A 288,358-nucleotide genomic window follows, 5' to 3' on the forward strand; every position below is an offset into this window, starting at 1 on the left:
AAGGTCAGGGAAATAATAACGGAAAGTCTCTGGGCTTAGTAGGTTATTGGCAATTAGTTTTAGTTTCTGAACCTCTCCCCCTCACACACACACAAAACAACTTTAAGATAAAGATTTGAGTGCAAGCAGTTTATCCAGAGGGTAAGCTTGTTGAAGGAGTGTGGAGACAAGGGATGAGAGGAAAGTTAATAAAGTGTTGAATGAGCAGCTTGCAGCTGTGGAGTGGACCTACAGGGAGACTGCATATACCTGCACCTCAAAAGTGTCCCATCCAGGAGCCAGGAAGTTAGGTTTTGATGACCTAACTCCCAGACCTCTTTAATTGATCATTTTTCCTGCAGCAGTCTATGCAGGTAGAAGGGCTCCTGGAGCCAGAAAGCCCTCAGAGAAATGCTATGAGGCTGTAGTTTAAGTGCCTCACTTTACTGGTTTGGTTTCTGAGGCATCCATTGCAAAGACAGCCATAGATAATTGCCGGCTGTGTGACACAGCAGCAAAACAACCATGTAAGAGAACAGGCTGCCCCCACCTTGGTAAGTCCCTGTAAGAAAGCCCTGAGTGGCTAGAGAACTAACCGCTGGAGTGACCTGGCTTTTCTTTTCCAAAGCCCCAATTCCTGATCTTAGGTTTGAATTAGACACTGATGGGACTTCCCTGGTGGTCCAGTGCAGGGGGCACGGGTTCGATCCCCGGTTGGGGAACTAAGATCCTGCAAGCCAAAAATAAACAAAATAACTTAAAAAAGAAAGAAAGAAAATAGCCAGTAAAGAGTGAAACCAGGAAGCCCTAGATACCCCACCCTGGACCCAGTTCTGTGTTCACTCCCCCTCTCTTCCTGCAATTATGATAAGAACCACAAGGGGCGGTCTAGGCACATCGTAGGCTCTGGGAAAATGCCTGGGGGCTGCCGAGAGTAGTAGGAGCCCAGGTGAGTGCCTCAGCAATCCTAGCTGAGAGCATCACTATCAACAGCCAGATGAACACTACAGAAGGCTTCAGTAAGTCAGGGATGTCACACCTGAAGCTGCTGGTGACCTCAGGGCAGGTCAAGAGGAAAAGATGAATGCCCTGACAGCATGTGTTACAATATTCAAGTGGTCAACATTTACTTAATACCTACTATGTGCCATTTTGCTAGGTGTAGGAATACAACATAACTAAGACATGGCATTTCTCAGAAACATAAATTCTGAACATGACACTCTTGAGAATCTCTTTAATAGTTCAGATCTGCTTCAAACTGCTACAGTATTATGAAAGATGCAGAGAAATTTGACAGCTTGAGATGGAAAAACATTAAATTAGCTTTAATATATTCTATTCAATTGGGCTTGACTGAGGGAGTGACTCCCCAGCCTGCTTCTCCAATCTCGTCCCAAAATCTAAGCTATAAGACTTTGGCTCCATTCTAGAACATGGCAGAATCCTCTCACTTTATGAACCTAATTTCACCACATTTCAATGACTTCTTCCTTACTAGGCACAATATCTATTTGGCTTTAGTTTTTTCCATTTGTCCTAGATTGAATCACAAATATACTGGTTTCTCTCCCGTTAATTTCTTTGCCTGTTTTTTAATCTTTCCAATGTGATTCTTCCCTTAAATATTTTCAATGACTATGAGTTCATTTTGAGTGTTCCTTCCCTATTCCAGTGACCTGATAATGACTGCCCCTCCCAGACAATTTCTGATCTCCATTTAAACTGAATGACATTGTTATGTAGTCCTGAAATTCTAATGCTCTTTTCTGATTTCTAAGGTAAAGCTAAGTGAATTTTTCCCTGGGTTAGTAGATTGTGAGTGAGAAAAGACAAGCCCTGCTGCTCTGCCTCACAAACATACCCTAGGTAGTGTTTATGGATTTTAATCATGGCTCTGCCAGCTGGAAAAAAATGCACAAGAGTTGTGAGTTAAATTTTATTTGGACTATAAAGTATTATAAAAAGTATTATAGCCTGAAAGACAGCATCTTAGATAGCTCTGAGTAACTGCTCCAGAGAGGTGAGGAGGAAGGTTGGTATGTTGCAGGAAGGGGGACCCCTTCCAGGGCTGGAAAGTGGGCTCTTGTCTAACACTTGGAAATGAATCGTCTGAGGAGACACATGTGCTGATAAAGCAAGAGGAAAAGGCGCCTGGGCGGAGAGCAGTAGGGTAAGGGAACCCAGGAGGACTGCTCTGGCAGTCTTGGATTTTATGGTGATGGAATTAGTTTCAGATTGTCTTTAGCCAATCATTCTGACTCAGAGTCCTTCCTGGTGGTGCCATCTTGTTCAGCCAAGATGGATGCCAGCGAGGAGGATTCTGGGAGGTGGTTGCACACGTGGTGTCATTTTTTGACCTTTCCTGAATTCTCCCCGTTGGTGGTGGCTTATTAGTTCCGTGTTCCTTACCAGGACCTCCTGTCGTAAAACAATTCATGCAAATGGTTACTATGGTGCCTGGCCAGGGTAGGGGGGTTTCAGTCAGTGTGCTTCCCCTAACAAGTATATGTGTGATTTTGGTCAAAGTAGAGTACATGCAATCAAGCACTTTTTTTTTGGCAGGTCACTGCTAGTCACAGGGAGCAAAAGTCATCATGAAGGATTTTAGTGCTTTTCTGGGAGATACTGGAATTGGGCTCACAAAAATCTCCTCCTGAAAATGTCAATCTGAAGTCCTGTCCTGCCCACTTTTCCCAGAGCACTGAGTGCCTCATTTCTGATCCCCACCCTGAACTCTTTTCAGGGGGTGTTGATGGTCAGCAGCTTCAGCAGCTCATAATTTAATCTTTGTGGAGGTAGATGGCAAGTGGCAATTGGTAGGTGAGAGCTCTTAGGAGTCAGCCTTCCCCTTTCTGACCCTATAGAATAGATTGACCCAATGGCATAAGGGTGCCAAGACCCTCAGTTTAATGAAAGGCAGAGGAAACATGTTTTCTAGACCTAGGGTTATTTCTGCTTAGAACTTAAATCGTGTTGTCTATATGTCCCGATAGTCTTTTGAAGAGGGGAAATAAAGTAATTTGGTGTGGTGGGCAGGATTCAAGTAATATTTCTGCTAACTATGTGGTTATTTTGATTCAAATCATTATTAAATTGTGTCCAACTTCTAATGTCAGAAAATGAAGTTTAGAGAATAGAGCCCATGTGAACACTGGGTTTGCATGTCCATGACTTGGTTGTTGTTGGTTAGTCAATAAGTTGTGTCCAACTGTGCATGACCCCATGGACTGTAGCCCACCAGGCTTCACTGTGCATGGGATTCTCCAGCCAAGAATACTGGAGGGGGTTGCCATTCTTTTCTCCAGGGGATCTTCCCAACTCAGGGATTAAACCTGGGTCTCCCACATTGACCATCTGAGGCATCATTTTTTATTGTGGTAAAATATACATAACATACGGAGAAGGAAATGGCACCCCACTCCAGTACTTTTGCCTGGAGGGTCCCATGGACGGAGGAGCCTGGTGAGCTGCAGTCCATGGGGTCGATAGAATCGGACACGACTGAGCAACTTCACTTTCGCTTTTCACTTTCATGCATTGGAGAAGGAAATGGCAACCCACTCCAGTGTTCTTGCCTGGAGAATCCCAGGGACGGGAAGCCTGGTGGGCTGCTGTCTATGAGGTCGCACAGAGTCGGACACGACTGAAGCAACTTAGCAGCAGCAGCATACATAACATAAAATGTACCATTTTAATCACTTTAAAATATACCATGCAATGGTGTGAAGTACATTCATAATATTGTACAACCATTACCCTCTCCATTTAGCTGAGCCTTCTTTAAAAAAAAAATTCTTCTTATCACCTCTTTCCTAAGAGATCAAGTCAATTACAGTAATACTGGATTACAATCATTATGTAAAATTAACTTACAAAAGCAATTCTGTGCAGGCAAAGAAATAAGCCATCTATAAGTCACGAAGGAGCCGTTTCTCCCAGATTCATATTAGTGGACAGATCTTGCTGCACCCTGAATACCTCTTATCCTAATTGTCTTAGTTTGGGCTGATGTGTAACAAAATACTGTAGGCTTGGTGGCTTCAACAGCTAACATTAATTTCTCACAATTCTGGAGGCTGAGAGGTCCAAGGCTAAGGTCCCAGCTGATCTGGTTCTGGTTTCTGGTGTGGTCCCTCTTCCTGGATTGCAGGTGGTCACCTTCTTGCTGAAACCTCATGTGGCAGAGGGATCATTTCTCACATGTCTTCTTCTGAGAACATGAATACCAGTCATGCACTACTTACCTCCTGAAGACCTCACCTCCAAACACCTCGCCACCAAACACCATCACATTGGAGATTAGAGATGCAACATGGGGATTCTGGGGGACACATTCAGTCCATAGCACTGATACTAGAGAAAGATACGTGTATTTCCAGTACATGGAAAGCAGCTACACTAAAACTCAAAACCAGAGACTCTGTGGATGTATAAACATCATTGGATTCCCACTGGCAAATCAAACCACTCCAGGTCCTTGATACTATCATCTGCAGTGTCCTCACTCTCCTGAGCCTTGAAAAATAATTTTGAAAGCATTTTAAAACTTGGAGGGAAAAAATTGGACCAAAGAGAGAACAAGGCACTGAAATGAACAGCTGATGGGACACACACATTAGAATGTATTAAATGGCCCTGTGTGTTTCGCTGTGTGTGTGTATCTGGTGGTGAGGGGAGGGGGTTTAAGGGAGGCAGAATTCAGAGAAAGCTGAGAAAGACACTGTTTTGTTCATTTTGGTAGACCAGTGGTGGTCTTCATTTAGAATCCTAAAAGGGATTTCCTTGATGGTCCAGTGGTTAAGACTCTGCACCTCCACTGCACGCCTATTTGATCCTTGGTTGGGAACTAATATCCTGCATGCTATACTGCTGCTGCTAATTCGCTTCAGTCGTATCTGACTCTTAGCGACCCCATGGACTGCAGCCTACCAGGCTCCTCCGTCCATGGGATTTTCCAGGCAAGAACACTGGAGTGGGGTGCCATTGCCTTCTCCGTGCATGCCATGAGGTGCAGCCAAAAAAATTAAAAAAAAAAAAAAGAATCCTAAGGGATTGTTAGAGGTGATCTTTCACTTCCCATCCCTCAGTTATACCTGTTTCCTTTGCTCTCCCCACTGTCCGTCTCCTCTTTGCTGACCAATTTTCTCTCCCACAAGTGTCCTTTGCTCTTTCATTTTTTTCTTTGCCTAAGTCCTGTGCTCAATATCACAGGCAGTAACATAACATTTAAACAAGTCCCCAAAGCCTCTTAGAAATCTAATGGATCCATTCAGGTCCAGAATCTCCTTAATTTCCCTAAGGAACTCAAGATTTGCCCTCTTCTCATGGCTGGCTGCATGGGAGTTCAGAAGTTATATTCTCTGTTATAAGTGCATGATATTTCCTTGTCAATAGTGGATAACTGTGATTTCTGATATTTCAAGCCTTCAGGCATCCTTCAGTGAAAGATTCAAGAGAAATATGATCCCAGACACCTATTCTTATTAAAAGTGAGTGTAATGTTCGTATAATTTTTTTCAAATCTTAACTAAAGACAACAGTAGAACTAGTGATCAAAGCCAATTAGGAGTAATTCCCAATGATTAGAGCATTTGCCCTGCTTGTTACTCTACCTAGGATTCTTTTGTGATGTTAGGGTTAATGAATTAAATCAAGATTTGACTAATATGTGGCAGATGTTGGGGAATCAGACACCCTTGTAAATAGAACAAGGATTTTCTCTAAAGGGATCAATTATTTCTGACATCATATATTCAGTTGGATTTAGTAAATCAGAACTTAGAATGTAGAGCAGGGAACAGGTATCTAATTTGAGGTCTTGTTCTTTTCAAGGACAGATTTTAAAGAGGGCTTTCTGTGAGGTGAGTGTCTGGGTGTAGGATCCTGGGCAAGAGATGCAAAGATGGTATCTGTAGTAAATTGGACAGTCATCACCTACAGGGGTGGGAGGGAGCCTCAAGAGGGACGGGATATATGTATACACATCGCTGATACACTTTGTTGTACAGCAGAAATTACAACATTGTAAAGCAATTATCCTCCCCCCTCAAAAAAAATTGACAATCATCACTTTCTGATCCACAGTGCTATTTTCAAGATATTGTTCTGCCCACAAGCACTGGAATAAGTGCTTATAGGACAAGTTGTGGATACCCAACACTAGATAATGCCAATTAAATTTTTGTTTTTGAGAAGTTGGAATTGTGACAATGAGAGTTTGAGTCAATTAGATGGTTGGGGGTGTTTGAACTAAAAGGTCAGGACAGTCAGGACTGAAGTTGAATTTAGGGAAGCCCTGTGTTCTAGCCAAAAATTATAGGGAGCTGAGAATTTATCCTCAAAGAAAAGCAGGAGACTGGCAGAGCAATGCAGCCAAAAAGGCACTAGAGATCATTCAGCATCCGTGATTAGTTAGGGGCCGTCAAGCTAACTGTAGTTTGGTCCTTTTCATGGCTGAATAGTATTCCATCCAACATACTACACCATCCCATGGTAAAGCATGACTCATTTCTTCATTGATGAATTCTCTAGTATGAAAGCTCATTATATACCCAATAGACTTGCCAGGTTGTTCAGGCAAAAAAAAAAATTCATATCACAAAGAGATTCTTCACTTTCAGAAGGATTTTCCCCCAAAGATTCTTTAACCAGAAATGACCCTAGCAGCACTTAAAATGTAGATCGATTTACCAAAAACCAACTTACAGGTTTTTTAATGTAAAGATTTTGTTTACATGTTAGTGTTCTAGTCCAGAAGACCCTTGGTAAAATTCCTCATTCTAGTCCTGAAGTTTATTGATACTCATTATGCATTTAATAGTTTTTCCTCCTCTCTGAGTAAAAAAATAAAAATACAAAACCACGACTAATGAGATTTCTCAAGCAAGTCTCACCAAGATTTGTGTGTACATTTCTTGGGGAAAAAATTCATCCTTCATTACAAATAGCACATGCAAGGTTTGCAAAGTTCCTACAGGTGTGCGTGTTAGTTGCTCAGTCATATCTGGCTTTTTGCAACCCATGGACTATAGCCACCAGGCCCCTCTGTCCATGGGATTTTCCAGGCAAGAATACTGGAGTGGGGAGCCATTCCTTTCTCCAGGGGATCTTCCCAATACAGGGATCGAACCCAGGTTTCCTGCATTTGCAGGCATATTCTTTACCACCTGAGCCACCAATATTTGTACTGACATTAATATAAAGTATACCATATTAACATTATACCAATGTTTGAACTAACATAAATACTAAGTACTAAATAATAGAGAGGGACCCACCCACTGAATCCTTCTTAACTGAGATAATAGAACTACACTGAGATATTATCATTGTCCATCTTTTCTGCATCACAAGTTTTAAAAAGGACCTGAAATGAAATTCTGCCCGCACCACAGCCAACTAGAAAGAAAAGGAACTGGAACATGTTCCCCCTTTGAAGCGGAGGAAAACCAGTGCAGACGAGAACCACTGTTAGAACCACTGGTTTTTGTCTCTTCATTGGAATATGGGGAGGGCAACTTCTAATTAAACATATGAAAAAAGAAAACTCCCATGAGCAGAAGGCTAAGCTTAGAGTGGTCATACCTGAATGTTGTTTCATTTTGTTTTGGTTAAAGAATAAATAGGCATTGAAATTTCTTTTTACTTGTCTCAGAGTCTTTTGGCATTTTAAAACTTTTTCCTATAATGTATTTTAAAATACCAAACTTCCCCCAAAAGGAGTAAGCTCTGATTTTAAGTAGTGTTGGGCATAGATCCTAACTGATCCTCTTACATTAGTCTTTAAAAAGTCATCCCTTCTGAGCAAGCAGGAGAATAATAATTTGCAAGATTGCATTGCCTGCTTCTAAGTACTCACCTGGAGTGATGTATTTCTCAGAATTCTCTTTGATTAGATGCCTACATTGCACATATCTCTCTTGAAAAAAATAAGAAATCATTCAGCATTCTTATTTTCCTGTAACAAATATGTGCTAGGTGTCAAGGGTATAGTAGTGAAAAAGCAATAAGTTTATCATGAAAACGCTGTGAATGAACAGTTTCCAAGTGAGAAATGTGTCATGCTGAGATTTTGCTTTGGGGGAAAGATGCAGAAAATGAAGAATAAAGACATAAAGTGAGACTTCTTAAGGAATAACTTTCACCTTCACCTCCCTAAGCTTGAAAAGTCTATAAGTTTTTTAGTGCAGAAGCTGATGATGGGAATTAAAATCTTCTTCATTCAAAATGATCTCAATTTCCTCTCCCCAACATAGACTATTGTTTCCAAGTTACAACATACAAAGAGTGATATTTTTTAAACTTAAAAGAGAAATGGAAGATGTAGTTTGGATTTTGTGTATGAATTCCATAGATCAAAGAGCAAAATAAATTTGCTTCATCTGCAGAAAAAAGGTGAATTTCACTTGAAATCATCCTTTCAAGATAAAAATCGACAGAAATTCAACCTTAAAGAAATATGTTGGGTATTTTTTGTCTTCAATGAACGAATTTGCTTAGCTCCAACACCTTTTTACTATTTCATAATGAGAATGAGAGAGAAAGCCTCATATATAAATACTGGCACTGACCTTTTTTTTGCTGCTACCTAATCAGCAGGCTTTGTCCAGAACTAGCAGGAAATTGGCCCAGAAGGCAAAAACCACCCCTTGCTTTTTAACTGACTACTGCTGTTGGCAGTAATTTTCACAAAGAGAAAACATTGGCTGAAAGAAAAGGGAAGTTCTTTTCCATCGTCTATTCCTCTATAATACCAAAAGTAATCTGCTGAAATGCAGTAGGGGAAAAAAAATCTAACAGACAACTGGTGCTTTGACTGTCCTAGATCAAATGATTTTTCTTTTTTTTTTTTTTTTTAATGAATTCATTGCAAAGAATGGTTGTTTCTGCATGGGGTAGAAGCAACTTAAGATTTCAAGATTTATCAACTAACAGATTTTGCTAGCCCAATAAAGATGGTGGTGGTGATAGAAGATATTATATACTGAATGTTTACAACATGCCAGGCATTCTTCTGCCCGTCATCTAATCCCCAAAACCTAATGTCTTCATAGTGCAATGAGAAAATGCCCAAGATCACACAACTAATATGCAACAGAGCTGGAATAGGAACTCGGGTTAGTGAGCTTCAAAATACACATGTACAGTAAACCATAAAAGGGCTCATCTTTATTGATTTTGGATATGCCTATAAAAAAACATGACTTAATATTAAAAACCTAGTAATAATAGGGCCCCAGGTGTCTTGGATTTAAATAACCATTTTTTTCCTGAATAGTCGTCTTTGGAAAGCAATTTACTATCACAATTTTCTACCACTTAGTCATCTCATCTTGAAGAAAGTGCAGAAGAGGATTTTTATGTCTGAAAGTTCCTAAAAATTGAAAGTGGTGTTCATCCATTTAGGTAATATTTCACAGTATACGTAACATACTTTTGGATGATAATGGTGCTACAAGTGGGCAAGAGAGATGAGAAGAAAATAAATGAGTTTGGAATGAGAATAAGAAATCACACATCTTGTATAAACGTGGGCAAGCCAGCCCATTGCTGAGGGGTTCAACATATGTATACTTGGAGTAAAAGAGTAGCATAAATTCCTGGGTTACCTGACAAAGATAGATCACAAAAATGAGATAATGTACAAGAAGTATTTAGAATGCTAAACACAAAGTGACTGTTGCTCTATTTCACGTATATGACATATAAAACTGAACTATATTTTTAGACATATGTCTTCTCTTTTTGTAAAAGGGCTTCACCTTTCTGACAGTCCTCTTTTTCTCTCATATCTCACTTACTACCCAAATCCTCTAAGCTGCATCTTGAGGACATATTTATTTTCCTTCTGTTTCTCACTTTCTCTACCGCTCCCCTGGTTTAAGCCACTGCCATCTCTTTTTTGGGTTACTGCAACCTGCTAACAGAATTCTCTGCTTCCCTCTGGCCCTCTTGTGGTCTCTTGGGTCCTATGAAAATGCAAGTAGAAAATAAAATAAAATGCAAGTCATATCATGATACTAAACATGCTTAAAACTCTCCAGTAGCTTCTTATTTTGATCAAAGTACACATCACTGGTCTACACATCACTACAGGGTCTGTCTCCTTTCCCCATCAACTCCTCTCCCATCTTATCTTATTTTCTCTCATTTTTTAAAGAATGATTTTTTTTTTTTTTGCGTTTAAGCAGACCTCACTTTTATTTTTTTTTATTTTTTTAAATTTTATTTTATTTTTAAACTTTACGTAATTGTATTAGTTTTGCCAAATATCAAAATGAATCCACCACAGGTGTACATGTGTTCCCCATCCTGAACCCTCCTCCCTCCTCCATCTCCATACCATCCCTCTGGGTCGTCCCAGTGCACTAGCCCCAAGCATCCAGTATCGTGCATCGAACCTGGACTGACATCTCGTTTCATACATGATATTTTACATGTTTCAATGCCATTCTCCCAAAGCTTCCCACCCTCTCCCTCTCCCACAGAGTCCATAAGACTGTTCTATGCATCAGTGTCTCTTTTGCTGTCTCGTACACAGGGTTATTGTTACCATCTTTCTAAATTCCATATATATGCGTTAGTATACTGTATTGGTGTTTTTCTTTAATTGGATTTTTAAAAAACCGTTTATTTGGGGTTTTTTGGCCGCACACCGCAGCGGTTCCCTGGCCAGGGATTGAACCCACACTCTCTGCACTGGAAGCTTGGAGCCTTAGCCACACCTACCTGGGAAACCTCACTTATTATTATTTGTTAACTGTCCCAGCCACACAGACTTCACTGCTGTCCCTTGAACACTCCAGGAACAATCTTGCCTCATGGCCTCTGTACTTGCTGTTTCCCCTGCCGGTAATGCTCTTCCCTCCGCATCCAGATGGCTCAGTTCCTCACTTCCTTCAGGAATTTGTATATGTCAGCACGTCAGAGACCTATTCCCTATGGGCCAGGACTTCGTCTTACCCCTGCACTCCTTATTCTTCATATTCTGCTTGATTTTTTTCTCCATTCTAGCACTTTTTGTCACCTGACAAATTCTTGTTTGCTTACTGTCTGACTCTCTGCTCTAGAACATAAGCCGTAGAAGTAAGAACTTGTTCAGTTCACTGCTGTATCCCCAGGACATAATAAACATTCGATAAATAATTGTTTTAAAAAATGAATGAGTGATTTTGTCTTCATGATAGTTTAGGGTTGAGGACAGGATGGAAAGCAATTTCCCCTTTTAAAAAAATTGACTTGAAAGCAGATTTCCAAGACATGAATTCTGTTTGCATGTTACATAAACTTCTACATGATTTAGGAAAACTGGTTCTAAATTTCCAAAAGTTTCAACCCGTGGCTGATTCAAATCAATGTATGGCAAAAACCGCTACAATATTGTAAAGTAATTAGCCTCGAATTAAATAAATTAGAAAAAAATTTCCCAAAGTTTCCATTTTGAGTTGGTGACAACCAAAGTGATAAAAGTGTAGGAGAGAGATGCATTAAAAGTTTGAGGCAAGGGACTTCCCTGATGGTCCAGTGGTTAAGACTCCTTGTTTCCACTGCAGGTTTGATCCCTAGTTGGGAAACTAAGATCCTGAATGACTCTAGGGATGCACCCCCCCCAAAAACAGATTTGAGGCAGATCTATGTAAGCTGTATGAAAGCAGAGACTTTTTCCTGTTATAGTCATTGCAGCTTTCCTGGAACTTTGAACACACAGAGTATGCAGTAGGTGCTCAACAAGTATTTATTGAACAAATAGACACATTTTGGGCTTCCCCGGTGGCTCAGTGGTAAACAAGCCACTTGCCAATGCAGGAGACAGGGGTTCGATTCCTGGGTCAGGACGGTCCTCTGGAGGAGGAAATGGCAATCTACTCCAGTACTCTTGCCTGGAAAATTTCATGGACAGAGGAGCCTCCATGGGGTTGCAGAGTCAGATTGACTGAGTATGCATGCACGCGCACATACACACAGATTCATTTTGTATACATTCCCATTAAATTGAGTCATAGAAGCAAACAGCAACCTCTTTTCTTTTGCCAATGCCCATAGATAGCTTCGTCAAAGCTGTATATTGTCACCCTGTTTATTTAACTTATATGCAGAGTACATCATGAGAAATGCTGGACTGGAAGAAACATAAGCTGGAATCAAGATTGCTGGGAGAAATATCACTAACCTCAGATATGCAGATGACACCACCCTTAGGGCAGAAAGTGAAGAGGAACTAAAAAGCATCTTGATGAAAGTGAAAGTGGAGAGTGAAAAAGTAGGCTTAAAGCTCAACATTCAGAAAACAAAGATCATGGCATCCAGTCCCATCACTTCATGAAAAATAGACGGGGAAACAGTGGAAACAGTGTCAGACTTTATTTTTCTGGGCTCCAAAATCACTACAGATGGTGACTGCAGCCATGAAATTAAAAGACACTTACTCCTTGGAAGGAAAGTTATGACCAACCTAGATAGCATATTCAAAAGCAGAGACATTACTTTGCCAACAAAGGTTTGTCTAGTCAAGGCTATGGTTTTTCCTGTGGTCATGTATGGATGTGAGAGTTGGACTGCGAAGAAGGCTGAGCGCCGAATTGATGCTTTTGAACTGTGGTGTTGGAGAAGACTCTTGAGAGTCCCGTGGACTGCAAGGAGATCCAACCAGTCCATTCTGAAGGAGATCAGCCCTGGGATTTCTTTGGAAGGAATGATGCTAAAGCTGAAACTCCAGTCCTTTGGCCACCTCATGCGAAGAGTTGACTCATTGGAAAAGACTCTGATGCTGGGAGGGATTGGGGGCAGGAGGAGAAGGGGATGACAGAGGATGAGATGGCTGGATGGCATCACTGACTCGATGGATGTGAGTCTGAGTGAACTCCGGGAGTTGGTGATGGACAGGGAGGCCTGGCGTGCTGCGAGTCATGGGGTCGCAAAGAGTCGGACACGACTGAGCGACTGATCTGATCTGATCTGATCTGATAGATAGCTTTCCAAACAATGTATTTTAGTAGGTACACCTACACTTTTACATGATTTAGGAAAACTGGTTCTAAATTTCCAAAAGTTTCAACCCATTGCTGATTCATGTCAATGTATGGCAAAAACCACTACAATATTGTAAAGTTTGGATTATTATGTAACAAGTTTGATATCTCAGCTGAAATCTGCAGTGCTATTTCTTAAATATTTTGAAGGACATAATGCATACTCCAGTTTTGTTATATATATTTTTGATTTTGATTTTGGGCTGTAATTCAGTTGATTTATTCCCTGAATTATACAGGGAATATACCTGTACCTCTGTGTACAGAGTATGGATCAATGCAGTTATTGGGCTTTTGCAGAGCCCCATGAGTGGGAATGGGCCTAAACTAGGCTATTGGCCACAAGGGTATATAGAAGGAGCAGATACTAACTTCATTATGGCAGGAGTCTGGCCTGGACTGAATGTGAGGGCCAAGAGGAAGGAGTATTGACTTTTCTTGACCTTGTTACTGTTCATCCTGCCCTTCAAATGGCTATATGGAAAATGTCCCTGAACTTCTTCAACTGGAGGCCCTATGGAAAAACCTGCCTGCTGTACACAGTGTGAGAAAGCTTACAAACAAGTCTCAGATGGGACTTGAGACTCCAGGGACAGAAAAGTTTATGACACCATCCTTCTGTCTTTTAAAATAAATGTTTACGTATTTATTTGGCTGTGCCAGGTCTTAGTTGCTGCATGTGGGATCTAGTTCCCTGACCAGGCGTTGAATCCAGGCCCCTTGCAGTGGCAGAGTGCAGTCCCAGCCCCTGAACCACCAAGAAAGTCCCAGTGCAATTTTTATGTTAGGATGTCTACACTTCGCTTGAAGATAATTCAGCCCTGACTGGGTGTTATTATGGATGTGTTACTTAGATTAAGCTACAACCTAGTTACAGTGAGCATTCTGATCAGACATTACTGGGGATGGCTATCCTACACAGATGATACTTGTGTGACTACCTGTAATAAGTGTATCTTGATCCACTCATAGTTACTCTGTTACTTAGCAGAGTGTCGAAAAGGTCATTTTCCTGGCCAGGTTAGGGAATTGTTAAATAGCATAAAGAAGGTAGAAATGGGTCATCTCAAGATATATTGACTGGTAAATATTTTGGAGACATTCCCTGCAGTTACCTGGAGAGAACAACAAGAATCTACAGAATACCTTCTGGGGGTAACCGTAGGCTAAGAGGATTCTTATTATCTAATGTTCTGGCATGTCCATCTAGAGTGGTAAGAGAATCTTCCAAGAAAGAAAAGGACAGGAAGGGAGGAAGCAAGCAAGCAGGAATTTCTTTTTTTTTTTTTAATGGGAATAGAATTGATTTTTGCTGGGAGTAAAACTTTAATGGGAGTAAAATTGGGCTGCCCAGGTGGCTCAGTGGTAAAGAAGCCACTTGCCAATGAAGGAGACGGGGGTTTGCTCCCTCGGTTGAGAAGATCCCCCAGAACCGGAAATCGCAACCCACTCCAGTATTCTTGCCTGGAAAATTTCATGGACAGAGGAGCCTCCACGGGGTCATAAAGAGTCAGACATGGCTAAGCGCGAGCGCACACACACACAATTGTTTTACAATGTTGTGTTAGTTACTGCTGAACAATGAAGCAAATCAACTGTGTGTATGCATATACCCCCTCCCTCTTGGACCTCTCTCCCCATCCCCCCATCCCACCCTTCCAGGTCACCACAAGAAGGAGGAATTGCTTTTGAGCACAGAATGGGTTGTGTGAAAGGCTTTGCTCTTGCCTGTTCAGCAAACGGTTCAATACAAATGCATGTGCGGATGATCTTTTATTTTTATCTAGTTTGTTTCACTTTTTCTATTTCATATTCAGGGCTCCCATTTCATTTAGTTTATATTTTCCAATTTCTCCATCTCTTTTTCTTTTTGATGTTCTTTCTCAAGCCTTTATCAGGTGTAGTAGAAAAGCTTTTGTATACACATATATAAATAGTATGTAAAATATATATGTTTTAGAAAATATGAATTTTTGGCTAACTAAAAAATGTATGACATTTTGATTCCACTTGTTGGACTTAGTATGGATAGAATGTTAGATTTCTAATTAAAATAAAATAGATGTGCAACAAAGCTTTACTGCATAGCAGAGGGAGCTACAGTCAATACCTTGTCATAACCTATAATGGAAAATAATCTGAAACAGTATATGTGCATATGTATAACTGAATCACCTTTCTGTGCCCCTGAAACACTGTAATCTATTACACTTCAACAAAATATATATATATTAAGAAAAAAAAGAAATGTGAGTGTGTAGGCAGAATGTGGTCTGAGGGCTCCTTTCCTCATATCCAGGCATCAAGGAGTCAGCTGAGTGCTAATCCTCATTCAAGGCAAACTTTTGGGCAGCTACTGTCATCTTTCCAAAAGAACCCCAGTGTTTCAAAGCAACTTGGATCAGGTGGCAGCCCCTCGCCACCATGTGGTGCAAAATAAAGGCACAAACTCACATAAAATAAGTGTCAGTCAGTCCAATTATTTAAAAATCTATACCAGGATAACTATTAGATGATTTTTGAAAATATTAAGTGCATGATTATTTATATTCTTTCTTATTGTCCGGCATCCCTGTTTTGCTGAAGCTTTAAGACTGTTTGCCAAGTCTAATCAAGATTGTTTGGGGACTTCCCTGTTCGTCCAGTGACTAAGACTCTGTGCCACCAATGCAGGAGGGCCACGTTCGATCCCTGATCAGGGAACTAGATCCCACATGCCACAACTTAAGGTCCAGCCAAATAAACACATATTTTAAAAAATACTGTTTTGCCCAGCAAAACCCACAATGATGAGGTTGCCACTTAGAGCTTCTGGAGACAAAAAGTCACTCGGGCAATTTGTTCCTGGCTACTCGTGTCATCTTTCGCTGTGCAAGCTGCATCGGGAGATGGAACAGCAAACCGAGGCCAGGGAGAGAAGGCAACTGAAAGCCAAGGAAAAGTTAGTGCAAAGGGTCATGAAGAGACCTATGAAAAGCAGAAGAATTAGGGTGAGTTGCTGAAAGATAGCCTTGCTGCCCAGTGCCCTAAGGGCAGCTGGCAACTTGCGTGATACTTTTTCATGTACCTTTTACACGGTGGAAAACCCATGATCTTGCTTTGTTTATGAGGCAACTGAATGTTCTTAGTCTAAAATGAGCTTTCAGACCTCTGGTATTTGGTGAAAGGAAAACACCCTCTTCATCAGTTTTCAAGCATCTGGTTTTTCAGCCCTTCAGATTTTTTTTCTTTGTGAATGGATTAGAAGTACTAACTTTCCACCATACCTACAAATTTAGAGAAATGGAGAGATACATTACCAAATTTAGGGAAGAAAACAGGTCTTGCTTACTTTAGTCTTTCTCTTTAATTATTATTTTCTGAACTTAAATTATACAGCTGTCTATAAAACTGTGCAAATGAATCACTACCTTGACACAATCAAAATAAGATACTCTGGTACTAGCTAAATTACATGTTTATCCTCAATATACCTTATTCATTATCTCACAAACAATTTATTTGATTTGGGGGTATTTTTAAAAAAGCCTTCTTTATAAATGAAGTACTGATTTACGCTACAACATGGATGAGCCTGATTCCATTTATAAGAAATGTCCAGAATTGGCAAATCTATAGGGAAAGAAAAGAAATTAGTGGTTGCTGGGAAAGTGGGGCAGAGGGGAGGAAGTGGGCACATAGGGATTGACAGCTAATGGGTATGGGGTCTCTTTCATAAGGGATGGAAATGTTCTGAAATTAGTAAACAAACATAACAACAACAAAAACTCTGATGACACAGAGGGGTGGGGTGGGGTGTGGTGGGAGGGAGGCAGAAGAGGGAGGGGATATTTGTATGCATATAGCTGATTCTTCTAGCTGTACAGCAGAAACCAACACAACACCGTAAAGCAATTATCCTCCAAAAATAAAATAAAGCAAGAAAATGTTCTATAATTAGATTATAGTGACATCTGTGCATCATTTTATTTTATTTTTCCTTTAAACTCCAACAAATCTGCACATAGGAACATATATCACCTTAAGTATTAACACAGCAAAATCACACAGTTGCATTTGGAGTTATTCAGTGGTGAGACAGGCTGCTGTTTATACGTCATCTTTCACAAAGTTGGAATATGGCCAGTGATTTCAAATCGGTACACAGGGTGAAATGCTTTCCAGTGTAATTAACAAATGAGAGTTTAAATGACGGATGGGGATGCTGTGTATCTAGTTTTAGCTCAACCAGGAAACAATCTTTTAAAACCAGGAACTGCAACATAAAGAAAGTAATTATATTTAAATAACAATGCTCCATCTGTAGGAAATTGAAGCCGATTACACTAACCCTTAATTTGCTCTGTCCTCAATGTTGAGGATTCAGGCAAGTCAAGAGGCATAAAGCCCTGTTAGATATTTTTTTCTCTGCTACCAGTTGTGCAATGAATGAATAAACGCACACACACACACAAAAGATACAGTAAAGGAAATCACTTACGTGAAAAGAAATAACATCGTGTCTAACATATGGTACATAAGTGATAAATAAATGATACGGTTGTTCCTTAATAAGTAGGAGGGGGTGTTTTCTGCTAAATAGAAAGTATGCTTTGGCTTGAAGCCCTTGAGTAATACATAATTACTATTTCACTATATGAAGGATTCAGATTATAATTATGGAGTTTTCAGTAATTAGACCTTAGTTTATTGGACATGAGTGAGAGTACAGAATGCAGAAAGGAGATGATTTTGTTAGTATCTACACTCTGCTCGCACAGAGGAAAGAACACTTAATCTGTTTGGTAGGTGTGAATGTTTTTAACCTTTCCTTCTCTGGTCTCCTAGGAGAACTGTCAGAAAGTTTCAAAATTTGCATGCTCTGCTTTGAGACCTACGAATCAGGAAGTTACAGAAGTCCTGTTCGGAGATGCGAGGGTGCTTTCCCACGCGGCAGCACAAGCTTCAAGCGGGTTTGAGAAAGGTGTTGAGTGCGGTCATCAGGCCAAATCGTTCTGAACTGCAAAGGTGATGGGCGACAGCAACATTAGAGAATTCAGAGAAAACACGAAGCCCAGCAAGCCATCTCTGCAACATCATAAAATATCCCTGTGCTGTTGGTCTTTGTCCCATTCTTGGCATAGAGCTCCTAAAACCCTCAAAAGTTCCTGAGTGCTAAGAGTATAATAGGACTTCTCTGGTGGCTCAGTGGTAAAGTACCTGCCTGCCAATGCAGAGATGCGGTTTGATCCCTGGGTGGCGAATATCCCACATGTCAGGGGAGGTGGGGGCAACTATCTGTTCACCCCAACTACTGGGCCTGTGCTCTAGAGCCTGGAAGCCGCAACTACTCAGCCCACGTGCCACAACTCCTGAAGCCAGAATGCCCTAGAGCCCAAGCTCTGCAACAAGAGAAGACACTGCAATGAGAAGCCTTTGCAGTGCACCTAGAGAGTAGCCTCTGCTCACAACTAGAGAAAGGCCCATGAAGCACTGAAGACCCAGCAAGCCAAAATAAATAAACAGATAAATAAAATTATTATTTTTTTAAATGTATGATATGGATCACTAACCCCTGCATCCTTTAAGTCTCTAGGGATAGAATCAATTTTGGCCATTCCTCCCTGGGATCCAGTATTGCTTTGTATTTACTATCTTTGCTGGGAGAAGGAAGTAGTTCAGAGACTTCTATTTGCCTTTTTCCATTAAAAATTTTTTATTCCAAAAATCAAGGAACCAAGGTAGGATACTCTGATAATTAGAATAGAGTCCAAAAATAGAGCCATATGTATATGGACAATTGATTTTTCAAGGAAGATGCAAGGGTGAGTCAGTGGAAAAGAATAATTTTTGCAACAAATGATGCTGAAACAATTGGATATTCTGTTGCAACAAAGCTCTTCCCTGGTGGCTCAGCCTGTAAAGAATCTGCCAGCAATGCAAGAGACCTGGATTCCATCCCTGGGTTGGGGAGATACCCTGGAGAAGGGAACAGCAACCCACTACAGAATGACTGCTTGGAATATTCCATGGAATTTAATCCACATCTTACATTATGCACAAAAATTAACTCGGAGATTCCCTAGCTGTCCAGTGGTTGGGACTCCACGCTTCCACTGCAGGGGGCACAGGTTTGATCCCTGGTTGGGGAATTAAGAGTCCCACCTGCTGCAACATGGCCAAAAAAATAAAGATTCATTCTTAAAAATAAAATAACTCAAAATTGATTATGTGCTTATATACATAATACTATTATAAATAGTATTATAAATTACATACATAATAATGTTATAAAATTTGTGAAATAAAAAGTTGGAGAAAATTTTTGAGACCTTGGATTCTATAATATGGTATTGAAAATATGATTCACAAGAAAACAATGGATACATTGGGCTTTAGCAAAAGTAAAGGCTTCTATTCTTTGAAAGGTATTGAGAAGAAAATGAAAAGACTAGCCACAGAATGAGAAAATATTTGTACTCATACAGCTGATACAGGACTTGTATAAAGAACTCTTAAAATTCAAAGAAGGCGGACTTCTCTGGCAGCTCACTGGTAAAGAATCCACTTGCCAATGCAGGAGATGTGCGTTTGATCCCTGGTCCAGGAAGATCCCACAGGCCAAGGAGCAACTAAGCTGTGTGCCACAATTACTCAGCCTGTGCTCTAGAGCCCTTGGAACCACAACTACTGAACCTATGAGCCACAACTACTGAAGCCTGAGTGCCCCAGAGCCCGTGCTCCGCAACAAGAAAAGCCACTGCAGTGGGAAGCCCTAGCACTGCAACTAGCGAGTAACCCACGCAGCACAGAAGGCCCGGCACAGCCACAATAAGTAAATAAATAAAAATCATAAAACATTCAAACAAGGCAACCAAAAAAAATTGCAAATCAAAAATGGGAAAAGATTTGACACTTTACCTGAGTATATGAAAAGATACACAGCATTACTAGTCATCAGGGAAATGCAGATTAAAACCATCTGAGATATCCCCTATATACCTCTTCAAATGACACAAATTAGAAAAACTGATCATACCAAGTATTGGTGAGGATGCAGAGGAATTGCTGGTAGGAATGTAAAATGGAACAGCAACTTTGGAAAACAGATGGACAGTTTCTTAAAAAGTTAAACATACACTTACCATATAATCCGGTCATTCCAATCTTAGATATTTGGTAAAGAGAAATGGAAGCAAGTGTACATGAAATACTTGAACCAACTTTGCACAGCAGCTTTACTTTTAATAGCTAAAAGCTGGACACAACTCAAATGTCAATCAACAGATTAATACATTTAGAAATTTAGTATATCCATACATTGAAATACTATTGAGCAGGTGTTGCAGGTTTTGCTGCATCTCATTGATTTGCTGAACATACTTCTCAGATGTAATTGTTTCACTGGGATTCAGAAAGCTGTAGTGGAGCAGACAGGCAGCAGATCACCAAACGACCACGACCTTTTTTTGGTGCAAGTTTGGGAAGTGCTTTGGAACTTCTCAGTCTAATCACTGAGCTGGTTGTCACTGGCTGTCATATAAAATCCACTTTTCATCACACATCACAGTCCAACCCAGAAATGGTTCGTTGTTGTTGCCTAGAATAAGAGAAGTGCATGCATGCCAAGTCGCTTCAATTATGTCTGACTCTTTGTGACGCTATGGACTGTAGCCCACCAGGCTCTCTGACCATGGGATTTTCCAGGCAAGAATACTGGAGCATGTTGCCATGCCCTCCTCCAGGGGAACTTTCTGACTCAAGGATTGAACCCTCATCTCCTGAGGTTCCTGCATTGCAGGTAGATTCCCCACCCCCCCCCCAATATTTATTTATTTGTTAATTTTATTTGGCTTCACCAGGTCTTTGTTGTGGCATGAGGGATTTAGTTCCCTGACCAGGGATTGAACCTGGGCCCCATGCATTGGGAGCATACAGTCTTAGCCTCTGGACCACCAGGGAAGTCCGTGCAGGTGGTTCTTTACTGCTGAACCACCATGCAAGGCCAGAATAAGAGAAGATGACACTTAAAAATGACGATTTTTTTGATTTTCAGTCAGCTCATGAGGAACTCATTCATTGAGCTTTTTCACCTTTCCAATTAGCTTCAAACACCAAATGACCGAAGAATGGTTGATGTTGAGTTTCTTCAGCAACTTCTCATGTAAGAGGATAAACTCTGATGATTTCTCTCAATTGGTTGTTGTCAACTTCAGATGGCTGGCCACTATGCTCATCTTCAAGGCTCTTGTCTCCTTTGCAAAACTTCTCGAATCACCACTGCCCTGTATGTTCGTTAGCAGTTCCTGGGCCAAAAGCATTGTTGATGTTGCGAGTTGTCTTTGCTGCTTTTGACCCATTTTGAGTTCAAATAAGAAAATCGCTCTAATTTGCTTTTTGTCTAACATCACTCCCATAGTCTAAAATAAATATAAAATAAATAGCAAGTAAGTCATTAGCAAAAACAATAAAGGTAGAAATGCTCATTAAAATGATGTATAACAAACCACATTTATTTAAGAATGTATTCCAATATCAAACGGCAAATTTCAACAATGCAAACACAATTACATTTACATCAGCATAATATAATTCCATTTATATGAAATGTCTACAACAGGTAATTCCATAGAGCCAAGTAGATTAGTAGCTAACAGGCCCAGTGGGAAGGGAAATTGGGATTAACTGCTGATAGGTACAGGGTTTCTTTTTAAGGGGATGAAAATGTTCTCAAATCGGATAGTGGTGATAGTTGTGTAACATAATGAATATACTAAGGCCAGTGATGTGTACACTTAGAGATAAGGAATTTTATGTTGTGTGAAGTATATCTCAATTTTAAAAAATGTTATTTAAAAAACCTATGAGGACTAAAAAGGTGGTTTAAAGAAGCAATTTGGGTAAAGCATAGTTGAGTAGACAAAAATATTAATTTTGTTTTAAAATTTTTTGTTTACATTAAATAATTAAATTTGGAAAACTATTCACTAAACTGTTAGCAACAGTTGCTTCTGATGAGTGAGATTATGGAGGAACTTAACATTCTAATTAATACATTTAATAATAAGTAATCTATTATATATATATATTTAGCACCTATACTATATCTATATATGTACAAATGATTTTTGTGATTGAGTAAAATCAAAGAATTTTCAAGGATTAAATAAGTACGCTAGCAGAGTTTACTATTAAATATGTGATACAGGGAATCTTAAAAAATAATCTGATTACTTTAAAATCATTCCTTTTTGTACAAATTTAGGCTTTTATATTGAAAGAGATATTTTAATTTTAATACATAAGATGCAAGTTATGTAATGAGATATTTGTATATTAAGATGTTTTTAAAAGTCATAAAGTAGTCGCTTTTATGCAGTAGAAATCTGACTATCGAGCTTAAAAGTACTCATGAATATTTTACCATTAATTTTATTTCTCATGGTCAGTTCGGACTCCACTTAGCCTAATCTTTCCCTACCAAATTTGAGTATAAATATCAAAATTACCCCTCACTCAAAATGAGCCAAATAAGCATGAACATTTCATCCATGGCCAAGATGAGCTCTTTGTGGTCCAAACCCCTCTATGTGGTGGGCAGCCATGAGAGTGTGCCTCTCAGATCTCCTAATGCAGGGAGGAGAGTGAAAGAAAGGCACCAGCTGCTGTGCTCTGACTTCCATCACTGGGTTCAAGCCAAGACCTCATTCCCCTGGACCGTTCCCAGTGACTGCTCACGGCAGGAATACCAAGGCAGGCCCATTTCTGAAAGACACAGGACTCCTCTGAAGAGTGCCTTTGGCTCGAGGTCTCCCTCTGGGTCTTGCCAACCTCCTTGGAACAGTGTTGCGGTCTAAGATGTTCCCTCTCTCATTCACACGGAGCAGCAATGAGCTGACGGCCTGTCTCCTCTGTTTCCCGCAGCTCCCCATTTTCCCTCTCTAGTATTTGCCCCTTACAACTCTAATCCGGTCTTAGCTTTTTTTTTTTTTAATATTTATTTATATTTATTTATTTGGCTGTACTGGGTCTTAGCTGCTACATGCAGGATTTTAGTTTACATGCAAATTCTTAGCTGTGGCGTGTGGGATCTAGTTCTCTGACCAGGAATTGAACCCCAGTCCCCTGCACTGGGAGCAGAGTCTTCCTTGGACCACCATGGAAATCCCCGTCTTAGTTTTGCTTCTTGGATGACCTGGATTGATACAAGCAGAACCAAGACTAACATTTGGGACTGGTCCACCAATCAGGCAGAGGGCAAAAAGGATGATAACCTGGTTTATAGTTGGGGTCCGGGTAGGCCCTGGTGTAAGGTGCATGCGTGCTAGGTCGCTTCAGTCGTGTCCGACTCTGTCCATGGGTTTCTCCAGGCAAGAATACTGGAGTGGGTTGCCATGCCCTCCTGCAGGGGATCTTCCCAACCGAGGGATTGAACCCACATCTCTTACATCTCCTGCATTGGCAGGTGGGTTCTTTACTACCACCTGGGGTGCCCCTGGTGTAAGGTGGGTGACTGTCGAATGCTAAAGATTGATAAAATCTGGGAGAAGGTCTTGGAGGAGGCAAATGCTGTTGCAGATGTGACATCCAAGCATTTGAAAGCCATGGAGACAACAATGGACTCAAAGACAGCTGAGCTGTCTGATTAATGCTAAGCTGTATTGATGGCAGTAGAGGGATAATGAGGGGCTCAGAGCCATTAACAAGCAATTAATGGCTAAGTGCGAGAGCCAGAGGGTCTCTTTGGTGGCTTCCAAAGAGGCCTTTACCTCCTCCAGAATGTTGGAGGCGAAAGTTGAACAGGCCAAAAATCAAATAAAAAAAATTTTAAAGCTTATTGTGCGTGTCCACAGGGCTTAGTTTTTATTTATTTGGCCGTGGCAGGTCTCAGTTGTGGCACGCGAGAGCTTCACCGCAGCGCGAGCTTAGTGGCCCTGTGCATGTGGAATGTTCGTTCTCCGTCCAGGGATTGACGCCACATTCCCTGCATTGACAGGCAGATTCTAGACTACTGGGCCACCAGGGAAGTCCCCCAAAGATGAAATAAAATCTCAGAGATACCTAGATATTCGCATACTCAGCTGAGATAGATCTGCGATACCAAGATCAGAGTCGGGGAAAACCCTGGAACCCTGAAACCCGGGAGGAGAACATGTAGGTAGATCCCCCTGAGTGTGCTGAGTCTGTAGGACTACCTCCGTCCCCACCATTTAGGTTTGGAGAGGTGTCCCATCCTTTGCTGGGAAGAGTGAGCACTTCCATCACACCGGACGGTGCTCCAGAAACTTCTCCATCAGGGAGGAACCCAGGCTCCCCTCAGTAGCTGCTCTCACCCTCTCCTGTCTGATGACCAAGGTTCACTCCCAGCATCACTTGGGTGGTTCTGTTGCTGGCCGCCCACCGACGTGGAATAAAACATACGGAGACAGAGTTTGGAGGAAATAGATGGCTTTAATTCTCAGCTGGCAGAAAGGGGAACATAGTAGGCTCACGCCTCAAGAACTGTGTCCCCCTGCCCCCATGAGGAGCCTAGGGGCTTCTATAAGATGAGGGCTCGAAGTCAGTAGTTGGTGATGAGGAACCAAGGTGTTACGATCTTGACTTCTTTCTCAAAGACAGTCACCTGCTGACGTCATAGCCCAGTCTCTGAGTCTGGCAGTTTGGGTGGCTCTGTGTCCTTCTTTCTGATACATAACTACAAGGGGAAGGGTGTTGGAAGGGTAAACACCAGATAGAGAATGTATATAGCACAGAGTCAGAGGAAAAAAGTGTGCAGCGTAGCTCTTGCAGAGTTAGAGGGCAGAAAAGCAAACTTCGTTACAGACATTCAGAGTTAGGAGTGGTTAAAGTTAAAAACAAACAAACTATGAATGTTCACTGTTTTATCTTCCTTGTTCTTAAGAATGGGAAAGTAGAAAACCTCATTCCTTTTTTTTTTTTTAATCCTTTTCACTGCAACAGGTCCATGTTAGGAATGACTAAGATGCAGGGAGGGAATTCCCTGGTGGTCCAATGGCTAAGATTTCTTCACTCCCAATGCAGGTGGTGTGGGTTTGATCCACGTTTAGGGAACTAGATCCCACGTGCAGCATCTAATACTCAATGCAGCCATATAAATACGTATTCTAAAAAAAGGAAGGAGACCATACACCAGAAGAACTGAGAGAATTAGCTGGTATGTACCAGCAGGAGCAGAGGTGTACCCCCGGGGCTGTATTTTGAGGGTGATTGGTAAGGGGCTTAAATGTAACTTTCCCAGGACCGGTGATTCAACACGTTTGCGAGGACCCAGGGAACGGGGCAAATTCACTGCCAGGGTGGTTCTTGGAAGTTTGGGCAAAGCAATGACAGCACTCAGTGAAGTGGAAATTTCCGAGCTGCCCTCAGGAGGAAAGGATTCCAAAACAGGTCCAGGCTGCAGTGCCGGTGCCACGATGCGGCTCATTGGTCCAGGGGGTCAGAGGAAGGAATACGGAAGCTGAAGGAAGTGGGTATTCCAGCCCGCACCCTGTGAAACATGCAGACTCCTGCCGCTTCGGTGACGTTTTTAGCGGGCCCAACGATCAAGAGCGTGCCAGGATATCTCCTCAAAGTAAAAGGCATATGGGTACATCTTGCGTTCCCACTACCTAAGGAAGCTCCGCCCACTCACGTAGCTTTTTGCGAGGTTCAGGAGACAACACACTCTACAGATGAAAATGTGTATTTTCACATTTTCTTGCCCATATAATCTTGCCCATATACTGCTTAGATAAACGTCAGCTTTGAGAAGAGATCAGAGCAGGAAATGCTCTACGGCAGGTACGGCAGCACTGCTTGCGTGGTCCTCGGGTGAATCCGAGGCTTTGGAACTGTCAATGTTGGAGAAAGATGCAGGGGGAAAGAGAACTCAGGACGCCATTGGCTGCCTCAGAACTGAAGTGATGGAACGGGGTGGCCATGGTAAAGAGACAACTAACCAGGGGACCCACCTCACCCTGAAGGAGGTGGATGGAGTTGGCCTACGGCATGAACATCACACCGTCTAGAAGAAGGCAGCTTCACAGAATGCAGAAAGGCTTCGAAAGGCACAGGTGAAGTGTCCGCTTGAGGCAATCCTCTGCAGGCACAGCGTACAGTAGGGTCTGCCAGGTGGCGCTAGTGTTAAAGAATCTGCCTGACAATGCAGGAGACGTAAGAGACGCAGGTTCGATTCCTGGATGGGGAAGATTCCCTGGAGGAGGGCATGGCAACTCACTCCAATATTCTTGCTTGGAGAATCCAATGGACAGAGGGCTATAGTTCATAGGGTCTGACACGACTGAAATGACTTAGCAGCCTGGATGAGAATCAGGAGTCCTAGCCACCAGGCCAGCAAGGGCTAGAGGCTAGAAGCTATGTCCCCCTGGATCTTTGCCCCCAGTGAAAAATACACTTCTCACGGAGGCAAAAGCCGCAAATGCAGGTACGAAGTTTATTATTAGAGACACAGCACAACAAGTGGGAGAGCACACAGAGAAACAGTTTGTTTAGCTAGGACAGAAGCAAGGCAGAGATGGACACCTGGAGAGAAAGAGTGTGAGTGCCCCCCCCTAGTGAAGAGAAGCGCAGTAAAGAGGCAGTTAATCACTTATATAGGTCAGTTCTTCAGGTGTGTGTTTACCTTTAGCCAATTAACTGGTTTCTTTTCCCACACCTGACCTACCCCTAGGACCCTCCCCAACATGCCATGCCTGCACAACTTTTTCCCAAGATCAATTCCAGCCCAGAGACCTATGGGATCACATTTTGACCCCCCAAAATGAGGGTATGTGTGAAATGTCTTATTGCCCCAAGGATGGGACTATATGACCTTCTGAACATTTAGTCAAACAAGGTTTAGCCCCATTCTCCTCCTGCCATGACTGCAATCTTAAGGTGTCCACAGGAGACAAAGCCTACTTATCCTCTTTCAGTTGTTACTTCCATTTCAGAGAGCAAACAGGAGGCTGGCCGTAAATATCTAACCTGGAGTTCACCTACCTCCTATTTCAGGAAATGCAAACAGCAGGGCAGTTGTGAATGCTTAGCCTGGGGCCCATCTAAGTCCCTCAGAATCAAAGGCCTCCATATAGCAACTGGGCACTCAATAGGACGGACAACTCCACGAATCTTCCTGGGAAGAGGTGGAAGCAGGAAAACTGTAGGGGAGGAAGACTTTCCCTTTCTTCCCTCCTAGGGGACCAAAAAGCTGTTTGGTCATATCTGATTCTTTTCTAATCACAGCCTTGGTAATATAACCAATGTTTCCATCTGTGTCCTGTTACAATGAGATCAGATTCTTTTCAACTATGTAAACAATTATAGTGCCATAAAAATAAGAATGCTCACTAAGAGTTTTTGGATTCTGAAGAAATTGGATCGGGAGAAAAAGATAAATATTTTTCATCTCTGTTCACAAAGGTGTATTTCCCCAAATCTCAGATTAATTAAGAGAAAAATATCCTTAAGTCTAGGATAACAAAATATAAAATAATCAAAAAATTTCAAATAAAACCATAACAATTATAATCATCCTCATTCATGCAGCCCCATGTAATTAATTCTTCTTCATCTTGATCCTCTTTTAGCAGCTTTACAAAGCCATTTGTTTCTCCATTAGAGTTCTATAAATTCTCACTGAATTCACCAGTAGAAAAATTATTAGTAATCTGTATTCTAGAGTACTTGTCCTTTTCATGAGGTTCTCTGAAGATGAAACACTTCTACAAAAATATCAGAGTAAAACAATAACTTGTGTAAATAAAAAGACTTTAACACGACCTTGGGTAAAAATCTGGTGAGAGCTCTCTCTCATTTTGATGTTGTTGATGTTGTTGATAAGGAAGTTTGGCTATTTCCGTGACATACATCTTAGGATAATAGCTAGAATTACAAGTGATGACATTATATTAGGACATATCAGATTTCTAGGAACTTCATAAAATTTCTGGAACAGTTATACACCTCTACAAGTAAAACATAAAGAAGGCTTAGTATTAACTCCTTATTTGATAATGTTTCTCTTGTAACTTAACATATAAAATAAAGCTGATTAGTTTAACCACTCCATGTAGTTTAACATATCAAATAAAGTAAATTAGTTTAACCCCTCCCTCTCTCTCATTTTTCTTGTTGTTGCTGTTGTAGTTTAATAAGGCAAGAGAGCAAATTTTGTTTTTGAGATGTTCCAGAGTCTCCTGAAAATAAATTCCAGTAGTTTGAGGTCAGAAAAACTTCATTTAGAATTTAATTGGGGGGAGGGGGAGTGTGGGAAGTTTGCTAAGATTTTTTTTTTTTATAAAAAGGTTTTAAAACACTTAAATAGATGGGTTCATTGATTACGTGAAACAATACTGTGTTACCCATTTAAACCAAAGTGACAGAGACAAAAACAGAAAGTTACATGGTTGTCAAAAAAACCTTAGCTCTTTTAATGGAGAAGACTTGGTTTTAGATAATCAAAGACCTGATAAAGACAACGTGAAGCACAGTCAATTTTTTCAGTAAGACATAAAATCTTTGCTTTCCAAGCAGATTACTTAAAAGGTAAAGAAAACCTTTCTAATTTTTTTTAAATATAAATTTATTTATTTTAATTGGAGGTTAATTACTTTACAATATTGTATTGGTTTTGCCATAAATCACCTTTCTAATCTTATCAAGAGCTGACCAGTGGTCCAAGAAAACATTGAGTTTTTAGTAGATGAAAGAAAATTAAGTTTTAACTTTACATAAGCATAAGTACACTATTTAAAATCTATTGTAATAAATTTATTACATTTTTAGACAGTTTGAGTTACACGAAATAAAACCCCCTTTCTTTCTCTCCTGCCAAGTTTTTCTATCAACTTAGTTTGTCCTTTACTTTCCTCTTTCTCATTCAGAAATAACCAGTTTGACTTTTGGGCAAATTAATTTCTTTTATCTTTACAAAAATGCACCTCCATACCTCATACCTTTCTTACGCCCAAACACATCCTAGTTCCTTTGCATACAGAGTTGCTTCCCTTATTATTTCTAGTATGTGCATCAGTCGCTCAGCTATGTCTCTTTGCAGCCCATGACTATTATTAATACATCTTATCCCTTAAAACCTTAATTTCTATTGAAAACTAAGAAATAAGCAACTGTGAACTGTGCTACACAAACATTCTTTACACTGACACATTTGTGAATGCATTTCATAATTTCTAGATGCATATACTTTCTCATAGTATAATTTTTCAATGTGGAGCAAGACATGTTTACTAATGAGTCCAAGTCTCTTTTGTTTGGGCTTCTCAGCTCAGTTGGTAAAGAATTTGCCTGCAATGCAGGAGACCCGGGTTCAATTCCTGGGTTGGGAAAATCCCCTGGAGAAGGAAATGGAATCCACGGCAGTATTCTTGCCTGGAGAAGCCCATGGACAGAGGAGCCTGGTGGGCTACAGTCCACAGGGTTGCAAGAATTGGACATGACTTAGCGATTAAACTACCACCATGAACTTTTGTTTCTCTGTAATAGGCAACCAAAAGCAAAAATCATGTTCAACATAATTAATGTACCTGTGTTTTATCTTACCTGGAAGTGATCTAGATAGTCAATGAATTTCTAGCATTTAACTTAGCAAAACTACTTATAGAGATTTGGGAAACTTATTTCAGTAGACATACCATAAAACACTTATTGTTGAAAAGTTCACTTAAAATTTTTAATCCCACTACATTTATTTAATTTACTTGTTCCCACCAATTTTCCCATTAATCAAACTTGTTCCCATCAATCAAAACAGTTTTTGATCAAACTTGTTCCCATCAATTAAAACAATTTCCACCAATCAAAACTTGTTCCCACCCCTAACTTCATGAGACATCAAAGCAGCTAGTCATCACCTTGTTATTTTTTTGCTGATAAATTTGACAACAGAGTTAATATGAACTTACTTAACTTTCAGTAAACCTAGGCAGAATAAAAGTATTATATTTAATGATGATAACTGTAAAAATATGCCCATTTTTATAAACCAAACAAGCTAACTTTTATTTAACAAAATTATTCTAGATCATGTGAACTTGAAAACATTTGGGTTAGTTTTTATATTTCTGAGGATATACTTAATTTATATAGCACTTGATTGTCTTTAAGCCAATTAAACAGAACTGTTCAGAAATTAATTTTGGCAATACCCTTCAGAGGTAGAAAAATATCCCATATATAAAACATATATCCATAGATACAAAAACATATAGACAGATGCAGAGACCCTATACTTTCATTCCCAAATTTTAGCTATGAATCAGGTCCAACAATATAAAACTCACTAGTTTATAAATAACAGTTGGAATATGTTAAGATTACCCACTCAGATGACTAAAGCTTTTACTATTTGTGGACAAGACTTTTAAGATTCGGATTTTCCCATGACAAATCCTGTAGTAGCTACGGACTAGAGTTTGGGAAAGGAGATTTTATAGCAGTGTGCATACTTCAAAACCTTTTTTCCCCCTTCTGTCTCAGGTGTTTGTGTGCAATGTTTTAATTATCTCCTGGGGTGTTTATATTTCACAGACATGGTAAGATAGATGTCTTCGATGCATAGAGAAAGAATGTCAGTTTTCTTTTCTTTTCTTTTTTTCTGAGAGTTTTGGAGTCATCAAAAGTTGAGAGTAAATACTATTTAAAAATTTCCTTCTTTTCCTTATGTGCAGGACAATTGTACTTCCAATGTCCTATTTTTTTTTTTGTAATATGTGCAGATGTCTGAAGGCAAAAAAGAAAGGGTCTGAGTGGACTTTGTGCTATTCTCAGAGTTGGACTTTTGTTTCTCTAAAGATTCAGTTGGCAATTCAAGGATTTTTTATTTTAACTTCTGTTTTTCTCTTGCGTTCCTGCAAGCTATCTTCCTCGGTTGGGTAGCTGCCTCCATGACCATGATAACAGTTTGACTTGCCCACTCAGCCACACTATTTTGAATTTGTCTTTTTATACTTTGGAGAAAATCTCCTACTAAAGCAGAAATGAAAGATTTCTATGTTCTGGAGCCTCATGGTTTAGTGCAGTATGCCTTTGAATAGTCTGTACAAAGCATTCAACAAAGACTTCTGGACGTTCTTTCTGAGCGCATAATTCAACCTTAGACCAGCTCACCTTAGCGGCGAAAGCCTTTTTTATGGCTTCTGTTAGACCCTGAACCTCTAGCTGATCCATTTCCTGATAATTTGTAGGAAGGCCTGGGAGAAACTTTGGTCATCGGTCTCCTCCGTGAAAGGGCTTTTGAATGACCACTAATCTTTCTAATTCCTCTAAATTTGGTCGGATCTTCTGAAACTGGAGGTAAAAGGGCTTTATAATTTAAAAGGTCTGTCACTGTCCAACCAGGGTATATAAATTCTTGATGGTGGGGGGTCAAAGATACATCTGTAAAGGATATTGCATGGGAAGGACTGATGCTTGCCGAACCAGATTTAGAGCCTAGGAGAGCAGGAGTTGTACAAGACAGCAAAAGCAAGCCTTACTGACCTTCCCAGGTGCTTTTACTAAATTCACTTTCTGACTTTAAGCATTTACACTTGGCACCTGAATACCCTGGGTGTAAAGAGCAGGCTGAAGGGCTAGGAAATTAACAGACAGCTGGGTGTTTAAGGTATTTTCTGGGGAAGATGGGGGAGTTCTGAGAATTTGCTAATAGATGATGCTGGAATTTATTTTGGATGTCAACTTTGATTTTTGTTCTAAATCTAATTTCTGTTCTTTCAGCTTGTGAAGGGATTCCCTCAAGTTAGCCTTTATAGTCTTTTCTGAACTCTCTTTAATTTGGTCTTTCCATAAGTAAGATAATTGTTTAGGATGAGCACTCTCAAAATTTTTTTTTCTTTCAAATATAGCCAATTCAAAGGATTCATCAGCCTGTCATTGATGAGCAGGATCTTACAGTAATCTCCATAGTGACTCAAACCAATAAGCCTTTTTATGGCTCAACCATGAACACAAGAGCCATCCCAAATGAGAGTGCAAAACATGCAGTCCTTGCAAGATCCAGAAAATTCATTTCCAGAATTTAGCCCAAGAAATCTAAAACCTCCCTTGAGAATGTGAGAGAATGTGAGACATCTGACCACAAAGCTGCTACTCTGTGACACTGGACAGGAACTACTGGAATGGGGCTTTTCCAGAAATTACAAGACAATGAAGGTTGAAATGACCAAGGTCCCGTCAACTACAAATTGGCACTTGCCATCTACCTCTACAAGGATTAAATCATGAACCCACTGCAGCAGCTGGTCTTCAACATCCCCCTGAAAGGAGTTGATGGTGAAGATCAGGAATAAGGCACTCTGTGCTCTGGAAAAAACCGCCAGAACCAGTCTTCAGATAGATATTTTCAGGAGATGATTTTATGAGCCCAGTTCTTGCATCTCCTCATATCTAGAGAAGCACTAAAATCCTTTGTGGTGACATGTGGTCCTTATGATTAGCAGTGACATCCACGAGACTAGCAGAAACTTGTGCAAAAAAAAAATAATGTGCTTGATTGCACTTATATACTCCCTCTTCACCAATATCACATGTATAGTGACCTCCCACCACCTCTTTGGAGCAGTTTCTAAGAACTATAGTCCTCATTTACCCCCAAATAAAACTTAACTCACAACTCTGACTTTGTGCTTTTTTTTTTTTTTAAAGCTGACAGTCCCTTTGGGTCTGGGACCCCTTCTGACAAATTCCCCTTTGAGCTGGCACAACGAGAACGCTGCTTGCAAACTTGTGTCTCAGAATCCCAGGGTGTTTGGCCACCAAAGCCAAGCCAGCGCTGCACCTTCCAGCTGATGGAGACCAGAAAGTATATCCTCACTGGCCACAAAGCCAAGCTCTCAGGACAAAGAACAAAATGAAAGGAAAATCTCCTCTGGTTTTTACAGAGGTGATCCACAGCCAAGTTTGTCTAAGTAGATGCTGGCCGGATGACAACTGTGAACTCACCCGCCCGTGAGGCCGCTTTGAGTGACAGACTTAGAGGACCTACACCCGGTTCCACTCTGTGGTTTTCTTCCTTACGACAAACGACACAAAAGAGAGAAAAGAAAACAGTGACCGTCTCTGGGGAGGAAAGGGATCCATAGAAAACAGGTGTACTCATTACAAATCTCTACCAGAGTTGCTGTACCCAAGTAACCAGTTCACACGAATATTTTCTCCTACTCATCTCAATTTAAGAAAACGAAAAGGACTCTCACATGCTCACTTCCAACACATCCTTAGGCACAGATCCAGGAGACTGACGTGGTAAGAATTCTTACCTTCTGCCGGCATTTTTCAGAGGTCCCAGGATCTCTCAGTAGGCACTGAGAAAATACAACCAGTCTGTGGAGGGTCCCACGTTGGGCACCAAAACTTGCTGTTGTTCAGTCGCGTCCACCTGTTTGTGACCCCATGGACTGCAGCACGCCAGGCTTCCCTGTCCTTCAGTATCTCCCGGAGTTTGCTCACGCTCGTCCATTGAGTGGGTGATGCCATCCAACCATTTCGTCCTGTCTTCCCCTTCTCCTCCTGCCCTCAGTCTTTCTCAGGATCAGGGTCTTTAGGGGAAGGAAAATTTTCCCTTCTTCCCTTCCAGGTTCTTTGACTGGTCTGATAATTAAATTGACATAGGACAGATTAGCAGGGGGAAAAAATGAACTGAATTTCATACATTTCTGAGCCCATAAAAATAGAAGACTCCAAAAAGTGACCAAAGCAGCAAGTTTTATACCTTTTAAACAAAAGTTTTTGTGTTTTTTTTTTTTATTGATTTTTATGATAAATCGACTGAACAAAGGGGTTTGTACTTGGGGTAGAACACCACTGAAGAAGTGACAAGATAGACAGCCTTTTGTGCCTTGAATTCCCTACTCTGATGATAAAGATGCCTGCTGCCGTGTTGGTGCAGAGAGTAACTTCACATGAGGTGGATTTCTTACTTTCAGGGGACAAAGGAGGATCAGAATGTCCTTTGTGTGCTGGCTGTTTTTTAAGTAATTTTAATTCAAAATAATTCATATGCCAAAATGGTACATTTCGGGGTGATATACTCTGCTCTCTTTCATCATTACTGCCAGGGACCCACTGGGGAGTTTGCCTCCCTGTTCTCATAGCTCTGGACTCTGCAGAGTTGGAGGCTGTCCTCTCCAAATGAGGCACGTTCTTGCCAAGAAACACAGCTAGGAGCCATTGAATTACAATGTAACTACAAGCTACAGCTGCTGTAGCCTGCACCCTGGATTCCTTTTGCTAAGGAACCAGCAGGTTGGAAGAGTTGCCATCTGAGGAAGGATAATTCACTGATCAGTAGGAGATGGTGCTGCTTTAAACAAGGGGGCAAGGAAGGAGGAATTGTGTAAGGAACCTACATGATTCACTCCAGCCACCTCTGGGTACTCCCTTGCCCCGCTGTATCTGCTCTCAAAGGTCTGTAGCAACCACAATCTGAGAACCTGCTGCTGGGTTTGATCTCAGGGCCACAACTGGAACGCATCCTGTTCCTCCTTCATCATCCATTCTAAATTACCGCCCACCCCTGCTCTCACCTTGGCAGGAATCAGTGGCTTACCTGATGGTATGATTCAAACCTTCACTCCCAAGTGGTCTGATCTCTTGGTAATCATACCTTTCTGGGGTGAGGGCTCTGATGAGCTGATGTGATTATTTCCCTTTTCTTAGCAGGTTTGTATCACGGAGTCCATCATCAGATGATGCTATTCATTAATATTACTCATTTCCTTTCTATCCGATTTTATACTTGTCAAGAAACATTGTTACCAAATTTTAGAAGTAGATTTTCCTGCCCTGCGCGGTGGTGGTGTAAGCCTGGAGTCCCAGCTACTCCGGAGGCTAAGGCGGGAGGATCACTTGAGCCTAGGAGTTATCGGCTGTAGTGAGCAACGCCGAGCGGGTGTCCGCACTAAGTTGGGCATCAATATGGTGACCTCCAGGGAGTGGGGGTCCTCCAGGTTGCCTAGGCAGGGTGAACCTGCCCAGGTCAGAAAGGGAGCAGGTAAAAACTCCGGTGATGATCAGTAGTAGGATCACACCTGTGAATAGCCCTGCTCTCCAGCCTGGGCAACATAGCAAGACCCCCGTCTCAAAAAAGAAAAAAAAAAAAAAAAGAATAAAGTAGATTATCCTATTGAGAATTGCCAACTAGTTGATACAGGTATTCTAATCTATCTAGCATTTACTTCCTTCCTTTAAATAATCATTTTTAAAATTATAAAAATAATATTTGATCATCACAAAATAATTTTAAAAGTATAAAAGCAAAATTTGAAGTCTACTTCTTGTGCAGTTTCCTTTCAATCCTACTCCATCGAAGCAACACTATTTTCTGTTGGAAATTGTTTTCTCCATTGGATATTGATGCTCAAGGTATGATTTTAATGATCTTGTTTGAAAGGAATCTCTTGTGTATTTACCCAGAATGAACTAACAAGACTGAACTTTTAAACACACAAAACTGAGGGCCAACTCTTTCATGCAGAGTCGTTTTTAATTTTCACAAGCCAATCTTTCATTCAGTCTTTTATGATGGCAAACACTATGCTTTGCAAACAGTGTAAACTTCAGTTACCACTTAGAATATGAGAGATTGTTTAGGGAGAGTATGTGTAGTGCTGTGCTTACTGCATTTTAATTTTTATTTACTCTTATGAACTGTGACTTTTTTTTCTAATTACTTGGATTAAAAAAATTTTTTTTTAACTTTCTATTTTGTGTTGAGGTTTAGCCAATTAACAGTGTTATGATAGTTTCAGATGAACAGAGATAGGACTCAGTCATACATATACGTGTATCCATTCTCCCGACTCATTTGTTTTTGTGTTAACTTTCCCCTTATTTTCTAGAAGTCTTCCCCAAGAATAAAGTAGGGGGTAAGAAAAGTAACTGTAGTTTCAGTGTGAACTCAGTGTGCACTTACTTCAGTAGTTTTAAAAAGAATGTGTGAAGACCAGTTTGAAATAATTTAGGTTATAGATTGACTTAAAAAAAAGAAGGTCAGAGAATTCACTGGAAGTCCAGTTGTTAGGACTCTACACTTCCAGTGCAGGTACGCATGGGTTTGTTTGATCCCTCATCAGGGAACTAGGATCCCCCCCCACCCCACACAAAACACTAAAAAGCTAAGAAGAAGGTCAATATTATTAACATTGGATATTTTCAAACTCAAAGAAATTCTTAATGAGAAAAACCAGTTCCCTAAGATGAGTGAGGTTAGGCTGTTAGTGTACACAAAATTTAGCTTTAAAGATGTTCCTCAGTGGAAAACATTTGGATCTTTATTTAAGTTTTCATTCAAGAATTTACAAATGGCACTTGAGCTTAAGATCTCAAAGGGAAATTATTGTTTAGGGAACAAAAAATGCAACTTAACAAAATAAGGTTGATAAAACCGTAGAGGCAAATATAATTTTGTACCTTTTAAAAACCTTCAATGATGTTTTCACTCAATGAGGGAGGGACTACTTTATTTTCATAAGCAACTAAACTTACAAAGTATAGTCATTGTATTACTTTTTAGTTATAAAAGGCAGGTGAGATTTTAAAAGTTATTTCATACTAAAAAAGTTGATAAAAAATTTATGAGAATAATTTTTTAGGTAGGACAAACTATGGTCAACTTTAATTTTAAATATGGTTGACCATGGGAATAAAAATTAGAGATCTTTCCACGTAGATTAAAAAGTAGATTGTTTTTTCCAAAATCAACTTATTTATTCTCTCATCCTTTCATAAAATTAGAATTTTCTTTCAATTCACAGGCAAAATATTATCACAGAAATAAAAATACTCTAAAACTTTCATAGATCTTTCTCTTTTTGATGAAAGAAAACCTGGAACTATTTTGTAGTACATTTATTAGTTGCCAGTTTTCAGGAGATGAAGTCCTGTAAAGGTAGTTATAAAAATATACAGTAGAAATGTCTCTAGGGAGAGCCTGTGATTTAGTACATACTGCATTTGTTCAAAATAGTCATGGAGATGGGCCTTCCCTGGTGTCTCAGTAGTAAAGAATCCTCCTGCCAATGCAAGAGGCATGGGTTCAGTCTCTGGGTCAGGAAGATCCTCTGAAGGAGGGCATGGCAACCCACTCGAGTATCCTTGCCTGGAGAATCCCATGGACAGAGGAGCCTAACAGGGTACATCCATGGGGTCGCACAGAGTTGGACACAACTTATCAACTAACCAACAACCACCAAATCATGGACACACAAACCCAGTGTTCACATGGGCTCTGTTCTCTAAACTTCATTTTCTGACATTAGAAGTTAGACAGGATTTAATAACTATTTGAAGCAAAATAACTGTAGCTTATACTTTTTATGTAATAAAGAGCCATAGTAGTATGGGAATGTCATTTCAGTCATGGACCCATTGGATTAGGTTAATAGGTTTGATCATCTTCTATTTGAGATCAATGATTGTTACTTTAGGAGCTTTATAGATTTAGCTGGATCTTTTCATTTATTTATTTAAAATTAATGTATTTATTTTAATTGGAGGCTAATTACAATATTGTAGTAGTTTTTGCCATACATTGACATGAATCAGCCACGGGTGTACATGTGTTCCCCATCCTGAACCCCACCGCCCACCTCCCTCCCCAGTGGTACATACACACAATGGAATATTACTCAGCATTGAAAAGAATGCATTTGAATCAGTTCTAATGAGGCGGATGAAACTGGAGCCTATTACACAGAGTGAAGTAAGTCAGAAAGAAAAACACCAATACAGTATATTAACACATATATATAGATCTTTTCTTTTTAAATTTAAGGTTATCCTTGAGTTAGGAAAAACACCAAGCTCAGCATACGAATTCACACTTTGTCATAAACTGAATTTATCTCTAGGTGAAAAAGCCCTCTGCCATCATGAAGAAAGGGAAGCAACTTCATTTGTCCTAATGCTGTGATTCTTAGTGCAAATACTAAAGTTAAAAATCCAGTGAACCCCCTGCATGGAGTTATTTATTATGTCATTCTGGCATGTGATATTGGCTTTGTTCTGGAAAGTTCCAATTTGTTTTTTTTTTTTGGGTCCTATTTCATACTCATGGGGAGGAACTTTAAATATCATTTAGGAATGGTCTTTACAATGTCTTTGCGTTGTACTAAAGATTTTGAAGGCCTACTTGCTTCCATGTAAATGTTATCTCATGGACCAGGTGATAAAATTTTATTAATAAAATATTAAGATAGATACTCAGAACAGTTGTGTTCTCAACTTACTTTTTCCAGATTTGATCAATCTAAGTTTTATAGCTCTGATCTAAACTTGATTTTAGAAGCCAGCCCAATTGGATTTAAATTCTTGAAGATACCATAGATTTGGGGGCACAAATAACATAGTACACACTTCTAGTAAGATCTACTTTGGGTTGATATGAGGGCTCAGGAGAACTAACCTGCTTTCTGAAAAATAACCGAGAATCCAAACTAATCACACATATAAACCAGTTTATTAGATTGTCAGTGATACTTTGAGACAAATTCAAGTTATTTTTATTGTTCTTTATATAAACAGAGGAAGGGAGGAAAGTTTTAAACTTCAAGCTTTGTTCAGCATGTGTGCAGTTAGCATCCACAGAAGCACCATCGGATATGGAAGAATTAGCACCACAGAATTTTCGGACCTAACTGTTGACATGCATCACTGAAAAATTTGGAACATGAAAACTGAAGGAGTACGTGGTATGGTCTATTAGAAACAATACAAGGCAATGTATGACTCATTTTCATACGGTACAATACAATCACCAATCAATGAGAACCTTTTAAGTACAATAAAGGACAAGAAACACTTTGTACCCTGTTAACACTAAAGCAGTTACAGATTTAAAAACATGTTTTCTTGGAAGAGGCGGTGGGTTGAAACGATCCCTCCTCCTCAATTTTTAAATTCAGAGTTATATAGTTACATGATCTCTTAAGAAAGTATTTTCAAATCTATATCTCTCTACCAATGCCGACAATTTTTTTTTTTTGAAAACAGAAAGGTTTGATGAACTAAAACAAAACAAACAAACAAACAAAATAGAGTCTAGAAGTACTCCAGTGTGGTGGAAGATATTCCACATCAGATCGGTTTGAAAAGGATGCCAGTGGTGCTGACACTTGTCTTTCCTTCCGTGGAGGAATGTCAAGTACAGAAGCCTCGCATTCACGATGAACTTCGGTTCATTTCTTTCACCGAATGCCTTTATTCTGGAGTGTAACATGAGAGATTTATTCTTTATTCCTCTACTGTTTTTGTAGTGTCATGGGCTGTTCCTTTGGCTGGATTTGACAACAGTGAAAAGGGTTGATATTCTCTCTGGATTTAGGGTAATTTGTGAGCTAAAGAAAAAATATTAATTTAAATTTAGCACAGATGAACTTTTAAAGGGATTTTCACTATTTTCACAGTACAAACCCATAATGAATATCATTGAAAACCTTTCTGTTAGAAAACATGTAACAAACCCTCAATTTTAAGTCTAGGCCAATTTTGGCGTATTTGAAGATACTGTATAAGAAATGTGCAATAAGAATAGATACAGGTATATTCAGATCTCAATGCGTTGGTGCCAAGGAAAAAATATTTTTACTCACCAAGAGAAGAATATACCTTGAAGCATCTATGCAGACACATGAATCAATCATATATCTGCCCAACTTCTAATTCTGGAATAGTGATAACAGGGTCATTTAGGAAAAAAGTACTCAATTACAGTACGGCAGCAATTGTATGTTGTATATATTTAACAGCAAAAACATCTTTGAAAATAGAATCAGTACTATACGGTAAGTTTACAATTCACCATTTCTATACTTGTAATACATGCATTTGTTTTCCCAGTTTTTAAAAATCTCACTAGGACCAACATCTTTCTGAACAACAATCTAACATGAAACAAAAACCTTCTAAGGAAAATATTTAGCATCACAGAGACTTGAGAAAAGTCTGTTACTCAGCATCACAAAATACTCGATAGATCTACATTTAAGATTGTTCATGCCATGACATTAACACACCTTTGGGTTAATATATCTTATTTAGAAAAAACAAAACAAAACGAAGAAACGAACCAAAGAATTGACATGGAATTTATCTTTAGTCTCTTCTTGGTAAGAGTAGACTTCTAATAAACTTGACTCCTTTCTGTACCATGTAATGATGATTGCATCTATGAAGCAGCATTTACATGTAGCAAAACGTTTAAGACTAGTGACAGGAAAATGGCCACTACAGAGAAAGAATTAAAAATAAGTAGAATTATGGAAAAATGTTTTTTTCTTAAGTGAACTGCCCTCAAACTAAACAAACAAAAAACACAAAGTCTGTTTGCTTTGAAATATTCTTGTGTTGAAAAACATATTTGGATACAAGTTAGTCTATCCTTACGAATATCAGAGAAATGTAAGGTATACCTTGAGAAAAAAATTTAGCTTTTGGAAAAAAAAAATCCTTTTTTTTTTCCCCTGTTGAATCAAATCTATTGTTTAAATCAAGTATTAATTTTCTGAAGAGGAAACAAGTATACACGGCAGCACATCCACATTACTGATTTAAAGCTGGTAATTCACCAGGCATGGTTGATTTGAGCATAGAAGCAACACTGATTTCTTAATGTGTTAGGGTTACATTAAAAAAAAAAAACAAACTCAACTAAAAATTGAGTAATGACAGGCTGGCTTAATATTTTGATTGCCCTTATCTTTGATCAACATTTCAAAACAAGGTAGTTCCGATGAAAAATAGGATTAAAAACTAAAAGCTGTCTAAAAATTGTTCAATGAAAAAGCCTTCAAATTTTACAACATTTTAACCTCAAATGATTGTAGACTAACTCAGACTAACATTTTGCCATTATCACAGACACTTTTGTTACACTTGAGTTTTTTCCTGCAGTGTTCATTGGTTGTATTATGTAATGCAATTTTGTTACATTAAAATAGTTTGAATTATTATATTTTATTATAAGAAGCTTTAGAAAAACACATAAGTAGGATAAATTTATAAAAGGATAAAGAATATTTTATGGGATTTTAGACAAGTTCTATACAGACATATAGCTAGTTCAAGGTAATAAAGTGCCTTCATTTCCAGGTAATTACTTTTTCATTAAAATATTTTAAGGCTTTACAAGAAACTTAATGTTATCAGAAGTTTGATAGCATATGGGGTTATGCTATTAATTAGCATTCTTTCATAGTTTTCATTTCATTTAATCTTTTGATCCATATTAGGTAATTTTTAATAATTAGCAGCTTAAAATGATAAAATTTGAATTGCAAATTCTGAATTCATTTTGCGAGGAAAAAGAAAGATGTATAATTTATAAATGCTGTGATTTGAACATAAGATTCACATGTTTCTTGTGACTGATCCATTTATGTCATAATATATAAAGGCCAACGCCCCCCAAAATTCAACAGAATACTTCATTTCATGGCAAACAGGGCCACGACTTCATTCATTCATATATTCTGTTGTCTGTACATTTAAAATGATTGTGCAGCCTTAAATGAAAAAGGCCGCAGAAAATCTAAGATAATATCTTCAAATACAGGCACAATTAATATTTTTTATTGCAATAGCTTATGCATAATCTATATTGATGCCAATACCTAATGTTAAAGCATTTATATTTGTTTTCATTTTGCTTCTAATACCCACAGATGTATCAGGATGAAATACTGGTAAGCTAATTGAAGTACATACAATAGCCATAATCATACAGAATTCTATTTCTTCTCGTCATCTTTCTTTGGAGGATATGGGGGTATTTTAAACACAGCTCTGTCCTTAGTTCTCTTGGCAGCTCCAGAGTTTAAGATAAATTATGTCTATATGGACATCAACTACTTGATTTTGCTCTAATGAATTAAAATGTTTAAATATTCTTTTCAGGCGTTTAGTTATTTTTATCAGAAAATTGTTAAAGTCAGGCACCAGATTAAAAAGCCATGATATCTAAAATGCTTTCTTAATTACCACTGTATTAATTTCAAATGTTCCTTAAAGATTTTTGAGATTAGATGTTAAAAGGAAAGGTAAAATGCATTGCAAAGAATGGTTTAAGTTAATGTTCCATACAATTAGAAAAACAGGAACTACCAGTAGGACCAAAGTGCTAGTTTTAAAATTGAGTTTGGTTTGTAATTTAAAGCCTAGTAAGAGTCATTCCTGGGAATTAAAAAAGAAATTACAATGGCATAAACATTTATAATTGCACATTCCTTTACCAAAGTGCCACAAGTTACCAAAACATTTAAAAAATGTACATGATGCTACTTTTCAAAATCTAAGTATATATAAATTTACCTTTATTTTTAATAGTATAGTACAGACAAACAGCACAAATATAAGCAGGAAGATGAATTATAACTTTCTAAAAACAGTATAGTGTATTTAAAAAAAATAACTATTATGAACTTTTGTCATTATGAAGATTCAAACCCAAAGTATAGCCAAAGCATTTCCATAAAATCTGAAAACATCATGAGAGTTTATGTAGGCAAATTTTAGTCACACCCTGTCATGCAATGCAGAGACATTAAGTGCTTTTTTTAAAAAACACTTTTTTTAAATTTGACTACATATTATACTTACTTTCTTCAAATGTTGAAGGGACAATATATGCAATAACTGAGCTTTGGAGACAGTACTAAACATAAGGTTTCTAGCCTTAAGTGTTCGTTCCTCTTAAGCACAGCAAAAAAGGTTTGATGCATGGGTTATTAATTTTCATGCTTCTATCTCTTTATTCTAAATAGAAATGTAGAGAGGTCATATAAGAAGGACAAAAGGTCATTAGAGGCCAAAGCACAAACATATGGAACAAACATGGTGGAACCTCTCCATATGATTAAATTTGGTGAATTGGGGGAAGACAATAAAATAAATGATTTCTTTACCATGTAATAATTATATTAATATATATTTTAAAATAAATGCCCCCACATAATATTAGAGTTTTAATAGTTTTGTAGTTTGAACGTGATGACATTAAACTACGGAGGTATCTGTTTATAAATTGTGACCAAAAACAATTGTATTGTTCAAAGGAGAGAACATGGGATTGTGATTGTCAATGACAGCCCCTTGTTTTTTGTTAGGCTGCAGGTTAAACACTGTGGTGGAGCGTCTCATTTAATTAGGGTGAAAATGCTGGGAAAAACATACAATAACTTATGTTACAATGAGGATTAGTTCACAGTCATGGAATATTAAATGACTAGCAAAAAAGGACCCCTTCCTTTTTCTACAGTTTGAGAATCTCCCTTGGATGTAAAAATGACCACATAAAAGCATATGAAAGAAGTGCCCAATTCAATAAGTTCTTTATCTTCTGAGGATATAGAATGGGATACAAATTGAGATTTGTATCCTCTGAGAAATTCTCTGAGAAAAGCAACAAACTTTAAAATCAAGTAAAATCAGAAAGGATCAATCATGATAAATCACTGATAACGACTCTTTCCAACCCAACATACAATAGGTAAGTCAGAGAAACAACAAATTTCCTTCCTATATAATTTAAAGGACCTTCTTGTAGTTTTTGAGTATGAAGATATAATCTCTTATTGGTAAGTAATAGTCTTGATAGTGGTGGCATTTAAAAATTACTAGAGAAATACTTCAAATAATGGAAATGCATAATATTTCTAATAGAAATTGTAGATGTGTGGAAATTCCACACTATGTATCATAATCCAACTATATATTACCTCATGTAATACCCAGTATAAGATTCCACAATATTTTTTGCTGACACACACACAGATTTTTTTTCTTGATTTTGCAAAAACAGTTGTATTTACCTAATTTAGCTTTTCCCTGGAAGCAGTGCTATTGTGATGACGTAAGTACTGAAAATACCTATGAGAACCATTCCTACCATATAATTTAATCTTGCTTTCTATTTCTACTGTATTTCCTACTTAGTATTTCAATATCATTCAGCTGTTGTATAGCACTTTTCATTTCCAAATGCCTTACAAATGATTAGAACAGTCACTTCTCACTGCATTCCCATGAGGAAAGGAAAGTTCATAAACTGCTTGAGCAGTGGTGGAACTACGCAGACCTTAGGTATCTTCTCCAAGCCAAAAGCAGTTGTCCAATTCTATGTATCTATACCATACGATCCCTGGGGTCAAAGGCAAGAGCTTCTCTGCTTTACAGACCTAGCAGCCTGTTTGGGTCATGCTCTATGCAAAATAAATATTTGTTGACTTAATGAAGGAGAAATGAGATTGGAAAAAAACAGAAGAAAGAACCTCAACCCCACGCCCAACTGAAACGGTGCGCTTGCCCACTCTTGCTTCTCTGCTACCAGAGGGTGGTAGTGTTACGCGTCTTAAGTGATAGGGTGGTATTACTCACTCACGATGGCAAACCCATGTTGTATATGCTCACCAGAATATCTATGACACAACCGTTATTACAACCACTCCTCAAACTTTGAATGAATCACCTTGCCTTTTGCCAAACATTTAAATGAGAGGTTGTACTTTCATGCACAGTAGACTATTCTTTTCCCAAGCTAATTCAGGCACAAAACAATCAAGGAAGTAATCCTTCCAGGCGCAATCATTATCTTGAAAATGGAGAATAACCGAAGGGAGTGGAAAGACAGCTACACAGACAGTGCGAAAGGAACCGGGGAATTCCGGTATTTCAGTGTTTCGGAAATAAGTGCAGGAAAGTTGATATCCTTGAGGAGATAGAGATTTTAGTGAGCTAGGTGAATGGTGAGGTTCAACTAGATGATGTCAGTCTTTTCCAGCTCTAAAATTCTTTGTTGTGCTGTGCTTCCTTCTCAGATATGATGGGAATGTGTACGGTTACCAAAATAAATTTTATTTTTAAGAGAAAAGAATAAACTTTGTAACGTTTAATATCCTGGATCTCGTGAACAACTGAGTATTAAGTTTTTTCTTTTTCTTTTCTAGGCCTTGTTGACTGAAAAAAAAAAAAAAAGCACAATGTGAAAGTTGTGAGTATAGTTTTATTTGGGGCAAAATGAGGACCACAGCCAGGGAGACAGCACCTCAGAGAGCTCTGAGAAACTGCCCCAGAGAGGTAGGGTGGAAGGCCAGTATACTGGTGATTTTGCAGAAGGGGAATATATGCATTAAGCACATGTTTTTTCCAAAGGTTTCTGCTAGTCTCATGACGGTCACTGCCAGTCCCAAGGAGCCGACATCACCGTGAAAGACTTTAGTGCTTTTCTGTATATGAGGAGATACAAGAACTGGGCTCACACACCATTCTCCTGAAACTATCTTACTATCTGTAGACCTGTTCTGGCAGTTTCTCCCAGAGCACAGAATGCCTCATTCCTGGTCTCCACCCGGAACTCCTTTTAGAGGATGTTGAAGGTGAGTAGTTGAAGTGGCTCATGATTTAAATCCTTGTAGAGGTCGATGGCAAGTGCCAATTTGTAGGTGACAGCCTTCTTTTGCAACGTGCCATGTCAAGCCTTTTAAATCCTAAATAAATCTACTTAAATTATGTCAACCTACTGTGGATATTATAATACTTTATATTATCAGCCAAATTGGCAGCTAAGAGCTTGCTCCTACATCCATAACTTTACATGAATGTCTCTGAATAGGTCTTACCCACTAAGTGCGACTCATGACCTCATGTTCAATTTCAAGGAGAGAAAGGGGAAATTGTTTTTTGTAAAAATTAAGACTTTTGGTTTTAAATCACAAATGATAATCATACTGAGTATGAATCTCTAAGCTGCTGTACATGTTAATAAAAACAGCACTATACAATAGCTAGATTAATTAATTTGACAGAGAAGCAAAAACATTACTTATCCAAAATTAGGAAGCAAAAATCTAATTTTTATTAGCCAGAACATAAATACATGGGTGGAAGAAAGATGATTTACTATGAACTTTAATTTCTGCTAAGCTAGGACTTCCAAAACTCTTTAAACTGCATGTACTCACTGGGAAATCAGGCATACCATTTTTTATTTCACAACCTAAGACCACTTTACACTTTGAACGTTAAAAGCATGTCCTCGCGCATACCAAAACGGGAACCAGGGCTATATCCTCACTTCTCCACGTGGCAACAAACATATTGACAGTTAATTAAAATTAATTACTACAACCAAAAAAATGGTGAACTGCTTAGAGAATTCATGCATACTGGTCAAAAGTGGTTAACCATCTTCATAGTATAGAACATATATCCTTGAAGCTGAGTATGATAGCACTTCAAATCCTCCTTATGGGTTAAATTACAGTAGTAAGACTCTTTTGGTAATTTAAATGTAACTGCTTTTTTATGAGAAATAAGACTTGGGCCAAATTCTACATTAAAGTAGGTCATGTTAAAGGGGAGTTTCATTTCAGTATTTCTGGAACAATCAGAATGAAATATGAATGTGGCAAAATAATTTAGGAACCGTAAGGAGAAAAATAGCTATCAGAGACAAGAAGGAAAGTATGTGTATTTAGCGGCAGGCAGAAAGGCAAAGGAAATGAGAAAATAAGTAGATGAGAGGGATTCAGAGACTGGGAATAGATGAAATGTTATTAATACTCTCTCAGTGATCTGGCAAAATATTTCCTGCGAGTGTCTTTTTCCATAGAACTGATGCAACACTGTAGTACCATATGGTTTCTCTTCCCCTTGCTGAATAGTTGTATAAACTATTGTTGAAAATGACCTCCTAGTTTCCCATAAAGTTAAGAGAGCGCCCGTTGGGGGTGCTCTTCGTATGACTGTGTTCTGCAACCTCTTTGTGGTTCTGCTGCTCCCCATTTTAGAATCTTAAGGGTGGACGTGGCATGGATAGGAAAGGACTAAGCCAAAGACCAGCTCAAGCCTCTCCTTTCTTTAGTTACATCTGAATTCAGACTCCTCTTTGGCAAGAATAGGAGTCTCTTAAAAAAGACAACAGCAGATCTGTTGGTACACAATTGACTGTGCCACACCAGAATCACAGTATTATCTTTGCTTAAATATATTGCTGCTCCCCAGAATCTCAATGACTCTTTCCTTAAAATGGTAAAATTTAGGAATTTCCTAAATGTTTCCCTGGCGGTCCAGCAGTTAAGACTCCACGCTTCCAATGCAGGGGACACAGGTTTGATCCTTGGTGGGGGAACTAAGATCCCACATGCTAAGCGACCAAAAAACAAAAAAATCTCTATGCCAGAGGTGATAGTTATACAACTCTCTAAATACACCAAAGATAACGGAATTGTGCAAGTAAAGCAAGTGAATTGTATGGTATGTAAATTATAATTCAAAAAATTAAAAAACAAATAAAATGGCAAAATGTTGGTAAATTTAATTAGAACTTTCAGAAGAACAAAAAATGCAATCTGGATGTTGCTTTCATTGTATCCATTCTCCTTTCATTACATAAAATATGGACCCATGTGAGTTTCCAGTAATAAAACTGAGTTCATAAGGTTTACAGTATATAATTTTAAAAGTGTATACAAGCAACTGAGGCATCACCATACTGATAAACAATGAAAGCATTCCTTCCTGCATGTTTTGATAATACAGATATATAGAGATATCATAAGAAGTGTCTCCTAGCCTGGAATTATTTTTCACATTACTTTCTGAGCTCAAAACAGAGCTATAAAGTAAAAAAAAAAAAAAAAAAAAGCAGTAACGGTTCACTGGCTATTGAATTGTTGAACTGCACAAGCCCATTACTTCTGCTTTTAATAGAACAATAGCATAATTTAGGGTCTCTCAAAAGAGTACGAATATAACTAAGATATAGGAGAGTTGCCTGAATGTTAGGAGCACTATCATTTAATATTAGCAGATATTTTGTCCCCTCCATCCTTACTACAGGGTTGCTGCCATGATTCAGTTAAGATACTCAGAAAAGATCTGCTTATTTTTCGCCTGTTTAAAAAAAGAATCATTAGCAATAAAAAGGAAATATAAATTCAACAACAGGGATGGTCAAGAAACTACTAGACTGAGTGAAGGAAGTCAAACAAAAAATACTTATCAACTTATATGAAATTCCAGGATAGATGAAAGTGACTTATGGGGTGAGAAATCAGACTGGTGACTGCTTCTGGAAGTCAGGATGGGGGGACGGTGTGCGTGGTGACTGGGAAGGGATACATGGGAACTGGCGTGAGGAAAACGTTCTATGTCTTGATACTTGCCCAAACTGACTGACTGGTATAAGAACTGTATGTAAATTAAACTTGAATATAAAACGTTCAACAGCATTACGACTAAGCAAAATATACCCACTGAAGAACCATCGTGAAGGTTGGTGTCACTTCTCTTTTTTCATGTCAAAACTCCTACCCTCACCGTTCCCCACAGAGAGCAACATATCCCAGAATGGGGTCTATGATGTACTCTGCAGACGACATGGATTTTGTATCAGCACACTAAACCCAAACAGGCTCTTTGTAACTGGAGAAAAATTAAGACACATTCTTTTATTGACCACAGTAAATGTGTCTTTATATCTAAGAAAAGATATAAAACATCTGTTTCAAATACACCATAGAATTGGGACTTCCCTGGCAGTCCAGTGGTTAAGATTCCATGCTTCCCATGCAGAGGGCAGGGGTTTGATTCCTGGTCAGGGAACTAAGATCCAGGATGCCCCGCCTGGTATGGCCAAGCAAACAAAAAAACTCCTAGAATGTGAAAGGTTTTCCAAGTCAGATTTATTCATGTGAAAATACTAATTTATACACACAGAAAAAAAATAAATTAAAATTTTGGCTCAAATGCTTAAAAGTAATCATGGCAGTATGGCCTTCAATCCTGTTTTGGTTCCCCAAGGAAGTGTGAATGCAGGTGCAGCAGTAGTGACCACTAATAGTAGTGACCACTAATATCTACAGCAGGTCGATGAACTTAAAACATTTAGGTGGGAAGGAAACAAAATTTTATCTTATGCTGTGGTGGCAGTGAAGTTGCTAAGTTGCGTCAGACTCTGCGACCCCGTGGACTGTAGCCTGCCAGGCTCCTTTGTCCACGGGGTTTCCCAGGCAAGAATACTGGAGTGGACTGCCATTCCCTCCTCCATTTCCTTGTGCTACTTGGTGCGTAATCGAGCGTAGACAGTATGCCACATTTTAAAACTATTTCAATGCCACTGGTTGGGGCCTAATTTTTAATGATTAGCTCACCACTTCAAATCTAAGGGGCCAAGCTCGTTGACTTTAAAGAGGTGACAATCAGAGGTAAAATATTCAAGGAATTCCCAATTTCCTATAGAAATAATCTTATTACACTACTGGACAATTCTAAAAATAAAGTGAAGAAGTTCTACTGGTTCTGAGAAGAAAATAGTAATACCCGGACATATCCTGAAGAGAATTTATGTGCAAGTGATACCAAGTATTCATGGGCAAAATTAAGACCATAATGAAAACCAGATACTTATTTCTCCAAATTATTTCTTATTTTAATTCCATTTCTAACCTACCAAAGGCTTATGCTGTCCTAAACCGATGTGTTATACAAAGTCATCTAAAATATCTAATTTAAGTGCTATTCATCATTTCCACCAGAGTAGAGGGAAGAAACGGAAAAAGTAAGCCATTTCCCTAGCACAATGCCTGCCTGTAGGAGGAACTCAATAAGGATGCATGGAACCAATGAATGAATGCTTTCATTTCCTGGAACTGTCATTTCTTACCTCACAAAATGACTTCTTACTATACATTAAAAATTCAGTGTGATTGAAAAGGAAAAACATAGGCACATACTTAGTTAAAAAAAAAAAGTAATGCCCTGGGGGTTTCCCTGGTGGTCCAGTGGTTAGGACACCGGGCTTCTACTGCAGGGAGCATGGGTTCAATCCTGGCTAGGGAAGTAAGATCCCACATGCCACACAGTGCGGCCAAATAAGTTTAAAAAAGTAAATAGAATGAAAGTAGTGCTCTGAAACCACATCATTATCGCTGCTATTGCTATTGTTGACCCCAAAACTTGTATCAACATACACTGATGTAATTGGAAAACCACAACAATAAATTGCTACATGATAACCTAGATGTGGGAGAAGGCAATGGCACCCCACTCCAGTACTCTTGCCTGGAAAATTCCATGGATGGAGGAGCCTGGTGGGCTGCAGTCCATGGGGTCGCCAAGAGTCAGACATGACAGAGCGACTTCACTTTCACTTTTCACTTTCATGCATTGGAGAAGGAAATGGCAACCCACTCCAGTGTTCTTGCCTGGAGAATCCCAGGGACAGGGGAGCCTGGTGGGCTGCCGTCTATGGGGTCGCACAGAGTCGGACACGACTGAAGCGACTTAGCAGCAGCAGCAACCTAGATGTTTAGCTATAAAAAATTTCCTTTTAAAAACTCAGTTGACACTAAAGGACACCATTTGCTTTTCTAGAGGCAATGATAAAAACTTATATAATTAATGGCATGGGTAGTTGTATGATGCTTCAGATAAATATCTTCTGAGATAGTGAGAGGTTTAAAGGTTCATAAGCACCAAAGAAAAACAGAATGCCAGGTGCTAGAAGATAGAAGAAATATAGTCCAAGATGATATAAAATGAGGAAAAGCTCAGTATTAGAATGATGGTCTATAAGAGCCTCTTTTATGACGGTAACTGGGACCTCAATTACAATGGTTACTTTCTGGTTAAATAAGGGTTAGAGTGTGTGTCAACTATCAAACAGCTATTTTTCAGAAGAAAAAAATGACTCACAAACATGATCTTGTTTGTAATAGCTTTCAACTTTAAAATAAATGGGTGAGAGAAGTCTTGTAGCTAAGAGAAAATAAACACATATTTTAAATGAATCACATATTCCACCCCCAACAGATTTTGAAGCAAACTAATAGAGAAGTAGGTATTAGGTAGTGGGAAGACCATTTAATCAAGTTTAGCTCAAGTTCTGAAATGATTAGTTAAGTGATTTTGGACAAGACACATAACATCTTTAATGTTTTTCCTATCTGGTATAAGAGACTCGGGTTCGATCCCTGGGTCGGGAAGATCCCCTGGAGTAGGAAACGTCCACCCACTCCAGTATTCTTGCCTGAAGAATCCATGGACAGAGGAGTCTGATGGACTACAGTCCATGGGGTTGCAAAGTGGGACAAAATTGAAGCGACTTGGCACAGCACAGCACATAAAATGAAGGTGTTACTGCAAAGATTCCTATGTTGGTTGGGGGTGGGGTGGGGGGAAGTTGAGGCAGATGAAGACAAGAAAATCCTAGGTTGTCAAGTCACTAAGGATACTTACAAGAATACTAGGAAACAGGTGATTACAATCCTTTTAGCTGTGGGGCAACTGGCCCCAAATTATGCAGACTGCCAAATGATCTTCTTTTAAAAAAAGTCAAGCAAAGCATTTCTGTTTTCCTCCAGCAATAAAACCATGCTTTGATACTTCCTTGTCTGCAGACAGATTATTCACTTTCTTAATGGTGTCTTTTGATGGGCAGAAAATTTTAATTTTGGTGAAGTCTAGTTTTTTTTTCTTTCATAAAAGTTAGTGCTTTTTGTTTCCTGCCCAAGAAATTTCTGCCTACACAGTTGTTGGCTTTTATATTTTACTGAAAACAGCTTCAACAGATTTTAACTAACCCAACTCCCTTGTTGCAGCTGTACCTGACAGAGTTACTCTGGTAAAAGCAAACTTCCACTTCCTTCCAATTTTGCATACTTTTGTTCTACTTTCTGGAGAACTATCCACTTTAAGCGTTGGAAAGAACTAATAATGAGGTTATTAAGTTTATTAAATGCTTATTATGTGACAGAAACTTTGCTAACAGCTTTATGTATCTTGAAAGTGAAAGTGAAGACACCCCGTTGTGTCCGACTCTTTGTGACCTCATGGACTGTAGCCTACCCGGCTTCTCCATCCATGGAATTTTCCAGGCAAGAATACTGGAGTGGGTTGCCATTTCCTTCTCCAGGGTATCTTCCTGACCCAGGGATTGAACCTGGGTCACCAGCATTGCAGGCAGATAGATGCTTTACCATCTGAACCACCAGGGAAGCTTAGTTTAGCCACCTAAGCTTATGTATCTTAGGACGCTGAATTTTCTTTAAGAGCATTTTGGCTGACTATAGGTTCTGTGAGGCAAGGAACCTTATCTGTTTTGTTATTGATACATCCTTTGGCCCAGCACATAGTCATTATAAATGGAAAGCTGATTGAATAAATTCTCACAATGATTCTGAAAAGGTATAAAATTTGTCCCAAATTACACAATATGTGACAAAATTTGATCTTGAACCCAGGACTGGCTGACATGAAAGTCTGTTCTATACTCTTTACCATTCTCTACTAGACTACTGACACTGCCTGATACCTCTGTGGGGAACCAGTACCTAGAAATACAGCTGAAATTATTGCCATAGGTTAAGGGGGTGGACAAAATGCACTGAAATTATTTTATTCCTCTGAAAGCAAAAAGCAAACATGGATTTTCTACTAAGCTCCTTCATGATAATCCTAGGTGTACTGACCTTCTTATATTTATAGCTATGTGATTATTTATGCAGATTGAGCCACATGAAAGTTTTATGGTCACAGAAATATATGCAGAGATAAATTCAATCTCCAGGTGAGAATTTAGAATTCAGCCTGCTAATTTCTCAGTGAGGCTAGAAGTGAAAGTGAAAGTCGCTCAGTCATGTCCAGTTCTTTGCAACCCCATGGACTATACAGTCCATGGAATTCTTCAGGCCAGAATACTGGAGTGGGTAACCTTTCCCTTCTCCAGGGAATCTTCCCAACCCAGGAATCAAACCCAGGTTTCCCGCATTGCAGGCGGATTCTTTACCAGCTGGACCACAAGGGAAGCCCAAGAGTACTGGAGTGGGTAGCCTAGCCCTTCTCCAGGGGATCTTTCCAACTCAGGAATCAAACCGGGGTCTCCTGCTTTGCAGGCAGAATCTTTACCAACTGAACTATGAGGGAAGCCCCTGTGACACTACAAAACCATGGTTAACTGGGAATGCTAGGAACAATTCATTTATTCAATGGAACTTCCTAGTCAGCAGTTTTAACCACAATGCTCTTGAGCCTGTTGAAATTCAAATATTCCTAGTATGTATGATTATTTTGATTTTCTGCTTCAATAAATACAACAGTGAACATGATAAAATTTTGTGTGTGGGTGAAGATTACTGCACTGTTAACTATTATAATGATATAATGGAAGAAGATGTGGGTTCTTGAGTTAATTTGCTAAAAACTTGGAACATCTGTTTCAAACGGGTTTCCAAAAAAGCCTGCTTCCAACTTATTATGTGGTCATTTATCTCTTGTTCAGGAGTGTGTAGGGGAAAAAAAAATCACCAGTTGACTTTTAATTATTAATTGAATTTACTGTGCAAATCAAGTAGTTTTCTCTCTTAAATTCTCCAAATAACATGTTTGAAGACTACAATGCAACGCAATGTCATGACAGGACTCGTGTCTACAGGAGGGGATTTGTATTCTAGTCAATAGGATCCAGTTCTGGGAGGTTCACTAAGGTAGGAAGCTCAGAAAAGAGGGTCAAATTCTCAGTAACTAGCGACTGAATCTAGACAGGTGGTTTCTGTATAGACATGCGCACCAATATAATGATTTGACATGCCTTCCGCCAGGGCCAAAATACATCAAAGATTCAGTGTAGAACTGCACCTAAAGATGTAACAAAAACAGGAAAGTAACTAGAATGCATTAAAAAATATTTTATTTAGTTATAAAAAGTATGTACTTAATTTGAACAAATTTTACCATTTAAAATGTCTATAGTTTTATTATGAAGGCTTCAACAAGCCGTGGGCTCCTTATAAACCTTGGTTATTTTAGTAGATCGCTACGTGATTTACAGCAAACTGTTTAACCTGCCTGGACCTGTTTTCTTCATCTGTTAAGTGAGGTTAGTGATACTGACCTAAACTCATCTGAATTAGTATTTTCATCAGGATGAAATGAGATCCAATATATGAAAGAACTTTGAAAAATATCAAATTACATGAAAATTATTATAATTTAAAAATCCCATAATTCTTTTTTAACATTTAATTAGAAAATATTTTAGCAGCAATGACCATTTATAGAAAAACTTTCAGGATAAATGAATCTTTTGTACCAAAAAATAATTGAATTTATCCATTAACGGCTCTTCACTGCAATGAGTCTACAGTGAAAATTATTACAGCTGGTGATTTACACAGACACAGTTGAATCAGGTTTACTGCATTCAGCTAAGACACTGCTGAGTAATTCACAGTTGAGAACATGGATGGATTTTGTATATCAATCCAGACATATGGAGAAAAAAGGAGTGCATGAAGATACTGTATACATGATGAGAATGAAATGAAATTAAAGTGAGATGAATACAAAGATCTGGGGCAGGGAGGACAAATATGTGACATGAATGTTACTACTCCATGCCTTCCTCATCCTCCCCCCAGCTCAACCCCATGGACACACAGAAGTCACAGCGGTCTTAGGATGAGCCTGCCTGGGACTCCAGAATCTCCAACCTTAGAGCTCAGGAAGTCATCACCATTTGAACACAGCACATGAGATGAATCAGAATCATTATTTTCATCCTAGGACATCAAAAGAGACTTGGAATGGAAAAATGAAAAAGACACATGTATCCCATTGTTCACTGCAGCACTATTTACAATAGCTAGAACATGGAAGCAACCTAGATGTCCATCGACAGATGAATGGATAAAGTAGTTCTGGTACGTATACATAATAGAATATTACTCAGCCATAAAAGGAATGCATCTGATTCAGTTCTAATGATGGATGAACCTAGAACCTATTATACAGAGTGAAGTCAGTCAGAAAGAGAAAGATAAATATTGTATTCTAATGCATATATATGGAATCTAGAAAAACGGTACTGAAGAATTTACTTACAGGGCAGCAATGGAGAAACAGACATAGAGAATAGACTTATGGACATGAGGAGAGGGGAGGAGAGGGTGAGATGTATGGAGAGAGTTACATGGAAACTTACATTACCATATGCAAAATACATGGTCAACGGGAATCTGCTGTATGGTTCAGGAAACTCAAACAGGGGCTCCTGTATCAACCTAGAGGGGTGGGATGGGGAGGCAGACGGGAGGGAAGTTCAAAATGGAGGGGATATGTGTACACCTATGGCTGATTCATGTTGAGGTTTGACAGAAAACAACAAAATTCTGTAAAGCAATTATCCTTCAATAAAAAAATAAATTAATTTTAAAAAGAGAGACTTGGAATGGAGAAGACAGAGATATTGTTTAAAGTAGTATGACTGTAGTTCTCTAAATTGGCATCAATGAAATATATCCTAAATACCATAACAGATGCAGATCATTCATCACATTTAGAGAATACATTGTTCAAGGGAAAAGTACATACAACTTTTACAACAGCTCCAAACATACTTATATTTACCAATACATGGTCAGGCCTGTGGCAGATAATCAGGTGAGTATCCAGTGAATGGAGAAAAATGACAGATTGATTAGGCTCCAACAGCTGCTTTGAATCAAATAACTTTGGACATGGCCCACTTCAAGCTAATGGTGGTGGAATATTATTCTTTCATAAATCACTGTATCTTGAGTTCTTAGCGAAAGGGCTGGCACAGAGCAGCCACTTAATACTCACTGAGTGAATACAAGAACAGGATCATTTATCTATTAAGCAAGGGACAAAATATTTCTGAAGTAAAATTTTGGATGGGCAGGAAACCAAAGATCTCATATGCTACAAAATTTGTGAGTCAGTTTTTGGAATAAGATGACATAGTATTTCTTATCAGTATTTCTTATCAACTTTCATTCCCACTTGTCATCATTCTGATTTGTCTGTTAAGTACTGTGATCTTCAGGTAACAAGATTTCAAAGGCAAAACAGGAATAGGAACGCTTGTGATTAAATGAAGAGGGATGATTTTAGTAATCAGCCCAGGGCAAGGTGTAGAGGGGAATAAAAAAGAGAAAGAAAAAAACAGCCTCTGGTTTTAAACTTAAATTCAAGTTAAGGAGATGGGATTTCTGTACAGGAAAGTTAAGTTTAAAATTTTAAATATATTTAATCATGTTCTAGGCTGTGTCTAAAAAAAAACCTTTTGGAACTAGAAGAATGGCCTGTTGAAAGTTTTTAGTATACAGGACCAAAAGATAAGTCTGCTGCTGCTGCTGCTAAGTCGCTTCAGTTGTGTCCGACTCCGTGCAACCCCATAGACGGCAGCCCACCAGGCTTCCCCGTCCCTGGGATTCTCCAGGCAAGAACACTGGAGTGGGTTGCCATTTCCTTCTCCAATGCATGAAAGTGAAAAGTGAAAGTGAAGTCACTCAGTCGTGTCCGACTCTTAGCGACTCCATGGATTGCAGCCTACCAGGCTTCTCCGTCCATGGGATCTTCCAGGCAAAAGTACTGGAGTGGGGTGCCATTAAGCAACTGTAACTAAACATGAAGGATGCCAAGAAAGAAAGGATGATCAGTTAATGTCAGATGAAATGGTTAAGATGTGGAGAAAATAAGAAAAGAAAACGAAGTTGAAGGTAACTTTAGAAGTTTCATGACTCCGTGGGATAAAGAAATTGAAAGGTTCTTCTGATCCAATGCCCACACTGATGGATAAACAAGCTGGGGTCCACAGCAGTGAAATGACCTGCTCTAAGCCTACCTAGGGGCTTCCCAGGTGGCTCAGTGGTAAAGAATCCACCTGTCAAGCAGGAGACTCAGGGTTCAATCCCTGGGTCAGGAAGATCCCCTGGAGAATCCAATATTCCTGCCTGAAAAATCCCACGGACAGGGGAGCCTGGTGGGCTACAATCCACGGGGTAACAGAGTCAGACATGACTTAGCATCTAAACAACAAGCCTATCTTGAAAACACCAGAGCTGGGGCTTTCAAATGGTAATACACAACACAGCGCTCTCAGCCTCTGCACCACACCTCTGCATACCAGGAGAGCAAAGGCGAGACCTTAGGATTCTTTAAAGTCCATGAATGCTTGAAATAATAGTAAAAATAATACACACTTGAAATTTTTTTTTGCTTTATAAATTATAGCACAGATATAGTGAGTAATTTGGCACCCACAGTCATTTTACAGTTATTTTTGAAACAAAATTATTAAAACAAACTTGTCAGAATTGAATTATTAAAATCTAATAATCAATTTCATGTTTATCTAAAATTAATTTTTCCATATAAATCATGTTTCCATCAAAGTGTAGATTTTCTATAATATGTCTCATGTCAGAAGCAAATTACCTAATAATCAAATTTCATGTTTATCTAAGATTAATTTTTTCCACATAAGTCGTAAATTTCCATCAAAGTGTAGATTTTCTATAATATGTCTCAGATCAGAAGCAAATTACCTAATGGAAGGTACTGCCTGAATCCCAGCTTGGCACATCAGTAAATGTAATATTGGGAGTCTTTTTCCAAAAATGAGTCAAATAGTAAATGGTAGTGATTAACCAAATTGCACATAGTTACCTAATAACCCAAAAGATCCTTAAATAGAAGTACTGTTCAGCATGTTTAAAGAATATTAGAAACTAGTTTTAATTATTGTAAGTCACACAGGCAGTGCTAATTCTAAGTAAGTTGAATCTTATAATTGATAAAGTAAACAGCTGTCAAAAAATAAAAAAAGGCTCAGAACTTGGGGGAATTTTCAGACTGGAGTTTACTACATTAAAGATTCCCAATTGGCAAAACATTAATGCCTAGCTTATGTTAGAGACTACAAAGAGAGGAGAGATTAACTTCTGGGTTGTTAACAGCATGTGCCCTGAGGATTACATGACACTAAGAGAAGTTCTGTGTTTTGAGGGGTGACAATGGTGGGCAATAGAGAAAGATCATAAATAGTGATGGGAGGGAGTCCCCTGGCAGTCCAATGGCAGTCCAGTGGTTAGGACACAGCACTTTCACTCCCGAGGGTCCAGGTTCAATCCCTGGTTGGGGAACTAAAATTCCACACGGTGCACAGTGTGGCCAAATTATATATATAGTGATGGGAGCACTGCAAAGAAAAAAAGTAATTGCTTAGTATGTTACTGAACCAGATGCACTCCAACTCTTTCATTACATCTTTTTAACTCAAAAATTTTCCCTTACTGAGAAAACATTTCTGATTTTTAATAGAAATAAAAGAAGTAACAAAATTCAATTTTAAGGAATTTTCTTTGAAATATTATCACTCTTGTTGCAACATGTCATTAAAGAAAAATCTAGGTGCTACAAAAAGTATGGAGATGAAACTCATGATACACCGATACTATAAATTAGTAAAATGAAGATTCAATTATCATTATTCAAGAATCATGATCAATTAGTTTTTGTGCCAGTTCCAAGATATTTACTTATTTATTTTTATGGCTGCCCTGCACAGTATGTGGTATAAGTTTTCAATCAGGGATTGAACCCACATCCCCTGTATTGGAAGTGTGAAGTTTTAACCACTGGACCACTACATAAGTCCCAGTTCCAAGATAATTTAAGCCAAAAAAATTTATTGTTTTCCTTATGTCAAGAACATAAGCATAATTGTTGTAATTATAGCATTTTTGGTTATTTAGATGGATACTGCTTTATTGAATTCTTGAAATAAGAACAGAGTAAGAGAAACTTTTTGAGGAAAAACTTGAAGAGTTTTGAAAATGTTTCTTGGGTTGAGTTTTTTCTCAACTGCCAATGATTTTGAAAATACCATGTGAAACACTTTACTTGCAGAAAATGTATTTTTATTTATGGCTATTCTTCATTAGGTTTCTAATAAAGCTACTTAAAGGTAAACAGTTTTGTACTGTACTAAGCAAAGATTCTGAAATCACCTAGTGAACATCAACACTGTCATTAGAACTGATTCAAATGTATTCTTTTGAATGGCTGAGTAATACTCCATTGTGTATATGTACCACAGCTTTCTTATCCATTCATCTGCTGATGGGCATCTAGGTTGCTTCCATGTCCTGGCTATTATAAACAGTGCTGCAATGAACATTGGGGTACACGTGTCTCTTTCCCTTCTGGTTTCCTCAGTGTGTATGCCCAGCAGTGGGATTGCTGGATCATAAGGCAGTTCTATTCCCAGTTTTTTAAGGAATCTCCACACTGTTCTCCATAGTGGCTGTACTAGTTTGCATTCCCACCAACAGTGTAAGAGGGTTCCCTTTTCTCCACACCCTCTCCAGCATTTATTGCTTGTAGACTTTTGGATAGCAGCCATTCTGACTGGCGTGAAATGGTACCTCATAGTGGTTTTGATTTGCATTTCTCTGATAATGAGTGATGTTGAGCATCTTTTCATGTGTTTGTTAGCCATCTGTATGTCTTCTTTGGAGAAAAGTCTATTTAGTTCTTTGGCCCATTTTTTGATTGGGTCATTTATTTTTCTGGAGTTGAGCTGTAGGAGTTGCTTGTATATTTATACACAATGGAGTATTACTCAGCTATTCAAAAGAATACATTTGAATCAGTTCTAATGAGATGGATGAAACTGGAACCTATTATACAGAGTGAAGTAAGCCAGAAAGAAAAACACCAATACAGTATACTAACTCATATATATGGAATTTAGAAAGATGGTAACAATAACCCTGTGTACAAGACTGCAAAAGAGACACTGATGTATAGATCAGTCTTATGGACTCTGTGGGAGAGGGAGAGGGTGGGGAGATTTGGGAGAATAGCATTGAAACATGTATAATATCATGTATGAAACGAGTCGCCAGTCCAGGTTTGATGCACGATACTGGATGCTTGGGGCTGGTGCACTGGGACGACCCAGAGGAAGGGTAGGGGAGGGAGGAGGGAGGAGGGTTCAGGATGGGGAACACATGTATACCTGTGGCGGATTCATTTCGATATTTGGCAAAACTAATACAATATTGTAAAGTTTAAAAGTAAAATAAAATTAAAAAGAAAAAAACACTGTCAAACACCAGAAAAATTTCCAATCTATTATATTATACAAGTAAATTTCAATCTATTATATATACAAATATATATTATACAAGTAATCTATTATATTATACAAGAATTGTCTAGTAGAAGACAATTCTAGGATGTACATAGGAAAAGTTTAGGAAATTCCAGGATTTAGCCTAATTGCACTGGTAACTAACTGTAACTTGAGACTTCCAACAAACAGGCACAAAGATTCCATTGGAATCCTCTCAGTCTCAGGAAGAATAAAGGGTTACCTTTCCCTGTAAATCAAGTTTCCAAAATAAAATATCCTCATTCATAGTCACCCAAAGATTATAAGGGGCTCTTAATAGAAGCGTAATTGTCCTGTAATTGTAAATCTTTTTGCACAATAATTATAACAATATAGGATATATAAGGATTCTACTTGGAGAGCTAAGTAGCAATAATTATAAACCCATTATTGATGGAAGAACAGTTAAGTATCTTGCTTATAGAGAAAAAAGGTTGAGAAGACAGTAGAATGGGGGTTGCCAGGAGATGGGGATGGTAGGATGAGGAATGTTTAATGGGTATAGAGTTTCAGTTTTGGAAGATGAAAAAGTTTCAGACACTGGTTGTATAACAAGCTGAATATATTTAAACACCAATGAACTATATACTTAGAAGTGGTTAAGGTAGTAAATTTCTTGTTATGTAGTCTTTTAAACACACATAAACACAAGTTGAGCAAGATTAGAAGTGAGGAATTCAGATTGATTAAGGATATGTTTTTCTACTTCTACTAAATTGTAAGTTATAGCCGAAAAAAATAAGGCTGAGGAAAGTTATTCAAGACTTGGTCAACTTGTGAGAAGACAAATTACCTATGGATTTGATTTGGGCTGGAAAGACTCAGAATATCTTGGTTGTCAGATCTGGGGAGAATGTAACCGGTAGGTACACGTCAAGAAGTTTGAACCTGAATTTCAGAGGAGGGGGAACTAACATTCCCAGTGATCACTGCCCAGAAAGCTAGCCAATGAATACTGAAGTGGGTAGCCATTCCCTTCTCCAGGGGATCTTCCGGACCCAGGGATTGAACCCGGGGAATCCAAGTCTCCTGCACTGCAGGCAGACTCTTTACCATCTGAGTCACCAGGGAAGCCCCTAATATGACAGCACAAAATCTTAAATACTTGGATTTGTGTATTCAGCCTCTCTTAGAGAGCTACAGATATTACCTGTTAATAACATAACCAAAAACTCATCTTCCATCGTGTTATGGCTGACAGTATTAAAATTTAAGCAATTTCAGCTACAAAAATGATATGGAAGAAAGACTGTAAGTCTAAGACAAAGAATGGCCTCCAGACCATCTGTATCAGAATGAAAAAAGCCAATCTCAAACTTCACTCTGGACCAACAAAATCAGAATCTCTAGGGATAGGGACAAGAACCTGCATTTTTAATTACTATGTATGCTAATGTTTCAGAATGTATAGGCTGAATTTTGGCTTCAATGCGTAGTACATGGGATCTTAGTTCACCAACCAGGAAGCAAACCCACATCCCCTGCATTGGAAGGTAGATTCTCAACCACTGGACCACCAGGGAGGTTCTGGGCTGATTTAAAGGGAGAAAATGCTGTCATTTTAATGGAAGTTAGAACTCATTAAAGGCAAATATAGAGTTTAATGCCGAAGGATATTCTTGATGACATCATCATGACCATGGTCCTTTGAGTTCTTCAGAGGCACAGAAGAGATTCTCTGCTGTGTTAAAGGAGGGACCATTAGATTAACACAAAATTCTCTTGAAGCATTAGAAGAGACACATTCCTAGGTGAGTCACATGACAGTTTTCTGCTCCAAGGGCCAGTTGTCTGGCTAAGTTAGAAAATTTCAGAACTACAATGAGAACTTTATAGCTCTAAAGCAGAGACGACTTTAGCCAAATAGCAAATATTTGGCATGAATGTTGTTCTTCTCTCTTTCCCTCTAGATGCAAATTTCAAATTCTCAATGCAGCACTTTAGGGCAGCCAACCAATTATAGTAACAAACAAGATGAAGCCAATTTGTCCTTACTTCTCCAAGGCATGGAAGGGGATGCAGAAAGAACTGGTCTCTCTTTATAATTTTATACATACACACACACACAATAATCTTGTAGAATAAAATTTAGTTAGCTAGTTAGAAATATATAATACATATACAGTTTATAGACTTTGGCATAATATATTTCAATGTATTCAGGTCTCTCTCTTAAAGGTATTAGTATTTGTCCTTTTGAAATTTGGATATGTTATAGTATCACAGAAAGCACAAATGGTTTAAGAAGTGACCAGAAAAAAAAGTGGACTCTCCACATGAGAACTGAGTTTCATATTGGTTTACACTAGATCCCTGAATTTAGATATTATTGCCACTAATATCCTTCAGCCTTTTGTAAAGCCTTGAAATTCTGCAGGAGAGAATCACACGTATTATTTGCAACAATAATCAACTTTCTTGGAAGCCTAATCTCTAATACAGACTATCCGAGCCGAAATTAGCAAACTTCACGGCTTCTTTCCATCTTAAATTAGTAGTGCAAAAAAAAAAAAAAGTGAAAATATTATTTCTTCAGCCTTCAAACAGAATTTAATCTGGATTTCTATAAAGAAAACCTTTATTTGATAATATCCAATAATGTGGTTTTCCAATTTACCATACTGTCATGGCTTTCCAAATAAGCCTGTATAAGTACTTTCAAAAAAGCAAAAATAATACTAAATTTATTCCTTTAAAAAAATCCTTTCTGAAAAGAATGATTAAAAATAAAAAATTTATTATGAAAATTAAAGTTGGATTTCATTTTGAAGGGCAAATTTCATGGAACCTGTCTTAACTAATTCATTTAAGTAGTGAAGCTCATGAAAATTAGAAAGCTGCTTCTTGTTTCACAATAACAAGTGGTGGGAGGAAGTGACAAAGTTCCTCTTTTTTCAGAATAATATTAGAAAAATTGAAATCACACTTCTTTATCCTGTTAAATTAACAGAGGACCTGACTACAAAAGTTCTAACCATTATTTCTAAGAAATTCACTCTAAGTAGAAAAGAGTTATCAAAGTTACAACAGTCCAGTTATTTTTCTGATTTATTAATTACCTTTATGCATTATGTGTGAGGGGATCAAACCCTCCACCCAGGGATCAAACCCAGGTCTCCTGCACTGCAGGCAGATTCTTTACCAGCTGAGCCACTAGGGAAGCCCATCTCTGCTAGATCAGCAGTTAATCTTTTTCACAGTTAGGAATTTGCTCATTGTGAATTCACTCATTCAGTCGCTAATCACTGAAGCTGCAAAGAGAAGTTAATGAACTTGCAGAACCACCAAGTGTATACATACGAATTTAGTATTTTTGATAGGATCTGATCCACTAAAATGACAGCTGCTAAGAGTTTACATATAGTCATATTTATTAATTATATTAATATATAAAATAGCTATGTTGATCAACATGCTAATTATAGAATGTCCTCAAGTTGGCAAATATAAGATGAATTATTCTTAAATATGTTAGTTATATTTCCAAATAATATTCCCAGTATTTTGGTGAAGTATCTCTAAATTTAAATCAATGGGTCCAATTGTTAATCTGAAAAAAGTACTATAGTGTGTATTTCCTCTATCCTCTGCATATAGATAGGACTCAGGAAGATGGTGAAAATATTAGTCTTTCAAAAGAAATTATACTGTATTTCTTACCACTTACGTATCTTGAGAGCTAAGTAGCATTTTAAGTTTTAACCTTTATTATCTGTTTACCTAGCCTATTTTAGTAATTATGAACCTCTGAAGTACACGGAGTATATCACAAAATGTAAATTTAAGAGACCAAACTAATTGCAAGGTCCCTTCAAGTCCTAATACTTAGTATTCACTAAAACTTGTATTAACAATTCTTGAGTATAGAAATTATTCACTTTCCTTTAGTAAGAATTATCTAGCAGTTATCAATAAATCAAAAATATGTTACAGTCTCCATAAATCTGAAAGCTAAGCTTTTCATATAAGGACTCATAATGGTTAATTCCAATCAGAATTATCTCAAGATAGCTGTCAAAAAATCAGAGGGAACTAATAAGTTCTTAAATGTAATGAAAGGGTAAAAAGGGAAGAAAATAATTCTTTACCTAACCTCTAGTCAATTTATTCAAAAAGGTTAAAATATGAAAGTGAATGGCATAAAGCAGAAAGAGTAGGATGGCAGAAAAAGTTGCAAAAAACCATCTTTTTGTCAACTTTGAGATCTGTAAACTTCTTAAAGCAGAAGGAATAATGCTGAATCTTTTTCCCAGCAAGATGCTACAGTTGTCTTGATCCAAGTTTCTGCTTCAGCATCTTGTGTAGCTAAGGTAGAATCATATCAGCCTAGAGTACTGGTTCTTAAGTTTGGTCCCCAGATTGGCCGCATGGGGTCACCTGTGAATATATGAGAAATACAAATTCTTGGTCCTCTCTTCACTCCCCGAACCTAAGGGAACAGAAACTCTGGGGGTAAGGGCCACTAAACTGGTTTAACAAACCCTCTAGGTGATTCTAATTCCCATAAAGTTTGAAAACCACTGGATCTGTAAACAGGGCAGGCATCACAGTTCATCCTTTTGGAGTTCAGAAGAAAAAGAAGAAACTTGGTAATTAAAATATGAAAATGAATGGAATAATGCAGAAAGAGCAGGATGACAGAAAAAGTTGCCAAAAAGAAAAAAAAAAAAGCCCAATGAAACTCTAATATTGCTAAGACCTGTTTGACATAACCAGTTGACTTTGGATCATGAAAATTAAATTGTAGACCCACAGTTGCCAACAAAGATTCGTCTAGTCGAGGCTATGGTTTTTCGAGTGGTCATGTATCGATGTAAGAGCTGGACTATAAAGAAAGCTGAGTGCTGAAGAATTGATGCTTTTGAACTGTGGTGTTGGAGAAGACTCTTGAGAGTCCCTTGGACTGCAAGGAGATCCAATCAGTCCATTCTAAAGGAGATCAGTCCTGGGTGTTCATTGGAAGGACTGATGTTGAGGCTGAAACTCCAATACTTTGGCCACCTGATGTGAGGAGCTGACTCATTGGAAAAGACCCTGATGCTGGGAAAGATTGAGGGCAGGAGGAGAAGGGGATGACAGAGGATGAGATGGGTGGATGGCATCACCGACTCAATGGACATGGGTTTGGGTGGACTCCGGGAGATGGTGGTAGACAGGGAGGCCTGGCGTGCTGTGGTTCATGGCTTGCAAAGAGTCGGACATGACTGAGCAACTGAACTGAACTGACCCACAGTGAATAGTAATTTGTTTCCTCTGTTCCCTTTGGGTAGAATTGGGGTGATCATCTGCATTTTCATCATCTGATCTCTTTAAAGAATTATTCACATTTATTTGAAATAAGTGGTCAAGATGAGAGATCCAATCTATAATCTACAACAAAAATCAAGTAAGTTGGATTAGCATCATACTTTAACCAGCTAGATAAATGTTCATATAAGTAAGTGTCTTTTGGTGGTACCAGCCCAGGTGTAGGGAAGTTTTGGATTAAAAAGAATTCCCAGTAACTGTAGGCAGATTTATTGACAGTGGTGGCTGGGGTAGATTGTGCTTTATTAGTTGGGGGTTAAATCTCAGACTAAGTCTTAAATGCAGTCTGGCCTAACTGAGCACTCTTTGGCTTTGTGTCAGTAAGCATCAAATATATTCTGAACCAGTTTCTAAGACTCTAGAAAATTATATTAAAATGAGGATAACTGTAGGTCAGGAAGCAACAGTTAGAACTGGACATGGAACAACAGACTGGTTCCAAATTGGGAAAGGAGTATGTCAAGGCGGTATATTGTCACCCTGCTTATTTAACTTATATGCAGAGTACATCATGAGAAACGCTGGGCTGGAGGAAGCACAAGCTGGAATCAAGATTGCCGGGAGAAATATCAATAACCTCAGATATGCAGATGACACCACCCTTATGGGAGAAAGTGAAGAACTAAAGAGCCTCTTGATGAAAGTGAGGAGAGTGAAAAAGTTGGCTTGAAGCTTAACATTCAGAAAATGAAGATCATGGCATCCGGTCCCATCACTTCATGGCAGATAGATGGGGAAACAGTGGCCGATTTTATTTTTCTGGGCTCCAAAATCACTGCAGATGGTGACTGCAGCAATGAAATTAAGAGACACTTACTCCTTGGAAGGAATATTATGACCAACCTAGACAGCATATTAAAAAGCAGAGACATTACTTTGCCAACAAAGGTCCATCTAGTCAAGGCCATGGTTTTTCCAGTGGTCATGTATGGATGTGAGAGTTGGACTGTGAAGAAAGCTGAGAACTGAAGAACTGATGCTTTTGAACTGTGGTGTTGGAGAAGACTCTTGAGAGTCCCTTGGACTGCAAGGAGATCCAACCAGTCCATCCTAAAGGTGATAAGTCATGGGTGTTCATTGGAAGGACTGATGTTGAGGCTGAAACTCCAATACTTTGGCCACCTGATGCGAAGAGCTGACTCATTGAAAAAGACCCTGATGCTGGGAAAGATTGAGGGCAGGAGGAGAAGGGGACGACAGAGGATGAGACGGTTGGATGGCATCATTGACTTGATGGACATGGGTTTGTGTGGACTCTGGGAGTTGGTGATGGACAGGGAGGCCTGGCGTGCTGTGGTTCATGGGGTCACAAAGAGTCGGACACGACTGAGTGACTGAACTGAACTGAACTGAATGGTAGAAGATGTCTAGCAAAGCCTAGAGCATGGAAGACAATAGTTATTAGTACTTCCTAGAGCATGGTAGTAGTTATTAGTACTGATAAATCTTATTTGACTCTCCATTTTGTTAACACCTTCTGTTTGAAAATGGTCATGGTGCAATTTTCCTAGAGGCTAAATTCATTTCTGAAATTACCTGTCAATCATGCTAGTCAAAATATTTTCTGAAGATCTGCTGGGTACTGAAAAGTGGGAGTAACTGACCCTTCAGGCTGTATCATCCCAAGTAAAATGTTTTCTCTTCATCTTAAACTGTTATACAGAAGTTCTAATCAGTGCTGAAATTAGTTAAGTGAAGCAGCAGCCCTTCTTTCTTAGAGTCCAAAGTCAAGTTCATAGGGCCATTTATACATTTTCAAAATGAGCTTTAGCCTTTCGTTGTGGTGTTTCAATAGTCATTGGAACAAATAAATAGGATAAAGAGGGGCCATGGTGGTAGTGGGAGAAAATGAGTCCTTAACCACTTTCATGGACGTGAGTCTGAGTGAACTCCGGGAGCTGGTGATGGACAGGGAGGCCTGGTGTGCTGCAATTCATGGGGTCGCAAAGAGTCGGACACGACTGAGCGACTGAACTGAACTGAACTGAACTGAACCACTTTCAAGGAAATCAACACTGGATATTCATTGGAAGGACTAACGTTGAAGCTGAAGCTCCAAATACTTTGGTCACCTGATGCGAAGAGCCGACTCACTGGAAAAGACTCTGTTGCTGAGAAAGATGGAGGGCAGGAGGAGAAGGGAGCGACAGAGGATGAGATGGTTGGATGGCAACACCGACTCAATGCACACGAGTTTGAACAAACTCTGGGAGATGGTGAAGGACAGGGAAGCCTGGCACAATGCAGGCCATGGGGTTGTGAACAGTCAGATATGAGTTAGCAATTGAACAACCACCACCACTTTCAATAGGGTAAAATGTACAGAAGGGACGGGAAAAATAAGGAAGATTATTTATAAGTGGCAGAACTTCAAGTTCTATTTTTATGCCTGATAATAACATGGTTTACCCTCATGGGGGAATTTACTCAACAACGATCGATGTGTTTATGTGTGCTCAGTTGCTCAATTGTGTCTGATGCAAAAGTGTCTGACTCGCAACCCTGTGGACTGACTGTAGCCTACCAGGCTCCTCTGTTCATGGGATTTTCCAGACCAGAATACTGGAGTGGGGTGCCATTTCCTCCTCCAGGGGGCCAGGGGATCTTCCTGACTCAGGAAGAGGCCTTGTGAGTCTAGAACCCGAGTCTCTTGCGTCTCTTGCATTGGCAGGCAGACTCTTTGCCACTGAGCCACTTGGCAAGCCCTTTATGCATCCTAACCAATAGATAAAACCCCATAATAAATGCAACTGAAACTTCAGACTATTCTACTTATTTAAATTCTAGACTGACAATCATTGGTATAAATCACATTGCTAGTTTAAAGGACCTAGAAATAAAATATAGCTGTTTCTGAAGTAAATTAGCAAATGATAAGAAAAGTTCCGTACATTTTGTACAAAAGTTTTGTACATACAAGGTGTTTTGTACGTATCCATATCTTTATTCCTAAGTCATTAGCTCAAGATTTTGTTGTTTCATTTGCTGGGTAATTCTGTCACTTAGGTGTGTTCTTTTGGTAAAGCTGCTTGGAGGGTTTGAAATGGGAAACTGAGAAACATTTCTACAAAATGGCCAGGGTAAAGAACTGCCAAACTGAAGTATTATTTTTCATCTGAGTTAGATTTCAAACTACACTGAAGAAGAAGCAATCATGAATCTAAAATGGATCTGCTATTTTGAGGACAAGGAGAGAAAAAAAAAAAACAACCTTCTACAACAGCCAATTCACTCTACAGAATCTGTTGATCAGATTACTAGCATGAACCACCACCAGGCTTTCATTAAATGCTTCTGCAATGGAATTTATGTGCACAGGTATTTTTGAAACTGACAGATCACATATGTGTATATGCACTTCAAAATACACTTTGCTTGCTCTAAAATGCTGTCTTTGATAAAGAAATGGGCCTCCAAAAGACGGGTTTAGAGAGAAAGGTGTCACTTTTTGTGATTGCTGTTGTTTAGTTGCTAAGTCATGCCTGACTCTTTGCCATCCCATGGACTCTAAGCCCTCTAGGTTCCTCTGTCCATGGGATTTTTCCATGCAAGAGTACTGGATTGGGTTGCCATTTTTTCTCCAGGGGATCTTCCCAAGCCAGGGATCGAACCCGTATCTCCTGCATTGGCAGGCGGGTTCTTTAAAGCTGAGCCACCCGGGAGGCCAGTCACTCTTTTCAACTCCCCCTACTGGCAGTGATGCTGGCAGTGCTCAGTGCAGGACTGGGATGCCTAAATAAAAGCCTCTGAGACAAAAACCCGTGTGATGCTTCTTGTCTCTCCAGTCACCAACCTCTGCAGTTTCTCAAGGCTAAAAACAAAAATAAAACAAACTTATTATGTTTTATCTTGGCACACCCTAGTAGTTACAGTCCTCTACAGCAGAACAATACTGTTGGAAGTTCAGCGTTCTTGATATTCTCTGTTAAATGTCATGACTTGTAATATAGGACATTCAATAGGACCAAGGAGATTGGGGTCAAAGGAAGTATCTGATTGTCAGGGACCAATGTGATGATAATTGCAGTATATTATTTAGCAATATAATTTATGGTTAATTCTGGAACAATGGCATTTCAAAAACTGATGTTAACTTTAATAATTCTTAATATAAAAAAATGACTACAGTATGTATAGACCTAGAGATGCTGCTTTCCAAAAAGCAGACCTTGAATAGACAACAAAAATATTTGGTAAAAAATTTAAAGCCTAGGATAGTTATGGAGTAAGTATACAACAATTTGGTTCTAAAGAAGGCTAGGAACAAAATCTTCTCTTGTGTGGTTACAGGGATACACACATTCTACAACTGATACTTCTGCTAGTCTTTCTGGCATCCTCTCAGGTTGTTACATTATTACAGTTGTTTTTAATATAAAGAGAGCATCTGTTACACTTACCAGTTCAGGTATTTTTCATCTATTTTTTTCTTTCGCTCTCCTTCAATACAGAATTTTAAAAGTTTAGAGTAGGAGGGAACCCTAGCTTCTAGGACAAAATTGTTCATGTTTCATATAAAGAAACAATCGAACCAAACTTAAATAATTTGCTCAGGGTCAGGCCATACACTGGCAGAATTAGGTCTTATCATTCTTTCTCAAATGCTCTTTCAAAGGTTAAATAAATAGATTTTGTTCTGAGAAGGACTTATTTACCTCAGTTCTATTAGACTGATTTCTTTTGTTACAGTCAAGCAAAATAATCAGCCACCACCTTTGTCTTCTCTATTTCTTCTTTTATATTTGTGACCTCTAGACAACTTCATTAAACCCACAACAAACCATAAATAAAATCCTGAATTATCCTACACAATTATTTGTTCTAAAAAAACCAAAATACTGAATATTTCAATATAGGCATCTCAGATTAAGACATTCTGCCTCTACCCATATCAAATAATCAGATTTATATTGCTATCTTGATAAAGACTTATCAAAAGATCTTCCCAACCCAGGGATCAAACCTGGGTCTCCTGCATTGCAGGTAGATACTTTACGATCTAAGTAATTAGTACTAGTTGCTCAGTCGTGCCCAACTCTTTGCAACCCCATGGACTGCAGCCCACCAGGCTCCACTGTCCATGAGATTTTCCAGGCAAGGATACTGGAGTGGGTTGCCATTTCCTTCTCCAGGGGATCTTCCCAACCCAGGGTTCGAACCTGGGTCTCCTACACTGCAGGCAGATCCTACAAGGTAATCCCTTGATAAAGACTAAAACCAAAAAAAGCATTTTCCCCACAATCTTACACTTTGAGTGACTTTAAAATTTTTAAATACTGTAAACTCTTTTCTTAGGGATTACTTTCCTTTTTCTTTACTCCTAGTATTTCCTGGAAACAATGAATAGTTTGAGTAGAATAATATGGAAATGAAGTATAAAGAGGTAAAAATCAAAGTACAGACAACGGCTATTCAATCTTAGAAAAAAGTAAACAACACTCAAGAAGAAATCGTATATCTCATTTAAAAGAGTATTCTCTCCACATTCACATTACCAACTACTTCCACTACAGCAGCACTAATTCATTTCCAGTAAGATTTTATTTACTAGATGTTATTGGCCTCAATAAGGCTAAGCGCTCTCTCACAAGGGATATTGCAAAGAAGGTAAAGTTTGGAAAAAAATTTACCAGAAAGCATCAACATGGGAAACTTCTCTTTAATGAAGGATGTGTTTTAGCTGTTCAGTCGTGCCTGACTCTTTCGACCCCGTGGACTGCAGCCCACTAGGCTCCTCTGTCCATGAGATTTTCCAGGCAAGGATACTGGAGTGGGTGGCTATTTCCTTCTCCAGGGGATCTTCCCAACCCAGGGATGGAACCCAGGTCTCCTGCACTGCAGGCAGATTTTTTACTGACTGAGCTACAAGGATGGAAAATTATTAATATTTTTAGCCTAAATGTGAGCAAAACTCTTTCCAAAGGTGAATTTACCTTCCTTTTGATCCCTCTCTTTAAGAAAGGAACAATAACTACAAACCATTTTAAGCTTAAACAAGTAAATACCTGGAAATCTTAACCAATGTAATAGACTCTGCAAAGGATAGTGAGTTGTTCACTAAAATGACAGAAGCAAACTTTTAAGCTTTAAAAATATATGTTTAAGACAATCTCGCTTTCTAACAACACCTTTCTCATGTTACAAACAGAAAATCATGCCATCAATTATGATTATTCTAAAGATGAATTAAAGTGCTTTAATTTTTTAAGTCTTTAAACATTTTCATAAAGTTTACATATACTAATCCATAAAAAAATTCTTTCTCAACCCATATACTCTTTAAGATATTTCTAATGGTATTGGAGTTTTTACTTTGGTTGCTTTAATTCATAACTAGATAGGATCCTTCATGGTTCAAGTATGGGACGTTAATCTTTCATATCATAATCTTTTCCTGTTGGCTATTAGAAAAGTGACCTTAAAATGCCTCCTTGATGTGAATAAAAAGAGAATTATGACTTTTTGCAAGGAGGGGTTGGGGAACTATTAAAGCAACTTTGTTTATATTTTCAAGAATAGTAATTATGCAACTACATTTTAAAACAAATATTCTTCTGGCAGAGAATAGAAATGGTTTAGTTGTATTTTTAACTACATAGCCCTAAGGTATTTAATCTTTTCCCAAATCATCATAGTACCTTTTGGTCTCAAGGAAATCTGATAGACTCGGTCCCTCAAAGGGACCCAATGCTTTAAATAAACAGAACTAGCATTTTCTGTTTTTTGTTTAGTCTTGATTTGACTAAGTGCTAACTGAATGATTCATTAATAACGATACTTTTCTTATTATATATATAAATGCTCATGTTATTAAATCAACAATCTTCAACAGGTTGTAACCTTTTGTGGTGGTTCTAGTATTGATTTTCTCTAATAATGGTAAGGTCTTATATAAAAATAATAGTAACATAATTAGTAAAAACTGATTAAAAGTGACAATTTATTAAAGCTTTTAAATATGGGTATTTTTCGTGAGGACACAGTTAATTTAAAATAATCTTTGGGTAAACAATTTCACATCCTGAACTGTATCACATAAAGAAAAAGACCACCACTTTTTTGAGGGGCAGAAGAGGGAGAGATATGAGCACAAAGTAGTTTGGAATAAGGAAGGAGAACTGAATATTTATACATTTAAAAACTGATATGTACATATATTTGCACTTCAAGTAAATTCCAATGGGAGTCATTCGAAATTTCCTTGGGGTTCCCTTGGTGTCATAAATAGCTCAAATTAAATGCTATGGTAACTAGATCAAACATGGCATCTAAAGGAGAAGGGGGAAAATACACTTATAATGATAGATCTACTACTGATACTACTGGGTACAAGAGAGTGTCTATATGTTTTTAATTGTATGTTTTAAAAGAATATGTGTATATATATATATGTGTGTATATGCAGAGTAACTCTAGAAGGATACACAAGAAATTGGTAACACTAGTTGCTACCTTTCAGTGTCTATCAATCTGGAGCATCTAAATTTTGTACTATATGCAGGTTTTCCCTATTCAAAAATATTGATTAAATAAATTTAAATTACTTAAAAAGCCATGTCAAATTAAGGAGAAAAGATTAATTTTTGACATTACTCAAGAAAATACACTAACATATAAACTGTTTTTCTACATAAATTTGAGTATGACAGAGTAACTGTGACCTAAAAACTCAATTTTCACAAGACATTAAATTGGGAAAAACACATTTCCCTGTACCTCATTTCTACAGCATTGTGGACTATAGATTGTCTTAACAGCATGCGAACATCTCTCCTCCTTTCCTCTGATGGGCTAGCCATGAGCCATCATTTCTCTATGAAATTCAAGGAATCTTGAAGGAAATTCCAGAAAGATTTTAAGAATCTGTATTTGGCAGGGATAAATATTACACCTGTATTATTGTGTTGGCATAGAGTCAATTTTAAATTCTCTTTGTGGTTTACTTTAGACTTTTATCCTGCCAAAGATGTTTGGTGTTTTGGTAAAAGACAGACTTCAAACTACGTGGTGACTAAGCAAAGTTCTTACATAAAGCTTGGAATAAGATTTTATAAATAGTTCCAATGAAAGACACTTGGAAATAAGCAGGAAAAAAGAAACTCATACTTATGAAGAAATTATTTTCAGTATACTACTTCAAGTTTCCAATCAAGTCCTATTTAAATATTAAAATAAACATAAAATCTAAAGGAATGATAGTACATATATCAACTTTCCATGGCAGCTGCTTATTAAAACTGAATGTCTGAGGGTATATTTCAATTTCATCCTCTTCAGATTGTGCAGCTCAGATAAATGTTTATTTTACTGAAAATATTTGCAAAATTACAATATAAATACATGAGTATATTAAGATAGGATCACTCTATATAATGTATTCTTATCCACATATATAAAATGAATGCAGTAAATATAGTATACTCTTGATGAATCGTTAGTACACAGTGTTTCTTAGTAAAGTACATACAACCTATTATTAAGCAACATTTATCTACTTTTCAAATGTACATCTTAGGAAGTTTTCAGGATGGAAGGATACACTAAATCCCCTAATACCCTTTTTGGTTGGTGAAAGTTAGCTCTTCTGCAAATTTTGAAATAACGTCATATTTATTTTAGCAGTTGTTCTTAGTTTCTTTGCATTTCCTTAATTTGAACTTTATGTCTCTAGTCTGGTTATTTTCTTAATGATGCCATATCAGCCAATCATACTTTGTATTCTAATACAGTACCAGGTACTGTCTTTTCATTAGTAAGTGAAACATGCATCAAAAATGAAACAGAATCATTAAAAGCTTTTTTTTTTTTGCACAAATTCCCAAAATTCATTTTCAGGGTATTATGGGGAGTCTCAATTAGATATAATCTCAACTGTAATACTAGTCTGGGCTAGAAAGAGTTTTAGTAATTGATTCTAGTCCTTAAGAATACAAATACGAACTCTAAAATTCTTTGTTAGGTGTCTTGGGATTTACTTCAGAGGCATCTTCTACCCTTCTCCATGACACTGGTTGAATGGAAACTTGTTACTACAGCAGTTCCAACATAAACATATGCATGCAAGAGCTCACCCTACAGATTCTAAACTACACAGTTATTGAAACACGTCCCACCAGTCAAGTGGCATAAATGTACATCTTTTATATACAAAAGGTAAAGTGCATTATTAAATTAGTGAACTGACAGATTGTCTGCCTGGACCATATAGCTTTCAAATAGACAAATGTGAAATTCCCCCATTAGAACCCATTATTTCAAGAGGTTCCAACTAGCTTTTCCACCCTGTCATTTATTTTTGGCCATGCTCTTTAGTGCAAATAAGCTTGTGTTTGACTCAAGTTTAAGGGACATGGCAGTTTGGGGCTTTAACAAGGAAAATTATAAAATGTGGCAGAAGTTGAATTCTTTTATAATACATTGCATCTCTTGCATATAAGCAACAGATTAGTGCTGCTTTCAATTGGTAGGAGCACACTGCCAACAATGAAGAGGAACCCGTTTCCAGACTTTGTACTATCAGCTTATATGATTACAGTTTTGAGTCTGTACCACATTATGCTTGGATTATTATGTGCAAACATCATCAGTGTTTTAGAATTATATAGTGAAAGAGTAATTTTGGTTACTAACTTAAATGCTCACTTTTTGATTGCTAACATCCAGTTGCCTTAAGAGTTTTATATCTTCAAGGCAGGGATCCTAGTATTTTGAAGAATACCATGTACATGTGCAGCTCCATTTGTGATACAAATGACAATAAATAAAATGTATATTGCACAGATAAGAGTAGTAGCTTATTTTATAAGATACATGGCAATACATGTCCTAATACCAGAGTTTTGGACTGGATCTTACTGGATTATGGCTAATGAATGATTGGAAATTTTAAGTATCAAAAAATCATAGCATCATTTCCTTTTTCAGTGAACATTAACTTTGGAAAAAAAAGAAACTAAAGGACTGGCAGAAGGCTTAATGATTTTAAAGTATATTCAACTGCCGGTATATATGCATCTATGCAATCTATAGCTTTGAGATGGTAAAAACTTTGAAGTATACATACCATGTAGAAAATTTGGCTGCTTAACCCATTTTTAACTTAAATTGTTAATGAAAATTAAACTAATAATATTTATATACAATGAGTTAAAGATATTTACGTCTGACATAGTAGTGTGTGTGTGTGTATATATATATAACACACATATATACATACACATATATGTATATATATATAGACACACACACTCAAATCTTACCAGAGTAAAATCCAAAAAGGAAATTATTTAGACTTAACGGATATAAATATATTAGAAGAGAAGGTTTTAAGAGAGTACACAGTCACAGCAATAGTGATAGGAATGCTCAAATAGTGGAATATTCACAGCTCCAGTTTGCCAAAATCTGACAGGTTATTATTCATAGGCACTATGATGGGCAGCAAAGCAATCAGTAGTATTGTAATTCAAGGGCACACCATTCCTTCCTAGACCCCAAAGCTACTTTTTATCAAGCCTATAATAGTTACTTTACAGTGAGGACTGTTTAAAGATCCTTGCTACTTTTAGAGTCTCAACACCCACCATGTGCTATTAACTCTAGTACTAACATCATCTTCTAACCTTCAGCTGTTCCACAGTGATCCAGATGGTCCACAATTATAATGAACTAGTGAGATTCCTTCATACTGTTTGAGGAAACCGGAAATACAATCCGTAAGCCAACACCAGCATATACATCTGGGTTACTGACTGCTTGTTTTTAAGTAACATGAATTAGTGAAATTAATTTTCTTAATTCATCTCATTTAGTGACCTTTTGGGGGACAACCTCTGGAGGGAAAACAACTGTTAAAATAATTGTGAATTACTTATAGCGTATAGAAGAAGAGCTACATTCTGATCTCAATCCGTGCAGTCAGCTCTCATCAATGAGAGCTATATTTAGGGGTTGAAATCAGTGTTTGGCTCCTAAACATGATTATATGGACTTATTGTGTGGGAGGTGAGGAAAGCCAAGAGAAAAGACAGTAATTTCATTCAGAATAAAATGCAGCTCAACAGATAAAATTTCAGTCAGTTAATACAGGGTGGGTTGGTACACATATACATTATATCCACTTGTTTAAAAAACTGCTTAGGTGTTGGAAAATTGCAGTGGCACTTCCTGGAAAGTAATTTTTCATACAAGTAAATGGGTGAGTCTTGTGTAAGTAAACTTTTTTAAGTATCATAAAGAGCACCTTGGAAAATGCCTGAATTTTCTTTTCAAATATGCTTATAACCAATCTTCAAATAATATTTTTTCAGGCTGAAATTTTATGTTTATTCTAAATGCTTTTTAGAAAAGAGAAAACTTTTCCTGGAATTAAAACACCTGTAAAAGTCAGGTTTATACTGGAAGTGTTGAAATGGTCTTAAGGTGCTAAAAGTGCTACTAAAATATATTATTATAGATGTGTTTTTATATCAGATAACTGGTGCACCAACCCCTCTGAAATCGTGTTAAAGCAGCAGCAAAAACTGTAACACCTTGAGTCTATGATATATTTTGGGAAAGAACCTCTTACAACCTTCAAATTAGTATGAAAAGCTAAAATATCAAGATTTCCATAGCAAAGCCATAGGATGAAGCCTCCCACGCAACAGTGACATAAAAAGTAATTCCTGAAACTTTGGAAAGCCACTAATAATATATGGTACAATCATCAGAGGTGAAGATAGGATTGTAACTAGCTTAGAATAACCAATAAAAACTCTCATGGCGTTGATACGGCAAGTGTAAACTGTAGGGTTACCACAAAATTTGAAATTATAGCATACTATAGTAACTAAGATTTGATTCTTTAATGGGACTGTTTAATATTCAGTTATCCAATGGACATTGAATGTATTTCAACTTGTCCTTTTATAAATAAATAAATAGAATAGAAGTCAATTTCTGTTTCTGTGGTAACTGTCCTACAGGTAATCCTAGCAGCTTTTAATGAAGTAGGCATGGAATCCTTTTTTGGGGGAACTTATTAAGTAGAAATTCACACTTCCATATTAGGTATATGTATTTTTTTCAGGCTTATGTCATAGTGCAATGTAAATCTTAGCTAGGGTACTTGGAAGGTCAGAATGTCATACTTTGTGCTGATCTGCATACTTCAATAGTCTGGAGCAGTTGAAGCAGCTAAACTATTTAGCTCTGGGAAGGCAGGAGTTCCCATAAGAATTAGAGTGTTCTACGGGTAACATAACATAAGAATCAGACTCCTTGAAGTATAAACTACTAGAGGTATTACTGATAACAAAGGGCCCCCAAAGAGGAGAAATTTCTTCAAATGAGTATGGATCAGTTCTTTTAGCCAATCTATGATTTTAACTTTTGCCTGATGGAGTTCACTTTCATCTTAGTCGAGGCACGCTTGTTCTTCACCACTGGCCCTTCTGCCATCCATGCTCTTTTCTTTATGGCTGTTGCAAATTTTCCTCATCTCTTCTTCATACTTGATAAAATTCTCCCCAAACCTTGTCCAAGCCTTGAACGGAACGGTAATAGTATTACGGTAAGGTGGCCTCACCTCACTTACCTTCAGGAAAATTCCATATTTATTAGAGCCCACATCAAAGTAGAACCTTTTATTGTCCACTCTGAAAGAAGTCCCCTCGGGGAGTTCCACGGGGTCGTCGTCTCCACCTCTGCGTTCTTCGATGTCCCCTTCGCCATAGTCTTCGATGAGCTGAACCAAGGCGTCACGGAACTCGATCATTCCTTGAGCTGGGAGGACAATAGTCTGCTCCAGGCCCAAAGTGTGGCCAAAATAACCTATCATGCCAGTACCCCGCATCATGGTTTGTCTAATCCTTAGGAAGCGACCCCGCTGGTTTTCCTTCAGGTCTAGATAGTATTTCCTGTTGTCCCTCTCGATGTAGTCTGTTTTGAGGACACTGTGAGGGTGCTCTTCGGACCCCACCGAGACAGGCGGGGAGGGCGCTGAGTGCTTCTGTCTCCTCCTGGAGCTCTGCTCTTTGCCGTGACCGTGCTCTTGCCGGTGGCCTTTCAGGCCCAGGTGGGCATAGTGCTCGATGAAGTCCCCTAGACAGTCCTTCAGCTCCGCTGCCACCGACAGGGAGAGGGTCAGTTTACTCTTTCTGATATTGTCTTGCCGGCCTCTCCCTATCCAGACTTCGGCTATCTTGAGGAACCGGCCCCGCGAGCTCTGCTTCACGTCTAGGTAAAACCTCTTTTTCTGGATGTCCACTCGTTTGGAGGCCAGCTCCTGGATTTCGGCTGCGCCCCCAGCCTGATTAGGGGTGGCTGAAGCCGCGTAGTGGGGGTAGTGGGAGTGCTGGGCCTGGGGGTACAGTCTACTCTTGCTTAGGCCAGAACCCCCTACATTCTTGCCGCCGCGGCCACGGCCGCCGCCGCCGCCGCCGCCTCCCCTTCGCCTGGCTCTTTCCATCTTCAGCTGCAAGTGACAAACAGACACACGGGGTGGGGTGGGGGAGGGGGTGTTGAGAACAATCGCAGACGCCCCTCGGCCTGCGCTGCCCCAGCCTCTGCCCGGGACCCCCACATCGGGCCGCCGCAGCGCCGGGCTCCCCGCCTCTCCCGGACGGGCTGCGGCGGCCGGGCGAGCGGGCGGGCGGGCGGGCGGCGTCTCCCGGCTCCGCACTGGGCACTCAGCATCCCTCCGCCGCCCCTGGCCTCCCGCTCCCGCTCTGCGCCGGGCCGCCCGCCTCGGGCTCGGCAGCCCCCGGGTCCCCCAGTCAGCAGACACTCACATCAGCACTACCATCATCGCCGCCGCCGGTGCCCTTCACGACCGCCGCCGCCGCCAGTTCTCGGCCCCTCTGTGGCAGCCGCCGCCCCCTGCCTGCTCCCCCGCCGCCGCCGCCGCCGCCGCCGCCGCTCGCACCGCCCCGCGCCGGAGCAGCCGGGCAGGGGCATCGCCCGCGGCGCCCACCGCCGCCGCCGCCGCCCCTCCAGCGGCCGCTGCGGGGGCCGCCGCCGCTCTCCGGGCACCGGCCCGACGCCCGCCGGGGAGGAGGGGAGGGGGCGGGGAGGGGGGCGGCGGGAGGCGGGCAGTGGACCCCGCCTCCTCCAGCACAGCCCGCTGAAGCGAGTATCGGGTCTCGGGCTCTCCTCTGCGGCCCGCTCTGACGGAAGCCCAGCGCGTGGGACTGGGGAGTGAGCGTGAGGTGACCGGACAGGTGTGAAGATGGAGACGAGGACCCGGCTGAGGGGAGGCTGTTCTGACTTCTCCAGGTACCGCTGAGACGTAGGACTCGGGCGGCCCACCGGCGCCCGCGCGGAGACTACACTTCCCGTAGGGCTTAGCGGCGGCGAGCCCCTCCCCAATTGCGCATGCGCGCCGAGTAGCCAGCTGGGCTTGGGTGGGAGGGGCTGCAGCTCAGCGCTCCGGGAGCGGAGGACTTGGGGGCGTGGCGGAGCCCGGACGGAGGGGAGGGGAAGGTCCGTGTCCCAGGAGTGACGCGTCACTGTGTGCGCCGTGATCCTCCCGCGTGGGCTCCGCAGCGCGGGAGTCTGTTGAATCGGTATCGAACCCTGATACCTGGTTCGAGGCTGTGGTGTTGGGTCGCTGCACAAGTCATCCAGCTGATGGACGAGTCCCGTTGAACTGGCTCATCTCAGGGTAACGGGTCCCTCCAACCTTGCTTCAGGCTCCAGGCCCAGGGGTATCTTTCTAGCCTTCTCTTACCTGGAGGTTCTGAGTCCCACAGAGTAGGTCTCTGGGCTTTGGGTGGGAGGTTCCTTAGGGATGGGCATCTTCGTTCTCCTTTTCCGCCTCCCTTTTGTGTAATGTAACAAATCATGTTGGATTTTTGAATTCAAAATATTCAGTCTTTAATTTTGTTTTTGTTGTTGTTATTGTTTTTTTTTTCCTGGTTAAAATTGAGTTGTTTTCTGGTTATGTGTCAGTATGTAAATATTCTCCTTACAGAAGCGGATATTAACATCCTTAAGATGCTAATTTAGTAGTGTTTTAAATCAGAGTACTTAGGCACGTTAATTTTTAGGGAGTTGAAGTCTACGGGTAGGGCAGTTAGATTTTCATGCTATTGAACAGTGATCTCCCCTTCTTAATTACACAGATATTTACCGAGCGCCGCTCTAGGTCCATCAGTGAACAAAACAAACACAAATCGCTCTGTTTTGGGAAGTTTACATTTTGGAGAGAGATAGGCTATAAGTCAAATGCCTGGTATGTCAAGAAGGTGACAATTCCATGGAGAATAATAAAGGAAGGAGAGATGAGGAGTGTGGATGAGGGTAGGGAACTGAAATTTTAAAGTAAGGTGGTCAGGCAAGGCCTGGCTGAGAATGTAATTTTTTTTGAATTAGTGTTATTGGAGTATAGTTGCTTTGCAATGTTGTGTTAGTTTCTACTGTACAGCAAAGTGAATCAGCTACACGTATACATATATCCTCTCTTTTTGGACTTCCTTCCCATTTAGGTCACCACAGGGCACTGAGTAGAGTTCTTTGTGCTATGTGGTGGGTTCTCATTAGTTAGCTATTTTATACCTAGTATCAGTAGTGTATTTGTGTTAATCCCAGTCTCCCAATTAATCCCCCCCTTCTCCCCACCTTAGTGTCCATACGTTTGTTCTCTGCGTTATGTTTCTGTTTCTGTTTTGCAAATAAGATCATCTATGCCGTTTGAAGAGGAATTAAAAAGCCTCTTGATGAAAGTGAAAGAGGAGAGTGAAAAAGTTGGCTTGAAGCTCAACATTCAGAAAATGAAGATCATGGCATCTGGTCCCATGACTTCATGGCAAATAGATGGTGAAACAGTGTCAGACTTTATTTTTTGGGGCTCCAAAATCGCTGCAGATGGTGATTGCAGCCATGAAATTAAAAGTCGCTTACTCCTTGGAAGGAAAGTTATGACCAACCTAGATAGCATATTCAAAAGCAGAGACCTTACTTTGCCAACAAAAGTCCGTCTAGTCAAGGCTATCGTTTTTCCAGTGGTCATGTATGGACGCGAGAGTTGGACTGTGAAGAAAGCTGAGCACCGAAAAATTGATGCTTTTGAACTGTGGTGTTGGAGAAGACTCTTGAGAGTCCCTTGGACTGCAAGGAGATCCAACCAGTCCATTCTAAAGGAGATCAGTCCTGATGCTAAAGCTGAAACTCCAGTACTTTGGCCACCTCATGCAAAGAGTTGACTCATTGGAAAAGACTCTGATGCTGGGAGGGACTGGGGGCAGGAGGAGAAGGGGACGACAGAGGATGAGATGGCTGGATGGCATCACCGACTCCATGGACGTGAGTTTGAGTGAACTCCGGGAGTTGGTGATGGACAGGGAAGCCTGGCGTGCTGCAATTCATGGGGTCGAAAAGAGTTGGACACGACTGAGCGACTGAACTGAACTGAATGCTGTTTTTCTAGATTCCACATATATCGTTAATATATGATATTTGTTTTTCTCTTTCTGACTTACTTCACTCTTTGTTCGTGTTAGTTGCTCAGTCGTGTCCAACTCTTTGCAACCCCACGGACTGTGGCCTGTCAGGCCCCTCTGTCCATGGGATTCTCCAGGCAAGAATACTGGAGTGGGTAGCCATTCCCTTCTCCAGGAGATCTTCCTCACCCAGGGATCAAACCCGGGTCTCCTGCATTGCAGGAGGATTCTTTATCCTCTTTGCCACCTGGGTAATTTTTGAGTAAAGAGCTGAAGGAAGTGAGAGAGCTAGTTTTGTGGCTATCTGAGGTAAACGAAAGTGCAAAGGCTCTGAGGGAACCTGCTTGGTGTATTTGAAGAGCAGAACTCTATAACTGGTTAATTAAGCAACAGCTTTCCACTGCCCTTCTGTCCAGCCCTAGGTAACCTCTGATATGCTCGCTCTCTATGAATTTGCTTATTCTAGATAGTATATGCAAGTGGAATCATATTTGTTGTTTTGCACTTGTCATGATGTTCTCAAGGTTCATCCATGTCGTACCATGTATTAGAACTTAATTTCTTTTTATGGCTGAATGTGTTTCCGTTGTGTGTACATACTATATTTTGTTTATCCTCATCTGTTGACAGACAGTTGGGTTTTCCCCCCTTTTGGTTATTGTGAATAATGGTGCGCTGAACACTGGCTTACAAGGATCTACTTGAGTCCCTGTTTCCAGTTCTTGTTTCTTTTGGGTCTGTACCTAGGAGTGGACTTGCTGGATCATATGATAATTATGTGTTTAGCTTTTGGAGGAACTGTTTTCTACAGTGGTGGAACCATTTTACCTATGAATTTTTTTTTTTGGCTATGCTTGGTGACTCACGAGACTTTAGTTCCCTGACCAGGGATTGAATCCGGGCCACAGCAGTTAAAGTGATGAGTCCTAATCACTGGACTACCAGGGAATTCTCAATTCCATATGAATTTGAGGATTAGCTTTTCCATTTCTGCAAAAAAAAGGGCCTTTGGAATTTTGATAGAGATTGTGTTGAATCTGTAGATAGCTTGGGGTTGTATAACATCTTAACAATATTAAGTCTTCTTTCCGTGAACACAGGTGGTGTTCCATTTGTTGTGGTGGAACTTGTCTTCTTCGTGAATGAAATGTCTTCTTTAATTGGCAGCAGTGTTTTGTAGGTTGTGATGTACAGGTTTTTCATTTCACCTCCTGGGTATTTTATTTTTTTAGATGCTATTGTAAACGAGATTGCTTTTTAAGTTTCCTCTCAGATTGCTCATTGCTGTTGTCTAGAAACTCAGCTGGTTTTTGTGTCTTGATCATGTACCCTGCAACTTTACTGAATTTGCTTATTAGATCTAGTAAGTTTCTTGTGGTTTCTTTGGGACTTTTTTTTATAGACGCAGTCATGTCATCTGTGAATAGAGTTTTACTTCTTTCCAATTTATTGCCTTTTATTTCTTATGTCTAATTTCTCTGGGGCTAGAAATTTCAGTACTCTGTTCAATAGCATTGGTGGAAGGAGTATCTTTGTCTTGATCTTGATTTTAGGTGAAAAGATCTTCAGTCTTTTACCGTTGAGTATTATGTTAACTGCGTTTCTCATAAGTGCTCTTTATTGTGTGGAGGAAATTCCCTTCTGTCCCTAGTTTTCTGACTTTATATCATGAAAGAGTATTTGATTTTGTCAAATGCCCATGTCAGTTGAGATGGTCAGGTGTATTTCCTTCATTCTGTAAAAGTTACGTATTACATTGATTGATTCTCTTATATTGAGCCACCTTTACATTGCTGGGATAAATCTCACTTGGTTATGGTATATAATTCTTTAAATGGAAACATTTTTTAACAGAATCACTCTGACTTCTGTTTTGAGAAGACAGTGGAGGTGACGGAAATAAGAGGTAATGTGGCTTGAATCAGGGTTTTCCTGTGCAGGTGGTCAAAGATGAGAAATGCCTCCTTTATCGTATGTCAAGTGTCTATATTTACATAGCTCTGTTTCTGAACATGATATATTTTGTTCCATTGATTTATATCTATTTTTATACCAATTCCACACCATTTTAATTTCTGTTTTTGTGTACTGCTTATGTTTAATAGAGGAATTCCCTGGGGCTTCCTTTGTGGCTCAGCTGGTAAAGAATCCGCCTGCAATGTGGGAGACCTGGGTTCGATACCTGGATTGAGAAGGTCCCCTGGAGAAGGGAAAGGCTCCCCACACCAGTATTCTGGTCTGGAGAATTCCATGGACTATACAGCCCATGGGGTCGCAAAGAATTGGACAGGACTGAGTGACTTTCCCTTTCCCTTTCCCTGGTGGCTCAGACTGGAAAGAGTCTGCCTGCAACATGGGAGACCCAGGTTCGATCCCTGGGTCGGGAAGATGTCCTGGAGAAGGAAATGGCAACCCACTCCAGTATTCTTGCCTGGAAAATCCCATGGATGGAGAAGCCTGATGGGCTACAGTCCACAGGGTCTCAAAGAGTCGGAGATGACTGAGCGACTTCACTTTAGGAGTTCTCAAACTTTTTTTTATGTTTAATAGAGTGAATTTTTCTTTATTGGTCTTATTTTCTCAAAAAATACATTTTTTTGACTGCTCTTGACTATTTTCTTCTCTTAGTGAACTTTAATATAAGCTTGTGTGGTTTGATGAAAAATCCTGCTGACATCTTTTCTTGCTGTTGCTTCTGGAGTGTATTGATTTAATTAATTTAAAGTTTTGAGTCTTAACTGTCCAGGAACTCAGTATGTCTTCTCTAGACCTTTTTTGATGTTTTACTAAGCTTGCCTAGTTGTCTTTAAAATGGGTCTTACGTAGTTTACTTTAAGTTTATTCCTTGGCAGATTGTCATTTTTGCTGTTATTGAGTTTATATATAAATTATACTTTTTAATTGATTCTTGCTCATATATAGAGAAGTCCCTTCATTTGGATATGCTTATCTTGAATCTGGTCATCTCTGGAGTATGTCAGTCTTTTAATCAAATTGATGAAGTTTTATAAAATCAAATTACCTCAAAGTGATACTAGGGACAAGTATTTCGGAGACTTTAGCTCTTTGATAGGAGTTAAGCTTTCCTCTTGTGAAAACTGGTTAGTAATAGCAGTCAGGTGCTACCCCTGCTCCTTGCCTTAAAATGATGATCATCAGCATTTTTATTATCATCAACACCATCATTATTCTGCATTACTTCCCTTAGGGATCATATAGGTTTACCCTGTATCCTCTTTCACCTGCAGAGCAGTCAGCTTCTTTTAAAGGTGATTTGCTTTCTTTTTTGATAAATGTTTTATATATGGGAGGATTAAAAAAGAGGATGGTTTTGGAATAATTTCTTCACTGGGAAATAAGTGATTAGAATAATTTCACATTATCTCCCAATAAGTGGAACCAGTGAATTTCCCTCCCTTCCCTTCAAGCCTTTGCTTCTTTCTAACTCGTGTCTTGTCTGAATTTTATGATCTTCCACCTATAGTCTGATAGGCTAGGTCTTTGGGGCAGGGCAGAGATTCACCCTCTCTTTAGGTGTCTCTGAGGCCAAGAAGGTAGAGGTGTGGAATCTCCCTAGTGTATTGTAGGAATAGCAGAAGCCATTAGAAAAAATATCAAAGGTTTGTTGCTTCTTCTCATTTTGATCTGTAGCGTGAGACATCACCTGTTGGCATGTGATCTACTTTAGCTATTCATTCTTGAAATGAGGGCACCAGAGTGCAGTGGAAAGATCACTGGACTAGAAGGTAACTTTTGCCTTCTGTACCAGCACAGGATTGCTCGTTTTTCCTTTTACTCATTTTATATAAACTTTCCCTGTGTGAAGAAGTTAATCTGAAGTTCTTGGCATTGGATAAACTTATGGTTGCTTTCAGAATTGTATATTCATTTTCCAGTTTCTTTTTCACTCTGTCTCTATTTTTACCTTTTGCTCTTCCTTCCACACTTAAATTGGTCTTATTGTAAAATATTGCATTTTTCTTTCTGTCTGAAAATCCTGAATTTCAGCCCAACGCAGAGCTGTGCATCCTAAAGTTCAATATCACTCCCATTTATTTAAGTTCTAATTTTCTGTTGCATTGCTTTTTAATGTTATTTTAATTCTTGTTTTGATTTAAAGAAGATATGAAGCTCTGTTGATGAAATTTTGAAACTTTTGGTACTGTATACTTTGTGTGGCTAATATTTTTGTGTATTTGTCTGGGGCTAGTATTTTTATCCTTATAATTTATTTTTATTTAAGATCAGGGGTCAAAGAAAAGAATTGGCCACATACTCTTATTTTCAGTTATATTTGTGTGTTAGTTACAACACAATCACAGAAAACTTGATTCAAACAGGCTTAACGAATAAGGAAACTTATTTTTAAAATGAACCTTGAAGGCTAAGGGAGGACTAACTTGAAGACTAGTTTAGTGCATTGACTGTAGCTTCATTTCTCATCTTTTCCATCTCCTGTGTGTTGGCTTCATACTCTGGCCAATTTCCATCACCGTGGCAAATCAGCTGTCGAAGGCCCAGGCTTCCCATTCTCAAACAAGACATCTCTTGTGGTACTTTGATATAAGAGAAAAAAATATTCTCAGAAGCCCTGTAAACATCTCTTGTATCTCATTGGTCTGTCTTAGGTTGCAGTTTTTATTCTTAACCCAAAGCTAGGAGAATGCCTTGAGTTCACACCTGAGTTTCTGAATCATTGTGACTAGGGGAATGGGATTTATTTTACATCAGTTAGATTTTCCATGGGAGCTGGCATTTGGGGGCAGCTTCCTTGAAGCACATTGGTTTTGCAAATAACTGGTCAGTATCTGAATTAAATTTACAGTACTGTGCAAAGGGTGCAGGGTGGAATGGATGCTGGGTGGCCAACCGTCAATGTCCTTTTGATAATGAGTCTTATAAAATTTCATCTCAGCCCATATGAAGTGACAGGGGAAGAAAAAAAAAAAAAACAAGCAGCCTAAGAATGTTTTAAATTGACTTACCTGAAAACTTTCTCTGTACTTTCCCAGTTTATAGTGGCTGATTTTAGCTGACTGGCTATAGCTACTTACAGAACAGAGGAAATTCATTAAAAATAATGAATTATTCAGTGGGATAGTGAAATTCAGTTATAAAGCACTTCGCTGTGCCATGGACTCAGTTCAGGTCAAGTCATGTTCCTGGTTTATGGGCAGTGCGGCTTCTCACAATGACACTGCATTATTCTTTTCCCCTGTTGCTAGCATTTTAATGACATCTTATTGTATTTATTTGGTTCTACTTATACTTTATTTCAATTGACTTTATTAACACAAATTTTAACTTACACTTTAAAAATATAAATTATATATTACATAATGTTTGACAGTTATGAATATTTAGTAGATACCTATAAAGAATTAGGTCTCTCAAAAGAAAAATCCTGTTACCTTTAAAATTGCTGTGATTACTGTAGCTGAAGCAAATGCTAATGGTGGTTTTATTTAGCGTTTATAGTTTGTTTGCCTGGGTTATTTGGAGGGAAATTAAGATTCAATAGATTAATGAAAGCGTCTTTAATTAGGGAATTTAATGAGGGCTTTGTCATGGATTCCATGGTTCTTTTTCCTCTGACCCTTCCTGTTCCTATTAGTGCATTGAAAAGTAGAAAAGAATTCTCAAAAACAATACAGAAGGATACCTCATAAGTTATATCCTCTACTGTAATTACAGATTGTGCATGCTTGTGTAGAAATATGTGTGTACATGTGTCTCTGTGGGGACTTCCCAGGTGGCTCAGTGGTAAAGAATGTGCCAGCCAATGCAGGAGATGCAGGTTAATTCCCTGGGTCGGCAAGATTCCCTGGAGAAGGAAATGGCAACCAATTTCTATATTCTTGCCTGGGAAATTCCATAGACAGAGGAGCCTGGCAGGCTACAGTCCTTGGGGTTGCAAAAGAGTTGGACATGACTAAAACAGCAGTGTGTCTCTATATGTATCTGTGTGTATATATATATAAAATTTATTATTGTTAGTCTCTCTGTCCTGTCTGACTCAAAGTGTCTAACCAAAATTTGGACATTGATAACCAGAGTGAATTGCTGAATCATTTAAGCTGCTTTGGTTTTATATTACGTATAACAAGGATGACTATGCTGCTAAGTCACTTCAATTGTGTCCGACTCTGTGTGACCCCAGAGACGGCAGCCCACCAGACTCCCCCGTCCCTGGGATTCTCCAGGCAAGAACACGGGAGTGGGTTGCCATTTCCTTCTCCAATGCATGAAAGTGAAAAGGGAAAGTGAAGTCGCTCAGTTGTGTCCGACTCTTAGCGAGCCCATTGACTGCAGCCTACCAGGCCCCTCCGTCCATGGATTTTCCAGGCAAGAGTACCGGAGTGGGGTGCCATTGCCTTCTCCGAAGGATGACTATACTTGTATATAAATCTTTCTGGAGAATGCTGGTTATTTTTGTAACATTAATTTTTTAAAATGTAACTATAGGTAAAACAGTGTGAGAAGTAGAGAAGTATTTTGAGTGGAAATCTTAGTATTGTGTGAAGAAATTTCCTTGGCCTACCTTCATGAAGATGGCTTTTCTTTCATTTACCCTAGGCTCTATTTAGACATTAATTTTCACACTAGACCATCAAACTGGTCCTTTTAATAATTTGACTATTGAAGCATTTGATTGATGCTGATAGTTAATGGACTGGAAGAACTGAGCTAGTGCCCCTCTCTGGGTTCATCGTTTTTAGTCCCAGTTTTACAGATGAGAAGGTAAATAATGGGCTGTGTGGGTGCTGCTCGCATCATTGAGGAATCCATAGGGTGAAGTAACGCGCCAGGCCAGTGTGAATTGACACAGAAGGCTCAGAGATGGGGAGAAAAGGAGACGTGCTCCAGTCTTAGGATAACTCCCCTCCTACTCCCCTGATTAAGTAGGTGTCCCAGACTACCACCCTGATTCATCTTTTGGCATATTCCTACTGTTTCTCAACTACTCATTCTGTAGTGTACCTCCAAAAATGTACCCCAATATTTCACTCAAAGAATGTTTTTTAAAGGGATATTGACTCTTAACATTTCTAGAGATACTCAGACCAGCTGCTGGTATTGATTTGTTTACAGCTGAGGTTAGAATTAAGAGGCCTGCAGGAAACTGGGTCTTGGAGATTGGTATCAGATGGGAGATTGCATAGTCATATCCATTTCTTTTGGAAAACTGGAAGGTCTGGCAAAACTGGGGCCAAACTGACCATTGGGAAGAGTTAGCTGAAGCAAGGTTAGTGCCTTCCAGTTTGTGCTGCAGCATAATGATATGGGTTATGGGTAATGCACGATTTTGATGGTTGCATATTTTTTATAATTTTCAAACATAAAAGCTTTTTATAAGGCAAACGTTCAAAGATTTGCAATAGGTTAAATTATATTTGAGCATTCTTTATGTAGATCGTTTTGTCAATTACTTGATATCTATAACATGTATAGTTCTGTGCAGTAAACTTGGTTGAAAAGGGCTGTGTTGTGGCTGTATCTTTCTGTCTTAACTGTTAAGTAATTTCCTGTTAATCACTTTAATTGGGTATGTGTATGTTATTTAATCATTGGGAAAGTTATATGTGTTCTTTGAATTTTCTTTCTTAATTCTCATAGGTTTACTGGAAACATAGAAAAGACCATGATTATTAATTATTACTATTATTAATTGATTGAACATATGCAACTCAATTGGTTCAATAAAATATGTCTTTATAACTTCAGAAGCTCATTTAAAAATATTTGATTACCCTGAAGTATTTTTTGTTTACTTTAAAATTTTTAATTATTAAAATAAATGAAAATAAGTATTTCAGTACACTTAGTTTTTTGTTTAATTTCCTTAATTAAAAAAAAATTTTTTTTTTGATAGGATTTGTTTAGAAATGTTCATAAGAATACAGACAGGTTAAACAACAGAAAACTTTTCCTGAGGAATTAAAGACCTGTAGTATTTTAAGTACTTTATATGCAAGTAGATTGAATTTCCTTAGATACTTACTTACCCAATTTTGATGTGTAAGACTGATTAAAGCTGGAAAGTCATTCAGTTTATGAGTTGAACATAATAGTAAATATTTATTAATCAATAACTAAGTAGTAAAGGATTATCTCAGAATTGGATTTGGTATTCCCAGAATTCTTCACATTTCAGCCTAAATCAAATGGAGTGGGGGTGTCAGGCAGAATATTCTGATACCTTTTCATAAAACATTTATTTTACTAAATAAAAGATCTGAACGTTTGAAAGTGTCTATGAGCAAAAAATAAGAACAAATTTAAGAGACTGATAAAAGAAGTAATCAGATTGAACTCAAGAAGGGTTAAACAGTTAATAGAGCCCAGATTACCTCACTAGTTTGCTAAATCTGCTCTTTTCCCTCCTGCCTATATGGAATACTATGTTTGGGACCAGTGAGGCAAAGGAAGTAGAAAAGTTGCCATTTTTCAGTTATCTTTTAGAAGATATGTTGAAGATTTATGCTGAAGACAACATTAGAAGAAGATTAATGAAAAAAGTGTTCATTGCAGTTATGAATTCGTAAATACTGGCAGTGGTCCTCAGCAGGCTTTATAGAACCTTTGAAAAATGCCTGGAAGGACATTTTTTGCTTGGCACAGAAGTTCCAAAACCAACTGGGGATGAAGAATGAAGTGAAAAATGAATATTTTGAAACATGAGAAATTATAGAAACTGGAAATGTGGGGCTGGTAACAATAGGAACGTAGAAAGGCTTTGTGTTAAGTTCAACGTAAAAAACCTGATATTCCTAGTTATGTGCTGTTTTATTCACAGAGAATCTCTTGTATATTAAAATTTACCTGTAGTTCTGAATTCTGCATTAAATGGTGTCATAAAAATGGTGAATCTCCTGAAATCCAAGTGGCTACAATGCCATCCTTTCAGCTTGAGGTGAAGAAATCTGATTAGCTATTTCATTACTGAAATAAGTTGACAGTCCAAAGGAAGATTTATAAGCTAAAGGGAAAAATTTCAAATTATTCTGTGTGAATGACTCTTACTTTGCAGATTTTTTGAAGTCTGATTATTGGCTTCAAAAAATGGTATCCTTAACTGACATTTTGAGCACTTGAATTAACTTAATCATCACTGTAGTGATCATGTGGAAAATATATTAATGTGTACTGACAACATTTATGGATTCAGAGTAAAAATTCAGGTTTGGCGGAGTGAAGTTAAAATAACTTTTAGAAGTGATTGTTTAATTGGTGTTATTTGAATCCTAAAGAAGGATTAATATTATTAGAGAGAAGCCAGTGTGTGCCTGATATGGAACTTTAGCATTGACATTCTTGATATAAAAACATTCATTTGTATTTGAAGCTTATTTAACATCATCGGAAGAAATTAACATATTTCTCAGTAGAGGAACAGGAGAAGCATTAAAGACTTCCTGCAGGCTTGAAGTTCAATTTAAGGAGATTGAATTGTTGGAGTGCTGGTTAACAGTGAAAAAGGAGCTTTCAGTATGTCGGAGCAAAGCTTCCCCTTTTGCCATTTGCTGCCATTGGTGCCAACAAAGCTTGTTCGTGATGGTTGCTCTACGGAGTATTAAGAATATGTTGTTTAAAGATCTAAATCGAGAATTTTGTGTAACTGTGTTAAACATAAAACCTAATATACAGAAGTTATTTCTTCTAAATAATTTCAAGATTGTTATTTTAAAAGTTTGAAAATTTTCATTTTATAAAGAACGTAGAAGTTTCACAGTATATTCACATTCCCAGATCCCATTCCCAGCATGCCATGAAAATAGTTTCATTTTCTGAATGTGCCATGAACTTGAAATTGTTGTCCACTTCTGGTATAGAACTTCATTTATAAATGAATCGGACAATTGAGAGTCATCATGTATTTGGGTAAAATCAACAGGTATCAAATCACTTAGCTGAATAGTTGACCCTTGATAAAAAAGAATTTTCTACACAAAAAATAACTTAGACTCCTTGTAAAAAGGATTCAGTGAATTCAATAGAAAATGTATTAACTGAAAATGGTGTAAAAGGAATATTGGAGGTTAGGAGAGGAATTAAAACATTTCCTGAATAAGTACTCTTTAGAATTACTGTGGTAAAACAAATGTGGCTGAAAATTAAATTGGTATTGAATGTACTGAAGAACCGATTGGACTTAGGAAGCCTACTTGATATTTCCTGTCTTACAGGACCTAGAGGAGGTGTACTGTTGGGTTCTATGTGCTGGGGAGCTAGAGCTTGAGATTACAACTCTGGATACCTGTGAATCAAGAAATTGTCTTCTAGAACTTCAGTGGAAGACTTAGTATGTTCTCTTGGTGCTCAGTTTGCAGCTTTCTGATGGACCCTAAGAGCTGAGACTGCTGATGGTAAATAGAGTTACATGGGTAAAGTAAAATAACATTTTACCCAAGGAATTCAGCATGAGGAACGTCCAGAATAGGAAACTCCTGTTGAAACGGGTCTTTGAAATAATTAAATCATAACTTTTACTAAAGAAAGAAATTACAAGCACATTTGGGGAGACTCAACTAGAGAGCAAAGAAACTTTCTGAAACAAATAGTCCAAATCTTAACATTGTAAAAGTTCAGTAAGGCAAATTGTAAAAGAACTTTGAAATGAAAGGGAGAATATTGAGAATGAAATTAGCATCTTGGAGATCAAGTAGAAGAAATGTCTTGTAATACTGAACAAAGTTAAGGAAGTCATCATCAGGTAGAAAAAAATAGACATTAACAGAAGAAATTCAGGCAAGTTTTCACTGGAATGTGAATAAGTGGTATAGAAGGAAAAAAAGAATAGGTTATAGCAATTAATAACTAAACCAGTAACAGGAGTGTATTAATTTGTTATAGCTGCCATGATTAAGTACCACAAACTGAAAGAGTCAACAGAAATTTAATATTCTGTAGTTTTGGAAGCTAGAAGTTCAAAATCATGTTGTTGGCAGAGTTTTTGTTTTTTTTTTTCCTGAGGGCTGTGAGGGAAAGGTCTGCTTCTGGCCTGCCTTCGTGGCTTGTAGATGACTTTTTCCCTGTGTTTCTTCAGATCGTCTTCTATGTATGCATGTCTTGTCTCTGTGTCCAGATTTCCCCTTTTTTATAAAGACATCACTCATTTTGGATTAGGGACATCCCTAATAACCTCATTTAAATTTGGTTACCTCTGGGCATACACACTGAGGAAACCAGAAGGGAAAGAGACACGTGTACCCCAATGTTCATCGCAGCACTGTTTATAATAGCCAAGACATGGAAGCAACCTAGATGTCCATCAGCAGATGAATGGATAAGAAAGCTGTGGTACATATACACAATGGAGTATTACTCAGCCATTAAAAAGAATACATTTGAATCAGTTCTAATGAGGTGGATGAAACTGGAGCCTATTATACAGAGTGAAGTAAGCCAGAAGGAAAAACATAAATACAGTATACTAACGCATATATATGGTATTTAGAAAGATGGTAACAATAACCCGGTGTATGAGACAGCAAAAGAGACACTGATGTATAGAACAGTCTTATGGACTCGGTGGGAGAGGGAGAGGGTGGGAAGATTTGGGAGAATGGCAATGAAACATGTAAAATGTCATGTAGGAAACGAGTTGCCAGTCCAGGTTCGATGCACGATGCTGGATGCTTGGGGCTGATGCACTGGGACGGCCCAGAGGGATGGTATGGGGAGGGAGGAGGGAGGAGGGTTCGGGATGGGGAACACATGTATACCTGTGGCGGATTCATTTTGATATTTGGCAAAACTAATACAATTATGTAAAGTTTAAAAATAAAATAAAATTAGGAAAAAAAAAAAATTTGGTTACCTCTGTAATGACCCTGTCTCCAAAGTGGCATTCTGAGGTACTTGGAGATTAGGACCCCAACCTGTCTTGTACTGGAGAGGCATACAGTTCATCCTATGACAAGAGGAAAATTTTCTTAAGACTTGGAATCCTTTCCAAGGACTCGCTGATCCCAAGAAGAATAGAGTGGAGCGCTTTAAAATATAAAAATCCTTTAAAGTCTCTGAGGCTTCCAGATGGGAAAAATGTTACTCATAATTGAAGAAAGCAGCAGAAAAGCAATGGACTTCTTACTTGTGATGTTAAACGGCAGAAGACTGTAGGAGAACATCTATAAACTGCTGAGAGACTATTATGCTCCGTCAACACATCATTCTCTTATCTGTCTGAAAAAATAGGTTTTTATATATGCAAGGGATCAGTGCTTATCCCTACATATTCTACCTGAGGAAAGCAATTGAAAAGAACCTCTGAGCAAACACTTGAATTCAGAACAGAGATCCAGGATAGGGCAGGATGAATTGAAAAGGAAACCGTAGTAAGCGATATAAACACTTACATATATATCTAAATTTATATAAACATTAAAATGGATGATGAAATTTGTAACAAAAATGTTCAGAAACAGTAAGGATTCTTGAAATAGAAAAGCAGTACTAGAAAGCTAACAGGCTGTAACAGCCAAAACTGTATCACGAAAAAGCAGTGGTTAAGGGTGGGGAAGTCAAAACATTCTTCAGAGTTTTCCCTTACTGGATGGAGAGACAGTATAAATGTCAGGTCTTGATGGGGAAGGGATATAGTTTTATTATTTTGCCCAGAGAGTGGAGTAATAGTAGTAATAGTAATAATAGTGTAAAAAGTGAAGTTTTAACACTGACAGTGGTAAAAAAGAATATGAATGGTAACTTCACCCAGTTGGAAAAATGGACAAAGCGTAAGAAGAAACCGAAGAAAGGACGATAAATATTAATCAAAAATGAAAGGGAAAGCTCAAGTTCTTATACTAACTGTGAATCAGGTGAATCTCCTTATTGAAAGACAGCGTGTTCAAATTGGCGCTGTTCAAAACCAAAACCAGAAAAACAAACCACAACAAAAATCCCACGTGTATGTTGTTTAAAGCCAGCCTTTAAAAAAGTGATAAAGGTGAAAAGTGGTAGATAGTGGTGGCTAGATAGGTGAGATTATTCTAGAAGAATCCAAACCAAAGCAAATCAAAATACATTATTTTAAAGAGGAACTTGGGATCCTTTAATGGCTCAAATAAGAAATGATAAGATTTGATTTTGGAAAAAAATGTGTGAACATTGTTCATACTCAAGAAGGTAACAGCTCAATATATAGTTTAAAAACTCTATTATTCAATGATTTCAATCCTTTCCAAGAATCAAATCAGATCAGTCGCTCAGTCGTGTCAAACTCTTTGCGACCCCATGAATCGCAGCCAGGCCTCCCTGTCGATCACCAACTCCCGGAGTTCACTCAGACTCACGTCCATCGAGTCAGTGATGCCATCCAGCCATTTCATCCTCTGTCGTCCCCTTCTCCTCCTGCCCCCAATCCCTCCCAGCATCAGAGTCTTTTCCAAATGAGTCAACTCTTCGCATGAGGTGGCCAAAGTACTGGAGTTTCAGCTTTAGCATCATTCTTTCCAAAGAAATCCCAGGGCTGATCTCCTTCCGAATGGACTGGTTGGATCTCCTTGCAGTCCAAGGGACTCTCAAGAGTCTTCTCCAACACCACAGTTCAAAAGCATCAATTCTTCAGTGCTCAGCCTTCTTCACAGTCCAACTCTCACATCCATACATGACCACAGGAAAAACCATAGCCTTGACTAGACGAACCTTTGTTGGCAAAGTAATGTCTCTGCTTTTGAATATGCTATCTAGGTTGGTCATAATTTTCCTTCCAAGGAGTAAGCGTCTTTTAATTTCATGGCTGCAGTCACCATCTGCAGTGATTTTGGAGCCCAGAAAAGTAAAGTCTGACACTGTTTCCACTGTTTCCCTATCTATTTCCCATGAAGTGATGGGACTGGATGCCATGATCTTCGTTTTCTGAATGTTGAGCTTTAAGCCAACTTTTTCACTCTCCACTTTCACCTTCATCAAGAGGCTTTTGAGTTCCTCTTCACTTTCTGCCATAAGGGTGGTGTCATCTGCATATCTGAGGTTATTGATATTTCTCCTGGCAATCTTGATTCCAGCTTGTGTTTCTTCCAGTCCAGCGTTTCTCATGATGTACTCTGCATATAAGTTAAATAAACAAGGTGACAATATACAGCTTTGACGTACTTCTTTTCGTATTTGGAACCAGTCTGTTGTTCCATGTCCAGTTCTAACTGTTGCTTCCTGACCTGCATACAGGTTTCTCAAGAGGCAGGTCAGGTGGTCTGGTATTCCCATCTCTTTCAGAATTTTCCACAGTTTATCGTGATCCACACAGTCAAAGGCTTTGGTATAGTCAATAAAGCAGAAATAGTTGTTTTTCTGGAACTCTCTTGCTTTTTCCATGATCTAGTGGATGTTGGCAATTTGATCTCTGGTTCCTCTGCCTTTTCTAAAACCAGCTTGAACATCTGGAAGTTCACGGTTCACATATTGCTGAAGCCTGGCTTGGAGAATTTTAAGCATTACTTTACTAGCGTATGAGATGAGTGCAATTGTGTGGTAGTTTTAGCATTCTTTGGCATTGCCTTTCTTTGGGATTGGAATGAAAACTGACCTTTTCCAGTCCTGTGGCCACTGCTGAGTTTTTCAAATTTGCTGGCATATTGAGTGTAGCACTTTCACAGCATCATCTTTCAGGATTTGGAATAGCTGAACTGGAATTCCATCATCTCCACTAGCTTTGTTCGTAGTGACGCTTTCTAAGGCCCGCTTGACTTCACATTCCAGGATGTCTGGCTCTAGGTCAGTGATCACATAATCGTGATTATCTTGGTCAGGAAGATCTTTTTTGTACAGTTCTTCTGTGTATTCTTGCCACCTCTTCTTAATATCTTCTGCTTCTGTTAGGTCCATACCATTTCTGTCCTTTATCGAGCCCATCTTTGCATGAAATGTTCCCTTGGTATCTCTGATTTTTCTTGAAGAGATCTCTAGTCTTTCCCATTCTGTTGTTTTCCTCTATTTCTTTGCATTGATTGCTGAAGAAGGCTTTCTTATCTCTTCTTGCTATTCTTTGGAACTCTGCATTCAGATGTTTATATCTTTCCTTTTCTCCTTTGCTTTTCACTTCTCTTCTTTTCACAGCTATTTGTAAGGCCTCCCCAGACAGCCATTTTGCTTTTTTGCATTTCTTTTCCATGGGGATGGTCTTGATCCCTGTCTCCTCTACAGTGTCACGAACCTCATTCCATAGCTCATCCGGCACTCTATCTATCCGATCTAGGCCCTTAAATCTATTTCTCACTTCCACTGTATCATCATAAGGGATTTGATTTAGGTCCTACCTGAATGGTCTAGTGGTTTTCCCTACTTTCTTCAATTTCAGTGTGAATTCGGCAATAAGGAGTTCATGGTCTGAGCCACAGTCAGCTCCCGGTCTTGTTTTTGCTGACTGTATACAGCTTCTCCATCTTTGGCTGCAAAGAATATAATCAATCTGATTTCGGTGTTGACCATCTGGTAATGAATAACCTTTCCAAGAATAACCTTTATCTAATCAATGATTAAAAGCCACATGCATGCAGAAGAATTTCTCTACTGTGAATTATTCTCCAACTTTCTTTTCTGTGTGCTTTTTATCTGGCCCAAGATGTAAGTATTATTAAGTTTGATAAAAATGTTAGGTTTGTAAACAAGTTTACTTTCAAATTCTTAACCTGGAGGCATCCAGATAGAATTTTGTGTGCAAAAAAGAGTATGTACATCTAAAAATTAGACATTTTAAATTAAAATGATTTCAGTCATATAGTTGGCTATAGGGAAGAGTTACTGAGGTTTATTTCTCTTCTGGCAGTGTGAATGATTACTACAGAATTACAAGATTTTATAGTTGTTTTTATAGAGTTGTTTATTATTTGCAGAAAACAATTTTCTGGAAGTTTTGCAAATGATCTACTCTGTATATAGCAAAACTTGTTTTCCAGTTTAATAAAAATGTGTTTTAAGATTAAGAATAGACTCTTTTCCTATGTGTGTTGTGTATATATACACATACTTTGGGATTAGCTTTCAACTTTCCTGTTAAGGGCTTTGGATTTGTGGCACCAGTTCAGTTCAGTTGCTCTGTCGTGTCCTACTCTTTGTGACCCCACGGACGGCAGCACGCCAGGCTTTCCTGTCTATCACCAACTCCCAGAGCCTACTCAAACTCGTGTCCACTGAGTCGGTGATGCCATCCAAACATCTCATCCTCTATCGTCCCCTTCTCCCACCTTCAATCTTTCCCAGCGTCAGAGTCTTTTCCAATGAGTCAGCTCTTCACATCGGTGGCCAAAGGATTGGAGTTTCAACTTCAGCATCAGTCATTCCAATGAGTATTCAGGACTGATTTCCTTTAGGATTGACTGGTTGGAGCTCCTTGCAGTCCAAGGGACTCTCAAGAGTCTTCTCCAACACCACAGTTCAAAAGCATCAATTCTTCAGTGCTGAGCTTTCTTTATAGTCCAGCTCTCACCTCCATACCTGACTACTGGAGAAACCATAGCTTTGACCAGACAGACCTTTGATGGCAAAGTAATGTCTCTGGTTTTTAATATGCTGTCTAGTTTGGTCATAACATTTCTTCCAAGAAGCAAGCGTCTTTTAATTTCATGGCTGTAGTCACAATCTGCAGTGATTTTGAAGCCCCCTCAAAGTCTGTCACTGTTTCCATTGTTTCCTCATTTATTTGCCATGAAGTGATGGGACCAGATGCCATGTCTTAGTTTTTTGAATGTTGGGTTTTAAGCCAGCTCGTTCACTGTCCTCTTTCATTTTTATCAAGAGGCTCTTTAGTTCTTCTTCGCTTTCTGACATAAGGGTGGTGTCATCTGTATATCTGAGATTATTGGTATTTCTCCCTACAATCTTGATTCCATCTTGTGCTTGAACCAGCATGGCATTGCATGATGTACTCTGAATATAAATTAAATAAGCAGAGTGACAATATACAGCGTTGATGTTCTCCTTTCCCAATTTGGAACCAGTCTGTTGTTCCGTGTCCGGTTCTAACTGTTGCTTCTACACTTGCATACAGATTTCTTAAGAGGCAGGTAAGGTGGGCTGGTGTTCCCATCTCCTGAAGAATTTTCCAGTTTGTTGTGATCCACATAGTCAAAGGCTTTCGCGTAGTCAATAAAGCAGAAGTAGATGTTTTTCTGGAACTCTCTTGCTTTTTCTGTGATCCATTGGATGTTGGCAATTTGATCTCTGGTTCTTCTGCCTTTTCTAAATCCAGCTGGAACATCTTGAAGTTCTCGGTTCACATACTGAAGCTTCACTTGAAGAATTTTGAGCATTACTTTACTAGCGTGTGAGATGAGTGCAATTGTGTGTTAGTTTGAGCATTCTTTGGCATTGCTTTTCTTTGGGGTTGGAATGTAAACTGACCTTTTCCAGTCCTGTGGCCACTGCTGAGTTTTCCAAATTTGTTGGCTTTTGAGTGCAGCACGTTCACAGCATCATCTTTAGGATTTGAAATAAATATAAGCTTATTAATAACCATTAACATTTATAAAATGCCTTGCAATGTGTCAGTCAGTTTAGTTCAGTCACTCAGTCGTGTTTGACCCTTTGCAACCCCGTGGAATGCAGGACTCCAGGCCTCCCTGTCCATCACCAACTCCCAGAGATTACTCAAACTCATATCTCTTGAGTCGGTAATGCCATACAACCATCTCATCCTCTGTCATCCCCTTCTCCTCCCGCCTTCAATCTTTTCCAGCATGAGGGTCTTTGCAAATGAGTCAGTTCTTCAACATCAGGTGGCCAAAGTATTGGAGTTTCAGCTTCAGCATCAGTCCTTCCAATGAGTATTCAGGACTGATTTCCTTTATGATTGACTGGTTGGAGCTCCTTGCAGTCCAAGGGACTCTCAAGAGTCTTCTCCAACACCACAGTTCAAAAGCATCAATTCTTCAGCGCTCAGCTTTCTTTACAGTCCAACTCTCACACCCATACATGACCACTGGAAAAACTATAGCTTTGACTCGACGAATGTTTGATGGCAAACTAATGTCTCTGGTTTTTGATATGCTGTCTAGGTTGGTCATAACTTTTCTTCCAAGGAGCAAGCGTCTTTTAATTTCGTGGCTGCAGTCACCATCTTCAGTGATTTTGGAGCTCCAAAACATAGTCTGTCACTGTTTCCATTGTTTTCCCGTCTATTTGCCATGAAGTGATCGGACCGGATGCCATGATCTTAGTTTTCTAAATGTTTAGTTTTAAGCCAACTTTTTTACTCTCCTCTTTCACTTTCATCAGGAAGGCTCTTTATTTCTTCTTCACTCTCTGCCATAAGGGTGGTGTCATCTGCATATCTGAGGTTTTTGATATTTCTCCTGGAAATCTTGATTCCAGCTTGTGTTTCATCCAGCATATATTTTATCTTACAACATATAATGCAGGTGGGAGTGCTAACATTCGAGTTGTTAGTTCTGATCGACTGAACCATAGATCTTCCCCAATGCCAGACTTTGCTGATGATTCAAAGAGTACAGGCAAGCACGAAGTGCAGATGGAATATTATTTTCTTTTTGGTTTTTGGAGGAACCCCAAACTCTCACACACAGATTCTAAAAATTTCCTTTTCTTCTGCATTAGTACCAATTTATGATTTTGGATTAGCAAAATAGTTTTGAGCAGTTAAAAAACAATTGCACAAAGGAAATTGTCTTCATTTTGGAACTCCTCTCTGTTTTATATTATCTTTATTGTACAGCTTGCTGACTACCTCCCATTTTCCAGGAATAAATTAATAAATCCATCATTCCAAGCTTATTTATGATAAGCAATCTAGATAGGTTAGTTATATCTGGCTAACAACATTTTCTAGATAGATGCTCTTTGGTATTTTTTGGCTAGTAGATACCAGTGATAGGTGAGCCCTGTTGGCTCAGTGGTTGAGGTCTTCCATTCCCACTTCCTCAATAGAGTGAGTGAGTTACCTTCTACTGCTGTTAACCGTTTCCTTCTCAAGGTGTAAGAGTGAGTTTGTTCTGTATGCCAGATTTGTTTGCCAAAGTAATCTTTAAAAATTTTCTTTCATACATTATTAGTGTTATCAGTTTTGGGGGTTTATGCTTGGGAAGAGGAGAACTTAATGGATACTTGCTGGATGCTGTTTAATTTCTTCAGCATTTATAATATCAATAGGGATGACAAGCTAACCCCTAATCATAAAGAGTTGCTTTGATTATTTCATGTTGATATCATGTTTCATCATAAGAATCTTCAGGTATATATTAAAATCTGCTGTGCGTTTACTAGAAATTTGAGATGTCAGGAATAAGGTTCGCGTTTGAAGAGTTTTATTAAGACCTTAAGGCCACTTCAGTTTATTGTGTAAAGTGACATGAGGAGATGGCTCTGTTTTACCTTTAACAGAGTATGTCATAGTGTTCCTAGTCTTTGTAATTCTGTAACCGTTCTTGAAGTGCAGTTTACGTTGAGGAGAGCCCTCAAAGCTCATAACAGATTTTTAAAAAATACTCCCAACGAAACTAGAGAGACTAGTTCACTTGATAGGCCAAGAGTGTAATAAAAACCCTTAATATAGAAAAGCTTTTCTGTCTTTTCAGGTAGATTTGTGAACAATTTAACAGTTTCATGAGTTTACTTAGATCTTAGGCAATATGATAAGAAAATTAAAGTTATCAAAAATTTATAAAAATTTATATACCCAGAGATTCTCATTGTGAATGAGATGAAGATTGTTTTCTGAAGAGATCAAAGTCAGAGAATAATAGAATTTAGAAACTGCTAGAAGCTTAGAATTTAGAACTCTATTAAACTGCCTCACTTATTTTAAAAAGAAGAAATACTAAATGAATGGCTTAGAGCTAGCATGTTGTTTCTTTTGCGATTCTGGCTCTTACATCCTGTGTTTGGGCCCAGATGCCACAGCTTACTTTAAATATGTATGTTTGGCTCTTCAGTCAGGTTGATTGGTCTATCTGTGGGTTTTCTTACAAAGACTGGGTTTATTAACAGAATAATTGTTCTTTGGGTTTTGCAACTAGGACCTTTTAAAGATGAGTGAACAAACGTTGGAAAGAGGAGGGCAGCGGAAACTTCCTGATTGGATGTCTGTGCAGAAGAGCTATACAGTAGAAGAAAAAAAGGTATGCAGTTCATCAGTAATTCTTTCAGATGGAAAATTTAATGTATATTTGACTGTAAACTGAGTTCATCCTCACACTTATAAACTTCAAGCCATTATTTACTTTTAGAGTTGTTGTGAATGAACCAGAACCTAGTCATTGAATGGATGAGTGGAATTAAATTTTAATTGGGTTTACAATATAAGAATTCTTATTCTGTTTTCCCTTTTTATCTAGTTCACATGGCTGGCCTTGCCAATTTGTTCCAATTCAGATTGTAATTTAGACAGTATTTATTTTGGTGAATTTTTTTATGGTCAAGTGAATTTTAAGTCCTGATGGATTTAAGCTTCACCAACCAGTCTTCAATATTTTAAGGCAACATTATTGCATCTAGAATACTAATATAATTGCAGAAAAGTATTAACAAAATAAATGCTTTTATGAAAATAGGGTAGAAGTTTGCAAGTAAATTTGTTAGAAAAATAATTTTACAGTAGGTAGCTTCATCTTTGTTAAATTGTCCATATGACTCATTAATCTATAAAGCTTTAGTTGATAAAACTTAGAGCTATTAAGTTGCCATATTTCAGTGAATTTTATTATTTCAATGAATATTTATTATTTAATGTGACTTTTATTTGTGCCTTTTTGGAATTTTGTTTAACTCAAGGCATCTGTTCGGAAGAGTGTTTTGGAAGATCACCTGCCCTTCTTAGAATTCACTGGATCCACTGTGTACAGTTATGAAGCTAATGATTGTTCTTTGCTCTCAGAAGATATTAGGTAAAGATTTAAATTTCCAACTTTCATTTGAATTTGAACCCTTAGACTATAAGCCTTATGGTAGTATTTGTAAGTGTGCTGAGTTTTATAGTGGAGGTGTGTTTAGTACATAGTTATACATGTAAAATATCACTAATTCTACTTTTTAAATAAAAACTTAAAATTTCTGAATTAAATATGTAATGGCCCTGTTTGTTCATTAATAAACCTTTGTATTACTTTAGCTAATTTTTAATCTTTTCAATACTTAAGATATTATATATAGAATTACTGAACACACTAGTTTAGGAAAAACATGCAAAAGTTATTCAACCTCTAAAACGTCCCTTTCTATTTCATTAAACATACCAACATTGTAATATTGAATAGTGACTATGACTGTCTCTGTTGCATTTAATTAGCAACAATTATAGCAAATGATCCTTTAAAAGAACTTTAAAAATGATTATTAATATTTTTTAAATTGTCAAATTAGTTTTCTCTAATAATCCAGTCTGGACATCTTTTTCGGGTGTTAGTTCTAAAAGGTCTTGTAGGTCTTCATAGAACCGTTCAACTTCAGCTTCTTCAGCGTTGCTGGTTGGGCATAGACTTGGATTACTGTGATAGTGAATGGTTTGCCTTGGAAACGAACAGAGATCATTCTGTCGTTTTTGAGATTGCGTCCAAGCACTGCATTTCGGACTCTTTTGTTGACCATGATGGCTACTCCATTTCTTCTAAGGGATTCCTGCCCACAGTAGTAGATATAATGGTCATCTGAGTTAAATTCACCCATTCCAGTCCATTTTAGTTCGCTGATTCCTCGAATGTCAGCGTTCAGTCTTGCCATCTCCTGTTTGACCACTTCCAATTTGCCTTGATTCATGGACCTAACATTCCCTGTTCCTATGCAGTATTGCTCTTTACAGCATCGGACCTTACTTCTATCACCAGTCACATCCACAGCTTTGGCTGCATCCCTTCATTCTTTCTGCAGTTATTTCTCCACTGATCTCCAGTAGCATATTGGGCACCTACTGACCTGGGGAGTTTCTCTTTCAGTATCCTATCATTTTGCCTTTTCATACTGTTCATGGGGTTCTCAAGGCAAGAATACTGAAGTGGTTTGCCATTCCCTTCTCCAGTGGACCACATTCTGTCAGACCTGTCCACCATGACCCGCCCGTCATGGGTGGCCCCACAGGCATGGCTTAGTTTCATTGAGTTAGACAAGGCTGTGGTCTGTGTGATTATTGACTAGTTTTCTGTGAATATGGTTTCAGAATGTCTACCCTCTGATGCCCTCTCGCAACACCTACCGTCTTACTTGGGTTTCTCTTACCTTGGACGTGGGGTATCTCTTCACGGCTGCTGCAGCAAAATGCAGCTGCTGCTCCTTACCTTGGACGAGGGGTATCTCCTCCCAGCTGCCCCTCCTGACCTGGAACGTGGAGTAACTCCTCTCGGCCCTCCTGCGCCCGCACAGCCACTGCTCCTTGGACGTGGGGTTGCTCCTCTTGGCCTCCACCCCTGACCTCAGGCATGGGGTAGCTATGATAGGGGACTGTAACGCAAAAGTAGGAAGTCAGGAAACACCTGGGGCAACAGGCAAATTTTGCCTTGGAATACGGAATGAAGCAGGGCAAAGGTTAATAGAGCTTTGCCAAGAGAACACACTGGTCATAGCAAAAACCCTCTTCCAACAACACGAGAGAAGACTCTACACATGGACATTACCAGATGGACAACACCAAAATCAGATTGATTATATTCTTTGCAGTCAAATATGGAGAAACTCTATACAGTCAGCAAAAACAAGACCGGGAGCTGACTGTGGCTCAGATCATGAACTCCTTATTGCCAAATTCAGACTTAAATTGAAGAAAGTGGGGGAAACCACTAGACCATTCAGGTATGACCTAAATCAAATCCCTTATGATTACACAGTGGAAGTGAGAAATAGATTTAAGGGGCTAGATCTGATAGATGGAGTGCTTGATGAACTATGGAATGAGGTTCGTGACACTGTAGAGGAGACAGGGATCAAGACCATCCCCATGGAAAAGAAATGCAAAAAAGCAAAATGGCTGTCTGGGGAGGCCTTACAAATAGCTGTGAAAAGAAGAGAAGTGAAAAGCAAAGGAGAAAAGGAAAAATATAAGCATCTGAATGCAGAGTTCCAAAGAATAGCAAGAAGAGATTAGAAAGCCTTCCTCAGCGATCAATGCAAAGAAATAGAGGAAAATAACAGAATGGGAAAGACTGAGATCTCTTCAAGAAAATTAGAGATACCAAGGGAACATTTCATGCAAAGATGGGCTCGATAAAGGACAGAAATGGTATGGACCTAACAGAAGCAGAAGATATTAAGAAGAGGTGGCAAGAATACACAGAAGAACTGTACAAAAAAGATCTTCCGGACTAAGATAATCACGATTATGTGATCACTGACCTAGAGCCAGACATCCTGGAATGTGAAGTCAAGTGGGCCTTAGAAAGCGTCACTACGAACAAAGCTAGTGGAGATGATGGAATTCCAGTTCAGCTATTTCAAATCCTGGAAGATGATGCTGTGAAAGTGCTGCACGCAATATGCCAGCAAATTTGGAAAACTCAGCAGTGGCCACAGGATTGGAAAGGATCAGTTTTCATTCCAATCCCAAAGAAAGGCAATGCCAAAGAATGCTAAAACTACCACACAATCGCACTCATCTCATACGCTAGTAAAGTAATGCTTAAAATTCTCCAAGCCAGGCTTCAGCAATATGTGAACAATGAACTTCCAGATGTTCAAGCTGGTTTTAGAAAAGGCAGAGGAACCAGAGATCAAATCGCCAACATCCAGTGGATCATGGAAAAAGCAAGAGAGTTCCAGAAAAACATCTATTTCTGCTTTATTGACTATGCCAAAGCCTTTGACTGTGTGGATCACGATAAACTGTGGAAAATTCTGAAAGAGATGGGAATACCAGACCACCTGACCTGCCTCTTGAGAAACCTGTATGTAGGTCAGGAAGCAACAGTTAGAACTGGACGTGGAACAACAGACTGGTTCCAGATAGGAAAAGGAGTACGTCAAGGCTGTATATTGCCACCCTGCTTATTTAACTTATATGCAGAGTACATCATGAGAAACGGGCTGGAGGAAGCACAAGCTGGAATCAAGATTGCCAGGAGAAATATCAATAACCTCAGATATGCAGATGACACCACCCTTATGGCAGCAAGTGAAGAGGAACTCAAAAGCCTATTGATGAAAGTGAAAGAGGAGAGTGAAAAAGTTGGCTTGAAGCTCAACATTCAGAAAACGAAGATCATGGCATCCGGTCCCATCACTTCATGGGAAATAGGTGGGGAAACAGTGGAAACAGTGGCTGACTTTAGTTTTTGGGGCTCCAAAATCACTGCAGATGGTGACTGCAGCCATGAAATTAAAAGACGCTTACTCCTTGGTAGGACAGTTATGACCAACCTAGATAGCATATTGAAAAGCAGAGACATTTCTTTGCCAACAAAGGTCCGTCTAGTCAAGGCTATGGTTTTTCCATTGGTCATGTATGGATGTGAGAGTTGGACTGTTAAGAAAGCTGAGCACTGAAGAATTGATGCTTTTGAACTGTGGTGTTGGGGAAGACTCTTGAGAGTCCCTTGGACTGCAAGGAGATCCAACCGGTCCATTCTAAAGGAGATCAGTTCTGAATGTTCTTTTGAAGGACTGATGCTAAAGCTGAAACTCCAATACTTTGGCCACCTCATGCTTAGAGTTGACTCATTGGAAAGGAGTCTGATGCTGGGAGGGATTGGGGGCAGGAGGAGAAGGGGACGACAGAGGATGAGATGGCTGGATGGCATCACCGACTTGATGGACATGAGTTTAAGTGAACTCCGGGAGTTGGTGATGGACACGGAAGCCTGACATGCTACAATTCATGGGATCACACAGAGTCGGACACAACTGAGACACTTAACTGAACTGAATAATCCAGTCTAAGACTCTTCAAACATTTTACAAGGAGAAGTAGTAGGAGATTCCTTCAAATCTTTGATGTTAATATACTTGTATATGTATATATTTTTAATTACAGTTTACATATTGGACTTCCGTGGTGTCTCAGACAGTAAAGAATCTACCTGTAATGTGGTAAACCTGGGTTCTTTCCCTGGGTTGGAAAGATCCCCTGGAGAAGGGAATGGCTACCCACTCCAGTATTCTTGCCTGGAGAATCTGCATGGACAGTGGAGCCTGGTGGGCTACAATCCATGGGGTTGCAAAGAGTCAGACGTGACTGAGTTTAGGACTAAGCATAAACATAGCACACATTGGCTTGAAAGAAGCAGAGGTAAGTTGTTTATTAATGGTCTCCTGGTAGATGTATTGTAGAAAGAATGGTCAGGTGAGCTTACTCCCACTGTAGTTCACTGGCTTTTTTTGGGTCTCATCAAATAGAACTAAGTTTGTCTTACAGAGAAAATAAAATCTGTTGTTTATGATTATGTATTAACTCTACAATGACAACCCACTCCAGTACTCTTGCCTGGAAAATCCCATGGACGGTGGAGCCTGGTAGGCTGCAGTCCATGGGGTCACTTAGAGTCGGGCACGACTGAGCGACTTCACTTTCACTTTTCACTTTCATGCATTGGAGAAGGAAATGGCAACGCACTCCAGTATTCTTGCCTGGAGAATCCCAAGGACAGAGGAGCCTGGTGGGCTGCTCTCTATGGGGTCGCACAGAGTTGGACACTACTGAAGCGACCTAGCAGCAGCAGCTACCGTCTTACCTTTAACAATGCTATAGTATGTCCTATCTGAAGGTAATAAGCCTAAGTGTCTTGAAGGGTGTAGTTCTGATGAATTGTGTTTTATGGAAGGTAAGCAAGTAGTTTGGTTTTTTTTTTTGCTTCACCTCATTCCAGGTTTTCAGCAATTTGATTATGATGTGCCTTTGTGTAGTGTGGTTTGTGTTTGTCTTGCTTGGGTGTTCAGTGAACTTGTTGGATCTGTGGATTTATAGTTTCATCATGTTTGAATAATTTCTTCAAATGTGTTTTCTCTTACATCCTGTTTTTCTCTTTTGCCACTCTATATGCGTATAGGTTACATTGCTTAATACAGCAGCTGTGTTCTTGGTCATGAGCGTCTTTGTCTTTAAAATTTTTGATTCTTTTTTTCTCTGTGCTTGGGCTCTGTCTGCAAGTTCCCTTGTTTTTTTTTTTTTTTTTTTTATTCTGTAGTATCTGATCAGCTATTATGCCATCCTGTGAATTTAAAATCTTGTTGTATTTTTCATGCCTTGAAGCTCTATTTGTTTCTTTTTAAAAATACCTTCTATTTTGGCTCTTACCATATTCGTATTCATAAAAAGCAGAGACATTATTTTGCCAGCAAAGGTCCATCTAGTCCAGGCTGTGGTTTTTCCAGTAGTCATGCATGGAGATGAGAGTTGGACTATAGCGAAAGCTGAGCGCTGAAGAACTGATGCTTTTGAACTGTGGTTAGAGTAGACTCTTGAGAGTCCCTTGGATTGCAAGGAGATCCAACCAGTCCATCCTAAAGGAGATCAGTCCTGAGTGTTCATTGGAAGGACTGATGTTGAAGCTGAAACTCCAATACTTTGGCCACCTGCTGCAAAGAGCTGACTCATTTGAAAAGACCCTGATGCTGGGAAAGATTGAAGGTGGGAGGAGAAGGGGACGACAGAGGATGAAATGGTTGGATGGCATCACCGACTCAATGGACATGAGTTTGGGTGAACTCCGGGAGTTGGTGATGGACAGGGAAGCCTGGCGTGCTGTGGTCCATGGGGTCGCAAAGAGTTGGACATGACTGAGCAACCGAACTGAACTGATATTCATGTTTTCTTTTAAATCTTTGAACATATTCAGCATATTTATAAAATAGCTGTGTTAATATACTCTTCTATTAATTCCATTATACTAATTATTTGTCTATTAAATGACTGTTATCCTGCTTATAAGTTATGCTTTCCTGTTTCTTTTCTCATGACTGACAATTTTTGATTAGATGTTATGATCTCACCTGGTTGAATGTTAGATTTTGTTGTCTTCCTTCAAAGAAAGGAGCTTTGCTTTGTTGGGCAGTAAAGTCACCTGAAAATCAGTTTTACACTTTGAGGCTTAGTTTTAACTTTTTTAGGCCAGATGTCAGTAGCCTTTATTCTGGGCATGATTTAGTCTGTAATGGGTGTGACCTTTCTGGAGTCTTTGGTGACTGCCCCAGGTGATCGAAACGAATCTCTCTACTCCAGTTTTGCAGAACTCGATGCCTCTTACCTCTGTATAAGCTGCAGGAGTTGTCCAGATTGCAGTTCCCTGGTTTTTCTTTGTCCAGCCTCGTAGTTTCTCTCTGTGCTTGCGTGTCGTTTCCTGCCTAGCTCCCTCCTCCCCAGGACTCTGCCCACACCTTCCAGCTGCTTCGCCTCTCTGGCTCTGAACTCTGTCCTCCCAATTCCGTGCTCTGCTGTGGACTCTCCTTCCTGTTCTGTTGTCTAGAATGTTCCAGGAGGAAATCTGGGGCAGCATTTGGGTTTACACTTGATTTCCTCCCCTCAGAGAGCATAGTCCTGTAGCTCCTGTTGTCCAGTGTCTGGAAACTCTTGTTTATGCATTTTGTTTAATCTCTATTGGTTCATGGGGGAAAGTTTTTACTGATCAGTGATACTTCATCTTAGCCCAAAACAGAGGTTGAGTTTTTAAAAATTTATGAAATAGGTTTTTCACTTTTAAAAACTATGAAGCAGACAGATATAAGCAATAATTTAACACGCACCCATAGTCCTTCCACTAGCTTTGTCAAACCTTAATCTTCCTTTTCTTCAAATCTTTATTAAGACAAAACAATAAAATACAGCTGAAGCCTCGTGTATGCTCTTTCTGATTCTCTTTTGCAGTCCTCTGAGTTAACTTCTATGATGAGTTCAGTGTTTAGTATTCCCTCACATATTTTCTATAATTTTCATAATTTAGTGTCCCCGTCAATATATATACTATTACTTTGCCCATTAAGAAACTTTAAAAATAATGCTATCAAACTCTGTGTATTCTTCCACTTGTCTTTTTCACTCAACACTTTATATTCTTGTGAATTTTTCTTTTTGGTTTGGTATGTGAAGTTCTATTTAAACTTTTACATAGTATTACGTTGTCTCAGTATATCATAATTTATTCACTCTCTTGTTGATGGAAATGTAGTGTTTCCATTTTTGCTAGTCAGAATAGTATTGCAATGAACATTCTTAAACATTTCTAATTATGCACATATAAGTTTCATATGTTTATGAGAAAGTCATGTCAGGTCATACAGTTCATACATCTTTAGCTAGATATCGTCAGAGTTTTTTCCAAGAGGATTATCAGTTTAAAAATTCACCAGTATGTGAGTGGTCCCATTGGCAGCTTTCTTTATCAGCATTCAGTATTGTGGAGCTTTAATTTTTGTTAGTCAGATAGATGTGAAATTGTAAAGGTTCAATTTACATTTCTCTGACTTCAGAGGAGATTTTGTGCCTTCATGTATATATTTGAATGTATTGGCCATTTGGATTTCTTTTGGGGAATTACGTGCTCAGTCGGTCAGTTGTGTCCGACTCTCTATGACCCCATGGACAGTAGTAGCCCACCAGGCTTCTCTGTCTATGGAATTTTCCAGGCAAGAATAGTGGAGCGGGTTGCTGTTTGCTACTCCAGGGGATGATCTTCCCAATGCAGGGATTGAACCCCCATCTCTCGCGTTGCTTGCATTGGCACTCAGATTCTTTTCCACTACACCACCTGGGAAACCCTCTTCGGGGAATTACCTGTTCATATTCCCCCCCCCCTCCCTTTTTTTAAACTGGATTATTTATCTTTTTTGTATTGACTTTTCAAGGAATTTTTTAGTATTGGGTTGGTGAAAAAGTTCATTTGGGTTTTTCTGTAACATCTTGTGGAAAAACCAGAATGAACTGTTTGGCTAACCCAATATTTTCTGACTTATCAGTTGTATGTATTACGATATCCTTTACAGTCTGTGGCTTGTCTTTTAACATGTTAAATGATGTCTTCAGTGATGCAGAAATTAAAATTTTAATTAAATAACTTATTTTATTTTCCCCCCTTTAGCATGAGTCTCTCTGATGGAGATGTGGTCGGATTTGACATCGAGTGGCCACCAGCGTACAAGAAAGGGACACTGAGCAGAGTGGCCCTCATTCAGCTGTGTGTGGCAGAGAGCAAGTGCTACTTGTTTCATATTTCTTCTATGTCAGGTTGGTATCTCTTGTATTTGTTTCATTTTTATATGGTAGATAATTGTATTATGTCAACTTTGTCCATATGAAATTAAGCTCTTGAATTAACGGGTGCCTCTCTCATCACCTTATATTTAAGTATTTATATTTTAAGTTTTCACTCATATCCCTGTTTTATTTAATTTTCATGTCATATCTGTCAGTCAATGATGATATTAGTCCTGTTTCACAGGGTGGAGAACTGAAGTGCAGAGGGGCTAAATGTTAGTGATAATACAGTTATTAGCATTTAAATTAGTTGTTTTTCTTGTCATTTATCAGTCAGGACTTTTTGCTTTAGGTGAAAAAAAAAGCTCTCAAAAACATTCAAGGTAAGTGTTGCTTTCTGAATTTAAACACAAATTTAAATATAAACATAAAATGTGTATGAAGTAGAACATAAATTTGTCATGTTTGATAGAACCTATGGAAATAAATATTATATATTATATAAATATTATATAAACATTAATATAAAAAATTATAGGTTTCCCTCAGGGACTAAAAATGTTGCTTGAAAATGAAGCAATTAAAAAGGCAGGTGTGGGAATTGAACAAGATCAGTGGAAACTTCTACGTGACTTTGATATCAACTTGAAGAGTATTGTGGAGCTGACAGATGTTGCCAATGAAAAGGTAGACATAATACATATATTATTTTCAGAATAAAAACAAAATAAATTTGTGTTTACAGAATGTCCCTTCTGACTGTTAGATATTTTTTTTGAGAGCATATTTTAAGCTACGTAATGTTTTTAGAAAAAAAGAAGTCCCTAATGCATGTCTCATAATGAAAACTTTCAGTTCTAATCGGTTGCCTTAGCAAATAGTTTCTTTAAGCAAGCACCCTCTCCCATATTTAGTACTGTTTCACTTTGTTTTATATATTTGTGAATTTAATTATTATATTTAAAGTTTCTCTCTTTAACCCATCTATATCGATATCCCCTGTTTTTTTTTTGACGTGAACATAATGCAGCTTTTGTGGTGTGATCCTCTTAGTGGAAGTTTGACCATCATTTCCATGGCCCATATTTCATATATTTTATTAATGTAGTCATTTAAGTTACATTCTCACGTTAGCCAAGTGTTCATTTGGCTGAGAAGTAGGAAAATCACCAACCTATTCAACTTTTGTCCATGAATGATACTTTGACAGTCCTAGAATTTTAATACCTACATTGAGGAAATGATAGAATTACATTCTTGTAAGGTAGACTGCAAATGAGGTTTTTAGAGACTGGAAATCTACTAAGGACTATCTCTGCCTTATATTTTGGTGTAACATTTTCAACTTTACATGTGACATGGTCGTTTGGTATCGGTTAGAAATATCTAAGAATAAAAGGAAAGAAATAACTTCTCCTGAGTTGATTTTTCCATTATTTTTAGCTGAAATGTATAGAGACCTGGAGCCTCAATGGTTTGGTTAAATACCTCTTTGGTAAACAGCTTCTGAAAGACCGGTCTATCCGCTGTAGCGACTGGAGTAGGTTTCCCCTCACTGAGGACCAGAAAGTCTATGCAGCCACTGATGCTTATGTATGTACCAAAGATCTTTTTCAAAAATTAATTTTTATTAGAATACAGTTGCTTTACAATGTTATGTTAGTTTCTGCTGCTGCTGCTGCTAAGTCGCTTCAGTCGTGTCCGACTCTGTGTGACCCCATAGACAGCAGCCCACCAGGCTCCCCTGTCCCTGGGATTCTCCAGGCAAGAATACTGGAGTGGGTTGCCATTTCCTTCTCCATATGTTAGTGTCTACTGTATAGCAAATGAATCAGCCATACATATACACACATCCCCTCTTTTTTGAATTTCCCTCCCATTTAGGTCATCACAGAGCACTGAGTAGAGTTTTCTGTGCTCTACAGTAGGCTCTCATTAGTCATCTGTTTTATACTTAGTAACCATGAAATTAAAAGACGTGTGCTCTGTGGAAGAAAAGCTATGATGAACCTAGAAAGTGTATTAAAATGCAGAGATATCACTTTGCCAGCAAAGGTTCATGTAGTCAAAGCTATGGTTTTTCCAAAATAGTCATGTATGTATATGAGAGTTGGACCATAACGAAGGCTGAGCACTGAAGAATTGATGCTTTTGAATTATCAAAAGCTGGAGAAGACTCTTGAGAGTCCCTTGGATAGTGAGGAGATGAACCCAGTCAGTCCTAAAGGAAATCAATCCTGAATATTTATTGGAAGGACTGATGCTGAAGCTGAAGCTCTAGTACTTTGGCAACCTGATGCAAACAGCCGACTTGCTGGAAAAGGCGCTGATGCTGGGAAAGATTGAGGGCAGGAGAAGAAGGGGACGACAGAGGATGAAATGGTTGGATGGCATCACTAACTCAATGGACATGAGTTTGAACAAACTCTGGAAGATAGGGAAGTCTGGAATGCTGTAGTCCATGGGGTCATAAACAGTCGGACACGACTTACCAACTGAGCAACAACAAATCAACACTGTATATATGTCAGTCTGAATCTTCATTCATCTCATCCCCCTCCTAAGATCTTTAGACTACAATCTATTTTCTAAACTTTATAATAAATTACCTTATAAAATTTTTATTGTATAAACTAAAATGTTTTAAGTCAGTTGGGCATTAAAAATGCTTAGGTAGAAATTTAGTGAAATTGTTAATTCTAAATATTAATTAGCAAGTATCAATAGATTGTAATGCTTGTTATTTTTATCATCATGAAGCAAAAATAATGTCCAATTTTTATGTGAAAAAAAATGAGTTCTTTGAAAACATGAGAGGACAGTAAGCTCAGACTGAATAAGCACAAATGGTGTTGATGATGTATTTGATTATAAGCCACTTCAGAATAAAAATAACTACAATGCAGTTTCTGTATCAAAACTGGCCTTATTTCTTACAGTTATATTTAAAATGCAGTAAAAATTTAGAAAATTGGCCCCACAATTAGCTCTCCACTGCTGTTAGTCAGATGATTTTTATAGTTACCTATTTGTACATAGTGAAATTAGGGCTTATCGATCTATCTATACATACATATGTATATATAGCACTCTTTTCTTTTTCCCTAAAAGTCTTATTTTATGGCCTAATAGACTTTTCCCCCCAAGCTTGTACTTTTATTTGTAGATTAATATCTTGTTTCTTTTCTTTGCATCTATTTTTAGAAATGGGAGCTGCTTTTATTTATAACCAGAAGAAAATTCATCTGTGTGGGGGAAATAAAAAGATAATTTTCCTTTATATTTTGTTTAAAATAGAAAACTTTTTGAGAACTAATCCAAGTTCTGTAGCATTTGTGAGTCATGAGAACTCTGTGTGACTTGATTGTTCCTATTTACAGTAGCGAGCTGGGGGACTGTGTATACACTGACCAGCGGCTCATAATGAGATGATGGGAAATGGACATCTGTATCATACGGTTGTCTCGTACTTGATTATATTTTGTTAGATTCTGTTTATAAGGTATTTGATTTTGGTACTTGCTCATAATACTGGAGGTTAAAATGAGAAAATTTTTATTTTAAAGCTGTGTCACTTTCTCCATTCTCACAATGGGTGTGGTGAGTAAATGAAGACAGTTAGATCTTTGTTTAACTTAAAGGGCTGCATTCAGCTTCTTGGCTGCTTTGGGAATCATTGTTTTTAATTTTTGTAAAGGTGAGGCATCAAATTTTATTTTGGTGATTTTAGCATACTGTTTTCACCTTTCTGTTTTCCTACAGGCTGGTTTCATCATTTATCAAAAATTAGCAAATTTGAGTGATCCTGTACAAATATTTGTCAAGAGTAAAGGTATGTTATGGTCTAAAAATAAAAGGTAAAATTTGAATTTGCTCATGTGTGAGGTTAAGCTCCAAAAGCACAAATTTTCTCACATGTGTATTTAGCATTATTACAGCGTGTTGGTTGTCTGAGGATCAGGATGAGGTCTGCTTGGCCAAAGCTTAGGGTTTCAAGCATGTTACTGTGTCAAAGCAGCACTTACTACTTATCCTTTGTAGCACTGCTGTTCATGAGGCTTCTAGAGTTGGGATTTTGTAGCTTGGAGAACATCAGTGATACAAACAGCCGCCTCTCAGCCTGGAGATTATACATCTTTGCTATAAATATTTGGGCTCCGTGGGTGGCACAGTTGGTAAAGATCTGCCTGCCAATGCAGGAGATGGGAGATTCGATCCCTTGGTCGAGAAGATGCCCTCGAGAGAAGGCAATGGCGGAAGGAAATGGCAACACACTCTAGTATTCTTGCCTGGAAAATTCCATGGATAGAGGAGTCTGGTGGGCTGCAGTCTGTGGGGTCACAAAGAATCAGACATGACTGAATGACTGAGCAGAGTGCTCTGGTTTAAATTTCTAAATTTTCCCCAGGATGCGATAATTCTGTTTTTTCTGCTAAAAGAATGGCCACTTGCAGCTTTCAAGTTCGGCCCTCAGATCTCTTGCTAGGTCAGTGATGGCAGATCTGCTTATATAGTGTCACGTAGGCCAGTGGCGGAATCCCAGCCACGTGACCTGGAATTTACTTGTTTCCTGTGTTTGGGAAGTGAGTGATGGCATAATACCTGTTTCACAGAGTAGCTGTTGAACTCATACTAAGCACCCATACTGATCTCTGTATAGTTGTTATTCTTGTAGCTTCCTTTTAGAGATTTTAAATAATTGTGTTTGTGAAGGGTTTAGTTAAATGAGGTGATTTTGCCAAACTTTTAAAAATATGGCATGACCTCCTTATAAAAAATTATATAATATCCTTCATAGCTGTTATTGAGAAGGAATCCATACCCTCTGTGGGTGACCCTCCTTTACACGTTAAGGAAGATTTCTTATACTTTCTCTCGTTGGAAGGCCACATCTGTTGAGTGCCTGCTGGCTTTCTGTTGGCAGTTGTATGGTGGCTGGAAATTACCTTGATAACTGAGGCAGATGATATGTTTTTGAAGCTGGTGTAGAGAACAATATATAAGAGCTTATTTAACTCAGAATTCAACAGAGGGATTCGTGATTTTCTGATTTTGTAGTTTACAAGATTGCTTGTAGGTTACACTTGCTATTTTGTGTCTGATGAAAATGCTTCTGAGGACTGTAAGATATTTCTCAAGTAAAGTAGCATATGTTTTATAAGTTTTTATGGAAGTCCTGATTCCTGTCATTGCAATATTGCATTCTTTGACCCTCACTTTTATTCTCTGTTATGTTATTTGTTTAAGTGTGTTGTGACATCTGAAGGGAAATTACTTGACTAGGATTCCAGTGAATTATAACTAACATTACCATCCCTTTTTTTCCCTCCCTCCTTTCATCCCTCCTTCTTTCTTTCCTTTCTTCCTCCCTCCCTCCCTCCTTCTCTTCTTTCCTTCTTGTTACTAAACCAGCAGTGTCAACCTCACCTTTCTCAAATACAGACGTATATATAGATGATATTTTCAAATGATATTTTCAAAACTTTCGGTTTTTATTATGTTTTTTTTCTTTTACTAAAAAATAAAAGAAGATTAGAATATAATATTATTCAGCCCATTATAAATGGAGAGCCAGCAGTGAACAAGACAGGCATGATCTGTCTCCTGAGGGGGGAAACCTACAGCTTTATGGGGATATAGGTGAACGCCAAAAACAAGGGCACTGTAGGAAGATGAGGCTTATGATGTGGGGGAAAAAGGTGTTATGGCTGGCATATAGAGGTGCCCAGTGAATATTTGGAGGTATTAGAGAATATTTTCTGGAAGAAGTGATGTTTATGGCAAGATCTTAAATATGAGCAGGAGTTAGCTGGCGGAAGACTAGAGGAGGAGTGTCAAAGGCACAGGCAATGGCAGCTGCCCAGTTTCAGGAGGAAGAGGTGTCTAGGCAAGTGAGAGCAGTTTGCTACAGTCAGCTGTTGAACATGACAGGGTAAGGGATAGAGGAGAGGCAGGGGCTTTCATTTCCTCCTAAGAGCTGTTGAGAGTTTTAAACAAGAATGACATGCGTTACATTAAAAAAAGTAGAACTTGGGCTGTGAAGCAGAATATTGATTCTGGACGGCAAGGGTCACAGTGTGAGACCTGTTAGGGTGATGTGCCCATAATCCAAGTGAAAGGTGATGGTGACGTGGCTTGGCTTGGTTGCATTGTGAAAGGAGAGAAGTGGGTAATGCAAAGTACATTTAACAGAGCAGTAGAATCAACAGGATTTAATGTGACGGTGTGAGCCATGTGCACGGATCAGTCCTGTGTTGTCAGCGTGAGCAGCAGGGTTGAGAAACATTGAGGGCAAGGAGCCAGATTTGGGGTCAAGGGGTTGTACAGTTGATTCTAGACACGTTAATGGAAGGAAGCCTGCGAAATAGCAAAGTGGAGGTGGTGGCCAGTAAGCTCTTAGATATACAGCCTGTTAACTCAGAGGATGATTGGAGTTAAAGAATTAGGAGTTCTAGGTAAAGAACTGGGGCTAAGAGTCTCAAGGAACTCTCAGTATTCCATGTTTGTGTGAGGAGGGGAACCTAGAGGAGTTGCCGTGGGTATGGAGGGAAATGAGGAGGTGGACGTGCGGCAGGCCAAGTAAAGGACATGTGTTACAGAGGAGGGCGTTACCCACTGTTTAAATTTTCTTGCGAGTTTGAGAAACTGAGGACTTAGAGTTAGTTGTTGGGTTTGGCAATGTGGCAGTCGTTGGTAACCTTTTACTACAGCCACTTTGGTAGACTGGGTGACAAAAGACTGTATTGAGGGGACAGTGGTCATTGGGACACAAGAAAGGGAGGGAGGCTTGGGTACCGTGAAGGTCCCATAACCGGAGCCAGAATGGAGTAGTGGAATGACGTGGGTGGAAATTGCATTAGCGTGAGTAGAGGCCTGAGATCTAAGGAAAGTGAGAAAGCACCTGTAACATTTTTTTTTTTTTTTTTTGGTAAAGAAGCTTGGTTCAGAAAGGGACTATTTATTCATTTATTCATGTAGCAGATTTGTTGGAGGTTTATTAGGCATCAGGTACTGTACCACTTGCTGAGGAAAGTGCACTGAACCAAACAGACGAAACCTTCACTTTGTGTGTCTGAGTGATGGAATGAGCCACATGGATGCCCGAAGGGAGAACATAGAAGGCGTGAGGGGAAGAGAGAGCAAAGCTGTGAGGGACGGTGAGTGTAACCGAGATGAAATGAACAAGGGTGAGAGGAGTCGGAAATGAGGCCAGAAAGGTAGCTTCGGCCAGATAATTTGGGGCTTATAGGCTGTGAATCTGACTTCATATTTTATTAATTAAATACAAGGATGAGTGATGGGAAATACTTTAAGGATTTGAAGTAGCAGCATGATGTGATTAAATATTTATCTCAAAAGGATTTTTCTGGCTGCTACAGGAGGGTAAGTATTTAGGCAGGGAAATCGCTTTGGAGGCTATTATAATAATCCAAGCAAGAGATGATTGGATTGAGCTGGTGGCAGCAGAGGGGGTGAGAAGCGGTAGATATGTATATATTTGCTGATGAATTCTCTGTGGGGAGTGAGACATAGAGGTGTTTTGGTTGGATCCACTGAGCGAATGCAAGGGTCAGTCACAGTGAAAGATAATGAGAAGAGCAGGTTTGGGTAAGAAAAATCTGGATTCCAGTTTTGGTCACTTCCCAGATGGCTCAGTGGTAAAAGAAACCTGCAATGCAGGAGACACCGGTTTGACCCCTGGGTCGGGAAGATCCCCGGAGGGGAAAATGGCAACCCACAGAGGAGCCTGACGGGCTATAGTCCATGAGGTCGCAAAGAGCTGGGCACGACTGAGTGACTGAGAACACATGTGTGCTAAGTTTTAGATGTTTATCATCACCCAAGGAGGTATCTTAGTTGGGAACGTGATTCTGGAGTTTGGAGGGAAGACAGGTTGGAGCTGTAACTTTGTCGTCAGTATACAGATGGCAGTTAAGCTTGAGAAGATAAAATAGGAAGCGAGTGGAATAAAGAATAGAAGAGGCCCACATATTAGCATCAAGGGCACACCAGCCTCTAGAGGTCAGGAAGACATGGAGAGTATAGCAAAGAGGCCTGTGAAGGGGTGGTGATGAAGGAGGAAGCGTAGGAGGGGCAGTGTTCAGAAACCAGCCAATGCTGTGAGCTGGAGCAAGTTATCAACTGTTTTAAATGCCTCTGAGAGTTTGAGATGTTGCTGTTGTTCAGTCACTAAAGTTGTGTCCAACTCTTTTCGACCCCATGGACTTCAGCATGCCAGGCTTTCCTGTCCTTCACTATCTCCCGGAGTTTGCTCAAACTCAAGTCCATTGAGAAGGTGATGCCATCCAACCATCTCATCCTCTGTCGTCCCCTTCTTCTCTTGCCCTCAGTCTTTCCCATCATCAGGGTCTTTTCCAGTGAGTCGGCTATTCACATCAGGTGGCTAAAGTATTGGAGCTTCAGCTTCAGCATCAGTCCTTCCAGTGAATATTCCAATGAAAGAGTGAGATGAACAACTTGGATGAACTGATTTGGCTATGTGGAGGCCATTGTAACCTTTCCATGAACAGCTTTTGGAAAAAGCTCAGTGGCAGGCAGTCAGCTTAGGAGAAAATGGCATTAGAAAGTTGAAGACAGTGAGTGTGGACCGCTCTTTCTTTCAAGGAATTTTGCTGTAAATGGGAGTTGTGATACAAATTCGCAATTAGCAGATTGGTGGCGGGAAGATGAGATAGTTCTCTTTTTGTTTCTCTTTTCTTAGTGAAGTAAGAGACGAAGTTGTTCTCTGACTAAAAGGAGGGACAAGTGTTGGAGGTGTTGGAAGCATGAAGAGAAAGAAAGAAGTATGATACAGTCCTCTTGAGAGTGGGAAAGTGGGAAATGTAGAATAATTAACAGTCATTACTGAGGGTCCATGGGGTGTGTGCATGAATTGAAAGCAAAATATCACCCTCGTAACTGTGGTTTATTTTCGACTGTAGTCAACTGCTTGGGTATGGGCATCAAGTATGTGCCATGGAAGAAGAAAGGAACAAAAGAGTTGAGTCCACAGGAGCGAATGGTTAATATGGGTAAGGGAGGAGAGTAAGGCATGGGGGGTGTGGGGAGCGGCGAGAAGAAGAATGGGTGAGGAAAAGGCAGGAGGTCAGTGGGCTTGGTTCTGAAAATGCAAGAACTGTTGTATTGCAGAAGTCATGCTGGTGTTCAGAGGATGGAATGCTTGCAGTTGGCATTTTGGAAGTGATGACTTTATTGACAATTTTAAGATCAAGGGTATGGTTATGGGCTTCCCTGGTAGCTCACATGAGATATAAAGAATCCACCTGCAATGCAGGAGACCCCGGTTTGATTCCTGGGTCAGAAGATTCCCTGGAGGAGGGGAGGACAACCCACTCCAGTATTCTTGGGCTTCCTTGGTGGCTCAGACGGTAAAGCATTCGCCTGTAATGTAGGAGACCTGGGTTCGATCCCTGGGTTGGGAAGATCCCCTGGAGGAGGGCATGGCAACCCACTCCAGTTTTCTTGCCTGGAGAATCCCCATGGGCAGAGGAGCCTGGCCATCTACAGTCCATGGGATTGCAAAGAGGCAGACACAACTGAGTGACTAAGCATGGCACATGGTTATGGGAAGGGTGGCTGAGACCAGTTGAGGAAAAGATGGCTGGAAATGGAGGGATTGAGGAACTGAAAAGGCCACATTCTTAGGCAGAGAGTTTCTGTGAAGGTCGAAATCACTGAGTTATCACAGAAATAGAGGGAAGAAAGAGACAGTGAACCAAGTGCTGAAATCTTCAGTGATGTGATTTTGAGATCACAAGATAACTGCACCTAGTAGGAATAGCTGATGATGTAATCCAATGTCCAGTGCTTCAGAGAAGCTGGACTTGTTGAAGGACACAAGAAGTGGTGATGAAGGGTAGAAATCGTAAGCAGGGGAGGGGTTTGGGAAAGTGGGCAAGTTAGGTGGTGTTGGCAGAGACACTATCTCATTCATTTAGACAGAATGAAGCTGAAAGTTCGGAAGGTGATCACTTATGAATGAGAAAGGCTTGCATTTTATTTTGTGATGACTGGTAATGAGGACAGTGAGGAGTATCTGTCGGGTAAGGTTATTGCTTACCAAGCTGTTTTAGTAAGTAGCGTCCCATATGGTGGTGTGTTGGTTTCTGATGTTGAAACAGTGCAGGTGAGATCAGAGTCTCATTTCTACCTTCACCTTCTGCCAAGGTTGAGAACCACTGGGTTGTAAGATGTATGAATGCAGATCAGTTAGAATTTAGTCTAAAATTTTAAAGAACGGAAATTTGGAAGGGAAATAAAGTGATTGAGGTGATTTTGGGATAGGTTAAGGAAATCTTCTTGTTGCAGTTCATTTAAAGAAACAATGAAAATTTAAGCCCTAATAGTGTTCTTGCCACCCAATTCCAGTACTCTTGCCTGGAGAATCCCATAGATGGAGGAGCCTGGTAGGCTACAGTCCATGGGGTCGCTAAGAGTTGGACACGACTGAGCGACTTCACTTTCACTTATCACTTTCATGCATTGGAGAAGGAAATGGCAACCCACTCCAGTGTTCTTGCCTGGAGAATCCCGGGGACGAGGAAGCCTGGTGGGCTGCCGTCTATGGGGTCGCACAGAGTCAGACACGACTGACGCGACTTAGCAGCAGCAGGAGCAGCGGGGTTCTTGGCTGGAGAATCCCAGGGACGGCGGAGCCTGGTGGGCTGCCGTCTATGGGGTCTCACAGAGTCAGACACGACTGAAGTGACTTAGCAGTAGCAGCAACAGTGTTTAAATAAATATCTTTGCTTTGTAATTTGAAAATTAGTAATGATTCTTTTATTCCAGAGGAGGAAATACTACCTAGTGATGTGAAAAAACAATTGACTTCGATCTCCAAGGAGATGATGGATCTGGCTGAGCATCTTCCTGATACTTTTGGAAAACTGGAAAATCCACAGAGGTTAAATGTTTCTGTTTTTTTTTTTTTTTTTAATAAATTCTGTTGTTCTTATTGCATTTTTCTAAATACAGTAAAGAAGTTCATTAGGGTGGACTCATAAATTTGCTTGAATACATGCACACAGACTGATGTATAAATTTAATAAATCTCTTCTAATTGTGAAATTGTGCACAAAAGTTGGAGGCTTCTCTGCTTTGTAGGATACTTTACGAAACGAAGCCAAATAAAACTCTTAAGTTCATTTGAAGGAAACATTGAAGATTCACAGTGTTCTTTTTCTTTCTGTTAATGGGCATTTTTCATTTAATTATATTTATAATTTGATTACTTGAAATCAGTAAATAGGAGCAACTTTTAAACCTGTAACCTCATTTTTCTGGTTATTAAGTGATTATTATATGAGAATTCTATCTAATCAGTAGACTATTAAAACAAGAGGCATTTAGATTTTAAAGAGTGTTTTATGTAGCTGAAGCATTGAAAAAAAAGTGAAAGTGTTAGTTGCTTAGTCATGTCCACATGGACTGTAGCCCACTATGCTCCTCTGTCCATGGAATTCTCCAGGCAAGAATACTGAAGTGGATTGCCATTCCCTTCTCTAGGGAGTCTTCCTGACCCAGGGATCGAACCCAGGTCTCCTGCATTGCAGGCAGATTCTTTACGGTCTGAGCCAAGCATTAGATAACTTTTGATATTTGAATTGACAGGTATTGGACTACTGGTTGTTGTTGTTCAATTGCTCAGTTGTGTCCGACTCTTTTGCGCCTCCATGGACTGTAGCTCCCAGTAGCTACTTCTTGGAATCTGGCTTTGCTCTGTCCTTAATGGATGAATGACTCCCTTATAAAACCTCTAGAAACAGGAGTACTCTTGAACAGTGATTGAATATAACATGGTAATACAATTTTGAGGCTAAAATCCTTTGTAGAAATGTGAAGCAGTTAATTGAAATAGAATTCTGACTCTGAAAAAAATGCAATGTTAATGTATTCTTTTTTGGATGAGGTTTGTGATATATTTTGATAGATTTCAAAGTATGAGATAGAAATTCAGCTCTTTATCAAAGTAATTTTCCTCCTGGCAATTTGTTTTAGTAGTTGCTATGTAACTTTGAGAATATCTGAAATAAGTAACTGTCAAATGGGGAAAGGCACTAATAAAGCTATTTCATATTCATTTTTACATTTTTCCCTCCATGAAAGAATGCCATTTATATGAAAAATTACTATTCACATGCATTTCAGGTTTCTTTCTAGGAATTAAAATAACTATTGAGTATAAATTACATGTGCTTAATACTTTGCTTTATAATATCAAAGCTAAGTAGGTTTTCTTAAATTTTGAGAATGGGCAATATTGGATTCATTTTTTTTTTTAATTGGAATATAATTGTTTTACGATGTATTGTTAGTTTCTGCTATACAACAACATGAGTCACATATATCTCCTCCCTCTTAAGCCTCCCTCCCACCTCCCTGGATTCATTTTTAATAAAGGTAGATCTTATAAACTTTTAGTGGGTCAAAACAAGAACTAGTTAAGATCTTTTATTCCAGATTCTCTGAAACAAGTCTATGCTGTTGCTTCACCTATTTAGATACATCTCTGAACTAGGGTAGAACAAAAGAGATCTGTGAATAGCCAAAACACGTGCCATAAGCATGAATTCACATCCACTTAACTGCAGTTCCGGTGGAGTGCATGAGGCCGCATTCAGGGCATATTTGCTTTGCATTTATGACATAGTTTGACAAGCTTGGATGAATGCTTAACATGAAAATCAAGAATGGATAAGGAGTGACACCATAAACAATTAGTTTGGGGCCAAACACTCCTGACACTTAGTAAGCATGCAGGTTAGGTGTTGAGTGTAGAAGTACCTTGCTGTACTAGCGAGGAGCCCAGAAACTATAAGCATGAAGGGCATGAAGAGTGACTTTAATCCAGTGTGTCCTTTAAGTGAAGATCTTCTTATTAAAAAGCATTAAAACTTGTCCTTAGAGTTAACACAATTAAAGTTGAATTCACCTTTCTTAAATTTTTTTTTAGGGTTTCCCTACTATTGAAGAATATTTCAGAAAATCTGTATTCATTGAGGATGATGATGTTTGGCTCCCCTGAGAAGGAACTGAGACCCAGCGATAACTTTGACTTATTACCACTGGAAGAGCCAACTGCTGGTGAAGCACAAGAGAAACAAATTAGAGCACATAACATTTTTCCTGAAGTTGAAGATGAGGCATGGGATGCAACACCTGATGGTTTAATTGAACATGATGGAGAAAAGGTACTTGGAAATCAAATGAAACAAGAAGATGGATTTGAAGATGAACTGGAAGGCAAGAAGTTGGAAGAGAATACAGAAAGAAATTGTTTGATGTCATTAGATGTTACAGAAGAGGAACTCCAACTTTGGGAACAACAGGCTGAGGAAAAGCGTCTTACTGATGTTACTTGCACATCTCCTGAGGTACTGAATACAGTAAAGAGCAAACAGTTTTCATTCATGAAGGTGGTTGGCTGATTTTTTTCTATATATGGGCAGATAGTAAATATTTTAGGCTTTGCAGACCACCTGGTTTCTGCCCAGTTTTGCCAGTTTGGTGTGAAAGCAGCTGTAGACCAGCAGCCTGTCTGTATTTTAATAAAACTTTATTTACAAAAGCAAAAAAGTGGGCTGGGTTTGGCTTGTGAGCTGTTGTTTGCTACTCCTGACTTAGTATGATCAACAGCATTTTATAGTGGAAAGATTTTTAGTGTCAGTACACATTTGTTATCATTTGCTAAGCATATCCGGAGAAGGCAATGGCACCCCACTCCAGTACTCTTGCCTGGAAAATCCCATGGACGGAGGAGCCTGGTAGGGCGCAGTCCATGGGGTTGCTAAGAGTCGGACAAGACTCAGCGACTTCACTTTCACTTTTTACTTTCATGCACTGGAGAAGGAAATGGCAACCCGCTCCAGTGTTCTTGCCTGGAGAATCCCAGGGACGGGGGAGCCTTGTGGGCTGCCGTCTATGGGGTCGCACAGAGTTGGACACGACTGAAGCGACTTAGCAGAAGCTAAGCATATGATATTTCTCCTGCTTTTTAACCTACTATATACCTCTTCTTTTTGTAGATCCCTGGATACCTACCAGAGTTTACTTTTCCAAACGTGATTCTTGAGGGTAGTTTTGTTTCCTCATATGGGTTTTCTTTACTTGATATTCTGAGAGGGTTTCTATTAAACCCGTATTTTTACTTGACACACATCTTTTACCCCATTTACTGCCATTTTTTATTGTGTAATAATTATTAGCATTTAAAAATTCATGAGACCCCATTTAAAAAATAAAAGAATAAGACTTATTTTAAGATCTTTTTTAAAGATCTTAATTAAGTCTATACTTCCTTTTCCTATTTCCAGTTTAAATTTTAGACTTTTTTGGGGTCCTTCTGTATTTCTTTGGTGGGTTTCTTTCATACAAATTACTATCATTGGACATTTGCTTTGTAAGGATTGCCAGACTATTGTAGTTTCTTCATATCTCCACATTGGCAATAGCTGAATAATTATCTGACACTATTTTTCGAATACCTGTAGATGCTATTTGTAAAATATCAATTTATTTAAAGGTATTATTAGTCATTATAACTTGCTGTGATCTTTTAAAAATCAGTGTCTATAAGAGAACAAGTATAGTTCCTGGCTTTGTACAGAATTTCTCAATATTGCGAAGAGGTTCCTGTACTCAAAAAGTTTGGGAACCACAGTTTGGGCTTTTTTTAAACTATAAATGAATTTGTCATTTGTACTTTCATTTAGAGACTGTGGACTATCACAAGCTTGTTTATCTATCTTGTTTATTAGGTAAACAGGTTAGGTAGTTTTTCTCTTTTTATTTGCTTCTTTGTTTCTACATTTATTCCTCCTTCTCTTCTTCCTTCCTACCATCCTCTTTCCCTTCCTTTCTATCTACCTGTCACATAAATATATAAATATATATTATACATTTATTAGTGAAGAATAGGAGGTGGTCTAAAGATATTTAGTGTAAAGGAACTTTATTTTGTAGAGAAGAGGGTATTGAGTCAATTATACTGGAAACTAATGTTTGACATACTTTTTTTTTTTTTAAAGCATTCATCTTCCAAGGATAATGAAGAGGATCTATCTTACATAATTGAGAGTGATGAAGATTTAGAAATGGAGATGCTTAAGGTATGTTTACCATTACAGAAAATTACTTCTAGTTCTTTACAGTGGACATTAATTCAGTAAAATATTGCCTGATTCTAAACTGGTCCTACCACAGTGAGATTGCTGTCACTTATGTAGCATTAGATTTTGTTTTCCTTTTCATATTTCTCTATGTCTTTGTACGGCCTGTGCATAATGTATTAGCAGTAGTGATATAGAAGTTGTTAGGCAGTTAGTGTAGGAACTCTGAGACCTTGGCCTGTTTTAATAAGTATCCCACTCCATTAAACTAAGCCTATTTCCTTTGTCCCAAATTCCTGGCTCTTAGAGGGAATTTGATAAATTATCAGCACTCAGATCCAGGAAGGATCTGATTAACTAATTAATTTGTGTTCCATATGCCTGAGGGAAAAACAACTGGTGATCATTAATCTTTAGTGCATACATCTGGTCCATTGTAAAATGGCTGGGAGTCATGAGAAATGGTTGCATATGGTAACTTAATGTCTAAGAAAACTAAGAATCCAAGGATCAAAAGAAGTCATAAAGATGTCAAGTGAAACGTTGTGGTCTTTACGCTGATTGGTTAGAAACAACATATGTTAAAAGTAAGAACCAATCAAAAGTGTACAAATCATTATGAGTAGGGATATAAACTGCTGTTAAGTCCCACCTTTGTGGGAACTTAACCCCCTCTCAGCATCTATCCTGAGAGCTTTGTACTTTCTTTCTGAAATAAATCCTGTTTGCTTGCTACTGTGAGTGTTCTGAGTGTTCACGAAGTTCATTCTTTGGCTCTGTGAGTAGGAACTCGGATTCTCATTTCCGTAGTATACTAATTAGGTCACTTTTTCTTTTAATCTTTTCCTGGAACGTGAGTAGTGGTTCAGCTCTCCAGTATTGAAACAGGTTTCTCTTTCCTCCTATCCATGTGTGTCCACTTTTATTTGGAAGTTCTGTTTTTATACATTCCATCTTCTTTACTTTGGTTTTATTTGCTGTGGATGTTTTCTTTTATACATAATTTTCTAATGTTTTAAGTGATTCAGTTTTCCCCTATTACCAAGTTGAAAATAGTATTTTATAATTTATGTATAGTCTACTTCTTCACCTGACCTCCAGTTTCTTCATCAAATCTTATGAATCAAGGATGGACAATTAGAAAGAAAAGCCTAAACTTAGCTAAATTAAGGGAAAATGAAGAAAAACATGGAAGTTCACCATTATGCATACTTTTTAGTTCTCATCTTTAGGTCAGTGTGATTTTTCTTTTTATGAAATGAGATTTAAGTTCCTGATTCTTTGAATTTGAGTCAGTGTACTGGGTAGTGATAGGAATGTGGATTCTGAATGTGAATGTGGGTTTAAAGTCTAACTTCTCCCTTAATTAGCTAGGTGACTTTGGGCATGTTTCTTAGCTTTTTGATACTCTATTAACAGTTGTATTTATTATTAAGGTGTTACTTGTAAAGGGTTTAACTAAAGAGCCTGGCATTTCCTAAGTGTAATAAATATAACAGTAATAAAAGGATATAAATACTAAATCATATGCTTTTATTGATGAGCCATTTCTCTGAAGAGTCCTATTAAAGTAGTGGATTTATAGGATACTTGCGGACTTCTGCAAATTTATGTTATATATTGAACCTCTTAGAAGGCAACTTGGGTGCACAGATAAAAGTACTTTTTTTTACAAGTATGTTTGTTGACTGGAATAAAAAAAAAGTGAAAGAATCTCTTTTTTTCCCCTTTTAAAGGCCTGAAACAAATACTTTTTAAAAAACCTTTTAAGTCAGACTTACTGAATAGAAGTTTTAATACAAAGAGAAAATGACAACTGTGGTTTAATAATTCTTCTTGTTATTTCTCATTAAGAAATTTTACAGATGAAACAATTTTGAAATACCTGCAGATTCATTAAACAGATAATCTTCATTTAGAGGAGGAAATCAGATACCAAGCCGACATGAAAGCATTTGTTTTACATTTGTAATATTCCTTTCCTAAAATTATTTCAGTGTTTTTGTTGTTGCTTTGACAACTCCAGAAACACATTTATTGTTGGCTTGTAGTTTAAACTTTATGCTTCCTCAAAAATAATGTTGCTGACACATGATACAGAGAAACTCATTACAAGAATCACATTAAAACCCACATTTACAACTTGGGAATTGGAAGCATTGAAGTATGATAAAGAAAAAAATGTTTTAAATAATCTAAATGCAAAATTTATGAAAACTTTCCCTAGGGCCAGTTCATTGTATGCTATTAATGAACCCTGTTTGTGCTGGCAGTATTCCATCTTTGGCCTTATGCCTGAGAAGCCATTCTTGAGCACATATTTAAACAGGAGCACACATGTTCTTTTGTGGTACTGCTTGTGCATCTGCCAGCTTTGAACAAAATTGTAGGCTCTGTTAATAATACTCCTTTTGTGTTTGCTGAAAAAGATGCAGCACTCTCAATGCTTTTGCTTTGAAAAATTCTTTTAAATGTTCAGTCTTTAGAAAACCTCAAAAGTGGCATGGTAGATCCAAATCATTCAAAATGCATAGAAATGGAAAAAAATCTAGATCTTCCTTCTGAAGATGATGAAGATGAGAACGAAGCTGTTGAAGAAGAAAAAGAAGCTGATGAAGGTAAGCAGTGTCCTGTGTTTGAACTGACTCCTCTCTGATACCTATCACTGATTTTAATTTAGGTTTTAATTTTAGACATTTTGGACATCAAGGATTCTGTGGCATGTAGTTAATTAGGCCCTGAAAACTTGTCATTAAATCCTATGGTGCTTTGGTCTTCATAAAGGACAGTCATACTACTTAGAAAAGTAAGTAATAAAAGTGTTGTGTCATTTGGTGAACATGGTGACGTGAAACGAAAAGTTTCCTGAATTTTATGTTTTGTCAAAAACGATAAAAAACCATGTAATAAGAAGCAGGGGCTTGCCCGATGGCTCAGCAGTAAAGAATCTACCTGCGATGATGGAGACAGAGGAGACATGGGTTCAATCCTTGGGTCGGGAAGATCAGCTGGAGGAGGAAATGGCAACCCACTCCATTACCCCAGTAATCTTGCCTGGAAAATCCCATAGACAGGAGCCTGGTGGACTATAGTCCATAGGGTTGCAAAGAGTCAGACATGACTGAGCACAGTACAGAAATAAGAAATAAGAAATTAATACTTATATTAAACATTATTATAAATGGCATTGATAAATATCTGTCCTTCAGGTGCTTATTACTTAAATAAGTGGCAAAGTGTCAAATAGCAAAATGGACTAATTTTCATCTTGTATGTGCAAACTCTAGTTAAGAATCTGTTAAATGAATTTTCTGTCATTTAAGTATAAGTGATAATACTCATTATGACAAGCTGTAGGCATCTTCTCATAGAGTAGAATGCTCTCTGGAGCTAGATTTCTTCAGTGTTGTAATACGGAAAATTTAAAATACATTTCATAGATGGAAAGTATATGAAAATGTTAAAGGTTTTGCCCTTTGTTTTCTTGTATTAAAAATGGACAAATATTCATTTGTTTAGAGGTGGGTTTTCTTGACTCTTTGCTTTGGTCTTTCTTGGCTACTCATGAATCCTTCAACTTGAGGAAAAAATGAAAATCAGTGGGGTGAAGTTAACATAACTCCATTCTGCTTTGCAGTTGGAATTTTGATCAGAGATTTTTGGTGGAGTGGTAATTAAAATGAAGGTTTTACCTATGGGTTTTATTTGTGACAGTAATTAATTCCAGCTTACTGTTGACTGAAAATTGGTTATATTATAAAATTTGGATTGCTATTTTGTTTGCCGTGGTTGGCTCTAAATGTTAGTTTTTAGAAGTATAGCAAATTCCAACACATTGTATTTTTATGAAGCTAGCAAAAGTGTGAATCGTAGCCAAGTTCTTATACTTAGTATTAAGAAATTAATCAAACAGTTTATCTGGAGTTGTGCCTGGTACTCAAAGGAAAAATAAGTGTCAGTTCAGTTCAGTTGCTCAGTCGTGTCCGACTCTTTGTGGCCCCATGAACTGCAGCACGCCAGGCCTCCCTGTCCATCACCAACTCCTGGAGTTCATTCAAACCCATGTCCATTGAGTCGGTGATGCCATCCAACCATCTCATCATCTGTCGTCCCCTTCTCCTCCTGCCCTCAATCTTTCCCAGCATCAGGGTCTTTTCAAATAAGTCAGGTGCTCTTCACATCAGGTGGCCAAAGTATTGGAGTTTCAGCTTCAGCATCAGTCCTTCCAATAAACACCCAGGATTGATCTCCTTTAGGATGGACTGGTTGGATCTCCTTGCAGTCCAAGGGACTCTCAAGAGTCTTCTCCAACACCACAGTTCAAAAGCATCAATTCTTCGTTGCTCAGCTTTCTTTATAGTCCAATTCTCACATCCATACATGACCACTGGAAAAACCATAGCCTTGACTAGACGGACCTTTGTTGGCAAAATAATGTCTCTACTTTTTAATATGCTATCTAGGTTGGTCATAACTTTCTTTCCAAGGAGTAAGCGTCTTTTAATTTCATGACTGCAATCACCATCTGCAGTGATTTTGGAGCCCAGAAAAATTAAGTCAGCCACTGTTTCCACTGTTTCTCCATCTATTTCCCGTGAAGTGATGGGACCAGATGCCATGATCTTAGTTTTCTGAATGTTGAGCTTTAAGCCAACTTTTTCACTCTCCTCTTTCACTTTCATCAAGAGGCTCTTTAGTTCTTCTACACTTTCTGCCATTGAGCAAACTCTGGGAGATGGTGAAGGACAGGAAAGCCTGGCATGCTGCAGTCCTTGGGGTTGCAAAGAGTCAGACATGACTGAGTGACTGAACAACAACACAGTAACTAGATTCTTTAAAAGAAGTCAATAAAATAAAACTTCCTCTCACTTTGTGTACCTTTATTTTAACATAAATGCCCATTTTATTTTAAGACTGCCTGTTACCAAGACCTACTGAAAAGCAAATTAACTGCCTCAAGACCTACTTTGGCCATTCTAGTTTTAAGCCGTGAGTATAGTCTCAGTTAATTAAATTGCACATTTACCGTTTTCTTTACAAACTTTAAAAGACAAATAATCCATCCAGTGAACAGTAAAAGTACAACTTCATTATTGTTTATATATGCTACACTGTAATTTTTCTAAGTGAAGAATAATTTTGAAGTAATATTTATATAAAATTCATATCTGCGTATTGTTTTTATAAGTGAGGAAAAATGGTTTTCCTTAAGATAGAGTTCTGAGTTTAAATACATTACTAAATTCATCTTAAGTTAATCCTGACATTTATTTTATTACAAAAGTATCTGTGTGCCTTTTTTGTGCATCTTATTGTCTATTCTATTACATATTGATGTAATAGACATTCATAAGACAGTAGTGTGAAAAACAGTGATAATCATATCTGTTTTAACATAGTCAAATGTATTTACATCCAGGGGAGCACACTTGTAAGTTTTAAAATGAGAGGAATACAAATGAGATGAAGAACAAGTAAATTTGAATAAAACTGTTGGTAATAGGAATGTAAAAATCTATACTGTTTTTTTCTCTTCTGATCTTAAAACATTTTTTTTAGATTAAACTGTGTCCTACACATAGTACACATCAATGTACATATCAATGAATTTTCACAAACCAGACACCCTGTGTAGCCAGCATTCCGATAAGAAAGAATAGATCATTATCAGCATACCAGAAGGTCGCCTTCCCAGTTGTTTTTCCCTCAAAATTTTATTAAAAGAAATTTCAAAGATACATGAAAAATTCCTTCTGATTTTTTGTTAACCCTGTAGAGCTCCTTCACCCCTGCCAGATGTTCAGTGGTGTGTCAGGGAAGGTTGGAGAGGTAAATCCAGAGGGCGAGGCTGACATCATCAGTTTGTGCGATACACAGTGCTAACCACCTGTCAATGTCCTTCTCTATCACAAATCCAAAACTGAGATGCGTTCAACCAAATGACCACATGACCACATGACCAAATGACCCCAGTTCTACCCTCGCTGCCACAGGAGGCTTCAAAAGCACTCTAATTAACAAAAAATCAGAAGGAAGTTTTCATGTCCCCCAGCTGCCCTACAAGAGGTTTGCTGTTACAAATGTCACAAAACTTGGATTATGTAGCCTGGAAGTGAATTGTACCTATATATATTAAAGAAAACTGAGGTTGAGGGGGCTTCTCTGGTGGTCCATTGGCTAAAACTTCACACTCCCAATGCAGGGAGCCTGGGTTCAATCGCTGATGAGGGAACTAGATCCCGCATTCCACATCTAAAACTCAGTGCAGCCAAATAAACATTAAAAAAAAAAAAAGAACTGAATTGTACTGTGGATTTTTCTGTCTCTTGAAATTCTCTCATTCTGTTTTATACTTTACTAGCATTTGTATGTTACTGGCAATTTTTGAAGATAAGGTGTGAGGTGGAAGAGGAGAGTTCTAGGCTGAGCCCTATGGGCAATTCTGATAAATGATGAAGAATTACAATCTTCTGAGTCATTCCACTGCACCATTGCAAAAAAAACGGCCTAAGGAAAAAAAAAAAACAAAAAACTCCTCTTTACAATGAAAACTACCCCACAATGGATTTTGCACATGTAAAAAAAAAAAAAAAAGAAAGAAATTTCAAAGATACAGTAGTTTTTTTTTTTTACTACGAATACTTGTATATTCACTATTAATTCACTATTAGCATTTTAGTATACTTGCTCTGTCACATATTGATTATCTGTCTATCCACTTTTTAATCCATTCAATTTTTATTAATAAAATGCATCTCAAGGTAAATTGTAGGCATCTTTACACTCTGCCCTAACTACTTCAGCAGGTAAATCATTAACTATAGTTAAATATTTATTTTACTTTTGAACTAAAATTTGCATGTAAGGAAATGGTTAAACTTAAGTGTTTAACATTGGCAAGTCTTAAGTGTACACGCACACCTGTATGTAACCTAAACCCTTTTTAAAAGATACTACATTACAATCACTCCAAAAAGTTCCCTCATTTCCCTTCTTAGTCAGTCCTTGCACCTAGAGCATTTCTCTTATTTATTTAAATGAGTGATTCTGTTGGATATCTAGATTGAAGCTTGGAATTTATTTTATATTTTAGATATAGGTAATAAAATTTAATGCAAATATAAATGGAAATCCTAGTTGTTCAGTCACCTTGAATGGGAAGTTGGTCAAGTGGGAGTTCTGTTTTAAAGCTCCAGAATTCACAGTATTTTTATTGAAACTTGGAAATGTGAAAGAAATTCTGGAGGAAATGAAAAAATAAAATGGCTTTATCACATATCGATTATTTGTCTATCCATTTTTTAATCCATTCAGTTTTTATTAATAAAGTGCATCTTGGGGTAAATTGTAGGCATCCTTACACTCCCTTCTAATCACTTCAGCAGATAAATCATTAACTATAGTTAAATGTTTATTTATTTATTTTACTTTTAAGTTAAAATTTACATGTAAGGAAATGGTTAGACTTTACTTGTCTCTTCCATTTCTTATTAGTAAAACAGTGCAGCATTTTGCTTTTCATCCTCCAGGGTTCAATGGAAAGTGATTCATTCTGTACTGGAAGAAAGAAGAGATAATGTTGTTGTCATGACAACTGGTAAGTTGTACTTAAGCAAATAACCTTATCTTTTAAAAAATAAAGCTTCAAGATTTTGAAATACTTAATCTTTCCATAAGATATGTATGTATACAAATGGTGTAAATTGTAGCAGAGAATGAGCTGAGGGTAGATACTTGAATTTTGCATGAATTAACTCTTAGGTAGGTAGCCCATTAGTAGTGACTGTTCATCTCATGCAAGTACATTGTAAGAAGAAATCAGAGTAACAGCGATCTAATTTCATTTCTCTGAGTGTATTATTTTTATTTTAAGGGTATGGAAAGAGTCTGTGCTTCCAGTATCCACCTGTTTATGCAGGTGGGATTGGCCTTGTCATCTCTCCCCTTATTTCTTTGATGGAAGACCAAGTACTTCAGCTTGAGTGAGTAAGGCTTTCAGAGCCACATTGCCACCTTTTTTTTTTTAACTCCTGTGAAAGAAATAGTTGATTTATCTTGTGTGTTAAAATCTAGTTCCTATTAACACATTTCTAATATACTGTTGCTTTGTCTTTACTAGTAATATGACACTTTAGTGGAAGAGCGTATCTTCTTTCTTGAGTTCTCTGTAATTTAGGGCTACCAGATGACCCCCCGCCCCCAAATTTTTTTTAAAAAGCAAATTTTATGCTGGTTAACACTACATATCACAAAATTCTTTTCTCTGTTGGTTACCCTTCTTCTTTAGCTTGGTATGAAGTATATACATAGAGGTGTAGTTTTCATTTATGGAAAACATTTAAATTCCTTCAACCTGTGCTTGCAGTCTTTTTGGAAAATCCACCTTAACAACCACCTTCCTTCTAATATAGCCATTGAAGGAATTTATTTACCAAGTTAGTGAGTTACAAAAAGAGATTGCAAAGAAGAGAAATGTACATCATTATAACTTTTTGTTTCTTCTCACTTAAAAATGAAGTTGATATTTGTAGTGTGCACATGATTCCAGGATGTTTGTGTTTCTTCTTACAGAATATCCAGTATTCCAGCTTGTTTTCTTGGATCAGCACAGTCAAAAAATGTTGTAGAGGATATTAAATTGTAAGTTATTTATATGATTCCTGATCATGTTGTCAACTGTCTGTGGTATTTTTCTCAGTGGAAAAACCTGATTGAACTTTTTAGCCTACCCAATATATTGAGATTCATCCATGTTGTTACATGTACCAATAGTTCATTCTTTTTTATTGGTGAATAGATTACATCATGTGGATATGCCATAATTTGTTTATCTGTTCACCTGTTGATAGAGATTTGGATTGTTTCCAGTTTGGGAATTTTACAAATAAAGATGCTGTGAGCATTTGCATGTTTTGTGCTTACTCGCTCAGTCGTGTCTAACTCTTTGCGACCCTGTGGACTGCAGCCTACAATGTTTCTCTGTCCATGGGATTCTCCAAGCAAGAATACTGGAGTGCGTTGCCATGCCCTGCTCCAGGAGATCTTCCTGACACAGGGATCAAACCAGGGTCTCCTGTATTGCAGGAGGATTCTTTATCCACTGAGCTCCAAGGGAAGGCCTGTACTGAATCACATAGTTATTCTGTGTTAAGTTTTTGAGAAACTGCCAGACTTGATGAGTGGTTGTACCATTTTACATTCCTACTAGCAGTGTCTTAGAATTCTAATTTCTCATCTCAGCCATCACTTGGTATGGCCAAGTTTTTAATTTTAGCCATTTTAATAGAATGTCAGTGTGTATTTTTAAATTTTTTTAATTTAGTTTTGTCTGTGCTGGGTCCCTGTTGCTGTGCGGGCTTTTCTCTTGTTGCGGAAGAGGGGCTGCTCTCTAGTGGCAGTGTGTTTGTTTCTCATTGCAGTAGCTTCTCTTGTTGCTGAGCACAGGCTTTATGGTGCAGGGGCTTCAGTAGCTGTGGCACGTGGGCTCAGTCATTGCCGCTCCCAGGCTCTAGAGCACAGGCTGAGTAGTTCAGCACATGGGCTTAGTTGCTCTGTGGCATGTGGAATCCTCCGGAACCAGGTACTGAACCTGTGTTTCTTGAATTGACAGGCAAATTCTTTGCCACTGAGCCACCAGGGAAGCCCCTCAATGTGTTTTTCATTGACATTTCCCGGCTGTTTATTGTCATCCTGCTTATTTAACTTATATGCAGAGTACATCATGTGAAATGCCAGGCTGGGTGAAGCACAAGCTGGAATCAAGATTGCCAAGAGAAGTATCAATAACCTCAGATATGCAGATGATACCACCCTTATGGCAGAAAGTGAAAAACTAAAGAGCCTCTTGATGAAAGTGAAAGAGGGGAGTGAAAAAGTTGGCTTAAAACTCAGCATTCAGAAAATGAAGATCATGGGATCTGGTCCCATCACTTCATGACAAATAGATGGAGAATAGATGGGGAAACAGTGAGAGACTTTATTTTTGGGGGCTTCAAAATCACTTTAGCTGGTGACTGCAGCCATGAAATTTAAAGACCCTTGCTCCTTGGAAGAAAAGCTATGACCAACCTGGACAGCATATTAAAAAAAAAGCAGAGATGTTACTTTGCCATCAAAGGTCTGTCTAGTCAAAGCTATGGTTTTTCCAGTAGTTATGTATGGTTGTGAAAGTTGGACCATAAAGAAAGCTGAGTGCTAAAGAATTGATGCTTTTGAACTGTGGTGTTGGAGAAGACTTTTGAGAGTCCCTTGGACTACAAGGAGAGCCAATCAGTCAATCCTAAAGGAAATCAGTCCTGGATTTACATTGGAAGGACTAATGCTGAAGCTCCAACACTTTGGCCACCTGATGTGAAGAACTGACTCATTGGGAAAGACCCTGTTGCTGGGAAAGATTGAAGTCAGAGGAGAAGGGGACGACAGAGGGTGAGATGGTTGGATCGTATCACCTACTCAATGGACATGAGTTTGCGCAAGCTTCGGAAGTGGGTGATGGACAGGTGTGCTGCAGCCTGCGGGATTGCAAAGAGTCGGATGCAACTGAACTGAACTGAAGGACTAATTATGTTGAGCATCTCTTTATATACTTATTAGCCATCTGTTTATGTTTTTTTTAAAAATCTGTGTATCTTTGATGAAGTGTTTATATCCATCTTTTGCTTATTCTTTTTTTTCACTTGTGAATTTTGATAGTTTATATTATACATTCTGAGTATAAATCCTTCACTTGCTATATGGTTACCAGACACTTTCTCTTAGTTTATCATTCCATTTTTCATTCTCTTAACAGATTAGTGTGTGTGTGTGTGTTAAGTTTCATTTGGGGCAAAATGAGGACTGCAGCATGGGAGGCAGCATCTCAGTTCTTAGAAACTGCTCCAAAGAGGCAGTGGGAGGAAGGTCAACATACAAGATTTTGGTGAAGGCACACCATTCTCCCGTTTTCATTTTTATAACGTCCAGTTTGTCAGTGTGGTTTTTTATGGATTTTGCTTTTGCTGTTGCTTTTTGGTGCCTCACTCAAGGTCACAGAGATTTTCCTTTATATTTTCTTCAAAAAATGTTATAGTTTTATGTTTTACATGTAGATCTATGATCCATTTTGTGTAAATCTTGTATATTATATCAGGTATTGACTGCAGTTCTTTTTTTTTTTTTGACCTAGGCACATCCATTTCTTCTAGCTCCATTTGTTGGAGATTATCTTTTTTCCACTGTATTGCTTTTGCACCTTTGTAAAAACTAAATTGAGTAAATATACATGGGTTTATTGCTGCAGTGTTTATTTTCTATTTTGTCACTGTCTGCCTTGATTGGTGTCTTGATTACTATAGCTTTATAATAAATCTTGAAATCAGGTCGTACAGGTCTTCCACTTTTGTTTTCTTGTTCTTTCAAAGTAGGGTTTGTTTGTTTTTTTCCTTCAATTTTTTTGGGTCTATTCTAGGTTCTTTGTATTTCGATATCACCTTTTCAACTAAATTGCGATTTGGGATTTGATTGGGTTTACTTTGAAAGTAGCTATCTAAAGAATTAGCTGTCTTTATAGTTCTTATCTCTGTTTACCCTGAAGAACTGATGCACACTGAAGTTAAATACTTGCCTAAGATTACTTAGCTTGTAAGAAATAGAACTGAGATTCAAACCTAGATAGCCTGGCATCAGAACTAATTAGACTACTGAGTCAATTTCATGATATGAAAAGCATAACTTTTTTTCTTAGTTGTTTTCTACCCATTCCTAGTGAAAGCACCATGCCTAGCACACAGTGGATTAAATATTTTTAAGTGGTTTCATAAAGAACATTATTTTATTTTATTTAATTTGATCTATGTCATCATTTGATAGAATGGAAAAGAGACTCTGTACCTATTTTGCCCTAGCCCTAACCTTCATTGCAAACATTGTCTTAATTAGGATTCTGTCTGCACAGAATAGAAATCAATCAAACATTTAAACGAATATCAAATTTTATAGTAAGGATACAGGAATGGCTTGTGGATCCCAATGAAAAGAAATTAGCCAGCCCTCAGGAAGAGACTGGAATCAGTATTGAAAATACAATAGGGCCTTCTTTTTTTAATCTAAATTCTCTTTCTCTTGCTTTCTCTCAGAAGGTAAGCATTCTCTGTTTTTCTAGTCACAAAATAGATTGCAGGTATTTTTCATGTACATGTTACAGATCTTGCTGCTTGGAGACTGACTGGTTGTTACTTGGTTAGACCCTCAAATTCTAGGACGGAGACTGACTAACTTGACCTTAGTCTGGTTTCATCACTGGCCCAAGAAGATGTGGGCAACAGAGCAGAATATACAGGAGAAACGTGGGTGCTGCGGGTATAATTGTGGAGATGGGATCAATTGTGTAGGGTAATGGGGTTGTCGTTCTCCAAGGAAGGTGACATGCAGGTGGATTGCTAACATATAGAAGGTTTACTGTAGGCTTGATCAGTTAACTCAAGCACTGCCATTTTGGGGCGAGACTGCTGGAAATCAGAATCTGGCTTCTAATGGCATCTTATACTGAGTACTCTCTGACTGGTGTTGCCATGTTTGTTTTGATGAATTGAAATGAAATCAGAGAACAAATATATGTGTATATGTCCACACATACAATATGCATTTTGTTTTTATTAAGTGGTGTAATGCATTATTTAAAAAAATTATACTGTGTTATGGTTTTCAGTTATATTCATTGTGTGATTGTTTTTACATTTCCTATTTCTTTGTTTGTTTTTACAGAGGCAAATACCGGATTGTATACCTAACTCCAGAATTCTGTTCAGGTAACTTGGAGCTGCTTCGGCAACTTGAGGCTAATATTGGTAAGTGGGATGATAGAATCTTTATAAGTACTTGTTAAAGTGAGATATTCTTTAAACTTGTGGATGGATCCAGCAAATCTCTGTCTCTCCTGTCCTGTCCCACAATTCCTTTTGCCCTAGAAAGTAAGCTCCTGGATTATAATTGTCTATTTGTATACCTGTTTTCTTCTACTGGACTATAAACTTTTTAGGGGAAAATGCTCTTCTTATTTATTTATATTTCCTTCAGTGGCACCTCACTCCAGTACTCTTGCCTGGAAAATCCCATGGATGGAGGAGCCTGGTCAGCTGCAGTCCATGGGGTCGTGAAGAGTCGGACACGACTGAGCGACTTCACTTTCACTTTTCACTCTCATGCATTGGAGAAGGAAATGGCAACCCACTCCAGTGTTCTTGCCTGGAGAATCCCAGGGATGGGGGAGCCTGGTGGGCTGCTGTCTGTGGGGTCGCACAGAGCTGGACACGACTGAAGCGACTTAGCAGTAGCAGTATGTTACTGGCACATAGTAGGCATTTAAATATATTATTGAATAAATGTTGAATCTTGGATTATATGATATTATAATTTCCTTTTTTTGGTATTCTGAATCTTAATCAATGTAGTGGTTCTCTACTCTTATTGTTCATGAGAATCACCTTTCAAACTTTAGAAAATTTCAGATCCTCCAACTTTGAAAATTGTGATTTAATGCACCTGCTATGAGGTTGTGGTAGCTGTAGTCTTTTCACTGGTGATTCTGATGTGTGATTTTCAGGTTGGAGACCACAGTACCTTTGACTATTTTTTGTCAGTGAGTACAATTAATTTTAAAAATTACATAATATGTCATCCTATTTTCTAGAAAATGTAAATAGAAAATTAGTCAAAAGCTGGTATCGTCTTTGATGTGTGTGCTAAAAACATTTTTGTCTTGTTTTTTTCCCTTCTTGATGGTCAGGCTCAGCTATCTAAGAGCTACAATCACAGATTCTATTGCAGTTGTTCATGTTCCAAACATTAAGTTAAACCAGACAATCTTTGCTGTCTAATGTAATATGATCTCACTTTATGTGTTAAAATAATTCCTAGCACTTAAAGTTTTTTTAAACATTGTGGTCTCTCATTTAATGGTTACTTGCAGATAACTCTGGGAAAGCATTTAACAGTTATTCTCTTAATATAATGAAAACAAGTATTTATCTTTTAATATGTGTTAAGTATCAACAATAGAATGAGGGCAGAAATTAGCATTTGATTAAATATATTATCAAAAAGGGCGACCATCAGCTGTTAAAGTCCCTTATTGGCATGTTATATTTTTGCTTTTAATTTAAAACAAATTTGGTGTGTATCCTATTAGGTTGTATAAAGTTCTTATGAATATTTCAATTCAGATTAAAATCAACAACTCTAGATATATAAACTCCATGATTTTATTGCAAAAGTTAGGGTCTATGTACCTAGTGGTCTGGATATGTTTTGTTCCATTTTAACATTTGCTTTGTTTCTGTGATGGATTTAATCCAATATTTACTTAGAGCCTCTTGATAGGTTGTTCTAATTCTCTGTTTTAATTCTTTGTAAAGGAATAAATTATGAACACTGCAATTATTAGAGCTGAGTATCTGCATAAGATGGATGAAAATGCTCTTTTTGGGTGGCTGTCAGTGTTGAACAAAATAGGATAAATTCTCTCAAGTATTTTTATTTAACTTTCATTTTACAATGCTTGCAGCAGTGAATATACTCAGAATTTCATTTGTACAGTAGTTTTGACATTTAGCTATTCTGATTTATGATTTTTATGAAATGCTATTATTTAAGTAGTGTGGGTTTATAACAGAAGCAGCAAGCAGAATTTTATATAGAGACACCTTAAAAGCAAATGTACCTGTAATTGTCTTGTAAATTTGGGAATAAGGCTTTAATGACTGATGTGCCAAAATGAAATATATCCTGGACCTGGGCAGACACTTGGACTTGCACATTTAATGGGAAAGTTGGCAGAAGCTTGTAGCAGCTGGTTGTGAGGGACAAAGTTTAACTCCATTAAAAAATAGTAGTTGTTGTTTTAGTTGCTCAGTTCTGTCTGAGTCTTTTCCTATCCCTGCCTACTAGACTACTCTGTCCATGGGATTTCCCAGGCAAGAATACTGGAGTGGGTTGCCATTTCCTCCTCCAGAGGATCTTCCTGACTCAGGCAGCGAACCCACATCTCCCACATCTCCTCCATTGTGGGTGGATTCTTTACCACTGAGCCACCGGGGAAGTGCAAAAGCTAGTTAATCAAACCTGTGATTTTAAGGAGGGTTTTAAAATGAAGGAGCTGTTATTCTTTGTTTTAACCTATTTAATTTAAAATCTGGGTCATATAGTTTCTAAAGCCAAATAAATATAGTGGTAATATTGAATGTTTCCCACTCATCAGTTAATAGAATTTTGATGTGAATCAACCTGGATTTGCTCAGATTTAGCAGGGTTTTCTTTTTTTCTTTCCTTCTTTTTCTTCTCCAACCCTGTTGTAATTGGTAATCTCAATGAATTGTAGTTATATGCATGTTTCTCTGTCTCTTCCTTTAGAAATGTGAGCTCCTCAAGATCATGAATTGCATTTTACTATTATTTTATTCCTAGGGAAGTGTTTGGAACATAGTATGCATTTCCCCAGGTGGTGCTAGTGGTAAAGAACTTGCCTTCCAATGCAGGAGACAGAAGAGACACAGGTTCGATTCCTGGGTTGGGAAGATCCCCTGGAGAAGGAAATGATAACCCACTGCAGTGTTCTTGTCTGAAGAACCCCATGGACAGAGAAACCTGGTGGGCTAGTCCATGGGGTTGCAGAGAGTTGGACATGACTGAGCGACTAGCACAATAACTATAATAATAATAGTTTTTTTTTAAATTGAGCAGTCTTTTATGCCAGCCCCTATCTTAGCATTTTATGTGAATGATCTTAATCTTCAGAGTAACTAAAAAAAATGTTAGCTACTTTTATTATCTACCTTATACTTATGGGAAACTGACACTTGAAAGCTTAAGTAAGATGCTTAAAGTAATATAAATGGTAAGCCAAGTTATGCATCTAGGTAGTCTGACTTATGTTTTTAATTAACCCCCAGTGGCAAAACTTCCCCTGGACCAGGAAGATCCCCTGGAAGAGGGAATCACAATTCAGTCTAGTTTTCTTGCCTGGAGAATTCCATGGACAGAGGAGCCTGGTGAGCTACAGTCCATGGGGTTGCACAGAGTCGGATACGACTGAGTGGCTAACACACGGTGGCAAAACATAAATATGCAGATACACATTAAGTTGTGATCATCCCCGTTGAAGGGAAACATTTTTTATTTCTTAAGTATTAATTTGGTAATCAAGGGCAAAAGCTCTACTGTCATTACTTTGAAATATCTGAAGACATTTTCATGGATGGTTATGTGAAAGTGAAGTCGCTCAGTCGTGTCCGACTCTTAGCGACCCTGTGGACGGTAGCCTACCAAGCTCCTCCGTCCATGGGATTTTCCAGGCAAGAGTACTAGAGTGGGTTGCCATTTCCTTCTCCAGGGGATCTTCTCAACCCAGGGATTGAACCCGGGACTCCCACATTGTGGGCTGACGCTTTACCGTCTGAGCCACCAGGGAAGTTATTTTTTCTGAGAGGCATTACCATACATTATTGATTCTGAGTCAATGTGGAGGTGGGGGTGGGGGCCGAGCAAAGGGGTTGCTAGGTGAAGAAGGAACAATTTGCCTTCCTTCTTACCTACTTTGTACAAAATGAGATATAGTTCTTCCCTTCCCGTTTTATATTAGAAACTGTGGATGTCATCCTGTCTTTCAGAACTGGCATTTCAGAGGAATTCTGTAGTAATCATTCACAGACAGTGATGAATGTAATCTCAGTAGAAATATGCTGACTTTTTCTCTTTGGATAGCTAATCCATGAGATAAAATTAAAAGTATTATGAATGAGAATTAGAACAGCTCTTCTTTTTAAGGTATTATCATTGCAGATGAGTGATAGCTTTGAGGACAGAGTAGTAGTAATTAATTTCTCTGAGAAATAATGATGAAAACCAAAATTGAATAAATATGTTACTTGAAAAATAGATATTAAATATTTCTTTCTTTTATCCATCTGCCTTTTATCCATATATCTCCCTCTGCTTATTCTCAGTAATGATTTTTGGTGTACGTGCTGTCACTTCAGTCGTGTCTGACTCTTCGTGACCCCATGGACTGTAGCCCTCAAGGCCCCTGTGACCATGGGATTCTCCAGGCAGGAATACTGGAGGGTTGCCATTTCCTCCTGAAAGGGATCTTCCTGACCCAGGGATCCAACCTCTGTTTCCTAGGTCTCTTGCGTTGGTCTATTTGTTCTTTACCACTGGTACCACCTGGGAAGCCCAATTTTTGGTGTTATCTGCTATTATTTATGCTTATATTTTTATATGAGTCAATACTTTGAGTTATTTTTCTCCTTTCTGTTATATTTACATATTCAAAGTGGAATTGGTGGTAAAACTTTAGATGAGTTTATTACTTTTTTGAACTTTATCTTCTCCATTTACATATTTTTCTTTTTTGATAGGTATCACACTTATTGCTGTGGATGAGGCTCACTGTATTTCTGAGTGGGGACATGATTTTAGAAATTCATTCAGGGATTTGGGTTGCCTAAAGGCAGAATTCCCGAAGGTAAGCTTTGCCAAGTACAATGTCTTGAAATGACTTGCTTAGCAAGGGAGGATCCAGGATTGGGGAATGGCCAAAAATCTGAAAATGATTTTATGAAAGGGCAAATGGTTGCTTTTTAAGCAGGGGAAAGATTTTTTTACAACATGGTATATCTTTTACTTCTCTCAAGTCTTTGCTGAAAAGAGTACTTTTTCATTTAGTCCTCCTGTCCACTGTAGTCAGATTTTCAAATTAACCCTCTTCCCACAACTCTCAGCATTCCTCATATTCCTTTGCTGTCTTTTAAATAACACTTAGCAGTGTTAACGTACTTTAATATATTTTGTCTATGGCCTGTGGGTCCCTACCAGAATATTCTTTGTGGTGAGGGATTTCTGCTGGTTTAGTTGGTAAAATCTACAACAGTGCCTGTCACATGGTGAGTATTCCATAAATAATTGGGTAAATGAATAAGTGAATTCTGATGAGAAAGCTGAGTCCCTGAGAAGTTACTTTACCACAGGCAGTGAGTGGTAGAGCTGGGCAGTGCTACACAGTGGGATACTAGATGGGCTTCCAGAGCCAATGACATAAAAGAAGTTTAAAACAGTTTCTGCCCTGAAGTTGCACAGAGGCCAGTAAAGGAGTTTAGATTCAGAATTACCCATAAAAGTGGAAGCAGTAGTACCAAATGAAGTGCATGGAACAGTATGAATAATATAGAAAATTAGTAGTGTTAATAGTACCCGTAATATTAATAGAAAAAGAAGATGATATGGTGAAAGCCAGCAGGCTCAGATTCCTTGAGGACTGCTTTTCATTGATGTAGAACGGTTTAAAGTAAGCTTTTGGAAATTAGGAAGATTGCTGTCTGTAATCCTTTCCTGGGCCTTTGATTCTAGAAGGATTGTGTTAGAGGAGTTTTAAGTGTTTTATGCAGTTTAGAAATGCTTCTCAATATTGAACTAGTCTTTTATTCTGTCAGGCTGTGAACGCCATTGGATTCTTTTCATTTCTTGGGATGATTCACTGAGCCCAGGATGGTCGTCAGGCAGCAGCTGAGAAACCTTTTTCCCTGGTGTTTTCATGAAATCTCTGTTAGCTGAGTGGTGAGAAATGCCCCCTGGTGGCTGTAGGGCTCTCATTTTCCTCGCTGTTCTCAGTGCTTTTTTTTTCTTCTCATCGCAGTTACAGCTGACTGTCGCCAGTGCTTCACACTGTACTATTTCAATAAGTTCAAAAATAGCAAAAAAAATCACTAACTTATTCCCATTTGGAGAGAATCTGACAAAATGAGTCTCCAAAGAACAACTTTGTTGTTGAAAGCTTTGTTGTTGTTGTTTATTTGCTCAGCTGTGTGTGACTCTCTGCGACCCCACGGACTGTAGCCCACCAGGCTCCTCTGTCCGTGGAATTTTCCAGGCAAGAATACTGGAGTGGGTAGCCATTTCCTTCTCCAGGGGATCTTCCCTACACAAGGATCAAACCTGCGTCTCCTGCATTGCAGTTGGATTCTTTACTGTTGACCCACCAGGGAAGCCCTAGAAAGCTTTACATCAACCTTAAAGTTCTATAAAATTCAAGTAAGAGGAATTGTAAGAAATGAGACATTTTGGATCTTTCCATGACATTCCTCCCAGCCCTTTTACAAAGATCAGCACATTGTAGATAGTAACTATTTGGAATAAGTGAGTGAATGAATGAATGAAGCATACTATGGAGTATATAGATTAACTGCACCACCCAGCGGAGAAGGTAATGGCACCCCACTCCAGTACTCTTGCCTGGAAAATCCCATGGGCGGAGGAGCCTGGTGGGCTGCAGTCCCTGGGGTTGTGAAGAGTCGGACACGACTGAGCGACTTTACTTTCACTTTTCACTTTCATGCACTGGAGAAGGAAATGGCAACCCACTCCAGTGTTTTTGCCTGGAGAATCCCAGGGACGAGGAAGCCTGGTGGGCTGCCTTCTATGGGGTCGCATAGAGTTGGACATGACTGAAGCGACTTAGCAGCAGCAGCAGCAGCACCACCACCACCCAAATTCAGAGGCAAATGGAATAGTAACAGTTTTTGGAATTTGTAGTGGTAGCACCATTGAAGTATATGTCTTAAGGCATTCCTAGATTTATAGTCACAAGATTAATTTACATTTTATTGCTTTTTTCACCAAAACTTTGTACTTATTACCAAAGAAACCAAGATTTGCCAATTTAAAGAACAAGTCTCGTGAGTTGTGAACTTGATAAAACTGAGTGACAAGGTAATTTATCAACCATACCAGTTTGCTTTTAAAAATTAAAAAGTTGAAGCTGTTAAGAACTATGCTGTAATATAAAGAACAGACTTTGGACTCTATGGAAGAAGGCGAGGGTGGGATGATTTGAGAGAATAGCATTGAAACATGTATATTACCATATGTGAAATAGATGACCAGTCCAAGTTCGATGCTTAAAACAGGGCACTCAAAGCTGGTGCACTGGGACAACCCTGAGGCATGGGATGGGGAGGGAGGTGGGAGGAGGGTTCAGGATGGGGGAGACATGTACACCCATGGCTGATTCATGTCAATGTATGGCAAAAACCACTACAGTATTGTAAAGTAATTAGCCTCCAATTAGAAGAAATATGCTGTGATGACTAGATAAACTGAGAGCTTCCCAGCAAACCAGGATGTATGGATACATCTTTCTCGTAGCCAACTTGAGTGTTATTTTCAAGCTTTACCCTAGTTTACTTCTTTTAAATATCATAAAGCACCAGAGTTTCTAAGCAAAAACATTCTGTTCACTTCTGAAGTGAAAGTAAATACTGTTCCTTTAAATTTAGTGCATTCCATTACTTTACTGTGTTTTCTAAGTTACGGAAGCAACATTCTTAACTGTGCCTTTCTAGGATGTCGGCAAAGGAATGAATCATTTATGGTGATTTTCTCTGTTAGCTGGTCACTAGAATAAGGAGTTTCTCGTGGCAAAATGGGAATTTTTAAGTTAGAAGAGAGGTTAACATCCAGTAGCCCTCTCCATCTCATATTTTGATGAAAAAACTGAGGCCGAGAGAAGTTAGCTCTTGCCAGAGTGAGTGGCACATCTGAGAGTAGTGGCCGTGTCTCCGGAGTTCTTGTGTAGAATTCTTTTCAGATGTTCCATAATAATGTCAGTAATAGCTGACACTTGTCACTTGCCTTCTGTGTACTGTGCCGTTATATTCCGCATATTAGACCTTTTATCCCATTTGCTCTTCACAGTGACTTTCTGAGGTTGTTGCTGTTGTTGTAGCCATCTTAGAGATGAGGAAACCAGCGTTTAGAATATGAAGTAAATAGCTCATGGGAATTCCCTGGCGACTCAGCACTCCCACCTCAGGGGGCGTGGCTTCCATCGTTGTCCAGTGCAGCCAGTGTGTCTAAAATACGCAGCTCAAAATCTCACATCCCGTTAGTGGCGAAGCTGGCTTTGAACTGAGGCAGCTGTTTCTGAGCCAGATTCTTATACTACTGTGCTGCTATTTTGCCTGATTTTTCTACTAACTTCTTCAACACGTGTCAGGTTCATGCTTGTTTCCTTTTTTTCGCAAAAGCATTGCTTGTCTGCTCTTTCGTGATACTGCATAGAAATGAACCAGGCCCTCTTATCTATCCTGAAAACGTCTGTATTTATCTGTATATGCAGTTAAATACCAAGCATTTTTTTAGTTCATTTATAAATTGTTTGAGTAACAGTTAAACTGATGGAAATGCTTCATTGTGGTAAGGTGAGAATGTTCGTGTCCTGGAAAATTCAGTGTTTGAACTTCCCTTATTCTCAGCCGTATTTTTGATACAGATATTTTTGTTTGCTATAAAGATATATAGCAGGTATATACATATATATTAAGCCATATATATTAAGCCTTGATTAGAGAAACTAGTTTCTTTATAAATTGGCCTGTTCCTATATGTTATTAGGCAGATGCTCTCTAAATTCAGAGAATAGTCTGATTGTAAACCAAAAATCAATTAAGTTGATTTGGGGTGTTTTTTAATAATGTCACAGAATTTAAGGCTAGAGAATATCAAAATGTCAGTTAACTGGTCACATTGATTTTGGTTATCATTTTTTTCCATTTAAAAACTGCTCCCAGACTTAATTGATTTTTCCTTGCATGAACTTTGAGATAGTTTTCAGTTTAATAAAGCTATATTGATTATAAAAGTAGTTTACAGTTTTTAATAAATTGTATCTTTTTTCAAATTCTATAATTGCATTTTTACAAATTGTACCTAAATTTTCACTTATGTACAGTAATTGCTTCAACTGATTTGCAGGGTAAATGTATTGCATCTGAAGAGCTGTGTTATGAGCATATTATTTACCATATTTTATAATAAGCCAAAAAGTATTCAGAAAGTTGTAATCTTGGATATCAAGCAGCTAATTATATAGGAAGAGTTTTTCTGATTATGAGATGATTGCATAGTTGATTAATACTCCCAGTGATAATAGTGATGAAAAAATTAAATCTAGAAGTCTACTGTACTGAAAATAGAACATGACTTGGTTGCTCAAGGAATCAGTTAATACTAGATGTCTTATTTTCTGCATTTTCCTTTTATATTGTATGCCACAATTAACCATTTAAAACTGTTGAGAGGTTATCCAGGTAATTGAGAGCTATTATTTTAGATCTGAAAAGCCATATACCAGTGTAGTTAGTATAGGAGTAAAACAAGAGCCTTGGTTGGGCTCGGTATGGCTAAATTTTCAGTGAGTGCAGGGTTTATAATTTATGAATTATAGATTATCAAAGATAAGACGTAACTTACCCCTCATTTGTCCCGGCACTGTAATAAATGTATAAGTAATAAATGGAGAGGTAGATAGCTAATAAGTGGATTTAACTTTAGATAGAAATTGCATTTAGAAATCTTATGAGTTTAGTGTTTGAATGATTTCTTAGAAGGCTGAGAAACAAGAAGAAAGTGTTTTTCTTCTTCTTTGAAAGAATAATTTTAAAGTTTCATTTTTATCACTGTTCTCTATTCTTCCTGTAATTGTCTTCCAGTGTCTTTCTAAGAAGGCAATAGAAATGTTGGGAATTAACAACCTCTCTCCTTTGTTAAAAATCCCTTTTCCTTGTTTCAGGTTCCAATTGTTGCACTGACTGCTACGGCAGGTTCTTCAGTCCGAGAAGACATTGTATGTTGCTTAAACCTGAAGGATCCTCAGATAACCTGTACTGGTTTTGATCGACCAAACTTGTATTTAGAAGTTGGACGAAAAACAGGAGACATCCTCCAGGATCTGAAGCAGTTTCTTGTCTGTAAGTCAAGGTGAGCATTTCATGGTTGATAAATTTTGGTAACTATTTTGTTCTTTATAAAAAATTATTTTATTTTTAAAACTTATCTCTTTGGAATGTATATTTAACATATTTGAAATTCTACTTAGCTTCAGTTCAAGTGTGATGTTATATAATCAGTGACTAAGGAAGGGAGAAACTAATTTTTCTTATGTTTTTATACTCCATGCTGTTATTTGAAGAGGACATACACTCTTAATGAGCTTCCCTGGTAGCTCAGCTGGTATAGAATCCGCCTGCAATGGATTGCAGGTTGGACCTGGGTTGGAGACCTGGGTTTGATCCTGGGTTGGGAAGATCTCCTGGAGAAGGGAAAGGCTACCCACTCCAGTATTCTGGTCTGGAGAATTCCATGGACCCTATAGTCCACAGGGTTGCAAAGAGTCGGACACAACTGAGTGACTTTCACTACACTCTTAATAAGTGACAAATTTACAAAAAAAGCAAATGAGTCTTTTATCTGAATTCTGCCCAGTTCACTAGTTATACGACTAACTTGAGTTTTAAGGAATTTAAATACTTTTTGAGCCCATATCATGTATCAAGTAGTATTCTAGGTGCTTCAGGTAAATGATCTAGTTTGATTTTTATAACTGTTCTGTAAGCTACATATTATTTTCATTTTACTGATGTAGAAACTGTCACTAGCACTTCTTCCTGTTTATTTTGTTTTTGGACATTTTATGTGTATGCTAAGAAAGCTTCTCTGATCTGTTTTCTCAGTGAAAAACTTACAATTTTCGCATTATGAAATGTGAAGTTAGAGTAAATGGAAATAATTGTCCTATCCATACAAATACAAAGCAAATCTAGGAAAATAGAATTTAAAGAACATTGTTAGTATTTTCCTTCTCAGGAAGTAATAAAAAGAAGATTGATCCTAGGTTAGGAAACCCTAAAGTAACTCTTAAGGTCTTTTAGGGTGAATTTAAATATAGAATTCACTGTTGGCTTGACTGTCCTGTGTTCAGGTTAAAGCACGCGTGTAATGAATGTATTTTGAGTGTTCTGGCTGCTCTAGGGAATCTCTCCAAAGTGAATACACATTGTACTACACTTCTTTTCTGTCCTAAAGGTAAAATGTTCTCTTGGAGAAGGCTATTTATTTTACGTTAGCATCTCCACAATCAGATCCTTATTTACTTTCCTAATACTTGATCCTTTTCAGTCCATAGTATTCTCAAGCTCTATGGTGCTTGAAACCTATCTTTTTTGAAACTGTGCTTGCCTTTTTCCCCCCCAACACTGTGACACTGCGATTATATTGTCTTCTTATCATATCTTAAATAAATGATTTCTTCTCACGAGGTGAGAAGGTTTGTATTACTTTTTAGCTCAGACTAATATAGCCTCTCTTAACAGACCTCCTTGCTCCTCAGGCATCTGTATACAGTTGATGTATCACCTGAGAGCATATCCCCTGAGTCTTGGTGTTCCTTTTTTTGTGGCTCCCTCTTTCCTAAGACCATCCAAAGATTTTGAAACTGACTATGACTGGTTTTTCTAAAAGCAAATCCGAAATGATTTTGCACCTGTTTTGCATCTTCCAAGAAGAGTTGTGGTAGCAGGGAACCTTGAAGAGTCAGAATGTTCTCTGTAGAACTTGGGCAAATAGAAGTTTACCTCTTGGAAATTCCCTGGCAGTCCAGTGGTTAGGGCTCCATGCTTCTGCTGCAGGCAGCATGAGTTTGGTCCCTGGTCGGGTAACTAAGACCCCACACGCCATGTGACTTGGCCAGAAACAAAGAAAAAAAGAAAAAAATTTTCCTCTTAATGAGCACTGCGATGGAGGGTAAGTTAAGACTTCAAGGTGTTACCTGTTATCTTCATTTTCTTCCTTTCATTTAATTCTACTATTTGTTTATCTGTATTCACATTTTTTCTCTTCGTTGAGCCATCATGTTTCTTAAAGTCTTACCTTATTTGTTTTCTATATGCATGATGCGTTTAATTTAAATAAGCCTGTCTCACCTATCTAACTTGATTACATGAGGATAGATTTTTTTTCCCCCTCTCAGAAAGTTGTTATGAGGAAAAAACTGTCTTTAGTAAACCTCTTGGCAAAGTAATGAATCCTCTTGTAATAGTGAGGTAGGAGATAGGTAGACCCCAGGCTGAGCAGCTGCAGCCAGTCTCCCACTGACACTTTGAGATAAGATGCCAGAAGGAGCACTGGGCCCTGAGACAGTGACCACAGTTTCCTCATTCTTATGGTTAAGGGGATTTCTCAGCCTGACACAATGTGCAGAGAAAGTCCTCAGCTGTCCCCTAAGGAATTCCATATGACACAGCTCTAGGGGAGGGGTCGAAGGATGGAGGAGGCGACAGCCCGTAACACGTCCTGCCAACCTCCCTGAAACCTTTGCACTGGAATCCATCTTTGCTGAGAATCGTGCACACCCACCGAGAAGGACCCTGAGTCAGGCCAGATATGGGCACAAGCAAGATGATTGGCCAGAGACAACCGGGAAGACTGCCCCATATGAGCGATCCATGCCACGCCTGTTGGGTGCAACTCACTCTGTGAGTTCACCCGTGTGCTCTTCCACACGAGCTTTGCTTCTGTTAATAACAACAGCCTTTTTGGGCTGGTTGATTCCATGCTGCCACACCTGAATCTTTGAGATGCCTGGTCCCAGAGGATACATCCCAGTGTTGGAAAAATAATCATAAGACTGTACAATCAAAATAACCTCCCCAGGGAGTCCCTGGCAACTGCAACATTTTTCTCTATTCAGGGAACTAAGTTCAGCCAAAGACATCTGATTCAGGGTTGCTGGGGATCTCAGGGACGCCTTGGACCCCTTCTAGATTAAAAGAAAGAAAGTGAAGTTGTTCAGTCATGACTGTTTGCAACCCAAGGGCTATCGCCACCAGGCTCCTCATTCCATGGGATTTTCAGGCAGGAGTACTGGAGTGAGTTGCCATTTCCTTCTCCAGGGGATCTTCCTGACCCGGAGATTGAAGCCAGGTCTCCCGCATTGCAGGCAGAAGCTTTACCATCTAAGCCACCAGGGAAGTCCAGATTAAAGCCTTCTGGTAAATGTTTCCAGGATGCCGGATTACATTTCTAGGTTAGCCTCTTTGTTCTTGGTTGCAGGTTGTTCAACATGAGGGGACCCCCTCCTAAGTCAGAGGGAACACCTCTGGGCTGTTTCCTTAAGAACTGGAAGCTATTTAAATTAGATGGGCTAAGAAAAGAAAAACTTAAGTTTTTCTGTAATACTTCCTGGCTTTTATATAATTTGGGTGATGGAGAAAGATGGCCCCAAAATGTGTCTGTAAATTATCATACCATCTTGCAATTGGATCGTTCTTGCTGCAGGTTGGAACAATGGACTGAGGTTCCCTGCGTCCAGGCCTTCATGTCCCGTTACCGGAGTCTCGCTCTGTGCAGCTCAGAGGCCTGGGGAACCAGAGAATTCTCCCAGCATTCTAGATGGTCCTCATTTAACTTCCCCCAACTCTCAATGGGGAAACTGAGCTTCTCCTATTCTACTGTGCTGCTAAGTCGCTTCAGTCATGTCTAACTCTGTGCGACCCCATAGACGGCAGCCCACCAGGCTCCCCCGTCCCTGGGATTCTCCAGGCAAGAACACTGGAGTGGGTTGCCATTTCCTTCACCAATGCATGAAAGTGAAAAGTGAAAGTGAAGTCACTCAGTCGTGTCTGACTCTTAGTGACCCCATGGACTGCAGCCCACCAGGCTCCTCCATCCATGGGATTTTCCAGGCAAGAGTACTGGAGTGGGTTGCCATTGCCTTCTCTGATTCCTACAAGTACCCCTGATTCTCCAGACCCCCCTGGCAAATCCCAAACCTCGCTTCCCTATTCACCTCTAAACACACTGGTACCACACTTTGCCAACAAAGTTCTGTCTAGCACAGCTATGGTTTTTCCAGTAGTCAGGTATGGATGTGACAGTTGGACTATAAAGAAAGCTGAGCGCTGAAAAATTGATGCTTTTGAACTGTGGTATTGGAGAAAACTCTTGAGAGTCCCTTGGACTGCAAGATCCAACCAGTCCATCCTAAAGGAGATCAATCCTGAGTGTTCGTCGGAAGGAGTGATATTGAAGCTGAAACTCCAATACTTTGGCTGCCTGATGGAAAGAACTGACTCATTTGAAAAGACTCTGATGCTGGGAAAGATTGAGGGCAGGAGGAGAAGGGGATAACAGAGGATGAGATGGTTGGATGGCATCACTGACTCAATGGACATGAGTTTGGGTAAACTCCAGGATTTGGTGATGGACAGGGAGGCCTGGAATGCTGCGGTACATGGGGTCACAGAGTCAGACATGACTAAGCAACTGAACTGAAGTGACCCCAGGATGAAAAAGCTAATCCCACCACTGAGGTATTTCATAGGTGGGCCTTCCAGTCACCCAGGATCAGGGAGAATGTGTCCTCCCAGGGAAGCAGCAAATGGCGAAAGCACAGTCTGAGTGCGCCTGCCCTTCTCTTTAACTGATTCAGCAGAGTGCAAACGAAGACTGGGCCAGTTTTCTGAAAACCCTAGTAGGTTTACTGAAGGATTTCAGGCCCTAACCCTGGCATTTGGTTTACCTTGGAGGGACATCCAACTAATCCTGACTACCTGCTGTACCTGTGAGGAGAAGCAGAGGGTTTGGACGGCAGCCTCGGGGCACACTGAGCAGCTTGTCAGAGCCCAGCCCAGCGTTTATGATATGCTGGGGATGCAGAGTCCCTCTTGGGATGATGGGCCAGGAACCACATTATTCAGTGCCTATTAGAAGGAATGAGGAATGCGTTAGAAAACCAGTCAGCTATGAAAGGGTCAAAGAAGTGACCCAAGAGAAAGAAGAAAATCCAGCCCTCTTTTGGGGACAACTTGTGGAAGCTTTTAGAACGTTTACTAACATAGATACCTCCACTCCTGAGGGTCAGTCCCTACTGGGACTACCTTTTATCATTCAGTTCGCCCCTATGACAATAGGCGAAAACTTCAAATGTTACAATCAGGACCACAAACCCTGATGCCCCACCTGCTAGAGGTGGCTTTTGGGGTAAAAAATCAAGCTGAGGAGAAGAAAAGAACTCAGTGTGAATTGAGGCAGGCCAGAGCCAAAGCTCAGCTGATAACGGTTGCTGTCGGACACACTTTGCAACTTCAGGGCCACTGAGAGGGGACAGCAGGTGTCAACCATCGGTCCAGAGGTTAGACCCACACAGGGGAGTGCTTCAAAGGCAAGTCAACTGACCACTGGGCCCGTGGATGCCAGAAGGAGCCTCCTAGGCCATGCCCAGTCTGTAGACAGGCTTGATCCTGAAGAGGAAGAGGGACTCCTGCTTCTGAGATGACCATGCTGGGCTCCTGAGGTGTCCCGGCAGCTTCCCCCACACCTGCCCTGAGATGTCTATCTCCATCAAGGAACCTGGGTCATCTCTGATGTGGCGGAAAAAAGATCGATTTTTTAATTGATACAGAAGCCACTGACTCGCCTGACTTCTTACTCTGGACCTTTTTTCTCTAAAAGCTGCACAGTGACAGGTGTCAGTGAAAAGCCTCACATCTGTTACTTCACTGGAATCATGTTTGCCAGTTTGAACAGTATTTGGTCTCATCATCTCACATGGTAGCAAAGTAATGCTCAAAATTCTCCAAGTGAAGCTTCAGTTAAACATGAACAGAGAACTTATAGATGTTCAAACTGGATTTAGAAAAGGCAGAGAAACCAGAGATCAAATTGCCAACATCTGTTGAACCATAGAAAAAGCAGGAGAGTTCCAGCAAAACATGTACTTCTGCTTTAAAGACTACGCCAAAGCCTTTGACTGCATGGATCATAACAAACTGTGGAAAATTCTTCAAGAGATGGGAATACCAGACCACCTGACCTGCCTCCTGAGAAATCTGTATTCAGATCAAGAAGCAACAGTTAGAACTGGACATGAAACAACGGAGTGGTTCCAAATTGGGAAAGGAGTACATCAAGGCTATATATTGTCACCCTGCTTATTTAACTTACATGCAGAGTACATCATGTGAAATACCAGACTGGATGAAGCACAAGCTGGAATCAAGATTTCTGGGAGAAATATCAATAACCTCAGATATGCAGATGATACAACCCTTATGGCAGAAAGTGAAGAGGAACTAAAGAGCCTCTTGAAAGTGAAAGAGGAGAGTGAAAAAGGTGGCTTAAAACTCAACATTCAAAAAACTAAGATCATGGCATCTGGTCCCATCACTTCATGGCAAATAGATGGGGAAACAATGGAAACAGTGAGAGACTTTATTTTCTTGGGCTCCAAAATCACTGCAGATGGTGACTGCAGTCATGAAATCAAAAGTCACTTGCTCCTTGGAAGAAAAGCTGGACAGCATATTAAAAAGCAGAGACATTACTTTGCCATCAAAGGTCTGTATAGTCAAAGCTGTGGTTTTTCCAGTAGTCACATATGGATATGAGAGTTGGACCATAAAGAAGGCTGAGCGTCAAAGAATTGATGTTGAACTGTGGTGTTGGAGAAGTCTCTTGAGAGTCCCTTGGACTGATCAAGGAGATCCAATCAGTCAATCCTAAAGGAAATCAGTCCTGAATATTCATTGGAAGGACTGATGCTGAAGCTGAAGCGCCAATACTTTGGCCACCTGATGCGGAGCTAACTCATTAGAAAAGACCCTGATGCTGGGAAAGATTGAAGGCAGAAGAAGGGGACAACAGAGGATCAGGTGGTCGGATGGCATCACGGACTTGATGGACATGAGCTTGAGCAAACTCCAGGAGTTGGTGATGGACAGGGAAGCCTGGCATGCTGCAGTCATGAGGTCGCAAAGAGTTGGACACAACTGAGCAACTGAACTGAACTGAAGTGGGCTCACATGCCTTTTTGGTTGTCACTGAGTGTCCTACCCCACTAATGGGGAGAGACCTTCTGAGTTCCCTGACCGTATTATGGTTAGGAGGTCCCGAGCAGCGCCCCCTCTACCTTTTTTTTTTGTTAAATACAAATGAGGAATATAGCATGGTGGATGGCCTCTGAGCAGTAAATGATAAGAGTGGTTCCTGTACATCCCCTTATGATTAATCCTTATAGCATCTTAGTCCAGCTCCCTCAGGATGCTAAATGTTTTACTGTGCTCAGCCTCAAGGATGCCTTCTTTGGCATCCCAGTTCATCTCTCATCTTCACAGTATCTGTTCATCTTCACAGTATCAGTTTGCCTTTGAGTGGACCAACTCCCACTTGGGTCAGATGCAACAATATACCTGGGCAGTGTTGCTTTAGGGGTTTTGAGACAGCCCACACGTGCTTGCCCAGGCCCTAGGAAAGAAACTAGGGGAAATATGCCTAAAAGAAGGGCCTGTTCTACAGTATGTAGATATATTGATATGTAGCCCCTCCATGGAGGCCTTAGATCAGAACACCATTGAAATTCTTAATTTCCTTGGACTTGAGATTATAGGGTCTCCCAGAAAAAGGCGCAGATCTCAAAGCAACAAGTTAAATACATGGGATCCATAGAAAATAATCTGTATTAGGAAGGCTGCAGTCCATGGGGTCACTGAGGGTCAGACACGACTGAGCAACTTCACTTTCACTTTTCACTTTCATGCATTGGAGAAGGAAATGGCATTCCACTCTAGTGTTCTTGCTTGGAGAATCCCAGGGATGGGGGAGCCTGGTGGGCTGCCGTCTATGGGGTCGCACAGAGTCGGACACAACTGAAATGACTTAGCAGCAGCAGCAGCAGCAGGCCTAAATATTCCAAAGACAAAAGGACATCTCTATACCTTGGGCTTCCCAGGTGGCGCTAGTAGTAAAGAACCCACCTGCCAATGTAGGAGACATAAGAGATGCAGGCTCGATTCCTGGGCTGGGAAGATCCATCAGAGCTCCTGCTCTGAGTCTTCCCAGTTGACAAAAGCCACGCATCTGGTATGTTAAGTTTATTTCTTCGAGGTGGCAGCAGTTCCATGTCAAGATGATGGTTATTCAGGGGTTCTAGCCACTCCCTGAGGCAGATTCTTCTGGACCAACAGCAGAGGTCTCCCTGGGGCTCCGTGGCAAGGCAGGATGAGAGTTCTGTGGCCCACGAGCCCAATGCCAGCCTGAAGAAGCTACAGAAGGTGGACCTTTGCCCTGCATCCTCCCAATAAAAATTCCCTGGGGTCCAGGAATCTCAGAAGGGATGTGAGGTAGGCAATAGGCGGGCCCCAGGCTGAGCTGCTGCAAAGTCTCCAGTTTACACTTTGAGAGAAGATGCCATCAGGAGCACTGGGCCCTGAGACCACAATTTCCTCTTGCTGTGGTCATCCCGACATGTGCAGAGAATGTCCTCGTTGTCCTCTAAGGAATTCTGAATAATGCAACTCTAGGGGAGGGGAAAAGGAAGGAAGAGATGCCAGCCCATAATATGTCCTGCCAACCTCCCAAAAACCTTCGAGCTGACCAAGGAAGAACCCCGAGACAGGCCAAATATGGGAACAAGCAAGATGACTGGCCAGACATAACCTGAAGAGTGCCCTCATATAAGCAATCTAAGCCTCCCTATTGGGTGCAGCTCACTCTATGAGTTTGCCTTTGTTTTCTTCCACACGTGCTTTGCCTCCAATAAATGCTCGTCTCTTATGAATTCTTTTGGCAGAAAAGACAAAGACCAAGGCCCTTCTTCCAGTCATTTCACTGATGTAGTCAATAGGAATGTTCACTGCTTTGATTTTTCGGTTCTATAAATTCAAATTTTCATATTTTCTACTTTTTTTTTATGTAAAAAGCGATCCATATTGTTAGTATCATTTTGAACAGTACAGATGCATGTAAACTGAAGAGTACTTAGATTCTCCAATCCCATTTCTCAGTTTTCACTGCTGACATTTTTGCATTTAGCTTTATAGGTTCTGTTCTTTGTCTTAGACTATGCAAATATGTGCTCTCAATTGTTGTTGTTGTTAGCTTGCCACAGAAATGGTGTTGTAGTATGTCCATTTTGTCTGCAATTTTCCTCCTTTTTGTATCTCTGTTATCTTTCTGTATATTGTGTTTTCTTAAATTAGGCCTTTATGTTTTAAGATGTTACAGTATTCACGTTTTGGTGCACAGTTCTTCCTTCTTTGAAAAATATTTTTTTAATGAGATTCTTGTACATTAAAAAGATAATTTGCATTTTTTTTTTCACTCCATGGAGTGAAATTTTGACATGGAAGCCCATTTGGTCACTCTCAAAAATTACTTTGGGTAGATGATTTAGTTAAGACTCTTAGAGTAAAATTGCTGCATTATTTTTCTAAGTTTTCAATGATTTTTACCATAGTCCTTCTTAAAGGTTTTTATACATTTACTTTTTAAATATTTGATTCACTTTCATAGTATGAATGTGTATGATCATGAACATTTAGATAATTTTTCATTATCATAGTTTTGCCATGAATATTTGTATGTATCTTTTGGCTGATCTTTAAGTATATTTGCAAAATAGATTCCTAAAATTAAAATTGTATCACAGGTTATATGCATTAAAAATTAAATAAAATAACTTTCTAAATCTAAGGGGTATGTTCTTTTTATATTCGTTGGGTCAGCATAAATGAATGTATTTATGTAAATGAATATATTGAGGAATTAAATATTCTACAAAATCATCATTTAAACTTTTAATAAGTGCAGGTTTCTAAAATAGGCTAACATGTTATTTTCTATAACATAGCCTTAAGATTACCAATAAATGCTTCTTTGAACTATATAAATGATCTTTTATTATTACATGAAAGTTCTTGCTTTTTTGGTTAACATGTAGAAATTGAATTTTACAATCATAAGAGAGATAAGAATAATGTAAAAATTTTATTCTTCTATGTAAATATTACATTTCCTGTGTAAATGAAGAGTAATTGTTAAACCAGAGTTCTGCATTTCCAAAAGGATGGTAATTGTATTTCCATTAGTTTGCCGGTTTTTAGCAAGGCTTGTGCTTCAATAAATAAACCTGTCTCTGGTTTTAATTTGAACAAAAAACTGAAGTCAGTGGTATTTGTGTTTAACATAATTTATTTCCACATCTGAGTGTCCAAAATGTTTTAGATTTTTGTTAAATATATCATTGTTTTTTATATGCTTTCTCCTTTCAGTTTTTTACTAAAAGGAAAATGTAAATTAAAATTTAAAAATGAAATTAAATTAAAAATTTAAAAAGAAGGGGAAATTAAATCATGTAAAACTCCAACATATATATATATATTTGTCCTTTTGCTTTTCTTTTTCTTTAGTTCTGCTTGGGAATTTGAAGGTCCAACTATCATCTATTGTCCTTCCAGAAAAATGACAGAGCAAGTTACAGCTGAACTTAAAAAACTGAAGTTAGCCTGTGGAACATACCATGCAGGACTGAGTATTAACTTACGGAAGCAAGTTCATCATAGGTTCATGAGAGATGAAATTCAGGTGTGAAGATGGATCATCATGACTGTCTTTTCCCCATACTGGAAACAGATATTTCTATAATAGCTATTTATGAAGTCTTTATTGAATATCTTTGTTGTGTTCCCCAACTTCCTTGCCCCTGCCCCTCCATGGAGGGATAATGTTTTTTGTTTTCTAATTAATTTTTTTTAAAGTGTATCTTATAGTTGATTTACAATGTATTGTTAATTTCAGGTATACATACTATATATAAAATAGGAACTAATAGGAACCTATGGTACAGCACAAGTAACTATTCAGTACTCTGTAATGACCTATATGGGAATGGAATCTAAAAAAGAGTGGATATATGTATACCTGATTCACTTTACTGTACAGCAGAAACTAATACATTATAAAAAAAAAACATTGTAAGTCAACTATATTAAAAATTAAACAAAAATTTCTTTAAAGTTGGAATTGAACTTCATAATTTAATCCTGAAATATTATTTGTTTAAAATTGCAGTGGTAAAGAATCCCCCTGCCAGTGCAGGAGACGTAAGAGATGCGGGTTCGATCCCTGGGTTGGGAAGATCCCCTGGAGTAGGAAATGGCAACCCACTCCAGTATTGTTGCCTGGAAGATTCCATGGACAGAGGAGCCATGGGGTCGAGTTCAACATGACTGAGCACGAGCACAAAAATGGAAAAACAGCAATGTGTATTAAAAAATTTTAGGTGTACATCCATGTGATTCATTCATGCATATAGATTTGAGTACCGTTTTGATGAGCATAAAGCAGTCACTCTGATAGAATTGGTGTAGAATATGGGAGATAGATAGGTAAGAAAACTGTTGCAGGCAAGTATAAATGGCAGCCTGTACATAGAATGGTATTTAGGTTCACAGAGGAGGGAACACTAGCTGTTAAGATAGATTGTCAAATGGAGTTGTACACCCAGGAATAAGCAGTTTGAGTAGAATCTGAACAAGTGAATAGAAGTTCATCAGGTATGCATGGCTAGAGGGTGATGAAGGATAAGGAATTGATTATACAACTCCTGAAAGAAGGACTGATATGTGCAAGGCACTTTGGTATAAGAGAGCATCCTGGGTTCAAGGAATTGTGAGTAGCTTGCAATGGTTGGAGAAAAGGGAAGTATGGAGTAGGAGGACGCAGAGTATAGGTAAAATGGCAGGATCTGGTGAAGACTTAGGAAGAGAGTTGAATTGGTTGTTTGGCCAGGTTAGAGAGGATCTTAAAACTTGCAGAGAGGCAAGCTGGAGTTGGTATGAAGTTCCCTTATTTTTTCCAGATAAGCTGTAGGACTTTTTATGTAAATGACATTCCATCTGACAGGTAAAGCAGATTAAAGTAGAATGGCCTTGTTGAAGTTGATGTGATGGAGAATCAAGTCCAGGAACGTCCCTGTCTCCATGTCAGTGTCTTGGGGGTTGTCTTAGAATCTTCAGAATTCTGCCAAACAAAACTTGAAAACCACTGTGACATACTGCTCTGTTTTTGAGCAAGATAATAGTATTATAGAAACACTAGACTGGGAGCACTAAGTAGGATTGGTCTGAAGGAGAGAAGAAAGGTATTGATGAAGTTCACAAGAAGTGCTGCAGCTGAGATTTCTTATGGTTAGAATCCTGGTTCAGCGGGTGTCACACAGATTATTTTGAATGATTTCAAGTCAAACATGTAAGTAGGTTTAAATCAACACTATCAACATATCCACCCCCTGTCAATATACTCCTGGAATAGTCCCCATCTCAAATTGAGAGGAACTTAACTTCTGTTTTGCATTTTCTGTCCAATAGATCATCCATTTCCTACGAATCTAGAACTCTGCATATGCAGCTCACTGTACATTGTCATGCAGCGCATATCTGCCTGAAGGCATCTGTTTCTTTCTTCCTCTTCTTTCCAAAGGCAAGAACAGCTATCACAGCTGCCTGGAATAGAGGTTTTATCCAAATTCTTAAATGCTTGTATGTTTATTCTATTAGCTCTGAAGCTTGAAAATTATCAGATAAAGTTCATTAGCTGCTGCTTACTAAATCTTAACAATTGATCTTTGAGTCAATAATTGACCAGTGGTTTTTCTGTCTTGTTGTATTATTACTAATTATTTATTTAGATAGAAACATCTCCCAGGGACACGAGGAAGACTAAGATTTTTTTCTTTCCTATTTTTCATGATGAAATCTAACCACATTTGGATGTAGATTTGTGTTTTGAGTCTGTGATCAGTCTTTTAATCCTGACTTTTAATTTTATGTCCTTTGTATTTTATTTGCCTTTTCTAGATGGCTTAAATCCCTTTCCTTTTTGGGATGAGGTTATGAGTAAATTATTTGATAAAGTATTTTCATTTACACCTGAGAGGTTATAACGATATTTTGAAAATCATATCTGTAGAATAGGTTAATCTCTTTTAAAGACAATATCATGAAAAAAATTAGATCTTAAAAATTTTCATCATACAAACACACAGACACACATACATATACACACAGTAATCATGTGAGGTGATGGAGGTATTAACCTTACTGAGGTTATCGATCACGTCACAATATATATGTATATCAAATCATGTTATATATGGTAAACTTACACAATGTTATAATTCAGTTATATCAATAAAGTTGGAAAAATTGAATAAGAAATAACATTTAAAAAATAAATATTGGAATTATTATTAGATTGCTTTTTTACTCAAATATAGCAAAACTGACTCGTTGTATTCACACAAAGCTTTTTCTTAATATTATTTCCATTCCTATGTTTATTTTTCTCTCATATTTCTCATACTTCCCTTTATTTGTCCTTCCTTCCTTCTTTTTTTTCTACTCTTGGTACATCTTAACACGTTTTTGTTTCAAATGGCACTTTAATATTTACCACTTATACACACACATAGTTTAACAAACTAAGTAGTTTTCTGGTGTTTAAAATGAAAAGCACAAGTCATCATTCCTTCCTGCTTCTTTCTCCTGCTCTCAGCTTTTTGAGCTTATTCCTTTGGTGTTTGCCACTGTATCTTGAAATAATTTGCTTATACTGCTCCTACTTAGTGTACTTATTATTTGCCTGTTAGATTTAGGCATTATCTCTCAATTCCCCACTATGAAAGGTGAACGCATAGCTCTTTGACATCCCTTCCTGCCCTTCTCATCGCGTCTACAAGTTTCTACCCCCTCTTTTCCCAATATATTTATATCATAATTTTGATTCGATCAATATACCCAAATATTATGTTCATGTATTCTTTATAAATGCTTTTTATGTGTAAGGCATGTAGTATATTTAGAGTTACTTGTACATTTTTTTGTATTCTAATTAATACCTTTCAAGAAATGTATTTAGTTTTTTTTTTTGACAATTATCACTAATTTTGGCCTAAAATCTCCCCTAGTCATGTAAATCTCACCTCTGTATGTTCATTCCTGTTATACCAGTTTTATCCTTTTAAATTTGTAGAGAGAAATGCATATTTCATTCTATCTCTTTAATGAGCAGCTTCCTCTTACCTTTAGGCTTCCCTGGTGGCTCAGATGGTAAAGAATCCTCCTGTAACGCAGGAGACCCAGGGTTCGACCCCTGGGTTGGGAAGCTCCTCTGGAGGAGGGAATGGTTACCCACTCCAGAATTGTTGCCTGAAGAATCCTATGGACAGAGAAGCCTGGTGGGCTACAGTCATGGGGTCACAAAGAATCGGACACAACTGAACATGCCCCACACCTGTCTTTCTACCTTAGAATACTGCTAGAAAAATTGAGATGCAGTGTTGAAACTTCAGAATAACCCAAAGGCTCATTTAATATATATTTTAAGAGTCTCTTTTGTGTCCTATATTTATATGTATTCAGAAGAACCATGATATTTGCTCCTTTTTGTAGAGAGGGAACAAATCCTATTTGATGGTCACCAGTCCTAAATCTAAATTGGGCAGATAATCTCTTAAGCTGTAAGTGATTTGTCAAAATTATATTAAATTCCCTGGTGGCTCAGACGGTAAAGAGTCTGCCTGCAATGCTGGAGACCCGGGTTTGATCCCTGGGTCAGGAAGAGCCTCTGGAGAAGGAAATGGCAACCCACTACAGTATTCTTGCCTAGAAAATCCCATGGATGGAGGAGCCTGGCGGGCTACAGTCCATGGGGTTGTAGAGTCAGACACGACTGAGTGACTTCACTTTCACTTTTTTTTTTTCAGTTTTATTTATTTATTTTCTTTACAATATTGTAGTGGTTTTTGCCATACATTGACATGAATCCGCCACAGGTATACATGTGTTCCGCATCCTGAACCCACCTCCCTCCCCATCCCATCCCTCTGGGTCATCCTAGTGCACCAGCCCCGAGCACCCTGTCTCATGCATTGAACTTGGACTGGCGATTCGTTTCACATATGATAATTTACATGTTTCAATGCCATTCTCGCATATCATCCCGCCCTCACCCTCTCCCACAGAGTCCAAAAGACTGTTCTATAAATCTGTGTCTCTTTTGCTGTCTTGCATACAGGGTTATCATTACCATCTTTCTAATTTCACTTTCATATTAAATTCAGTAGCATGCCAGGGACTGTAATGAATGAACTAATTGTACTTACCAAAGGGAAACATGTTTTAATTCTGCTAAATGTTTAACTATGTTGTTATTTATTCTCAGTGTGTCATAGCTACCGTAGCTTTTGGAATGGGCATTAATAAGGCTGACATTCGCCAAGTCATTCATTATGGTGCTCCTAAGGAAATGGAATCCTATTACCAGGAGATTGGTAGAGCTGGCCGAGATGGACTTCAAAGTTCTTGTCACGTTCTTTGGGCTCCAGCAGACATGAACCTAAATAGGTAAAAACATTCATTACTTTCACCCTTGCAGATTTCTTAAAGTATTGGAGGCAACATTCAAAATTGAAACTAATATGTGTAAGTGCATTTAAAACCAAAAGAAAACCCAAGATGTTTAAGAAGATTTGTGGTGAGTTACCGCGATGAACTAATTTCATCTATTCATGTTTTACTGTGAAGATTTAACTAAACCAGCACTATACTGGGAATGTAATGTAGATCTTGTGAAACACTTTCAAAATATTGTTCGTTGATGATTTGGTTTTCTCTTCAGTTCTCTCAAGTTTTGATATGTCTTCAGCCATATTTACTTTAGATACCATTTATTTTGTTTTTGTTTTCTCATGCTGCCATGGTTCTTATTCCAAATGACTTCTGTCAATTCCAGTTTGGCTCTAATTACCATTTTTGTTTCTTTTGTTTGTTCTGTGAGAGCATGTCCGCTGTCCTTGCCCGTCTGAGTGATCATGTTGCTCTGTACTGACTGACTGCCATGGAAATATATTGTGCTTAGTGTTTAGAGGCAGGAAAGCCTTACTACTTAAATACTAAACAGGTATTTTGTTGGCACTTATGTTCTGTGAGATTGATGTTGAAAGGAAGACTTCATCTTGCAGAATTTTAGTGGCAGGATTTACCAATTTATTCCTTTATCCATAGGGAAAAAAAGTTAAGAAACACATATGTGGTGGACTTATTAGCCCATTTTATGGGCTAATAATGGTGAGAGTGGTTATCTAATACAGTTTTTATTTTTATTTAGTGCTCTGCAGTTTTTTTTTAACACTATGTCCCAAGCATTATGCTCTGTGCTGAGTATCCAATGGTAAATAAAAGCAGATATAAATAGTACTGGAGAAGGCAATGGCAACCCACTCCAGTACTTTTGCCTGGAAAATCCCATGGACGGAGAAGCCTGGTAGGCTGCAGTCCATGGGGTCGCTAGAGTCGGACACGACTGAGCGACTTCACTTTCACTTTTCACTTTCATATATTGGAGAAGGAAATGGCAACCCACTCCAGTTGTTCTTGCCTGGAGAATCCCAGGGAAAGGGAAGCTTGGTGGGCTGCCGTCTATGGGGTCGCACAGAGTCGGACACGACTGAAGCGACTTAGCAGAGTAGCAGCAGATAAATAGTACCTGTTAAGAGTTTACTATATAATGGGAATGACAGATCTTAATCACAGAATCATACAACTGTGGGTACATAGGGTTCATTTTACTGCTCTGTTTGTGTTTGAAAATTTCAATAACCAAAAGTTCTTTTGGAAAGGATCGAGCAAATACGTGTAATGGTATAGCTACTACGTGCTATGAAGGAAATTTGCCTTGAGTAGCCAGTGTAATATTGGGTGTGTGTTTACCCACTTATAAAGATCGGGTAAGGCTTCCTTGAGGAACTAGTGAGTTAACTTGAGGTATGAGAGAAGAATAGGGATTAATTAGGTAAGAATGTTGGCTATAAATTTTAAGCCTCTCCTTTTAGGAGTATCAGTAGCTTTTGTTTCTTAAGGTTGTGCTTTTGACATTAGTGTCTTTGTAAAGCTTTTTATAAACTAATTTAAAGTAATTGGGATAGAACACAGCTTTGTATACCACTATTAAGTTTGGGGTTGTTAAAAACATTTGGGATTGTATCAAATGTAAGTTGATTCCTACCAGATCTGATTTTATTTGTGCATTGTGTTAGATGCTGAAGACTTAACAACTTAGGTTTTGTATTGTGGCTTGGCGGGTTCATCAGTGGATACAGTTTCTGTTTATCTGAGTCTCAAAGATATTTTAAATGGTTATCTCATTAAGATTTAACAGAGTTTAACAGTGAGTAGTAATCAAATAGTGTTGCCAGAAAACCCATACTTGAATCTTTAATACAGACAGGTTGTTCTTTGTATCCATACTAAAGGAAATAAAACTATAGGGTTAATCAGCATAAAAAAATATTTCAGCAAGGGTCGAGGCCCAAATCTGTGCTATCCTATGACAAACCTCTTCTATTAGAGAAAAGAGAGTTTTAGAATAAGTGGAATAGCTGATTTTCAAATGAAAAGATCACTGTAATTCACGAAATGTTTAGAGCCTGTCTTATGCTAGAATCCTGTGACTAAGAGAAGAAACTTGTCTGGTCATCAGTGTAAATATGCAACTAAAATTTTTTTATCGTAGAAGCCATACCGTTGGCAAAGTCTCAGTGTCTACAGTTGCTAGTCATTATTTGAAACAGTCAAAACCCAGATAGTTACTGTAATCTTTGTTTAAAGGGAATAATTTGCAAATTAATCACAGTTTAATAAATCTTCCACTGGCTCCAACTGATTTCTAGTTAGGGTATTGCTTTCAGAATATTTATTCTTTTTCAACTTCTTTTTATTCTGTGGAATATTATACTTTAACTATTTTGATGGTCCCAGAAGAAGAACAAATATTCATTTGATTTGTTGTTAGAAACTTGTTCTTTTATTTCCTTCAATTTGTTAGCAAAACTGATGTGTTAAATATTGGTCACTGGAACCAAAAATGAGGGATCTTGTTCTCAGAGTGGGCATTTGCTTCCTTTGCTGTTTCTGAGGAAAAGGAGGTGACTTAAACAAACGAATCATTGCAAAATAGGGACTGAATTTTAGCCCAGGAGCTAGGAATGAGATTGGATGGCTGAACCAGGAACTAGAGTCGGTTGTTGGAAGAGACTTTTTAGAGAAATTACATGGAAGGGCACGGTGGTTGGTGGTGTCAAAGGATAAGGAAGTTTTTGAATCAGAGGTCATTTGTGTGTTCAGACTTGCCAGAATTCTCTTAACTGGATTCCCTCTTGGTATCTTCCTTAAGAATTGTACTTCTATCAGTATTTTTATCAGTCAGAAGGTTGTATAGTCAAAATATGAGTGAGTCAGTTCCCTTTTGATGAGAAGTATTATCATCTAGATCTTGTAGGTTTTGTTGTTTTCTTTTGAAGTTTTTGTAACCTGTTCAACTCCGACTTATATTTATTCTTGGAAAGATATGCAAAAACTATTTGGGAGATTCTCATCATCTAATATGTGATAGTCATGGAATGTCTTCATAGAAGAGTAAAATTAAGAGAGTCAGCATAAGGTATAGCAGCAGTACTTAAAAAAAAAGTCTTTCGTGTTATTTTAAAAGTTTCTATAAATTCAGCATTATGGGAAAAGAAGTTTGAGGAAGGAACTTAATTTTGGTAATTTTCTGATGTCTGGTCAGTCAGTTCAGTGGCTCAGTCGTGTCTGACTCTTTGTGACCCCATGGACTTCAGCATGCCAGGCTTCCCTGTCCATCACCAACTCCTGGAGCCTACTCAAACTCATGTCCATCGAGTCGGTGATGCCATCCAACCATCTCATTTTCTGTCGTCCCCTTCTCCTTCCATCTTTGATCTTTCCCAGCATCAGGGTCTTTTCCAGTGAGTCAGTTCTTCTCATCAGGTGGCCACAGTATTGGAGTTTCAGCTTCAGTGTCAGTCCTTCCAGTGAGTATTCAGGACTGATTTCCTTTAGGATTGACTGATTGGATCTCCTTGCTGTCCATAGGACTCTCAAGAGTCTTCTCCAACACCACTGTTCAAAAGCATCAATTCTTTGGCGCTCAGCTTTGTTTATGGTCCAACTCTCACATCCATACATGACTACTGGAAAAACCATGGCTTTGACTAGACAGACCTTTGTTGGCAAAGTAATGAATGTCTCTGCTTTTTAACATGCTGTCTAGGTTGGTCATAGCTTTTCTTCCAAGGAGCAAGTGTCTTTTAATTTCATGGCTGCAGTCACCATCTATAGTGATTTTAGAGCCCCCCAAAATAAAGTCTCTCACTGTTTCCATTGTTACCTATAGATTTGCCATGAAGTGATGGGACCAGATGCCATGATCTTAGTTTTTTGAATGTTAAGTTTGAAGTCAAATTTTCACTCTCCTCTTTCACTTTCATCAAGAGGCTTTTTAGTTCTCTGCTTTCTGCCATAAGGGTGGTGTCATCTGCGTATAAGGTTATTGATATTTCTCCTGGCAATCTTGATTCCAGCTATGCTTCATCCAGCCCAGCATTTCGCATGATGTACTCTGCATTTAAGTTAAATAAGCAGGGTGACCATATACAGCCTTGACATACTCCTTTCCCAATTTGAAACCAGTCTGTTTTTCCATGTGCAGTGATGTCCGGTAAAACCCCATAATACAAAGAGGTAGTTTTTAGAAGGCTGAGAGGTTTTCTGAAGAGCTGAAGTGGTAAAGGCTCATATTTGGATCATGAGTGTTTTCAGTATTCCTTATATAGATTAGATGCCTTAGTTTCTCATGTAAAATAACTTTAAGAATAATCTTTTACTGGAAAAAGGTAAAAATTCATGAACAGTAGAACGATTGCCAAAAAAGGAAGTAGCACATAAGCCAAAGTGAAAACCTTTAGAGTGTTAACCAGTTTTTAATAGGCAATGAAACAGTTGATATTTGGACATAGGTGACATTCTTTCAAAGGCAGTTTTCATAAAAAATCAGAAAAATGTCTAGCCCTTGTGGGGGCATTGACTGGAAAGGGATCCAATAACTTTCTGAGATGATAGAAATATTCTTTATCTTGTTAGTGGTGTAGATATTTTAAGTTACAAAAAATAAGCAGTAATAAATAAATAAAGTGCTAATACAATTTTAATATTACTGTGATATTTTTAATTGACAGGTGCCTCCTTAGTGAGATACGCAATGAAAAGTTTCGATTATACAAATTAAAGATGATGGGAAAGATGGAAAAATATCTTTATTCCAGCAAGTGTAGGCGACAGTAAGTATTGTTTATTTTATATCACTCAATAACAAGGATATATAGATGATACTCTTAAGAAAAATGTTTTACAGAATAATTAGAAATACTTAGAAAATATTTGCTGGTGTTACATATGTGCTGAATTTTTAAGTCAACTTTCTTTGTGCCTCAATAAAGTGAAGCCAAATAATGAGATTCCAGCTGAGTCAGTTAATATTGATTTCTCATTATTTTCAACAATGAATTTAACATATATGTTTTTGTTCTTTTATTTAATTTTAAATTTTCTCATGGGTAGAATCATCTTGTCTCATTTTGAAGACAAACAACTACGAAAGGCCTCCGTAGGAATTATGGGAACTGAAAACTGCTGTGATAATTGCAAGTCCAGGTACCTTTTTCTTCTAGATGGACATTCTAAAAGTCTTCCTTTTTTCTTTCTTTTCTTTTCAAATGATTTTAAATTGATTTTTTTATTGAATGATATGTATTGCAGTTTTAAAAAAAAACTAAATAATGAATTTATTTATTTAAAAAGAGGACAAAGCAAGCAGTATTACAACGTTTTACTTTTATAAAGAGGTAAACCAATAAGATGGTAGACCTAAATCTAAACATATCAATAGTTATATTAACTGTAAATGGTCTAAAAACTCCATTTAAAGAAATTGTTAGAATTGGTTTAAAAATATGACCCAACCATATGCAGTCCACAATACATTCACTACAGATATAATTATATAAGTTAATTAAAAATAAAAGGATACAGACATTGTAAAGCAGTTAAATTCCAAGTAAAAAATAAATACGAATTGAAAAAAAAAAAGATAAAAAACTGTATACCATGAAGACATTAATCAAAAGTAAGCTGGAGTTATTTTTAATGTCTTATAATGAAGATTTTGGAGAAAAAATATTACCAGGGTTACAAAAGGATATTACATGATGATAAAACGGTCAATTCACGAATGTGTCCATCAGGGTTCTCTAGAGAAACGCATCACATTTGGGTACACACACATACTCACACATATACACAGAGAATGAGAATAAAGGAGAGAGAGAGGTTGATTTTAAGGAATTGGCTCATGCTGTTTGTAAGGATTAACAGGTCTGAAATCTGGATCTCATTGAATTTTATAGACCATTTGTCAACAGGAACTACACTTTCTTTTCAGGTGCAAGTGTAATGTTCATGAAAACAGACTGTATTTTGGGTCATAAAACCAGTATTAACACATTTAAAAGATTTGTATTTATACAGAATATATTTTCTAACTAAAATGGAATGAAACTACAAATCAATAGAAAGATAAGAGGCAAGTCTCCAAATGCTTGGAAATTAAGCAACACACTACTAAATAATCCATTAGTCAAAGAGAAAGTCACAAGTTCAGTCAGAAGATATTTTGAACTGAATGAAATGAAAATGCAAAATGTATGGGATAGAACTAAAGTGATACTGAAATGGAAAATTAGAGCATTAAATACTTAAATAGAAGAAAGATTTCAAATTAGTAATTAAGCTTCTACCTTAAGCAACTAGCAAATAGGGTAAAATAAGCTTAAAGGAAGTAAAAAAAGAAAAGGAAAGAGTAAAGATACGGGACCAAATCAGTGAAATAGAAAACAGGAAAACAATTGAGAAAAGCACTGAACTCAAAAGCTTATTCTTTGAAAAGGTCAATAAAATTGATAGAGACTCCTAAAAAGGGGAGAAAAAAAAGAAAAAGAAGAGACAGATTACCAATATCTGGAATGAAAGAGGAATTTCACAGACATTAAAAGGATAACGAGAAAACACTATGAATAATTCAGTGCACATACATTCAGTAATTTAGATGAAATGGACCAGTTCGTTGAAAATTCTTATTGGCACTTTAAACAAGAAAACCCCTACAAATATGTAAAGCACCCAACTGACATAATAGCTGGAAAAAAGTCAACACATTTACCATCAGAGTAGTTTAGTTCAGGTCAGTTCAGTCACTCAGTCATGTGTGACTCTTTGTGACCCCATGGACTGCAGCACGCCAGGCTTCCCTGTCCATCACGAACCCTCGGCGCTTGCTCAGAATCATGTCCATTGAGTCGGTGATGCCATCCAACCATCTCATCCTCTGTTGTCCCCTTCTCCTCCTGCCTTCAGTCTTTCCCAGCATCAGGGTCGTTTCCAGTGAGTTAGTTCTTCGCATCATCTGGCTACAGTATTGGAGCTTCAATTTCAGCATCAGGCCTTCCAATGAATATTCAGGACTGATTTCCTTTAGTATTTGATCTCCTTATAGCCCAAGGGACTCTCAAGAGTCTTTTCCAGCACCACAGTTCAAAACCATCAATTCTTCAGTGCTTAGCTTTCTTTATGATCCAACTCCCACATCCATATATAACTACTGGAAAAATTGTAGCTTTGACTAGATGAACATTTATTGGCAAAGTAATGTCTCTGCTTTTTAATATGCTGTCTAGGTTGGTCATAACTTTTTATCCAAGGAGTAAGCGTCTTTTAATTGCATGGCTGCAGTCACCATCTGCAGTGATTTTGGAGTCCAAAAATATAAAGTCTGACACTGTTTCCACTGTTTCCCCATCTATTTCCCATGAAGTGATGGGACCGAATGCCATGATCTTCGTTTTCTGAATGTTGAGCTTTAAGCCAACTTTTTCACTCTCCACTTTCACCTTCATCAAGAGGCTTTTGAGTTCCTCTTCACTTTCTGCCATAAGGGTGGTGTCATCTGCGTATCTGAGGTTATTGATATTTCTCCCGGCAATCTTGATTCCAGCTTGTGCTTCTTCCAGCCCAGCATTTCTCATGATGTACTTTACATATAAGTTAAATAAGCAGAGTGACAATATACAGCCTTGACGTACTCCTTTTCCTATTTGGAACCAGTCTGTTATTCCATGTCCAGTTCTAACTGTTGCTTCCTGACCTGCATACAGATTTCTCAAGAGGCAGGTCAGGTGGTCTGGTATTCCCATCTCTTCCAGAATTTTCCACAGTTTATTGTGATCCACACAAAGGCTTTGGCATAGTCAATAAAGCAGAAATAGATGTTTTTCTGGAACTCTCTTGCTTTTTCGATGATCCAGCAGATGTTGGCAATTTGATCTTTGGTTCCTCTGCCTTTTCTAAAACCAGCTTGAACATCTGGAAGTTCACGGTTCACATATTGCTGAAGCCTGGCTTGGAGAATTTTGAGCATTACTTTACTAGTGTGTGAGTTGAGTGCAATTGTGCGGTAGTTTGAGCATTCCTTGGCATTGCCTTTCTTTGGGATTGGAATAATAACTGACCTTTTCCAGTCCTGTGGCCACTGCTGAGTTTTCCAAATTTGCTGGCATATTGAGTGCAGCACTTTCACAGCATCATCTTTCAGGATTTGAAATAGCTCAATTCTAATTCCATCACCTCCACTAGCTTTGTTCATAGTGATGTTGTCTAAGGCCCACTTGACCAACCTAGATAGCATATTGAAAAGCAGAGACATTACTTTGCCAACAAAGGTCCGTCTATTCAAGGCTATGGTTTTTCCTGTGGTCATGTATGGATGTGAGAGTTGGACTGTGAAGAAAGCTGAGCGCCGAAGAATTGATGCTTTTGAATTGTGGTGTTGGAGAAGACTCTTGAGAGTCCCTTGGACTGCAAGGAGATCCAACCAGTCCATTCTGAAGGAGATCAGCCCTGGGATTTCTTTGGAAAGAATGATGCTGAAGCTGAAACTCCAGTACTTTGGCCACCTCATGCGAAGAGTTGAGTCATTGGAAAAGACTCTGATGCTGGGAGGGATTGGGGGCAGGAGGAGAAGGGGACGACAGAGGATGAGATGGCTGGATGGCATCACTGACTCGATGGACGTGAGTCTGGGTGAACTCTGGGAGTTGGTGATGGACAGGGAGGCCTGGCGTGCTGCGATTCATGGGGTCACAAAGAGTCTGACACGACTGAGTGACTGAACTGAACTGAACTAGGATGGTCATAACTTTTCTTCCAAGAAGCAAGAATCTTTTAATTTCATGGCTGCAGTCACCATCTTCAGTGATTTTGGAGCCCCCCAAAATAAAGTCTCTCACTGTTTCCACTGTTTCCCCATCTGTTTGCCATGAAGTGATGGAACCAGATGCCATGGTCTTAGTTTTTTGAATGTTGAATTTTAAGCCAACTTTTTCACTGTCCTCTTTCATTTAATCAAGTGGTTCTTGAGTTCCTCTTCACTTTCTGCCATAAGGGTGGTGTCATCTGCATATCTGAGGTTATCTATATTTTTGCCAGCAATCTTGATTCCAGCTGTGCTTCATCCAGCTCAGCATTTCACATGATGTACTCTGCATATAAGTTAAATAAACAGAATGACAATATACAGCCTTGATGTACTCCTTTTCCAATTTGGAACCAGTCCGTCGATCCATGTCTGGTTCTAACTGTTGCTTCTTGACCAGCATACAGATTTCTCAGGAGGCAGGTAAGGTAGTCTGGTATTCTCAGCTCTTTAAGAATTTTCCAGTTTTTTGTGATCCACACAGTCAAAGGCTTTCGCATAGTCAATGAAGCAGAAGTAGATGTTTTGGTGGAATTCTCGTTTTTTCTACAGTCCAACCGATGATGGCAGTTTGATCTATGGTTCCTCTGCTTTTTCTAAATCCAGCTTTAATATCTGGAAGTTCTCGGTTCATGTACTGTTGAAGCCTAGTTTGGAGTATTTTGAGCATTACTTTGCTAGCGTGTGAGATGAGTGCAGTTGTGCGGTAGTTTGAGCATTCTCTGGAATTTCCTTTCTTTGGGATTGGAATGAAAACTGACCTTTTCCCATTCTGTGACCACTGTTGAGTTTTCCAAATTTGCTGGCATATTGACTACAGCACTTTCACAGCATCATCTTTTAGGATTTGAAATAGCTCAGCTGGAATTCCATCACTTCCCCTAACTTTGTTCATAGTGATGTTTCCTAAGGCCCACTTGACTTACCACTCCAGCATGTCTGGCTCTAGGTGCGTGATCACACCATTGTGGTTATCTGGGTCATAAACATCTTTTTTTGTATAGTTCTTCTGTGTATTCTTACCACCTCTTCTTAATATCTTCAGCTTCTTTTAGGCCCATACCATTTCTGTCCTTTATTGTGCCCATCTTTGCATGAAATGTTCCTGTGATATCTCTGATTTTCTTGAAGAGATCTCTAGTCTTTCCCATTTTCTTGTTTTCCTCTAGTTCTTTTCAGTGATCACTTTGGAAGGCTTTTTTATCTCTTTGTGCTATTCTTTGGAACTCTGCATTCAGATGTATATATATTTCCTTTTCTCCTTTGCTTTTTGCTTCTCTTCTTTTCTCAGCTATTTGTAAGGCCTCCTCAGACAACCATTTTGCCTTTTGCATTTCTTTTTCTTGGGGATGTTCTTGATCACGGCCTCCTGTACAGCATCACAAACCTCTGTCCATAGTTCTTCAGGCACTCTGTCAGATCTAATCCCTTGAATCTATTTGCCACATCCACTGTATAATTGTAAGGGATTTGATTTAGGTCATACCTGAATGGTTTTCCGTACTTGCTTCAGTTAAAGTCTGAATTTTACATTAAGGAGCTCATGATCGGAGCCATGGTCAGCTCCCAGTGTTGTTTTTGCTGACTGTCTAGAGCTCCGTCTTCGACTGTGAAGAATATAATCAATATGATTTCTGTATTGACCATCTGGTTATGTCCATGTGTAGAGTTGTCTCTTGTGTTGTTGGAAGAGGGTGTTTGTTATGACCAGTGCATCCTCTTGGCAAAATTCTATTAGCCTTTGCTCTGTTTCATTCTGTACTCCAAGGCCAAACTTGCCTATTACTCCAAGTATCTGTTGACTTCCTACTTTTGCATTCCAGGCCCCTGTGATGAAGAGGACATCTTTTTTTGGTATTAGTTCTAGAAGGTCTTATAGGTCTTCATAGAACCATTCAACTTCACCTTCTTCAGCATTTGTGGTTGGGGTATATACTTGGATTACACAGAGAACTAACCAAACTTATCACATGGATCACAGCCTTCTCTAACTGAATACAACTATGACCCATGCCATGTTGGGCCACCTAAGACGGACGGGTCATGGTGGAAAGTTCTGACAAAATGTGGTCCACTGGAGAAGGGAATGGCAAACCACTTTCGTATTCTTGCCTTGAGAGCCCCATGAGCAGTATGAAAAGACCAAAAGATAATGACACTGAAAGATGAACTCCCCAGGTCAATAGTGCCCGATATGCTACTGGAAAAGAGTGGAGAAACAGCTCCAGAAAGACTGAAGAGGCTGAGCCAAAGCAAAAACAACCCTCAGTTGTGGATGTGACTGGTGATGGAAGTAAAGTCCAATGCCGTAAAGAACATTGTTGCATAGGAACCTGTAATGTTAGGTCCATGAATCAAGGTAAATTGGATGTGGTCAAACAGGAGATGGCAAGAGTGAACGTCGACATTTTAGGAATCAGTGAACTAAAGTGGACCAGAATGCGCGAATTTAATTCAGATGACCATTACGTCTACTACTGTGGGCAACAATCCCTTAGAAGAAATGGAGTAGCCCTCATAGTCAACGAAAGGGTCCAAAATGCAGAACTTCTTTGCAGTCTCAAAAATGACAGAATGATCTCTGTTCTTTTCCAAGGCAGACCATTCAATATCACAGTAATGATCTCTGTTCTTTTCCAAGGCAGACCATTCAATATCACAGTAATCCAGGTCTATGCCCCAAAATAGGAGAGGTTGATGTAATTTTTAGTTTTTGGTAGGCTAAGAAATAAAAAGTAGGAAGCAAGAGGTAATCTGGTCAATACAGTAACAAGTTTGATTTATCGATTTGTGGTATATAGAGAAGCCTGTATCAAGCAGTTTGAGTAATGTGTCTCAGACATTTTTACTTCATGACCCACATAGTTAATGATAATACTTGTATAGCACATGAGGCTACTTGAATCTAGATTGTGTTCAGAACCCTACGGTCTGAAGGGATTAGCCTTCAGCACAGCTATAATCCATTTGCAACATGATGGCTGGGGAGCACTGAATTAGAGACTACTTCTCAAACATAGGTAGCATATTTATAAGCAGTGCTTGGCAAACTGTGGCCCCCGGACCAAATTCACTCGCAGCCGGTTTTCGTAAATAAAGTTTTCTTAGAACACAGATGTGTACTTTTATGTGTTATCTGTGACTCTTTTGCAAAGTTGAGCTAAGTAGTTGTGTCACAGAGATCAATCATATGGTTCACAAAGCCTAAGCTATTTACTGTCTGACCATTTATAGGAAAGATTTTCTGACCTCTGTGTTAGACTGTTTCAAATTTTTAGTGTCTTGATATCAAACACACTACATTTTCTGGCCAGAATGCAACTGAATTAGAAGTAAACAGAAGGTAAGCAGAAAAATTCTCATTCATTTGGAAATTTAAAATAATGTTTTACAATAACTCATCAATCAAGGGAAAACTCAAACTGGAAATTAAAACATTTTGAGAGCTTAGTGATCATTACAGTAATGTACACTACAACTTGTATGCTGCAGCATAGGTGGTACTTTATGGGAATTTGATAACTTTAAATACTCATAGTAGAAAAGAAAATTAATGAGCTAAGTATCTTGCTAAAATAGTTATTGTAGAGAATAAACCTAAGCGTAGCCTTTTTCCCTCAAATATATCTAGAATACTGACTATATTCTTATTGTTATTTCAAAGATATTTATTATAAAGAAAGCAACTGAATGAGGTAGTTGAGCCATGTTAGTAGATTTTCTCTTAAGTTCTTTTGTTCTCAACGTGCTCTAAAGAATTTTCATTTGTATTAATGATAATTTCAAATCTGCTTGAAGGATGGCTTAGGAATTTAACTTCTAAATGGTCTTAAATGAACAATTTATCATCTTTGGTCATATTTTACAGTGGTTAGATTTTAAACTAAGGATTGATTGCATAGGAGATTTTTTTGTTCGGTTCAAAACTTTTTTTGGAGAGTGAGGGCAATAACCCTTTTTCTTCTACCAAAACTTAATGCAAAATTCCAGCATTTATACAGTCAATTAAGTGAAGCGCTTCAAGCAATAACCCTACATTTCTGCCTGCTTGAACCTTTTTCTCTTCTGTTTTTGGGCCAAAGGACCTCCTGTGAAACTTGGGTTCTGGGGCACTAGGGTTTGAGAAACATCAACATGACATGCCTGTGATGCTGTATTACAGCTTATATTTCATGTTCTATGTACTTCAAATGCTCTTTGCTGTGTTGAATTTTCTTTGTAGTTTCTGAAGCAGTTGGCACATTTGAAATGTTTTTTACTGGAATTTTTTTTTTTTTTTTTTACAATTTACTTATTTAATTATTACACTAATTCTTTTAATTTCTAAAGGTACATAGCTTGACTAAACTTTCTTAACGTATTGTTTTTATTTAGATTGGATCACTGCTTTTCCCTTGAAGACTCAGAAGATACACAGGACTTTGGTCCGCAAGCATTCCAGTTCTTATCTGCTGTGACCATCTTAGGAGGAAGGTTCGGCATTGGGATTCCAATTTTATTTCTCCGAGGATCTGTAAGTCTTCTTTTACTCCCATTGTACTTTTCTTCAGAGGTTTGCTGTTCTGTGATTATAGCTTTGGCTTTAGTTATTAGAAACTCAGAGTCGTATTAAGTTCCAGGTCATCACTGCATTCATTACTTTTGACAAAACCTGCGTGTATCATTAAGAATGCTTCCAGGCTGTCTGTCTTAGTTCATTACATTGCAGTCGGATGAATCCCTAGGCTGGTCTTTTTTGGGATAATTAAGAAAAGTTAACTTTCATTGTGTCAAGGGACAGGTAGAACAAATTTGTGTCTTTTGGTGCCCTGAAAAGCGGTGAAATTTTTGAGCATAACTTAAAATTTTAGTGATCTTTTGTAAATGTCTCAGTTCAATTATAATATTTGGTTGTATGTTTTTTTCTTTCCTTCTGCTTTTTTTTATCAGAAGCATTTAAAAGTCCTAGAAAGTTTTCTGTTTCTTAACTAATGAAAAAATAGTTAATTCAGCTACTTGGTTTTTTTTTGAGTGATTAGTGTGCTAACATTATGCTAACAGCTGCAGGTACAAATATGAGTAGGTCATGACCCTTATAGCCAAGGAGCTTTTTCTGTAGTTCTTTTGTTTATATGATTTTATTCCTGATTTACAAGTCTGTAAAGTTAAGTTTTATATATTGATATTAGTTGAAAAAAAAAATTAGTGGGAGATAGAATCCTTTGCAACCGTGTATATTTATTAAAAATATACTAAAAGTAGAGATTAAAATTCTCACTTTGTATGTAGAATTCTGAAAATAATTTAGGTCAGCATTTATTTGTTAAATTCTTAAATACCTTATGTAAATATTTACTTTCTGAGTTTTTGTTCTGTTTGGAGAGAGATGTTTGAAGGTAGTCAGTTGTAAAATATTTTTAATGAAAGATCGAAAGCATGTTACCTTCAGGTACTGATATTTTTAGATTCTGAATGGAGTTTAAACTTTGATTTGATTTGATTAGAAATCTAATGGTAGAAGTGTTGCCTGAGGAACTTGGACTAGCAACTAAGAGTGCTGCAGTATTTTTTTATATAAAAGAATTCAAGTTGCAAGGAACAGATTAAATATAATTGAGATCTATGAACAGTTTTTGTCTCTGTCATCCTCAAATCCTGTGTATCCCAGCTGAATGTATAATTTATAAAAATTAGCCTTGTTTTAATTTGGTATAACCCAGCAGTATCCAGTATCAACAGATAAGTGGAAGTGGGCTCCTAGACAAACTTGAACTGGTCACAAGAGGGATCAGATTTCACCTATTATTTAAAAACCAAGCCAGACCACTTATACTGACAGTCTCTTCAGGGAGTCTACAAATTAAGAAGTTTATTCTCTGTGAAATTTTATATTACCCTTGCTAGATAAAGGTGTAAAACTTTTTAAAAAGTACCACTTAACGAAAATGTGTACACATTAACTACAGTGAAAATAAGGCAAGTTTTTTCTCTCTTATTTCAGAGATCTTGGCATCTACTGGGATATTATTTTAAAAATTATAATTGTATCTCCTTTGAGAATTTAGTGAATCGTCCACCTTAACTAATTTAGGAAAAATTAATATCTTTATAGATAATTTTTATCTGTGTGATGATTAAACACCTTAAACTCAAAACTCTTTGAGTTTATTTAAAGAGATATTTGTACATGTAAAACAAGTATTTCAGCTATACATGATTTTCCTGTGTTACATAAGATGTTTACAAATAGTATAAATCAGACCATCCAGGTGTTTGTGAATAGTTTGAAAATTTTTTTATTAATTTATTTATTCTAATTGGAGGCTAATTACTTTACAGTACTGTAGTGGTTTTTGCCATACATTGACATGAATCAGCCATGGTTGTATATGTGTACCCCATCCTGAACCCCACTCCCACCTCCCTCCCCATCCCATCCCTTAGGGTTGTCCCAGTGCACTGGGAAATTTTGTTTTTAAAGCATAAATTTTGTTGGAAAATAAATAGTAGAAATGTTGCCTAAGGAAATTTGTTTTAGGGGTCTAGCTCACCACATAAAGAGATTTCCAAAAATCTTTAAACACCTTTGTGAATAGTATTAAGATATGCAGTTATCTTAATTTTACTGATTAGAAAACAGATATAGTGATTAATTTGCATAATTAGGAGATTAAGTGAAACCTCTTTCCTGTCACTAAAGTGCTGAACCATATCATGGCTCCAGAATTAGAGAACACTTGATAAAAGACGCTTTGACTATATGCAACCATTGGAAAACTATTGGTAGTTTTAATCACCCTTTATAATTTTCAAACTTAGCAGGAGAGGGTTATCCATTTAATTTTCTGGACAGGTTATTTTATCAGATTAATATATATGCCTAGAGTTAGTTATCTTTACTTTATATTTTGGCTTGATTGTTCACATAGAACAGCAGTTCCAGAAATGACTTTTTTAAGCCCTGAAATGGTAGCTGTGAACTTCTTTGACTTGAAGAGACTGGGGAAGAAGCAAAAGGAAAACATTAGTTAATATAGACAGAGACTATGAACTTTGTACTTTAAGAACACAGGAAATTAAAACCTCAGCAGTGGAGTTTATAATTGTTTTTTGTTTTGTTTTTTTCTGCTAGTTATTAAACGTCTTTGTTGTGTGTGTGTGTGGCTGCGCCTCAGGGGCATGAGAGATCTCAGTTCCTCAACCAGGGATTGAACCTGTGCCCCAGGCAACGCAAGTGCAGAATCCTAGCCACTGGATGTCGTGGAAGAACCTAAACAGCTATTTTTGTGTGAGGCACTGTACTCTGTTTTGTGGGGAATTCAAAGTGAAATTAGGTGAAACTTATCATCCAGTATAGAAGATGTTACTTGAGAAGAAATAAGTATATTGCAGCATAAAAAGAGATGAGGAGCAAAGGAATAGGTTAAAGTATTATTCAAATTCTGAAGAGAGAATGGTTGTTAGTAGCTGCAAAACTAGAGTAGTTTTTCCATTTTGTGGATGCTAAGAGTGGATTTGTGCGCTCAGAGATATCAAGGGAAGAAGGCATGGAGGGGAATGTGGCATTCCCAGCAAGAAGAACCTCCACAACAAACAACTGTGATTTTTTTTAAAGACGTTAATTCAGAGAAGTGGCAAATTTGTTTTCTGTATCATGATAGCATGTGTGTGTGTTCAGTTACTCAGTTGTGTCCAACTCTTTATAACCCCATAGATTGTGGCCCACCAGGCTCCTCTGTCCATGGGATTTCTCAGGCAAGAATATGGGAGTGGTTTGACATTTTCTCCTCCAGGGGATCTTCCCAACCCAGGGGTTGAAAACTGTGTCTTCTGAGTCTCCTTTCATTGGCAGGCGGATTCTTTACCACTGAGCCACTTGGGAAGCCTGATAGTGGTTTAGGGTTAGGACTGGGGATATGATTCTCTTTATTCTAACACACATCCATCTGTTAGTAGATTTCCACATTCCTTGATGCACCATTTGGTACCCTGATTTTTCCAACCTGCTTTTTAAAGGGAAACAACGGGTTGATAATTTCCATTTTTGAGATGTTGCCCCATAGAAGTAAAGACTCTTATTAGAGAAAAACGATTGTTTAACTCTACCACCTTTTACACAATGGTTGATACAAAATCCCATAAGTTAAATGAGCTGCCTCAGGTCTGCTTTGTATCAGAAGCAGGATGAATGACAGCTTTCCTAACTGCTGTTCTAGGGCTGTTTCTGTTTTATTATGCTGTTCACATGCAGTTTTAAATTTGTATTTTTAAGTTGAATGATCTAGAGGTACTGGAAGAAAGGTTTATGATTGGTTAGAATGTGTGTGGAAAATTGTGTGCTCTGTAAAAATCAGTGCCCAAGTCCCCATGTCCTCTATAGCAACTTTCTCATCCTTAGCAATTTCCTTCGTCTGTGGGTTAACCTGGAAAATTAAGTTAACTGGAACATATACGTAATAAATGGAAGATGCCTTGCACAGAGAAAAAAATTGTTAGACATTTGTTGCTGAAAAGTATTTTGACTTTTCAAAAATGTTACTTGGGTAAGTTTGGATTTCTAGTTGAAAAAGGAATATGGTTCCTTTAAGACAAAATGCTCCATGTGGAAGAGCAGAAATATTTTCTGTGTGGGGATTGCCATGGAAACAAGGCAGTGTAAATTTATTCACACTATACACAGTATTCACACTGATTATTGCTCATGAGGGGAAGAGACCCCTACTGATTAGAAGAGCATCTTCTTACTTCATACTAGTAAATGTGTTCATTCACTTCACGTTGTTTTCTGCTTTTGAAAGGGGAGACTAGAGGAATGATTTTTAGAGTCCAGATTGCTAACAAGTACTAGTCAGGCAGCTTAATACTTTTGGTATTATTAGTTTGCAAGCAATAGAATCTCCTACTATAAAAGTAAGCCCCTAGCAGGTGTAGAATGCCATTACAAGTGTTCCAGGAAAACTGACTAGATACTGAGTCAGGGCTTTTACTTTTATGTTGAGGAATGCAGGTTAAGTTAAAGGATCAGCTGTTAGCTCATAAAAAGAAAGTTAGTATTATGGAGCCAGGCTCGGTCCTGTCCTGGTTACTGACTTAATCTTCACAACATCCCCAAGAGATTGGAATTATTATTATACTTATATAGCAGCCAAGGAAATAGAAACACAGATAAGTAAGCAACTTGCCCCATATCAAAAAGCTAGTAAGTACCTATGCGTTGGGAAATGCTTGTGATTTTTAGATGAAATTCCCTGCCGTTTTTTTTTTTTTTTTTAAAGCAGAAAAGGAACACTGTTTGAAGTGTATTTTTTGTGAGTTAGGTAGCTGAAACTTAAGTATTAAAGCCAAAGAATCAGTAGATGGTTTTGTGTTTTACTTCTCCTGTTTAATTAAGTAGACACTTTAAGTTTTATTCCCAATTTCAGAACTCCCAGCGTCTTGAAGATAGATACCGCAGCCACAGTGTCTTTGGTACGGGCAAGGACCGCACAGAGAAATGGTGGAAGGCTCTTTCCCGTCAGCTCATCATTGAGGGATTCTTGGCAGAAGTTCCTGGGCACAGCAAATACGTAAAGATTTGCACCCTTACGGAAAAGGTAAACCGTGCAGAAGTCTGCCTGTTTGATTTCATATTCTCACTGTGCATTGAAAAGAGTCTTCTTGTGTTCAATAGGGTAGAAACTGGTTTGCTAAAGCCAAAACAGAATCTCCTCCGAGGCTTTTCCTTCAAACCAATGAACAATTGTGTCCAAGGACATTTCTACCAAGGTGCATTTTTCACTTTTTCTTTTAAACTTTCAGGTTTTTATGATTCATTTTATTCCAATTAGCAGGTACCACATGGGGTAAAATGAATAAAGAGAATCATTTTTGCATGCCTCTGTTAGTCTGTTTGGAGGTGGCCGTTAGTAGGGAGAATAAATCATAGAACACTCAGAAGGTGTTCTTAGTGTATAGGAAGTGGTTAATTATAGTATTTAGAAAGCTGCTTTCCTATTGATTAAAGAAGTATATAGCAAAGGGAACTATATTTGACATCTTGTAATAAACTGTAATGGTAAAGAATCAGGAAAGAAAAAGAATGTAGATATATACATATATATGTATAACAGAATCACTTCACTTTACACCTGAAACTAACATAGTCTGGTAAATCAACTATAATTAAAAATAAATAGAGAAACAGCATTGAGATCAGTATGAAAGAATCCATATCCCTTATTGCCTTCTTCTATATAGAAGATGGGAAAGGAATACATGTGTTGTTGCCTACTTTTATACATTATTTATACATTTTTATAATTTTTATACATTATTGATCATACTTTTATACATTATATACTTTTATATATTATTGATCATTTTTCAGTTTTTCTTTTTTTAAAGAAATGAGATATAATGGACATATAACACTGTGTAAGTTTGAGGTGTACAAGTATTGTTTTGATACATTTACATTTTACTCTGATTATGGCAATAGCACATAACTCATTACTTGAATATAACTTTTCTGTGTAGAGAGCAAGTAAGATTTAGTCTCTTTGTGACTCTGAAGTTTATAATACAGTATTACTGACTAATCACAATGTTATACATTAGATTATCAGTTTTACTTTTAAAACTTAAAAAATTTAAAAAGCTTAATCTCTTTTGGGGTGGCGGGGAGTTGATTTAAAGAAATCATCAGTTCTAAAAGAGTAATATAATCTCATCTGCCTCTCTAAGAGTAGAGGTGTGATGATTCATGTATTAAATAATTACATTTTAACATTTGAGATAATTTTATTACTTTTCAGTTCTAAAGCTGTATCTTCAGGCACTGAGGAACATGTCTCTGATCAAGTACCAGTTAAATTAACTTCAGAGAAGGTTTGTTTTTGTTAAAGAGATGGGTCTTATTTATTTCATTCTTCATTGATACAATTTCTATTTTAATTTTTATTTCCATTTTATTTCCACTCAAAGAGGAAAACGCCATATATAGCAAGACATAAAATTTGGAGAGAGAAATTATTTGAACAGAATAAAATATGCAATATATGATTTCTGGGATTAATAGAACAGTTATAAGTATTTGAGCAAGTAACTTTCTTTTATGCCTACTTCATAACTCATTTGTTTTGGAGTCTTTTTTTTCTTAGCGATTATGATACTTTTAGTTGATGGAAGAACAAGCTTGATTCCTGAATGTTCTCATTAAAGTTACACACACACACATTTTCTTGCTTTGTTTTGGATCTTAGGTAACTATTACAGATTAAATACTTATCCACAGGCAGACTTCCACTAATTAGAATACTAGGGTGATGGGGTGATGGACAAATGAATTAAATTTTCTGGTGAATCTTTTCTGCTTTATTAAAGTATGCAGAATGTAATTAAATCATTTTTATGACTTTGGCTCTTTCCATGTCTCTAAGAATTCTTTAGACCACATATTCTCTAGATTTGGAAGGAATGGGACATTACACTGTATTTCCAACTGCCTTTAGAACATTAGAAACTGATAATTCATGAGCTTATTTTCAGCTGATTTCTTTGATGAGATGTTTAGTCAGAGGAAAAATTATCATTGTAATATTTTGTATTTTATTTTCTGCATATTTAAAAGATTTTTGAAACGTCTCTTTTTTAAATGGATCTTTATATGTTTAAAAGCAGTTTAACTTGGATCAGCTGTATTCTTACAAAGCGCATGATAAAATTTCTTCTGGGAGTAACAGTCCTAAAAACAGGTACAGAATTCACATTTTTATTCTCTATAATCACTGTGTTAGCACTTTTTCTCTTTCTTTTCGAGAGAGAAAGCTCTATCAGATGTTGGGTTATTTCATTGGCAGAAGAAAGTTCAAACATAAGCCTCCAGTATTACAATTATTAAGGCAGACTTATAAAATTATAGTTTTAATATTAAAATTATAGTTTTAATATTAAGAGCTAACACTTCTGGGTATTGTTTGCCAGGCTTGTGCTAAATGCTAGTCTTTATATAGTCTTTATAGTCATTTAATGTCATTTATAGTCATATAGTCATTTATAGTCATTTAATGCCTACAACAACCTATGAGTTAGCTACTATTATTTGTCCCCATTTTACGGTTGAAGAGACTTAAGGGTTAACTAACTTGTTAGGAGCATAAATTAATCACAGAGGTGACTTTTAAATCTATGTTTGTTAACCTTTAGCATCTATACACTATTTAATTATAATTTGTATGAAATATATATATTCCCACTTCATTTTCAAGAAAGAGATCTTATGGCAACATACAATGGTGGATATTAAGGTGATACATCTGTTGTGCTTTCAAGCTTAATATTTGTCTTTCTGACTTAATAAAAGTATGGAGAATGTACCGAATTATAGAAGGTCTGAAAATAGAGAGTTTAAAAACTTGTGAGGACATATGCACAGGTTAAGTGGACTACATTTACATACATATTAAGTGAAAGAAAATGGTTTGTTCTCTAAATGGTGTGCTCACTTCAATAATATTGCTTTGGAGCTTATAGAAACATGTACTATGTATAATATCAGTCTTCCACATCAAATGATTTCTTTTTGATTTGGATATGTCATATGTGATGACTGTGTTTCATGTAAACAGAAGGTTTAAGGAATGTGCAAAACAGTAAACCCATTCAATATGCTGAAGCATTTCTTCACTTAAACATTCCCTGTGACTTCTTGGTGCCATGGACTACCTTAGGCACTGGGATTGAGTGGAGATTAATAGAGACGTAGTCGCTGGCCCTCTTCGGAGTTTGTATTCTAGTGGGATATACAGATGAGGGAACAGAAAATTACAATCCAGGGCTGTGGCACTTTGGAAACACACTTTGGAAGTGACACTTGAGGCTTAAGTAGAAGTTAGGTGAAATGCGGAAATACTTTCTAAGCAGTGGGATGGGCCACACACTAAAACCTGAAAGCAGCAGAGGATGACGTGATTGCTGGCAGTTCCCTGGGAGAGGGAAGCAAGGGAGTGGTAACATTTAAGACTGGAGGATTGAACGGGGTCCCGAGTATCTGGTGGGCTTCCCAGGTGGCACAGTGGTGAAAATATCTGCCTGCCTATCAGGAGACAGGGCTCGATCCCTGGGTCGGGAAGATCCCCTGGAGAAGTAAATGGCAACCTCCTCCAATATTTTTGCCTGGAAAATCCCTGGTAGGCTACAGTCACGGGGTTGCATAGATTTGGACACAACTGAGCGACTAAACAATAACAACAAGAATATCCAGTTCCTTTCAAGCACTCCATTTGATCATACAGGCAGTTGGAGCCAAGGAAGGGTTTTAAGCAGGACAGTACATAATCAAATTTATGACTGAGAACAGGTGTTGACAAACATTTTCTATGAAGGATCAGATAAATATTTTAGGCTTTGAGGGCCAGGTGGGCTTCCCTGGTAGTTCAGCTGGTAAGGAATCTGCCTGCAGTGCAAGAGACCCTGGTTTGATTCCTGAGTTGGGAAGTGCCCCTGGAAAAGGGATAGGCTAACCACTCCAGTATTCTTGGGCTTCCCTGGTGGCTCAGCTGGTAAAGAATCTGCCTGCAATGTGGGAGACCTGGGTTCGATCCCTGCGTTGGGAAGATCCCCTGGAGAAGGGAAAGGCTATCCACTCCAGTATTCTGGCCTGGAGAATTCCATGGACTGTATAGTGCATGGGGTCGCAAAGAATCGGACACGATTGAGTGACTTTAACTTTTCACTTGGTCTCCGTCTCAGCTACACAGCTTTGCCATTGTGGCCTCAAAGCAGCCATGGATGATATGAAAATGAATGAGTAGGGCTCTTTTCCAATAAAACTTTACTTAGGGACACTGAAATTTGAATTTCATTTCATTTTCACATGTCACAATGTTCTTCTTTTGATGTTTTTTTTAACCTTTAAAAAATGTACAGAAGCCATTCTTAGCTACAAACTTTGCCAGAACAGACAGATTTGGCCCGAGCACCCTAGCGTGTCGACCCGTGGTTGATGACTGGCTGTGGAGGGTATGGATTGCAGGAGGAGCAGCGTTGTAGAGACACAAGTAGAAAGGCTGTTGGTGTGCCGTTTGCAGGAGGTGATGGTAGATTAGTCGAGGGAAGTGGCAGTAGGTGTGGAGAGAAGAGATTTGTGAGATATTTAGGAGATGGAATTGTTAGGACTCAGTGACTGAAAAGATACGGGTTGATAAAAATGGAGGACTTGAGTGTGACGCTTGGATTTCTGTCTTTGAGAGTAGGTTAAGTGCTGCCATTTCCTTCCCTGGGCCATGTAAGAGGAAGCCAGGTTTGAAGGGTTGTATGTTTAGGGGATGAGGTTAACTTAGGAGTTTTAGTGATAGACAAACCCAACTTTGAGATACCCATGGAGTGGTCCAGTAGTTAATTTTAATGGACAGGCTTAGTGTACAGAAATAATAATGATGCTTATGTATCAATAATTATTATTTTAAATTTCATTTGAATTTTCATTAAAATAATACATGTGAATTTTTTAAAAGTCGATTGGCACTTAAAGACATATAACAAAGCATAAGTTCACACCCTTCTCAAACCCATGTTCTGTTTTATAGAAGCAATTGGCCTCCATATTTCTTTTTTTTAAAAATGCCTTTTCAACATATATTTTATTTTTATTTTACATTTCTCTTTGAAAGGCTGAAAAAGTGGGGAAAAGGCTAAGAGAGAGGCTATTGTTTTCAATCACTCATCTTTCCTTTTTTATAAAATGGATGTATTGTTGATTTACAATATAGTTTGGAGAATTCCGTGGACTGTATAGTCCATGGGGTCCCAAAGAGTCGGATACGGCTGAGCGACTTTCACTTTCACTTTCTTCAGGTGTACAGCATAGTGATTCTGTATTTTTACTGATTATACTCCATTAACGTTATTACAAGGTAACGGCTACGATTCCTTGTGCCATACAATATATCCTTGTTGCTTATTTATTTTTAAACATAGTAGTTTGTAATTTTAATCCCATTCTCCTAAATTAGCCCCTCCCCTCCTGCCTCTTCCCTTTGGTATAAAACCTGTGACTTTTCCATATACATTCATTTTGTTATTTTTTGGATTCCACATATAAGTGATATCATGGCTTCCCAGGCGGCACTAGTGGTAAAGAAGCCACCTGCCAGTGCAGGGGATGTAAGAGAAATGGGTTCGATTTCTGGACTGGGAAGATTCCCTGGAGGAGAAAATGGCAACCCACTCCAGAGAATCCCATGGACAGAGGAGCCTGGCAAGCTTAGCACATACGCGATATCATCCAGTATTTGTCTTTCTCTTCCTGACTTACTTCACTACAGATAATATTCTCTAGATCCATCCATGTTGTTGTAGATAGCAGAATTTCCTTCTTTTTATGGCCGAGTTGTAAGTCCATTGTATATCTATACACCACATCTTTTTTATCCATTCATCTGTTGATGAGCATTTGGGTTGCTTCCATATCTTGGCTGTTATAAATAGTGAACACTGGCATGTATGTATCTTTGAATTAGTGTTTTTGCTTTTTTCTGGCTGTGTACCTAGTTCTGGAATTGCTGGATCATGTGGCAACTCAATTTTAGTTTTTTGAGTGACCTCCATACTGTTTTCTGTAGTGGCTGCACCAGTTTAAATTCTCACCAGCATTGTACAAGGATTTCCTTTTCTCTGCATTCTCTTCAACGTGTGTTATTCATAGACTTTTGATGATAGCCATTCTGACAGGTGAGAGGTTGCCTGCATATTTCTGACATGCTTAGATTACTGTTTTTTGACTCAATTAATTTTAGAAATTTTCTGTTTATATTCTATAATGGTAAACTAAAGGCTTGTTTCCCATATCTGCTTCCCTCATTTCCTTACTTTCAATCCCTTTGCTTCCCTGGAACAAAATTATATTTCAAGTTTTGGTCATATAAATAATTTGTTTTTATTATATATGCTCAAATATTGTATACTAAGGCAAACTGTGTTGTTATGACCACTGCTCCCTTAATTATCTTCTTTGTTTTCTTGATTTTTAATGTTCCTATTACTAATTTTTAATTTCTCCTATTTTCAACCTGTTTTCATTTGTTTATTTTCTTGGAGAGTTCCTTGCCTTTGTATCCCCTCCCATCTAATGAGAAGCTTCTCTGTTGGGTCATTTGGTAAAGAATCTGCCTGCAATGTGGGAGACCTGGGTTCGATCCCTGGGTTGGGAAGTTCCAGTGGAGAAGGGAAAGGCTACCCATTCCAGTATTCTTACCTTTGGAGAATCCCATGGACAAAGGAGCCTGGCGGACTGCAGTTCATGGGCTCATGAAGAGTCAGACACGACTGAGCGACTAACACATCCAGTGAGATTTTAGTTTTAGTTATCAAAATTTTAATTTCTAAGAACTATTTCTCGTTCTCTGTCTTCTTTGTTGAACCATGTATAGCAATCTTTTCTTGATTTGTGGGTGTAGGATCTTCACTTACCTCTTTGATGATATTCATTGTATATTTTGAATGTTTCTTCTGTGCACTTTCTTTTTCTAATCTTATTAATTCTTGTCTGTGCTAGGTCTTTGTTGCTGCAGAGGCTGTTCTCTCGCTGCGGCGAGTGGGGGCTCCTCTCTAGTTGTGGCGTGCGAGCTTCTCGTTGCAGAGCACAGGCTCTACGTTAGAGCGCAGGCCCAATAGTTGTGGCACATGGGCTTAGTTGCTCCACGGCATGTGAGATCTCAGACCAGGGATTAAACCCATGTCACCTGCCTTGGCAGGTGGATTCTTTACCACTGAGCCACCAGGGAAGCCCTTCTGTACATTGTTATAGCATTCATAGGGGAAATGTTTTCTATCAAACATTTTCCACCTGTATTTTTGCTTCAGGGGTATATTAGCCAGAATTTTGCCAGTATATATGATAATAAAATTTTTCTGAGAACTATTTTAAAGTAACAATTTGCAAATAGTCCATTAGTATAAAGATTTCCATAAATACTAAGATAAAAGTAAATATATTACTTCAAACAAATTTATAATTGTCTTGAGTAATCTGATATGACTAATTCTTTGAACTGGAGTTGTCTTTCCTCATGTTCAAATCTGTTTTAGTGATCAGATCAGATCAGTTGCTCAGTCGTGTCCGACTCTTTGCGACCCCATGAATCACAGCACACCAGGCCTCCCTGTCCATCACCAACTCCCGGAGTTCACTCACACTCACATCCATCAAGTCAGTGATGCCATCCAGCCATCTCATCCTCTGTCATCCCCTTCTCCTCTTGCCCCCAATCCCTCCCAGCATCAGAGTCTTTTCCAATGAGTCAACTCTTCGCATGAGGTGGCCAAAGTACTGGAGTTTCAGCTTTAGCATCATTCCTTCCAAAGAATTCCCAGGGCTGATCTCCTTCAGAATGGACTGGTTGGATCTCCTTGCAGTCCAAGGAGTCTCAGGAGTCTTCTCCAACACCACAGTTCAAAAGCATCAATTCTTCGGCGCTCAGCCTTCTTCACAGTCCAACTTTCACATCCATACATAACCACAGGAAAAACCATAGCCTTGACTAGACGAACCTTTGTTGGCAAAGTAATGTCTCTGCTTTTGAATATGCTATCTAGGTTGGTCATAACTTTCCTTCCAAGGAGTAAGCGTCTTTTAATTTCATGGCTGCAGTCACCATTTGCAGTGATTTTGGAGCCCAGAAAAATAAAGTCTGACACTATTTCCACTGTTTCCCCATCTATTTCCCATGAAGTGATGGGACCGGATGCCATGATCTTCGTTTTCTGAATGTTGAGCTTTAAGCCAACTTTTCATTCTCCACTTTCACTTTCATCAAGAGGCTTTTGAGTTCCTCTTCACTTTCTGCCAGAAGGGTGGTGTCATCTGCATATCTGAGGTTATTGAGATTTCTCCTGGTAATCTTGATTCCAGCTTGTGTTTCTTCCAGTCCAGCGTTTCTCATGATGTACTCTGCATAGAAGTTAAATAAGCAGGGTGACAATATACAGCCTTGACGTCCTCCTTTTCCTATTTGGAACCAGTCTGTTGTTCCATGTCCAGTTCTAACTGTTGCTTCCTGACCTGCATACAGATTTCTCAAGAGGCAGATCAGGTGGTCTGGTATTCCCATCTCTTTCAGAGTTTTCCAGTTTATTGTGATCCACACAGTCAAAGACTTTGGCATAGTCAATAAAGCAGAAATAGATGCTTTTCTGGAACTCTCTTGCTTTTTCCATGATCCAGGATCTGATAATTATAAAATTGAAGTCCTTACACTGTAGATGTTGAGCCCTTGCAGCTGGGAAATTTATAAGCATTTCTTAAATATCAAGCATGTTCTTCTCTTTCACCCCTAAAAGCAGAAATCTATTTAACTTTGACATCTTATACATATGCTATTCTATACAATTTCAATTTTATAACTTTTCCTCTTTATAATTAAAATCTTTTACATATGCTGTTCCATACAATTTCATTTTTATAACTTTTCCTCTTTATAAGTAATTTATCAGTGAGAAATGCCTCTTGTAGAAGTTGGTGTTCCGTCTAATGTGCTGCCTAACACCTTTCATATATTTGCTAATTGGGTGTTTTGAAGTTTTCTTTTAACGAGTCAAAGGCAAAATTACACCTTCTGGCTTATTTTTGTTAGTTTGGTTTTGAAGAAAATTGTCAATAATTTAATTAAATCCATGCTAATTTTCCTCAGCAACCAAAAATTATTATAAATTTATAAATTATTAACAGTGCTATCACAAGAAGGATTATAGATTGTATTCCTTTTGGTTTAAAACAGCTTATTTTACTTCAGTGTAGATAAGGAGTATTTTCTTTCAAAGAATTTGATTGAGGAGGAGGAGGCAAATGGTATTTTTAATTATACCAATTTTGTGATGAACTCAAATTACAGCTTTAACTTTACCTTTATAATGTATGTATTTGATCCAGAATGTTTAAAATCTAGGCTCTCATTTAAGTAACAGTCACCTTACTGGTATTATGACATACAAGTGTTAATATTGATTTGGAAAGATATTCTCATTTGGAAGGCAAAATAGAAAGTGAACTTGGAGAAAGGAAAGCTTTTGTTATTAATTTTCTTTTAATTGTTTTAGCATCATAGTGTCATCACCAAGAAAATATTACAAGTCCTCAGAACCTGTTATTTCCGCTCAAGAGCAGGAGACTCAGGTATGACTTCTGTAGAGAGGCAGTTAGTTTTTGAGACGATAATTATGAATCTAAGCATGCTTGAAATTCTCTTGCCAGTATTTTAAAAATTGTTCTTTAACAAAGAGGCTAAGATACAGTTCCGTTTATTTTTTCATCCTAGAAGGAAATGTACTATCTGAAACTCTGAAATAAAGGACTGGATATTTCTAAGCACATTTAAACAAATGTTGTTTATTTGCTTTTTGTTCAGACTGCATTATATGGCGAATTGGTAGCAGCTAGGCAGAAACACGCCAATATGATGGATGTTCCTCCGGCTATTCTGGCAACAAATAAGATATTGTTGGATATGGCCAAAATGAGGTAAACTATTTACATATTTTAACTTATTTTCTTCTAACATAATAGATTCGTAAAATATATCATTAAGTGATATCACGACTATAGCTCCAGCAGTCACATCTGAGAAGTGGTTCCCAAATCTCCTGTGTTGATGCCAGTGATCTCTTCACTGAGCTTTAGTCCTACATTTCTATGAAACCAGCTGTTTTCAGCAATCAGATCAAGGATATATTATAAAATCTTAACACATTACCCACCAACCCCCCATATGTATGTGCATTTCATGCAAATACCAGAACTCTACTTTCTGAATTCCTTAATTTTGTTATTCATACAATCATGTTCCTCATCACGCCTCTTTAATACCTCTGATATTACTTTTACTCTTCTAATATATAGCCCCGTCTTTTATTATATAGTTTTTAGACTTTTTTGTTTAATTGTTCCTTGTGGAATCCGTTTATGCTTTTCTTCATTTTTTTTTAGTGACAGCATGGTAGTTCAGACCATTACCCTTGAACTATTGTAAAAGCCTCTAATTAGTTTCTCTTTCATCAGTCTCTCTCTCTATCTCATCTGATATATGAATAACAAATTAATCTTTCTTTACCACACTTTACTTTTAACTAGTTTCTCAGTCTTAAGTGAATGTGAAGTCGCTCAGTCGTGTCTGACTCTTTGCGACCCCATGGACTGTAGCCTGCCAGGCTCCTCCGTCCATGGGATTTTCTAGGCAGAATACTGGAGTGGGTTGCCATTTCCTTCTCCAGGGGGTCTTTCCGACCCAGGGATCGAACCCAGGTCTCCCGCATTGCAGGCAGACTCTTAACCATCTGAGCCACCAGTTCAATTCAGTTCAATTCAGTTCAGTCGCTCAGTCATGTCCGGCTCTTTGTGACCCCATGAATCACAGCACGCCAGGCCTCCCTGTCCATCACCAACTCCCGGAGTTCACTCAAACTCATGTCCATCGAGTCGGTGATGCCATCCAGCCATCTCATCCTCTATCATCCCCTTCTCCTCCTGCCCCCAATCCCTCCCAGCATCAGTCTTTTCCAATGAGTCAACTCTTCGCATGAGGTGGCCAAAGTACTGGAGTTTCAGCTTTAGCATCATTCCTTCCAAAGAACACCCAGGGCTGATCTCCTTTAGAATAGACTGGTTGGATCTCCTTGCAGTCCAAGGACTCTCAAGAGTCTTCTCCAACACCACAGTTCAAAAGCATCAATTCTTCGGTGCTCAGCTTTCTTCACAGTCCAACTCTCACATCCATACATGACCACTGGAAAAACCATAGCCTTGACTAGATGGACCTTTGTTGGCAAAGTCATGTCTCTGCTTTTGAATATGCTATCTAGGTTGGTCATAACTTTCCTTCCAAGGAGTAAGCGTCTTCTAATTTCATGGCTGCAGTCACCATCGCAGTGATTTCGGAGCCCCCAAAAATAAAGTCTGACACTGTTTCCACTGTTTCCCCATCTATTTGCCATGAAGTGATGGGACCGGATGCCATGATCTTCGTCTTCTGAATGTTGAGCTTTAAGCCAACTTTTTCACTCTATTTCACTTTCATCAAGAGGCTTTTTAGTTCCTCTTCACTTTCTGTCATAAGGGTGGTGTCATCTGCATATCTGAGGTTATTGATATTTCTCCCGGCAATCTTGATTCCAGCTTGTGCTTCCTCCAGCCCAGCGTTTCTCATGATGTACTCTGCATATAAGTTAAGTAAGCAGAGTGACAATATACAGCCTTGACGTACTCCTTTTCCTATTTGGAACCAGTCTGTTGTTCCATGTCCAGTTCTAACTGTTGCTTCCTGACCTGCATACAGATTTCTCAGGAGGCAGGTCGGGGCCTTAGCCTTTGGTTGTCCTCTGAGACTCGAAACCTGATTACTTGTTTTATACATGGTTTTGGTTTCTGGAACAAACATTAACACATGCGTATTGAAGGCCAGTATGAAGCTAAATATCCATCAGCTTTGTTGCTGGAGTAGTAATGTTTCAGTGGTTTCTTGACTTTAATTTTTTAAAATGATAGACCTACTACAGTTGAAAATGTGAAAAGGATCGATGGTGTTTCTGAAGGCAAAGCTGTGATGTTGGCCCCTCTGTTGGAAGTCATCAGACGTTTCTGTCAAATAAATAGCGTTCAGGTAAAATACTGTGATTTACTGGAGCTCTGAGAGAATTAACTTTTTTTGACGATTTCAAAACATGCTTCAAAAGCATCATTTTCTCCCTTCATTTTAATTTCCATGCTGGACACTTAGAAATGAATTTGGAGAGTTTCTTTATTAAATCAGTTATAAAAACATATTAGTTACCAGTTTTTAAAAATTAAATATAGTTGACTTACAGTATTATATTAGTTTCATATGTACAACATAGTGATTCAATAGTTTTATATATGATACTCCAAAGTTATAAAATACTGGCTATGTGCCCTGTGCTGTATGTTACATCCTTGTAACTTATTTTATACCCAGAACTTTGTACCTCTTAATCCCCTTTCCCTATCATGCCCCTTCCCCCATCCCTCTCCCCACTGATAACCACTAGTTACATAATTAATATACTAAAATAGTTGTCAAGGCTGCTGGTATCTGTTTATTTTGTTGAGAGGTTTTAAAATTTGAATGAATACGTTATTTTAGATTAATAAATTATCTTACTTTCAAATGTAGATAGAAATTAAAACTTCATTTATTTATTTACTATTCACTTCCAGGGGATTAGGGGACTAATTTAGAAGCAGTGTGGTCAACATTATAGTTCATCTGTATTCTCTCCTTTTGGCTTAAGGAGAAGACTGGGAATTTTTAGTTCTGTAACCATGTTTGCTATTGCAAATACTTTATTCAAAATTTATTCACTGTAGCCTATTTTACTTTTAAAAATCAATATGTAAAAAAAAAAAACGTTCTTTTTTGAGCTTCTCATAAAAAGAGAATTTGGGGCAGTTCCTTGAAGTTTATGTTATTTTTTTCCTTAATAGCTAATGATCATGTTTATATTCTATCATTATATTGATATTATTTTTGATTATTTGTGCTACATTTAAAATTGTGTAGACAGACCTCTTTTCAAGCTCAGAACTACAGGAAGAAGAGAAGAAAAATTTGGTGCTGGAAAATAAAGCAAATTCACTTTCACCGTCTATGGCCATTACATATTTTTTTTTCCAAGAAAAGAAAATGTCTTTGGTAAGTGTTACTTTCAAGTTAGAGGGAATTTTTAAATTTATCTAAATGTATTTTATCAGCTTTTCAGTATTAAATTGGGATAAATTTCTTATAATCCTACAGTGTTTCACATTGGTTCATTTTATAATTAATTTTAGAACAAGGTCATTTTCTTTTTCTAAGCCTACTTCTAGTAAAATCAGCAAGTATAGTTTGAGCATGATCATCTTACAGAGGTTGTATCAGAGGTACTGATTAACACATTTATAGCTTAGGGATGTTGAAGCAGCCATATTTTGAAGCTACTTTTTTTAATGGGATTAATAGTTAAAAAACTATTATAGTATGTACTGATAATAGATAATCTCTAAGATACATTGTTAAGTAGAAAAAGGAAGGTGCCTAGTGGTGTGAAAAATGTACATAAATGTGTATATATATGGATTTGCATCCTTATATATTTATAAATGGGTTTCCCTGGTGGCTCAGATGGTAAAGAATCTGCCTGCAGTGCAGGAGACTGGGGTTCAGTCCCTGGATCAGGAAGATCCCCTGGAAAAGAAAATGGCAACCCACTCCAGTATTCTTTCCTGGGAAGTCCTTTAGACAGAGGAGCCTGGTGGGCTACAGTCCATGGGGTTGCAAAGAGTTGGACATGACTGAGCAATTCTTTCACTTTCACACATATTCATGTATCCCTGTGTATGTATACAAAAGTGCATAGAATATCTCTGGAAGGATGTCCAAGAAGCTAAAAATAAGTTTTAAAAAAGCAACAAACTTGCTTTTCACTCTCTTCTCTAGTGTCATGGTTTTTTTTTTTTTCTTAACTGTGTCTGCTTGATGCTCTTTGAAAGAAATCTGACTGCTGTGAAAAATGGCCATACTTCCTGTTTCTTCATCATTGTGGCACAAGTCCTTAAGGTTGTGGAGATTTTTTAAATACACAAAATGAAGAGGGTATCTTAGTGGCAGAAGGGCAGAATGAGGCTTCCCCCTGAGTTTCACTGATCTGCATTCCTATCCTCTCTAATGTTAAATTGATTTAGATCAGGCTGTATGGTCCAGGGCCTCTTTTTTCTGTTCTCTGTGTCTCATGCTGTAGGCTCCATTACACACTTTCTATTCTGTTTAAGATTCAATATAAATAAGAATAAACAGTCCCTAGCTTGTCTTAGTCATTAATAGATGTTCTACTTAGATAGCCAAACTCCTTAATTAAAAGTTTGAAAGCCATTACACAAAGAACCAAATAATTCCACTGTACTCTTTTTGAAACAAATTACATGATAAAGAGGAATTTTAAGTTCAGTCTCTTATTTAAACAGTAACATGTTAAAAATGCTTGTATATATATAATTGGACCAAATATGTATGGCAAAACTGTATGTAATTACTAAGAAAATATGGAATAGCCTCTAAATTTTTTGAATAAATTGTATTCTCATACTCAGCCAGGATATGAAGTTTCATATATTCCCTATTCATGGTTAAAAATATGAGGAGTGGTATATCTTCATTTGGGTCTTCTGCTATTATTTGGTTGTATATTATTGTGAAATATTGTGGTGTAATTATCTGTGCCTCCAGGGAGCCTGAGGGGGGGGGGTCTTGCTAGTTAAGCACAAAATTAAACATGCCTAAGGGCCAATTAATCAGGAGCTATAATACAATTAGTTTTAGGTAATATGATGCCTGGTATCAAATAACCCTGATATTAGGCAGACATGGAAGTAACTAAAAACCTTCCTTTGAGTGATGAAGAATATTGCTTTACGTGCCCTCTTTTGTGAAAATATCAGCATTCATACACATACACTCCAAATTTAGGCTTTCAAGGTGTGTTAAAAAAGAGTATCATGAAATAATTTAGAGCTGAGTGATTGAACTTCCTGAATGTTGAGAAGAATATTTTATCTAACAGACACCTTAACTGGATTTGGAGCTGCATTTGTTTAAAAGCTACATAAATATGTAGCAATGTCCTTAATTTAGCACAATTCATGTTAAGTTCAGTACTAGGCAAAAGATGACAGCCCCTTGTAAACTGTGTGTGTTCTTATTTTATGAATAGAGCCCACTTAAGCACTTGTTAAAGTCTTTTTGAGAACCTTTTATAGAATACATTCAGAACCTGATGTTACCACTAAGCATTTTAGCATTTGTCTTCCTGGAAGTTCATGTAACTGAAAGGCCATGTGTTATTTCAAGTGTGCAGTTTATTGAGTTACAGTTTGCTGTATTTTTAAAAGGTCGTGGCAGCTATGAGACTTACGTGGAATGACTGTTCTCTGTTACTAATGGGTTTTTAAGGTGAATAATTGCAGAAGGGTGAGGACTGATCTCAGCTAAAGCTGGGTGGTTTTGCTTCATTCAATATAGGAAGTATACAAAGCAGCAGCACCTGGGGAGTTCTAGCATGTGAGTCATTTTGAAGAATTAGTTAAAATGAGAAATGTAAATGAAGGTTCAGTCCACTGTTTTATTTCTCAGTGAACACTTACTACCTGAAGGTTTTGGACCTTGTGTTTCTATACAGCACAGTGGAAGCTTAAAAAAAACTCACTGATTGTTTTGCTGCCCTTGCTCTAGAAGGATACAGCTGAGAAGAGGACTCTGCCTCTCACAGCAGTTGGCATGCACTTATCCCAGGCGATGAAAGCTGGCTACCCAGTCGATACAGAGCGAGCAGGCCTGACTCCAGAGATTCAAAAGATTATTGCTGATGTTATCCGAAACCCTCCCATCAACTCAGGTGATAACCAGGACCCTTGTCTGCAGCCTTAATGACTTGAGTCATTGAACCCAGATGAAGTAAACAAGCAATCTGCTGATATTTTCCACTCTGATCACATTAACCCTTTATGCTACTATGAAAACTTCACTTTTCTAATGCTTTGTCTTGTTTTAGAAAAACAATCTTTCTTCCCATCATCACTCAAAGGAAAGTCTGAATCGGAGAAATTCTTGTTTTGTTTGTTTGTTTCAGCTTCTTATTACACCTTCCGTACCCATCGCCAAAACAGAGCTCTTTCATCCTTCTCTGATTTCTAGTTCATCACGTGGAAAAAAACATCCTTCCCCATAGCTTACTGACTCGTAGTTTCTTCCTACATCTTTCTGATTCCCTGTCATTGCTTTCACTGAACTAGCCTGTCTCGTCCAGGCAGTCAGGTCAGGCACTGTGCAATTGAAGGGATGGACTTGGGCCCCTTGTGGAAGGGTTTTCTCCTGTCATTATGCTGTGGAACCTCAACTGTGGTCAAGCCCCTTTGCCTTACAGAAAATGTTAGAATCTGCCTATTTTAAAATTATGATCCCTTTTTTACAGAAGTAAAGACGAGGTACATTAGAAGGGTTTTCCTACTCGAAATGTACAAACGTAAACTAGATGTATCATAATAATCCGGTAAATCTGATGAATTTTTTTGGACTGTTAGGACAGAGCAGAGGACATAGCAAAAGCCTCATCTCCAGAGCTGCAGTGCAAATAGTTAATTAAGCTTTTTACTACGTCAAACTCTTTCCCACTCAGGAATAAGTATATAGTTCTCCCCGCAAGGTTAGAAATAAGGTGAAAAAGATCACAATTAATACTATACTTAATTGATAAGTACAAAGGTATTTAAGTTACTTTCAAAGGCAGCCTTCATTCTAGGCCTGAACAAGACTTGACTGAAGAAGACCTCCATCTCTTCTGCTGATCAACCTAAGAGGCCAGGAGAGGGACAAACACAGGTTTGAGCAGGGAAACCTGCTCAAGGTTAGTTCCAGGGAACCTAAGTTTCCCTCTTTACTATATACCGTGTTAAAGTTGTTCTGCCAACTTTTATTTAAAGCAAAGACATATGCAATTTCTAATCCTGGTCGATGAGACCTTCAAGTATTTAAGGGCCTGTTGATAAATTATGTCTAGATCTTATTGGAGGGAGGAGACACCTTAACAGCTAATTCTGCTCCTGTGTCACAGCTTTCTGGTTATGTTTGGTGTCCCATTTAGGGCAGTCTCTATAGGGACCTATGTGCTAGGCTTGCTAATCTATGTAATAGTTGTGAGTTCATAACTGGAAATTAATGAATTGGCATTGTGTGAACTTGGTTCACCTGGCTCTGTCGAGGTTATTACTTGTTTGTAAATTTGAAAACCTGAGGGCCAGATCCTGTTCTGTAATAAAATACCCAAGGTCACTTAGCTGTGAGTGTCTTGTGAGGAAGCTAGCCATCTCTGCCGGTCACTCTCTAGTCTTTCTCACTACAGCTGCCATTTTACTGGAAGTTAAGGCAGAGAAAGGACAACAGTAATTACTGGTGGGGTTAGAATCATGATTGTATAAAATCTTTCTTTCTTCAGTGCAGAAGGAAATAGTATTTCAAAGAAAGTCAAATGCCTTCTTGCTCAGATGCCTGTTTGATATTAACACCCTAGAATTACTTTTTTCCTTATATATGTATTGTCTCTTAGGATTTAGAGAAAGATGTGTCTCTGATAAGCTATTTGATTGTATACAATATCATCTGAAAGAGCTTGTGCAGTTTCCCCCCCCTTTTCCTATTTTCTTTACTACTACATATTGAGTATAGCAAATTTTCATTCAGAGTTAAATATTAAAATGAAATTAATATTTCAGTTGAATTAATAAAGATATTAGCATAAATTGAAATTCCAAAGAACAATGAAATTTAAATTATACTTATTAAACACTTATTTCATCTTTCTGTCCAAACATTATATATACATTATACAGATAATGTGAAAATATATATTATTGTAGTTTACTTCCAAAGCCAAAATTGAGAACATTAAGATTCGTGAGCTCTAACTAAACTTTATTTCTTTCAATTGTACATTTATAGTCTGTAATATATAATTTATTGATGTGAAATTTTATTTTTGAATTCTTATTTTTCCATAATAAAATACTGTTTATTATCTCACTGGAGGAAACATTGTTGAGTTATAAACTATAATAAGAGATGAAGATATCCATGTCACACTAATGATTCAAATAGGTTATTTCATTCTTTTACTTAGCTGTAGCCATATCACCAGAGAAGGCAATGGCACCCCACTCCAGTACTCTTGCCTGGAAAATCCCATGGGCAGAGGAGCCTGGTAGGCTGCAGTCCATGGGGTCGCTAGGAGTCAGACACGACTGAGTGACTTCACTTTCACTTTTCACTTTCACGCATTGGAGAAGGAAATGGCAACCCACTCCAGTGTTCTTGCTTGGAGAATCCCGGGGACGGGGGAGCCTGGTGGGCTGCCTTCTATGGGGTCGCGCAGAGTTGGACATGACTGAAGTGACTTAGCAGCAGCAGCCATATCACATAATTTGGTGTTTTAATGAACCAGTTTGTTGGCATTTAAATTCTGCCCAATCTTGAATTGATAATTTTCTATATTTTATTATGGCATGATCTTATACTTAAACATAGAGTATTCGAGAACAGAGAAATTATGTCTTATTATTTTCATGCTTATTTGCTAAATAGATTTTGTCCCTGTAACTTAATATTTTAAGGAATTCTGCACTTTTTTATTCTTTTAGTTTTTTTTCATGTTTACCTAATTTTAAGCTGCTTCTCTTATGGAGTTGAGATAGTAACTATGCCTGCTAATAAATGAAGCAATGTATTTAATGATGTACCTGGATAATATTTTGAAGAATTTTGTTCTTTCATTCTTAATGTGCATGTCCCTGGAAAATTAAGGGTGGCTTCCAAGGGACATGCCACAAAAATAAGGGTAATTTGATCTCTTTAACCGCTGAAGGAGTGCAGGCAGTGCTCATTGTTTCACTTGATTTTTCAGGAGATATTTTCAGCCCTTAATTGTGTGGAAAGTTAGGGCAAATAAGATCTTAAAATAAAATCTATCTTTCTCAGAAAACATATTCAATTAATAGACATTTTAAATAGTTGATATGTTTTGTTATGCTTCAGTATCCATTGAAAGAATCCTTTTTATTAGCATCTTATTTACAAGTATGATTAGCTTCTATTTTAAGAATAAATTATTTTCAAAAAAATTAGCTTATAATTGATATTTGGAATTTGAAGCATAATTCCTTTAGAAACGATTCTATGGATGGTGGTTTTGACTCTCAGTTTGAAACAGAAGTTCTGCAGAGTGGATGAGCTGACCTGCTCGGAGGCAGGAGTGCAGGAGTGAAGGGGGTGTGTGCTTACTCCATTTCCGATCTGTGAGGGGGTAGGCATTTGCAGGAGGAACATCTTCTCTGACCACCTTCCTCCTTCCTCTCTACAAAATATTTCATTATTTCCAGCTTATAGGTTTTTCTGTGATGCTCTATGTAATTTACTTTTAAATCTTTTAAAAAATTCTTTTACAGATACAAATAAAATTAACCTAATTAGAATATATGTTCCTGAAAACATTGACACGTATCTTATCCACATGACAATCAAGATCCTGGAAAAAGATGGTGACCACAGAATGCGATGCCACTCTTCATGTGATCCCAACAAAAAGCGATGTTTCCCCGACCCTGAAGAGAGCTCTTCAAATTCTAAGAGAACCAAGGAAGAAGTAGACACTAAGACCAAGGTGTTAATTATATGTAGAATTTTCATATACTGTCAGTGTTCAATTTCCATATCCTAATACCACAATGTTGTGTTTTTTGATGTGTTACAAATTCTGATAGAAGGTTACTTAAAAAAAAAATCTCTGAGCTGTATTTCCTTTGGTTTTGTAAATCTGATCTGAGAAAAGAGATTTTTTTTTTAATGACAAGAAAAGAAGAATATAATCCCATCTATTCTAGCTTATTGTGTGGGAATGTCAGCTTAAATTTTACATCTACCTTATATTGACTGTATAACCTGGAAATGCCCTTTCTTTCAGGGACTTCCCTAAAATTTTGGGGTCCAGTGGTTAAGACTCTGTTCTTCCAATGCAGGGGGCACAGAGTCAGTCCTTGTTCAGAGAACTAAGATCCCACATGCCTTGTAGCATGGTCAAAAAACCAAAACCAAAACCAAAACCCAGCTTCTATTATAAATACCTCTTTAGATGTTGGAATTTGTCTCCCTCCTGTTACTCTTCATTCTCTGTTCCTGTTACACTGAGTCTCTCAGGTACAAGGGTAGTTGTTTCTCATGGCCCTGGGCACAGCCCAGTGCACTTTTGCATGATCAGAGAACGACCATGAGTTTAGTAGTATTTTACATGGTATATTTTATTAAAATCACATGCTTTGAAAACTATTGTTCTATGATTTATCTGAGATAAATTGTAGTTAGAGAATAACTCTTCTTTGACACTGTGACTCTACCAAATGATTGCAAAGACTTGAAAATTTGACATTTAATTTCTTCTGGGCCTAAAGTTCAGTGATAAAAGTTTGTGAAAATCATAATTAACTCAAAAATTACTTTAGTTCACGGATGATAAATTCAGCATAGCGGTAGGTGGTTGCTACTATTTATATTAGAGAATTAGGAACTTTATTTCAGTTGTAATCTTTATAAGATTTCCAACAGTTAAACTCTTTTTCTCTCAATAGCTTAAAAATAAGAGGGGCTGGTTTTTTAAAACTGTCCTTCAGTTAGATGTATATATATTCATGTCCTAGATAACCTAATGAAATTTGCTTACCTGGAATTCTTTACATTATTTTGGCAATTGATTAGCTATAAGAAGGGCATTAAAGAAGATATATGTAGGGCAGTGGTAGTGAAATTTGGCTGCTATTCCCAGCCTTTTATTTCTGAAATCTGTATACAAAGTGCCTAAGACCTTATTTTTTTCCCAGCTGTATCGGTCAATACAGGAAAAAGTGTAACTTGTTATTTTTCCTGAATACTGAAGCACATTTATAGTGAAATATTGTTTCAATCTCACATTAACATTTTTGCTTCCCTCCTATTGAAATAATATCATATTCTGACAACAGAGTGGAGGTATTTTTTTTAATCGGGACATAACTGCTTTGCAGTGTTATGTTATTTTCTTCTGTACAACATGAATCAACCATGTGTGTGTATGTAGAATGGGGGTATTGTGGAGAGGGTGGGTAAGTGGGTGGAAATCATACTAAGCTTACTGGATTTAGCCTTTTCTTTTTCCCCATTTAGGGGAACAAGAATATTGAGGCTGGGAAGTAGATTATGAGATGAGTGAGCCAGCCAGACTGTTTTTCTTCCATCCACCTTCCAGTATAGAAAGCTACTCTGAGCGCTGTAGAGTCTGTTGGAGGCCAAGTTTCAAGATCCTTCCTGTGTTAACATTTGTCTTCTCTACCGCCCTGGGTTGTATTCCTTAGTCTCTTTCATTTTACGATTATGAGGCTTCTAATAAAAGCTAATGTCAAAACAAATTCTCTTTATTAGCTGATGCATCATTAGGTTTACATCTGTTGTGACTGCTGTTTACTGGAGGAAGATTATGTCTTGATAATGGTAGTTCTGATTAATATACCAAGGCACACAGTAGAGTCTTCAAATATGTTTTTTTTCTTTCAGATAAGTTTTTTTCAAATAAGATTCTTAAAATAAGTTTTTTAAAAATTGATGGCAAGTTTTCTTAAATTGAAGCTTTTAAATTTTGTTTATTTCAGGTTGTTTAAAAAATTTTTGCGTTTTAGTATTTTTGTCCCATTGCTTTTTATTTCTTCTTAAGGGAGAAGAAATTTCTGTTCTCTATATGTTGGATCTGCTTGTGCAGATCGTATAGTAGGCAACCACTGCCTTTGTGTTTAATTTTTTCCCCTAAAAGCTAGAGACTTTTAACTTAAAATTCTGAGGCTTCATTTGGTGCATGGGACCCTCTAGAATTAGACAAAATATTGTGCATGTGTACATTTGTCTTTTTTCCCTAAGTGGATCCCTAGTTTCAGCAGATCCTCAAAAGAGTCTACAAAACAAAGATAATTTTTTCCCCCATTTACTGAGCAAATATTTTTTGAGTACCTGTGATGTCTCAGCAGTTCTGCAAGGCCCTGATGATGCCTGAACTACTCCGAATTTGTCCACCAGTGTAGATGTACACATTGTATGCTTTTTTAATTGCTAATATAACTCTGTGTGTGTGTGTGTGTGTGTACACATGCTCAAGCAGATGCCTTCCTCCGAACATTAAATTCACCATTTTGGCATACCCAAAGTTAATATGGATCTGAAATAATATCCAGTTCTTTCCTTCCCAAATGAGAGTCTTTTTTAGACACTTGAGTGTCTAAAAACATGTAAGAGGGTGGCAGGTAATTGCCTAAACAAATGATATAGTGATTTTGTCTCTCATGTGTTTACTTTTGAATCAGAAATAAACTCTGTAGATATCATTATTTTGTTTTATTGAAAAGGGAATGATGATGGGTGTATATTTAGTAACAATGCAGGTGATGTAAGAGATGTGGGTTCGATCCCTGGGTTGGGAAGATCCCCTGGAGGAGGGCATGGCACCCCACTCCAGTATTCTTGTATGGGAAATCCCATGAACAGAGGATCTTGGCGGGCTACAGTCCATGGGATCCAAGTCGGACATGACTGAAATGACTTAGCACAGCACGTGTTACTTGCCAGCAGTACAAATATATATATACATATATATAATATATATACTTTTTTTGTTGTTTCTTTCCTGTAGACTTCGTCTGAAATGTCCAAGAGAAAATTACCTTGGTGGTTTGCCAAAGGAAATGACACCTTACCTGATACCAGCAAGAAATCAGTGGCCAAAACCAAAAACAAGGGTCTTTTTAGTTAGACTGGCAGCTGTCAGAGGAATTGTATGTCCTGCTGTATTATAAGAGGGAAGCTGTATTTCATTTCTGAAAAGAGTAGGGAGTGTTTGTTTAAAAATTATTCTAATTTTGAAGTAAAACTCATCTATTTATTGAATAGCTGGCATTTGAAAACAGTCTTGGGCAAGCCACATAAAGTTGAGTCTTCTGAGGGTCTGAGTGAGTGCCTCCTAGGACAGAATCTTAAGTTACCTTCCTATGAGATTGCTTTAAGAAATCATGTCATTGCCTGTTTTCTAATCTCTTCACTTATTTCCATAGTATGTTTGGAATATGTAATGTGCAATGATTTAATATATGTAACAGATTAGGAGTTGTATAGTGATTATGTGTGTGATATGAAGTATTCTTGTATTACCGAAATTCTGTCTTATACATGAAGAATGTGTAATTATTTTACAAATTGTTTTTTTATTTTTAGAAGAAACTCTTGTACGCATTTTAAAATGGTGCTAGTGGGCCAGACCAGTGAAAATGAAACGTTTAGGGTTCTGTGTAAATAGAGAAAAGAATAGACCAAATGCACTTTGTATTTTACATATGATTTCTATTATTTTTCAAATAATAATAAAAACTCTTTCCTACTGAAAATTTTAAAGATATATATTTTCTTAAACTATCATTTATTTAATTATCATTATGAACAAAGCTAGTGGAGGTGATGGAATTCCAATTGAGCTATTTCAGATCCTAAAAGATGATGCCGTGAAGGTGCTGCACTCAATACGCCAGCAAATTTGGAAAACTCAACAGTGGTCACCAGATGGGAAAAGGTAGGTTTTCATTCCAATCCCAAAGATGGGCAATGCCAAAGAATGTTCAAACTACCACATAATTGTACTCATCTTACATGCTAGCAAAGTAATGCTCAAAATTCTCCAAGTGAGGCTTCAACAGTATGTGAACTGTGAACTTCCAGATGTTCAAGCTGGATTTAGAAAACGAGAAACCAGAGATTAAATTGCCAACATCCACTGGATCATAGAAAAAGCAAGAGAATTCCAGAAAAACATCTACTGCTTTATTGATTATGCCAAAGCCTTTGACTGTGTGGATCACAACAAAGTGTGATCACTGTGATCAGTTTTCAACAAAGTGGACAATTCTTAAAGAGATGGGAATACCAGACCACCTGACCTGCCTCCTGAGAAATGTGTATGCAGGTCAGGAAGCAGCAGAGATATTACTTTGCTATCAAAGGTCCATCTAGTCAAAGCTATGGTTTTTCCAGTAGTCATGTATGGATGTGAGAGTTGGACTATAAAGAAAGTTGAGTGCTGAAGAATTGATGCTTTTGAACTGTGGTGTTAGAGAAGACTCTTGAGAGTCCCTTGGACTGCAAGGAGCTCCAACCAGTCCATCCTAAAGGAAATCGGTCCTGAATATTCATTGGAAGGACTGATGCTGAAGCTGAAACTCCAATACTTTGGCCACCTGATGCGAAAAACTGACTCACTGGAAAAGACCCTGATGCTGGGAAAGATTGAAGGTGGGAGGAGAAGGGGACGACAGAGGATGAGATGGTTGGATGGCATCACCGACTCAATGGACATGAGTTTGAGTAAGCTCTGGGAGTTGGTGATGGACAGGGAAGCCTGGCGTGCTACAGTCCATGGGGTCGCAAATGGTGGGACATGACTGAGTAACTGAACTGAATTACTTTGAGTACCTTTAACTTTTGATGATGTTGGAATTTGATTCTAATATCTCTTTATTTAGCACATGTAACTGAAATATCCAAAACCCTGCCACTGATTTGGGTAAATCACAGTTGATATAACTTTAAGCAGTTCAGCATGTAGCATTTACTTGACTTCTTTGTAAATAAAAATAGCTGTTGTTAATAAAGAAGAAATACACGTTTATTGTAGAAAAATGAAAAAAATCCAGAAAAGTGAAAAAAAAAAAAAACTGAAGTTCCCATGGTAGGTAATTTATTAACCCTTTTCATATATCTGGCCAAGCCATTTTATATTCACTTCTTTTCTTCATTACATGAATAATACATGAATGAATATTCTTTGTGAAACATTCAAGCTACACTTAAAACATAAAAGTCCCGCATATTCCCTTTTCCCTGCATCCCAGTACAAGCCCTTTTCCAGGTAACCCCTGTTGAATATGTGACGTACAGTTCTCCATAACCATTTCTTCTGCATTATGTGCTTCTGCGTGTGTAGCTACACATACATTCTTGTTTTTTTACTTTTATTCTTACATTGAAGTACAGTTGATTTAAAATTTATATTTGTTTTAGGTGTATAGAATAGTGATGCAATAGTTTTATAGATTATATTCCATTTACAGTTATTGTAAAATGTTGGCTATATTCCCTGTGCTGTACAATATGTTCTTGCAGCTCATTTATTTTATATTTAGTAGTTTATACCTCTTAATTCCCTAGTCCTATCTCACCCCTCCCCATCACCTTACAATTTTCTGCAACAAAGATTATTTTACTTAGTTTATTGTGAAGATCTTTGCATGTCAGTATATGTATCAGTCTGTTGTTTTTTTTTTTTTTTACAGCTATATACTATGTTATTTGGTGAATATACTATAATTTATATAATCACTACCTGTTAGTGACTTTGTTATTTTTTTCTATTTCAGATTATTTCAAGAAGTATAATTATTATCAAACACAAACATGTTCTTTATTATATTTCACTTGGGTGTATTATGAACGTGTTTTTCCATGTCATTAAATAATCTTCCACAGAATCTTTTTTGGGGCCTTCTACAGTGTGGTGCAGAGAAGGCAGTGGCACCCCACTCTAGTACTCTTGCCTGGAAAATCCCATGGATGGAGGAGCCTGGTGGGCTGTTGCCCGTGGGGTCGCTAAGAGTCGGACACGACTGAGCGACTTCACTTTCACTTTTCACTTTCATGCATTGGAGAAGGAAATGGCAACCCACTCCAGTGTTCTTGCCTGGAGAATCCCAGGGACGGGGGAGCCTGATGGGCTGCTGTCTCTTGGGTTGCACAGAGTTGAACATGACTGAAGCGACTTAGCAGCAGCAGCACAGTGTGGTGATTCTCAAAGTGTGGTCTGCAGACTGTGAGGAGTCCCTGAGACCCTTTTGGGGATCTGCAGAAGGGAAACTATTTTTATAATACCAAGAGGTTATTCACCTTTTGTAGTGTGTTGATATTTGCATTGAAGGTGCATAGCCATGGCCTCCCCAAATCACTGGTACTTTACTGCAAACAAGGCAATGGCAGCAAATTACTGATCTGATTAATTCTCATTTCTTGAACACATTTTTCCAGTATTCTGTGTGATAAAAAGGCAAATTCACATCCAGCACCTGTCCTGTATACCAAGGTATGATTGATTGATTTCAGTATGATTGAAGGTATACCAAGGTATGATGGTTGATTTCCAGGAAAGCCCCCATTTGGTTGTTTAGTTGTGGATTAGCTGCTTTTATTCTGTGGCATATCATTTTTACTGAAAAAAATGACCAAGAGAAAACATCGTTGGTTATTGCTCCCAGGCAGAGGCATAAGAGTTCCTAGATCCCCAAGTTCTCTGTTTTCCATGAGTACCTTCTGGGTTGGTTTCTTTTGTTTTGTTTTGTTTTAAATCCTCCCTGCCTCTGTCCTCCTGTCTCCTGACTCCTTGCCAGAGTGTGTTTTGGAAGCCATCCCATACATATCTGCCTCATGACCACGTATGAATAACTGGTTCAAAATGACCCTCACACATTACAAAGTCTTTACCATAAAAACAGATGGACTGAACTGTAATCTCCTGGATGAAACATCTTTCTGCAGCAGGCTCAGGCCTGAAGTTGGTCTCCGGTTCATTCTTAGAAACAGGGAATTTCTTTTATTGATTTATTTACTTCTTTTTCGCCCATGTTGTGGGACTTGTGGGATCTTAGTTCCCTGACCAGGGATCGAACCTGGGCCATCGCAGTGGAAGTGCCGAGGCATAAACACTGGCATTCCAGGGGTGTCCCTGAGGAGTTTCTTTTAGAATGCCGTTATGCTGTCTCCCCCAAACAGGAATTGCTTTCTCTTCTGTGTCCTTTGTCACTGGGCCTTAGGACTGTGATAACAGGAGTCAAATAAATCACTGACAGTTACTTAGAATTCAACAGAGCTGTGGTCTAGGTAACAGGAGAAAAGAATAGAGGATTCTTCCTGTTCAAATGGGTTGCTCTAGAATCAACTGAGAGCATGAAAGATTCAGTGGAATGACTTTAAAGTCATTGTAGAGTTATCTATCTTAGGAGAAGCAAAGAAATGCAGAACCATCAAAAACACTGAAGAAAGTCAGCGAGTCTTGATGGCAGCTGTGAACTGTGGCCATCTCAGCTGTCTGAGAAGACATTCCCATCATGATTCTGCTTGGAAGGCAATCTAAAAATTACTTGGGATAATGTACTAACTTCCTTACTGGTTACATGTGTTTAAACTTTGGAAAAGGCGAGACATAAGTAGAATACAGAAATAAACCTTTGGTTATATTAGAGTTAAGACATAAGTGCATATTTGATATTGTAAGCATTTGTAATACTTGAGATATTTTACCTCCTTTAATAGAATATTCTTGTGACTCATTTATAATATACCATTGAAAAATTAGTATATCCATGTTATTTTTTTAGTCACAATCCTACCAAGTCAAAACATTATTGGATTATTTAGTAAGTCCTTAAATTTGTTATTGCATAGAAATAGTATCATCAACAAATTTCCCTTATATGAGAAAGAAAAAAATCTAATATTATGCTTAGTATTAATATTAAGGTTATTCATTACACCCAAAGCTTTCATTGTTTTTTATGAAAATTGACAAAACTTCAGCCTCACATCCAGCTTCATTTTCTAATTCAAAAGGATTACTGAGAAGTATGTACTTACTATGTCTTCATTCAATAAACATTTGCATCTGTAGTTTCCAAGACCATTTGCTGACTTCATAAGAAATGGAACAAAAAGGAGAAGAAAAAGCAACATGGGTCCCATGCTTCCAAGAAGGAAAGGTGTACTCTGCAAAGAGTTAATAGAACATCTCACAAAAGTATTTTCTTACAGGAAGCACAACATTTTTAGGAAAATATTTACTTCACATGCTCAGTAAGTTGTAAGAAAAAACTGTATGAAAGACATTTTTCTCTGTGAAGGAAAAAAGGAGCTCCTATGAAGGGATCATAGTGATAGCATTCATAACTAATAATTTATCAGGCATTTGCTATTTGTCACAGCATGTGCATTAACCTTTGGGATAACCTATAGAACTGGAGTCATGTACTGGCCTGTTCATATACGTAGAATATACAAACCGGAAAGGAGATCACAGTCTGTGGGTATGTTACCAGGTAGGTTAGAGACCAAGTGGGTCTTTCCCTTTTTTCAAATAGAACTTTCCTTTGCCCCCAACTCCCTCCCCCCGACTTTTGACTCAACCTAGAACTGGTAACAGTTCAGTTCAGTTCCGTTGCTCAATTGTGTCGGACTCTTTGCGACCCCATGAATCACAGCACGCCAGGCCTCCCTGTCCATCACCACCTCCTGGAATTTACCCAAACTCATGTCCATTGAGTCGGTGATGCCATCCAGCCATCTCATCCTCTGTCGTCCCCTTCTCCTCCTGCCCCCAATCCTCCCAGCATCAGGGTCTTCTCCAATGAGTCAACTCTTCACATGAGGTGGCCAAAGTATTGGAGTTTCAGCTTCAGCATCAGTCCTTCCAATGGACACCCAGGACTGATCTCCTTTAGAATGGACTGGTTGGAGCTCCTTGCAGTCCAAGGGACTCTCAAGAGTCTTCTCCAACACCACAGTTCAAAAGCATCCAACTCTCACATCCATACATGACCACTGGAAAAACCATAGCCTTGTCTAGACAGACCTTTGTTGGCAAAGTAGTATCTCTGCTTTTGAATATGCTATCTAGTTTGGTCATAACTTTCCTTCCAAGGAGTAAGTGTCTTAATTTCATGGCTGCAATCACCATCTGCAGTGATTTTGGAGCCCAAAAAATAAAGTCTGACACTGTTTCCACTGTTTCCCCATCTATTTCCCATGAAGTGATGGGACCAGATGCCATGATCTTCGTTTTCTGAATGTTGAGCTTTAAGCCAACTTTTTCACTCTCCTCTTTCACTTTCATCAAGAGGCTTTTTAGTTCCTCTTCACTTTCTGCTGTAAGGGTGGTGTCATCTGCATATCTGAGGTTATTGATATTTCTCCCGGCAATCTTGATTCCAGCTTGTGCTTCTTCCAGCCCAGCATTTCTCATGATGTACTCTGCATAGAAGTTAAATAAGCAGGGTGACAATATGCAGCCTTGACGTACTCCTTTTCCTGTTTGGAACCAGCCTGTTGTTCCATGTCCAGTTCTAACAAAGGTTCTAAATTCAGAGCAGTAGAATTCTAGCTGTTCAAGTGATAGTGTCTTTTTAGCAAAAATGGCCCCACTGTTTCTCTCTCATCGCTACTTTGAGAAAGAGAAATATTGGGTGAGAGAAAGAACTTGCTTTGCAAAGGAACATGGAGAGCAAGAAACCTTCCAACTTTCCTTTATTGTGAGGAAGGAGGCTTTTCACTTGGGCCTCCCATCCTCATTTCTGGAAGACCGAAGACATTGGAACTGGGCACTATATTGAGTGTGATGGTCTCTTTCTGGAAGTTCTGACCTGCTAGTCCAGCAGAGGACCTGATGTTCCTGGAGCTTGTAAATACCTGGGGCTGAGAGTCCAGATGGAGCCTGCCCTCCACCATGTGATAACAAGAATGCGTGTTTCCCGAGGGTGGAATGGACCCCTTGGAGGGAGCTGGGTTTAAAGGCCATCCCTCTGGTACCCTCAGAAGAAGGCAACCTGAGCAGTGAGGGCCACCCAGCAGCAAGAACACACTTGGCAGGAGATGGGAGAGAGGTGAACCCCCTTGAGCCCCTGGAGGGACCAATTAGCAAACCCTGAAGAGAGCCAACATTCAGGTGATGGGCCAACAGACTGAGCAGCCGCTAGTCAACTAGCCAGAGAGGCAGCCCCAGCCAGAAGACGGATTAAACCATCCTGCTGGGCAGTGACATGCTCCTGCTTCTCCCTGTCTCCCCGACTTTGCACTCCAGAGGCTGAGTGCGTGCAAGAGGGAGGGGGTGTGAAAGAGACAGCTGGAACTGTCGGTCTAGTGGGAGGTAGATGTGAGGAGAGCTGGGAATCAGACACACGACTGAAGACTCAAAACCTGAATGGACATTGTTCAGACATCCCGAAACGATAGAAAACTCTGAGATTGGACTGAATAAGCAAAGGGACCCACCACCCAAGGGGAAAGCGGGGTTTGATACTTGGTAGAAGTTAGAAGAAGTGCAAGTTTATACCCCAACACGTGCACTTGTTATGTGTTTGTAGGAGCAAAAACAAGCCGTGGACTGAAGCCCTCCTCATTACTGAGTCAGTGGCTGGGTGTCCAGAGGCAAGCAGTCTCCCTCCCTAGATAATATTTGGTGGATGCTACTTGTTGAACTCACTGTGGTCCTGCATGTTTCCTACTGTGTTTGCTCAGAAATCTGGGTGTCAACACCCCATAGTGTCTCCTCCTTTCAATGGCAGATTCAGCTTCTCATCCAAGTTGACAGAGATGGAAGTGAGTATTCAACAAAGATTTACTGAGAACTGGCTACGTGCCACAGTCCTAGATGCTGAGGACACGACAATGGCAAAGAAAAAAGTAAGATGTTCTGTCTTGAAGGTGGCAAGGGGATGGAGAGCAGAGCAGCTGGGAGGGGGTAGAGGGTTGTTTCACACGGGGTCAGGTCGCAGCCCTGGTGAGCTTTGGAATTAGCCTGAGTGACAATTTGTCACGGCGACCTCGAGCGATCAGTCCCGTCTGAGCCTCATTTATCAACGTTGTTTTATAGAAGAGGAAACAGGCTTAGAGTGTTTGCGGAATTAAATGAAGCACAGCCTTTTTCATAGTTCTTGGCACACTGTAGGAATAATAAACATAGCTCTTCTCATTCTTTGACTCTAGGAAAGCTATAGGGGAATCCCCATTAAATATACTCGGAAGCTGCCTAGTGGTTTGGTCAAAGAAAGGGGAGTTAAGTTATTTTAATATTTAAGGACACTGGATAGAGTGCCCCAAAGTAAGTATTTGTCATTTAACAGAAGAAAAAAAGGGATGGCTATTCCAAAACGTTTAATAGTTGTAATAATAAAATATTTGGAAGTCGATGAAATACTCTGGTTCATGAATTGGTTATCCAAGGCCTTGTCTTAACATTTTGGAATATAAACCATTTAAAATTTCCCCAAAGGTTTACTGCGGCTGATTAAGGGTAGGGGTATTTAAGCTGGGGAGAGCAGAGTACCTAAGATGGGGAGGAACAAGAGGGGAGAAACAGGGGCTTTGAGAACTCTAAGCCTTGAAGGAGATTTGGGACTTGACAAGGCCCACAAACCCCGTTTGCTTTAGGTCCTAAGAGGATCAGGTTATTATTTTTACTGACTCCTTTGAATTATACAGTTTTAAGCACCAAGAACCCATCCGTTTCTTTGTTTTGCACCTTCATTTCATTCTCCTGGGGAGTAACCAAAGGAACATTGACCTCAGTGGTTCAAGAGCACCACCAAGTGGTCAAGTATGGTAATGCTAGGTAATACGGTACACAGAAAAATCAGATAATTTTCCTTGGGTTTTATCTTCATGGGGCTTCCCTTGTGGCTCATCTGGTAAAGAATCCACCTGCAATGCAGGAGACCTCGGTTGGGAAGATCCCCTGGAGAAGGAAATGGCTACCCACTCCAGTATTCTTGCCTGGAGAATTCCATGTTCATGGGGTCGCAAAGAGTTGAACACGACTGAGCGACTTTCACTTCACTTTATCTTCATGTGGGCTTCCCTGGTGGCTCAGTGGTAAAGAATCCACCTGCCAGTACAGGAGATGCAGGTTTGATCCTTAGGTCAGGAAGATCCCCTGGAGGAGTGAATGGCAACCCACTCCAGTATTCTTGCTAGGAGAATTCCATGGACAGAGGAGCCTGGCGGGTAACAGTCCCAAGGATTGCAAAGGGTAAGATGCAACTGAGCACTGCTACTGTCCTCAGGTGGTGCTCAGCTAATTTGTCAAGATTTGGAGGGAAAGGTGTTTACTCTGAGCCAGTTTTTATGAGCCACAGAGAAACTGGAATCTGTTTATTCATTTATGGAGCAGCCAAAATTTGAATCCAAGTCTGTTGGTCAGTTCTAAGATCTAAGTTCGTTGGTTCAAGGGATAATAAGATTTACTTTTCTACTCTCAACTGGAAATCTTCCTTGACCTGCGTTGAGAAAATCTTGTGGCTTCCCACAGTCTAGAAAGGGGCTTCTTAAATCTTTTCTCATGTACTCCACCACCACCGTAGAGAACTCAACTCACAGTTTCCTATACATAATGAGAGCAATGTGTAATCATCATTTAGTGAATCTTTATGTCTAGTCTCCAAACCTAGATTCTAGGTCTTGAAGGTGGAACTTCACTCTTGTAGAGAGCACCTGTGAAGCTTAGGGTAAGTAGCACTTCCATCTCGCCTCTCCTACTGATACCAAGAAGTGCCTCACCCAGCCATTCCCTTTCAAGGACTCTAGATTAATTTCAAGTGGCAAGGTGAAGGTGGTTGTGGTGGAAGGGCCTGAGAAGGATTGAAGAAATGATTCCAACAGGATAGCAAGATCAGCAAAATGGAATCTAGAGGGATTAACGAGCAGCTGGGCTTAAAACCTGCTGGGGTAAACAAACTCTGAAATTCTTGGTTCTCCCGGATAACGGTCAAGTCCCAGAAATGCTCTAGGTTTCCTCCGTAATTTTCTCATTAATCAGGAGAACTCTGCCTTTCAAAAATGTTATGAAAGGCAGATTTTTACATCCTTACTAGTTACTCCTGCTGTGTACATTGGCACGTTTCCTCCATAATTCATATGCAGGGTCCCCAGCCTGCTGGTCCTTCAGTAAGTCTGCGCAGTTCTGTCAAGTGAGCCGAGATATTTATAAATAAAACAATGTGCCACCTGACATTAATGATCTTAAAAAGGTAACTAATTTTTCAAGTGTGCTAATTCAACATAACAGTAAAATTGCCTTGCATTTAGAAATATGTTATTTCAGAACCTACCAAATTAGCCTGCTTTCAAAAGTTCAATTTCCCGAATGGAGAAGGGCTTAGTTAACTCAGCTCCAGCCCTGACTTCTGGTGATAAAATGCCATGGATATATTCAGAAGCTACTAGTTTTATGGGCATTTTTTAAAGCCAGAAAAATGATCTGAGATGAGAAGTCAAGTCAAGTGATCTTTATTATTTTTGCTGAGATCCAGTGTTTACAGGGTATATGTGTGTGTGTGTATACGTGTGTTTGTTTGTGTACATGGCTATACAAATTCCTATAAGTCAAAATTCTCAATGTGAACCAACCATGAATGCCAAAGCTGAACCATTCAGGTTAATTTCCTGAATAATGTATTGAATTGTACCTTCATAACAATCTCTTAAGCCCTAAGCCAATCCAATTTTAAACAAACATAAAAGTCCTAGTTTGATTTTAAGTGTATTTCTGCTTTGTTTTTCCTTTTCCTTCTCCTTTTACCTCCATAACTTCCCCAACATTGAATGCCTGAAGACAATGGCACAATATCCACTAAATTCTGAAGGAAAGGAATTTTGATCTAAGATTATTATAGCCAATGAAGATGTCCTTCAAATAAAGATTTCTGGCAGGTATTGCCTAATACAAAGCATGCAACACTCAAGAACATTAAATTACCAATGAATGTAGAAAAATAAGAGTTGACTCAAAGGATGTAAGAATAGAGACCCTGCGTTGAATCTATTTAAATATAGATCTCACATTAAAACCAATAAGAATCGTTACGGAATGCAAAACAAATGATACAAATCTGAACAATGTAAAACTAAGAAAAATGAAGCGGTTGGAAGAAGGGACATGGAAGAACATGTTCTTTCATAGCAGAGAGTCAAGTCCGTCTGAAACTTAAGCACAGGAGAAAAGAAAAAACTAAATTTTCCTCTATTTTTTTCCTTATCCTTAGAAGGATATTTTACGAAACAATATCTCTTGAGAAAAAAAGAACATTGATTTGATATTGACAATTTTCTGTCCGTTAAACTCAAGTGAAATTAAATTTAGTACATTTATAACAGTGGTGTGATGCCAGTTAAATAAATGTCATGTATTCTGTTTTCATCCATCCATTGTCCATCAGTTAGATGGACATGTATGCACAGACACTTGCCCTGTCTGGAAAGTGAATGTGTTAGCTGCTCAGTCGTGTCTGCCTCTTTGTGGCCCCATGGACTCTTGCCCGCTAGTCTCCTTTGTCCATGGGATTCTCCAGGCAAGAATACTGGAGTGGGTAGCCATTTCCTTCTCCAGGGGATCTTCCCAACCCAGGATCGAACCCAGGTCTCCTGAGTTGCAGGCGGATTCTTTACCATGTGAGCTGACAAAATCTTCTTTTTTCTAATTCTCAATTTGCAAGGGCTTCCAGGGAGCCCACCGGACAGGTTTGAAATGTGTTCCCGGCAGCTGGGAGACACAGGGAACTGGGGTCTGATAACCCAAAGGCAGTTCCAGAGAGTAAGAGAAGGACTCCCAGCTGCTCTGGTGGCAGAGCCGGAGCGGTGCTCACTCTGCAGGGAGCAGCCTGCTCTCCTAGGGTTCGTCTGGGTGAGTGGTGTGCGTTTGTTTCGTGTGGACCAAGCGGGAGCGATGCCTGGTGTGGGCTCTTCTGGAAGCCGGTGGTCTAGGGTTGCCTGATAGACCAAGGACAGACACTTCAGCACGAGGAGTCTGGTCGTACCCCCTCTGGATGCCCAAGGGTTTTCTTTCTGGAGTCATGGGAACTTCAGGGACCTTCTGATGAGCCCCTGAAAAGTACCACCACAATCTATGTGAAGTTAACAGCCAGACCCATCTGGAAATACCAGTTGAGTAAGAACCTCAGTTGACTGTAGCTTCACCATAGGAGAGAAAGTAGTTAGGAGACAGTAGATGGCAGAAGACGCCCCTCTTCTGAACTGAAGGCAACGAAATTTGAAGGATGGAGAAAATGTAACACTAACTCAAGTTTGGGGACTTTCCACGTTATTATGCGACTAGGTGTCTTAACTTTTGAATTGAGGCTTTTCTTATGACCAAAAGTCACTGGAGGATATTTTGTTATCTTCCAGGAGTTAAGAACGTTCTGTGTACCTGCATCCAACCATATGTCTACCACGGTGTCTGGCATGTTTATGCTGCTCTTTCTCGAATGTTCGCCATCAATGGAAACTCCGCTCTCCCTTGAAAGCCCAGTTCCAATGTCACCTTTATCGGGGAACCTTCAGGGATCTACTGAAATGAAACTTGTGCTGACTCCTCTATACTCTCTGAGCACGTTCTTTTTTTTTTTTCCCTTGGTTTAGCACAAAACAGACCCTCCCTAGAATTTCACCCACTGTCTAGACTAAGCTGCAGCAATTTGCTAACACGGAAACAAACCGGTTCTCTCTTTTGCATCTGTATCGGTCTCTCTATGCTCATGGGAAAAGGAGAGCAGTATCACTTCAAAACTTGATGGAAAAGCAAATTAAATTCTTAGCCCTGAGGCCAGTGAAATCGTGAACGTCGCCTTCACCAGCCCAGCAAGGGTCCTCACTCCACGAGATTGGCACTTAGGAAACAGGAGCACAGCTGAAGCGATCATGTTTTATTTACGCTTTTCACCTGGGACAGACTGCGAGCATCAGCGCGGCCCTGCCTTTTCTGTGGACTTTGGCCTTCCCTGTAATACAGTTCTTTGTTCTGTGCTGCGAGCCCCTTCCCCCCAGGTGATGTCGGCCAGGGGCTACATAATACTGCGGAAAATGGAACGAGTGCTAGAAACGGGTCATATAAAATTTCAGGACCTTGTTGAAGTGATAAGTCGCTAGATTAGAGACACTGTGACTAGGATATCGATGGAACTGGGGTTTTACTTTGGGGGATGTTTTATGGTGACTGGGAAATGTCTGCCTCAGTGAACCCAATTTTTAATATCTACCGGAACAGTAACAGTCCTGTCAGCTAACACTAAATAGAGAAATAAGATGTGCCACATTTAGAGATGATGGTGTGTTCTCCCCAGGATGGGCAGACTTGGCAATGGTGTTAGAAACAGTTTGGTAAGAAGACAAGGCAATGAGGAACTGTCCCCCACCCCCAGGAAAATTTAGAGCAAATTCTTGATTAAATGGTTCAACTTGCTGAACTGCTTCAGTGACATTTTCAGTTTAAGTATGTTAAAGGCAAACAAAAACCTTCAGTGGCTTACTACAAAAATGACAGCTCCCCTGCACAAGGGAAGGAGGCTCTTCTCCTACCAAAATAAAGAGAAACAAAAGGAAACAAGAATCTTCTCTTCAGAAGTGACTACAAAGAATTTCATGCAAATAAGCAATATGTAACTGATTCCCAAATACCTATGAGCCTAAATATGTTGCTAGGTGACCTGTGAAAAAATGGAAAAGGGCAAATCACTAGTGATTGTACTTTTGGAAGAAATGTATGTCTAATATCCTGAAGGGATCTTTCAGTGCAATAAAGAAATGGACTTTCTATGCAGATATTTGGAAAATCTAGAAGATGCATTTAGAGGGCTTGTGAACACTTGAAAAATCCTGTGTTTTGCCATAAATGGTATAGTTTTTGGTAGGTGAAACATTTTAATAAAATGCTCTCATATATGAATTTTCAAAGCTATTTTCTGAGCTGTTAAGCATTATCCTTTTCTGCATTGAAAACTTTGTTATAAAGAGCAGACTACTTGAAAAACAGGTGATTCCTTTTCATAGTCTTACTTTTAGTGTGAGTAGAAAAGATTGCTTTCAGCTTTCCCGACTCAGTGATGGGATGTTACTCTTCCTGGCTTTATCTCTCACCCACTTTATTGTAACTGGAGAGGGTTCGGTTGCAAGATTTGTGTCTTTCGGACACGACTGCGCGACTTCACTTTCACTTTTCACTTTCATGCATTGGAGAAAGAAATGGCAGCCCACTCCAGTGTTCTTGCCTGCAGAATCCCAGGGACGGGGGAGCCTGGTGGGCTGCCGTCTATGGGGTCGCACAGAGTGGGACACGACTGAAGTGACTTAGCATAGCATAGCATACATTATTTGCTAAAAGTGATGGGAAGAAAACATTATAACCTGATCATAAAAAGTCTCATTTCCTAGTCTTATCAGGGAAGACAATCACAAACAGAACTAAAAAAAAATTATCTGTTACTAATGTAACAATACACTACATAGTCTTGTGCTTTAGCATGCCAAAGTCAAGCTGTCATCTTTGATTGAGCTGCAAAAATGGGTGGGTAGGAGCCCCAAACAACTGGGTAGAAGAACAGAGATCTAAACTTTTTCACAGAAATTTCCAGAAAGACCCCAACAGCAAGATGGCAACATTGGAGGCAGCTGCCTGCCAGGCTGAGGGCATAGACTGTAGACAGAGTGCCTTAGTTTGTATTCTTGGTTCTGCCATTAAGTGCGTCCCTGCATCACACTCACCTCATTTGTAAAATGAGAATAATAATGATTGTTGTTATTGTTCAGTTGCTTAGTCGTGTCCGACTCTCTGTGACCCCATGGATTTGCAGGACACCAGGCCTCCCTGCCCCTCACCAGCTCACTAATAATAACCTACATTGTAAGGTTGCGAGAGACAACATACAAACAGTGGCCAGACCATATATAAGAACAGAACTCTGGCCCTTGATCCACAGCACCTGGCCGAGGAAACCAACCTGTTATCTACTAGAAGCCAGCCTACCATCTCCAAGTCAGACTGGTGAGTATCAGATCACTTTTTCTAGCAAGGACTCCAGGAAGCCAAATAGTAAGCCCTGTAACAACTGGCCCCGAAGAGCCCGGACTTGATTGTTAATCTAATTTTTGGCCCTGCTTCCAACTGAGGACCATCCAGAGAAAAGCAATCAAGCCCCTCGCCCATCACCTAGCTGCCGCCCTTCCACTCCCCACCACGCCTGGCCAGCGGCTTTGGGTCAGGGCATGCTGGAAGCTGGCCCTTTTCCCACTGTCAACCCTTCCCACTCCTCTGCCTGCCTTCAAGCCTCCGCCAAACACAATTGACGCTGGCTGCCTGCCTTGCTCCACAGGCTCTGGATAAAGAGCCTCTGCTTGCTCTGCTTTGGGTGGTCTTAGTTTATCTCTCAGCTCTCCTGAAGTCCCTCAGAACCTGGCTTGTCCTGTCCCTGCAGACCCCTGGCTTCACCAGGAGCAGAACCACCCACAGGGGCCCCATCCCTTCTGCTGGAGGCTTGTCCAACCTGGGAGGACACGGTCAAGTGCTGGGTCTCAATTCCGCTCTTTTCACGCTGAGTTTGTTTATTCTCAGTTTGGTATCAGGTTTCGTACCAAACTGAGAATAAATCGGTTCCCATTTGTTTGGCATCCTTGGTGGAGTCAGATCATCCCCTTATACCACTTGCTGTCCTTTGCATTGCTGTGTTGTGTTGCGCTGTGCTGTTAAAACGTTGTTCTAAGGAGACTCAGGTTAAAACAGGGGCACAAGCCCCGAAAGCCTGTTTGAACCTGCCTCATGGATTTTGCAGTTCTCACTGGACAGGCATCTGCTTGGACAAACTTCGCTTTGAATTTCACAAATAAAACCAGCTGAGGTTTTTCCTTCCATGTCAGTTTTGTGTCCAGAGGGCTTGGCTTTCATGGAGAGAGAACATTCTCTGGCTTTCCATCTGAGGTCGCCGAGAGGGGTATAGAGAGGTCTATGTTTTCACTCTGCCGTGCTATCGGTTACCTGGGGTCGACCTCGATCCGAACATACTAAAATAAAACCCTATTAGTCTTAAATTGCAAGCCGTTGTGATTAGCTTGATGAAATCTCGCCGGATCCCACTTGGTCCCGCCCAGACGTGTCCCGCTGTTTGCCGTTTGTCCCTTCGTAGCCCCCTGGGTTATCAGATTGCCTGTCGTGGCATCGCGGTGCTCGTGTTCAAGTGACTTAGAAAATGAAAAGTGAAAGGCGCTTAGTCGTGTCTGACTTTTTGTGACCCCGTGGACTATACAGTCCATAGAATTCTCCAGGCCAGAATACTGGAGTGGGTAGCCATCCCCTTCTCCAGGGGATCTTCTCAACCCAGGGATCGAACCCAGGTCTCCCACATTGTAGGCGGATTCTTTACAAGCTGAGCCATAAAGGAAGCCCTCAAGTGACTTAATAATAGCCCCAAATGCCAGAGTCAGTGATGCTGGCAATTTGGATATCCTGAAGAGAAGCTGTAAGGTGCTTCTTCAAAGCAGAAAGATGAAAGTTCTCGACTTAATAAGGAAAGACAAATCCTATGCTGAGGTCACTGAGATCTACTGTAAGAAAGGATCTTCTGTCTGTAAAACTGTGAAAGGAAAAAGAAATTCCTGTTTGATGTATTGTTGCACATCCAACTGCAGAAGTTACGGCCACAATGCATGATGCATGCTTAGTTAAGATGGAAAAGGCATAAATTTGTGCAATACGATGTTTCCAGAGAGACCAGATTTATGTAACTTTTTATTACAGTATATTGTTATAATTGTCCTATTTTATGATTAGTGACTATTGTTAGTCTTATTGTGCCTAATCAATAAATTATACTTTATAATAGATATGTGCATACAGGAAAAAACATGGTATATTTAGGGTTCAGTACTATCCATGGTTTTGGGCATCCACGGGGGTCTGGGGATGTATCCATCGTGATAAGGGGAGACCACTGCCTGTTCATGCCCACTGCTGCCAGATTTCATGGGTTTGTCTAGGTCCACATCTGCTCCTCTGCCTGGAAAAACTCCTGCCTCTTTCCTGTACTCTTCTCGAAATACTGATTCTCATGCCTGTCTTTCTAGATGGCGTAACTTTACTGAGGTTAAGTTGGGCTTTCAGTGGCCACTCAGAGAGCATTTGACTTGAACAAAATTGTTCATTTGAGAGGTGCTTTAGAAAAGAAACGGGAAAAGTTTTTGAAAGCCCAGAGGGCACTGTTGTTTGGATTGGTAAGGAGAGACCTCCAAAAAAAAAAGGTTCTGAGTCAAACATTGCTTCATTATAAGATTCTTTGGTCAAGACTAACAAGCAGTTGGACAAACGTCAGCAAGAACAAACTAGACTCACTCCCCTGGTTACTCCCTCACTCCTGTTTTTCAGTTGCCTCCCTGGCTCCAGCTCTCCTTCCCCCGAGTCCTTTTGATCTCTTTCCCCTTCCCCATGTCCAGACCCTTTGTTTTGTCAACAATGCTCCTAAAATCCCCAAATGTCAATTACTTTTAAAGATTCATCCTTCCCCTGAGCCAGGTCTGAAAGCAACTATGGAATTTAAACTTTGGATCTGAGTTGAAGTAAGAGCTGTAATGAAAGATTTCCCCAAACCCGAACAAGACCAGAAAACATTCATAGAAGAATTTAGAATTCCTTTGAGTGCATAGGACCCAGGGTTATCTGACTTGCATCAACTTATATACATACATGTTAGCTGGAACGTCAGATTAAATTCTGAATGGTGGAAGCTGATTGGACTAACTCAGAACCCCAGCCTGGTAGGGATCATAGGATTCCTCTTTTCACAATAAACGTTGAGGTCAAAAATGGGCTAGAAAATGAGGTCAAAGTCTCTTAAAAGCTATCCCTGAAACATTTCCAATAAAAGATGATTGAACCACAAATCAGTCATGCAAACAAAAATATGAAATTGCAAAAGAAGAGTTTGGCGATAGACTAGGAAATAACTTCCAACAATATTTGGAAGTTACAAATGGTGCTGATGTCACAGCATCCTTTCTTCTCATTTTGTTAGGAGTTAAACCTAAAATTGGAGACTTCATTCAAAAAGTGTTACGGCTAATTTTATGTGTCAGCTTGATCAGGCCATGGGGTGCTCCATTACTAATCATTGCTCAGCTCAACTCCAGAAAAATAAATGACCCAATCAAAAAATGGGCCAAAGATCTAAATAGACATTTCTCCAAAGAAGACATACAGATGGCTAACAAACACATGAAAAGATGCTCAACATCACTCATTATCAGAGAAATGCAAATCAAAACCACTATGAGGTACCATTTCACACCAGTCAGAATGGCTGCGATCCAAAAGTCTACAAATAATAAATGCTGGAGAGGGTGTGGAGAAAAGGGAACCCTCTTACACTGTTGGTGGGAATGCAAACTAGTACAGCCACTATGGAGAACAGTGTGGAGATTCCTTAAAAAACTGGAAATAGAACTGCCTTATGATCCAGCAATCCCACTGCTGGGCATACACACTGAGGAAACCAGAAGGGAAAGAGACACGTGTACCCCAATGTTCATCGCAGCACTGTTTATAATAGCCAGGACATGGAAGCAACCTAGATGTCCATCAGCAGATGAATGGATAAGACAGCTGTGGTACATATACACAATGGAGTATTACTCAGCCATTAAAAAGAATTCATTTGAATCAGTTCTAATGAGGTGGATGAAACTGGAGCCTATTATACAGAGTGAAGTAAGCCAGAAGGAAAAACACCAATACAGTATACTAATGCATATATATGGAATTTAGAAAGATGATAACAATAACCCTGTGTTCGAGACAGCAGAAGAGACACTGATGTATGGAACAGTCTTATGGACTCTGTGGGAGAGGGAGAGGGTGGGAAGATTTTGGAGAATGGCATTGAAACATGTATAATATCATATATGAAACGAGTTGCTCTGAGTGAGTCTATGTGGGTGTTTCTGGATGAGATGAAGATTTGAACTGATAGACTAAGTAAATCAGACGATCCTCCTAGTGTGAGTGGCCTCACCCAGTGAAGAGCCTGAGTAGCATCAGGGGCTTTGCTGGTGACTCAGGAGTAATGAATTCTCCTGCAATGCAGGAGATGCAGGTTCGATCCCTGGGTTGCGAAGATCCCCTGGAGAAGGAAATGGCAACCCACTCCAGTACTCTTGCCTAGGAAATCCCATGGACAGAGGCGCCTCGTGGGCTACAGTCCATGGGGTCGCAAGAGTCAGACACAGTTAGCAACTAAACCACCACCATCACCACCATAATCAAGTTAAGAGCCTGAATAGAACTGAAAGGCTTCCCCTGCCCCTCCTCCAAGTAGGAGGGAATGTCTTCTGTCTGCCTGCCTTCAAAGTGGGACATTATTTCTTTCTCTCCTTTAAACTGGAACTGGAACACTGGCTCTTTGGGGACTTGCTGGCATTTGAAATGGACCTGTACTGTCAGCTTTCCTGGGCCTCTGGTGTACTGACAGCAGGTCTGAGGACTCGTCAGCCTCCACAGCCACACGTGCCAATTCTTCACTGTGAACTTTCTCTTTCCTCGTGTTTATCTAATGCTCCGGAAGGTCTGGTATCTCATCTTTCCCAAGGTACAGTTAATCTCTTAAGTGGCTGTAGGCACCTCTAGGGAATCCCAGAGGGGTGATTTATGATGAATACCTATGACTCCATTACAGGATCCTTTCCCAGAGTTCTGGGTGTTTGGACTTGTTTAGATGTGGGAACTTGTTTAGATGTGGTTAACTCCTCACTCCAGCAACTAGAGTTAGGTGTCTTCCCAGCAGACCTGGGATTTTTCTACCTATAAATGCAAAGCAGCTGTGTAGGCTGCCCATCCACTCCATTTCTGGGGATTTCAAGATTAATTAGATGATCCTGCAGAGTCCTGTGACTCTAAACCCTGTGAGAACAACTCAGCCCTTGTGGCTGATTGTGGTAATCATGCCCACCTTGTCTGTGTGGGTGAAGACCACCACCTGTCCTCTTCTATTCAGGGATCCCCTTATTTCCACTGAAACCAGGGCACCGGTTCCATTGTGGCATCTCACCCTGTTGTCATTGGCTTGTAGAGGGTAGCTGCCATAGGCTTCTCAAGCATGCTGGATACCTCCTTCCCACCAACAAATAACTTCCTAGTGCCTTGGTGAAGGGAGTGTCCTCAGGTCCTTTTAGAGACTGAGATTAGGTTAGGGGTGGCTGGGTAGGTCGGTCCTAATAGATCTGGTCCAACATTTCCATCTCATTGAGGCTTTGATTTCCTTCTCCTGTAAACCAGAGAATTGGGAACATTTTAACCTCACTGACTACTAGTCACTGTTGAATCCATGCTTCAATTAACCAAGCCAGTAGATAGTTTTTTGGATTTTATAACGATTTTACTTTATATTGAAGTGTGGTTGATTTACAGTGTTGCATTTCAGGTGTACAGCAGTGATTCACTTATTCATATACATGTATACTTTTTCAAATTCTTTTCCCATCTAGGTTATTACATAACGCTGAGCAGAGTTCCCTGTGCTATACAGTAGATCCTTGTTGGTTATTTATTTTAAATACAGCAGTGTGTACATGTCCATCCCAAATTCCCTAACTACCCGTCTGCCCCATCCTTCCCCCCAGTAACTGTTAAGTTCGCTAAGTCTGCGAGTCTGTTTTCTAATCCGGTAGGTGGTTAACACTAACCCTGGGCACTGAAGCCAGTTCCTTCGAGCCCAATTCCTGGGGAAGGGTACGGTTGTCAATATGTGCAGTCCAGTCCAGCTTTATATTTCAATTTTCTTGATGTCACTCTCTTCAGATCACAGGAGTTTGTGCTATTCAGAATCCTGTAGCAAACATGCACTTTGTCTGAACTCTGTTAGTATTGAACTCTCGTTATGAACATGAAGGCAAGAAGTTGAAGGGCTGGGTCCTGAGTAGAAGAAACATCTGTTTTTAAAGCAGGGACAGGAATGGTCACTGAAATTTTTTTCTCCCCCAGAAGGCTGCATCCTCTGGATGGAGAGTGGGGAGGTGTTGACCCCACGCTTCAGGAAGTTTCAACCGTCTCAGCTTCATTTCCGACTACTCAGGGGACCCCCCTCTCATATCTCCGGTCCCTGCTCCTTCACCACCAGCCCTGTCTTGCTGCGGAGACATGGTGCGGTGGAGACTTCTTAGGTTTTATAACTGACGTCTCCTAAGATCAGGCTTGCTCTCAGTCCTCAGTAGCACTTTCTCTCTGACTGCACAAGACAAGACACCCGGTAAATCTTGCTCTGATTTTCCACTTGTGCTTTGAGTTGAGTCACCACAAACTCCAATTTCTTCTTTTCCCTGTGTATGTGCTCTCGGGCCCTCAGAAGCCAGCTGGCCGGGAGGGTTCTTATCATCAACCCCTCACATTTTATGAGCACGGTTATTGCCATGGCAGTGACAGGGCCCATGCATTTTCTTTCTCAATAACTTGCCAACCTGTAGGGCATCCCATGCCTTGTTACAATTTGAGTTACTGTGATGCCAAAGCCGGCCATGGATTATTTGAATTCCATTTTATCTTAACAAAGGAAGTTTTCTGTGAACTTTTCGAATCCCAGAATTCCACTGTACAGCCTTTATCCTAGGACCACTCCAGGCAACAATTACTGTATCAGTCAGGGTCCTGTGAAAAGACACAGGGTACCTCAAAATAGTTATTTTAAGGAGGCTTTAATAAGGGAGTATTTGCAAAGGGGTAGGTAAGATTTAGGAAAACCGACAGAGGATAATGTCGCCCGGCGGGTTAGTAACTGCGGGGCGCTGATGCCAACCTGGCCTCGGGAGGCAAGGGGAGGAAATGGCTACCGGAAGCCGGAGAGAGACGCTCCCTGAGGAGGCTGCCAGGCCGACTGCGGCCTCCGGGCGGCGGCGGCGGAGGAGGCAGCCAGTCAGAGCAGCCAGGAAGAGAGGGAATCGAGGGCAGAAGGGGAGACCGCGCTTCTTCTCTCCTCTGATCTCAGTTGGCTCAGCCCTGCCGGAAGCCAGAAGGCAACCACTGACGCGGTCTCTTCCAGCCAACCACCTGGGGCTCGCAGTGGGCGGAGAAGGCTCGAGAGTAAGTATAAGAGGACACACGGAAGATCTCCAGCACCCCATTAGTCTAAAGCATCAGGCTGCCTGGCAGAAATCAGTGTTAAAGTTCTCCTGGGTTTATGACACGTAAGTGCCATTCTGTGCTATCTGATTTAGTGAGTGTATATAAATGCCAAGGGCTTCCCTGGTAGCTCAGCTGGTAAAGAATCCGCCTACAACGCAGGGGACCTTGGTTTGATTCCTGGGTCAGGAAGATCCCCTGGAGAGGGGATAGGCTACCCATTCTAGTCTTCTTGGGCTTCCCTGGTGGCTCAGAGGGTAAAGAATCTGCCTGCAGTGCAGGAGACCTGGGTTCTATCCCTGGGTTGGGAAGATCCACTGGAGGAGGGCATGGCAACCCACTCCAGTATTCTGATCTGGAGAATTCCATGCAGAGGAGCCTGGTGGGCTACAGTTCGTGGAGTCGCAAAGAGTTGGGCATGATTGAACACATAAGCACAGCATAGCACATAAATGTCACAAATCATTTTGTTTCAGTTGACATATGTCCCTTGAAGAAGTTCTGTAAGAAAGTAGTGTTCCTGTTTCTCAAGAGTTCCAGATAAAGCTTCACTAATTCCACTTTTAATAGAGAAATAATTAATATCCAAAACAAAAATAATTAACCTTTAATTCTTGCAAATAGCAAAACCCCAAAATGGCAATACTGAGTTGGCCAAAAATTTCATTTGAGTTTTTCCAGAACATCTTATGGAAAAACCCAAACAAGCTTTTTAAAGGTCAACCCAATAATATTAATCACAACTAAAGGAAATTACTTTAATTTTGTAACCTGAAATGTTCTCAGTAATGAGGTGATGGGGTTAAAGAGATACATTTTAAAGCTATTATGACGCTATGATTGTTAGGCTTTGGGGACTGGATTGAGGCAAGTTTGGTGAAGGAAAAATTTCCCTCCACCCTTTCTAGGTTCTTCTGGCTGGGATAAGAATTAAGTTGAGCTGAGATAATTTAACAGGAGAAAATCAGATTTAATTATGTAGGTATGGAAAATCTGCACAAACATTGGAGATCCCAAAAACAGTCAGGCAAAATGAGGTGTATATGTCATTCTAGACTAAGGAAGAGGGCTTCCCAGGTGGCTCAGTGGTAAAGAATTCACCCGCAAATGCAGGAGATGCAAGAGAGGCAGGTTCGATTCCTGGGCCAGAAAGATCCCCTGGAGCAGAAAATGGTCGACCTACTCCAGTAATCTTGCCTGGGAAATCCCATGGACAGAGGAGTTTGGAGGGGCTACAGTCCATAGGGTTGCAAAGAGTCAGATACAACCGAGCCACTATGCACGCACAGACCAAGGAAGAAGGCGGCAGGGATCTGAGACTTCAAAGAGAAGGAAGGCAAGTCACAGGAAGATTAAAAAAAAGAACAAATGTCCGGTCAACAAATGTTTGCTGGGCCATGTAGAAACAATGAGACATGGGGGAAAATTTTAACGTGCACAGTGGGCTAGGTTCTTTTTTGTCTGCAACATCTAATTCCTGTACTTTGGATGGCTCTCTGATCCTCCATCTGAAATTTTCTAGGCAGTTAAAATGGAAGAGGTAAGAGTTGTTCCTGAGCCCCCCGTTTTTTTCCGTTAAAACAAATCAGTCCAAAATAATCCTCATGCCAGAGACACATTTTGGAATGACAAATTTTGCTTTCCTATAGAAGGAACTCTTCCTTGCTAAGAGGTTGGACAGTGTTTTAACCAAGACAGGGAGTTCTGGAGATGTTGTAGAGTTGGATTGGGGAGATATTCATTTGTGTCCAGGCTGAGTTTAGAAGTACTTCCGAGACCTACAGATAATAATTCAAAAGAGACCGACTATGGGAACCCAGGAGAGAGTTCCAACATGGAGATGCCGATTTGGGTCTTGGGCTTGGACATGCTTCTGTGACTCGGATAGAGGTGATCCTGATGCTGATTCTCTTTGAAGCATCTTAGCGATGTGACAAAGTAGAAAAATCACATTGTGTTCAGCTTCTGCTTGGGAGCCAAAAGGGGCTGGAAAACAGGATGTTGGGAGGAGACTGGGACACCCTCAGCTGGCTCCCAGTTTTGTCTTGGACTGGTCCAGACAGTGGTTCCTGAACAAATGTAGTTTAGGGGGGCTCCGAGCTGGGTTCAGCGTGACTCATTCTCTGCAGTGACAACATGGGCGTGGAGACCAGGGAGTTCTGGCCACCTGCCTCCGTCCAGGCTGTAATTGGCTGAGGCTTTTTGCCTTTTGTTATGTTCAGTAGTGCTGCACAGCCAGTAAGCTGGTGTGTAATCTGGGAGAGAAAAGAGGGACTCCCCTGCCTTTTCAAGGCTGCTCTTTAAGAACTCAAGCTTTCCTAAATGGACCCCAGGGGAACTCCTCCAGGCTTCATCTGAAATTCACCTTCATTTCTGACTTACTCACTTCTTTCAAACTCGTTCCCATTTCCTGGAGATTTCCTGGAGACAGGCAGTGCCTTGCCTGTTTGATGTGTGTTTCATGGGGGTCCTGTGTGGATTTCTTCAGTCTGTTAGGGCTCTTCTTACTCTCCACAAGCTGCAGTTCTCTAGCTCTTGGTAAACAGCCAGCCTCCACGTCTTTTACACTCACCAGTTGTTTAGTAGCCAGTTTATATCAAGCCAACCTCCCAGCACTCCCAGGATAACGGCCATGGGGAAGGGACTGAGAAGACAGTCCACCTGTAGAACAAACGTCCATTTCAGTGCCCATTAAGAGTCACCAGAAGGTTCGCTTTCTGAGGGCTTTGGGACCTATCTCTCCTTGGACATACACTTTGGTCTCCAAGCTGATTAGCTAGAAGAGCCTCACGAGCTCTGTTGCTGCTCAGGCATCTGCTTTGTGGTTCTGTGTGCCGTGCACCTCACAGGGGGCTTCCCTGGTGGCTCATTGGTAAAGAATCCCCTTGTCAAGGCAGGAGATGCAGGTTCAATCCCTAGGTCGGGAAGTTCCCCTGGAGAAGGAAATGGCAACCCACTCCAGTATGCTTGCCTGGAAAATCCCATGGACAGAGGAGCCTGGCGGGCTACAGTACATGGGGTCACAAAGAGTCAGGCATGACTTAGTGACTAAACTACAACCATGCCTTACAGAACCGGAATCTGTGATCTTTTGCTCTATAGGGCTTGGGTCACCTTGTTTGAGAGTCAAGAGCAGAGCAGACAATAGCCTTATTCCCTAGGACCATGATCAAAAATAGCTTAATAACACCGACAATGGAAAAGCTTTCAGTTGGACAGATTTCCTAAGGAGCTTCTTTTTAAGAGACTGGAGTTCCACAGGATCCTATAGGGCCTGCTCAGAAGAGGCCTTCCCGAATATCCTCTTCTTTAGCTCCTCTCTGAAGTACCTGTTGAGTAGATAACAGTATTTGATGCACATTTCCTGAGTTGTTTGGCAAATGTGAAAAAGCCCCGCCAAACAAAAGATCTTTACTACTTGACCATGAGCACGTGGCCCCAGGCCTCCTGGAGCCTAAGAAGGACTGATAACGTTCACCCCCGTGACACCACCTGTTGTCTCACCATCAGCCAGAGAACTGTGATCCCATACCCTGTGGATGCCCCAATCCTACCTGCCCTTTAAAGATGCTCTGCCGAAACCCTTGGGTGAGCGCGAGGCTTTTCAGGGCATGAGCCACCCCATCTCCTCACAGGGCCCTGCGATAAACCTTTCTCTGCTCCCAACTCCCATATTTCAGTTTGTTTAGCCCCACTGTGTGTCGGGCACACGAACTTGCATTAACAAGATGATAGAAAGAAATGAGGGAGTGCGCAATCTGGAACCTTCTTTTCTTAAGCCTCTTCTAGCAAGGTGATGGGGGTCTTTCCTTCAGGCCTTTCCCCATTTCCCTATGGCTCAAGGTGACGGGGGTCTTTCCTTCAGCCCTTTCCCCATTTCCCTATGGCTCAAGGTAATGGGGGTCTTTCCTTCAGGCCTTTCCCCATTTCCCTATGGCTCAAGGTGACGGGGGTCTTTCCTTCAGGCCTTTCCCCATTTCCCTGTGGCTCAGAAAGGCTGCCTTTCTGCTGGTGGAGAGTTACTGCGATGGGCTTTCTAGAGGCAGCTCCTGCGGCAACTTTAGTTGTAAGTAGAGTCTCCTGTGTTTTCTTACTCCCCAAATCCATCAACGTTTTCTCTGAGGTGATGGCCAGGAGCATGATAGAGGTGGGTTTCCCTTTGTTGTTCATGATTAGTCACTGCTATTTTAGGTAATACAAGCAGGCTTGACTTTAATAAAATATTTTCACAAGTAAACATGGAAATTTACCAAAGGTATAAATTAGGGGCGTGACTTATCATAATTTTTAAGTTTTTGTTTTACAAAGTGAGTTTCCCTTGTGACATCCCCTAAAATAGTTGAATTATTTGAATACAAAGAGTTCTTTCAAATTTGATGTGTCTTGTAAAAACATAAGGTATATACTTTTAAGTCAAAAATTAAACAAAAATGTGGTCTATTTGTAATTATAAGGGTGTCAGTATTAAAGCAGTAGCTTCATGATTTATGCCCAGTTTTCTGATGTCTAAAACATAAGTTTTATGTTAACTAGCTAACAAGTTGTAAAGGAAATTACTTTTCCTAGGTTCCTCCAACAATCATAGCTCGAACTCTGGTGTTTTTTTTTCCCATGAGCAGGCTTAAAGGTCCTATTTCCATTGTGTGAGTGACTTCCTAGGAAGTAGCTGAAGCCAAGGACTGAGCGCATTTGCACTCATCTGTAGTGGATGAGGGGGTTGCCTGTACATAGCTGATGTCTGTGTGTCCATTCATGGAACACGTGGGAAGAACCCAGCTGTGCAAAGACACTTGGAAGGACAAAGATCATGCCTGTCTTCCTGGTCTTATGACAGCCGCTTCTGTGCAACTTACTGGGGAATAAGGAGGGTGTTGAGTTTGTGGATGGACCTGCTGTTTGGTGAGAGTTGGTAGACATTTATGCCTGTGTCTATTTAGGCTACGTTCACACAGTCATGTGACTTGATGTATAGAGGGTCTGTTGCTCTGAGTGGCTCACCTTTTGTTCTGTGTCACAGGACAGTCCCCCATGAGAAGACTCCCACCTAACATATGCCCCTTAGAAATGACCTCATCTCCCACATGAAAGGAGACATTTTATATTTGTCCTGGAATTCCCATTAGAGTCCTATAAAAACTCTGAAAGGAGTCCAACACTCATGGAATCCTCTTCTCTTGAGAAGTTTTGCTTATGATAAGGGGTTATGTAGGGCAACAAGTTGAGGAGCCATTGCTTATATGGAAAAAAAAAATCTAGTCTGATGTATTGAGGAAGAAGAGAATTATAAAGAGTGTTGAGTAAGGTTAAAAAAAAAGCACATGATGTACGCAATACTGGAAGAAGAAATAGAATAAATAACATGTGAAAACACTGTGCATTTCTCACAATGATAGTGAAATGAAATGCTGCTGATGATAATGAAATATTGATAGGCAGTGTAATGATACAGATGAAGTTGTTGGTGGGGTTTAAATATTTGCAGCTGTGCGTGTATGTGAATGTGTGTGCGTGTGTGTGTGTGTGTGTGTGTGTGATTGTGCATGGTGAGTGGGGTGGGTAGAGTTTGAGGCAACAGGTTTAAAAAAAAAAGCCACTGGATTTTCTCCCTGGGGAACTTTGCCAATGTGTTTGAAGAATTGATTTATTTTTCCCTTCTCAGTGGTGGTATCCAGTTTTCTTTAAACATGATTCAATTTCTACCTGCTGTTCTTTTAGAGAATTAAGGTTTAATTCCTGATCTTAGCGGTTGGATAAATGTGCTGTTAATCCTGCTGTTTTATAGAGTCAGGCCCACCAGCAGCCCCTAACAGCTTTTATCCCTAACTGCTCCATTGATGTCTTGAACTCACAGAGTGCTGTGTGTGTTCAGGACTCACATTCTGCAATGCGGTGATATCTGGTCAGTTATTGAGGGAGAGAGTTATTATCTGTCCCCACCAGGTCAGTGACCCCTTCAGTAGGTCCTTTGCCTAGAGCTGGGAATGCCCATCAAATAAAACTAGCTTCCATAAATCAGAGCAGAAACTTTATTCATTGATCAAGGAATAGAGAAGGGAGAGTTGGTGTTCTAAAAACACCTTCCCTCTGAAGGGAGGGCAGTAAGGGAATTTTAAGGTTTAGGGGGATGATGCATCATTAAAGCTCCAGGAAAGGGCTGAAGATTTCCAGGGGCAGCTGGGCCCATGCAGTCTTCCAAGCTTCTTTGCACACGGCACTAATTTTGACGCTTTCTAACTGCTCTGTGATGGAACGATCAGTAAGTGAATTCTCCTAATATGTTAATTACCTAGTTATTTACATTCTTTCCACAAGAATAATATCTTAGCACAGTCAGAATACACACTTCATCCTAAAAAGCTGGAAGGGATGTTGCTGGCGATGGGTTCCATCCAGTGCTAATGCTAGGTGTCTCTTTTATGCTATTTACTCTGATCTTTGGACAAGTGGTTTAAGGCAGAGATGTGAGGCTGGTTAATTCAACTTGGAGGTGTTGAAGGAACCCATTCTGTAAAAGTTAGCCTATAGCTACTGACTCAGGGGCCTGAATCCACCCAGGAGGTGAGATTCTTTAAGACAAAACAGACTGAAAATGTGGGAGGGGAACAGATTTGGGGACTGATTTTTTTTGGCTGTCGTACATAAGATGATTTTACTTCTGGAGTCCAATTTCTTTCTCAGCACTCACTCTGAGGGGATTCATATTGTCGAAATTTGGTGCATGTTTGTATTACTGCTGAAGGGTCTGGGGATTAAAAAATGTCCGTTTTGTTCCTTGTGTCCTTCTGGGGAGCTGTTACAGCACAGCCTGGCAGCATTTGAGATGGAAACAGGTAGGAAGTGAGTTTAGGCTCAGGGTGCAGTTGGGCAGTGAAGTTAATTCAGTAAATGTTCCGTTTCGGCCATTTCAGAGCCTTTAGGTACAAAAATCCTCTCTATGTGAACCCAAGGAAGATAAAGAGCAGTAACAGGTGTGAACTGAGTTGCTCATGGAAGTGGAAGCAAAACTACTCTGGTACGCTGCAGGCTTTCTTCCTTGAGAGAGGGAGAGTGCGAGCCATGTTCCCAGTTCACTGTGAATGTGGTTGTTCCAGCACAGTAAAGGCAGCGTGTGTGAGTTACTGGCCGTGGTGAAAAGGGAAGGCTTATCCATTATTATTTGTGCTTATTGTGAAGGGACTTTCTCTGCCATGATTCCTGCTTTCAGGGGGTGATAAATATGCCCGAGGTCACTGATCTTGTGCCACTGGTTTCCTTGTCCTGCATCCTGTAAGATATTCCCATCAGGCACTGCACTCCTTGGCTTCCTCTAGTAGGTCTCCCAGCTCTGGGCTCCTCCAGTTCTCTGATTTCTCATGTTAAGTCAGCGGCTGGTTGAGTCAGGTCAGACCTGTGCTGGGGCCATCAGGCATCGTGGGGAGGTGATTATTAAACTTGATAATTTGATACCTGCATCAGGAGACTTTGCTGGAAAATCCTGCACGTCCAGGTGAAGACTCCTGCTCTACCTTTTACGTCTGACATTCTTTCTTCCACCTGGAGACACAGGGGCCTGATAGGCTGTGACTTTTGTTCTCAAAACAAGGCATGAGGACTTTCATTGCCAAAAGTGAATTTATCCAAGTTGCGAGAAGAGAAAGGAACAGAAGAACAAAGTATATTCTAAGTTTCTTCTGTCTTTTGCTCTTTGAGAACGTGACCCAAGTAAGAAAAGTTATAATTTCATCTCATCATTCTCATCAATTTGGATGTAAAAGGGCGTCAGGTAGCTTCAGTCCTGGGTTAGAGGAAGCAGTTCTCATACATGGGGCTTGTTGGTGGACAAACTTGTCAGCTGATCCTTCCTAAAATAGGTGGGTGAAGGTCTACACCATTTAGACAGTTGAATGAAAGGAAACACCCCCTACCAATGGTGGTCTGAGAAAGCAGATCTTGTGATACTTGATTATTATATAATGATTTGAGTGGATATTAATCATTTGAGTAGTAGATTCTGACTGATATCTGTCTTTTGGAATTCTGAATTTTTCCATCACAGGTTATATTTGTATTTGTTTTAAATGTGCCAAAGGAAAGGGGATGCTCCCTGATCTTTGGTCAGGAAAGCCCCCAAACATTTATTGCATTATTTTTCTTTATCAAAACTTTCCACTCCAGTACTCTTGCCTGGAAAATCCCATGGACGGAGGAGCATGGTAGGCTGCAGTCCATGGGGTCGCTAAGAGTCGGACACGACTGAGCGACTTCACTTTGACTTTTCACTTTCATGCATTGGAGAAGGAAATGGCAACCCACTCCAGTGTTCTTGCCTGGAGAATCCCAGGGATGGGGGAGCCTGGTGAGCTGTTGTCTATGCGGTCTCACAGAGTCGAGACTGAAGCGACTTAGCAGTAGCAGCAGCAGCAAGCTTGTCTGTAGTCAAATTGATCTTTTCCATGTGACTTCTGGATTTTGTATTATTTTTAGAAAGATCTCCTCTTTGATGTATCTATGTATGTCTGTGTGTATTTATGCATTGTAAGTATATATATATATAAATATACATTCATACTCATATTTATCAACTACATTCATTTTGTTCTTTGGTTTGGCTTATATTTATTATAAGCAATATTCTCAAATTATGCCTAGCTGCATTGTCTAATATAGCGCTCCGAAAATGTATGCGAGGAGTACAAGTTTGTAGAGTTTTTTTGGCAGCGACATGGAGAATGGGTTGGAGGGATGCAGATGGGACATGAATGGGGACAGAAGAATCAATTCAGGCTGTAGTGATCGTCACAACACAGAAGGCAGGAGAGCCGGAAACACAGTCAAGTCCAGAAGGGGTTTCTGGTCTGGGAGGTGGAAGTGGTAATTAGCAGTGACTGTTGCACTGTTGGATGAAAAGCTCTCTTTTGCACTGTTTACGCGGCGTGTCTCTGCAATTTCCACATTGGCCACTGGGTGGCGTGCTCAATCCACAGAAACACTCCTATCGGCTCAGAAGTTTCTATCGCTGTTGACAAATGGAAGATCATTAAGAAGCCAAGACTGGCTGCTCTGTAGAACTGAGAGGTTAGAAACTTAAACCAACAAAATTATCCTTTAATTGAATAATCCGTTTGACCATTGACTGCTTTCTATGTGTCTTACAAAAGCTTATTGCTTTTTAATTCCCTCTTCCTCCAGGACGCTGAATTTGAGAAAGCAATCAAGAAACATTAGTTCAGACAGCCACAATCACATAGGATCACATCCTGTTCCTTAACCAGACAGGTTGCTTCTTATTCCCAGACCTCTCTAATGTGTTCCATAGTCCTCCCTGTGGGCTGAATTGGGTTCCCTCCCCACCCCCAATATGACTGTATTTGGAGATATGACTTATAGGAGGTAATTAAGGTTAAATGAAGTTGTAAGGGTATGAGTACTCGTCCTGTGTGACTGATGCCCTTAAGAGGATTTAACATTTCAGGATTATATTAATGATAAGTACTGGGGAGTTGAAGAAACCCTAAGACAGGAAAATTGTAGACTATTTTTCTCATTCCCCCCAACTGTTTTAAACAAGACAAAAACCCCTAAAACTTGTCATATGTATTATTATATGGCATATGTAAAAGTTTTTATTTAGGAAATGATCAGATGTCCAATTGCACAGAGCCAGAGGAAAGCTGATAATCTGTGGCAAAACTTCTAGAATCTCTCCTGCAATTTTCCCGTTTGCTCAAATTCCTTAACTGGGGACAAGGCCTTTGACTCTGCAGTTTGGAATGAGACTGCAAGGTGCATGTCCCCAGGAAGTTAAAGTATTGTCTTATATTCCTCCCCAGGTGTGAACCATGGATGCCTTTACATGTAGCTGCTTCAAGGATAGTAGAGTGGTTGGTGGTCCTAAAGAAAAGGAGAAAGGTGGGAACTTCCCTGGCTGTCTAGTGGTTAAGACTTCAAGTTTCCAATGCAGGGTGTGTGGGTTCGATCCCTGCTCAGGGAACTGAGATCCCATATGCTGCACAGTGTGGCCAAAAAATTAAAGAAAAGAAAAGGGGAAAGGCGAGAAAAGGTTTGGAGAAACAGAGGGATAAGGAGGCAAATTATTTTGTTCGGAAATAGCAAGGCTCTGATCTGCCAATTAAAAAGCAGAGACAGTACTTTGCCAACAAACGTCCGTCTAGTCAAGGCTATGGTTTTTCCAGTGGTCATGTATGGATGTGAGAGTTGGACTGTGAAGAAAGCTGAGTGCCGAAGAATTAATGCTTTTGAACTGTGGTGTTGGAGAAGACTCTTGAGAGTCCCTTGGACTGCAAGGAGATCCAACCAGTCCATCCTAAAGGAGATCCATCCTGAATATTCATTGGAAGGACTGATGCTGAAGCTGAAGCTCCAATACTTTGGCTACCTAATGGGAAGAATGGACTCATTTGAAAAGATCCTGATGCTGGGAAAGATTGAAGGCGGGAAAAGAAGGGCACGACAGAGGATGAGATGGTTGGATGGTATCACCTACTCAATGGACATGAGTTTGAGCAAGCTCCAGGAGGTGGTGATGGACAGGGAGGCCTGTTGTGCTGCAGTCCGTGAGGTCACAGAGAGTCAGACACAACTGAGCGACTGAACTGAACTGAACTGATCTGCCAGTTAGCCTCCAGGTTTGTTATTTTTTTGTTCACTCACAAAAGGGATACACTTATAACATTTAAATTCTCCAGACTTCACTTTGAATCAGAATCTGAGGTCCACTGCTGACACTTAGGCCTTTGGTCAAGGTGCTGTCTAATGCCTTTTCCTGATGTATAAAACAAAGCTAATGCCTACCTATGGAGGTGTCTGGAGACGAAAATGAGGTGATGCCTACGAAGCCGCTAGCCTTGTGTGGTGCAGAACTGGGGCTTAGGATTGTTTGGTGAGGGGTTCTCATCAGAGTTAAGAGTATGGCCTTTGGGGTCAGACCTTTTGGTCTAAATCCAACTTGGCCACTTCCTCGCCAGGGAATTTGATCACTTCGCCTTACAAGTTTCCTCATCTTGTAAGATGAGCCTGTGTGCTCATCTGCATCGACTGAGCACGCATGCGGAAGCTGAAGGTTGGATTTCCCTCCTTTTTGTGAGAGTAAGACCACTTGCTTCAAGCTCCGTGTATAGTGAGGGCTCCTTAGCAGGAGCTCCATGACCAGCAACTGACCCTGTCCCCCCCGTTAGGCTCAGTCACTGCACATGGGCCCGGGGGGGACATGTGGGGCAGCTGCTTCTGCTCAGGCCTCTCTCTTTCTCTTTTTTAGGTCTGCTGGGGATAAATGCTTCCAGTTTTAGTTTGAAAATGGGTCCAGCCAATTTTCACTTTCAAAAAGTATTTTTACTTTATATATAGGGGCTTTCCTGGTGGCTCAGCCATGAAAAGAATCCGCCTGCAATGCAGGAGACACAGGTGATCCGGGTTCAGTCCCTGGGTCTGGAAGATCCCCTGGGGAAGGGCATGGCCACCCACTCCAGTATCCTTGCCTGAGAATCCCATGGACAGAGGAGCTTGGTGGGCTACGGTCCATAGGGTCTCAAAGAATCACAAAGAGTGGACTTGACTGAGTCAGCTGAGCATACATGCACACACTATGTATAGAATTTTAGGCTAAAATACTTTGAAGATATTATTTCATCATCTTCTGGCTTTCATTATTTCTTTTGAAAAGTTATCCTCTGTCTTAATGTCATACCGTTTATCCTTTAAAAGTAATCTTTTTCTTTTTTTAAAAAAATTTCTCTTTATTTATTATTATTTTATTTAGCACTTTTAGCTCTGTAAATAAATCTTAATCTGATGTACCTAGGGATTTTCTTTGTTTTTCCTGCTTTGGGTTTGAATCTGTGAATTTGTGTATTTCATTATCTTGGGAAAAATTGTATCGTTATTACTCCAAATATGGCTTTGTCCTCATTCTCTATTTCTTCTTCTAGGAGCCTGATTACATATGTTGCATATTTTTATTATATTCTGTTGGTTTCAAACTCTTTGCATTTTCCTTGATTCACTCCAGATATTTTCTTTTAAAAATAAAAAGACATTTTGGGGGTAGCAGTTTTAGGGTCATAGCAAAATCGAGTGAAAGGTACAGAGATTTCTTATGTACTCCCTACCCCTGTGCATGCTTAGCCTCCATCGTTATCAACATCCCCTGCCAGAGGGATTACATTTGTTACAATTGATGAGCCTGCCTTAACTAAGCATAACCCTCTGAAGTCCATAGGTGACTCTTGGGGCTGTGGGTTTGGATAAATGTATTACGACATGTATCCATCATTATAATATCATGCAGAGTGTTTTTACTGCACCCCATCCTCTGTGTTCCATTTATTCATTCTCCCCCACCCCCTTTCGCCCCGCCACTCCTATCCCACCCGCTGGCAACCATCTATCTTTTTACTATCTCCATAATTTTTGCCTTTTCTAGAATGTCATATGGAGAAGGCAATGGCACCCCACTCCAGTACTCTTGCCTGGAAAATCCCAAGGACGGAGGAGCCTGGTAGGCTGCAGTCCATGGGGTCGCTAGGAGTCGGGCACGACTGAGCGACTTCACTTTCACTTTTCACTTTCATGCATTGGAGAAGGAAATAGCAACCCACTCCAATGTTCTTGCCTGGAGAATCCCAGGGACGGGGGAGCCTGGTGGGCTGCCGTCTCTGGGATCACACAGAGTCGGACATGACTGAAGCTACTTAGCAGCAGCAGCAGAATGTCATATGGTTGGAATTGTACAGAAGGTAGGCCTTTTCATATTGGCTTTATTCACTTAGTAATAAACATTTAACTTTCCTCCATGTCTTTTCATGGCTTGATAGCTCATTTCTTTTTAGCACTGAACAATATTTCACAGTTTATCTATTTTCTCACGTAGTGGAGATCATTGGTTGCTTCCAAATTTTGACAATTATGGATAGAGCTGCTATAAACATCCATGTGTAGGTTTTTATGTGGGCATAAGTTTTCAGCTTCTTTGGGTAAATACCAAGAAGTGCAATTGCTGGATTGTATGATAAGAGTGCATTTAGTTTTGTAAGAAACTGCCAAGCCGTCTTCCTCAGTGGCTGTGCTGTTTTGCGTTCCCACCAGCAATGAAGCAGTGTCTGTTGTTCTACATTCTCACTAGCTTTTGAAGTTGTCAGTGTTCCAGATTTTGACCATTCTTAATAGGGCTTCCCCGGAGAAGGCAATGGAACCCCACTCCAGTACTCTTGCCTGGAAAATCCCATGGACGGAGGAGCCTGGTGGGCTGCAGTCCATGGGATCGAGAACAGTCGGATATGACTGAGTGGCTTCACTTTCACTTTTCACTTTCATGCATTGGAGAAGGAAATGCAACCCACTCCAGTGTTCTTGCCTGGAGAATCCAAGGGACGGGGGAGCCCGGTGGGCTGCCGTCCATTGGGTTGCACAGAGTCGGACACGACTGAAGCGACTTAGCAGCAGCAATAGGGCTTCCCAGGTAGCGCTAGTGGTAAAGAACCCTCCTGCCAATGTAGGAGACATGAGAAAAGACGATTTGATCCCTGGGTCAGGAAGGTCCCCTGGATGAGGAAATGGCAACCTGCTCCTGTATTCTCACCTGGAAAATTCCATGGACAAATGAGCCTGGTGGACTACAGTCCATGGGGTCTCAAAGAGTCAGGTACAACTGAGCACACACGAGGGATGTTGTGTTTCATTTCACAACAAATATTTCATTGTTGCTTTAATTTGTGTTTCCTTGTGTCATATGTTGGGAGTATCTTTTCACACGCTTATTTGCCATTTGTATATCTTATTTAGTGAGGTAGCTCTTAAGACCTTTGGTCCATTTTTCAGTCAAGTTGTTTTCTTATTGTTAAACTCCAAGGAGCCGTGGCTGCACGGGCGCAGGAGGGCCTAGAGGAGCTATCCCACGTTGAAGGTCAGGAAGGGCGGCAGTGAGGAGATACCCCTTGTCCAAGGTAAGGGGCAATGGCTGTGCTTTGCTGGAGCAGCCATGAAGAGATACCCCATGCCCAAGGTAAGAGAAACCCAAGTAAGACGGTAGGTGTTGCAAGAGGGCATCAGAGGGCAAATACACTGAAACCATACTCACAGAAAACTAGTCAATCTGATCACACTAGGACCACAGCCTTGTCTAACTCAATGAAACTAAGCCATGCCGTGGGGCAACCCAAGATGGGCGGGTCATGGTGGAGAGATCTGACAGAATGTGGTCCACTGGAGAAGGGAATGGCAAACCACTTCAGTATTCTTGCCTTGAGAACCTCATGAACAGTATGAAAAGGCAAAATGATAGGATACTGAAAGAGAAACTCCCCAGGTCAGTAGGTGCCCAATATGCTACTGGAGATCAGTGGAGAAATAACTCCAGAAAGAATGAAGGGATGAAGCCAAAGCAAAAAGAATACCTAGCTGTGGATGTGACTGGTGATAGAAGCAAAGTCCGATGCTGTAAAGAGGTTCCTATGTAAAAGGTTGCATAGGAAAAAGGTAAAATATTGCATAGGAACCTGGAATGTCAGGTCCATGAATCAAGGCAAATTGGAAGTGGTCAAACAAGAGATGGCAAGAGTGAATGTCGACATTCTAGGAATCAGCGAACTGAAATAGACTGGAATGGGTGAATTTAACTCAGATGACCATTATATCTACTACTGTGGGCAGGAATCCCTCAGAAGAAGTGGAGTAGCCATCATGGTCAACAAAAGAGTCCGAAATGCAGTACTTGGATGTAATCTCAAAAACGACAGAATGATCTCTGTTCATTTCCAAGGCAAACCATTCAATATCACAGTAATCCAAGTCTATGCCCCAACCAGTAACGCTGAAGAAGCTGAAGTTGAACGCTTCTATGAAGGTGTATGAAGGTCTACAAGACCTTTTAGAACTAACACCCCAAAAAGATGTCCTTTTCATTATAGGTGACTGGAATGCAAAAGTAGGAAGTCAAGAAACACCTGGAGTAACAGGCAAATTTGTCCTTGGAGTACAGAATGAAGCAGGGCAATGACTAATAGAGTTTTGCCAAGAAAAGGCACTGGTCATAACAAACACCCTCTTCCAACAATACAAGAGAAGACTCTATACATGGACATCACCAGACGGTCAACACCGAAATCAGATTGATTATATTCTTTGCAGCCAAAAATGGAAAGCTCTATACAGTCGGCAAAAACAAGATGAGGAGCTGACTGTGGCTCAGACCATGAACTCCTTATTGCCAAATTCAGACTTAAATTGAAGAAAGTAGGGGAAACCACTAGACCATTCATGTATGATCTAAATCAAATCCCTTATGATTATACAGTGGAAGTGAGAAATAGATTTAAGGGCATAGATCTGATAGATAGAGTGCCTGATGAACTATGGAATGAGGTTTGTGACACTGTACAGGAGACAGGGATCAAGACCATCTCCATGGAAAAGAAATGCAAAAAAGCAAAATGGCTGTCTGGGGAGGCCTTACAAATAGCTGTGAAAAGAAGAGAAGCAAAAAGCAAAGGAGAAAAGGAAAGATATAAACATCTGAATGCAGAGTTCCAAAGAATAGCAAGAAGAGATAAGAAAGCCTTCTTCAGCAATCAATGCAAAGAAATAGAGGAAAACAACAGAATGGGAAAGACTAGAGATCTCTTCAAGAAAATCAGAGATACCAAAGGAACATTTCATGCAAAGATGGACTCGATAAAGGACAGAAATGGTATGGACATAACAGAAGCAGAAGATATTAAGAAGAGGTGGCAAGAATACACAGGAGAACTGTACAAAAAAGATCTTCACGACCTAGATAATCACGATGGTGTGACCACTGACCTAGACCAGACATCCTGGAATGTGAAGTCAAGTAGGCCTTAGAAAGCATCACTACGAACAAAGCTAGTGGAGGGGATAGAATTTCAGTTGAGCTATTCCAAATCCTGAAAGATGATGCTGTGAAAGTGCTGCACTCAATATGCCAGCAAATTTGGAAAACTCAGCAGTGGCCACAGGACTGGAAAAGGTCAGTTTTCATTCCAATCCCAAAGAAAGGCAATGCCAAAGAATGCTCAAACTACCGCACAATTGCACTCATCTCACACACTAGTAAAGTAATGCTCAAAATTCTCCAAGCCAGGCTTCAGCAATATGTGAACCATGAACTTCCAGATGTTCAATCTGGTTTTAGAAAAGGCAGAGGAACCAGAGATCAAATTGCCAATATCCACTGGATCATGGAAAAAGCAAGAGAGTTCCAGAAAAACATCTATTTCTGCTTTATTGACTATGCCAAAGTCTTTGACTGTGTGGATCACAATAAACTGTGGAAAATTCTGAAAGAGATGGGAATACCAGACCACCTGATCTGCCTCTTGAGAAATCTGTATGCAGGTCAGGAAGCAACAGTTAGAACTGGACATGGAACAACAGACTGGTTCCAAATAGGAAAAGGAGTTCGTCAAGGCTATATATTGTCACCCTGTTTATTTAACTTCTATGCAGAGTACATCATGAGAAACGCTGGACTGGAAGAAACACAAGCTGTAATCAAGATTGCCAGGAGAAATCTCAATAACCTCAGATATGCAGATGACACCACCTTCTGGCAGAAAGTGAAGAGGAACTCAAAAGCCTCTTGATGAAAGTGAAAGTGGAGAGTGAAAAAGTTGGCTTAAAGCTCAACATTCAGAAAATGAAGATCATGGCATCTTGTCCCATCACTTCATGGGAAATAGATGGGGAAACAGTGGAGACAATGTCAGACTTTATTTTTCTGGGCTCCAAAATCACTGCAAATGGTGACTGCAGCCATGAAATTAAAAGACACTTACTCCTTGGAAGGAAAGTTATGACCAACCTAGATAGCCTATTCAAAAGCAGAGACATTACTTTGCCAACAAAGGTTCGTCTAGTCAAGGCTGTGGTTTTTCCTGTGGTCATGTATGGATGTGAGAGTTGGACTGTGAAGAAGGCTGAGCACCAAAGAATTGATGCTTTTGAACTGTGGTGTTGGAGAAGACTCTTGAGAGTCCCTTGGACTGCAAGGAGATCCAACCAGTCCATTCTGAAGGAGATCAGTCCTGGGATTTCTTTGGAAGGAATGATGCTAAAGCTGAAACTCCAGTACTTTGGCCACCTTATGCGAAGAGTTGATTCATTGGAAAAGACTCTGATGCTGGGAGGGATTGGGGGCAGGAGGAGAAGGGGACGACAGAGGATGAGATGGCTGGATGGCATCACTGACTCGATGGACGTGAGTCTGAGTGAACTCCAGGAGTAGGTGATGGACAGGGAGGCCTGGTGTGCTGCGATTCATGGGGTGGCAAAGAGTCGGACACGACTGAGTGACTGATCTGATCTGAAACTTTAAGAATTCCTTGTTTATTTTGGATAGCAGGGCTTTATCAGATGTGTCTTTTGCAAATATTTCCTCACGGTGTGTGGTTTGTATTCTCATTTTTGGACATTTTTTGATGTCTTCTGCAGAGCAGAAATTTTAGTGAAGTCCAGCTTATCTATTGTTTCTTCTTGGATCATGCCTCTGATGTTATCTGTAAAAAGTCATCCTCATGCTTAAGGTCATCGAAGATTTATCTTATCTTATCTTCTAGGAGTTTTATAGTTTTGAATTTTACATTTAGGTCTCTGATCCATTTTGAGTTATTTTTTTGTGAAGGGTAAAAAGTCTGTGTCTAGATTTATTTGCTTGTGAATGTCTATTTTTTTTGTCATTTATGAAAAGATAATATTCTCTATTGTGTGTGTCTTTGCCACTTTGTCAAGATCAGTTGACTATATTTATGTGGGTCCACTTCTGGGCTCTCTGCTCTGTTCCATTAATCTCTTCGTCTATTATTTTGCCAATGCCATGCTTCCTTGGTAGCTAAAAGTAAGTCTTGACATTGGGTAATATCAGTCTTCCAACTTCATTCTTCTCTTTCAATATTGTGTTGACTATTCTGGGTCTTTTGCCTGTTCATGCAGACTTTAGAAGTAGTTTGTTGGTATCCACAAAACAACTTGCTGGGTACTGATCGGGCTCACATTGAATCTCTAGATCAAGTTGGGAAGAACACATGTCCTAATAATGTTGAGTCTTCCTGTCCACTTGATACTTTCTTTTGAATTCCAGTCAGTCTTCCATATTATGGTTCTGCATCTATGCATTCAACCAATTATGAATTGCAAATATTCATAAAAATTTTTTTCAAAAAGTTTCAGAAAGCAAAACTTGAATTTGAGGCATGCCAGCAACTATTTGCATAGTGTTTACATTGTATTTACAACTATTTACATAGAATTAACATTGTATTAGGTGTTATAAGTAATTGCTGGATGATTTATAGGAGGATGTATGTAGGTCATATGCAAATAAGGGACTTGAACATTCATGGAAATTAAGTGTTTGCAGGGAGTCCTGGAACCAATCCCACCCCACCGCCATGCGTACCAAGAGAAGATTGTATCTTCTTGTCATTAGTTCTATTTTCAATTGATTAATAATTGTGTTTTTCAGGTCCAGAATTTCTATTTTATTTTTTTTAAAGTTTACAGTTTTGAAATTTTCCATCTTGCTTTTTTAAGTTAAATATATCATCCAATCCTATCGTTTGTTGTTTTCCTTAACTTTTAGACAATTCTTATCTTTTTGATACCTGATAATTTTAGATTGTAAGCTCTACATTGTTGTAGTTGTTCAGTTGGTAAGTCGTGTCCGTCTCTTTGCGACCCCTGGACTGCAGCACGCCAGGTTCCTCTGTCCTTCACTATCTCTGGAGTTTGCTCAAATTCATGTCCATTGAGTCCATGATGCTATCTAACCATCTCATTCTCTGCCACTCCCTTCTTTTGCCTTTAATCTTTCTCAGCATCAGAGTCTTTTCCAGTGAGTCTGCTCTTTGCTTCAAGTGGCCAAAGTATTGGAGCTTCAGCCTCAGCATCAGTCCTTCCAACAAATATTCAGGGTTAATTTCCTTTGACATTAATCTTTGAATTGAAATGGAAAGGAATTGAAATGACTGGCTTGATCTCCTTGCAGTCCAAAGTACTCTCAAGAGTCTTCTCTAGCACCACAGTTCAAAAGCCTCAACTCTTAGGTGCTTAGCCTTCTTTATGGTCCAACTCTCACATTTGTACATGACTACCAAGAAAACCATAACTTTGATTAGATGGACCTTTGTCAGCAAAGTGATGTCTCAGCTTTTAATACACTGTCTCAGTTTATCATGGCTTTCCTTCCAAGGAGCAAGCATCTTTTAATTTCATGGCTGCAGTTATAGTGTATGAAAAATTATGATGAGAAGTGGAGGATCTGGACAATGTTATTTTTCTCCAGTGATGATATACTTTTGCTTCTGGAAGGCAGTTAGGTCAGGGACTGATTACCTCAATTCAGTCAAATACTGAGATGTTTCAAAGACTAGCATCAATCTTTGTGAAGACTGGCTTCTACTGACTCTCTCAAAGGACCTCTGCTGCTGCTGCTGCCAAGTTGCTTCAGTCGTGTCTGACTCTGTGCGACCCCATAGACGACAGCCCACCAGGCTCCCCTATCCCTGGGATTCTCCAGGCAAGAACACCTCAAAGGACTGAGGGATCTTCATCTGTAGTAATGCCCTCCCCACCCCAAAACTAAATGGCCTGAATTGGGGCAGATGCTCATTTCTGAAGAAATCACTTTGATTTAGCAAGAAAACAGGGACCTCAGTCTTACAACCCAAAGGAACTGAATTCTGCCGCAACCACGTGAGCTTGAATGATGCATTAGTCTGCCAGCGCTGCCATAGCAGATCCCACAGACACAGTGGCTCAAACCACAGAAATTTATTTCCTAATAGTTCTGAAAATCAAGCTGTTGTCAGGGTTAGTTTCTGATGAGAACTCTGTAGCTTGCAAATAGCTGCCTTCTAGCTGTGTTCTCTTATGGGTTTTCTCTGTGTACACTCAGGGTGACAGAGAGAGATTACTGTTGCCTTGTCCTCTTCTTACAAAAGGACATTAGTTCTCTTAATGGGGAGGGATAAATCGGGGGATTGAGGTTGACATATGCACACTACTATATATAAAATAGACAAGTAAGAAAGACCTACAGTATAGCACAGGGAACATGACTCAGTCGTCTGTAATGGCCTATATGGGAAGGAATCTACTCATATAAAAGAGTGGAGAGATATATATATATGTGTGTGTGTGTGTGTGTGTGCACGTGTGTATAAACACACTCCTTTATATATATATATATGATTTACTTTGCTGTATACCTGAAACTAACACAACATTGTAAATCAACTATCAGATCAGATCAGATCAGTTGCTCAGTCGTGTCCAACTCTTTGCGACCCCATGAATCGCAGCACGTCAGGCCTCCCTGTCCATCACCAACTCCCATAGTTCACTCAGACTCACGTCCATCGAGTCAGTGATACCATCCAGCCATCTCATCCTCTGTCGTCCCCTTCTCCTCCTGCCCCCAATCCCTCCCAGCATCAGAGTCTTTTCCAATGAGTCAACCCTTTGCATGAGGTGGCCAAAGTACTGGAGTTTCAGCTTTAGCATCATTCCTTCCAAGGAAATCCCAGGGCTGATCTCCTTCAGAATGGACTGGTTGGATCTCCTTGCAGTCCAAGGGACTCTCAAGAGTCTTCTCCAACACCACAATTCAAAAGCATCAATTCTTTGGCGCTCAGCCTTCTTCACAGTCCAACTCTCACATCCATACATGACCACAGGAAAAACCATAGCCTTGACTAGACGAACCTTTGTTGGCAAAGTAATGTCTCTGCTTTTGAATATGCTATCTAGGTTGGTCATAACTTTCCTTCCAAGGAGTAAACGTCTTTTAATTTCATGGCTGCAATCACCATCTGCAGTGATTTTGGAGCCCAGAAAAATAAAATCTGACACTGTTTCCACTGTTTCCCCATCTCTTTCCCATGAAGTGGTGGGACCGGATGCCATGATCTTTGTTTTCTGAATGTTGAGCTTTAAGCCAACTTTTTCACTCTCCTCTTTCACTTTCATCAAGAGGCTTTTGAGTTCCTCTTCACTTTCTGCCATAAGGGTGGTGTCATCTGCATATCTGAGGTTATTGAGATTTCTCCTGGCAATCTTGATTCCAGCTTGTATTTCTTCCAGTCCAGCGTTTCTCATGATGTACTCTGCATAGAAGTTAAATAAACAGGGTGACAATATACAGCCTTGACGAACTCCTTTTCCTATTTGGAACCAGTCTGTTGTTCCATGTCCAGTTCTAACTGTTGCTTCCTGACCTGCATACAAATTTCTCAAGAGGCAGATCAGGTGGTCTGGTATTCCTGTCTCTTGAAGAATTTTCCACAGTTTATTGTGATCCACACATTCAAAGGCTTTGGCATAGTCAATAAAGCAGAAATAGATGTTTTTCTGGAACTCTCTTGCTTTTTCTATGATCCAGCGGATGTTGGCAATTTGATCTCTGGTTCTTCTGCCTTTTCTAAAACCAGCTTGAACATCAGGAAGTTCACGGTTCACATATTGCTGAAGCCTGGCTTGGAGAATTTTGAGCATTACTTTACTAGCATGTGAGATAAGTGCAATTGTGCGGTAGTTTGAGCATTCTTTGGCATTGCCTTTCTTTGGGATTGGAATGAAAACTGACCTTTTCCAGTCCTGTGGCCACTGCTGAGTTTTCCAAATTTGCTGGCATATTGAGTGCAGCACTTTCACAGCATCATCTTTCAGGATTTGGGATAGCTCAACTGGAATTCCATCACCTCCACTAGCTTTGTTCGTAGTGATGCTTTCTAAGGCCCACTTGACTTCACATTCCAGGATGTCTGGCTCTAGGTCAGTGATCACACCATTGTGATTATGTGGGTCATGAAGATCTTTTTTGTACAGTTCTCCTGTGTATTCTTGCCATCTCTTCTTAATATCTTCTGCTTCTGTGATGTCCATACCATTTCTGTCCTTTATCGAGCTCATCTTTGCATGAAATATTCCTTTGGTATCTCTGATTTTCTTGAAGAGATCCCTAGTCTTTCCCATTCTGTTGTTTTCCTCTATTTCTTTGCATTGATCGCTGAAGAAGGCTTTCTTATTTCTTCTTGCTATTCTTTAATCAACTATAGTTCAGTTAAAAAAAAGGCCAATGATAGCCTGAAAATGTTGCACTGGCAGTTATGAGCCTAGGGGTCAGCATAAGCTAATAAAATTGTGAGTGAACAAAAAAAGGACACTAACCCTCTCAGATTAGTGCCCCACCCCTATAACCTCATTCAACCCTAATTACTTCCTAAAGGCCCTCTCCCAAAATATAGTCACATTGGGGAGTTAGGGCTCCATGAGTTTTGTGGGCACACATTTCAGTCCATAACAGAAGAAGACTCCAAACTCTAGATGAGAAACGCAGCCCAAGCTGACACTTCGATTTCAGCCCAGTGAGGCTCTGGGCAGAGAATCCAGCCTTGCCAAGCCTGGCCTTCTGGCCTCCGGAAACTGTGAGGTCACAGTTGTTTCCTTTCAAGCCACTAAGTTTCTGGCAATTTGTTACAAAGCAATAGAAAACTAAGGACACCTAGAAATTCTAGGCTAATGTCACTTTTTTTTCATGAAGAAAATCACGCCCAGTGAACTACAAAGAGTAAAGCAAGATAATGATGTTTACTCCGCCGGTGTATGTTGAGGAGAGACAAACACTCAACCATGTTAGGCTCCGTCCGGACCTCTTTCCACTCTGGTTTTTACTTCCTGACCTCCTGCCAATGCAGCCAAAGAGGTTTTATTCTTAAAAACAGAACATTTTGGCCTCAAAATTCCTTCCCTCCTGCTTACCAGAACATGAGCCACTACGAAAGCAGGCTCCCTGTTCTACTTCTTTGGGAATTCCCACCATCTTGCTCCAGAGATTTAGTTCCCAGCTTCTAGAAAGTTCTTCCTTCAGTTGAGTTTAAGTGCAGAATTTACATAAATATGTTCCGTCAGCCTCCTCTGTGTGAATCGCTTGTGGTGCTGGCTAAAAATGCACATTGTTCCCCCTCGCCCTTAGACAGTCTGCTTCAGTAGCTGATGCTGATATGCATGAAAGTCGCAGAAACACTATTACATACTTGACGCTGCAGTGTGCCCTTTCCCACTTGTTGGCTCCTCAGGAGATGCAAAACATCTGTTCATCATTCTGTGCATAATAAGCCAGAGCATAATTTTCATTACCTCATTCCCACAAGACTCCGGTGAGATGGGTTTATCTTATCACACTGGAACGTATCCAGCATCAGGAGCCTCGTATTCTTACCTCAGCACTTTGCCTGTTTTTCCCAGGCTGCTGGCCTGTCATCTTTCCCTTTGTTCTGCTCACTCCAGCCAAACCGTGACGACCAGAGGAGGACTGTGAGGAAACACCTGCATGACCCCGAACGCTTAAGTCTCTTCAGTTGAACATTTGCAATTTCTAGAGAGACCCTGGTGGTTGGTTTTTCCATCTTATTTATTTATTTTAGCCGTGCCTTGCAAACTGTGGGATCTTAGTTCCCCTCCAAGGGATCAAACATGCGCCCCCTGCATTGGAAGCGTGAGGTCTTAACCACTGGTCCACGGTGGAAGGCCCATGCTTTTTGAATGTTGTTGTTATCAGGACATTTGTATTTCTGAACAGAATATTTTTTTAAACATCATTACTTAGACAAATAAACAGGTGCCTATGACACACTGGAAAAAAAAAAAAAAAAAAAAAACAAAGCTGAGATCGTGTTAATTAAGCACAGTAAGAGATAAATAGCAAATACATGGAAAACACATGAGTTCCAGAATGGAGATAAACCCTGTTCCCCACTGGAGAATGAAGCACTAAAAATAGCACTGAAAAATGCTGAAAAAGAAAAATAATGAGGCAGAAACAGTCACACTGGATTCTACTTAAAATATTTGCTATCACTTATTATAAAGCTATATATACCCTTTATATTCGCACAGTGCTGGTAAGTGAATAAATAGATAATTCAGAAAAATAACAATATAAAAGATTTAATGCTAAATAAAGGAAGTAAAATAAATCAATGAAAAGTACATCTTGGGGAGAAGTGAAAGGGAAGAAGAAAGAGGGGTAAGTTCCTCAACCCGCCTGTGCTCTACTGCCCCTCAGAGCCTTGGAGGTGAAGGATCCCAGGGGAAGGAGCTGACATAAAAGGGAAGTTGACATCCATGGGAGCCACACAGCAAGAAGGTGCTACATGTAACTCATGGGCTGAGTCCTATGCTCGGGAACAGAGGTGAACTCAGAAATGTTCTAGGCTAGGGTCATCCCAGAGTTAATGGCAGCGTTGCTTGTTGGTAATAAGAACACTCTGCTAATTTTATGTTCTTATAATCATTATAAATCCTTTAGAACAGGTCATGACTGCAGTAGAGTGGACTCCTGGAGGGAGAAGACTGGTGGGCAATGCACTGGTGGGGGTGGGTATTTAACATTGTTGATCCATGGAAAGGATGGACCACTGAAGTGGGGGTAAAAACGTGTCATTGCAAGTATCTATTTTTTATTAAAAGTCATTTATTATTTTTAGTGTACAGAATTACAGGGCCAAAACAAATCGCAATATAATTATTTAATGTATGACATAATGCAGATAAATCAAACAATATATTAAGGCCTGAAAGAGGAACAGAACATCCCTTCCCACTTCACTCTCAGTCTCTCTCTCTCAAGGTTACTGCTTAGGCTTTTCTTCTGTATCGTATCAGGAAAAATCTACACATATATTAGCACGTATTCAGGAATTCACTCTGTAAGTATTTATCAAATGACTTCTCTATGGCTAACCTTGTTCTCAGAGAAGGCAATGGCACCCCACTCCAGTACTCTTGCCTGGAAAATCCCATGGACGGAGGAGCCTGGTAGGCTGCCGACGGTGGGGTTGCAAAGAGTCGGACACGACTGAGCGACTTCATTTCACTTTTCACTTTCATGCATTGGAGAAGGAAATGGCAACCCACTCCAGTGTTCTTGCCTGGAGAATCCCAGGGATGGGGGAGCCTGGTGGGCTGCTGTCTCTGGGGTCACACAGAGTCAGACATGACTGAAGCGACGCAGCAGCAGCAGCAACCTTGTCCTAGAATGGACGCTAGGAATAGAGCAGTGAACAAAATAATCACGTTGATCTTCTGTTCTAATGGGGGGAGATACACAGGAAGCACATGGCATATTAGATGGTGATAAGTGCCACAGAGAAAAACCGGGCAAGTTAAGGTGTGTGTGTGTGTGTGTGTGTGTGTTTATGTCTGGGCTGGGAGATGGGGAGTGTTTATTGCATAAATCGGCTTACTATTAAGAAGGCACTAGAACAGAAATTTAAGGGAAGTGACAAAATTATCCCTGGGAATATCTAAAGGGAGAGCATTCCAGACAGAGGGTTTAGCAAGTGCAAAGGCCGTGAAGGCAGCATTGTGCTTGTGTGCTTAACAAACAGAGAGGTGAGGCTGGAGGGGTGTAGGCAGCGGGGAAAGTGTCAGATGTGGTAGCCAGATACATGTGGTCTGTAGGCTTTTGCTCTGAGAAAGATGGGGATCCAGAGGAAAGTTCCGAGCACAGAAGTGACATGATGTGACTGAAATGTTGGAAGGATTGTTCTGACTGTTGGGATTGTTGTCTAGAACTGATTGTTCTAGACGACATGAAGGGAATTTTTTTTTTTTTTGTAATTTATAAAATTTCCCCCAGTTTTATTGAGATACAGTTGGAATATAATGTATAAGTGTAAGGTGTACAACATGGTGATTTGATATGTGTATGTATGGTGAAATGATTACTACAATAAGTTCAGATAACATCCGACACCTCATATAATTACACATTTCTTTCCCTTGTGCTGGGAACGTTTATGATCTACTCTCTTCATAACTTTCAGTATTGTTACCCACAGTCATCATGTTGTATATTACATCCCAAGAACTTGTTTATCTTGTAGCTGGAAATTTGGGCCTTTTAACCATCTTCACCCAATGCCCCCAAGTCTGGTAACCACCAATCTGATCTCTCTTTATATGAGCTTGGGCTTTTTTTTTTTTAATTCCACATGGAAGTGAGATCATATAGTATTTTTCTCTGATTGGCTTTTTTCATTCAGCACAACACCCTGAAAACGCCATCTGTGTTGTCACAAATGGCAGCATGTCTTTCATTTTTGTGGCTGAATAGTCTTTCATTGTGTATATCTGTCAGTGTGAGTGTGTGTGTTTATGTGTATACACAGATATGGTTTAAATTCATTTGATTATAAGACATTTAGTTGGCTTGGGCAGCTGGAAAGATGGATGGAGTTGCAATTTACTCAGATGTGCAAATTTGGAAAACTCAGCAGTGGCCACAGGACTGGAAAAGGTCAGTTTTTATTCCAGTCCCAAAGAAAGGCAATGCCAAAGAATGCTCAAACTGCCGCACAATTGCACTCATCTCACATGCTAGTAAAGTAATGCTCAAAATTCTCCAAGCCAGGCTTTAGCAATACATGAACTGTGAACTTCCAGTTGTTCAAGCTGGTTTTAGAAAAGGCAGAGGAACAAGAGACCAAATTGCCAACATCCACTGGATCATAGAAAAAGCAAGAGAGTTCCAGAAAAACATCTATTTCTGCTTTATTGACTATGCCAAAGCCTTTGACTGTGTGGATCACAAGAAACTGGAAAATTCTTCAAGAGACGGGAATACCAGACCACCTGACCTGCCTCTTGAGGAATCTGTATGCAGGTCAGGAAGCAACAGAACTGGACATGGAACAACAGACTGGTTCCAAATAGGAAAAGGAGTACGTCAAGGCTGTATATTGTCACCCTGCTTATTTAACTTAAATGCAGAGTACATCATGAGAAACACTGGTCTGGAAGAAGCACAAGCTGGAATCAAGATTGCTGGGAGAAATATCAATAACCTCAGATATGCAGATGACACCACCTTTATGGCAGAAAGTGAAGAGGAACTCAAAAGCCTCTTGATGAAAGTGAAAGAGGAGAGTGAAAAAGTTGGCTTAAAGCTCAACATTCAGAAAACAAAGATCATGGCATCCGGTCCCATCACTTCATGGCAAATAGATGGGGAAACAATGGAAAGAGTGTCAGACTTTAATTTTTGGGGCTCCAAAATCACTGCAGATGGTGACTGCAGCCATGAAATTAAAAGACGCTTACTCCTTGGAAGGAAAGTTATGACCAACCTAGATAGCATATTCAAAAGCAGAGACATTACTTTGCCAACAAAGGTCCATCTAGTCAAGGCTATAGTTTTTCCAGTGGTCATGTATGGATGTGAGAGTTGGACTATGAACAAAGCTGAGCACCGAAGAATTGATGCCTTTGAACTGTGGTGTTGGGAGAATGGCATTGAAACATGTGAAATGTCATGTATGAAACGAGATGCCAGTCCAGGTTCAATGCACGATGCTGGATGCTTGGGACTGGTGCACTGGGACGACCCAGAGGGATGGTATGGGGAGGGAGGAGGGAGGAGGGTTCAGGATGGATTTTCTTTTAAAAATTTAAAATAAAAAAAAATAAAATAAAACCAGCTTGAACATCCAAAAAAAAAAAAAATACATAGGATAATGCATGAAAATTTGTTCAACTAAAAAAAAAAAAAAAAAAAAGAACTGTGGTGTTGGAGAAGACTCTTGAGAGTCCCTTGGACTGCAAGGAGCTCCAACCAGTCCATTTTGAAGGAGATCATCCCTGGGCTTTCTTTGGAAGGAATGATGCGAAAGCTGAAACTCCAGTACTTTGGCCACCTCATGTGAAGAGTTGACTCATTGGAAAAGACTCTGATGCTGGGAGGGATTGGGGGCAGGAGGAGAAGGGGACGACAGAAGATAAGATGGCTGGATGGCATCACTGACTCGATGGATGTGAGTCTGGGTGAACTCCGGGAGTTGGTGATGGACAGGGAGGCCTGGTGTGCTGCGATTCATGGGATCGCAAAGAGTCGGACACGACTGAGCGACTGAACTGAACTGAACTGAAGATTATGAGAGGAACAAGTTGGAGGAAATGTGTTGGAACTGAAGGCTTGGTGTTGGTTCAGTTAGACAGCCAAGTAGCAATGTGGAGTAGAGAGTTGTGTACACATCTTGAGGCCAGAACTTACATGTGTGAACCAGCAGCACAGAGATGGTTTTTAAAGCCATAAGCTATGTGAGAACTCCTGAGGAGTGAGTGTAGCTCCTATATTGGTACCAGGTCATGTAAATACCCAAAGGAACTTTCAGGAATTCAGGTTTGATATTTGATGGAATTAGTATACTGTCCTAAAGCAGAAAGAAATTTCAGAGAATTACAGAAAAATTGCAGGCTTCAGTGCTTTGCAGACTTCAGTGCTCTGCTAAACAGCTAAAATGGAAAAAGTGAGAATCCATGGAAGTAGTTACCATGGAGACCTGAATATTCCTGAGTATTTCTTAACATTCCAGGAATGATAAACTAACTGGACCTGAGTGTGACCTGGGAGACCTGTATGAGGGATGGGCAGGCAACCAGGGCAGACTAGCTCCCTAGGACTTTGACAGCAGCCTCTCCTCAAGGGAAGGAGTCAGCTGGCTTCTCCGAAAGCAACCGCCAAATTCTAAAACATACTTAACATTTCTGTCTAGTCTCTTCTTAATCTGAATCTAGGACATTCTCCACTGAAAGAGGTTAACAGGAGATCAAGATGGGAAGGATGAGAAAGGAATGGAGGTGGAGAGTTGACCATATGGGCTGGAAGGGAACCTCATAGGAATACAGGCAGCTGGGGAAAGAACTGCAAGAATAAGTACTTAGGGAAGAAGGGGACGGTTAGAAAGGTAAGGATAAAAGTGCTGTGAAATGATGGATGGAAGCCATTGCCTTTCTGCCCCTCTCAATTCACACTTAATCGATAGAAAAATGAGTAAAACCATAAGATTTTAGGGGATGGGAGAAGAGCTGCAATGGACAGGAGATGTCAACACATTTTTGAAAGGCTGAAAACAAGACAGGGGAAGATGGGAACCAAATGCTGTGATGAGAATGAAGATCTGTTTAGGATTTGCCAGCAACAGGTACCATGAGGATGAGCTTGGGTCAAGGGGCTAAACACAGGAATGGAGGGTTTCCTGAAGTCTCTATGTTATACAATCTAACTGCATCTCTTCCCCAACCTGAAAAGTCAGGCCTAATAAACTCCAGAGAATTTAAAATGGTGAGGGTTTGCTTTAAGGAGCGAAAGTTGTATATATATGTATACAGTTGGCCCGTGAACAAAATGGGTTTGAACTGTTTGGGTCCATTAAAACACATGTTTTTTCAATAGAAAATGCTGTAGCACTGCATGACCATGGCTGGCTGAATCTGTGGATGTGGGTGCTCAGATAGAAGTACGTGGAATGGATACGGAGGGCTGACTCTAATAATAAGTAATATGCGGATTTTTGACTGCCCAGAGAGTCAGTGTCCCTAACCCTCCAGTTGTTCAATGTTCAACTGTATATATGATATCTTTTGTCTGAATTATGCATTTATCATATACTCCTCTAGATTATTTTTATTATCTGGGAGGAGGGAGTCTAGGACAGATTTCTTAATAGTATTCACAATACTGTCCAAATGGGTCAGTCATAAGTGAAGCATTGATCAACTGGACCACATTAAAATTAAGAATGTGTTCAAAAAATAATTAAGATCGTGAAAGGGCAAACCTCAACTGGGACTTGTATCTGTAAAGTATATTGGATTGGCCAAAAATTTCATTGGGGGTTTCCCATAGCCTCCTACAGAAAAACTCTAATGAACTTTTTGGCCAACCCAATAATAGTGCCTACAGATTAATAAGAAAAAGGCAAAATGACTGGTAGAAAATGGAAGAAATATTCAAACCTAAAAAAGCATATCCATATGGTAAGAAACATGAAATAGAGGTAGAATTCACTAGCCATCAGGGAAATCCAAATTAAGAATCACAACGTGATACATACGTATACACACATATAGAACAGCTAAATTGAGAAAAGCTGTAAAAGTCAAGTGTTGTCCAGGATGGGAAGGGAGATGGCCAACAGAATTCTCATACTCTGCTGATGGGAGTGTAAATTGGTATGACCACTTTGGAAATTATTTGAAAGTATCTACTAGTGTTGAATAGGCACATATCCTATGACCCAATGGCTGGTGTAAATCCCCAAAATGCACACATATTTTCATCAGAAGACATGAAAATAATAGTAATAAAAATAAATGATAAAAATTAAGAAAACTGGTGAGTAGATAATTCATTTTCCAGTGAATTCTCAGGTGGAATTCTAGACCCCCATTGATCCATCTCTTCCATCTCATCCCACTACATTTTCATCACATTTTTCCTCTCTAGTTTTTTTTTTTTTAATTTATTTTGACCATGCCTTGCAGCTTGCAGGATCGTACTTCCTTGACCAGGGATCGAACCGGTGCCCCTTGTATTGGAAACGTGGAGTCTTAACCACTGGACTGCCATCTTTAATTCTTTTCTCTTCTGTCATGAGGACTAGCAGGTGATTTTCCTCAGGGCACTATTTTTGTAATCACATGAGAAATGTTGCTTCATCTAGAAGATGAACAGAGAATTATGAAGCTATTTTGAGACCCGAGAGCAGGGCTGTTGGCTGTGCTCACTCATTACTTCAGTGACTCATTTCAGTTCAGCAGTCTTACAAAGCATGCAGTACCAATTTGTGCTTCGGGAGATGTTTAAGTTTTAGAATTTCAAGAGTCTAGTGTTCTGAAGTTAAAATATCAATAAGGATTTGTTTCCTTAGTGGTCTGTCGCTCTTAATTTATGTTGGTACTTTCTCAGTGGAATTCCAACATCATTCAGGAATAAAAGAGACATGTACTTTAGAGGAGTTTAAAGAAAGACGAAAGCCTCAGTAGAGAATGTTAACCATCATTTCTCGCAGGATCGGTTCATTTATGCTAAGTGCTGTTTCCTTGACTCACTTTTGGTAAGTGCTGTTTCTTTGAATCTGTCTTCCATCTCTACTGGGACCTAAGGATCAGTAGTCCAGTGTTTTCCGTTCTTCACTTTGAGGACCTAATCTCAGGCCCTGGATTAGACTTGGCTTACATGATCTCCTATATTTTGACATACTTTGTAAAGGGCTAATAAGGCCAGGCCAGACCTTGGAGAAGGCGATTGCACCCACTCCAGTACTCTTGCCTGGAAAATCCCATGGACGGAGGAGCCTGGTGGGCTGCAGTCCATGGGGTTGCTAGGAGTCCGACACAACTGAGCGACTTCACTTTCACTTTTCACTTTCATGAATTGGAGATGGAAATGGCAACCCACTCCAGTGTTCTTGCCTAAAGAATCCCAGGGACAGGGGAGCCTGGTGGGCTGCCGTCTATGGGGTCGCACAGAGTCGAACATGACTGAAGCGACTTAGAAGCAGCAGCAGCAGCAGCAGCAAGGCCAGGCCTAAGAACAGCTGTGAAGCAAAAGATGTCTTCTGTGCCCCTAAATGTGTTATTCATGGTGCCTGGCATTCTTCCTTTCTTTCTCTTCACATCTTATTTTAACAAGTATGACATATCATAAGATGCCTCTACGAGGAGAGCCATTCTGATGGTAGAATACGAAAAAGCTTATGGAAAGAGCACAGTGAACATCTGCTAATGGAACTGGTGTCAGAGGAGCCGATTCTAGATTGCTGAGTTGGTTTCTTAAGCGAGATCAAATGGATAATCTGACCTGAGCTTTCTGCTTTTTCACTTACAGATGTATTCTTATAAGAAACTCCAAAGAAGTATGTATGTGATGATTTCCGATTCATCATGGAAGCCAGTGTCAGCAAACTTTTTCTATAAAAAGCCCAGATGATAAATATTTTAGGCTCTACATATCATACAGTCTCTGCTGCAACTACTCAGCTTTGCTGCAATAGCATGAAAAAAAAATTGTGGACTGTGAAACTGAGTTCCAATAAAACTTTATTTATAAAAACAGATGGCAGGCAGATTGGCCAATAGACTGTAGTTTGCCAGTGCCTTTACCTAAGATTACTTATTCTCTTGCATTGTTCATCTCTCCCATGTCTCTGGTTCCCTTAAAGAGAAAACAATGTTTATAAATTAAAATATGAATGTTCCACAGTGTAAGGATGTAGTGAAACATAACATTGAACTTTCAGGCCTCTTAGGAAGTTATTCTCCTGCGACTAGGTCTAAATCTTAACTTTTGAATTAAGATTATTTCTAAGGCTACATTTCAAGTATCTGCATATGGCTTCTGGAACTGAATATAGTATATTCTCAAGGAGAAGAGATGACCCCCACATTGAATTCACCATCTGGTCAAACAGAGTGGGTACCAGTTGTCTTTGAGGGTAAGATGTGAACACCTGTTTTTTTCCTTGTGGATTGAGAATTTACCGTTGCAGGTATAAGAAGGTGTATTTGAACACAGCTATGCAGTTAAGCCTATTTTTGAAGCTTGAGCAAATACATCCTCAAGTTGGGCCATTGTATGTTGATTTATGACTCAAGAATGCTAAATTCCCATGTTGGAATCTGACCGACAGTTACATTGTTCTGTACACTGTCTGCTGCTTCCTACACAGATAATTACCAGAGGCTAATTTACAGATGCCAGCAGGAACGGAAATGGAGTGAATGGCTGCCCACAGAGATAGGAATTGGATTTTATCAAGAGTCGTGGACAAACACGGTTGTTCTCAGAAGGAAAAAAAGTCCACAAGAGCGACTGGTTAAGAAATATGATAACAACAACAAAAAAATATGATAACAAAATGAATTATCCAAAGGGCAGCGCAGTATTTAAAACCATTGCTTTAGAGTTAGACTAAATCTAGGTTTAAATTTTTGCTGCTCCATTTAATATTTGGAAACCTTGGCTGAGCTGCTTAACCTAAAGCCTCAATTTCTCACCTGCAATGTCAGTGTAATAGAATCTGTCTCAAAGTTGTGAGGAAAAAAGAAACATGTAGAACAGTTAACTCAGTATTTAGAACATAATAAATAATGAATGTTAGGCTTTTATTATTAATTAAATGCCTCCAGCTAAAGTGCCTCCAATCTAGTATTTAAGTTTTCTTCCACATTCAACAATCATGAGTAAACTTTTTGCCTTCTTCATTTGCTCAAGGGTGTCAGATTTCAAGAGTAATTGACTGCTTACTCTATAGAATAGAAAACTGAAATCTGTGAATGTATGCCAATTGCCCAAACTTAGAGCCTGATGAAACCAGAATTCAACCCCACCCACTGGTCCTCTTATTAATATAGAATTTCTCAAATTTGAAGGTGCACTTTTTTTTTTTTTTTGACGCAACTTAGTTCTCATGTGATTCTATGAAATTCAGTATCAAAGTCAAGTTTATAAAAGAAGTGACCTTAGGCAAATTCCCTTGTGGCTCAGCTGGTAAAGAATCCACCTGCGATGTGGGAGATCTGGGTTCGATCCCTGGGTTGGGAAGATCCCCTGGAGAAGGGAAAGGCTACCCACTCCAGTATTCTGGCCTGGAGAATTCCATGGACTGTATTGTCCATGGAGTCACAAAGAGTTGGACATGACTGAGTGACTTTCACTTTCACTTTAGGCAAATTATATCCCCTGATCTCAGATTTTCATTTATACAAAGAGTAAGTTGTTATATAGGGGTGATCCCTATGGTTTTTTCCCAGTTCTGGAATTCTAAAGGTTTGGTAGAGAAACTCATCACGGAGGTAAAGACCATGTTTGACCAACATCATCATGTTCATGAGAGTGCTGCTGATTAGATTTTAAAATAGACTCAGGATTGTAATTATCATGAAGATTGTTCCTGCACCTGCAAAATGGCCTTGCTGTTTGTCTTTGATGCTATGTATCGGTGATGATTCCAGACTATCCCTGGAATTGACATCCTGCTGTCGTCAGGGATGAGCCAGGATTTTAGAATTTGAGGAAAATTTAAAAGTATATAATGAGGGCTTCCCTGGTAGTCTAGTGGTGAGGAGTCCGCCTAACAATGCAGGGGACACTGGTTTGATCCCTGGTCTGGGAGGATCCCACACGCCGTGGAGCAACTGAGCCCATGGTCCACACGTATTGAGCCAATGCTAGGGCCTGGGAGCTGCAACTACTGAACCCCACGGGCCTGGAGCTGTGCTCCGCAACAGGAGAAGCCACGGCAACGAGACCCACATGCTGCAGAAAGAGTAGCCCCTGCTTGGCACAACGAGAGAGAACCTGAGTGAAGACCCACCACAGCCGAAAATAAAAGAAGTCAATAAATAAATCTTTTTTAAAAAGTGTGTAATGAATACCTATGCAAATAGAGAAGTATATAAATAAGTGCCTTCTTTTCATTGAATAATTAGGAAAATTCATTTTTAATCTTAGAAATTATTAGTCATATAGATTCTTAAATTTACAATGAAAACTAAACAAACACGTATATAGTCCACTTATTCTGCCAGTTACATTTCTTACTGTGCAGGGTATTTAAACTTATCTGCTTAGTGTTTTAGAGGAAATTTAGTAATGGGACTGAAGAGGGGTGCCTAGTTTCCTAAATTCCAATGATTCTCAAATCACTGAATTCGGAAAATCTTTTTAAAAATAGCATGGGGGAGAACAGCACAAATATTTAACAAGACTCTTACAGAGCTGTTTAGAATTGTTAATTATAATTGGAATACCGTTTGTGAATTTAAATGATAACTGAGTAATACATAAGTAATTATACTAATGCTTGTTCAGTTCAGTTCAGTCAGTTCAGTTGCTCATCTTTTAGGATTTGAAATAGCTTAACTGGAATTCCATCGCCTCCACTAGCTTTGTTCTTAGTGATGCTTCCTAAGGCCCACTTGACTTCGTGCTCCAGGATGTCTGCCTCTAGGTGAGTGATCATACCATCATGCTTATCTGAGTCATGAAGATCTTTTTTGTATAGTTCTTCTATGTATTCTTGCCACCTCTTAATATTTTCGGCTTCTGTTAGGTCTATACCATTTCTGTCCTTTATTGTGCTCATCTTTGCATGAAATGTTCCATTGGTATCTCTAATTTTCTTGAGATTGCTGCTGCTGCTGCTGCTGCTGCTGCTAAGTCGCTCAGTCATGTCTGACTCTTAGCGACCCCATGGACTGCAGCCTACCAGGCTCCTCTATCCATGGGATTTTCCAGGCAAGACTACTGGAGTGGGGTGCCATTGCTTTCTCCCTTGAGATTTTTAGTCTTTCCCATTCTATTGTTTTCTTCTATTTCTTTGCACTGATTACTGAGGAGGGCTTTCTTATCTCTCCTTGCTATTTGTTGGAACTCTGCATTCAAATGGGTATATCTTTCCTTATCTCCTTTGCCTTTAGCTTCTCTTCTTTTCTCAGCTTTTTGTAAGGCCTCCTCAGACAACCATTTTGCCTTTCTTTTTCTTGAGGATGGTCTTGATCACAGCCTCATGTATGTTGTCATGAATCTCTGTCCATAGTTCTTCAGGCACTCTGTCTATCAGATCTAATCCCTTGAATCTATTTGTCACTTCTACTGTATCATCATAAGGGATTTGATTTAGGTCATACCTGAATGGTCTAGTGGTTACTAATGCTTGTAAGAGTAATCAGAGCTTATCCTTGAAGTAAGTGTCTGTGATAACACACATTTCAAAATCAACAGCAATTTTCAGAGATTTATACTTTTGAGTAATAATCTTAAAAAATAGGTAATTCCTTATCAAGTGGGAATACATATTCTACATTCTATAAAATAGGATTCATAAATAACCTGAATCCGGAAGTCAACACCCCAATTATAATTCTTTCTATTGGAGCCTGTCACATTTAGGTAATGTAGTGTTGTGATTAAGACAATGGGCTCTGGAATCAGACAGGCTTGGATTTGATTTTGTTCTTTGCCATTTACTGTGTGACCATCAAGAAAGTCCTTGACCCATCTAAACCTCAGTTTCCTCACTGTGAAATACAGAGAGTAACTGATTAATCATAGGTGGTCTTGAAATAATTGGGATATTTACCTGTAACGTATGAAGCACAGTGCTTACCAAATGCTTTGTGCCTTTTTTAAATGACCACTTAGCTTTTGGAGAAAGATACACAGCTCCTACTCTACAGCAACCTTTTGGTGGGGAGGGGAGGGCAGGGGGCTGAGGCAGGTTCCCGCCACCCCATTGTCTGTGGCAGTCAGAAGCCAGGTGAGCTGTGAGCAGGCGAGGGGTCACAACAGGCAGGTGTGCCCAGCCCTTAAAGGCATGGATGGAAACTTTTCAAGTCTGCATCTTGAAATGAGATGCTTTGCATTTGCTTTTTGTTAGGTATAGAATTTATTTCTTGGCCTTGGTGAATATTTCAAACCATCTACATTTGCCCACCTCTTTTTAATCTCTCTGAATCTCTGATTAATCTCAATGGAGATATGTATTAGAAAATTAAATCTGATGGAAATTATTTGTCCTTTTGTAATTTAAGATACACAGAATTCCTTATAGATTTTTAAACTTTCTGGCAGAAAATCATAACTAGTATGTTGTATTAATTAGAAGTAGAATATATTTTAATCTATTTTTATAAGGAAAGATCCCTACTTTTTATTGTTTCTACTTCAGAAGACCCAGCTATGGGTCTTCCCTTATAGCTCAGTTGGTAAAGAATCTGCCTGTAATGCAGGATTCCTGGATTTGATTCCTGGGTCGGGAAGATCCTCTGGAGAAGGAAATGGCAGCCCACTCCAGTATTCTTGCCTGGAGAATCCCATGGACAAGGAGCCTGGCAGGCTACAGTCCATGGGATTGCAAGAATCAGACATGACTTAGTGACAACTGCTTCAGAAATTTGGATTCAGTAATTATTTAATATTTTTAAATTCGCTAACTTACATACTATGGTAAGGATAAATTATTTTTTAATTTTTATATAAAACTTGAGGCAAAGTTAGTTATAGTCCTTTGGAGTTCATTTAAATATGTTATTTCATTGTAGCAGGGTGGAAACCCCTTTTTAGTAGATGAGAACGTTTTTCACTCACCTGCAGAATGGGTGAAAATGTACATAAAGCAAAATATAATGTGATAAAGAGAAAATCATTCCAAATTAATTAGAATGGATGTGAAAACTCTTTATAGTTAATATATACAATATAGTTGGGTTAATATGTATAGAAAACTTAGAATAATGTCTGATACATAATATATGCTGGGGTGGACTGCAGTCCATGGGGTCTCGAAGAGTCAAGACACGACTGAGCGACTTCACTTTCACTTTTCACTCTCATGCATTGGAGAAGGAAATGGCAACCCACTCCAGTGTTCTTGCCTGGAGAATTCCAGGGATAGAGGAGCCCAGTGGGCTGCCATCTATGGGGTCACACAGAGTCGGACACGACTAAAGTGACTTAGCAGCAGCATATTACTATTATAATGCCCGAGGAGAATGCAATTGCAAATAGTAGAATAAGAAAAAGAGTGAATTTTCCTATTTACTGGACAATATGACTTTGATTTCAGCTTGATCTTTGATAACATTTAGCCACAGGTGCTGTTAGAATAAAAAGCATTTAGCATTACAGAGTCATCACAAAGCGCCATCACGTCCCCTATCCTCAATTTCATGTAAAACAGTCTGCGTAATTTCCCTGTTAACTGTGAATCAGAGAAATTGTTCACCCCGGCTCCCTCTAGTGGCAAAACCAGGATTACTGCTCTTTCTACTCTATTTCTCTTCTCACAAGCTTATGTGGTTAGATACATAGGGCAACACCTAAAAATAAAGAACAGCTTTAAATAGTCTCATGTCATTCAGTGATTTTAGCTAAATGTATTTTTTCTGTGCTTACTTTCCACTTGAAAGTGTAGGGCAGATACTCAACCATCCCCTTCTTTCAGTATTATCTGAGGATGGAAGCATGAAAGCATAGGGAGGAAAGAAATCCCCCCAGCCCTCTTTTTCCCCCTGTTAAGAACTTAATTGCTCTCTGTTAACAAATGCATTGGCATCCAGGCAGGTCATGAGAAAATTGTCAGGAACTGGTAGTCGGTGACCTCAGGAGGACCCGGGAAGCTGGCGATGATACGGAAGATACTACATTTTTAAAAAGGATGGTCACTTAATGGGAATCTTTTGGGGGAGCCTTTTGCAGTCACTATTTTTATTTCTCTTTTAAACTTCTCTGTCACACACTAACTCAGTGAGGCAAGTCAGGAAAGCTGTCCTTTGTTTCTTAACAGTGAGTTTAACCACTGGTTCATTTGCTCTAACAGAGTCTGACGCTAGAGTTGTCACCTGTTTTGAGAAAAGACATTCAATCAGTTGCTTTCCTCTTTTTCCACTAGCTACTTTCTCAGTTTTTCAGAAAATCAAACCAAAGTACAGAAAACTTGGAACTTCACCGGCAGTACAGTGGTTAAGACTCTGAGGTTCTACTGCAGGGGCTGTGGGTTCGATCCCTGGTTGGGGAACTAAGACCCCACATGTTCCGTGGCATGGCTAACAAAAAAAACCTCACAAAGTACAGAAAGTCTTGCAGACTTACTAAAGATGAATGTGAGAGTCAGGAAAAACTTGGTGATCATATTCTTTTCTCTCATAGAGGCCACAGCTCAGGAAAGCAGGGTCTCTGACTCCAGGGGTTATAGAAATGTCCTTTGTTTTCCATAACTTCTTAGACCTATTTCATGATTGATGGGTCCTTCTAGAATCTCTGATTTTTTTTCTCTGTCTTTGACACTGCTTTTTAACTTCTTTGTGCTTAAAAAATGTCTTTCTTCACCTTTTCCCACTGACCTGTTACAAAAACTAGATCAGTTTTCCTGTAGAATTTATGCCAGTTTGGTATTTTCTTTATTCTCTTTGTGGTATTATTTAACTCAATCTGTTGTCCCTTGAATTTTCTGTAATGGGAGTTATTCTAGAGGACTGATTCAATTCAAGTTCCACTTTGGGGGCAATGATATTACATAAGCGTTTCTGAGTACTTCTCAGTACATACATCTGTAGGCACACAATTTCTGGTTGTTCCTGCTTGAACCTTCAAAAATCCAGTCTGAATTCGTAAGCTCAAACTCTGGGCTTCACTGTTCGCTTTCTCTGCTTGCCAGTTGAAGTGAGGTGTGAGCCACATTAACCAGAGATTTTTAAATGATGTCAGAGTGAGATGTGAAGATTCATCAAGAGACAGAAACTGAGGAGTCAAGACAAGACAAGAAAGTACTTAGTGTTCTTTAGAAAATGAATGTGGCTGTAAGGTCTCTAGTTAAGATGGTCCCAGAGGCTTCTCTGCTTCTTCAGATGTTTAATTCCACAAACATCTATTGAGAGCCAATCTATTTAGAGAATTTGCTTGGCTTCGTGGGACATTTACAAAGATGAATAAGCGAACATGTTAGTCTCCACCCTTTAAGATGCTCATAAGATGAAATACGGGGACGACAGACACAAAGTAGTTTTCATTTAGGTCAGATGGTACTCATCTCACATGCTAGTAAAGTAATGCTCAAAATTCTCCAAGCCAGGCTTCAGCAATATGTGAACCGTGAAATTCCTGATGTTCAAGCTGGTTTTAGAAAAGGCAGAGGAATCAGACATCAAATTGCCAGCATCCGCTGGATCATGGAAAAAGCGAGAGAGTTCCAGAAAAACATCTATTTCTGCTTTATTGACTATGCCAAAGCCTTTGACTGTGTGGATCACAATAAACTGTGGAAAATTCTGAAAGAGATGGGAATACCAGACCACCTGACCTGCCTTTTGAGAAATCTGTATGCAGGTCAGGAAGCAACAGTTAGAACTGGACATGGAACAACAGACTGGTTCCAAATAGGAAAAGGAGTACGTCAAGGCTGTATATTGTCACCCTGCTTATTTAACTTATATGCAGAATACATCATGAGAAACGCTGGGCTGGAAGAAACACAAGCTGGAATCAAGATTGCCGGGAGAAATCTCAATAACCTCAGATATGCAGATGATACCACCCTTCTGGCAGAAAGTGAAGAGGAACTCAAAAGCCTCTTGATGAAAGTGAAAGAGGAGAGTGAAAAAGTTGGCTTAAAGCTCAACATTCAGAAAACAAAGATCATGGCATCTGGTCCCATCACCTTATGGGAAAGAGATGGGGAAACAGTGGAAACAGTGGCTGGCTTTATTTTGGGGGGCTCCAAAATCACTGCAGATGGTGACTGCAGCCATGAAATTAAAAGACGCTTACTCCTTGGAAGGAAAGTTATGACCAACCTAGATAGCATATTCAAAAGCAGAGACATTACTTTGCTAACAAAGGTCCGTCTAGTCAAGGCTATGGTTTTTCCTGTGGTCATGTATGGATGTGAGAGTTGGACTGTGAAGAAGGCTGAGCGCCAAAGAATTGATGCTTTTGAACTGTGGTGTTGGAGAAGACTCTTGAGAGTCCCTTAGACTGCAAGGAGATCCAACCAGTCCATTCTGAAGGAGATCAGCCCTGGGATTTCTTTGGAAGGAATGATGCTAAAGCTGAAACTCCAGTCCTTTGGCCACCTCATGCGAAGAGTTGACTCATTGGAAAAGACTGTGATGCTGGGAGGGATTGGGGGCAGGAGGAGAAGGGGACGACAGAGGATGAGATGGCTGGATGGCATCACTGACTTGATGGACATGAGTCTGAGTGAACTATGGGAGTTGGTGATGGACAGGGAGGCCTGGCGTGCTGTGATTCATGGGGTCATAAAGAGTCAGATACGACTGAGCGACTGAACTGAACTGAACTGGTGTTAAAAGATGTGTGTAGACATGTCCATGTCTGAGCTCCAGGAGCACCAGGGAACGAATTTACTTCTGACAGATAGGATAAGGGAATTTCACAGATGCCATGGTGTATGAACTGGATTTGAAGAAGATAAATGGATTTCACTGTGTACAAAGGAGAAGAGGCATTTCAGTCCATGGAAAACGCTTGACCAAAAGCATACCTGTTTAATTTATTTGTAAAATATTTATTTATTTTGGATGCACCAGGTCTTAGTTGAGGCACGTGGGATCTTTGATATTCATTGTGGCATGTGAGATTTTTAGTTGTGGCATGTGGGACCTAGTTCCTTGACCTGGGATTGAACCTGAGCCCCCTGCACTGGGAATGCAGAGTCTTAGCCACCAGTCCACCAGGGAGGTCCCCAATACATAGCTATTTTAAAAAGGTTTTCAAGGAATGGCAGAAGTTTCACTCTAAAGAATCACACAGTGCATGTCAGTCCACAGAAATGAAGCTTAAAAACTAAATGGAAACACAGCTGCTGAAGAAGTGGCCCAGACTGGGAATAGGTTTAGAAGCCATGTTATAGAGTATAAAAGATTTTCCTTTTAAACTTTTTAAAAAAGTTTAAAAGACTTCCCTGGCAGTGGTTGAGACTCCACCTTTCAAGGGGTGCAGGTTCAACCCCTGGTTGGGGAACTGAGATCCCACATGTTGTATGGTGTGAACAAAAACCTTTTTTCCCCCTGTGGGTAACTGGAACCTTTTAAAAGAATAAATAATATTCATATTTTATGAAAGATAACTTTTTGAGTAGCTTAGAGACTCAGTAACAGCAGGTAGAAAATGACTCATTAGGAAGTCACTTGAAATGTTTTGGACCTTGTGAAGGAAATGGAAGGTGTGAACTGGAGATATTTTAGGGGTGGAATGGAAAGGCCTTAGAAAAATTGAGTGTGAATTGAGAGAGCAGGGAGTAAAGACAACTCATATTTTTAGCCACAAAGTAGATGATTATGCCATTTAAATAAATCCTAACTTAGGTCGGGCTTCCCTAATACCTCAGTTGGTAAAGAATCTGCCTGCAAAGCAGGAGATCCACTGGAGAAGGGATAAGCTATCCACTCCAGTATTCTTGGGCTTTCCTGGTGGCTCAGCTGGTAAAGAATCCACCCACAATGCAGGAGACCTGGGTTCAATCTCTGAGACTCTATCAGATCGAATCCTTGGAATCTATTTCTCACTTCCACTGTATAATCATAAGGGATTTGATTTAGGTCATACCTGAATGGTCTAGTGGTTTTCTCTATTTTCTTCAATTTAAGTCTGAATTTTGCGATGAGTTCATGATCTGAATCACATTCAGCTCTGGTCTTTTTTTTGCTGACTGTATAGAGCTTCTCTATCTTTGACTGCAAAGAATATAATCAATCTGATTTTGGTATTGACCATCTGGTGATGTCCATGTGTAGAGTCTTCTCTTGTGTTGTTGAAAGAGGGTGTTTGCTATGACCAGTGCTTTCTCTTGGCAAAACTCTGTTAGCCTTTTCCCTGCTTCATTTTGTACTCCAAGGCCAAATTTTCCTGTTATAACAGGTATCTCTTGACTTCCTACTTTTGCATTCCAGTCCTCTATGATGAAAAGGACATCTTTTTTGGGCTTTAGTTCTAGAAGGTTTTGTAGGTCTTCATAGAGCCACTCAATTTCAGCTTCTTCAGCATTAATGGTTGGGGCATAGACTTGGATGACTGTGATATTGAATGGTTTACCTTGGAAATGAACAGAGATCATTCTGTCATTTTTGAGATTGCACCCAAGTACTGCATTTCAGACTCTCTTGTTGACTATGAGGGCTACTCCATTTCTTTTAAGGGATTCTTGTCCATTAAAAAGCACAGACATTACTTTGCCAACAAAGGTCCATCTAGTCAAAGCTATGGCTTTTCCAGTAGTCATGTATGGATGTGAGAGTTGGACTATAAAGACAGGTCAGTGCTGAAGAATTGATGCTTTTGAACTGTGGTGTTGGAGAAGACTCTTGAGAGTCCCTTGGACTGCAAGGAGATCCAACCAGTCCATCCTAAAGGAAATCAGTCCTGAAAATTCACTGGAAGGACTGATGCTGAAGCTGAAACTCCAATACTTTGGCCACCTGATGTGAAGAACTGACTCATTGGAAAAGACCCTGATGCTGGGAAAGATTGAAGGCAGGAGGAGAAGGGGATGACAGAGGATGAGCTGGTTGTATGGCATCACCAACTAGATGGACATGAGTTTGAACAAGTTCTGGGAGTTGGTTATGGACAGGAGGCCTGGCATGCTGCAGTTCATGGGGTTGCAAAGAGTCAGACATGACTGAGCGACTGAACTGAATTGAACTCAGGTAAATGAACAGTTTTGATGAAGGCAAAAAACGAGGTAGATATGAAATTGTTGAGTCCGGCAGTCTGTGGCATATTGATTTATTTGATAGATGAATGAATGTCTTACCTTATTCAAGGTGCTGGGAATACAGAGGTTAAAACAACCAAAAACTGAACAGCTGAAGAAGCCCTAGACTTCATGGAGCATGTTTCTGGTAGGGAAACACTAACAAAGACTGCTGCTGCTGCTGCTAAGCCACTTCAGTCGTGTCTGACTCTGTGCGACCCCATAGACGGCAGCCCACCAGGCTCCCCCGTCCCTGGGATTCTCCAGGCAAGAACACTGGAGTGGGTTGCCATTTCCTTCTCCAATGCATGAAAGTGAAAAGTGAAAGGGAAGTTGCTCAGTCGTGTCTGACTCTTCGCAACCCCATGGACGGCAGCCTACCAGGCTCCTCCGTCCATGGGATTCTGCAGGCAAGAGTACTGGAGTGGGTTGCCATTGCCTTCTCTGAACAAAGGCTAGACAGGAAAAAAAAAATTAGATCCTAATAAGCACCAAATAAAAAATAAAAAAAGATGCTAGGAAAAAGGCGGCTGGGATAAGAGAGCTGTTGGAAGGGTCAAGAAAACATAGACCCGAGTGATGGGAAGAAACCAGTCGTAAAAGGACCCAGCGTGAGAGAATGCCAGGCAGAGGGAGGAGCAGACTGAAAGGCTGCTGGGCGGGAACCAGTAGTGACTCTTCAAGTCAGTGTCACGAGGGACGGGGAGGTGGAGGGGGGTACCGATCATGTGGGTTTTGTAACATAGGAAAATCCTCAACGTTTTGTTATTAACAAAATTCTTAATTTGAAGCGTCTTCGGCATCTCCAAAATCGACATGAAAAATTAAATTCGTAATTTCCGCCTCAGCTCCCCGCAGTTCCTGCTGCTGCTGCTGCTAAGTCGCTTCAGTCGTGTCCGACTCTGTGTGACCCCATAGACGGCAGCCCACCAGGCTCCCCCGTCCCTGGGATTCTCCAGGCAAGAACACTGGAGTGGGTTGCCATTTCCTTCTCCAATGCATGAAAGTGAAAAGTGAAAGTGACTTCGCTCAGTCGTGTCCAACTCTTAGCGACCCCATGGACTGCAGCCCACCAGGCTCCTCCATCCTTGGGATTTTCCAGGCAAGAGTACTGGAGTGGGGTGCCTTTGCCTTCTCCGCCCCGCAGTCCCAGTTTAGCCCAATAGATGGTGCAGCACAGTTGCTCAGGGTACAAAGCGAGCGCCTAGCCTCACTTCCTGTTTTCCTCTGCTGTCTCCCACACCCTGTCCGTCACTAACCCGGAAGCTTTTCCCTCCCCAGTACGTGTTCTCAGCCTATGGACTCCATCTGCCTCCCTCCCTCCATCCCTCCTCACCCGAGTCCAGGCCACCTAATGCAGTCTTTGAGTTGGTCCCCTGATGGGTTCAGAGCCGTGTTCTCAGGAGCTGGGGGCATCTGGTAACGTCTGAAGACGGTTGGGATTGTCACAGCCGGGCACAGGGCCTCTGCTGGCGTTGAGTAGGTGGAGACTTGAGGTGATGCCGGACATCTTACAATGTACAGGACAGTCGCCACAACAGAGAGTGATCTGGTTTAACTTGTCAGTCGTGTTGCTGTTGACGGGTGTGAGCAAAGGGACATCCACTTTTACCATCTGCCTTTGCTACTGATAAAATTTTCCCAAAGCAGTCTGTGTATTTTCCAAAATGAATATATAATTATCTTATTTTAAAAAGAGACATTACCATGCACCACTGCTACCCTAAATGGATATCCATTTGAAATCCTGTTAAATAAACTCAGTTATTTCTGTAATTAAAGATTGCTTCAATAGTTAACATTAGGAAAACACTGGTTATCTTCACATCCACCAGTAGGCAATTTCCTCTGCATTAATGTCTCTATAATGAGGCTGTGTACCTGCTCTTGTTAATTTCTTTTATAAGTATTATGTGTTTTTTACATTTGAGAATATGCTCACTGTTGGAACCTGCATATATAACCTGCCAGTGTTTAGTCATTGAGCTTAATTAAAAATCCCAACAAAACAGCAAATACCAAGGAAATGAAAACAATGCCAACATATCACATTCACTAAGCAAATGGACATCATGGAAGGAACAGTAAATGAAATGAGCGCTGTCATAAATTGCTGCTGAAACTAGCTAAACACTAACACTCCAAAAAGAGCATTGAAAATAACCTGGCAGGTTGTGTAAGTAAAGTTGACTGCATCGTGTTTTGCCTCTCCTAGTGGGATGGCGTGAACTCAGGCTCCCAGGAAATGAGGGGGAAATGCCTCAGTTTGAGATCAGGTTTCAAATGGAGCTCCAGATAAAGCTGGTTTCTCCTAACTACAACAGACACAGCTGGATTTGACTATGTGAAATTTATGCTGTCTTTATATTAAGCAACAGTGTAACCATGAACGTAATCATGCCTTATGTCTGTTTAACATCCTTCAGAGGTTTTCTTTGCCCTTTAAGTCTAAATTCTTGACACGAGCTTACAAAGCTGTGCAGGATCTAATCTCAACACTGCCACTCTCCACATTGCTCCAGAATTCGGTCTCCCTGAACGTGGTTCAGGTGGTTGCATGTGTAATACTCACTCATCCTTTTATCTCTGCCATTTTGCAGGTGCTATTTGCTCTGTTGGGATATTCTTCTCCACCCCAACCCCCATCTTTCCTGGCAGGCATCTCCATGGCCCTTACCCTACTGGCTTTCCGATTTAGAGTGAATTTATTGTTTTGTCTGCAGCTGAAAATTCCCAGATGTTTCTGTGAGTCTCATTTGAATTTCCAGAAAGTACAACCTCCCTCTTCCCAAATGAAAATAGAAAACTGAACTTTATAAGCAAAGTAATAGAAGTATTTTATCGTGATTGGTAAGTGTGCTCAATCAATACTAATTTTTGGTCAGGATGAAGGTGCTGTGATGTGCTTGGTCGCTCAGTCGTGTCCAACTCTTTGTGACCCCATGGACTGCAGCCCATCAGTCTCCTCTGTCCATGAGGATTCTCCGGGCAAGAATACCAGAGTGGGTTGCCATGCCCTCCTCCGGGGGATCATCCCAACATAGGGATCAAACCCAAGTCTTCCTGCATTGCAAGAAGATTCTTTATCATCTGAGTCACCAGGGAAGTCCAAGAATACTGGAGTGGGTAGCCTATCTCTTCTCCAGGAGATCTTCCCATCCCAGGAGTCAAACTGGGGTCTCCTGCATTGCAGGCGGATTCTTTACCAGCTGAGCTACCAGGGAAGCCCTAGGATGCAGTGTTCCTCTGTTACCACTGACCTTCATTTGCAGTCTGGGTTTTTCCACAGCACTGTGGTGCTATGCTAGTGCACCCCTGAAGGAAGCCCCCACAGACTACCATTAATAGTAAAAGAATGGAATCAATATGAAATGAAAATAAGAGCGCATCACCAGGAGGGTTGAATCTAGAATAGACTTCAAACTTTTTCAAACATTCCATATGATATTCTCGATCATTCTTTAATACTTTCATAAAAGTGCCTAGAGGTGATCACTTTCTTCATATGATACTGGAGATACAAGGGCTTCCCAGGTGGCTCAGTGGTAAAGGATCCGCCTACCAACGCAAGAGATACCGGAAACAGTTTCCATCCCTGGGTCAGGAAGATCCCCTGGAGAAGGAAATGGCAACCTGGTCCATATTCTTCCTGGGAAATCCATGGACAGAGGAGCCTGGTGGGCTTCAGTCCATGCGATCTCAAAGAGTCAGACACAACTGGGCACACACGCATAGAGGTACTAGATCCCATAGTTGCTTTAATTTATGCCTTTAAGTTATGCTATTATCTTCTCCAAGTTAATTGTTTCCGTGTCATTTTAAAAACAAACTTTTCCAAGGTGGAATTTAATTTTCATCCTGAGGATAATGCTTTGACCTTCCCTTTAAAAGAGAAAATGCAAAAATCATCCCAATGCTTAGTGATTGGTAGACTGTGTTGCAGACTCGCCCTGTGATATCAGGAAGTCCATTTTGGCTCAGTTTGAATTCTGGTTTCCAACAGGGCTGTGCCCTTGCTCTACAAGTCCTCTGAATTTTTAGCTGATAACTATTAGGGAGTAAAATACAATAATCTGTCAAACTGTCAATGAACGCTTTCCTTAGATGTAATAGGAGCTTTATGACCAAATGGCAACACTGCTGGAATTTTATTTTATTTGAACAGCAAGTCGGCATTTATGCATAAGACATTCTGCTGTACATATAAATTATGGTGTCTGAATAGGCACAGAGGCATTCTAGAGGTTTGCAGTTTTAGGAAGTAAATCCTTTATGTGTTAGAAAGGAGCATCTTAATAAGGTTCTGAAAGATGTCGATATTTGAAAGTGAAAAAGAAGCAGTATCAGAGGAGTGCGAATTACATTATATGGAAGATAATTTTAACTGGAAAACAATTGTTGTATCCTAACAACTGAGAATGCTCATCAATAATTCTTCCCTCCTTCCAAGCACATTCCAGGCCCTTAAGTTAGACATAGGTACAGGATTTGACTTGGCCAATAGAAAGGGAGCAGAAGTGATGACGGTCCTTCCTTGGCAGGAGCCTATTAGAACCAAGATAAGTTCAGTTCAGTCACTCAGCTGTGTCCAATTCTTTGTGACCCCATGGACTGCAGCACGCCAGGCTTCCCTGTCCATCACCAACTCCCAGAGCTTGCTCAAAGTCATGTCCGTTGAGTTGGTGATGCCATCCAAACATCTCATCCTCTGTTGTCCCCTTCTCCTGCCTTCAATCTTTCCCAGGATCAGGGTCTTTTTTAAGGAGTCAGTTCTTCGCATTAGGTGGCCAAAGTATTGGAGCTTCAGCTTTAGCATCAGTCCTTCCAGTGAATATTCAGGACTGATTTCAGGAACCAAGATAGGATTTCCAAGTCCTTTCTCCATGTTACACTGACTGGCAATGTTCCAGATGGTGGACACACCCCCAGCCTGTGTCCCTCAGTGAGGATGATGAGGTTGTGTCAAATTAAACATCTGTCATGTTGAGTCATGTGACTTGGGGGCTCTATGTTACAATAGCTGACCAGTAGGGAAGGCTGTTGTTACCTTACTTAGATGGAAAAAAATTTAGAATGTCAGAACGCATTTGATTCTTGGAATTGTCACCATTTTATTGTGAGGCCATGGTTAGAGTGTTTGAGGGAACAAGTGTTATAGAGCTATGATATTTATATGTGATACATTTAGCTGATTAAGTTCAATAAAAATAGAGCTAAAATTATTTCTTGCAATTTAATCCACTATATAATTATTTTAGTTTAATTTAGTAATTTCTTAAAATAATTATACTTTTATTATTTGCTTATAAACTAGAAGTATTATATCCCTCCATGTGTTTGACTCATAAATTTTGAAACTCTTGGGCTATTTGGTTGCATATTTTCAAAGTACTGGAGTATGTTAGCCCTTGGAGTTAGCATACAGAATGACTGTGGTGGAAATCTTTAAAAACTAGTTATAAACCATCAGATTCTCTCTAATCTTAAAATATGTTGCTTAAGGATTTTTTACACTCTGATTTATATTATCAATTTTAAAATTACACCTGAAAAATTAACTAGATGGTCAGTTTTCTTTTGGAGGGTAAAGACTTTTCTTAGCTGTGTGCATGCTCAGTCACTTCAGTAGTGTCTGACTCTGCGACCACATGGACTGTATGTAGCCTTCCAGGCTCCTGTGTCCATGGCAAGAATACTGGAGCGGGTTGCCACTTCCTCCTCCAGGGGATTTTTTTGACCCAGGGATCAAACCCACATCTCCTGCATCTCTGGCATTGGCAGGTGGATTCTTTTACCACTGAGCCACCTGGGAATCCCCTTCCTTAGTTGGATACTTAAAACAGATTCTGCCCCATAGAGTATACTCTGAAATGTGTTGAATATTTGAATGCTTAGAACTACATAAACTGGCAAGTGATAATAGTCATGCTATGTGAATGGTGACCCACAAAACTGTATTAAATGACAGTGTCAAGGAACTAGTGATCTTTCTTTCTGGAATGGAAGCATAGCATAAATTGACATTTGGGGAGATAGCTATTAACAGTTTTGGGGAGCTCTCTTGGAGTAAGCTGTCATTCTGATCACAGAGAGCACATTTCTGTTTAACACTAGGATTTCTTAAGCTCAGAGAAACATCAGGATAGGTAAGAGAATTGGAAGGGTGTCACAGTGGAACCTGGTAGGATGCCTTTTTATCTCCTTCTGGCAGTTGCTTAACTCAAAAAATAAAAATAAAAAAGAGTACTCAGTCTGAAGCATGGACCTCTAGGTCCAAAGGGATTAACATTAGACAGATGGTGAACTGGAGGGAACTGGCCAGCAGTTAGCAGGTTTGCCCTGTGATATAAACCAGAGTGAATTCTATGCTAATGTATTCACTCATGCACAGCAGTGGTTATTTGAGGCCGGAGTTCAGCACAGTCTTGGGTGTTTTGAAAGAGAACATCTTGTCTTCAGTACTGCAGACTTTATTCAGGGAGTTATGATGTTTATATCCTCTTTCTCAGATTCTACAGCTTCATGGGCTCCATGCTTGGATTTGTTCTTTCAAGAATCTAGAATGGTGCCCTGTGGACAGTAGGAGCAGCTGATTTGGGGGCCAGTCTATGCTCTAAGTACTGTTCTAGATATTTTACTTAACATTATCTAATTTAATCCTTCAAATAACTTCATAATGTACATATTTATTCTTCCATTTAATGAGTTTGTGAAATTTCTATTATTTGCCAGGAATTGTTAGACACTGGTATAATCATCCCCATTTTACAGATGAGAAAACTGAGACCTGGAAAAGTTTATTTAACTTTGGTATGGTTACTATGGTAACCACCCCCACCACCACTACTCTCACTCCCAAGATGTCCATGTCCTTATTCCTAGAACTTGTGAATATGTTACCATACATGGCAAAAGGCACTTTGCAGGTGTGGTTAAGGTTGAAGACTTTAAAATGAGAGATGAGCTTGGACTGTCCAGGTGGTCTCAATCAGATTAGGTCTTCATGTGCAAAGAACTCTTCTGGCTGTGGTTATAAAGAGATGTGATGACAGAAGGGTCAGAGATGTGACATTGCTGGCTTTGAAAATGGAGAAAGAGGGTCAGAAGCCCATGGATGTGGTGGGACCTTGAGGCTGGAAATACCAAGAAGCCATTCTCCTCTGTGGCTCCAGCAACAAATTCAGCCCTGCAGACATCTTGATTTTGGCCCTGTGAGACCTGTGTTAGATCTCTGACTTACAGAACTATAACAGATTTGTGTTGTTTTAGGCTACTATGTTTGTGACAGTTTGTTATGGGCAGTGTTAGAACACGATTCCACAGATACTGTTAGAATTTTATACCAGGTTTGCCCGGAAAATTCCATGGACAGATAAGTCTGGTGGACTGCAGTCCATGGGGTTACAAAGAATCAGACATGACTTAGCAGCTCAGCATGCATGCTGTCTGACTCAAAAATGCTTTCTTTTCGTTAAGTAATGTTGATGAAAATATAGCCAAGAAAGTGCTTTCATCTAGTTTTTGCCCAAACAACCTCCATTTCCCTTTTTGCCTCGTTCCAACTGCTGACAATTGTTTTGAACATTTACTTTTAACCTGTTGGATGTGGTAGATTTGTTAATTTAAAAAATCGTACCTTGCACAATTATCTCCAATAAAAAAAGAAAAGTTATGCGGCTCAGTGAAAAATGAAAATGTGAGGCTTTTTGCTGAGGCACAAGTATTAAAACATAAAAGTATTAAAAGGTATGTATTTGGTTTATGCTAAACTCGATGGATGTGAGTCTGAGTGAACTCCGGGAGTTGGTGATGGACAGGGAGGCCTGGCGTGCTGCAATTCATGGGGTCGCAAAGAGTCGGACATGACTGAGCGACTCAACTGAACTGAACTGAAACTCCATAAAATATGTGGGAGGGCACTTTTTTGTTGTTTAGTTGCTAAGTCACGTCTTTTTGACCCCATGGACTGTAGCCCGCCAGGATCTCTGTCCATGGGATTTTCCAGGCAAGAATACCGAAGTGGGTTGCCATTTCCTTCCCAGCCCAGGGATCGAACTTGTGTCTCTTGCATGGAAGGTGGATTCTGTACCACTGAGCCACCTGGGAAGCCTATTACTAATGTCAAAACTGAATGCCTTGTGATTGAAGAGATTGTTCCTGAGATTTTATTCTGATAAACTCACCAACAAATATTTTACAGAAAAACAAATCTCCCAGGGCTCTGGAGGGATGTGAATGCCACACAAAGAGGTGAATTGCAGACTCTGTCCTGCAATTTCAATCTTTGCTGGCATATCAGTAACAGTATTTATGGCAGCAAGCTAAATATTCATCGTGCACTTTACTGATACTAATTTATGATGGATAAAAGTGAAAAAAAATCACTGCATAACTGTGCTTTTACGAAAGTAAAGGAAGTAATCCCAGACTCTCAGTCACTTGCTCTGCCTTGGCTGTTCTGCAGGACTATGGCCTTCTCTCCAGCTTGTGTAGCTGCGCTGCTTGGGGACCGCTGATGACTTATCTTCCTTGGCCACTGTTTTGCTACCAGGCTTACCAGCTGTATTTGGTGTCTGGCTATTTCTGCCACTTTCGGACTCAGAAGAAACTCCACACGGCAGGGTGGGTGTCTGCACCCCAGTGTGCCACTCAGGGGGCCAGATGAGAAACCTGGAAGTTCAAGAGGAGTTAATTTCCTATGGGACAAACATCACTGTAACCAGGAGACAGAAGGCAGCCAAGTATATGACCTTCCTCTCCTTCTTCTCTTCCATGTACTGTGCCAAGGGATGGTTTCTTCTGGCAGCCCTTGTGAAGTGGGAGCCAATGAGATAATACATCATTTTTCATTACTGTATATCTTTTCTTTAATCCCCTTTTGCTCACTCTTGATTTACTAATGTTTACTAAAGAACTCATGTTAAACAGAAACAATGAAGACAAATCTATGCAAAGGTTGCACAAAATAATAATAATTATCAGAATAAGTCATTATAAAAATTAGAATTTATGGGGTTAAAAAATAAAATAGAATGAAAATCTAGACGATAATTGAGATTGGTGCTTGGAGTAAAAATTCCAAGATTCTGGTCTTAATATTGTTTAACTTTGAACTTCGTGAATATAATCAGGAGTATTAAAATTTCTAGAGTGACTAATAAAAATATGGTGGAATAACATCTAATAAGGATAAAAAAATAAAGGGAAACAAGCAATATTAAAGTCCTCAGTCTATCCCAAAAAGACAAGAATGAGGACGAAGAAAGTATGCCAAACAGAAAGTACAAAATAAGATGGTTATTTGTGATTACAGTCAATATAAGTGGAAACTTTATACTAAAAAAAAACACAACTCTTAGCTTTGATGAAAACATTGAAAACTGGGATGTATGCTATCTATGAAAAACATAGTAAAATACTCAGGTTGAAGATCAAAGATAGAAAAAAGATAAATTCACACAAATACCCCCGCAAAGAAAAATTTGGCATAACTATATTAATCTTTGACAAAGTAAATCTTTAAGGCATAAAGCATTTCCAAATTCAAAGGGGATCACAGTTAACAAAAGTTTTAAATCATCAGAAAGATGCAGTTGTAAGCCTGAATGCTCCTAATAACATAGGTTTGAAATTTGCATAAACAGAAATTGAAAAGTCCACAATCATAGTGAAATTTTAACACTTCTTTTTTTCTAAGTGTTGAGCAGACAATTTGAACAACATAGTTGTTACAAACTTTGATGTTTCAATGGTTTAAAATAACATAGAGCTTCCTAGGTGGCACAGTGGTAAAGAGTCCACCTGCTAACAGGAGATTTGGGTTTGATCCTTGGGTCGGAAAGATACTGTGGAGGAGGAAATGGCAGCCCACTCCAGTATTCTTGCCTGGAGAATCCCATGGACGGAGAAGCCTGGTGGGCTACAGTCCACGGGATTGCAAAGTCGGACGCGGCTGAGAAACCGACAGTCGCGTCTGACTCTTTGGGACCCTGTGGACTGTAGCCCACCAGGCTTCTCTGTCCATGGGATTCTCCAGGCAAGAATACTGGAGTGGGTTGCCATCACCTTCTCTGGGGGATCGTCCCAACCCAGGGATTGAACCTAGGTCTCCTGCACTGCAGGCAGATTCTTTACCATCTGAGCCACCACAGAGCTCTCAGATGCGACTGAGCACACATGAACTCTCATGAGATATTTATTCCCATAGTTAGAACTCAGGAAAAAGCAAAAAATGTGAGACCTTAGCTTTCTTTTCATAAAATAAGTTTTTTTTTTCACTCTTGCACACCATCCTCCTCCCGTTCTTCTTCATCAGCTGTCTTCCTTTTTCATTGGAATTTTTTTTTCTTTTAAATTTTATTTTTAAACTTTACATAATTGTATTAGTTTTGCCAAATATCAAAATGAATCCGCCACAGGCATACATGTGTTCCCCATCCTGAACCCTCCTCCCTCCTCCCTCCCCATACCATCCCTCTGGGTCGTCCCAGTGCACCAGCCCCAAGCATCCAGTATCGCGCATCGAACCTGGACTGGCAACTCGTTTCTTACATGATATTCTACATGTTTCAATGTCACTCTCCCAAATCTTCCCACCCTCTCCCTCTCCCACAGAGTCCATAAGACTGTTCTATACATCAGTGTCTCTTTTGCTGTCTCGTACACCAGGTTATTGTTACCATCTTTCTAAATTCCATATATATGCGTTAGTATACTGTATTTATGTTTTTCCTTCTGGCTTACTCCACTCTGTATAATAGGCTCCAGTTTCATCCACCTCATTAGAACTGATTCAAATGTATTCTTTTTAATGGCTGAGTAATACTCCATTGAAGCAACTCCTACAGCTCAACTCCAGAAAAATAAATGACCCAATCAAAAAATGGGCCAAAGAACTAAATAGACATTTCTCCAAAGAAGACATACAGATGGCTAACAAACACATGAAAAGATGCTCAACATCACTCATTATCAGAGAAATGCAAATCAAAACCACTATGAGGTACCATTTCACACCAGTCAGAATGGCTGCGATCCAAAAGTCTACAAATAATAAATGCTGGAGAGGGTGTGGAGAAAAGGGAACCCTCTTACACTGTTGGTGGGAATGCAAACTAGTACAGCCACTATGGAGAACAGTGTGGAGATTCCTTAAAAAACTGGAAATAGAACTGCCTTATGATCCAGCAATCCCACTGCTGGGCATACACACTGAGGAAACCAGAAGGGAAAGAGACACGTGTACCCCCATGTTCATCGCAGCACTGTTTATAATAGCCAGGACATGGAAGCAACCTAGATGTCCATCAGCAGATGAATGGATAAGAAAGCTGTCTTCCTCTTTCTCATCCACCTCTTAGCATGACAGGCTGGCAAGTAAAATGCAGTTTTCAAAGTCTCAAGTGAATTTGCTTCCTTTCTGAGAGAAAGTGCTGCTTCACACACGATTTGGGTCAATTTCCTAATTTTTACCCTTATCTCAACTGAATAGGTCATGCTTGTCTGTTCAATGGAGAAGAAAAGAGGAAATTGATCAGTTCCCATTGTTTAAAAATCACTGAGCTTATAGTTACACATCTCAAGCTATCTGATTTTTAACAATAGAAAGAGAGACTCAGGTTGAGAGAATTCTTTGGCTTAGTCTATTGATTCATGCCTGTGGCCTTTCATAATCCAGTTTTATGATTATTCCAGGAAACTAGTTTCTTGTGCTACCATTTATCATTTTCTGTGTGTGAACAATCAGTTCACTGTTCCCCCAACACTTGAAGTTTTGACACAAAATCTGACACCATGGCTGCCACTTAAATTTTTATTGTCAAGAACAAAAAAGAGTTCTGACTTTGCTATGAGGAGAAATAATCTCTCTATAATTGCTTACTCAGACAGTTCAAGTTCACTGGAGGGCCTCATCTTTTTTTGCTCTCAGGGCCTGGAATAGAGGAAATCTCCTGCCTCCTTCATTAGTTCTAGAGAAGAAAGGTGCGTGTTGTCACCTACCTGCTCAAGAGGAACTCTGTGAATGTTCAGTTAGTTTCCAGGGGAAAGTGCATAGAGGTCACGGAGACGTGTAGGAAAGGAGAAAAGCATCATAATGTGTGATTTATAGTCAAAAATGGACATAAGTTGGTTTTTATTTTTGTTTTCTATTAAGCGATTTCTGCCATTCACAAATTCTATATTCTGGCTCTTCTTCCAGTTCATCATTCATTTAGTTTTCAACACGTCTGTTGATCACTAATTACATGCCAAGTCTCCTCTGGGTGTTTGTGATACCTGAGTGAACAAAAATAACAAAAATCCATGTCTTCATGGAGCTTGCATTCTTACGGGGGAAGACTGGCAATAAATGATAAATATAATGAATAAGTTAATTTAATGGAATGTTGGACATCAATGTGTGTTAGAGAGAAAATAATTAGAGCAGGATGAGGGACATTGGATTGTTGACAAGGGGATGGCAGTAATCTTCAAGAGGGTTTTTAAAAATAGGTTTCCATAGGAATAGGATGTTTGACTTAGAGAATGAATTTGCGGTTACAGTGGGTGGAGGTGGGGAGGGATGGTTAGAAAGTTGGGGATTGACATGTACACACTACTGTATTTAAAATAGATAATCATAAAGGACCTACTACATAGCATAGGGAACTCTGCTCAGTATTCTGTAATACCCTAACAGGACTAGAAAAGGTCAGTTTTCATTCAATCCCAAAGAAAGGCAATGCCAAAGAATGCTCAAACTACTGTACAATTGCACTCATCTCACACGCTAGTAAAGTAATGCTTAAGATTCTCCAAGCCAGGCTTCAGCAATACATGAACTGTGAACTTCCAGATGTTCAAGCTGGTTTTAGAAAAGGCAGAGGAACCAGAGATCAAATTGCCAACATCCGATGTATCATCTAAAAAGCAAGAGAGTTCCAGAAAAACATCTATTTCTGCTTTATTGACTATGCCAAAGCCTTTGACTGTGTGGATCACAATAAACTGTGGAAAATTCTGAAAGAGATGGGAATACCAGACCACCTGACCTGCCTCTTGAGAGACCTGTATGCAGGTCAGGAAGTAACAGTTAGAACTGGACATGGAACAACAGACTGGTTCCAAATAGGAAAAGGAGTACGTCAAGGCTGTATATTGTCACCCTGCTTATTTAGCTTCTATGCAGAGTACATCATGAGAAACGCTGGGCTGGAGGAAGCACAAGCTGGAATCAAGATTGCTGGGAGAAATATCAATAACCTCAGATATGCAGATGACACCACCCTTATGGCAGAAAGTGAAAAAGAACTAAAGAGCCTCTTGATGAAAGTGAAAGAGGAGAGTGAAAAAGTTGGCTTAAAGCTCAACATTCAGAAAACGAAGATTGTGGCATCTGGTCCCATCACTTCATGGCAGATAGATGGGGAAACAGTGAAAACAGTGGTTGACTTTATTTTTCTGGGCTCCAAAATCACTGCAGATGGTGATGGCAGCCATGAAATTAAAAGATGCTTGCTCCTTGGAAGGAAAGTTATGACCAACCTAGACAGCATGTTAAAAAGCAGAGACATTACTTTGCCAACAAAGGTCCATCTAGTCAAGGCTATGGTTTTTCCAGTGGTCATGTATGGATGTGAGAGTTAGACTATGAAGGAAGCTGAGTGCTGAAGAATTGATGCTTTTGAACTGTGGTGTTAGAGAAGACTCTTGAGAGTCCCTTGAACTGCAAGGAAATCCAACCAGTTCATCCTAAAGGAGATTAGTCCTGGGTGTTCATTGGAAGGACTGATGCTGAGGCTGAAACTCCAATACTTTGGCCACCTCACGCGAAGAGCTGACTCATTGGAAAAGACTCTGATGCTGGGAGGGATTGAGGGCAGGAGGAGAAGGGGACGACAGAGAATGAGATGGTTGGATGGCATCATAGACTCGATAGACATGGGTTTGGGTGGATTCCAGGAGTTGGTGATGGACAGGGAGGCCTGGCGTGCTGCAATTCATGGGGTCACAAAGAGTCCGACACGACTGAGTGACTGAGCTGAACTGAACTGAACAGACCCCTAAATGGGAAAAGAATTTGAAAAAGAATAGATACAGGTATACATATAACTGAATCACTTTGTTATACACCTGAAATTAACACAACATTGTTAATAAATTATACTCTAATATAAAAGAAAAAAAAAAAAGAAAGGAGATGTCTGAGCAGAAATTAAAGGAAGCAAGGAATATGCTGGGCTATAACTGGAAAGAGTATTTCCAGGAAACGATCAGCCCCAAGGCCCTGGGGGAGGAGTGTGCTTGCGGCATCAAGGGACAACAGAGGCCAGAATGGCTGGAGTAGAGTGAACACAGGGGACAGTAATAGGAGATGGATTTTGAAGTGATTGGCAGGGAGTGGACAGAGGGTAAAGGTGGGGGGAGGCAGGTTAGCAGAGATTTCCTGGCCGTGATATCTACTTTCATTCTAAGTTAAATGGATGCCGGACACAAAAGAAAAAATGCATTTTAAGGAAAAATGGCCTGAAGAAATAAGAGAGTGCTAATCACGGTAGAAAAGGAAATAAGCATAGAAGACACCTCTCTCTTTTCTGCATCATCAGATTTCTCATCTCTGTGGGATCATTCCCTTTGTCTGTTTTTATTTCTCTCTCTTATAACAATCAAATAAAACAGACTAAAACAAAACAAAACCCCAAAACCTTCCCTTGCCAACTGCAACCATATTTCTTTGCAAAAAAAAAAATCTTCCAGAGTTGTCTGTCCTTGCTGTTTCACTGTCTCTAATTGCTTGCTCCTATTTCTCATCAACTGACATATTTTGGGTTTTCATCACCCATCACACCAATAGAACTGCCTGTATTTATGGAGATTACCAGGACGCCTTGCTGCTAAACCCAAAGGCCAGTTCTCAGTCCTCTAGGTACTCGACTTCTCACCAGTTTTGTTTTTTAATTTTTATTGGGGCTTAGTTGCTTTAAAATTTTGTGTTAGTTTCTGCTGTACAGCAAAGTAAATCAGCTGTACATACCCATATATCCCTTCTTTTCTGAAATTCCTTCCTGGTCACCACAGTGCATTGAATAGGGTTCCCTGTGCTATAGAGTAGGTTCTCATTAGTTACCTATTTTATACATAGTAGTATATATATCAATATATATATATATACACATACACTAATATATAGATATATACAGTATATATATATATATAGTATATATATCAATCTCTGAATTTATCCCACCTTCCCATATCCTGCCTTGGTGTCCATACATTTGTATTCTGTGTCTGCATCTCTATTTCTGCTTTGCAAATAGATGCATCTGTACTGTTTTTCTAGATTCCAGATATAACATAGTTGAGTTCTCCTTTCACTTTGGTACCCTTCCTCCACTTGGCTACCAGGTCCCACATTCACCTGGGTTCTGTCTTACCACCTTGGCGCCTCTTTCTCCATCTCTTTTGCTGGTTGCCCTTTGTCACCCTGATGTCTCATCCCTGGAGTGCCCCAGGAACTCCATTGCCTCTTTCCCTTGGCCCAGACTCCCAGCTTTAAATGCAATCAACATGTCAAGTGGATCTCTCCAGCCCACACTTCTCTCATCAGCTTCATGTAAATTTCTAACAGCACAAATTTAAAATATCTCAAACCAAAGTCTTGACCTTTCCACATCCCCCAAACCTGCTCTGCATGCTGTCCATCATTTCTGTCAAAGTCAACATACTGGCATTGGTCAGACCCAAAACGTCAAAGTCATGCTTGACTTTGATATTTTTTTTTTGAATCCTGCATCCAGTCTTTCAGGAGACTTGGAGCAAGGAACTGCTGTGTTACCAAGGAGAGATGCTTCTGACAGAGGCTGGGGCTAACAGTGGAAGGTAAGAAGGTGGACAATGGCAGCAGGTAGATTTAGCCTTCACCTTCATTGCTGGTGTTTGCTGTGACATCATCAGTTACCAGAAGGTGGAGACAGAATTGACACCCTATAGAAGACTCCAGAGAGTGAAGACAAATGCCTAGAATATTCTCATAAGGTCCCTGCTTTGTAGCCTTTTCTGTGACCTTCAACAAGTCATTTAACCTTCATGCTGGACAATCCATCAAGTTCACTCTTAGATCTGAGTTTTTCCTTCTTTCATGTCTCTGGTTTCCCATATTAATGCTTCTCAACCCTTTGTGCACCTTAGGACACCACTGTCCTCTGATCATGGCAGGATTTTAGGTGCAGGATGTCTGGTGTATGAGTCATTTGATAAAATGTAAAAAAGGCTCACAGCTATTTTAAGAGCATTTTTGCATGGATATAGGGAATTCCTTGCCTTTTCTGTTCCCTTCCTCTTGAGGAAAATGAAAAGTATCTTCAAGTTGAAATCTTAATTACAGAAGGGTGACTATTCGGTGACTGAGTTTAGGAGACCCCTTTGGAAAGAGGTATTTCAGAGCTTTCAAAAAAGTCCTGTTTTCCATCCTGCTTTCAGTTTAAACATCTCAAAGCAGAGCATTAGCCATTTCCTACATGTTGGGAGTACATCTTGCATTGTGAAACTTGAAGTTTGGAAGGGCTGATTAAAGACTAAAGACATTAAGAATATGAAGAATAAGAATAACTCGTGCTAAGAACTATCATTGACATTACTTTTGCAAAAATAAATTTCACGAAGCAACATCTATCCCCCAGTGATTATTTTACTGTTCAGATATGCTGGGAACTGTGAGGACCTTTTAATAACCTTCAATGCTTACTGATTTGATATTTATAATTTGATACCAGCCAAGTGCATCACCAGAGAACCCAGCAGCTGAGCCATAAAACCTTTGATTTACGTCTTGGGGCCATCTAAAGTGAAATTGCTTTCCCTTTGTGGGCTGGAGAGAGAAAGAGACCTCATGATTGGTAGGAAAGAGATTTGAGCTTTGTAGTTTCCAAGGAAGATCAATTTTCATTTATTAATAATATCTCATTATGTGGTCCTTAAGTGGAGGATAAATAATTCCTCCTGTATCATGGGTATTCCATGGCACTTATGAGTGCTTTTGTTAAGTGTTTTCTCATTTAGTTAGAGCAGAGTAAAGTAACTGCTAAAGAATCTTCATTTTTAGACCTGGTGATAAATTATTGCTCCCCTGTAGCTTTTCTGGGCATATGCTTAGGGAAAGTGGGGGGTGGGTAAGGTGGGTAAGGATGAATGCAATTATATTCTCTTTCCTTGGCTGGGAAGCACCAGTGTGCAAGCTTTCTTGTCAGCCTGATTCTTAAAAAACAAAAAGCTTTATGGCAAGGCAGTTGATTAAGAGGGAAAGTATTGAGGATGATATGACCTTACTACAATGACAGAGAAAGATGAAATTGGTTTGAAGTTTTAAGAAAAAGAGCAAAAGTAAATAGATTCATTAGACAGTCTAAGGTTGCTATGGAAGGTGGCTTTTTCTTTTCCTAATAATTGAAAAAAATTCTTGAAGTTCTTGGAAATGGCTCAGTACCATTATTGATAGTATGGTTACCAAGTTCTAGGGAATCTCTAAGACAGAAGGGGAAAGCTAAATGATCCCTTGTGATTTCTACCAGCCCAGGGATCTAGTTTAGAAACTCAGCTGTGTAGACAGTGTACCTAACTTAATAGAAATCTGGAAAAAATGGGCAGTTTGAGAAAAACCTGAATTTAATTTTCAGGTATGTAGTTTGTGAGGAATGACATTTCCTTTCTGTTGTCCTAATGACCCTAAGAATTTATTTATTCCAAGCCAAGGGTGGCAGCTTGGAGTGGATATTGGTGTCCATCTCTATTGAGAAGGATCCTGAGGTCACATCAATTTCAGCAGGAAAAAGGCCTTGATTGATTAGTTACATCAGGAGGGAAGGGTACAGGCCAGTTGTGGTGGGTCTACTATCCAGATTCTAGACCATAGGTTGGCAAACTTTTTCTATCAGGACTTCCTGGGTGCTCCCAATGCAGGGGGCCCAGGTTCAATCCCTGATCAGGGAACTAGATCCCACGTGCCAGAACTAAGAGCTTGCATGCTGCAACTAAATTATCTTGCATGTTACAACTAAGACCCAGTGCAGCCAAATGAGTAAACATTTTTTAAACAGGCCAGTTGCTAAATATTTTAGACTTTGCAGGGCATACAGTCACTTACTCAATGCTGCCATTGTAGAAATAGACACTATGTTGCAGAAATAGACACTATGAAAATGAAAACAAATGAGAGTAGCTGCATACCAATAAAACTTT

The 288,358-nt window shown here is 39.4% G+C and overlaps 3 protein-coding genes across 12 annotated transcripts; 1 reads left to right on the forward strand and 2 right to left on the reverse strand.

Annotated features, from left to right (window-relative positions):
* Positions 1-38,441: 38,441 nt before the first annotated feature.
* On the reverse strand, positions 38,442-79,158 carry PURG (purine rich element binding protein G). 3 transcript variants are annotated; one of them, XM_027529759.1, is made up of 3 exons: positions 79,059-79,158; positions 77,864-78,742; positions 38,442-39,340 (listed from the first exon to the last, which is right to left on the reverse strand). In XM_027529759.1, exons 2-3 carry the CDS (start codon positions 78,734-78,736, stop codon positions 39,245-39,247), a joined length of 969 nt encoding a protein of 322 aa, XP_027385560.1. In that variant the 5' UTR covers positions 78,737-78,742; positions 79,059-79,158; the 3' UTR covers positions 38,442-39,244. The 3 variants fall into 3 exon arrangements, with proteins under 3 accessions (XP_027385560.1, XP_027385562.1, XP_027385559.1); XM_027529761.1 differs by lacking the exon at positions 38,442-39,340 and adding an exon at positions 68,866-69,097; XM_027529758.1 differs by lacking the exon at positions 38,442-39,340 and having other exon boundaries at positions 73,694-78,742.
* Positions 79,094-80,111, reverse strand: LOC113884941 (protein G1-like8). The gene is made up of 2 exons (XM_027530048.1): positions 79,997-80,111; positions 79,094-79,665 (listed from the first exon to the last, which is right to left on the reverse strand). The coding sequence occupies exons 1-2, from the start codon at positions 80,109-80,111 to the stop codon at positions 79,094-79,096; spliced, it is 687 nt and encodes a 228-aa protein (XP_027385849.1).
* On the forward strand, positions 79,374-205,736 carry WRN (Werner syndrome RecQ like helicase). 8 transcript variants are annotated; one of them, XM_027529750.1, is made up of 35 exons: positions 79,734-79,930; positions 91,895-92,074; positions 101,678-101,779; positions 102,432-102,544; positions 110,648-110,793; positions 111,302-111,450; positions 112,207-112,356; positions 114,526-114,595; positions 121,573-121,687; positions 123,737-124,157; positions 125,811-125,891; positions 128,371-128,509; positions 130,805-130,880; positions 133,421-133,488; positions 133,765-133,873; positions 134,463-134,531; positions 138,633-138,715; positions 143,282-143,388; positions 148,489-148,676; positions 158,939-159,113; positions 163,752-163,933; positions 168,622-168,723; positions 169,004-169,096; positions 177,123-177,261; positions 182,150-182,320; positions 182,398-182,492; positions 183,521-183,593; positions 184,383-184,459; positions 191,799-191,874; positions 192,107-192,219; positions 194,239-194,353; positions 195,272-195,403; positions 197,975-198,137; positions 201,736-201,950; positions 204,993-205,736. In XM_027529750.1, exons 2-35 carry the CDS (start codon positions 92,072-92,074, stop codon positions 205,110-205,112), a joined length of 4,230 nt encoding a protein of 1,409 aa, XP_027385551.1. In that variant the 5' UTR covers positions 79,734-79,930; positions 91,895-92,071; the 3' UTR covers positions 205,113-205,736. The 8 variants fall into 8 exon arrangements, 7 of the variants coding, with proteins under 7 accessions (XP_027385554.1, XP_027385551.1, XP_027385552.1 ...); XM_027529751.1 differs by having other exon boundaries at positions 184,386-184,459; XM_027529753.1 differs by lacking the exons at positions 79,734-79,930; positions 91,895-92,074 and adding an exon at positions 79,374-79,542.
* The last annotated feature ends 82,622 nt before the right edge of the window (positions 205,737-288,358 follow it).

The sequence above is a fragment of the Bos indicus x Bos taurus genome, chromosome 27, assembly GCF_003369695.1.
Source record: "Bos indicus x Bos taurus breed Angus x Brahman F1 hybrid chromosome 27, Bos_hybrid_MaternalHap_v2.0, whole genome shotgun sequence".
Lineage (NCBI taxonomy): Eukaryota > Metazoa > Chordata > Mammalia > Artiodactyla > Bovidae > Bos > Bos indicus x Bos taurus.

Excerpts from the sequence above, each read along its gene's own strand:
- PURG (XM_027529758.1), bottom strand. The coding sequence starts at position 78,736 with ATGGAAAGAGCCAGGCGAAGGGGAGGCGGCGGCGGCGGCGGCGGCCGT.
- LOC113884941 (XM_027530048.1), bottom strand. The coding sequence starts at position 80,111 with ATGATTTGTTACATTACACAAAAGGGAGGCGGAAAAGGAGAACGAAGA. Across the intron at positions 79,666-79,996 it reads GTGGGACTCAGAACCTCCAG|CCCAGCTGGCTACTCGGCGC; the intron begins GTAAGAGAAGGC and ends CTCCCACCCAAG.
- WRN (XM_027529750.1), top strand. Across the intron at positions 169,097-177,122 it reads TGTGATAATTGCAAGTCCAG|ATTGGATCACTGCTTTTCCC; the intron begins GTACCTTTTTCT and ends GTTTTTATTTAG. Across the intron at positions 201,951-204,992 it reads AAGTAGACACTAAGACCAAG|ACTTCGTCTGAAATGTCCAA; the intron begins GTGTTAATTATA and ends TCTTTCCTGTAG.